Genomic DNA, 278,415 nt, shown 5'->3' with positions numbered 1-278,415 from the left:
AGACAAACCATATATTCATCTTATTTTATTGTTAAAATATATTTTAGAGCACCCATAATTATTTTGATACATTGAAATATAATTTTACTAATAAATCTATCGCGTTTAATTTTTCTAAAATAAAATATTAAAAATGATTTATATAAGTGTAGTTCATGTCACTAATTACATATTTCGTATCTAAATTTTGTTATATATTTTAAACCTTATATTCATTATGAAATATGTGTTGATATTACAAGAGAAAATATTAATATATATTTTTGTGTATAGAACAAAAAAACCATAAACATATTATAGTCTAAATATATTATGAATGACATATTTGGCTTATGTTAATCTGAAAATTGTTATAAGAAAATTAAAACTAGAAATAAACACTCAAAATAACAAAGTTCTCTATTAGTCATATGAAAATTAATGCGTTTATTATAAAACATTAAAAATTAAAATTTGTAAGATTTTACTGAACTAAAAATAATAACATACATGTATGAAAACCTCATATGCCAAAATTTTATTAAATAAAATATTGGGTTCATCTAACACTAAATATATATATATATATATATTTTTAAAAATATATAATTTATGAAATAAAAGATATAATATAAATTAACTTATTTTGACTAAAACTAAGGAAATATTCAATCACAATAATAATCTCCCAAATCAGTAACAAATAACAAACAGTATATTGACGAGATATTTTCTATAAAGAAAAAAGCGAATAACATTTGAAACCAATGATAAAATATTATAACGTAAGGAATTTATTTTAAAATTATTTTGGCTATAATCAAAGAAATTAAGCTCAAGGATATTTTGATGAAATTTTCCTTTTATAAAAATTTATGTTACTATATATATAACAATATAAATCAAAGTAGAATACTAAACAAACATTAAAACAAGTTTATACAAAATGGGAATCTCCAAAAACATGTTGATCGCATTTGTTTTCACTACCTTCTTCATAGTATCTAATGTTCATTGTTACCCAGGTATTTAATTTCATTTTACTGTTTACTTTTATTTATACTCATATATTTATCTTTTTATAATTGTCAACATTATAATCATTTTTATTTTAAACAGACTTTGAAATAAAACAAGACTACAAAAAATGTTACGACATTCCGTGTAAACCAAAAGACGGAACATGCGAGAAGTTTTGTGGAGCTATGACCATTCAGTTAGTTGGCGTATGTGAATCTGGAAAATGTTGTTGTAGGTCAAAAAGGCCAAACTAACATTATTAGATATTATAAATTTTGTACTAGTGTCAAGAATACTAATAAAGATCCAAAAGAATTGGCAACCTGGAATTACTTTGTAAGAAAATATTTGCTTAAAGGAAATAAAAAATATTAATTTCCATATAAGATATTTAAATGTAAAATATCAATATTACTAGTGAAACAAGTCTTCATATACTGATGGTAAATTCGATAATTATTTGGATATCTAGAATATTATCTTTTGTGAATTTGATATTTTGGGTGCAAAACATTTGATTCTCTTGTTTTAATCTATTCAAAGCAATTTGCTTTGATATGTTTGATTTGTAAATAATAACATTTGCTATTATGGTTTTGATAGTAAACTTGTCGTTGAAACACCATTTATCTATCCTCGAAGAAACTATATCTATTTTCTATGTAATTTACATAAAAATATTAAATTGATTAGACAAACCATATATTCATCTTATTTTATTGTTAAAATATATTTTAGAGCACCCATAATTATTTTGATACATTGAAATATAATTTTACTAATAAATCTATCGCGTTTAATTTTCTAAAATAAAATATTAAAAATGATTTATATAAGTGTAGTTCATGTCACTAATTACATATTTCGTATCTAAATTTTGTTATATATTTTAAACCTTATATTCATTATGAAATATGTGTTGATATTACAAGAGAAAATATTAATATATATTTTTGTGTATAGAACAAAACAACCATAAACATATTATAGTCTAAATATATTATGAATGACATATTTGGCTTATGTTAATCTGAAAATTGTTATAAGAAAATTAAAACTAGAAATAAACACTCAAAAATAACAAAGTTCTCTATTAGTCATATGAAAATTAATGCGTTTATTATAAAACATTAAAAATTAAAATTTGTAAGATTTTACTGAACTAAAAATAATAACATACATGTATGAAAAACCTCATATGCCAAAATTTTATTAAATAAAATATTGGGTTCATCTAACACTAAATATATATATATATATATATTTTTTAAAAAATATATAATTTATGAAATAAAAGATATAATATAAATTAACTTATTTTGACTAAAACTAAGGAAATATTCAATCACAATAATAATCTCCCAAAGCAGTAACAAATAACAAACAGTATATTGACGAGATATTTTCTATAAAGAAAAAAGCGAATAACATTTGAAACCAATGATAAAATATTATAACGTAAGGAATTTATTTTAAAATTATTTTGGCTATAATCAAAGAAATTAAGCTCAAGGATATTTTGATGAAATTTTCCTTTTATAAAAATTTATGTTACTATATATATAACAATATAAATCAAAGTAGAATACTAAACAAACATTAAAACAAGTTTATACAAAATGGGAATCTCCAAAAACATGTTGATCGCATTTGTTTTCACTACCTTCTTCATAGTATCTAATGTTCATTGTTACCCAGGTATTTAATTTCATTTTACTGTTTACTTTTATTTATACTCATATATTTATCTTTTTATAATTGTCAACATTATAATCATTTTTATTTTAAACAGACTTTGAAATAAAACAAGACTACAAAAAATGTTACGACATTCCGTGTAAACCAAAAGACGGAACATGCGAGAAGTTTTGTGGAGCTATGACCATTCAGTTAGTTGGCGTATGTGAATCTGGAAAATGTTGTTGTAGGTCAAAAAGGCCAAACTAACATTATTAGATATTATAAATTTTGTACTAGTGTCAAGAATACTAATAAAGATCCAAAAGAATTGGCAACCTGGAATTACTTTGTAAGAAAATATTTGCTTAAAGGAAATAAAAAATATTAATTTTCCATATAAGATATTTAAATGTAAAATATCAATATTACTAGTGAAACAAGTCTTCATATACTGATGGTAAATTCGATAATTATTTGGATATCTAGAATATTATCTTTTGTGAATTTGATATTTTGGGTGCAAAACATTTGATTCTCTTGTTTTAATCTATTCAAAGAAATTTGCTTTGATATGTTTGATTTGTAAATAATAACATTTGCTATTATGGTTTTGATAGTAAACTTGTCGTTGAAACACCATTTATCTATCCTCGAAGAAACTATATCTATTTTCTATGTAATTTACATAAAAATATTAAATTGATTAGACAAACCATATATTCATCTTATTTTATTGTTAAAATATATTTTAGAGCACCCATAATTATTTTGATACATTGAAATATAATTTACTAATAAATCTATCGCGTTTAACTTTTCTAAAATAAAATATTAAAAATGATTTATATAAGTGTAGTTCATGTCACTAATTACATATTTCGTATCTAAATTTTGTTATATATTTTAAACCTTATATTCATTATGAAATATGTGTTGATATTACAAGAGAAAATATTAATATATATTTTTGTGTATAGAACAAAACAACCATAAACATATTATAGTCTAAATATATTATGAATGACATATTTGGCTTATGTTAATCTGAAAATTGTTATAAGAAAATTAAAACTAGAAATAAACACTCAAAAATAACAAAGTTCTCTATTAGTCATATGAAAATTAATGCGTTTATTATAAAACATTAAAAATTAAAATTTGTAAGATTTTACTGAACTAAAAATAATAACATACATGTATGAAAAACCTCATATGCCAAACTTTTATTAAATAAAATATTGGGTTCATCTAACACTAAATATATATATATATATATATTTTAAAAAATATATAATTTATGAAATAAAAGATATAATATAAATTAATTTATTTTGACTAAAACTAAGGAAATATTCAATCACAATAATAATCTTCCCTAAAGCAGTAACAAATAACAAACAGTATATTGACGAGATATTTTCTATAAAGAAAAAAGCGAATAACATTTGAAACCAATGATAAAATATTATAACGTAAGGAATTTATTTTAAAATTATTTTGGCTATAATCAAAGAAATTAAGCTCAAGGATATTTTGATGAAATTTTCCTTTTATAAAAATTTATGTTACTATATATATAACAATATAAATCAAAGTAGAATACTAAACAAACATTAAAACAAGTTTATACAAAATGGGAATCTCCAAAAACATGTTGATCGCATTTGTTTTCACTACCTTCTTCATAGTATCTAATGTTCATTGTTACCCAGGTATTTAATTTCATTTTACTGTTTACTTTTATTTATACTCATATATTTATCTTTTTATAATTGTCAACATTATAATCATTTTTATTTTAAACAGACTTTGAAATAAAACAAGACTACAAAAAATGTTACGACATTCCGTGTAAACCAAAAGACGGAACATGCGAGAAGTTTTGTGGAGCTATGACCATTCAGTTAGTTGGCGTATGTGAATCTGGAAAATGTTGTTGTAGGTCAAAAAGGCCAAACTAACATTATTAGATATTATAAATTTTGTACTAGTGTCAAGAATACTAATAAAGATCCAAAAGAATTGGCAACCTGGAATTACTTTGTAAGAAAATATTTGCTTAAAGGAAATAAAAAATATTAATTTTCCATATAAGATATTTAAATGTAAAATATCAATATTGCTAGTGAAACAAGTCTTCATATACTGATGGTAAATTCGATAATTATTTGGATATCTAGAATATTATCTTTTGTGAATTTGATATTTTGGGTGCAAAACATTTGATTCTCTTGTTTTAATCTATTCAAAGAAATTTGCTTTGATATGTTTGATTTGTAAATAATAACATTTGCTATTATGGTTTTGATAGTAAACTTGTCGTTGAAACACCATTTATCTATCCTCGAAGAAACTATATCTATTTTCTATGTAATTTACATAAAAATATTAAATTGATTAGACAAACCATATATTCATCTTATTTTATTGTTAAAATATATTTTAGAGCACCCATAATTATTTTGATCCATTGAAATATAACTTTACTAATAAATCTATCGCGTTTAACTTTTCTAAAATAAAATATTAAAAATGATTTATATAAGTGTAGTTCATGTCACTAATTACATATTTCGTATCTAAATTTTGTTATATATTTTAAACCTTATATTCATTATGAAATATGTGTTGATATTACAAGAGAAAATATTAATATATATTTTTTGTGTATAGAACAAAACAACCATAAACATATTATAGTCTAAATATATTATGAATGACATATTTGGCTTATGTTAATCTGAAAATTGTTATAAGAAAATTAAAACTAGAAATAAACACTCAAAAATAACAAAGTTCTCTATTAGTCATATGAAAATTAATGCGTTTATTATAAAACATTAAAAATTAAAATTTGTAAGATTTTACTGAACTAAAAATAATAACATACATGTATGAAAAACCTCATATGCCAAACTTTTATTAAATAAAATATTGTGTTCATCTAACACTAAATATATATATATATATATATAAAAAATATATAATTTATGAAATAAAAGATATAATATAAATTAATTTATTTTGACTAAAACTAAGTAAATATTCAATCACAATAATAATCTAAATCTATAACTAATAGACCTTCCCAAATCAGTAACAAATAACAAACAGTATATTGACGAGATATTTTCTATAAAGAAAAAAGCGAATAACATTTGAAACCAATGATAAAATATTATAACGTAAGGAATTTATTTTAAAATTATTTTGGCTATAATCAAAGAAATTAAGCTCAAGGATATTTTGATGAAATTTTCCTTTTATAAAAATTTATGTTACTATATATATAACAATATAAATCAAAGTAGAATACTAAACAAACATTAAAACAAGTTTATACAAAATGGGAATCTCCAAAAACATGTTGATCGCATTTGTTTTCACTACCTTCTTCATAGTATCTAATGTTCATTGTTACCCAGGTATTTAATTTCATTTTACTGTTTACTTTTATTTATACTCATATATTTATCTTTTTATAATTGTCAACATTATAATCATTTTTATTTTAAACAGACTTTGAAATAAAACAAGACTACAAAAAATGTTACGACATTCCGTGTAAACCAAAAGACGGAACATGCGAGAAGTTTTGTGGAGCTATGACCATTCAGTTAGTTGGCGTATGTGAATCTGGAAAATGTTGTTGTAGGTCAAAAAGGCCAAACTAACATTATTAGATATTATAAATTTTGTACTAGTGTCAAGAATACTAATAAAGATCCAAAAGAATTGGCAACCTGGAATTACTTTGTAAGAAAATATTTGCTTAAAGGAAATAAAAAATATTAATTTTCCATATAAGATATTTAAATGTAAAATATCAATATTGCTAGTGAAACAAGTCTTCATATACTGATGGTAAATTCGATAATTATTTGGATATCTAGAATATTATCTTTTGTGAATTTGATATTTTGGGTGCAAAACATTTGATTCTCTTGTTTTAATCTATTCAAAGAAATTTGCTTTGATATGTTTGATTTGTAAATAATAACATTTGCTATTATGGTTTTGATAGTAAACTTGTCGTTGAAACACCATTTATCTATCCTCGAAGAAACTATATCTATTTTCTATGTAATTTACATAAAAATATTAAATTGATTAGACAAACCATATATTCATCTTATTTTATTGTTAAAATATATTTTAGAGCACCCATAATTATTTTGATCCATTGAAATATAACTTTACTAATAAATCTATCGCGTTTAACTTTTCTAAAATAAAATATTAAAAATGATTTATATAAGTGTAGTTCATGTCACTAATTACATATTTCGTATCTAAATTTTGTTATATATTTTAAACCTTATATTCATTATGAAATATGTGTTGATATTACAAGAGAAAATATTAATATATATTTTTTGTGTATAGAACAAAACAACCATAAACATATTATAGTCTAAATATATTATGAATGACATATTTGGCTTATGTTAATCTGAAAATTGTTATAAGAAAATTAAAACTAGAAATAAACACTCAAAAATAACAAAGTTCTCTATTAGTCATATGAAAATTAATGCGTTTATTATAAAACATTAAAAATTAAAATTTGTAAGATTTTACTGAACTAAAAATAATAACATACATGTATGAAAAACCTCATATGCCAAACTTTTATTAAATAAAATATTGTGTTCATCTAACACTAAATATATATATATATATATATATATAAAAATATATAATTTATGAAATAAAAGATATAATATAAATTAATTTATTTTGACTAAAACTAAGTAAATATTCAATCACAATAATAATCTAAATCTATAACTAATAGACCTTCCCAAATCAGTAACAAATAACAAACAGTATATTGACGAGATATTTTCTATAAAGAAAAAAGCGAATAACATTTGAAACCAATGATAAAATATTATAACGTAAGGAATTTATTTTAAAATTATTTTGGCTATAATCAAAGAAATTAAGCTCAAGGATATTTTGATGAAATTTTCCTTTTATAAAAATTTATGTTACTATATATATACAATATAAATCAAAGTAGAATACTAAACAAACATTAAAACAAGTTTATACAAAATGGGAATCTCCAAAAACATGTTGATCGCATTTGTTTTCACTACCTTCTTCATAGTATCTAATGTTCATTGTTACCCAGGTATTTAATTTCATTTTACTGTTTACTTTTATTTATACTCATATATTTATCTTTTTATAATTGTCAACATTATAATCATTTTTATTTTAAACAGACTTTGAAATAAAACAAGACTACAAAAAATGTTACGACATTCCGTGTAAACCAAAAGACGGAACATGCGAGAAGTTTTGTGGAGCTATGACCATTCAGTTAGTTGGCGTATGTGAATCTGGAAAATGTTGTTGTAGGTCAAAAAGGCCAAACTAACATTATTAGATATTATAAATTTTGTACTAGTGTCAAGAATACTAATAAAGATCCAAAAGAATTGGCAACCTGGAATTACTTTGTAAGAAAATATTTGCTTAAAGGAAATAAAAAATATTAATTTTCCATATAAGATATTTAAATGTAAAATATCAATATTGCTAGTGAAACAAGTCTTCATATACTGATGGTAAATTCGATAATTATTTGGATATCTAGAATATTATCTTTTGTGAATTTGATATTTTGGGTGCAAAACATTTGATTCTCTTGTTTTAATCTATTCAAAGAAATTTGCTTTGATATGTTTGATTTGTAAATAATAACATTTGCTATTATGGTTTTGATAGTAAACTTGTCGTTGAAACACCATTTATCTATCCTCGAAGAAACTATATCTATTTTCTATGTAATTTACATAAAAATATTAAATTGATTAGACAAACCATATATTCATCTTATTTTATTGTTAAAATATATTTTAGAGCACCCATAATTATTTTGATCCATTGAAATATAACTTTACTAATAAATCTATCGCGTTTAACTTTTCTAAAATAAAATATTAAAAATGATTTATATAAGTGTAGTTCATGTCACTAATTACATATTTCGTATCTAAATTTTGTTATATATTTTAAACCTTATATTCATTATGAAATATGTGTTGATATTACAAGAGAAAATATTAATATATATTTTTGTGTATAGAACAAAACAACCATAAACATATTATAGTCTAAATATATTATGAATGACATATTTGGCTTATGTTAATCTGAAAATTGTTATAAGAAAATTAAAACTAGAAATAAACACTCAAAAATAACAAAGTTCTCTATTAGTCATATGAAAATTAATGCGTTTATTATAAAACATTAAAAATTAAAATTTGTAAGATTTTACTGAACTAAAAATAATAACATACATGTATGAAAAACCTCATATGCCAAACTTTTATTAAATAAAATATTGTGTTCATCTAACACTAAATATATATATATATATTTTAAAAATATATAATTTATGAAATAAAAGATATAATATAAATTAATTTATTTTGACTAAAACTAAGTAAATATTCAATCACAATAATAATCTAAATCTATAACTAATAGACCTTCCCAAATCAGTAACAAATAACAAACAGTATATTGACGAGATATTTTCTATAAAGAAAAAAGCGAATAACATTTGAAACCAATGATAAAATATTATAACGTAAGGAATTTATTTTAAAATTATTTTGGCTATAATCAAAGAAATTAAGCTCAAGGATATTTTGATGAAATTTTCCTTTTATAAAAATTTATGTTACTATATATATAACAATATAAATCAAAGTAGAATACTAAACAAACATTAAAACAAGTTTATACAAAATGGGAATCTCCAAAAACATGTTGATCGCATTTGTTTTCACTACCTTCTTCATAGTATCTAATGTTCATTGTTACCCAGGTATTTAATTTCATTTTACTGTTTACTTTTATTTATACTCATATATTTATCTTTTTATAATTGTCAACATTATAATCATTTTTATTTTAAACAGACTTTGAAATAAAACAAGACTACAAAAAATGTTACGACATTCCGTGTAAACCAAAAGACGGAACATGCGAGAAGTTTTGTGGAGCTATGACCATTCAGTTAGTTGGCGTATGTGAATCTGGAAAATGTTGTTGTAGGTCAAAAAGGCCAAACTAACATTATTAGATATTATAAATTTTGTACTAGTGTCAAGAATACTAATAAAGATCCAAAAGAATTGGCAACCTGGAATTACTTTGTAAGAAAATATTTGCTTAAAGGAAATAAAAAATATTAATTTTCCATATAAGATATTTAAATGTAAAATATCAATATTGCTAGTGAAACAAGTCTTCATATACTGATGGTAAATTCGATAATTATTTGGATATCTAGAATATTATCTTTTGTGAATTTGATATTTTGGGTGCAAAACATTTGATTCTCTTGTTTTAATCTATTCAAAGAAATTTGCTTTGATATGTTTGATTTGTAAATAATAACATTTGCTATTATGGTTTTGATAGTAAACTTGTCGTTGAAACACCATTTATCTATCCTCGAAGAAACTATATCTATTTTCTATGTAATTTACATAAAAATATTAAATTGATTAGACAAACCATATATTCATCTTATTTTATTGTTAAAATATATTTTAGAGCACCCATAATTATTTTGATCCATTGAAATATAACTTTACTAATAAATCTATCGCGTTTAACTTTTCTAAAATAAAATATTAAAAATGATTTATATAAGTGTAGTTCATGTCACTAATTACATATTTCGTATCTAAATTTTGTTATATATTTTAAACCTTATATTCATTATGAAATATGTGTTGATATTACAAGAGAAAATATTAATATATATTTTTGTGTATAGAACAAAACAACCATAAACATATTATAGTCTAAATATATTATGAATGACATATTTGGCTTATGTTAATCTGAAAATTGTTATAAGAAAATTAAAACTAGAAATAAACACTCAAAAATAACAAAGTTCTCTATTAGTCATATGAAAATTAATGCGTTTATTATAAAACATTAAAAATTAAAATTTGTAAGATTTTACTGAACTAAAAATAATAACATACATGTATGAAAAACCTCATATGCCAAACTTTTATTAAATAAAATATTGTGTTCATCTAACACTAAATATATATATATATATATATATATATATATATATATAAAAATATATAATTTATGAAATAAAAGATATAATATAAATTAATTTATTTTGACTAAAACTAAGTAAATATTCAATCACAATAATAATCTAAATCTATAACTAATAGACCTTCCCAAATCAGTAACAAATAACAAACAGTATATTGACGAGATATTTTCTATAAAGAAAAAAGCGAATAACATTTGAAACCAATGATAAAATATTATAACGTAAGGAATTTATTTTAAAATTATTTTGGCTATAATCAAAGAAATTAAGCTCAAGGATATTTTGATGAAATTTTCCTTTTATAAAAATTTATGTTACTATATATATAACAATATAAATCAAAGTAGAATACTAAACAAACATTAAAACAAGTTTATACAAAATGGGAATCTCCAAAAACATGTTGATCGCATTTGTTTTCACTACCTTCTTCATAGTATCTAATGTTCATTGTTACCCAGGTATTTAATTTCATTTTACTGTTTACTTTTATTTATACTCATATATTTATCTTTTTATAATTGTCAACATTATAATCATTTTTATTTTAAACAGACTTTGAAATAAAACAAGACTACAAAAAATGTTACGACATTCCGTGTAAACCAAAAGACGGAACATGCGAGAAGTTTTGTGGAGCTATGACCATTCAGTTAGTTGGCGTATGTGAATCTGGAAAATGTTGTTGTAGGTCAAAAAGGCCAAACTAACATTATTAGATATTATAAATTTTGTACTAGTGTCAAGAATACTAATAAAGATCCAAAAGAATTGGCAACCTGGAATTACTTTGTAAGAAAATATTTGCTTAAAGGAAATAAAAAATATTAATTTTCCATATAAGATATTTAAATGTAAAATATCAATATTGCTAGTGAAACAAGTCTTCATATACTGATGGTAAATTCGATAATTATTTGGATATCTAGAATATTATCTTTTGTGAATTTGATATTTTGGGTGCAAAACATTTGATTCTCTTGTTTTAATCTATTCAAAGAAATTTGCTTTGATATGTTTGATTTGTAAATAATAACATTTGCTATTATGGTTTTGATAGTAAACTTGTCGTTGAAACACCATTTATCTATCCTCGAAGAAACTATATCTATTTTCTATGTAATTTACATAAAAATATTAAATTGATTAGACAAACCATATATTCATCTTATTTTATTGTTAAAATATATTTTAGAGCACCCATAATTATTTTGATCCATTGAAATATAATTTTACTAATAAATCTATCGCGTTTAACTTTTCTAAAATAAAATATTAAAAATGATTTATATAAGTGTAGTTCATGTCACTAATTACATATTTCGTATCTAAATTTTGTTATATATTTTAAACCTTATATTCATTATGAAATATGTGTTGATATTACAAGAGAAAATATTAATATATATTTTTTGTGTATAGAACAAAACAACCATAAACATATTATAGTCTAAATATATTATGAATGACATATTTGGCTTATGTTAATCTGAAAATTGTTATAAGAAAATTAAAACTAGAAATAAACACTCAAAAATAACAAAGTTCTCTATTAGTCATATGAAAATTAATGCGTTTATTATAAAACATTAAAAATTAAAATTTGTAAGATTTTACTGAACTAAAAATAATAACATACATGTATGAAAAACCTCATATGCCAAACTTTTATTAAATAAAATATTGGTTCATCTAACACTAAATATATATATATATATATTTAAAAATATATAATTTATGAAATAAAAGATATAATATAAATTAATTTATTTTGACTAAAACTAAGTAAATATTCAATCACAATAATAATCTAAATCTATAACTAATAGACCTTCCCAAATCAGTAACAAATAACAAACAGTATATTGACGAGATATTTTCTATAAAGAAAAAAGCGAATAACATTTGAAACCAATGATAAAATATTATAACGTAAGGAATTTATTTTAAAATTATTTTGGCTATAATCAAAGAAATTAAGCTCAAGGATATTTTGATGAAATTTTCCTTTTATAAAATTTATGTTACTATATATATAACAATATAAATCAAAGTAGAATACTAAACAAACATTAAAACAAGTTTATACAAAATGGGAATCTCCAAAAACATGTTGATCGCATTTGTTTTCACTACCTTCTTCATAGTATCTAATGTTCATTGTTACCCAGGTATTTAATTTCATTTTACTGTTTACTTTTATTTATACTCATATATTTATCTTTTTATAATTGTCAACATTATAATCATTTTTATTTTAAACAGACTTTGAAATAAAACAAGACTACAAAAAATGTTACGACATTCCGTGTAAACCAAAAGACGGAACATGCGAGAAGTTTTGTGGAGCTATGACCATTCAGTTAGTTGGCGTATGTGAATCTGGAAAATGTTGTTGTAGGTCAAAAAGGCCAAACTAACATTATTAGATATTATAAATTTTGTACTAGTGTCAAGAATACTAATAAAGATCCAAAAGAATTGGCAACCTGGAATTACTTTGTAAGAAAATATTTGCTTAAAGGAAATAAAAAATATTAATTTTCCATATAAGATATTTAAATGTAAAATATCAATATTGCTAGTGAAACAAGTCTTCATATACTGATGGTAAATTCGATAATTATTTGGATATCTAGAATATTATCTTTTGTGAATTTGATATTTTGGGTGCAAAACATTTGATTCTCTTGTTTTAATCTATTCAAAGAAATTTGCTTTGATATGTTTGATTTGTAAATAATAACATTTGCTATTATGGTTTTGATAGTAAACTTGTCGTTGAAACACCATTTATCTATCCTCGAAGAAACTATATCTATTTTCTATGTAATTTACATAAAAATATTAAATTGATTAGACAAACCATATATTCATCTTATTTTATTGTTAAAATATATTTTAGAGCACCCATAATTATTTTGATCCATTGAAATATAACTTTACTAATAAATCTATCGCGTTTAACTTTTCTAAAATAAAATATTAAAAATGATTTATATAAGTGTAGTTCATGTCACTAATTACATATTTCGTATCTAAATTTTGTTATATATTTTAAACCTTATATTCATTATGAAATATGTGTTGATATTACAAGAGAAAATATTAATATATATTTTTGTGTATAGAACAAAACAACCATAAACATATTATAGTCTAAATATATTATGAATGACATATTTGGCTTATGTTAATCTGAAAATTGTTATAAGAAAATTAAAACTAGAAATAAACACTCAAAAATAACAAAGTTCTCTATTAGTCATATGAAAATTAATGCGTTTATTATAAAACATTAAAAATTAAAATTTGTAAGATTTTACTGAACTAAAAATAATAACATACATGTATGAAAAACCTCATATGCCAAACTTTTATTAAATAAAATATTGTGTTCATCTAACACTAAATATATATATATATATATATATATATTTAAATATATAATTTATGAAATAAAAGATATAATATAAATTAATTTATTTTGACTAAAACTAAGGAAATATTCAATCACAATAATAATCTAAATCTATAACTAATAGACCTTCCCAAATCAGTAACAAATAACAAACAGTATATTGACGAGATATTTTCTATAAAGAAAAAAGCGAATAACATTTGAAACCAATGATAAAATATTATAACGTAAGGAATTTATTTTAAAATTATTTTGGCTATAATCAAAGAAATTAAGCTCAAGGATATTTTGATGAAATTTTCCTTTTATGAAAATTTATGTTACTATATATATAACAATATAAATCAAAGTAGAATACTAAACAAACATTAAAACAAGTTTATACAAAATGGGAATCTCCAAAAACATGTTGATCGCATTTGTTTTCACTACCTTCTTCATAGTATCTAATGTTCATTGTTACCCAGGTATTTAATTTCATTTTACTGTTTACTTTTATTTATACTCATATATTTATCTTTTTATAATTGTCAACATTATAATCATTTTTATTTTTAACAGACTTTGAAATAAAACAAGACTACAAAAAATGTTACGACATTCCGTGTAAACCAAAAGACGGAACATGCGAGAAGTTTTGTGGAGCTATGACCATTCAGTTAGTTGGCGTATGTGAATCTGGAAAATGTTGTTGTAGGTCAAAAAGGCCAAACTAACATTATTAGATATTATAAATTTTGTACTAGTGTCAAGAATACTAATAAAGATCCAAAAGAATTGGCAACCTGGAATTACTTTGTAAGAAAATATTTGCTTAAAGGAAATAAAAAATATTAATTTTCCATATAAGATATTTAAATGTAAAATATCAATATTGCTAGTGAAACAAGTCTTCATATACTGATGGTAAATTCGATAATTATTTGGATATCTAGAATATTATCTTTTGTGAATTTGATATTTTGGGTGCAAAACATTTGATTCTCTTGTTTTAATCTATTCAAAGAAATTGCTTTGATATGTTTGATTTGTAAATAATAACATTTGCTATTATGGTTTTGATAGTAAACTTGTCGTTGAAACACCATTTATCTATCCTCGAAGAAACTATATCTATTTTCTATGTAATTTACATAAAAATATTAAATTGATTAGACAAACCATATATTCATCTTATTTTATTGTTAAAATATATTTTAGAGCACCCATAATTATTTTGATACATTGAAATATAATTTTACTAATAAATCTATCGCGTTTAACTTTTCTAAAATAAAATATTAAAAATGATTTATATAAGTGTAGTTCATGTCACTAATTACATATTTCGTATCTAAATTTTGTTATATATTTTAAACCTTATATTCATTATGAAATATGTGTTGATATTACAAGAGAAAATATTAATATATATTTTTTGTGTATAGAACAAAACAACCATAAACATATTATAGTCTAAATATATTATGAATGACATATTTGGCTTATGTTAATCTGAAAATTGTTATAAGAAAATTAAAACTAGAAATAAACACTCAAAAATAACAAAGTTCTCTATTAGTCATATGAAAATTAATGCGTTTATTATAAAACATTAAAAATTAAAATTTGTAAGATTTTACTGAACTAAAAATAATAACATACATGTATGAAAAACCTCATATGCCAAACTTTTATTAAATAAAATATTGGGTTCATCTAATACTATATATATATATATATATATATATATTAAAATATATAATTATGAAATAAAAGATATAATATAAATTAACTTATTTTGACTAAAACTAAGGAAATATTCAATCACAATAATAATCTCCCAAATCAGTAACAAATAACAAACAGTATATTGACGAGATATTTTCTATAAAGAAAAAAGAAGAACATTTGAAACCAATGATAAAATATTATAACGTAAGGAATTTATTTTAAAATTATTTTGACTATAATCAAAGAAATTAAGCTCAAGGATATTTTGATGAAATTTTCCTTTTATGAAATTTTCCTTTTATGTTTATGTATATATATATACAATATAAATCAAAGTAGAATACTAAACAAACATTAAAACAAGTTCATACAAAATGGGAATCTCCAAAAACATATTGATCGCATTTGTTTTCACTACCTTCTTCATAGTATCTAATGTTCATTGTTACCCAGGTATTTAATTTCATTTTACTGTTTACTTTTATTTATACTCATATATTTATCTTTTTATAATTGTCAACATTATAATCATTTTTATTTTAAACAGACTTTGAAATAAAACAAGACTACAAAAAAAATGTTACGACATTCCGTGTAAAACAAAAGACGGAACATGCGAGAAGTTTTGTGGAGCTATGACCATTCAGTTAGTTGGCGTATGTGAATCTGGAAAATGTTGTTGTAGGTCAAAAAGGCCAAACTAACATTATTAGATATTATAAATTTTGTACTAGTGTCAAGAATACTAATAAAGATCCAAAAGAATTGGCAACCTGGAATTACTTTGTAAGAAAATATTTGCTTAAAGGAAATAAAAAATATTAATTTCCATATAAGATATTTAAATGTAAAATATCAATATTACTAGTGAAACAAGTCTTCATATACTGATGGTAAATTCGATAATTATTTGGATATCTAGAATATTATCTTTTGTGAATTTGATATTTTGGGTGCAAAACATTTGATTCTCTTGTTTTAATCTATTCAAAGCAATTGGCTTTGATATGTTTGATTTGTAAATAATAACATTTGCTATTATGGTTTTGATAGTAAACTTGTCGTTGAAACACCATTTATCTATCCTCGAAGAAACTATATCTATTTTCTATGTAATTTACATAAAAATATTAAATTGATTAGACAAACCATATATTCATCTTATTTTATTGTTAAAATATATTTTAGAGCACCCATAATTATTTTGATCCATTGAAATATAACTTTACTAATAAATCTATCGCGTTTAACTTTTCTAAAATAAAATATTAAAAATGATTTATATAAGTGTAGTTCATGTCACTAATTACATATTTCGTATCTAAATTTTGTTATATATTTTAAACCTTATATTCATTATGAAATATGTGTTGATATTACAAGAGAAAATATTAATATATATTTTTGTGTATAGAACAAAACAACCATAAACATATTATAGTCTAAATATATTATGAATGACATATTTGGCTTATGTTAATCTGAAAATTGTTATAGAAAATTAAAACTAGAAATAAACACTCAAAAATAACAAAGTTCTCTATTAGTCATATGAAAATTAATGCGTTTATTATTAAACATTAAAATTGTAAGATTTTACTGAACTAAAAATAATAACATACATGTATGAAAAACCTCATATGCCAAACTTTTATTAAATAAAATATTGTGTTCATCTAACACTAAATATATATATATATATATATATATATATATATATATATATATATATATATATTTTAAAATATATAATTTATGAAATAAAAGATATAATATAAATTTATTTATTTTGACTAAAACTAAGTAAATATTCAATCACAATAATAATCTAAATCTACAACTAATAGACCTTCCCAAATCAGTAACAAATAACAAACAGTATAATGACGAGATATTTTCTATTGAGAAAAAAGCGAATAACATTTGAAACCAATGATAAAATATTATAACGTAAGGAATTTATTTTAAAATTATTTTGGCTATAATCAAAGAAATTAAGCTCAAGGATATTTTGATGAAATTTTCCTTTTATAAAAATTTATGTTACTATATATATAACAATATAAATCAAAGTAGAATACTAAACAATATAAAAAACAAGTTTATACAAAATGGGAATCTCCAAAAACATGTTGATCGCATTTGTTTTCACTACCTTCTTCGTAGTATCTAATGTTCATTGTTACCCAGGTATTTAATTTCATTTTACTGTTTACTTTTGTTTATACTCATATATTTATCTTTTTATAATTGTCAACATTATAATCATTTTTATTTGAAACAGACTTTGAAATAAAACAAGACTACAAGAAATGTTACGACATTCCGTGTAAACCAAAAGACGGAACATGCGAGAAGTTTTGTGGAGCTATGACCATTCAGTTAGTTGGCGTATGTGAATCTGGAAAATGTTGTTGTAGGTCAAAAAGGCCAAACTAACATTATTAGATATTATAAATTTTGTACTAGTGTCAAGAATACTAATAAAGATCCAAAAGAATTGGCAACCTGGAATTACTTTGTAAGAAAATAGTTGCTTAAAGGAAATAAAAAATATTAATTTTCCATATAAGATATTTAAATGTAAAATATCAATATTGCTAGTGAAACAAGTCTTCATATACTGATGGTAAATTCGATAATTATTTGGATAACTAGAATATTATCTTGAGAAATTGCCAAAAATACCATTTTCATAGTACCACTTTTCATGTTTACACTAACCATTTTTTACCACTACTTTTAATGAAGGGTTTAGATTTGAAGGTTTAGGATTTAGGGTTTAATTTGATGTTTTAGGATTTAAGGTATATAGTTTAGGGTTTAGAGTTGAGGATTTAGGGTTTATAGTTTAGATTTTAGGGTTTAGGGTTTAGGATATTGAATTTAGGGTATATAGTTTAGGGTTTAGGGTTTAGAGTTGAAGATTTTGGGTTTAAGGTTTAGAATTGGAGGTTTAGGATTTAGAATTTGGGATTAGATATTTGAAAAGCATATAAAAACAAAGATATAAGAGTCTTTACCATTTTAATAAATAAGGTATTTCTGAAAATAGGTTTTTAGTGGTGGTAAAGATGAATAATGGTACCTTGAAAGTGGTATTTTGAAAATTCCCCTATTATCTTTTGTGAATTTGATATTTTGGGTGCAAAACATTTGATTCTCTTGTTTTAATCTATTCAAAGAAATTTGCTTTGATATGTTTGATTTGTAAATAATAACATTTGCTATTATGGTTTTGATAGTAAACTTATCGTTGAAACACCATTTATCCATCCTCGAAGAAACTATATCTATTTTCTATGTAATTTACATGAAAATATTAAACTGATTAGACAAACCATATATTCATCTTATTTTATTGTTAAAATATATTTTAGAGCACCCATAATTATTTTGATACATTGAAATATAATTTACTAATAAATCTATCGCGTTTAATTTTTCTAAAATAAAATATTAAAAATGATTTATATAAGTGTAGTTCGTGTCACTAATTACATATTTCGTATCTAAATTTTGTTATATATTTTAAACCTTATATTCATTATGAAATATGTGTTGATATTACAAGAGAAAATATTAATATATATTTTTGTGTATAGAACAAAACAACCATAAAAATATTATAGTCTAAATAAATTATGAATGACATATTTGGCTTATGTTAATCTGAAGATAGTTATAAGAAAATTAAAACTAGAAATAAACACAAAAAATAACAAAGTTCTCTATTAGTCATATTGCAAATTAATGCGTTTATTATAAAACATTAAAATTTTTTGGTTTGAGTTTTCGGTACTGATATGGTAACACATCGAAAACCCAACTGAACCCGTTTAACTTTGTATTTAGTTTTATATCAGGTGGTTATCCAAATATTTGTTTGTGATTTGAATGTACACAGTTAAGTTCACAAACTTGGAAATTTTAAACAATTCACACTAATAACACGTCGATTTCTTCATATGTGAGGAGTGTCGACTGTAACAAAGAAAGTGTCGATCAACAGCATATGTTGAAATCGTTCTGGCTTGCTCTCTTCGGCTCTCATTTTCCCCCAAACTCTCGTTGCTCAAGAATCTCCAAATTCGTCTAAAAAAATTATATCTGAACTTGTAAAAACTTCAAAAATGACTCAAATATATAATAAAAACTGTAAATATAAATCTTATATCACTGTCAAACCCCATAAAATTTTGGCTATTCTTGGAGCTTCCTAATTACAATGAAGTCCTTACAGTTCGATCAAAAATTCTGGCAGTTAGAGTGACATAGCACATTTGTATAACCATTGTTAAGGACATCTCCAACCACACTCTATTTTTCACTCTAAAATAGAGTTTTGAGTAAAAGTGCTCTAATGATACTCTATTTCTCACTCTATAATAGAGTGAAAAATAAGTTTACTCCAAATATAGAGTAAGTTATTTTTTTTGTTCATCACTCTATTTTATACTCTATTTCACTCTATTTTATACTCTAAAATAGAGTACCATTGAAGTAAACACCAATTCTATTATAGAATCATTATATTTTAGAGTAGAAAATAATGCAAACCATTGGAGATGGTCTTAGTACTTATTATATTTGTGTGTATACACTATAATAAATAAAAATTACTTTATGGTGCTTATTAGTTTTACTATTTAATGTAAACAAAAATAAGTAAATCTTTCCATGAGATGAATTTTTAATATACAGTTAGTTGGAATTAAACATGATTAAATAGATATATGTCTTCTGATGTTTTCTGAAATATATTTTTATTTTAAGTAACAGTTATTATTTATTTATTTTTATTTGAGAAATAAATGTTTACAGACTGTATGTAACTATAAAGAGTAAGCTAATATTATTAGGCAAAGATGTAGGATGGATCATTTTATCCCTTGTGATAACGATGTCCGATACATTGGCAAACAATTAACGGTCATCGATAAAATATAACAAAAGCTGTTTTTAAAGAAAAGTAAAGAATTGTTATTTTGAAAAGGGAAACTGCTTATTGGCTGAGCTCAGAAGAGTGAGGCAGTGGCAAAGAGTTAGAGAAGACGCAAGCTTTAAAAAAAAAAAAAGATTTGATCTTCTTCTTCTTAAAAAGAAGATATAACGCACTATCATTTCTATTTCTCTCCTGTCCACATATGCTTATCTTCTCCTCTATATATTTTTTCCTTCAATCTCTGTGCGCAACGGTGTAAAGCGATAGGGGTGTAGTTCCTGTTTCCGACTGGGAACTGAAGGAGGTGGTGCTGTTGCTGGTACTGATTCTTCCAATTTGGTCCTGGTTCGTGTGCTCTTTGCCTCTTTCTAGTAAGTTCGTTTTTCTCTTTTTCTTCTCCCAGTTCCTCTGTTTATTTTAGTGCTTTCAAATTCCTTTCTCACTATTGTTGCTTGTAATATGACATGTTTCAGATCATGGTGTCGTACGGTGCCTTGGCGGTGACAATGGTGGTGGTCGTGGTTACAGTGCAGTGGTTGGGTTGCAACTTTGCAGAAGGGTATCCGGAAGAAGACCTTGTGGTGAGGCTTCCTGGTCAACCAAAAGTCTTATTTAGACAGTATGCAGGTTATGTCGAGGTTGACACCAAAACAGGCCGTAGCCTCTTCTACTACTTTGTGGAAGCAGCCACACAACCTGAGACCAAACCCTTAACCCTTTGGCTTAATGGAGGTTTGTATGTTTTCTTCTAGCTTTGTTTTTTTTGTCCTGTAACTTTTGGCTATATACTGAATTCTTTTGTATAATGGTTTATGATCTTTAATAAAACATATCTTTTTTTTTTTGAAACTGGAATAAAAAATAATAAAACATATCTTGCTTGTTTGTTTCTGACTTTTTGAGTATCAGATATGGTGTGAGTTATGGAAATTGAAGTTGTTGTGTCTTACAGGTCCAGGTTGTTCATCAGTTGGTGGAGGAGGTTTCACTGAGTTGGGTCCATTTTACCCAACAGGAGATGGTCGTGGCCTCCGCATTAACTCCATGTCTTGGAACAAAGGTTTTATAATATTTATATAAATACAAGAGAACTGTTTGATTCTACCTGCTTTTATCTGATGCTTTCTTATAAAATAATGTGTAGCCTCGAACCTGCTTTTTGTGGAGTCTCCGGCAGGAGTTGGTTGGTCGTACTCCAACACAAGCTCTGATTACAACACCGGGGACGAAACTACTGGTAGAAAAAGAAAACTTAAAATACCATTATTAGCTTATATTAGAATATTTACAAGACTTATTCCTTTTTTTTTTTACAATACTTAATTCTTATTTTGACACGTTTTGTATATGAACAGCAAAAGATATGCTTGTGTTCTTGATAAGATGGTTCAGCAAGTTTCCAGAACTGAAAGCTCGTGACTTCTTTCTCACCGGGGAAAGCTACGCAGGTATGTTTGATCCATCATGTGTTGATGTTTTGATGTCATATCAGAAATATAACTTTATTAGTTACTGTCTTCTGTTTACAACACACTCTTGCAGGACATTACATACCTCAACTGGCTGATGCTATACTCAACTACAACATACAGTCAAAAGGGTTCAAGTTCAATGTCAAAGGCATTGCAGTAAGCAAAACAATCTTCTTCTTCTTCCTGATGTTTCAGCAACTCTTATTAACTCTTTTTTTTTTTTTTTAACATCTGATTATCAGATTGGGAATCCACTTCTAAAGCTGAACACAGACTCTTCAGCTGTTTACGAGTATTTATGGTCGCATGGCATTATTTCGGATGAGCTTAGACTCCGAATCTTCCGGCAATGCGATTTTAACAATATCCCAAACGCAAGCAACGAGTGCTTCAACGCAATCGCTGATGCCAGCGCCGTTTCCGAGTATGTCGACGTCTATGATGTTCTCCGAGATCTATGCTACCCATCTATTGTACAGCAAGAGCTGAGGCTCAAGAAAATGGTCCTTTCCTTTTCTTTTTTCTTTTTTTTTCCTAACCAACAAAATATTTGTTCTTCATCTGTCTCTGAAAATGGTGATTCAGGCTACACACATAAGCATAGGCGTAGATGTTTGTATGACTTACGAAAGGAAGTTCTACTTCAATCTCCCAGAGGTCCAACACGCTCTTCACGCCAACCGCACTCGTCTGCCTTACGAGTGGTCTATGTGCACCAGGTAATTAAACACCTTTTCTATCCTCTTTTATTTTCGTTTAACATTAATTAATGAAGAACTTTTTATAACTGATTGGTATTGGCCTTTTTTCACACAGCCGGGTAAATTACCGTGGCATTGACTTGAACATCTCCATGCTTCCGCTTCTTAAGAGAATTATACAGAACAAAACTCCTGTTTGGATTTTCAGGTAAGAACTCTCTATTTAAATATCCTTTTTTTTTTCTATAAGTTTCTTTACACCCAGCTTTGTCGAAATTGCAGTGGCGATCAAGATTCTATAATTCCATTTCTTGGTACAAGAACCATCATACGAGAACTTGCTCATGATCTTAACTTCAGTACCACACTTCCCTATGGACATTGGTACCACAGAGACCAGGTAATAAAGTTCTCTACTCCCACTGAAAATCAGCAGAAGCCAATTTCCCCTCCTGATTGCAAACTTGTGGTTGTGACAAACAGGTTGCCGGCTGGGTCACTGAGTATGGAAAGCTATTGACGTTTGCAACAGTGAGAGGAGCGGCTCATATGGTTCCCTATGGGCAGCCCGCACGAGCTCTCCATATGTTTAGTTGCTTTGTGCGTGGACGAAGATTGCCCAACAACACACATTACCCCGACGATGGGTAAAAAAGAGGAGATGTCTCTTTAATAAAAAGGAGTGTTTGACTTTGTTGGATAAGTTTGGATTAATAAGTTTCCTTTTCTTTAATAGTGTTGTGTTTATCTATAAAGAATAGAAAATATGATTTGTGTGATTCCTAATAGGTTTAGGATAGTGTGAGTTATATATATGAAGATGCATTGTGTTGTTGCATAACATATTGTGTGAGTGATTGCTTTGTGATTGAGCTTTGATATTTGAATAAACAAGAGAAGGACTTCTTGTTATACTCGGTGTGATTCTATAGTGTTGTTATTTAGAAGTGTTGCTTTCCTACAGTAGCTGAACATATCTCTTTAGTCTTAACATCTCCTCCTCTTTAGTCTTACCACGGTAATAAGTTGTTATTGAGCAGTGTTGCTTTTCTACAGTAAGAGACCCCCTATGACTAACTAATCTTACTTTAATAAAAAAAATTTGGCTGATATGTCAGACAAAAAGATGTTGATGTCTTAACCAATGAGCACATCATATTGAGAAAAACGTTGACATTATGTATTTACGGTGGAAAAGAGAGAACTTTCCTAATCTTTCTATATATGATTTGGTCATGTCAAAAAGCCACTGTCTAAGCAAAACTGTGACAACTCTTTAATGGTGGTGTAACTCTCTTTGAAGCTAAAACACGAAGAGGCCATAGAACACATCAGGAGGCAAATCCCTTTGGAATGGTCCGTTCCTCTCCACCTCCATATTCAAGCGATAAAATGTCACAAAGAAGCCACTGATATCATTTATCTTCATCACTTATCACTTCACGAAAGATGAAACAGCGGATCTCACTGGATCAAGCCATGGATGTGGGGAGCATTTTGAACCATCAAATACACATATGAGCGAGTTGCTCCAAACTCCGAGACTCTTAAATTGAGATCTGAAGACGCTGAGATTTTGCTGATGTCTTTAACCAGCCTGAAGCGGCTCTAAAGAACCCCATGTTTTCCCAATCTTCAGTTTCACATGTAGAGGGACTGAAAGCGACATAAATCAACAAAAGTCAACATATAAATATTTATATGCATGACATGAAAAAGAGCATGGTATATGACGAACATACCGAGAAGTGAAACCGCATTTTCCATGCTGGATTGCAGCAACATTGCAGCTTCTTTTGCGTAAGAAGGATCAACTTCCAGCACGAGTTCATCATGTACCTGCATAATGAATGTCCCATTTACTTTAATGAGCTATTATATAAGACAATATGAACAAACATTAACTTGCAGGAAGCAGTATACAAAAATTAACAACTTAAGAAACAAAACTCAAACAATATAAAGAGTGGACAACTCTCACCTGTAGAAGAATTCGGCATCGTCCCTTCAACATGTGAAACCTAGTTTCAGTTGAAGAACTAGATGCTGCAGTATTAACATCCTCAGAAATTGCAGAATATATGTTTATCATTGCAATTTTGATTATATCAGCAGCAGATCCCTAAATAAAACAAACAACCAGGTAAAAAAATTATGGTCTAATTAAACAGCACAGCATAACATAAAGAGAGAGAAACAAAGGTCAGACCTGGCACACGGAATTAACAGCTTGCCTTTGAGCCTTAGATTTCTCTTTGGCGTTCCCATATTTAATCTTCAACAAGAACCGCCTTCTTCCCTTGAGTGTCTGAATGTATCTGCATATCAAAAGTGTTCTTGGATTTGTAATTATAATTATCTAAGTGTAATTTTTAGTGTTAAGAATTATTAATGAAGATAAGTGTAACAAAGCTCACCCTTTTTCCTGGCAAAAGGAAACTGTTTCGTTAAGCCAAGACGTGACTGCAGGGAAAGAACTTTTAAAGCTTCTAATTTTCTCCTTGGCTTCATCTGAGCTGCACTCAAGCTGTTCAGCAAGCGTGTTGGCACCCATTCCGTAAAGAATTCCGTAGATCAATCTTTTGGTCTGATCTCTATCATGTGGACCAACAGAATCCTCGGTCTTTCCAGTCCATTTTGCAGCTATCATTGTAAAGACATCACCTTCTGGCTGACTGAGCTGTGCAATCAACGAGGAATCTCTAGAAAAATGTGCCATAAGTCGCAACTCTATCTGTGAATAATCTGCCGTCAAGAGTAACCAATTCTCCTGTGGTGTAAAAGATATATCATATTGAGAGTCTTCATAAATGCATTCACTTGCAGAACTCGTTTTAGAGATACGTCGTGTTGTTGGCTTGAAGATCAAAGACTCAAAAACTTTTAGAAACAAAAATTTACCTGAGTAGGAACAAAGAAATCACGTGCATTGATTTTGCAGCGGTCAGCATCTGAATTTACTTCCTTTCCACTTTTATCCAATGCAAACTCTACTTCGTGCTCAACAGTCTGCAGAACAGCAACATGTTGTTTAATTTGTGCATAAAGGATAGAATGAAAAGAAGGAAAAACATAAAAGAATTTCATACTTGGAGATTAGGCTCTTCTATGGAAAGCCGACCAGTTGCTGTCGACGTTTGAAGCCAGTGGCCATGCAAAGTGTACCTTTGCGTGCTTAAGCGTAGTTTAGCAAGCGAACAAATTGATCCAAGTGTAGAATTTAAGAGCTTTGCCAAAGTTCGGTGCTCTTTGATAATTGGGACAACAGGATGCTCATTCCTGGGACAAAGTCATAATTCCAAGTTCGTGTCAGACCAAAATAGAATCATATTAACTAGGGGAAATCTTATTCTTAATATCATAACCACATGCTCTTTATGAAACTTGCTGATAGTTCCTCCTCAAAAAGTATGTTAAAGAAAAGCAATTATGCCTTTGGGAATATACCTTAATAGATCCAAGCAATGCTTATCAGTACTCGGATGAAGTTTCCCTTTATTGTGGTTTTCCGGTATGGGCAACTTCAGCTGTCGAAACAGCACATTTGAAATATCAGCTGGGCTGTGCAATGAAAATGTCATGCCAGCTAACTCAAATGCTTTCTTCTCAAGGGACCGCAGTTTATCCCGCAATACATTCCGCGCCCTAAGACATCCCTCTATATCAACGCCTATACCCCATAGCTCCATGTCTGCAAGGACATTGACCTGAAACACAGAATGAATGCATTATGATGCCGGAAAAAACAAGTAATCAGCAGATGGCTGCTTCAACAAATAGTTTCATATAAATGTTTGACTTTGAGCATGACAAGCTGGATGCTGGTGCAGTTAGGATAAACCTCATTAAAAAACAATATAAAGGGGATATTACCAGAGGCATTTCAGTGGTTGTCAGTGCTTCAAGAAGTTCTTCGGAAACAAGGATCTTCCAAAGAGCTGAGCAAAGGGCTCGCGTTTGAGCAACTCGTCTGCAGCAACCGTTGTGGGCAACCCTTCGGATCTGGTTCCTCCACCTGCCACTGCGATTTGCAGCTTCAGCTGCCTCTGGGGACAGTCTTTTCTTTACCTCCTACAACAGTTTTAGAAGTTTTTAATGAACAAATATACTAAATAAGTATGAGCTAAATCTGTGAGTGATGATAGGCTAACCAAGAAGAAATAAATAGATATTTACACTATGGTGTTTTTCTTGTTCAACACAGTCATCAGGAGATATATGATATACAAAGAAAAAAAAACATTCAGCTAATAGTCAATCTGGAATTACCTTATCAATGTTTGGATTTGAGTGTCTTTCCTCATCTGGCCAAAGAATCCATGACACGATGCTCATGTCAATGGTGTTGCTTATGCGAACCGGAAGCATCACCAACCAAGATCCATCCACCAACTCATGGTCCCTGGCCACTTCTGCAAGATTCAGGCGAGCGCATCTTTGGATTGAAATGGCAGGACTCTTGAGAACTTGAATCTGGTTTTTCAAATTCCACGTGAACTTTCTCGTACTTTCATCCCTCATTATTTTACTGATTCTGTTCCACCTAGATTTAATAACATCAAACATGCTGTGGGTACCCAAAACCTCCTTTTCAAGCTTTTCTTTTTCTTCACATTCCAGATTGGGAAGATCCTTGTTAAGATTCACATAGTACACAGGAGAGCCACTCCAGCAGATTGCAATTCCATGTATCTCATAAGAGATGCGGGAGTTCAGATTTTGTAGTTTATTATAGTGGATATCAAAGAAAAATTCCTCAGCGGATTCCCAGAGCTTCAAGAAAGAGTCAATTCCTCCACAAATATTTCCTGCAGTTATTGGACCCTTCTCACCTGCATTATCCTTATTGCTAAGAGGAATATGGGCATTTCTCATCAATTGCTGCTCAACATTATCCTCATTTCTGTCATCACTAGAAAAAGTACTAACAGCATTAGGACTATCTGTGCCAACTGTAGTTCCTATAGGTTGGATCTGAGGAAGAGGATCGACCAAGTTAACTTCTGATGAAACCCCTAAGGCAGTACCTGCTACGTCCATTGGCTTTTCTCTGTGATTATCCGAGTCAAAGTTTTCACGTTCCATGTGCCCCTCCATGCTTGACTGCCCTGGAATATGTTGTAGTTCATTGGGACCAACAGTGTCTCTAGAGATATCTCTCTCAATAGTTACTTGTCTATTGGGACTCCTGGCTGGAGCCAACGGCAAGGGGTTTGAAAGGTCAGGAACATCCAAACCAAGCGACTTAAAAGCAGAGAACGCAGCAGCCCTCGCCTCTTCTGCTTTCTCAAGAACAATTTTTCGCGCCCCATTCTTGATTTTCTTGGCTAATCCCAAGTGTATCCTTCTCTGTCCTGCACCTTGTACGCCATATCAACTCTAGCACATTAGATAGAAGTGGATACAATATACTTTCCAACAAACGGCCAACTTATCATTCTTTATATAAGCTGGAGAGACCTTAATGAGGCAACGAAAACATAAAAATAAAACTGTCTAAGAAAACTGATTACCTTCTGCAGCCCACGCTGAAGATTCAAAGAGAGCTTTGACAATTTCAGGGATGGATGCTTCAGCTATAGCCTGACATGTACGCAAGCCAGCTTTGTACAATGCTCTAGCTCTTGAACCCTATTTATTCACCACCAAAAAACATCTTTGTCAATAGCACTACTCATATGTTAGTTATAAGTTCCTGGAAGTTGAAAGTACCTTTATATATGGAATGCTAGTAAGTTCAACAATTTCAGCTCGGACACCAAATGAAACACGGTTCTGGAGTTTGGCAACTAAGCCTTCCAGATCATGCCATCCAAGCCTTTCACAGAACACCGAAACCATGGACGAAAACCTTCCAGCGTTCTCCTGTAGCGCTTGAACCATACCTCTAGCCACTTTATAGGCTTCACAAACCTCAGACACAGAAGCTTCCTGCATTTCATAGTTCAAGAAAAAATTTCTATTAGAGGAGTCGATCATCACCCAGGCTTTCTGATATACAAGCAAGTGTTGTCAGCAAACTTTCCGAAATAGGAAATTTCATACAAACCAAACTCTGCAAGAGCCAAAACAAGCAGGACTAAACATTATGAAGTGTACGTGATCGTGCAAGCTTCAACGGGTTATATATATATGAGCCAAATAAGAAGCTTTAGCAAAGATAATAAAAACACAAGAAACAAAGAAACAGTAGAGGAGCCACCTGAACTAGTTTTGACAAGATGAGAGCAACAAAAAATCGTTTGCACACTCGGAGCATCTCTTCATCTGAAAGAATCTTACTGCTCGTTGAACCATGCCGATTGTTACATTCTCCACGCAAATTTTTTTTTACATCTTGTGGTTTCTTTAGAGTGCGCACTGTTGCACCATGTGCCATGCGCATCAGAAAAGGTTCGACCACTCCAACTCTATTGCCAACAGACTGAAATTGTAAAATCAAGTAACAACATCAGCTTACAGAGATCTTCTGGAATTCTATGCCGAAATAACAAGACCTAGGGCTATTCAAAAAGTACTGCAGGACACGTGGAAGGCTTCCACTACAGAAGTAAAGGAAGAATACAATGCCTAACTATTGTGCAAAACATTAAAATTTTAATAAGAAGAATGACACTAAACTAGAACGGAAGCAGAATTAGAGAAGTCAGAAGTCAAATTAGAGAACATAATGCCACATATTACTAGAGAGTACAAGATTACCTGTTCTAAAGGAGACAGTTCCATAAACCGTTCATAATACAACTCCCAGTTTGGTTCAACACCAACATTAATCGGTGTGATTAAGTAGACCAAATGCAAATCAGAAGCCATAACTAGTCCGTCACGTGCTCTTAGAAGATCATCCAGCACAATCTGCAGCAAACCATTAAATACACGTCAAGCTTGCTCACTTAACACTATAAAAGTTAAATTTCAGTTATAGGAAAATTAATTACAAGTGACTCCTCTGGGCAGAGTGAACTGCCAAAAGATCCACGTCCAAGGGGTGTTGTACTGTATAACTTTGTCTCTTCATTCCACTCAAGAAATTTTCTGTGGCACAGCCAGCGAAGGGAATCCTGAGCTGATTTGACAACATCTTGAAAGGGCTTTGTAGAATTCAGAAGAGTACACCTAACATAGCGATTTATATCTTTGGGAGTCTGAACAATTCCACCTGCCACGACTTCTAATATTGCATGAGTCATTCCATTCTTGTCCTCAGATAAACAAGACTCCAAAGGTGGGCAGCTCTCATTTAGAAGTGCCATTATTCGCTTGAGTTCTCCTGGTTTACATATCAACACCTGGAAAGAAATTAAAATTTAGAACAAGAATAAAAAGCCTAGACCACTCCAAACAAGAAGAAAAATGTCTGTGAATTTCACCATGACGAACTGAAACATGAACTATAACATCATTATTTCTAAAGAAATTAAAGGCATACACTTTCTCCTTTTGTATCAATGCCAGTCCGCCCAGCTCGACCAGCCATTTGCTTGTACCTTGTTCCATCAAGAAAATCACGGCCAATCATTGGTTGCCGAAAAATGACTCTCCTTGCAGGCAGGTTAACCCCTGCCGCCAGTGTGGATGTAGCTGTTAAGACACGTACAAGACCTTTACGGTAACAGGTCTCAACTATCTCTCGTTCTTCTACCTGTAGTACAAATATAATTATATGTCCATTTGATCCTCATAAATAATTATCATGACTTTTGTGTAAAATTTACCATCTCACAATAGATTACAATCCAGCATAAAATATAAGCAGTTCAAGAAAAAACATATATAGAGAATAGACTGTGTAAACATACTGTAAGACCAGCATGGTGGTAGGCAACCCCAGAGGGAAGAGTTTCTTCTAGTACAGGATCTACTCCAGATGGAGACCTTCGCAGGGCATCTATAGCAGAATTAATATCCATAAACTCACTTTGTTCACCATCAACGTCTATGGCCACTTTTTTAATAAGCTTTGAAATATGCCTAGCAGTTGATTCACATCCTTTTCGACTCGAGCAAAATATCAGCACTGAGTTGCCCTCTTGAACAACCTGGATTATACTATTACATTTGAGTTTTCCTTCTTGAACCAAGTTTGAGTACATGTTTAATCAGAAACTTACAAAAAATATGCAAGTACTTAAATTAGGACCTTAACTCCCGAAAAGACATTACCTCGTTACAAAGCTCAATGATATGGTCTGGGTCTTTTCCTCCCATATTAGCAGCTTTTGGTATAGTCCTCACAACTTCCATCTTCTTATTATAAATGGTGTTACCAACTTTGATATACTCCTCTAGCGGAACTGGTCGAAACTCTGTCTGATACAGTGCTGCCTTTCAACATGTAAAACCACAATTAGTTTTCTGATATAGAAGTCCGCAATAATTTTACAGAGTTTCAAATAAAAAATACAGAAAAAATTATCACCCATATAAGAAATCTGAAGATACACAGGTCTTCAAATAACGTGTATTAACAATCACGATGAGTATTTCCGTGCAAAATATCATGTTCTTATAATTCCCAGAAACATGCAGGTTTGTATATGAATACACCTATACGTCTAAAGAGAATCATGCAACCATACGAGAGCAGAAAAAAGTAATACATATATCAAATAGTGATTATGTTTGTCTTACTTGAAGCCAGTCAGCAACTGCTCCGACATTCGGCATTGTAGCACTCATACCCACAATTTGTAGGCCATGAGCAGGATCATTCTTGCCACTGCTATTCCCTGAACTCTCACTACTACTAGACTCTGAACTGCCTTCACCGGCAGCATAACGAAGTTTGGTCAGCATAAGTTCCAACAGATAACCCCTATGTTGGTCACCCACCTGTATAAACCATGAGCAGTATGTTCCTTTTAATGCATTCGGAGATAGAGTACGAAGAAAATAAAAGTGTCAGCCAGTTATAAGCTTGTCCAAGATCCATATACACGAGATATGTGAAAACCATACCATGTGTAGCTCATCTATAACAATTATCCCAAGTTCAGACAAACGACCCTCTTCAAGCAAGCGATTTATCAAAGAGTTTGCCTTCTCAATCGTGCAGACAGCCACAGCAGTGCCTTTAGGAAGTGTTCCACCACCCTGATTTCCAAAGTAACTGCGGACTTGCTTACCAAGTGGTTCAAGTAGGGCCTCAAGGTGTTCCGCCTGCATCCAATTGTTATACGGCTAAATTAACAGCAAGTGATGTTATAAAACGTGTAGGATGCGTGGAGTGTATAACAAAACAAACCTTCTCAGCGCAAATGGACACATAAGGTAGAACAAGCAATGCCATTTTTCCAGTTGTTATGACCCGGCGCAGCATCAAGACTTCTGCAACAAAACTTTTACCAGCACTGCACAAATAGCATTATTATTAAATTGAGCATAAATTATTGTCAGATAGAAACCTGCTAGTGAGTTAATAACACTAATATCCTGATCCCACCAAAATGTATGAAAAGAAGCAAACTTTGAATAGGCAGATTCATAAAAAAAAATGAAGATACCTTGTAGAAGCACAATATACCAGATTCCTTTTCTCCAAAACACCATCTACTTGAAGGCACTCGACCTATAAAATTTTACAACGATTTGTATTCAGCTAGGGAAAGAACATCAGAGCCAATAACATACACATAATGACACAAACAGGCATAACAAACAGAATAAGAAGTTCTTCCAGGTGTGTATCAGAAGAATAGATGTAGAATGATATCACTTTTTAATAAACGGCAGAGATTTAAGGAAGTATAAATACAGAACCGAAGGGTAGAGCTGAGAAAAAAATTGCCAATCAGTTCTGTGAAAACTCATGAAACTTAAAAACAATAAAGATAACCAACATATATCGCATGTAAAACACTGCATTTGATGAAATGATAATGAAACAAACGATGCATAAAGAGCAGATTAACTTTGGATGGCATATACTAACTGCAGGCTTCCAACTGATCTTAAACTTTCTAAACTACAAAAGAGAAGCAAATACACACTTATCTATGCAGAGAAGACGAACAATGAAAATATTGGTGAGCTATGTTTTTAAAATAGTTAACAAATAACAGCGTACGCATCAACGAACACTTATGTACCTGCCATGGATAGAGTTTAGATATTCCCTTCTTATTGTATACGCTGCAAACTTCCGAGGGAAGCCAGGTGCTAAGACTTAAACCTTCTTTCTTATGATGAGAGCTTGAAGGAGTATAGCTTTCTTCTGATTCACTAGAATCAGCTCGTTTCCTCATGTTGTTTATCATAGAAACAGATCGTACACTATCCTCGCACACTAAAACTTTCTTTCCTTCAGGTTCTGGATACTTCCTGCCTATCAAACTTTTATTTGCCTGAGCATTATTGGCAATATCAAGAGATTCAAGTCCTTTATTATCAACGAGAACAGATTCAGAGATCGTACTGCTTCCTCGAGTAATGTTATTTTGATCCAATGAAGCACATTGCTCTCGGGTACCTCCATTTGTTTTTTTATCTTGAAACAAAAGTTCCAGATTCTTGACAGGAAGCGGAGATACTTCTTTACCAAAATCTCTCCCATGCTTCTCCCCGACCTTTGAATAACCTATGGAATCTCTATCCTTGACTCTGCTTTCATCTAAACCTAACCTTTTCTTTAAGTTGTCACTGCAATTATCTGCTTTTTGGCTGAATGAAAGAACAGTTCCATCCTGACCTCCATCTTTAACTTCTACGGAACCAGAGTTCTCAATTGGCATTGACAGACCATCAGCAACTAGAATTGCTTCATTCCAGAAAGAATCTCCAGGTGAGAACATTGAGTTACCAGACTTAGGGGTTCCAACAGAACATGATTTGACGGCTGATGCAGGCGTATGACATTCAGTTTGATGAGTCGATGCTTCCAGTGCCTTAGTACACTTCCTCAAGCCCATTGAGATTTCAGCAGATTGATTGCTTGGAATCTGTCAATATATTAGAACAGAGGCGTCAAATAACTGAAAATGAATCAGTTTAGCAGGAACCATAACTGTTTATTCCATTTTACCTTCTGCATAGGGTCTGAAACATATTTATCTCTTTTATCACTGAATGATTCAGGCTTACTACCGAGAGTATATGCAGGTTCATCCAGTGATGGTTTATCTTCGGAATCAAAACGCATCTTGTGAGAAATTTGCATATCTTGATCAAGTAGTGATGAACTGCTTCGACGCTTCCGTTCGTTTGCATTCTGATGTGGAGGTGGGCAAACAACAGACCGCACTTCGCTGCATTAACCAAACAAGCAAAATTTATAAACTCCTCTAAATCTAAGAACGGATATAAACGGATGTTCACCAACCAACTCCTAGATGACAATAGAAAGAATTAAGAAAAATCGACACAATGAAGGCACATTACCTACAATACAAGGACAAGAAACCAGTGGCAAAGTCTCTTAGATCTGAACTATCTTTCTGGTTGGCACAAAGCAAACCATCTGTTGCATGATTTTCAGCCGTAGCAACACCTTCTTTATCCAAGACTTGAGATCCGCCCTGTTTCAAACATCCTTCAACTCCTTTAGAAGTTCCAGCGCTCACAGGCTTAGGCAGGCGCTCCAGATCCAGTTTTTTTGTAAACGCCTCTTGCCTTGCCTGCAACACACTGTTGGTAGTGTTCTTGTCATCCGGGGATGCTTTCAAGTAACTGTCCAAAGTGCCTTTATCTCCAGGAGACCTTTCTCCAGTCACCTTAACGTGTTTCTCATTCCTCCCAGACTTCACATTTGGTGACGGGTGTTTCCTCTTCTTCGAAACATAAAACTAGTGGTACAGTGACAAACAACATAAGAACAGAAAGAGTCAGTAGAAACACACTTTAGCTTCGATATCACAAAAACCCACTTGTTAGTCATTCATCATAACTATCTTCACTGGGGAATCCTTAACAAAAATCAAAAAAAAAAAACTTCAAATTATGAGATTCGCCTAAAATGTGGTCTCGATTCAAGTAATGGGTCTTCTCAATGAATCGAATACCCAACAAAAGTTGATGCCTTTGCATCGATATAGGTCAGATTTCAAACACAAAGTCTCGAAAGTCAAAGTCTTGTGAAACTTTAAGATGTTGCAGCAAAGAAGAGGAAGAAGAAGAAGTAGAAGATCGACATGCGTGGAGAGAAACGGACCTGGTCAATCCGCGACCTAGAGGAATCTGAATCCATGGGGGGCGGCGGAGGAAGAAGAGTAACCGCCGGAGAAGAAAACCCTAGACGGCGATTTCAGCGCCGAAGGAGTGAGGAGAATCCGTAGCGTTTGAATTTTGATTTCCTCCCTTCTATACACAGAGACAGAGTCTCTCTCTCTATTATATTCAAACTTACAAGTTACAATTTTGAACCATAAAGTTTTTGCCTTTTTGGTATATAAATATTTGAGTTTTTTCTTTTCAAAAACAGTTGTGCCGTTGGCGCTCCATGACAGACAGCAAATACAATGGTTGTATAGATTCAACATCCTAATTTACGTTTTTTTCAGAATCCATATCATCTTTTCTTTATTTCACCTATTAATTCAACACATACATAAATTTTACCTCTACAGAAATTTTGTTTAATTTATAGATTCAACATCCTAATTTACATTTTTTCATAATCCATATCACATTTTCTTTATTTTATCTATTAATTCAACACATACATAAATTTTACCTCTACACCTATTTTGTTTAAAAAAACTTCAACACCAAATTTTTTGTTTCATTTTTATAACAATAGCTGTATATTAATTTAAAAATTGAAATTAAATAATTTAAATGTACTGTTCTAATAATTAAAAATGACATAATTTTAATTGAGTTCATAAAACTAATATTAGTAAGTAAAAATAAAAACTATAAGGAAAAATGATAGCTTTATTCTATATCCAAATGAAATGAAATGAATCTCTATTTGTGGATCATTAAAAATGTTAAATTTTGGTATTATTTTTTTAGAAAAATATTTTACAATGAAATAATAAAGTTTAAACTATTAGATGAAAATAATAATAATAATTAAATATAGAGAACCAATAACAATATAACACATGTCAAGCGGACTCCAACTTATTTACTTTCAACAAGTGTATGTTTTTTCAGTTCAACACTCATTTTATATTGGTTTCATCAGTTGAATATATTATTCAACAGGTACATTGTTGATAGTCTTATATTATTTGTGACAAAAATATAAGGGACAGATTGGAAATGTCAATCATTTAGTTAAAACAGTCAAATTATTTCATAGATATATTTATTTTGTGTTGCTAAAAAATATTTACTTTTTGATTATTTTCTTCAAATCTGACTATTTAAATCACCTCAAATATAAATGATAAAATATTTTCTCATCCTAAAAGAAAAAATGTTTTCATCTAAACTATATTATAGTATAGTATATATATGCTTAGAAAAATGAAACAAATAAATGATCTTTTTATAAGTTTGGTTCAACTATTATTCTACAATAAATTATTTCATCAGCAATTTTCAATCATTTAGTTAAATCAGTCAAATTATTTCCTAGATATATTTTATTTTTCATTTTTACTTTTTCTATCATCTGTTATGCTATATATTATTATTTTTCTTTAAAATATATTTTAAATATAAGATATCTTCAATAAAGAGTAATTAAGAATTTTTTTTAAACGTGCAACTCACTACATTCTATTTCTAGATATTTAAATAAGACATAAATTATAATTTAATATCTACGTATGATACGGATTTAAAACCGTGGAGTTGTTTCGAACCTAAATGCTTAATTCTCCAAATTCCAGATGATAGACTATTCATGTCTGGTTTTGTTTTAAAAGCTTAACTCCCCAAACTCTATATGCTATTAGACTATCCATGTCTGGTTTTGTTTTAAAGTTTCTCATTGCTAAAATAAATAATATTAAAATGCTATGTTTTATTTACTTTCAATCCGTGTATTTTTCTTTCAGTTTAACACTCACTTTATTTTGGTTTCAACTGTTGAATATATTATTCAAAACATAGTCTTACATCATTTGTGACAAAAATATAAGAGATAAATTGAAACGGTCAATCATTTAGTTAAAACACCCAAATTATTTCATAAAATTATTTATTTTGTAAAAAATATTTATTTTGTTGATTATTTTATTCAGGTCTGACTATTTAAACCACGTGAATATAAATGATAAAATATTTTTTTCATCCTCGGAGAAAAACTGTTTTCATCTAAACTATACTATAGTATAGTATAGTATATGCTTGGAAAAATGAAACAAAATGTTCTTTTTACAAGTTTAGTTCAACTATTATTCTACAATAAAATATTTCATCAGCAATTGTTATTTTATTTTATTTTTTCATTTTCACTTTTTCTATCATCTATTATACTATATATTATTATTTTTCTTTTAAAATATATTTAAAATATGATATCTACAATATATAATAACTAAGACTATTTTTTTTTAATGTGCAAGTCATTACATTCTATTTCTACATTCTACAGATTTAAAACTGTGGAGCTGTTTCGAATCTAAATGCTTAACTTCACAAATTATAGATGCTAGACTATCCATGTCTAGTTTTGTTTTAAAAGTTTTCCATTGCAAAAATAAATAATATTAAAATGCTGTGTTTTATTTACTTACAACTCGTGCATTTTTTATCAATTCAACATTCACCTTATATTGGTTTCAACAGTTGAATATATTATTCAACAGATTCATTGTTGATAATATTATATCATTTGTGACAAATATATAGGGACAGATTGGTACCGTCAATCATTTAATAATTAAAAATAGCCAATTCTTTCATAGAAATATTTATTTTGTTGCTCAAAAAAAATATTTATTTTGTTGATTATTTTATTCAGATCTGACTTAAACCACCTTAAATATAAATAATTAAAAAAATCATCCTGAAAGAAAAACTGTTATAGTATATGCTTGGGAAAATGAAAGCAAATAAATGTTCTTTTTATAAGTTTGGTTCAACTATTATTCTACAATAAAATATTTCATCAGCAATGTTATTTTATTTTATTTTTACTCTTTCTATCATCTGTTATACTATATATTATTATTTTTCTTTAAAATATATTTTAAATATAAGATATCTTCAATATAGAATAATCAAGATTACTTTTTAAAAAATTTGCAACTCACTACAATCTATTTCTAGATATTTAAATAAGACGTCAATTATTATTTCATATTTACGTATGATACAGATTTAAAACCGTGAAGTTGTTTCAAATCTAAATGCTTAACTTCCCAAATTCTAGATGTTGTAAACCATCCATGTCTGGTTTTGTTTTAAAAGTTTTCCATTGCTAAATAAATAATATTAAAATTCTATGTTTTATTTATTTTTCGGCCCGTGCATTTTTTTCTCGGTTCAACTTTACCTTATATTGGTTTTAACAGTTGGATATATTATTCAACAGGTTCATTGTTGATACTTGATAGTCTTATATTATTTGTGATAAAAATATAAGAGACAGATTAAAACGGTCAATCATTTAGTTAAAACAGCCAAATTTTTTCATAGAAATATTTATTTTGTGTTGCTCAATAAAGAAATATTTATTTTATTGATTTGTTTTATTCATGTCTGACTATTTAAACCACCTCAAATATAAATAATAAAAAAAAATCAACCTAAAAGAAAAATGTTTTCATCTAAACTATACTATAGAGTATAGTATATGCTTGGAAAAATGAAACAGATAAATGTTATTTTTATAAGTTTTGTTCAACTATTATTCTACAATAAAATATTTCATCAGCAATTGTTATTTTATTATATTTATTTTGTTGATTATTTTATTCAGATCTGACTTAAACCACCTCAAATATAAATAATTAAAAAAAAAATCATCATGAAATAAAAACTGGTATAGTATATGCTGGGGAAAATTAAAACAAATAAATGTTCTTTTTATAAGTTTGGTTATACTATTATTCTACGATAAAATATTTCATCAGCAATTGTTATTTTATTTTATTTTTACTTTTTATCATCTGTTATACTATATATTATTATTTTTCTTTAAAATATATTTTAAATATAAGATATCTTCAATATAGAATAATCAATATAATTTTTTTTTTAAATGTGCAACTCACTACAATCTATTTCTAATATTTAAATAAGACGTCAATTATAATTTCATATTTACGTATGATACAGATTTAAAACCGTGAAGTTGTTTCAAATCTAAATGCTTAACTTCCCAAATTCTAGATGTTGTAAACCATTCATGTCTGGTTTTGTTTTAAAAGTTTTCCATTGCTAAAATAAACAATATTAAAATGTTATGTTTTATTTATTTTTGACCCGTTTATTTTTTCTTGGTTTAACATTCATCTTATATTGGTTTTAACAGTTGGATATATTATTCAACAGGTTCATTGTTGATACTTGATAATCTTATATCATTTGTGAAAAAACTATAAGAGACAAATTGGAACGGTCAATCATTTAGTTAAAACAACCAATTTTTTTCACAGAAATATTTATTTTGTGTTGCTCAATAAAGAAATATTTATTTTATTGATTTGTTTTATTCACGTCTAACTATTTAAACCACCTCAAATATAAATAATAATAAAAAAATCAACCTAAAAGAAAAATGTTTTCATCTAAACTATACTATAATATAGTATATGCTTGGAAAAATGAAACAGATAAATGTTATTTTTATAAGTTTTGTTCAACTATTATTTTACAATAAAATATTTCATCAGCAATTGTTATTTTATTATATGTTTTTCATTTTTACCTTTTCTATCATCTGTTATACTATATATTATTATTTTTCTTTAAAATATATTTTAAATATAATTTCATATTTAAGTATGATACAGATTTAAAATTGTAAAGTTGTTTCGAACCTAAATGCTTAACTTCTCAAATTCTAGATGCTATTAGATTATCCATGTCTGGTTTTGTTTTAAAAAATTTCCATAGCTAAAATAAATAATATTAAAATGCTATAGGTTTTTTGAATAATTTTTTTTTTAACATTTGAATTTCTATTAATAATTTATAGAAATTTTAATTTTAAATTTAACTATATAATTAAATTGTATAAAAGTGAACATCTTGCATTATGGACTTCCACTTTATGGAAACCTGCATGGTCAGGGCCAGGGGATCGTTCTATATATCTTAAAACTGATCATAGAGATTTGAAAACTTCACATTATAACTTTTAACCAGATATATATGGCAGCATCTATATTGTATGCATTAAAAACAAATAAAAACTTGAGCCATATCATTGTTATCCGAGTCTATAAACACTTTCAAAACGAAAGGCTCGAGCTCTGTTTTGGAGAACCACAGTGGCTGGTTTCTTGGGAGTACACATCCTTTGACCTGAGTTTCAATGTGAAAATTGTTATGATTTTGAGAAGCAACACAGACTCATTCATTAAAACCATCAATGATATAAAAAAAAAGTCTCGGAACAATACTGATAACGGAGAGAAACAGGATTCTGAAACAAAAGATACTAAGAAAGATCACATAAGAATGATGGAAAAAAAACAAGAATATGTACATCTGAGGATTTGGGTGAATAAAAACTTGAAATCTCTCTCTCAACCACGTCTTTTGCTGAGACGCCATGAGTTAGGCTCGTGATAACGATCATACAGAGGCTCTATGCGTTCCTGGCGCTTACGCTTGCTCATATGTGTTGGATCAGCCACCTTGAAAAACCTTGGAGCTAGCTCCACAAGCCACTTCGGGTCAATAACAATCACTTCTCTCATGTACTCCTTGGTCGTCATCACAAGATCATGATATATCACCCAATCCGGTTGTCTTTGGAACAATGCACTGCCCGGGTGTATGTAAACCGGTTGATTCTCCACTAGCGTCCTGTAACCTCCTTCCTGCTGATCTCTTCTTGCTCCATGGAAGAAGAATCCTGCCGTGATTGCTTTCCTTATCTTCGTCAAGTTCCTCCCCGCGCTTACCACGTCTAGTTTATATCTGTCCATAATGCTGAGAAGCTGTTTCCTCACGTCTTGAGCACGTCGTAACGACCGTGACTGTATGAAGTTCTCAACACACCATTGGCTTGAGAAGTTCTTAGCCTTCCAAGCTTCATACACAGCTAGCAATGTCAAGTGATCACCTTCAGGCTGGAAAAACTTCGCCTTCTTCTGGTCTGCTTGAGCTTGCTTCTCTCTTGGTCTATAAAATATGTTTTCCGTCTGGATCATAGCAATCACCGTCAAAACCTCGTCGCTGCAACCAAGATCCACACTCGCTAGCAACATTTTAGAGAGCGGTGGCTCGAGAGGAAACTCGGCCATTTTTCTACCTAGCCTTGTCAACAGTCCTTCCTCATCCAAAGCTCCCAGGCTGTACAGCTGCTCCATAGCAGAGATCAAGGCTTGCGGTTGGGGTGGATCCATGAAGTCAAACGACAACAGGTCATTGATACCCATTGCTTTCATGGTGAGGGTTGTCATTCCCAGGTTAACCCTCTGGATCTCAGGGATCGACGTAGGAGGCATCTCGTTACGGTACGCGCTCTCCGTGTAGAGACGGTAACATTTCCCAGGGCCAGTACGACCAGCACGCCCAGCTCTCTGCTTCGCTGATGCCTGTGAGATTGGAGTTATGACAAGCGACTCTAGTCCTTGCTTTGGATTATACACGTTCTGCTTCGCAAACCCGGGATCAACAACGTAATATATCCCATCTATTGTCAAAGAAGCTTCTGCGATGTTTGTAGCTACAACTACTTTCCGGGTGCCAGGAGGAGGAGGATCAAATATTCTAGACTGCATTTCGCTAGGAAGGGCACTGTAAACAGGGAGTATGATGAGTTCAGGAACGTTTTTGCCTAGACTTTTCATTCTCTCGTACAGAGACTGACATGCAGAATCAATCTCTTCCTGTCCCGTCAAAAAGAGAAGAATGTCACCCTCTGGCTCAGTCAAGTGAATCTCAAGAACTGTGTTCAGAGCTGCATCCAAGTAATCGCTTTCTGGCTGTTTTTTATAAAGAATCTCTACAGGGAAGGTTCTTCCAGGAATTATAAAGATGTTGCATTTGAAGAAATACTCAGAGAATTTGTCTGCGTCTAACGTGGCGGATGTGACAATCAGACGAAGGTCAGGCCTGCGTTCCAACAGCTTTTTTAGAAGACCAAACAAGACGTCAGTGTGAATCGTCCGCTCGTGAGCTTCGTCAAGCATTATAACAGAGTAGTGAGAGAGGTTTTCATCAATCAGAATCTCCCTAAGAAGCATACCATCAGTCATGTACTTGATCACCGTGTCTGGTCCAGTACAATCCTCAAACCGGATAGCAAACCCTACCTCCTCTCCCAAACGACAACCAAACTCCTCAGCTACTCTCTTTGCAACAGACATTGCTGCCACCCTGCGAGGCTGCGTACACCCAATTTTTCCTTTCGTAGTGTAACCAGCTTCGGCAAGATACTGAGTCACCTGTGTCGTCTTACCTGAACCAGTTTCACCAATGACCACCAAGACTTGATTATCATGGACAGCCTGTATCAGCTCCTTTTTAAGCATGTATATAGGAAGGCTCTCCCTTTGCTCCTGGATAGAAAGCTTTGATCTTTTCCCAAAAGATGGAGTTTTCCCGAAAGCATCCTTCTTCCACTCAGGCATGCCATAAGCAGACAATCCAACACCTCTAAGCTCATGTGCAAGATGCCTTTCACCAGTCTCAGGCATAGGATCTTCCCAAGGACGATTCAGATCCTTGGGGATAGAGTCGAGCACTGTTCTCTGCTGCTGTTCCCTCATTTCTCTCCTCTCCTTGGTGAGCGCAGACTGAAGTGCAGCAGCACGGCTCAAGGAGCCTTCTGGATTCTTGAAAACCCTGACAGGAGACATGTCAGCAGAGTACCTGGTCCGCCCTTGCAAGAAGGCAGGTACTTCTTCGTTCATCTCAATCTCAAGCTCTTCTTCCTCCTGATAAAGCATCACATCTCCATCCTCATCGTAATCTGGAAACTCGGTAGCTTTCAAGGCACCAGAAGCAATGAGCTGCTTCGCTTCCCATCTCTCAGGGGAGCTCATCCTCTTCAGTCGTCTGCGTGAAGGTGCTGCTACATTAATCTCCTTAACAATCCTGATACCTGAAATCCCAGTCTTGGTGACGTGGCCATCCTTTGTTCTATACGATGGATTACTCCTCCCTAAATCATCATCATCATCATATGAAGAAGGCTTCTTCAAGTCTGTACCCGTGTTCTGATCAACATCCTTGATGGAAAGACTATACTTACCACCCTCTTTAATAGATACAACTTTGACATAAACCTCCATATCCCGCTTCACCACACTTCTGGTAGCCATCTGAGAAACATGAACCAAACCTTCTTTGCCTCTAAACCTATCAAACTGAACAAAGCAGCCAGAGTCCATCACCCTAGTCACTCTACCTTTGTAAACCTCATACAACTCAGGCTCGTTTGCGCCCCTATCACTTCTTCCACCACCACGTGACCTATCACCTCCTTCACGTGATCTATCACTTCTTCTATCATCTCGATCCCGATCCCTTCGATCCTTAGTATCCTCCTTGATCGCTGACGCTTTGGATTTTGGGGGCTGAGGAGGAGGGTAGATGTCGCGGATTGCAGTTAAGAGCGAGCGGACTAAATAATCAGGAAGCTCTGCGTCGTCCTTCTTCAGCTTCTTATCGAGTTCATCGGCGGTCTCGGAGTTGCGGCCGAGATGGATTATGTACTCCGCTAAGTACTTTGGACCTACACCTACATGCGTTTCCAGTTCGTTACAGACGTGGGAGACTAGAGCTAGGTGGTTTAGTTTCTTCATCATCGCAGCCACCAATCACAAGATGATGAATCCCCAAGATGTTAGGGATTGAATCCAACTTTGTGCTTTAGGATAACAATGAATCAAACGTATCTTTACTCAATAATGCAAAAGCTAGTTTACTAATATTGATATCGTCTCTCTCTCTCTCTCTCTCTCTCGTTATCGTCTGTGTGTGTGTTTTCGGATGATCTTAAACCCTTGACTACCTCCCTATTTATAATCCCAGCCACCGTCATTAGTTTTCCTTTTCCTTCTCTTGTGTGAAAAGGAAACTAACATAATTATCCTTTTTTGTTGCAGGTTTTCATCGTCGCATCGCAAGATTTACATAAATGGGCCAGGAATTGGGCCTTTAAAGAACAAGTTTGTTTGTAAACTGAACTGACGTTTAGAAGCGATTTCAAATCCGCGTTTTTAAAGGGATCAAAGCTGACCCCACGGCGTCTCTAATCTAATCTCCTCCGTCGTGAACTCTGATTCCTCCCCTCCCTCCCAAGGCAATGGCGTCGAACAGCAGAGAAGCGAGGAGGCGGAAGATCTTAGAAAGAGGATCCGATCGTCTGGCTTTTATCACTGGTCAGATCAACGGCGTTCCTCCTCCTTCTTCCGATCCCACTTCCCTTACTCAATCTCATCTCCGCACTAGTGATTCCTCACTGGAGATGATTCCGCCTACTGATCGAGAAACAGGTTCTCTTTCGCCTCCCCTACGATCATCCTCGAATTGTTATTGGGTAGAAGCATAGGGAAGCAGTCAAGTTTAGTTATAGATTCGAATTCATATATACGAAGTATGAACAAATATATATATACGATTAGAAGATGCATTTGTAGAGAGTGGTGAAGGAAGGAAGGAACCCCACTGTTTGTGAATGCTCTCTTTTGATGAACTTATCAAGAAACACCTTTTGATGATCCTGCTTGTGTCATTTTGCAGCTTTCATCAGTCATCAGGAAAATATGGATCGTATCATCCATCCAAGCAGAGCAGAATCTCCTCAGCCTCTCAAGTATACACAAACGTTGGCTGCTTCAGACCCCAGAGAGACAAGGGTACAACAGTCTCAAGCATTTACTCCTCTGGTTAGTTTTGTGAACACCATCACTCCAAAACAAATTGGAGCCGCCATTGATGCTTCCGAATACGGACGGATGTTCTCATCTCTTTTGATCGCCCTTCTTGTCCTACTATCTCATCTCGGCTTCTCTTCCCTGGGCAGCATTGTAAGCTTCAGACCTGTCTTCTTACTTCTCTTGACCGATGCCACCATTGTGCTGGGACGTGTTCTGCTCAGCCATCATGGAGATCCTTCCTCGGCTTCAAGGCGAGAAAACTCAGTAATGAATGGACAACAAGGCATAGCGGACCAAGTGGGCAACGCCCTGGAGATGGTCCTGACGATGAAGAAGATAATGAACGCTGTTTCTATGGATTTTAGCTTGTACGCTGTGTTTCTCATATGCGGCCTCTTGTTCACATAAACCATCTTTGCTTAGCTCCTCCTTCTAGGTTTGTGTTTTCTTATTTATTTCTCTTACTTTTTTTTATAGAGTACACTTGTGTGTGTCAAAACATATGTAATCCAGTATTTGGTTTGTTTGATAATAAAGACAAGCTTTAATGTCTTATCATTCATTATGTTCTGTTAATGGTTTTGATCTTTTGAGTAGAACGATGAAATAATGGATCTTGTACTCGTTATAGATGTAAATTATAAGGTCGATTAGATTTAACAATGTAACATCTGGCAGCATCTCTAAGCATGACATCAGTGCTCTTATCATCTTTTTCAAAGTACAGAGTTGTTGAAGCTAGAAGATTTTTATCAAAAGCATGGAGTTCGTTCCCACAATAACAAGCATGGAGTAGAACTGTGATGGTATGTGCATCATCCATCAGGTCTTGCACTCACTCTTTCAAGCTTAGCCTAGCGTTTTGCACCTTGAGAGACAGCTGAAACTTGTGTTCATCCAAATCTCTCAAAACAGACAACAGGTTTGCTCGATACACTTCGCATCGCTGACCTGTCCTCTCAAGTTCAGCTGTCAGCTCAAGTATGGTCCTCTCCTTTTCACCCTGACACTGAAGTTCGTTAACCCCAGGATGATTCATTCCATTGGCAGTTTCTTGAGCCTCCTCAGAACGGTAAGAAGAATCCCCTCCTCTAGTTTTACTACTTGCAGCAGCAGCAGCAGCAACCTTCTTGGCAGCTTCATCCAAGGCAACCACTGCAGCTTTATAAACCTGAATAGACTTGGCTCCCTCCTCAACATACTTAGTTGCTTCTTGGCGGAGATTCTCATAACAGACGGTTAAAGATTCATCGCAACCACCGTTTGAAGAAAACTCGCCACTCTTCGCTTCCTTGGTCCACCTCCTCAGTATATACCTAGACGGAAGAGTAAAAACATTCCCAGCACTGAACACAGCCAATATATGTCTACAAACAATCCCCGAATACTCAAACATCCTACAGCTGCAACTAGCTTTCACCTCACCAGACTCAAACTCAACACTGTGACCTCCCCCGAACTTCCCCACACGGTAAGTGGAATCACTCATCTTACTCACAGGATTCTCAGGGATCTCAACCAACTCCTCCTGAAACCTCGAAAACGCCGCTCGTGTATACACTCCAGCAGCCTGCTTCTCCATGGGAGAACTCGTCTTCAAAACCGGAGCAGTGTTAGCCGATTCGTAATCCTCTCTCAGCTCCTTCACACGCCAGCTGTTAACAGCTTCCTCGCACCGAGTCATAACCGTCTCCAACGTCGTCGACGCGTCCACAAACCCGTGGAAAAAGCTCTCATCACTACTACTACACAGCTCTCCGAAAAACGTGTCTTTAATAAAAACAGGAACCCACTGTTCCCTCACACTATAAATAGACTGAACCCAGTGATCATCCTCTAAACAATACCTCCTCACGACAGAGTCCCACGCCCCCTCGAACTCAGCAACCGTCTCCGTCGCGCCGACACAGCTCAAGAACTCCGATTCGAACCCGGGGTGAGACCGAGACAGGTGACCGAGCTTCTCGATTATAAGAGGGAGGCTGAAACGGAGACGCGCCTGGGGGAAAGCCTGAGAAGCGGCGAGGTGGATCACGGGATCAGGCTCGAGGGTGATTGAAGGAGGAGGGGGAGAAGCGGACATGGCTTGGAGCCAGGAGTGGAAGAGCCAGGAGAGGGAGGATTGGGATTGGTTGAGGAGGAGAGCGCAGCCGAAGAGGAGAGGCTGGCCGTGGTGGTTGAAGCCTGTGAAGGCCGCGAGAGGGAGCTGAGGGTTGCGCCTGACGTAGGCGGTGTCGAATACGAGTGTGTCGCCGAAGTGGGCGTAGTTCGACCTGCAGGTGGGATCGGCCCAGAAAATGTTTCCGTTATTGTCGTCGTCTTGCTCCAATGCGTAGGAGAAAGATGGATTCTCGAGGTGGTTGCGTTTCAGGTAGTTCAAGACGTGCTCCAGAGTCATCGCGGTATCGATTCCGCGGCAACTAGGTTTGTGACTTGGCAGAAGCGAGAGATGAATTGAGAGGAACTGCACAGATATAACTGCAAGACTATAACCCTAGAACCTGTACTGGCGACGGAGTCATCCGGAGAGATGAGTGGCAGTCGAATCGAAACGGTTAGACGATGAAACTATTTGGGCTTATTGACTTGTTGGGCTCAACCCATTGAACAGGTATATAGATGAGAAAGATAAATGATTTTTTAGTAATTTAAACCCTCGAATAAAAAGTCAATAAAATAAATCCTCGACTGAAAATTATATGAAATAAATCATCATTTTTATGTCGGTTAATATTCTCGTCCCTCCGTAACATTTATCGTCAACAACGTTTCTAACGTCGGCATGTTTCCTCACAAAAGTTAACATCGTGAGAGTCATTTCAAAGACTCCCAAATTTAAAAATTAAGATCTTTCAGAAATATGAAAAGAGAGAATCTGCATCATATGTAAATCTATTTCGTCAAATCTTAGATCATATTGTTTTTGTACATGCTTCAATAAATTTGATTTGAGCATTTTGTGTGTTGTGAAGTAAAAATTAATGGATCTTGAGCCTGGAATTCCAAGGAGATGCTACTTTAGAACTGCCATTATTATGTTAAGGTCAACTACTGCAAGTAATCCGAGCAGAAGGTTTTATTGATGAGTAAATTTGGGTTAAAACCATGTTTTCAAATGGCTTGATGAAGTACATGATGAAAAGTTTGGAGTTATGGCAAACAAACTAGTGAAAATAGAGCAAGATTTGGCTAACTTAAAATCAGACTTAGCTGATATGAAATTAATTCTATCATATGATCTAGATATGCTTTATCTAATGATCTGATGTTTGTAAAATAGTGCTTTGTTTATATAATCAACTTAATTTACTTATTTAATATGTGTTTTTTAGAACTTTCTTTTAGGTGCTTTACATGAGCAACTTGCTAATTTGTTAGTGTAGAAAATGGTCATGGACAGTTTAGTGTCAATAACATTTTATGTAGTGAAATATTCAAACAACAACCTAAAAATTACATTTATGGGTGGTCTTGGAATTTACTTGGACTGATAACTGCAATGATGTTGAAACAACATTAACTCATATTTTTACTGTTAATTGTATACTATAATTATTGTTTTCGAATGTAATAAAAGTATTAAATTTGATATGAATAATTTTGCTTTATAATAAAAATTATGTTATTGTTCCAAAATAAAATGAGATTATTGATTGATTTTACATACATGTACATGTGTAATCTTTTGATCTATTATGGGTCATACAGCTACATATGTGCATTGGATGATTGTTGGAGGTCTTCTACCACTTGTTATTGGCGGTTTCATCCACCCATGGACAACAAAATCTATAGTCATGTGAGTTGTTATTCTAGCATTGAAGACTATGTTAATATTGGTGGGATTTTGAGTTTTTACGAGTTGGTTTTATGAGATTGATGTTTACATAGTTTCAATGAAATGTTTAATTTTGAATATGGAGAGAGGAAAATTAGAGCTTTATCGAGTTAGGTTTATGCGATTGAACTAAAATGCCTTGAAGAACAGTTGGAGAAGCAACTCAATGAGCAAAAGCAGAAGGAGGAAAGCTGGAAGATAGCACAAAGCAGCTTCAAGTACTGTTTGCGGGAACTTCTCCAAGAAAACATCACCAACGTGGAGTGGAACAACTTAATTCATACAATCAGCTTAATGCATACCATCAGTTTTACAACAAGGTAATTAAACCCTCTTCCAAATAGTTATGTTTGATGATTGTTTTTTAATTTTGAAGTTATCTTATTATAGATTTTTGTGATTATTAATTGTGCTTTCAGGATAAACTCATCATTGGATCTCCATTAGAAAGATTTCCAGATTTGTTTTGAATATTAATTGGGTTTTAGAAACATGTTTATTTCGAATATTAGGGGAGGGAGGGAGGGACTTAGAGCTTTTTCGAGTTGGGTTTATAAGATCGAACTAAAACGTCTTGTAGAAAAGTTGGAGAAGCAGCTCAATGAGCAAAAGCAGAAGGAGAAAAGCTAGAAGATAGAACAAATCATCTTCAAGAACTTTTTGGGGAACTTCTCCAAGAAAACATCACTAACGTAGAGTGGAACATCTTAATGCATACCCTCAACTTTACAACAAGATAACTAAACCCTCTTTCAAATAGTTGTGTTTGATGATTGTTTCTTAATTTTAAAGTTATTATGTTATGGAGTTTTGTGATTATTAATCGTGCTTTCAAGATAATCTCATCACTGAATCTCCACTAGAAATTTTTTCCAGATTTGCTCCCCATTGAATGAGTACAGTTGTGGCTTTTAAAGGGTACATTACTAGAAAGAACTTGGAGTCTTGATAGCCAATCTCATCTCCATCACTGCATTAGTGGTGACCTTTGCAAACAAAGATACCAAGGTCATGTTCCCACTTGGATTTATGACCTTGTGTGGCACTGTTGTTGGCAATGTGTTTAATAACAGTTTCAACAAAATCTACTATGAATAAAATTTGTTGTTAACTTCAAGTTTTTTTTTGTTTAAATTGCAGGATTCTGATGTAAAAGTCCTATCACACTAAAAAAAACCATGCAATCAAATAACATGGGTGTTGGCTGGAGTTGTGATTTCATTGCTAGTGGGTGGATTCATAGAGACTTGGGTAACAAGATGTTCTGTTAATTATGCTGCAACACTAGTTGTGAAGGTAGCATCACTGGCAGCATAGAAAGCCTCTTACAAGATCAAATTTGAAAAAACTGCATCCATTGTTGGACTTGGAGTGATTGGTATATCTCTTGCAGCAGCTGTTCCTAACTCATTATCATTATATGAAGGAAGTGAAACCAAGGGTTCATGGCACGAAACTTGAAGTATATATCAGAAATCTGAACTCATAGTTGCATATTTTGAAACATTCGAAATGTCAAATCTAGAATATGATAAGAAATCTGATGTATAATCCCAATAAGCAAAAACCGCTTATGGTTGTTGTTTATGATGAGCAACTCAATGACCAAAACAAGAATATGGAGTAAAAAAAAAGAAATTTGAAAAATGGAGTGAACGAAATCTTTGAAGAAGAATTTGATAGACTAATAATGTCTCAAAATGTACAAAGAAGACACAGTCCTGGTTGGAATAATAAAAAGATAATTAGGTGGACTTGAAAATTCTTTTTCTTTAGCTATCAAATGAGTTTAATAAAAACAGGAACCCACTGTTCCCTCACACTATAAATAGACTGAACCCAATGATCATCCTCCAGACAGTACCTCCTCACGACAGAGTCCCAAGCCCCCTCGAACTCACCAACCGTCTCCGTCGCACGGACACAGCTCAAGAACTCCGATTCGAACCCGGGGTGAGACCGAGACACGTGACCGAGCTTCTCCGCGATAAGCGGGAGGCTGAAACGGAGACGCGCCTGGGGAAAAGCCTGAGAAGCGGCGAGGTGGATCACGGGGTCGGGCTCGAGGGTGACGGAAGGAGGAGGAGGAGAAGCGGACATGGCTCGGAGCCAGGAGTGGAAGAGCCAGGCGAGGGAGGATTGGGATTGGTTGAGGAGGAGAGCGCAGCCGAAGAGGAGAGGCTGCCCGTGGTGGTTGAATCCCGTGAAGGCGGCGAGAGGGAGCTGAGGGTTGCGCCTGACGTAGGTGGTGTCGAAGACGAGTGTGTCGCCGAAGTGGGCGTAGTTCGACCTGCAGGAGGGATCGGCCCAGAAAATGTTTCCGTTATTGTCGTCGTCGTTTTCCTCCAATGCGTAGGAGAAAGATGGATTCTCGAGGTGGTTGCGTTTCAGGTAGTTCAAGACGTGCTCCAGACTCATCATCGCGGGTATCGATTCCGCCGCGACGGAGTTTGTGACTTGGCAGAAGCGAGAGATAATCGAGAGGAACTGCACAGAGATGATGATGATGATGACGACTGCAAGACTATAACCCTAGAACCTGTACTGTCGACGGGGTAATTCAGAGAGATGTGTAGCATTCGAATCGAAACGGGTAGACGATGAAACTATTTGGGCTTATTGACTTCTTGGGCTCAGCTCATTGAACAGGTATATAGATTAAAATTATATCAATTTTATATTTTTAAAATAAATATATTGCTAGTATATATTAATATTCTAATATTAAACTAAATGATAACATTCATCTTATGAAAATTTATAAAACGGGTTAAGTTGTTAAACTAAATATTAAAATAATTTAAATTTAAATTGTTCACAAATATTTTGTATAACTAGAAAACACGTAAAAATAAATTTATATATATTTGTGAAAATATTTTGTAAATTTTCAAGAAAATCATATTTAAAATAAGTCAAAAATTTTTAAAGTCTATATATATATATTTGTACGCTTAAATAAAACTATAACACAATTCAATTTATTCTCAAAAGTAAATATCAAATAAATCGATAAAAATAAATAAAATTAAATATATGTTTTATTAAAATAAAAAGTTATATATAAATATTCATACTCTTAGAAGCTAGATCAACTTAAACAACTACTTTTCTTAAACAACTACTTTTGCTTGTGGTTATAAAAGTTATTAAGAAAGTTTTTTTCAGAAGTCACGACTTTGTATAACATGACTTATTCCTATAACTTATCACAAATTCTTGGTTGAGTTTCTCTGGCTATAGTCTAACGATTTGTAATTTCTATTCATGTTTACTTAAATTTAGGAAGCCGCAAAATGGATGTCAAAAGCTTTGTACTCTTATCAAAACGGAAATGAATAGAGAATATTTCGACTTCGACTGTGACCGCAAATGGGTCTTCTCAGGTTTCCATGCAGACATGCTAGTGTTTGGGCTCATGGAGAAAGCAGTCTCGAACTTTGGAAGCGGTATTTGTTTTCTTGCTTTTTATTGTGAGACTATTGTTTAAATTTCAAGTGTTATGGTTTTTCAATTATCTTTCACAGAATTAGTTTTTTTTTTCCTTTTATTTTGATAAACCCAACATTAAAAAGACACTTATTCCTAGTTCTCACAAAATAATATAATTGTATCTAAATATTTATAAACATAAAAAAATAAATAATTTTTTGAAACTCACAAATATGAGTATTTACTATGTTATTTATTTTAGCAATTATTTTTCTTATGATAAAGATTCTAGTATGTATTGCAAAAAAAAAGACATAAATTAATTATATTATTTCTGGTTCTGTTTATTTCGGGTTTTGTTATGATTCAACAGTGGAAATCATTTGAATAAAATCTTGAACATTTAAAATTTTATTAATATAGTATAATATCTTTCCTTTTTACTGATAAAATATATCAAAAGAAAGGCGAAAAAAATCTCTAAATTAAATGATCGAATGAACAAGGATGGGTTCGATTTGCTTTGTTGAGTACCAATTTCAGCTCGGACCGGGTTCGATTTTCTAATCTAATTGTCGGTTTGATGATACATAGGCGGAGATAGCTTTACCTCTTACTTTGTCGTGTAGCCAGTAGCCCTAACCTCGAACGATTTCCACCTCTTTAAGAAAGAAAGCCCTAATCATCTCACATCACATCCCTTGAGAAACCAGCTTCCCGAAGCTTCCTACCTTCTCTTGTTTTCTACCTCTATATATCAATCAATCCACAAATCTATATAATCTTGGAACCCTAATTATCAATCGCTTTCCAGAAATCACCGCCCATCAAAGTTTATAGAAAGATCGAATTGTTTGATTAGTGACGATTGTATCCCTTATCCATTGCTTGATTCATCTCCCGATCGTTTCCTTTACTTGTTTTTTTGTAAAGATCGCACCTTTTTGAGCTGTTGTTGTCTGAATCTTCGATTGATTGTTTGAGAGAGAAGCAAAAGATGGTCGGTGGTGGAAACAGGAGAGACGAAGGATCGATGATGCCGATTCAGAACACCAACTTGTTCGCTGCGTTGGATACTCGTAAGAAGAAGAAGAATAAGGCTGGTGGTGGTAAGAGCAAGGGCTCCTCCTCCTCCTCCTCGTCGCAGCACAAGGAGCCTGAGCCACAGGTCTTCTGGGCACCTACGCCTCTCAAAGCCAAGGCTTGGGCCGATATCGACAGCGACGATGAAGACGATGACTATTTCGCTACCACCGCTCCTCCCCAGTCCTTGTGGAATGCTTCTGATGCGAAAGAGACTAACGTTGAGGTTAGTTTTCGTTGTCTTTTATGTTGTGTGTATATGTTTCAATCTGGTGTCTCCTTGTGTTGAATTGGGTTTGAGTGAAACTACTCTAATTGATGTTATAGAGTTCAGTTCAATGGTTTTGTCTTTTTTACTTTACTTGATAGTTTGATAGTTGATAGTCCTGTTGTCTTTTCATTTTTTTGTGGTTGAGATGAGTTTTTGCTTTTAATGTAGCAGGAAAGTGAAAGTGAAGAAGATATTCTTGGTGAAGGTGATGATGATGATGATGATGATTTGGAGGAAGAGCATGAGACGCAAGTTCATCCACAAGCAGCAGAGCCTGAGGTGAAGAAGGCTCCTGAAGTTGCTGCACCACCTAAGGAGGCAGAGAGGCAGCTTTCCAAGAAAGAGAGGAGACAGAAGGAACTTGCTGAGATTGATGCTTTGTTAGCTGATTTTGGAATTGCGCCCAAGGATACTAATAATCTTCAAGAGAACACTCAAGGTATATATATTGCTCTACTTTATTCTAATGATTATGTCTTGCATCTGTTTACTGAAACTGATAAAAAGTTTCTTACCGAACAGATAAGCAGGAAAAGAAAGAAGTCAATGGAGAAGGAGAGAAGAAGGAGAACGCAACCGGAGAATCAAAGGCATCAAAGAAGAAGAAAAAGAAGGATAAACAGAAGGAGGCAAAAGAATCTCAGGAAGAAGTGAAGAGCAACGCAGATTCTGCTGCTGGAGGTGAGCCCGCTGAACAGGAGCAGGAGGAGGCTGCTTCTTCTTCCATGGATATCCAAGAAAGGATAAAGAAGATTGCATCGATGAAGAAGAAGAAGTCAAGCAAAGAGACTGATGCCGCTGCGAAAGTTGCAGCACAAGAAGCAGCTGCGAGGAAGGCAAAGCTGGCTGCCGCAAAGAAGAAGAAAGAGAAGAATCACTACAACCAGCAGCCAGTGAGGTGAAATCGATCGCACCCCAACCCACCCGTTTTGATATATGAACATGTGTTTCCCTCCTCTTTCTGTTCATATGAGACTTGGCTTTTGTTAGAATCTTTTGAATGTGGGGGATCTTGTTGAGTCGTCGTACTTATACAGATGTGACTTTGATCTTTTGATTGTGTTATTTTTACACAACCGGACATAACAAGAAAAGCTTTCTCTTTAAAATTTGTTTTGCTCTTTCTTACTTTTTTTTTTTGATGTCTTTGTATGCTCACATTAATCCCCTCAGAAGTTCATAATTGAGTAGTATTTGATAATAACGTATTTTAAATTGTAACTATCAACTTTTTAATAATTTATTAAAAAACTATCAATGTATAATTTTAAATTGTAATTACTACATCATGTTGTTGGTGTTTGGATTTTTGTTCTGTTTTCTGTTATGGTTCTTTCCTCTGTGTTTTTCAGAACCTATGTTCCCTTCCCTTAAATGAGTTGAGACTTTTTTTTTTTAACTCATAAAATGTGTGAAAATGTTTTGTAGAAGATGAGACAAAGCTAAGATAAACTATCAGATAAGACACGACCAAATGTTGTTTTCGTGTCCAAATCACAGATAACTTTTAATCTGGCGAAGCTTTTCTTGCTGACCTAGTATTATTCAAGAACGAACTTCTGCTTGGTTCGTGGGGTTATATGGCATATGTTTCATCATTAATAGCATCTATAGCCTCTTGCGTCTCCATTTCCAAATGCCGTTCGCTTCACTGTAAGGTAGTCAAGACTGTGAGTTACCGTCAGGGATTCATCGGAGACCAACTCGTCCGGTGTTACCTGAGACTGTGTCACGAAGTTTGCGCCGAGAAGCTGTTCGACGAAATGCCCGAGAGAGATTTAGTCTCTTGGAACTCTTTGATATCTGGGTATTCAGGGAGAGGTTATCTGGGTAAATGTTTGAAGGCTTTATCTAAGATGATGAGATCCGAGGTGGGTTTAGGGTTTAGACCTAATGAAGTTACGTTTTTGTCGATTCTCTCGGCTTGTGTTCATGTAAAGAGCAGAGAAGAAGGACGTTGCGTTCATGGGCTTGTGATGAAATATGGTGTGCTGGAGGAGGTGAAAGTTGTGAATGCTCTTATCAACCTGTACGGAAAGGTTGGAGATTTGAGTTCTTCTTGTAGACTGTTTGAGGGTTTGAGTGTTAAGAATGTGGTTTCGTGGAATACAATGATTGTGGTTTACTTGCAAAACGGTTTAGCTGAAGACGGTCTGGGTTGCTTTAAAGTGAGCAGAAGGGTTGGTGGGAACAAGGCTGATCAAGCTACTTTTCTTGCTGTTCTCCGTGTCTGTGAAGCTATTGGGGCAGTGAAAGTAGCGCAAGGGATTCACGGGATGATATTGCGTTGCGGGTTTAATGCAAACATGTGTATAGCTACGGCGTTGTTAGACTTGTATGCAAAACTGGGGAGGTTGGAGGATTCGTCTAAGGTGTTTTTCGAGATTACTTCTCCAGATAGTACGGCGTGGACAGCGATGCTTGCTGCTTACGCCACTCATGGTTACGGAAGAGACGCGATCAAGCTTTTTGAGCTCATGGTTGATCGCTCTGGTATTAGTCCTGATCATGTAACCTTGACTCACTTGTTGAGTGCTTGTAGTCACTCGGGTCTTGTCGAAGAAGGGAAGCATTATTTCGAAACAATGTTGAAAAGATACAGAGTTGAGCCGAGGTTAGAACACTACTCTTGTATGGTTGATCTGATGGGTAGATTCGGGTTTCTTCAGGATGCTTATAGAATGATCAAAGAGATGCCAATGGAGGCGAGTTCCGGTGTTTGGGGAGCTTTGCTTGCTGCTTGTAGACTTTATGGAGATACCAAACTCGGCAAAGAAGCTGCAGAGAGATTGTTTGAGTTAGAACCCTGTGACGGTAGAAACTACATAATGCTAGCAAATATCTACTCAGCTTCTGGTCAGTGGGAAGATGCTTCGAGAATAAGGAATCTGATGAAACAGAAAGGTCTTGTGAGGGCTTCAGGGTGTAGCGAGATAGAACATGGTAATAAGATTCATAAGTTTGTTGTTGGAGATTGGTCTCACCCTGAGTCAGAGAAGATACAGAAGAAGCTGAAAGAGATTAGGAAGAAGATGAAGAAGGAACTAGGATATAAATCAAGAACAGAGTTTGTGTTGCATGATGTTGATGAAGATGTGAAAGAGGAAATGATTAATCAACATAGCGAGAAGATTGCAATGGCGTTTGGGCTTTTGGTGATTAGTCCAATGGAACCGATAATCATAAGGAAGAATCTTAGAATATGTGGAGACTGTCATGAAACAGCAAAAGCAATATCTTTGATGGAGAAAAGGAGACTCATTATTAGAGATTCTAAAAGGTTTCATCATTTCTCAGAAGGTTCTTGCTCTTGCAGAGATTATTGGTAATTTCTAAATTCACTTTGACTTTTTAAACCAATAAAATGTACGTAAATCAGACATTGCATGACACAATCAAAATTATTACATGAAAAGACTCATAAAATGTATACAACACAGAATATATTCATGTTCCAGTATAGAGATTCTATATTGATATGTATACCAAGGTATTGAAAAAGCCCTGGCTCTCTCTCTCGTATAAAGGTTCTGTTCGTGATAAAGATTCACAGAATAAACAAAACAAAACAAAAATATCTAGAACACACGCACACTCAAATCACTGATTTTCAAAACTCTCCTAGGTGTTCAGAGGGTCTTAATTTACAAAAGCAAAAGACATTTCTATCTTCACCTTCTTAGACCATTTGGCTACTAGGAACAATGCAAAAAAAAAAAAACGCCTTTTCTGTGTAACGTTTTTCCTCCAAACGTCTTTAGATAACGCTGTGAGCCAAACCGTTATCAACTCTATGTTCATTCCGCTGTTGTTGAGTGTTATCGTTTCCCCCAGAAGAGAGCGAGCTCGTCAAATCAGAGTTCTTCTCCCCAACTTCACTCTTGCAAAGAGGGCAGCTAGCATTGATCTTGAGCCACTTGTCAACGCACTCTCTGTGGAAGAAATGCGAACAAGGAAGCTCTCTCAACTCCTCGTTATTCGCGTATTTCGCCAAGCAAATGCAACAGACCTGCAAACAAACAAACAATTGTAAACTATTCAAGAGACTTGATCGCACGTGTGATATGTTGTATGTAAGCAAACTTACAGCGTCTTCTCCTGAAATGGCACGCTCCTTATCAGTTCCAGCCGCCACAACACCACCTTCGCTAGCACTACTCGAACCGCTACTTCTGCTTTTCTTCAACTTAAACTTATGAGTAGGCAATGCGTTAATCGACTCAGGTGTAGCGCCTCGGGGTTGAGTTAAATCTTCTCTGTATCCGAGAATGGAGATAATGCAGGGCAAGCAGCAACATATCGTCGTGCAGAGGATGAAAGGCATGGCGTAGCCAATACAGCTAAACGTAAGAAACACTAAACATAACCTATAAACAAAAAAAAAAGGGTTAAAGAATGTTTGACAAAAATGTAGTTTTGAACAGAAAAGGAGTAATTAATTAATTTAACCTGTACAAGTTAGGAGCCTCGGATGCAGATGAATGGCCTCCGAATATCCACACGTTACCAACCACAAACCATATCGCAAAGAAGCAATCCAGAGCCATTTTGAAGTACTCCATAACAACTTTTACTCTGTAAAACCACAAAAACCAAAAGATTCAACAAAAGAGGGACTCTTAAAAACGTTAATTCATTAAGACATATATGGTATATACCTGGCAGAGCTTATGAAACCAGGGTATCTACTACTACTAGTGCCACGAGAAGACGTGTTGCTGGTCTGCTGTCCTTCAGATGACCTGGATATGGAAAAGGCGAACGATCCTGCTGCGACGTTGAGATTAGGACGATGCTGCTGTGATGCAGAGTCGTCCTGGTCAGAGGCCTGATTGGAATGGTGATAGTATCTCCAGTACAAGAGCGGGAGCGTTGCAACGCATCCAGAGGCGTAACCGACGATCCAAGCGAACAAGGGCGCACGTGGGTGCTCGTGTTTAGACAAGGACAAAACGGCGATGGCTGCAATGATCTGGCCGAGAGTGAGGAGTAGCTCGATGGAAATCCACAGGCCGGAGTTCAGAGGACTGCGTCTGCGACGGGGGTTTCTAGGATTTGACCGGACGGAGGAAGGTGGGTGAGAGATAGGCATGTCAGGAGGAGGAGTAGTGGAAGGTCTCTCCTCCTCCTCCTCCTCGTGATGATGTGAAGGAGTGTTTGTTGGAATGTCAATGATGTGGTCATTTGGGGTTAGATGAGCTGATGATGATGATGATGATGATGATGATGATGAATGTAGACAAAAGTTGTGAGCTTTAATTGCAATACGAGAAACACCCATCTAGGAGCTTTAGTAATAGTACCATTGAACTCAAATTTTGACTTTTTCCTGCAAAACCCATAAAGAAAAACCATGAAAATAAGAGAGACACAAGTAAAGCAATAAACCCTTAAATCAGCTCGCTCAATGAAACAAAACCCTAATTCGCGGCTGGAATTGAGAAGTACAAACCTAATTCTTCAATTGGGTGAAAGAGTCGAACTTTTTTTCAGCTATCCAAATCCCTTTTGACTTTTGTTGTTGATTGTTATTTGTTAATCAACTTCAATTCTCTTGCGATTATTATTCTTTTTTTTTTGTGCTCACCTCACGGATCAACCAAGGAGGATATAAAATAATAATAATTTTAAGGATATGGAACTCGAAGTCTAATAGGAATCACACACAGAAGAAAGAGTATAGAATTACAGGTTTGAGATAGTGATGGGGTTCTTTGGCTCCTTGTGTTTTATTTTCTTTCGCAACAATAAAAATGTGTAATAAAAATGACAAGGAGATTGTGTTCTTCCCCTGATTTTCGGTGCGGAGCGTAATACTTGAACTGGAGAGTGGCTATTCTGTTGATCACTCTTTCTTCTTAAATCTTTGATGCATCCAGCTATGTTTCTGTTGCTGATATTTGCCGTTACCTTTGACCAATTCTGTGTGTGAGAGTAGAGGTTCTTCTTTTTATGTTGTGACAACATTCTTTTTTCTTTTTTAATTAGACTTTTAATGTATGAATGTATATCCCTCTCAGGCTAGCAATGTCAATCTTCTTTGTTTCCGCAAAAGAAAAAAAAAAGGACTTTTTTTAATACAAACCTACGACAAGTATGATGCGGTAATATGACATTTGCCACCTCCAATTATTTCACGGTGAAAAAAAAAACAGATTTGAAATGTTACTTTCCCATGTAAAGGCAAACTTAGAGATGATTGATGTTTGAATCAATCTAGGCCCTTGGTTTAAAAAAGCTCTAGCTTTTGACGCCATGGCGCTAGGTGCTCCCTTGCGGTGACCTCATCGCCACAATACCCCATGGCCAGGAGAGATACATATTGCGCTTTCCCTCGGCTTTCGTGGTTTTCCAAAAGCATTTATGGCGACGCTTTGTTGTAAGCCCACACAAACCAACTGGTTTGTCTGACATTAGTACATAAAACGGTTTGATCTAAACGGTTACAAATGAATATTTTGTCGTCGAGAAGAGTATATCCTGAAAGCAAACCCTAGTTACTTCTCCTACATAATAACCTAAAAATCCTTAAGTTCATATCATTAGTTTATCTTCTCTTGAGATGGAGTATGCTGATGAAAGACGCTGAGTAATAAGGTTTAGAATTGGTGTTTTCATTTGGTATTTTTAGTGGGTGTTTTGCTTTTAAGGGTTGGTGTTGCTCTATAAGTCTCTTCAATGGTGTTGTTGGTTTATCATGAACTAGTATTACTGCCCGGCTACGCACGGGCCAATTTACTTTTTTATAAATTATTTGATCAGTGTCATAATTGGCGATCAGAACAAATATTTTTTTAGATATTACACAAAGCCCATAATATTAGAGGTGTCCACATTGAAATAAATCGGTTGTAGAAAGCAAAACAATATCTGATATTGTTATAAAATTGAAACATGTTTGTAGTATTTCAAAAATAAATAGGATCTATAAAAAAATGATTGATTTGATCCATTAATTCTTTCGAATAAAAAACTTAATTTATGTATAAATTTGAATGTGATGAATCAAATAAATTTACTGTTTAAATATTTTTTGCAGTTTAAAATAACACTTTACTGACATTTTATGTTATTTTATCTAACATATTTTCTGAAAACACACACACATTCAAAACAAAACTAATCCAGCTTACTTATAGTTTGTTGAGTTTATGATTTAGTTTTCTTTTTATTACATTATAATGAAACGTTAAGTCTTGATGAAAAATTGCATAGTCAACCTTGTTTGAATTGAAAATTTAATTTGGATTCAGATATGCAAATTCCTTCATATATTCAGAAAAACTATTATGGTTGAACTCGATTGCAGTGTGAATACTTAGAAATAATTGTTTCAACAATTAATGGAAACATTAATCAACAAATCAAAATTTGGGAGAGAAAAATAGTAAAAGGTGGAAAACATGCAAACCTTTTTGTCAAGCCAAAACATGACGCTTGCCCCTTTAATCTTTTTTTTACTCAAGTGGAAGAATACTGTGTGTGAGTGTAGTTTTCTTTTTTTTTTGGTCTAATGTGCGAGTGTAGTTATGAACTTATGAGCTTTCCGAGAGAATAATTTTGCAGAAAATAGAAAAAATCGAGAGAAAACTGAAAGTTCAAGGGAGAAAACGTTCTCTTGTTTCTTTAATAATGGAGAAGAAGACGGTTTAAGAACGTGGCCAGTTGTTTTATATGTGATATTCAGAAAAAATTAGGATTGAGTTACTTGAAATTAAGATAATTTTTTTAATCAATTGTTTATTATTTTAATGTATTTTCCACATGTCGGATTCTGATTCGCAAAGCGACTTGCGCTTTAGTATATAAGGATATGTGGTTTTTAGTATTTGGTTAAATATACACATGGCGCTAGCCTCTAGTTGTCATTGCGCTTGGCGACAACCTCCTCGCTATGTGTTATCATATGCTTTTTCAAATCAAGTCTAGGCTTTATAGTTTTATTTGTTCATCTAGGACATATGCACACCTTTCCTGAGTTTTATTTATTTGCTACTATTGTTTGATGTGCTAATCTCCAAACAAACAAGGCCTTCAAGATTTTCACATAGTCCTTGGATCCTTATTTTAATCTGAAGTTTTATTTTGCAATTGTTTAAATCTGAAATAACATTAAAAAGAAATAGAGGAGTGTACAATGCTCCGACCACATTTTCCCAATAAACCTTCATATCTACTATTTGGGTTATGGAGTTTATCATCGGTGAATGGTTAGGGCGTTAATTTTCGAAAGCTCAAAAGATTTGTTACTGATAATGCAGTTACCACATTTTATTTCTTCGTAATTTTTTTTTCATTTGTATGATATCACGAATCACTTTTCGATAGATCACCTATCATTCTACTATTCTATTTTAATATTCTTAATTTTTGAATTCCATTTAAATATGTAAACGGAAAATAAATACAATCTATCTTATTAAAACAGAAACATTATAACTTCTTCTAGATAGATTTTTAAATTGGACATCACATTATTATTCTTAGTCTAACCTTTCATTTAAATACAGTAGAACCTCTATAAATTAATAATGTTGGAACTTTAAAATTTTATTAATTTAAAGAGATATTAATTTACAAAAGTTTCATTTTTTAGATTTTTTCTATTTTTATTTATAAATAAGAAAATATTTAATTTTACCATATATAAATTATTTAAATTTTAGAAAATTGACTTTCATATTGTTTTATTATCTTATTTGGTGTATATTTTTATATTTTATAGAATTGTTATGTGATTTTCGAAATAATTTAACTAAATATTATCAAAATATTAAGAAATAGATGTATTTTCATTGTAAATATAAAACAACAATCTAATGTTTAATTTGTATTTATATAAAAGATATATATTGATAGATTATTAATTTATGATTTTAATGGGACTATATATTTACATGGGAGCTTTAAAAATATTATTATCTTATTATTTTATTGATTTGTATCTTATTTTACACCGGCCCAAGTTGGGACCGGCGAAATTTATTAATTTATATAGAGATTATTAATTTATCGAGTATTAATTTATAGAGGTTCTACTGTATTTCCCTAAAGAGTTCAATATCAACCATCTATCATTTAATTTCACTATAAGATCTATGTCTTACATTATATACATATATTTTACAAAATATCTATTCTTTCATTTAAGTATACTAACATTATCATATTTATATTATATCATTAGTACAAATATAACAATCCTTCTCTTTTATTATAGTCAAATGAATACAATAAATGTCTCCAATATAAATATTACACGAGTCTGAATTCTTAAAAATAAAATATAAATAGACAGAAATAAAAATAAATATTACAGATGTTATTAAAAATACAAATATTATAAGAGTAGGTTGACAAAAAAATATTAATATCACACGAATCCTTAGCCTGTCATTATATAATTTTGACTATCTTGATCCAGTTATCTTATAAACCAATCGATTCAATTAACCAAATAACTTAAGAACATGTTTCCTCCCATCATCAAACTATAATTATCTTAAACACAAAACCTCTTTGAATTAAAAAACAATTATTTGGCATCAAATACTGATGAATCTTTAAATTTTAAATAGCTTGATACAAAACTTTTGAAACTCAATACTAAAGATATCAGAATATATTTTCTTCGATGCTAAAATAATCAAGGTTTGCTTTGAATATACACTAAATAGAATATACTAATCGTATACTATTATTTCAATAACAGAAACATCAATTTATACTTTAAAAAATCGGTTGCAGGAAAACCTCTTCACCAAGTTGAGTCTACTAGATCTAAAATCTCGGTTACAATCAAATATTCACAATCAAATTGCCAGATTTGATAAATCATGAATATGGAAAAACCCATTTTCCAAGTTTATTCTACTATACCTAAAATTTCGGTGTCATGATATTTTGTATTTATTATATGTAATTTAATAGATGAGAGAATATTCATTTCCTCCCACTAAAATGTGTATATAAGTATTTGCATTTGCATTCATCATTCACTGGACAATCACAAAATATTTAGAAAAAACTCTTAAAAAGCACAATGTCAAAATCAAATCGTATTGGTTAATATTATATTAGTATTTTTTTCACCGCACAGTTATATCTCTTATACACCAACGAAAAAAACTATTAATACAAAAAACAGTTTTAACATTGTTCTTAAACAACATGTTTTGGACAAACTCGAAATTATATAAAACCACATTATGTAAAAAGGACAAACTCCAAATTGTATTAACTATTATAGAATATATTTTATGTGTTAAAACAAAAATAAAACCCGCGCGATCGCGCGGATCATGATCTAGTTTAATTATATAGAAGGATAAACCAATTCTTTTAAATCTTTCACCGAACACTACAATATACAACAAAATTGGATATTGCAGAATGATAATGATATTTATCTATTGTATATGTTTCCACACCAACAATTATCTGCTCTTAAGAAAACTAAATATGCTTGAGTAAACACAAAAAAGACCATACAAGCAAAAGAAGAAATATATAACATCTACACATCAGATTTCTTGCATCCCGAAATATACGATGAAGTCAGGGTCGACCATGGACTAAAGCAGATATCACCTATGCTTCAGATGGCAAAATTATGTTATAAATGTATAAGGCATAAATACTGTAAAACCTTATTTTGGTATATGGTTGGAGCTACTACTAGAACTATAGAGAGCAAAATTCCATTCTTGATATGCATTTTAAAGACAAAATTCTTTTAGAGATGGGTTCAATGTTTTTGGGTTTTAGGCCCCAAAATTATGTATGAAGTAAATAACATAGTATAGAGATATCATAGCACAAAGTCCTTGTCTCCGCAATGCAAATTCTACAGCTTTATGACTTCAACTAGTCGATCAAAAAAACATTTTCTTTGCAAAAGAACCATATAGTATGAAATAGGCCATCCTTAGATTCTTATAAATAAATCAGAAATAAACCAAAATCGGAATCCTAACCCTTTCTCTCTTATTAACGTAGAACACGTGTTCCTGTACAAAATACAGTTATACTGCTGACTAATTATTTTAAAAATCAGCTCGAATAATTTGATACTTTTTATCTTCTATAAAGTATGGTACCGATGATTATTTTGAAAATTACTGACAGACATCTTATCCTAATAATTAAACGAGAAACAACTTTTTATTATTACTGGAAAATGTTTAATTATAAACATCTTAAGAAGAGCGTTTATTGATCATCAAAAATTATCTTTAAACTACCTTTTTGTTTCAGTTAAAATTTGCAAAATGTAGAAAATACCAAAGGAGCATCATGAAGTGGGAAAATCGTCATGATGAGTAGTTGTGACCAGTGTTCAAAAAAGCGCTAGGCGCTAAGCGGGCGGCGACCTAACGCCTAGCGCCTAGAACGATTAAGCGGACGCCTAGATTATTAGTTAAACGGTCTAAGCGTTTAAAAATTATAACAATCTATTAAATATATGTAATATTTTATATTTAATAATAGTAAAAACTATTATTTATATATGATAAAAATTATTTTCATAAGAATATATATTACAATATATTAATTATTATAATTTATGAATAATAAATTATATATTATTTATTATTACAATATTATAATTATCTAGGCGGTTTAAAGAGTAATCGCCACGGTCCTATAATGCCTAGCGCCTAAGCGCTGCCTAAGCGGCCGCCTAGACCGCTTTTTAGAACACTGGTTGTGACATCGAGATATGATCACAAAACAATTGATCCTTGAAATTTCTTCCATGCTCAGATTAGGCTACGAATTGTCCGAAGTTCAACAACTCCAATCCCAAAACCAAATATTCCACATTTGCTAAATAGATCATTTGTAACTTGAAAGGGTCTAAGCAGTCAGATTCTTAGAGTTCACAACTTCCAAGCTTGGGAATATATTAACCCATCTTTGAACGTACTTAGGCCCAACATCAACTCTCAAGTCCAAAAGACAAAGGCCTTTGTCTTTTCTTTTCTCGTAGTTTGTAAGACCAGACCAACTGACCATGCCTCTTGCATAAGGCAACTTCAAGCAATCTAATAGGTTTGCTCTATATGCACGGAAAGCAAAACTCAGTGAACTAAACGAGATATGTTTGCACTATACTTTTACCCCAAAATTTCTGTTGGAACATACAAATCTTTAGTTAACAATAACAACATCAAGCTATTCCAATTTTATGTTTAATTCATTTTCTTTTGTTGGCAAGTTGTATGTTTCATTCTTAAAACTCTATAAACCCAAGCAATGAGAAAGAAACTATGGGGCTATTCTAATTGAAGTTTCCCCTCTGTATACTACTGATATTCATCAACAAAATCTGAGTTTGACTTTAAAAACTTGGCCATATTTTTTTACTAGACTTGGAATCCTATATCTCAAGGAAAAAAAAGAAAAAAAAAGATAACTGCTTTTAGACCATTTTAATGTATTTTGCTATTTCCTCTAAATAAAAAAGTTTTATGAAGTTTAATCTAATTTATTCCTTTAAATAGTTTTTTTTCAAGATATAGAATAATTAAAAATATTATTTCTTTCTCAAAATATAGAGGAAAAATAGCGATCTATATCCCCTATCCCCTAGTCTATATTTGAGAAGTGATTTGCCACATGTCTTCTCTACAATCGTTTTCACACAAAAAATTGTGACGTGGCTATTAAGATTGATGACATGTCATATGGTTAAATATGACATGGACAATTACATTTAATGCTAATATATATTTTTTGAAATCTTTTTAGAATATGGCAATAACTCATATATTACATTTAATATTGATTTATTTTTTGGTAAACTTTGTAGAATATGGTAATAACTCATAAATCATCACTAAAATAAAAATATTCAAATATGATATTTTGAATTTCGAAATATTATATAATTTTACTTTTATAATAATAAAATTTTTATTATCTAAAGTTTTCTAAATTTTCTGAATTAAAAAAAAATAAATCGTAATATCATTAGTTTCTTTTAGATATCTACAAATTATATAAATATTATTTAGTTTTAAATTTTGATAACTATACAATTTTATATGATTTTTAGTAATTTTGTACAAGTTGATTTAATAATTTAACCAAATGAAATAAATAATTTTTTTTATCTAAGATTTTAACTTTATATATATACATATATATTCTTAAATATAATTTAAAATAAAAAAAATATTTTCTCTTAATTTTATGCTTAATTAATGATATTTATATTAATTACTAGTCAAAATAATAAAATATATAATATTAATAAATTACATTTTAAAATATAAATTTTAACTTTTAAGAAATTCATCACTACACGTGGTGCATGAAAACACCTAGATTAATAATTGTGACATAACTACTAAAATTGATGACATGTCTTATAGATTAATATGATATGGATAATTATATTTAATGTTAATTTATATTTTTGATAAAAAATTTAAAATATGGTAATAACTCATATATTATATTTATTATCGATTTATATTTTTGGACTTTTTTAAAATATGGCAATAACGCATAAATCATCATTAAAATAAATATATTCAATTATGGCATTTCAAATTTTGAAATATCATTTAAATTAAAAATATTTCAAAAATATATACATATTTTTAGAAAATTATAAAATTAAATCATAAAATCAAATTAAATCGTAAAATCATAAGTTTTTTATATATATTTACAGATTTTATAAATATTGTTTAATTTTAATTTTTGACAATTCTGAAATTTTACATATTTATTAATATATATAATTAAAATAAATAGATAGAAAAATCTACCTAAGATTATAATTTTAAATATATACATGCACATTCTTAAATATAATTTAAAATAAACAAAATTGGTTTTATCTTAATTTTAATGTTCAGTTAAATCAAATTTATATTAAAATATTGATAAGAAAAAAGAAAATTTATAATATTAATAAAAAAAATATATATTTATATTTATCTTTTAAAAAATATTTTAAAATTCTTTTACTGCACATGGTGGAGGAAAACACCTAGTTCTATAAGAATAAAATAGAAATGAGTTGGAGTAGTTCTGATTATAAACACTATTATAGATGTAAAAGAGCAATTTGTTGCATATGATCTATTAACCTAGTATGCAACTTGACAACTCTATATTCCCTTATTGTCTAGTAATTGATTTTTAAACTGTATGTTAAATTTGTATAAGCTAATATCAGCATTGCAGTTTGTTTTCTCGCTGAACGGTCAAAACACAATTTCACAAATTTTCCGTAAAAACATGTCTAATGAAATGCTTACATTCTAATAATCTATAACTAGAACTTAGATAAATTAAGTAGTTCTAATAGTCGCAATAAAAATGCATATGTAGTAAACTTGTAGTAAAAACGAATAGTAGTTGATCTGATAACTCGAAAGTGAAAGACTTTAGACACGAATTGAGTATTATTGGCCACTGGAATAAGTATGATGGGAGATACAAAGAGATACAGATGGGACTACAGCGATCTAAGAGTAATCTTGGACGAAGGATGCAGAATCAGCAGACGACACGACATGTCTATTCTCATGAAAGCTCTGCTGTTGTCATCATATCATATGTACATATAAATACAAACTTAAAATTTTGACTCGTACATTTTCTCAAGTTTCACATATATGGCTACATATAATACGTGAGTAAAAGAATTTCATTTGTTTCTTTGCATGGCAAATCCCCATGCATCTTAAAATTTGGTTTTATTTGCTTATGTTTTGGTTCTATATATCCCATGCATCTTATGTGTGCAGCGAGTTGATAAGTACAAGTGCATGCCAAGTTAAGAGTGCAATAGGGAAGGTACGGTTCATCGGATCATGAGTATTTATCTCGATTCTAATTCCCCTCGTGGTCCATGCCGTAATCGTATATCACTACTGTATCCTTTGAAATTCTATAGCATCAGACAAGACCGGATTGTATACGACGTATATATTTGAATAATGCTAAAACATAATCGGAATTTTACTATCCCCACTCTCTTTTTTGTTGTTGTTGTCGTTGTCAATATCCTCTACTTGCTTTTCTTCAAAAAAAAAAATATATCCTCTACTTGCTTATAAATTCAGTCAATAGTCGATGGAGATGTGTGAGTGTTTTGAAAAAAACGAAACCAAAAAACAACATAGATCGTCGTGTACCTTCCAATAGAAATTCAGTCATTAGTCGATTGAGAATCTGAGATGTATGAGTGTTTTTGAAAAAAAAAGACGAAACAAAAAATATAGATCCACGTGTACCAATTAATATATATATATATGCATATGACATGCATTAATGAATTTATGACATGCTAGCTTCTTTGAAAAAAAAACTATAACATGCATGCGATTTTAAAATGAAATGGACAAACTTATTAATGGCATGAAACCAACTGAAACACGAAAGAATGATCTTTTTCACGCTAAGGGATTATATTGAACAAAAGAGATAAACGTTTGATTACAAAGAAGAGATGATTCATCTAGTTCCCCTTCCCCACACGAAAGAATGATCTAACGAACTAACTGCACCTTAACAAATAAAATGAAATGAAATAAACCCAGGTTAGTATCCAATGCTAATTACAATTAAGGATTGAGACCCATTAAACAAGTAATTGATTAAGTATCATTTGTCATACAGAACATAGAAAGTCAACTTAGCTAGTAAACTAAACCAAATTAAGTCAAAAGTTGAAGCGATTAAACTCAGATATGAATGTCACAAAGAGGATAAAGGATCGGGGTATTAACTGACGGGAGCTGCGAGGGAATTAAAAGAGCGGTGACATACTTAACATGCAAAGAGAAATGTCAAATCCATCATGAAAATTGACAGTGCCTGCAAAAATGGTCAGTAGGACAAAGCCCCTAACCATAAAAAAAAATGCAAGAAGAAATAATAATAAAATCAAAGAGTGACGTAAGTGACTGAGCAAAGTTAACGTAAGGTGTGCATGGATGCGTGTGTCATAACGTTTATTGAATTCAATGCCTTCAAATACCGTTGAACTGTTGAATTAATTTGATGTATTTTGTTATTGACTCAATACTTGTTCACTACAAAAAAACATCGGTATTTTGAGGGACATACCGAGGAAAAATGAGTTCCTCGGAATTTTCTGACGAAAAATCGAGGAAATACCGAGGAAACCAAGAAATGTTATTTCTTCGGTATTTCCTCGAAAAATTTTGAAAAAATTGCGAGTAAGACACATTTCCTCGAAAAATTTCGAGGAAATTGAGAGGAAGACACATTTCCTCGGTATTTTTCGAGGAAATACCGAGGGACAATAGGGTTTCTTCAAAATTTCCTCGGAATGTCCTTTCACGGTTGAGGGGTTTGATTTAAAACCCCTTATTCGTCGAAATACCCTCGAAATATTTCGAAGAAATTTCGACGAAACAAATGATTTTCGGTATTTCCTCGAAATTCCCTCACAATATTCCGAGGAAATTTTGAGGAATAAGGGGTTTTAAACCGAAAACAACGTTTTGCGGATTGAATAACACGTATATAACCTTCATTAAGTGTCTTAGGCAGATTATGAAGTCAAACTTTAGGGTTTTAAACCGAAAATAATGTTTTGCGGATTGAACGGAAACCACACAACATAAAAGAAACACTTATACATTTTAATAAACGTTAAGGGAATGCTTACAATTATTTTTGTAATTGTGTTATTTCATTGTTTATGATCATCTATACAAAGAAACCTCATTAGTATGAATTACATTTGTATAAGAAATGACATAGAGGAAAAAATCGATGTTTTCAAAACCTCAAACCCTGTTTCCTCGAAATTTCCTCACAATATTGTGAGGAAATTTCGAGGAACCTGCTTTCAAACCCTGTTTCCTCGAAATTTCTTCACAATATTGTGAGGAAATTTCGAGGAACCTGCTTTCTTCGGAATATTTTTCATTAACCCGGCAACCCTAGCCGCCAAACGTTTCGCGAAAATTAGATTAGAAGATTTCGAGGAAATTTCGAGGAACCTTATTAAATTTTGTGAGGAAATTCCGACGGACAGTGTCCATCGGACGTCTCATAAATTAGGTTTTACGTTCTTCTCTTCCCCATTTCTCTCTGCCTCTCCTCTCTTCCTCTCCTCTCTTGCGCGGCCTCCTTCCTCTCCTCTCTTCCTCTGCGCGGCAAATCCCCTCTCTTCCTATCATGTAAGTTCATCTCTCTTCTCTTCCTCTCTTCATAGATCGATTTTTGGATGTTAGATCTCGAAATTTAGGTTGTTTGGTAGGAAATTCTAGGATTGAATAGATAGCTTAGGATTTTCAAGTTTGGATTGTTGTTTGGATTGTTGTTATATATTTTTTTTAGTTTTTTGTGTTTTGGGTAAAATTCAAAACGTTTTTCATGTTTTAAAACGTTTTTTGATTTTTTAAAACGTTTTTTGATTTTTAAAAATGTTTTTTTGATTTTTAAAAATGTGTATATGATTTTTTAAAACGTTTTTTGATTTTTTTAAACTATTTTTATATATTAAAACTATTTTGTACTTATTAAACTATTTTTTATATATTAAAACTATTTTTGTAATTATTAAACTATTTTATATATATTAAAACTTTTTTTGTAATTATGAAATTGTTGTTTTATCTTTTTTCGATTTATTTTGTGTTTTGGTTAAAATTCAAAACGTTTTCATGTTTTAAAAAGTTTTTTTATTTTTTAAAACGTTTTTTTATTTTTAAAAATGTGTATATGATTTTTTAAAAAGTTTTTTTGTAATTACTAAACTTTTTTTATATATTTAAACTCTTTTTTATATATTTAAATTATTTTTATAATTATTAAACTATTTTTATATATATTAAAACGTTTTTTAAAGTTTACAGTAATAATAAAACGTTTTTTATAAATTTTAAAATATTTAAAAATCTTTTTCTATATTTATAAACGATTTGTAATTTTTTATAAATATATATATATATATATATATAAATCATGTATACTAAAAACTATATATAGTAATTATTAAACTATTTTTTATATATTTATATTTTTGTGATTAAAAACTATTTTTGGATTTTTAAAATTTTTATTTATTAAAACTAATTTTAATATATTTTAATTTGTACAATTTTGAATAATATTATCTAATGTATTTTCAATTTCAATTTTTATTTTGTATTTCATATTTTCGAATTTCATTAAAAAAAATAAATTTTTTTTATTTATTTTTTTGAAAATTCCGAGGAAATGATTCTCTCAGAATATTTCGACGACCATGTCTATAGAAAAATTTTGAGGACTTTTGTGACGAACCTTCGTCCTCACAGTTTTCTCGGAATTACTGTTCCTCGAAATTCCGTCAAAAAATTTCGAAAAAAATTCGAGAGAAAATGAAATTTCGAAGAATTTTTTTCGAGGACCTTTTTCTTTGGTATGTCGTCGGAATACGGTTATTCCGACGACATACTGAGAAAAAAGTCCATCAGTATCTGCATGTTTTGTTGTAGTGGTTGTTTCCTCTTGGTAAAGGATTTGACTCGTATTCGCTTCAAACAATTTTAACTTTTTTGATTAGCATACAGGTAAGGGTGATTAATATAACGCTAAATTGTTAATCGATCCGTACTTATTGAAACTCAAATTAAAAATTACTAAAAATAATTTAGAAAATCAATCAAAATTAGATATATCAGTATACGTGTCCTATTTCCCAGTATATTTTAAGAAGTTATGATTTTAAAAATGTTTCTTTAAGTATTTAAATATGATTTATAATATAATTATATTTTCTATACGTAGTTCTACTGTGCTATGATGTGCTTCTAGGCTTCTAGCAAATAGCTTGCGCGAAGCCATTACTCCAATAGTGAAAAAGTTAATGTCTCGAATAAACAGATATTTTAAAGCCGTGAGGCCCCTCATGACTATATAAAAATTTATACACGTAAACAAAACAAACGCACTACACCAATAATTCATTCAGATGTGTTGCAATAACCCATTATATGAAGCTGTTTTATATTTTGGGTAAAATGACTAAAACAAAACCCTTAAAAGAGAGTTATCACTTATAAGAAAAATGCGCATGTGTATGTATGTGTTCTCTCGTGACGGCAGAGAAAGAGAGAGCGATGGATCAATTTCGTAGAAAGAGATAGTCCATGCGGTGGTCGCAGAAAAGTGTCAGATCTCCCTATCTCAATTCTCATCTCAGTGACAAATCAGTGCCCACCTTCTTCCCTCTTCCCTGCGTCTGCTTCTCTCTTTACATACACACTTCGTTACATATTCATTTGTCTCTCTTGCGTGGATGTGAAACATTCGATACTACCCACTAAGTATTTTTCATTTGACATTGATATGTCGTGGGAGTAATGTATTTAATTATTTATAGCCTTTCTTATGACCACCTCAAATAACAAAGCAATGTACATATTTTTTTTGGGAAAATCGGATAAAAAACCCTAAGAGTGGCACCTACTGACACTTTAAACCTTGAAGTTTTTCGACTAACACTTAAAACCTTCAAAGTGGTATTGGTGTCATAAAAAACCTTCAACTTGGCTTACTTTTTCATCAAGTAAAAACTGAACTGCTGTACAGGTAAAAGTGATGATGTGTAGATTTTTTCGAAAAAAAATAATTATTTAATTAATAAAATCAATAAAAATGAAATAAAATCAGAAAATTAATTAAAATCTGATAACTAAATAAAAATTCATAAAATTAAATAAAAATTCAGAAAATTAAATAAAAATTCAAAAAGTATAACAAAATTCAGAAAATTAAATAAAATTCAGAAAATTAAATAAAATTTCAAAAATAAGTAATATTAAATTAAAAATCAGAAGATTAATTATAAATTAAAGAAAAAACACAAAAAATGAAAATTTCATAATGCTTTTTTAAATTAGAAGATTATTTTTAAAGAAAACAAATATATTATCATTGACAATAACAATTTCAAACACATCACTGCTGATGATTTCTCACATAACAATTAACAATGATGTTTTGACATATTCATAATGATAGTTTCCGTTATCATCGTTAAAATGATGGTAAACATGTCAATAACTATGTTTTCGACAGCCGTCATTTAAAACGGTAGATATGTGAAGGTTTTTTAAAACTGTAGATATTGTTTTAAATGATGGTTGTCAAAAAAATCTTTATAGACATATCTACCTTTGTTTTTAATGATGATGTCGGAAACTATATATCTTTTGAGAGACGTCAAAAACGTCACTGTTAATGGTTATGTGAGAAATCACCATCGTCATCAGTGATATGTTTGAAATTGTTATCGTTAACGATAATATATTTGTTTTTTTAAAAATAATCTGCTAATTTAAAAAAACAATATGAATTTTTCTTTTTCTTTTTTGTGTTTTTTCTTTAATTTATAATTAATCTTCTGAATTTTTAATTTAATATTACTTATTTTGAAATTTAATTTAATTTTCTGAATTTTATTTAGTTTCTGAATTTTGTTATACTTTTTTGAATTTTTACTTAATTTTCTGAATTTTTATTTAGTTAACTAATTTTTTAATTAATTTTCTGATTTTTATTTCATTTTATTGATTTTATTAATTAAATAATTATTTTTTCGAAAAAACCTACACATCATCACTTTTACCTGTACAGCATGTCAGTTTTTTACTTGATGGAAAAGTAAGCCAAGTTGAAAGTTTTTTATGACGCCAATGCCACTTTGAAGGTTTGAAGTGATAGTCGAAAAACTTCAAGGTTTAAAGTGTCAGTAGGTGACACTCTCAAAGTTTTTATGCTATTTTCCCTATTTTTTTTATATATGATTGAAACTGTTTACAGAATCGACAGTGGCGTGACATTAACTAACTTAAAAAGATGTGGATATTTATTAAAAGAGTGTAATTAGTGTAGAAGGTGATCTGTATTAAAATGACAAATTCAATTCTTCAAATATAATTTCTTTAAAAATAAATTTTTATTAATTTCGTTACTTGATAGATTACTTTTGAATCTATTATAATGTTTTGCTATAGTTTCTTAATTACAAAAATTTTAAATATAGTTCCATAGTTTTAAATAGTGGTTTAAACAAGATTATGGCAAATTTTCAAATCACCTAAAATCATCTAAAAACTCATTGAAAATTAAATTATTTTAAATTGAATACACACTTTTAACGGTTCCTAGAGTAACTTGTTCTAGCAATTTCAAATGACAGTCAGACGATTATTAACTAATCTGGATATATAACCGCATCTATACAAGTTTATTTCTTCAATTTACAACATGCAAAATTAGGTAGTGACTTGTTTTTCTTTTTAAAACACAAATTAGGATTTAGAGATAATGACAAAACGAGAGCTGCACAAATTCTTGGTGGCCCCCTTGATATCATCTCTCCACTGGTCAGCTATTTCGCCAGCGATCTTAACCGCATCAGACGCCGTTCCAAGGAGTCCTCTCCTTGTAAACCCAACAGTGTACAATCCTTTCCCTCCTCTCCAGCCGTTTGGAAACGGCGTTTTTGGCATCCCTTCCTTCGTGAAAAAGTCACTTCCCTAAGTGAATAAAGAGAGGCATTGTTCAATTATAATTGTTATGATTGTTTAAAATTAATTTCAGATGAGTGGGAATTATAGAGGTTAAGCTTACTTGAAGCCAAGTAGGCACGTTACTTTTGTAACCAGTGGCAAATATGATAGAGTCAAATTCCTTTTCTTGACCATCCATAAACTTTGCCCCCTTTTTTGTAATTTCCTTTACACCTTCCATTATCTTCATTTTTAACAGTAATAAAACGCTTAGCTCGACCTCAGAATAATCATGAAAACATTAAAAATACTTTTTTAACATTAAAAGATTCACGGAAGCATATGCAGAAAAATAGTACAACAGAACAAAAACTAACTTTTTCAACAAAAAAACATTCTTAGAACATTCAAAACAGTTTCAAACATTAAATTAAATTAATAGCTCAGGCCACGCAAATCTGTCATTAAATTAATCTAATTTTTTGGAACGTTAAATTAATCTAAATAAAAGATAAAAGTAAAATTTTCATAAGGAAGTCTTGTTTCAATAAATTAATTATAAGGAAACATAGTTAAACCCACCTGAATCTTGCCAGATCTGATGTGAGTCATAGCTCCGACGTCAAGAACCGGAGTTTTTCCGGTGACATTCTTTAGCTCAAGCGGACCAGTTTTCGGTCTGCGTAGACCTAACCGGTCGGTATTTCCAAACGATAAATTAGCCATCAGTAACAAGAACTTATCAACAAACCTCAATGGTAAACATTTGAGAAGTGTCATCCCAATTCCAAATGTTGATAGCCCAAGTATCTCCCTTGGCAACACATGAACCTAACATTAAATAAATATAACATTAATATTTTATATATTATACCAAAACGTAATGAAGAAATATATGTTTTTCATCACGTACGGTGTTTCGGACAACAAGATGAGGAGAAGCGTTATGTCGAACAAGATCTAAACTAATCTCCATTCCGGAGTTTCCACATCCCACGACTAAAACTCTCTGTTGTATGAACTCTTCACCGCTTTTGTATTCACTTGCATGAATAATCTTCCCACCGGAAAACTTCCCTATCCCTGAAACCTCCGGGACATAAGAATCTGCGTTTTCCCCAGTCGCCACGATAAGCCATTTGGAGTGATACTCTTTGCCACTTAGAGTCTTTACTCTCCACAAACTGGAGGAAGAATCGTAAGCAGCGTTTTGGACGTTCTCGTTAAATCTAGGGGCGATGCGAAAATGTGAAGCGTATGACTCAAGGTACTCCAAGAACTCGTTTTTAGAAGGGTATTTTGGGAAGTTTTCAGGGAAGTCCAAAAGTGGTAATCTACAAAAGTGTTTTGGGAGATGGAGTTTGAGTCGGTCGTACGTTTTGGATTTCCATAGTGATGCTATTGAACCGGAACGTTCTAGGATCAAAGAAGGGACTCCACGGCTAGAGAGACATGCAGACGTGGCGAGACCGGAAGGACCGGCTCCAATGATGATGGGACCGTGTACGAGGATGATCTGTTTGGCCTGGTTGTTAGATTGGTGACAAGAATGAGTGTCCATTTGTTGGATGGAAAGGAGAGGATGGTATTGATATAAGCTTTTGAAGAGTGGAGGAGACTGAAAGAGAGTGAGATATGTTTTACTTTATGAGAAATGTTCTTTTGAGTGAGAGAATGAATATGGGATTTATAGAGGGGATTGCAGTTGGGGGGACCTTCTAAGATTCTCTCAGTGACGTTCTCTTTACGTGTTGCGGACATAGTACATTTGTTTTTTTGAGATATATTTAAAGTGTAAAACTTAAAGGAATATTCTTACTTTCTTTTGGAATATGAATAGTGACAGCAGTTAATTAAGCGAAATAATTAAATTAAATAGGTAGAAGACGATCAAACAGAGCTATATAATCTACGTAATAACATAATGGTTCCCCGCAACCATCATTGTTCGTCCTCGTGAAGAAGCCTAATTAGATTATTTTATGTAGTTAAGGCTAATAAATGGTAGATGCAACATTTTAACCCATTTTCTATACTTTTCTAAAATAAAAAATTATATTATAAATGTTGATTTATTCTTATGTATGTTTTATAATAGATTTTTTATGTATAGAGATATGTACAAATGGAATTGTATTTTCTGTATGTTTATAGTTTTAATATAGAAATATTTTCGATTAAAAATGTGTACCTTATAATATAATTTTCTATATGAGTCGGAACCATCTTGGTTGTTATTATTTGTTCACGTTTAACGTCGCCTTCAAACTATCAAAATCTTGGAATTATATAAATTCAACTTAAATTAGATTTGCTAACAAACAACGAATGATGTCATGATGAAATTAATACACAATAAATAGAGTTTTTTAGAACACCACAAATAAGATTAATGCAATTATCCTAGCATTTCTGATGTAAAATTTCATTTTTTTCTGTAGAATGGAGTAATCCCATAATAAAATTAAGTTTTGCTCTAATCATGCTTTATTTGGAATAAAAATGGGGTAATAAACAAAAAATAAGATTATTACTCTATTTATATAATAAAATCATTTAACTTAATTATGGAATAACAAATGAAATAAAGTTAAAATATTTTTTACTGTAAACTCTATTTTGGGATGAATTATGGAGTTAGATTATAAGTACTCTCAGATTTATCAAAGTGAAATCCACAAAGAAAAAGTTGAGTTATCTCAAGTTCATATATGATTGATCTATGAAGCCTAAATATAGTGTTTCTGATTATTTTTGTAAACCTTGAATAATGTAAATAATCAAATAGATTGGATGAATACTAGAGAGTGGTAAAAGAGGTATTGGAATAGTAAAATGGCAGTCCAAAATGACAGTGTAATAAATGGAAAGCGTGAAGACTAAGTAAAATATTCGCTCTTCTTCCCATTTGAATTTGGAAAAAAGATTCAAGGGAAACGAAAATCTAAGGACTAGCTAACATTCATTTCATTTTATTTTTCAAAGTTTCTCATAACTAATACATGCAAAACTATATATACACCATTTTGACTGAAATTTGTATATATACACTTACAACTGAACAAAATTTAAATATTTTATAAGTCTATTAAAGTTAGATAAAACTAATTAATTTGTTATAAATGGATGGGTTTATATATTTTTGACACCCATCTAATATTAATTAGAAGGTTGCCTGTGTCCATCTAATATTAATTAGAAGGTTGCCTGTGTCCGCATTCTTCTAATAACAATCCAAAGAACCTAATTTTCGATTTTAGTAAGAGGCATTTATATTTATACAAATTATATAGTAGACAATCCTATTATCTTTTGTAACTTAGATATCTGGAACCGATAGTGGTGGTCTAGTGGCGCTTGAGGGAATTAAGAAACCCAATACGGCGAACCCGGGTTCAAACCCCACCGGCCACACGGATATGAATTATTGCTTTCGACTCATTTGAATGCCCAGAAAAAGGTCTATCCGTGGGCTGTACCTCCACCCGGGATTAGGCTTGTATCATTGACCCGGATTTAACCATTTTTTTTAGATATCTGGAATATGGTGCTTTCACATGTAAAAATTCTCTTCAAAATTTCAAAATATTATATTCCTCGTAAACTTGAGCATATAAAGTATATTTTAGTTTGACCAAAAAAAAAAAAAAAAAAGTATATTTTAGTTTAAAACTAAAAAAATGATAAAATTAACAAATTATCTATGATGAGAAAAGTTTGGTGTCTATGAAAGAAGGTATCATGGTATGTGATTTAGAGTATTGACTTAATTAGAACAAAATTTAGTATACTTGATGGAATTTCACTATATTTTATATAAAACTGTGTTTTAAAATTTTTTATTTGCTGTAACAAATATTTTTTGGTCTAATGTAACAAATATTTTGTTTCTTGGTTAAATTGCAACAAATAGTATTAACTATTAAAATAGATAATAAATATGTGCAGTGTGACTAAAGATATTTTAATGGTCTAACCTGGACCTGGGTTCAAATCTTGGTATGTGATTTAGGGTATTGACTTAATTAGAACAAAATTTAGTATACTTGATGCAATTTCACTATATTTTATATAGAACTGTGTTTTAAAATTTTTTATTTTGCTGGAACAAATATTTTTTGGTCTGATGTAACAAATATTTTGTTTCTTGGTTAAATTGCAACAAATAGTAAATAGATAATAAATATGCGCAGTGTGACTAAAGATATTTTAATGGTCTAACCTGGATTCAAATCTTTTCATTGCAAGTCCTAATACTAATTTTTTTTTTGTCAAAAACTATTAAAATAGATAAACTACAATTTGATTACGGAGTGTATGAACGCGCGCCGAAGGTTCGCACAAGAAAGCAGAGCATAATTCATTCACATGCTTACTCAATAAAATTTTTAGTTTTTTTTTTTTTGCTAAAGCAGAATTCGGAACTCACTAAACCAACAATCTCAATACTTGGGACTTTAATATTATAGCTTTAATTAATATTAAACTATATAAGAGTCTGGACTCCAAATGATACGGTATACAGTATACCTGTATACGTCGACATATTGTCATATTGATCTTTTTGTTGAGCTTTCTTAATTTTTTTTTTTTTTAAATAAAAGATTAAGCTTTCTTAAATGGGAAATTTGCTCAAAAACCAAGGAAAACATGGAAATTCAGCATTTGCCCAAAATAGCGAAACAGGGGAAGTGATTGTGTAAGTGGGGGGGGGGGGGGGGTATTGATAAGTCGAGACTGCCCTTTCAAACAGATCATATTGTAGGGTAGTAGATTATAGGGAAATTACAGGTATAAATCTTATAATATCTATACAAGTACAATAATATCTAAAGTAGATTTGTAAGATATACATCGTTAAATGGAAACAAACAGTTAATTCCCGCAGGTGTAAGCATCTCCAATGACGACCTGACACATTCTACATCACATAAACTCAAAAAGAAAAAATTTCACCATCATGATCTTATCCAAACAAACATAGTCGAGAAATTGAAATCCTACACATATTAAATCATCAAGAACTTATGCCTTGAAAGAAGTCAATATTAGCAAAGTACCAAAAACAATAGAAATTGAGGAAGTAGATACATAGGTGGAGAGTTTCATCGGAGACTCATGGGCGGAGCTTCGTCGGAGACTCATAGGCCAAAAATTAGATCAGAGACGCAGCGGCCGAGAGTTTCACCGGAGACACAAAAGCCACTAAAAAATATTACTTTGTTAAATGACCATTTAGTTAGTTTTATTAAATTATAACCGGTATCATAATTTGTTAGATGAGTATTTACTTGAATATAGAACTAAGCAGATTCATGATTTTAACTTAATATCATAATAACTAATACACAAAACCCTAATAACTAAATCCTAAATCCAATAGTAACCTCGGAATCCAAACTCTAATGTCTAGTCCATATACCCAAACACTAAACTCTGTACCCTTATTCTCAATTCTACCACCTACGCTCCAACGTAAGTGTAAACAAGTTATGTAGAAAACTAAATTCGTATACAGTTTATTTTTGATTTAACCGGCTAATATCTCCGTTCACCTAAAAACATGACGGTTAAAATTTCCGCTTAGTCGGATACTTTCTAAATGAACCGAGTGTCGTAACCTTTGACCGGTTAATTAGTTTTTTTCTATATTACAGGTACATAGGTTAATAAACGCTTAACCCAAACAAAAAATCTAATGCCCTAAATACTAAACCCTAAACCCAGTAGGAAGCCCGGAACCCCAACCCTAGTCACTAAACCCTAAATCCTAAACCCAATAGTAATTCCGGAACCCAAATCCTAGTCATTAAAGCCTAAACCTAAAATACTAACCATAAACCCAATAGAAACCCTTGAACCCAAACCCTAATGTCTAATCCCTAAATCCTAAACCCAAAAAACTAAAACCTAAATACAATAGAGATTAGACATTAGGTTTTGGTTCTGGGTTCCTATTCGGTTTAGGGTTTAGTATTTTGGGTATAGTATTTTAGGTTTATTGTTTACGGTTTAATCACAAAGGTTGGATTCCGGGGTTTCTATTGGGTTTAGGATCTTGTATTTTGAGTTTAGGGTTCAAGACATTGGATTTATTGTTTGGATTAAGTGTTTATTATTAAGGGTTTAGGGTATAATATTTTTTGGTGTGGTTATCAAAACCTTTATACCAACACACTTATTCCCAACCTTGCCTCTACACTTCCATGCAAGTGTAAACAAATTATCTAAAAAACTGATTTCTTATACAATTATTTATCTTGTTGACGGAATAACTTGTCTTTTCACCCTAAACGATAATCTTTATGGATGGCTAACTAATTAATGAACATGCCAATAATAATCTTAGCTATGATATATATAAATTTGCTTGTTAATTTTGTAAGTTTGATAGCTTGTTAACAATATTGAGAAACATAACTTTCAATTATCCTTAATCCATTGTTGCGGTGCAATAATTTTTTTTTGCTGTCCATTTAATAAAGTTTATGGTTAATTTTGGGAGTTGGTAATAAATTTAGTTATCCAAATAAAAATGTTGCAGGTTCCTTGATTTTTTTATTTAGCTAGAGATCTTCAAGGAACGGTCCTTTTATGAGTAGACATGCTTTTCATCAAACAAACTAAAATCACGTTTACTTTTCTTTTTCACCGATAGCAGACAAAGACAACACACATTATATATCAGACAGAGACGCAGTGAATCAGTTATTGAGAGTTTCACCGGAGACGCAGTGGTAAACAGCTTCAGTGGAGGCGCAGCGGCAGAGAGTTCACCGGAGATGCAATGGGGGAGAAATTCATTGGAGACGCAGCGGTGGAGATCTAGACCCGTAATGTAGAGTCCAAGAGACCCGTAACTTGTATACCTTGAACAATCCTTCGAGTCGCTCTTCAAGCTCTTCCATGGCTGCACACTCGAGAGCTTCACCGGAAACACATCAGCAAAAGATGTACCGAAGATACATAGGCGGAGAGCTTGATAGGATACGCATAGTCCGTTAGATTCACAGGAGACACAGCAACCGAGGGCTTCCTAAGAAACAAAATGGCAGAGAGATTCACCGGAGACGCAATAAAGGTGACGAGATTGAGATTCCAGTGCACCACCGGAGCTTGAGTTTTATCAGTGCACTGCCCGAGTATGACGCTTATTCCTGCATAAAAATCATTCACCCAAACAAAAATTTCAAACCAAAGAACGTGAGCCAGAAGAAGAGTAAGCGGCGGAGGTGAATCATCTTCTCCTTCCATTCGATCAGTGGATTTGCAAAGAGCGATTTCGGCGAAGATGATGAATCGAGAAGAGAGAGAGAGAGCGAGCGATGAGGATAATCTTTAAATTATATGATACTTTAGTATATGATTCAATCTCGAGAATAATGTAGTTCTCGATAGAAACAATATTTGGAAGATCTGTTAAGATATCTTTAGATTTTGCTACTGAAAAAATCTAGTGATTTGTACTTCGTATCTTTTGTATAATTTTCTAGACATAAAACGAATGAAACGATTTAGGGGCATAATAGTCTAACAATATGATGCACAGTCGAGTAAAAGTAGACGTTTGGTAAGTTGTTAAATATGGCATAATGCCTTGGTATGGATCCTAATTTCCCTTCTTAAATTACAATGTCTATATCATGACTCGTGTGATGCATTTGCTATCTGGCCACCACATATTACGTTTTCCTGGCAACGAGTATGCCATATTTTTTTGGTAAAATGCTAAAATTTGTAACCATTTTATATTTTTGACAGGAATACAAACAAGATTCGAAACGAACTAATTAAATAAAAAAATTAAAACACCAAAATGTAGAAAAGACGGAACGACTAAACGATAAGGAATCGCATATGCAGGAATGAATTCGTATGGGCTCCAATAGCACTAATCTTCTGAAAACTGTATTTTTTTCTGGTTAAGCACTGTAGAATACATGCTGCGGCCACAAGGGTTTGAACACACAACCTGCTAAGGATTTAGCGGCATGTCAACCACTAATCCTACTAAGACTTTACTATTCAAATGTGGCCGAAAAATATATAATCATTTAGCGGCTGGAAGCGGTCGCTTCTCTCGTTTCCGTCAAGGACCGGCTCTAAATACATGAATATACTTAATTTCTTGAATCGTTTAATATAAATATTTGGCGGACAACAATATTTTGCTCATCTAAAAGTACCTTAGATAAATCTCCAAACGCAGCTTTGTATAACTAAGGGCATCTTTAATCTATCTTTATAATAGAAATTTCTAAAATAGAAATAAAATTTTTGCTCCAACGTGTTTTTCTATAATAGAAAATGCTATATTTGATTCTATAAATAGAAGAATGATATTTTTCCTCTTAAATGTAGAAAAAGATAGCATTCCTCTATTTGTAAAAGTAAAGGTATTATTTATCTATTATAGAAAAACACATTAGAACAAAAACTACATTTTTATTTTAAAGATTTCTATTATAGAAATGAGTTGAAAATGGTATAACAAAAATAAAAATCACACAACATTTTTTATTATCTGAATATAAGCAGTTCGCAAGTTCGCAGCCAAACTTTCTAGGGGAATCTAGCGGCCGACTCTATAGGAAATGATTAAAAGATGGCTATTTTTGACTAATTCATGACTTTTAAAACTAGTATGGGAAAAGAAAGCACGTTGTAATGATGAAATATACTAAAGGGTATAAACAAATAATTGAAAGTACAATTATAATCATTGATATGAATTGTCCTGTTTTCTTTCGGCTTTCATTATAAAACTGCGTAAGACCATCCCTAATATATTTCTTTATTTTTACCTCTAAAATAAATAAACTGCATTGATCTTTAAGTATAAATAAAATATATAGGATTGCTATTTTTTCTTCTATAAATAGAAAAATAGTATTTTCTATTTTAGAGGCAAAAATAGAGATGACTTGAAGTTATTTTGACTCTAAATGCTATTACATAAGTAAAAATAGGGGTGGGTTGAAGATACTCTAACAAATGTGATGCATGCAATTGTTCTCTAAAATGCAAGATTCACGTTAGAGCATCTCCAATATATGCTTTTATATTGAACTTTAAAATAGAGATCTCTATTATAGAAATAAATTTGCTTTAATATATGTTTCTATAATATAATTACTTTATTTTAAAGGAAACTATAGAGAAATGTTACTTTTTGGCTCTATATTTAGAGGTGAAAATATCATATCTCTATATTTTTCTCTATAAATAGGAGAATTCTATTATAGATACATATATTGGAGGAAATCCACCTCTATAATAAAGATTCTCTATTTTGAAGAAAAATATAGAGATGAAAATAGAGATTGGTTAGAGATGGTCTAAGACTATCTACATTAAAAACAACTTCACTGTAAAATTTCATTTTTTTCAAAATACAGTAAAAAATAAAGTAAAATTTGTTAGGATGCGAGAATCTATAGATTGAAAATTACGAAACAAAATATAATGATAACGATAATATAAAATGTTAAAACGTTTGAAAACGAATATGAAAAAGACGAATACTAGAGTCGTGATTTGGTCATTTTTTTAATTTAATAAATCGCCCGTTGATGAGACGGTTTCTGTAAGATTTTGATTCCCAAGATAAAACCACGAGACTTTTTTGCATCACCCAAAACAGAATCTGCGAATTAAATACCATGCTCTACGCTTGAGACTTGCTTTGAAAGACATGAGGTATTACTGGAACTTTGTATGTGGAAGCTTATGTATGAATTTGTGAGTTCTGAAGTGTATACGAGAGTGTGTTATTAATGGAGAGGTAAGATGTCTATTTATAGGAGATATTCTCAAATCTTAGTCATAAAACAACTCGACATGTGTCATTGAATTTGCTTAAGCTGTTGACATTTGTTACTAAATCACCATAGTTAGACATTAAGTGAACTTTAGTAATAACCACTTGTCGCTAAGTTGCATAACTTGGTCACTAAATTAGATTATTCACCAAGTTTACTTAAGCCATTTTTACCAAATAGATTTAGATAAGTCATCAACTTAGTAAAATACTTTTCCATCATTTTACTTGGCGCATAAGCTTGCAAATTTGATGGACTTTTTCCATATAAAGTGCAACATTTACTTCACATTATATTAGATTTATTTACTCAACTTAATAGGCTTGTAAAATTTTATTCACACATAATTTATTTTTAGTTAACCCAACAGACTTGTAAAAATAGTTCCAACAAAATTATTCTAACCCTCTATATCTCACTCTGTAATGGAGTAATGAACAAAAAAATAGATTACTCTATTTATAGAGTAGATTCCATTATAGAGTGAAATGAAGTTGAATTATAATATTTCTTATTCCATACTACATTCCATTATATTTTAGAATAAAAAAGAAAGTGGGATTGGAAATTCCCAAATCCATTGTTATATTTACCTTTAGTAACACTTAGACTATCTACATTGGTTAAATTGTTTCGACACCCTATTTTACACTTTTACCTCAACACATAATTTTCTCTTTCTTCTACATATACATATAATATTTATATTTCATAATTTTTTATAAAAAAAATCAACACCTTATCTATTTATTTTTATTTTATATTTCATATGATGATTTTGTATCTAAATAACAACAGTAAAAGCATAACTTTTTTTCTTTCTAAAAAATAAAATAAAACAGTTATAAAATTGAATAAATACAGTTATAGTTGAAATTTTATAAAATATTTAATACAAATATAACATATTTTGATTGAGAATGTTTTAAACTTATGATAAAAGATTTTTTTTTTGTATATGTCCAAATCATATAAAACTATTTCTTTTTATAGATCATCAACAATTATAAAATTTGATACGATATAATAAAATAAATAAATTTATTTGCACTGGAATAAATGATTTATAATAAAAAGGTGAATACAAAAAATACAATTAATCTTAACAACCAATAAAAAACAATAAAGATGGTTGTGGATCCCATCTTTTTGGGTTTCAAAAGCAAATAATCCATATAGTGTTTCTATTTATTTCAAGAGGCCCACTGTGAGCATTCAACGGTTTGAATAAAAATTCAACATGTCCATTGTGAATGATTTTAGAGATAAATTTGTTCAATTCACCTCTAGGTCTAAGCGGCGCATAGTCAGCAGATCGGATATAAACAAAATATTTTTTCGAACCGATTTATTAAAGAATCAGTCTAGAAATTAAAAGAATCATTTCAGGCATTTGTATTAACAATAACTTCTATAAAACCCATAACTACCACCTAGCAATTTTTAGAACATTAGAAATTATTATCTTATTATTTATTTTTATTATATAATTAGAAATTGTTATTTTAGACGAATACAATAGAGTAAACTTTATCTATATAATAGAATCTTTCTAAAAGTAAAATAACAAATTACATTAGAAATAGTCTTATACTATTAAAAAATTATTATACTATTAAATAACATAAAAATATTTCTTAGACCTATTCTATTTAGCTAGTAATAATTTTGAGACAAAAACTTAAAACTTAAAAATTATATTCTCACTGGATTATCCTATTCTGTCTAACAAATGGCATATTGTTATTTTCATCAATGGTTTGTAAACGAAGCCTTGATAAAAAAAAAGGATTTACAACCTCCAGAAACACGTGTAGGTATAAGGCTGGGCAAAAAATCCGAACCCGAAAAACCAAACCGAACCCGATCCGAAAAAGTAGCATCAAACCCGAACCGAAATTAATTAAATATCCGAACGAGTTCAAAATTTCGGTATTTAAAGAACCGAAACCGAATCCGATCCGAACCGAAATATTTTGGATACCCGAATGTATCCGAAATAAATTTATATATTTAAATATATACATTATTTTTACATATAATGTATATTAAAAATATTAAAAATATATAAGATACCTTTAAGTTTTCCAAAATACTCGGAAAATATATGCAAATAGTCAAAAGTAAATGTTTAAAATAGCTAAAGTATACTGAAAACACCAAAATAGTTAAATATCTATTGATTCTTTATCCAAATATTCAAAGAAAACTAATTTATATGTTAAAATTAAGGTATTTTGACATATATGTTATGAAAATTTATATGTAATATATTATTTTTCTTATAGATTTTGAAAATTTAAAGTATATAATGAATTTTGAAAATTTAAAAATATTTTAAATGGGTTATCCGAACCCGAACCGAACCCGCAAAGATCCGAACCGAACCCGAACCGAAATTTAGAAATATCCGAATGGGGCTGAAATCTTTGACCACGAAAACCCGAAACCCGAATGGACTGAACCGAAACCCGAATGGGTACCCGAACGCCCAGCCATATGTAGGTACTTGTTTAGTCAAATAACTGTATCAACTAAAAATGTCGATAGCATATTAATCAGTTGTTTCTCGCCTTCTCTACGTGCTTATTTCATGTTAATGGTATTTTTTCTTATAGGTGACAAAAGATTGGTATTTTTATATGATGCACCTAAGTTGCGCATGCATGCTTCTAAGATTTGAGTATTTGATACTGGAGAAAACGATTTAACTATGTAATACAGCTTTACTCAGCTATCGCCAAAAGGGGTCGGTTTGTATAAAAAGAGCTAGTATTTGTTTTTTGTTGGGGTAGGCCATCTAATGAAAGCTTAATCAATGATGCCACACTATTATGAAATTTACACTATCCTGAGCCGAAAAGATAAACAATCATTTTAAGCTCTTACTTAATTAAATGAGTTCATAACTAGTCATTCGCCGAAGATTTTATGGCTAGTTAATATTTGATTATTTTTGTGAAAGAAAATTTGATGGCTAGAAGTTAATATTTGCTGAAAGAAAACTCTGATAGGTGATGATTGTTTAGATAGTTTCTAGATTTTAGTTTTTGGTTTTTGGTTTTTAGTTTTTAGTTTTTGAATTTTGGATTTTAATTTTTGGTTTTTGATTTTGCAATAGATTTTAGTTTTTGAAAAAACAGGAATGGTGATTTTGGTTTTTAACTTTAGATTCTTGTTTTAAAATTAATTATTTTAAATTTTGGGTTTTTGATTTTACTGTAGTTTTAATTTTTAGAAAAACTTGAATGATTATTTTTAAGTTTTGTAATTTTAAAATATTTATTTATTATTTTGTTTGAAGTTGAAAAAATTAGTAAAAATCTAAATTTATTTTAAAAATGTATAGTTTTCTAAAATTTGAACTGATTTATTTTAGTTTTCTGTTATTTAAAATTATTATAAAAATAACTTATAACTTAATTTTTTATCATCAAACTTAAAATTACTAAAATAATATATCACATTTTTAATAAAATAATACCAAAATTATTAACAAAACATGCAAACTTTACATCAAAGTAAATTTAAATAACTAATTTAGCTTTAATGACAAACTAGATCTTGACCCGCGCTTTGGAAGCGCGTAATATTTTACGATGAAAAATTTCACTAATAACTTAACAAATACTCCCTCTGTTTTTGAATAAGTGTCGTTTTAGAGTTGTGCACACGGATTAATAAATCATTAAATTTTGCATATTTTCCATACAAAAATATCATTACCCATACATTTCAACCAATAGAAAAATAAAATACAGAATAAAATTAATAAATTCTGCATTGAAATACTAAAACGACACTTATTTTGCAACGGAAAATTTTCTCTACAATGACACTTATTGAGAAACGGAGGGAGTATTTTGGTAATTTTTAAAAGTGTGTATTTAAAATATTTTTTGCATTTAAATCAGCATTTTTAAATTCAACCTGATTGTGATTATACCAGTTAATTCGGAGATCTGACAATTCACTTTAGGTTTTTAAAATATTCATATTAAAAAAATTACTAAAACCCGAGATTAACCGATTGAACTGTTGGATGACCGATATGTAATCTAATTTGACTTAAATTGTAATAATTTCATAATTTGTAATCTTATACTCCAAATTTTAAAGTTTATTATTTTACAATTTATGAAATTATGACGTTTCTACAAAATTTTAAAAAGAAAATGATAGATATAACATAACTAAGATTAATTATTGTATTGTTTGGAAACATTGATAGTAGTATAAAAATATATTGTTTGGAAACATTGATAGTAGTATAAAGAAATAAATATATTATTTGGAAACATAGATAGTAGTATAAAGAAAAAAATATTAATGATTTAATATAAGTTTAACTATAAAGTATAAATGTGTATTTAATTTAAAAATTTACAAAATAAATGTTAGGTCCAATAGAATGTTTCTGTTTTAATAAGATAGATTTAACAGTATGTTTTTAATAGTAATTATTCTTTTATTATGTATTTTAAGCAGACTCTTTTTGCTAAAACTTATTTGTTTATAGTAGTTGGTATTTTTATTTATTGTTTCCTATGTTAGTGCATATATGTAACAAAATTTTAATTAAAAAAAAAACAGAAAAAGTCAAAAACCCATCGTAAACTATAAAAGAAACAAACTTGGATTTTGGTTTTTATGTAGAAAATGACAGTTATTTTCAGAAACCAGTTTCCCTAAAATGTAGGGAATCTATTTGTTTAAAATCTTGATTGTCTAAAAATTGGGTTTTTCCAAAAACAAAAACCAAAAACTAATTTAGAATCTGTAAACAATCAACATGGTTAAGAATGCGATAGGAAAACAAGGCCCAATAGATAATATTCCTACTGGGCTACTAATATTCATAAAGAGGCCCAAACTAACGAAGACACTAACTTAAGACGTCGTCGTAAGTTCTTTCTTTCTTTCTTATATCACCCACGTGCATCCACGAGCGCGTGGTTTTCAATTCCTGAATCATCTTCAGATCACAAGGCCCTGAATAATTTCTCCTCCTCCTACACAGAGAGACAGATCGTATCCATTGCCAATAAGCGAGCGAGAGAAAGAGAGAGAGAGAGAGAGAGAGAGAGAGATAGAATGTCTGGAATGGTAGATGCGAGCTCGTGGGGAGCAGCGTTGGTAAGGATCTCGCCGTACACTTTCTCCGCAATCGGAATCGCCATCTCGATCGGCGTCTCCGTCCTCGGCGCCGCCTGGTAAAATCCTAAACTTCTTCTCCTCCTCCTTTGAGATTCACCAAATCTAATTTTGCTTTGTTTGATTTTAAAAAGGGGGATTTACATCACCGGAAGTAGTTTGATCGGTGCGGCCATTGAAGCTCCTCGTATCACTTCAAAGAATCTCATCAGGTACATTTAAAAAAAGAAAAGTTGAAGCTTTTTAATTAGTTTCGTGGTTCTTTTGGTGTTAAATGTTGGGGAAGGGTTCATTGAAAGAACAGCTGATTCATGTTCGTTTCCTTGGATATTTCAAATGCTATGTTTCATCACATGAAGAAGAAAAGTAGTTGACTTTTGATTTTGTAGTTAGAAAAAAATGTGAAAACCCATGATCTCATCTGGTTAGTAGGGCTGATAAATTTGGTGCATAGATAGTGTGAAAGCTCTGGCTTTTCTGGGGGGGTTCAAGCATTGGATGCGATGATAAACAAATTTCTTTCAACGCATTTTCTCAGCAGAAACATGTCAAATGAGAAGATAATGATGATATAATCTTTGGTGCCATTGCCAGTCCCCTCCTTGGTTCTTGGATCTCTTTTACCATATTGAGTAGAGAATATTTGACTCTAAATGACAGTATTAAGGAATGCTAATTCTCTCTAAATGGTAGAATTAAGGAATGCTTTTAATTGGGATTAGTTTTTTTTTTGAAATTTGATCTGTTGTTACATAGCTATAGCCTTGGACTAAGATGCTCTGTAATAACAATGACACTACCACAGGTCCACAACCCATTTCTGAACCATATTTTGATCAGAAGGTTTATATTGGGGAATGCTTAACTTGGACTGTAATTTGATTCGTTAACTTTAGGCTAACAGACTTTGATGCTGGAACTATGAAATGACCAGGCATTTGTTCTTCTTTCTTTTTCTTCTTGTCACAGTGTAATCTTTTGCGAAGCTGTAGCTATATATGGCGTTATTGTTGCAATCATTCTGCAGACGAAGTTGGAGAGTGTCCCATCATCAAAGATGTATGACGCCGAGTCTCTTAGAGCTGGATATGCAATCTTCGCTTCTGGAATCATTGTTGGATTCGCCAACCTTGTATGCGGGTCAGTAATATCTTCATGCTCTTCCCCTTTTTCCTTCCTTGCAATCTTGGTTATGGCCTATGGGATTCCATTTTTCCAGATATGTAATCGAGGTCCACGCCTTGCAGGTTATGTGTAGGAATCATTGGAAGCAGTTGCGCATTGTCAGATGCTCAGAACTCCACACTGTTTGTGAAGATTCTTGTGATTGAGATCTTCGGAAGCGCTCTCGGGTTGTTTGGAGTTATTGTTGGGATCATTATGTCCGCACAAGCTACATGGCCGACCAAATAGAGAGCATACAACCGTGTCTGAAACTCTGGAAAGAAGATGGTTTCTTGATTATCTTCATTGTTATATGGATACTTTCATGTCTAGAGAAAAAACCAGTGTAAGAACTGAGAACTTCTTTGTATCCCTGATTTTTTTTTTAATACTTTGTAATAAGTCTCTTTGGAGAACCTCTTCTTGTTTGTATTCTCTTTTAATCAAAGACAAGAGTTTGTATATACTGTATGACTCTTTTTGGAATTGAAAGTTCTATTCAGTTAATATGCTTCTTCTCTATACCGTTCTGTTTCTAGTATTCATGGGCTTGTTAAGATCTCCTGCAGTTGGTACACGAACCCGCCCAACTAAACCGGTTAAACCAGTCTATACAAATTGGTAACTAAGAAAAGCCGGTTTATCAAGAACCAAACATCATAGACGACGACGTCGTTTATCGGTATTGTTTCTCGGTGGCTGTCTTGTTCCTGGAACCTTGAGCTTTTATTGTTTTGTTTTGTTTTGTTTTGTTGGCTTTGTGTAAACCCTACATATATATATGTACGTCGTGTCACCATCTGCTACAGCGTTTAGTTTCCATATTCGTCTTCCTTCACATTTTCACGATTCAGTTTATCCATCGTATCGAGCTCATCTCGGTGAGTGTTTTTTTTTGTCGTTTTCCTCTTTTTCTTTGCTGGGTTCTATAGTTCGATTCCTTTTGGACCAGGAGCTGATAATATGATAAGTTTCACCACTTCGTTGTCTGATTTCGTCCATAAAGTTTGAGTCTTTCAGCTTTTTCTCTGTCGAATTGATTTCTTCTGGCAACTAGCCTGTCTGTCTGTCTGTATGTATGTTGTATACCTATTACAATTGAATTTGTGTGTGTTGTGTAGAAGTAGCGAAAGGATGCAAGCTTGTTGTGGAGGTACTTCAATGGGGTCTCTTCAGCAACCTGTAAGGGTTCAAGGACCTGTCTTTGCCCCAGTAATCTCCCCTGTTACCAAATTCTCTCAGCAACTGAAGCTCAGTTTCCCTAGACCTTGCCCTTCTTTGTTTCTGAGAAAAAGCTTGGTCTTTGAAAGGAGAGCCTCTTCAGTCTCTGTACCTGATGTGGAGACTACCAGTAAGACAGTTATATCTTTCACTTTTTTTGATTATGTGAAGAACAAAATAGTTATTCATTCCATGTGTGCTTGTTGCTGATGTTTTAGGCAACGAGATCCCATTCGAGGACTATGGTCGTCGTGAAGTGGATCCAGAGGTCGATGAGATTATCACCAAGGAGAAAAACAGACAGTTCAGGAGCTTGGAGCTTATTGCATCCGAGAATTTCACTTCTCGAGCTGTTATGGAGACGGTTGGATCATGCCTTACCAACAAGTATTCCGAGGGCCTTCCTGGTAAAAGGTAATGTAAGAAGCGAGTTTTGTTGTTTCCCTCTTTTGTTATTACCCTTTTGCTGCTGATGTCCATGTCCCTCTCACAGGTATTATGGTGGCAATGAGTTCATCGATCAGTTGGAAACGCTTTGCCAGAACCGTGCTTTAGCAACCTTCCGCTTAGATTCCACCAAATGGGGGGTTAATGTTCAGCCCTTGTCTGGTTCACCTGCAAACTTTGCTGTCTACACCGCCATTCTTAAGCCTCATGATCGGATCATGGTTAGTGAAATGATTGTTTTGCACTCTTCGCCTCATCTTTTCTCGTGTTGAATGTTACTTGGTTTGTTTAGGGTTTGGATTTACCTCATGGTGGACATCTATCACATGGCTTCATGACTGCCAAAAGACGTGTTTCTGGAACTTCAATATACTTTGAGTCCATGCCTTATCGACTTGATGAATCAACAGGTGGTATAGGGTCTCTCTTGCAACTGCTTCTTTACGAGTCTGTTTTCTGATGTTTTGAGTATTTTGAGCAGGCATTGTGGACTATGATATGCTCGAGAAAACTGCTCTACTCTTCCGACCAAAGCTTATCATTGCAGGAGCTAGTGCGTACAGCCGAGATTTCGACTATCCTCGCATGAGAAAGATTGCAGACTCAGTTGGTGCTTTCCTGATGATGGATATGGCTCACATCAGTGGGCTTGTGGCTGCTTCTGTGCTAGCTGATCCTTTTGAGTATTGTGATATTGTTACAACAACCACTCACAAGGTATGTATGTTCTTGAATTTGAATATATAATTTCCATAAGAATTTAATACAAAAATCTGATACTTTTTCCGTTTCAGTCTTTGAGAGGTCCGAGAGGTGGCATGATCTTCTTCAAGAAGGATCCAGTTAATGGGGTTGAACTTGAATCTGCCATTAACAATGCTGTCTTCCCTGGTTTGCAGGTTGAGAAATTTCACCTTTCCTTTTGTTTTGAAGTGTGATTAAAAGTTTCTTTTGTTGTTGTATGTTTCTAGGGTGGCCCTCATAACCACACAATTGGAGGATTAGCAGTCTGCTTGAAACATGCACAGTCGCCAGAGTTCAAGGCTTACCAGAAAAGAGTACTACTCACTCCCCTTTTAACTTTGATCGTTAAGTTCTTCTTCTGCACCTGGTAGAGTTAAAAAAAAAATTAACTTGCAAGAATCGTTTGTTGCTCTGTTTAGGTTGTGGCTAATTGTAGGTCTCTAGCTAACCGATTGGTTGAACTCGGGTTTAAGCTGGTTTCTGGTGGCAGCGATAATCACTTGGTGCTCGTTGATCTTAGACCATTGGTAAGTTCTTTACAGACTCTATTGATTGCAATTTGCCCCCATGTGCAATAGGCTCTTTTTTTCTCAAATCAGAGAATCATTTATCAATCAATATATGCTTTGGTATGGTTAGGGCATGGATGGTGCAAGGGTTGAGAAAATCTTAGACATGGCATCTATTACACTCAACAAGAACTCTGTCCCTGGTGAGAGAGCCTCTTCCCTTATTCTCTGTTTTTTTTTTCCCATTTGAAAAGATGCTAGTCCTTTACTTAAATAAGGGATTGGATTTTCACCTATGATCAGATTAGTGGGCAACCATTGTTGACTTGTGTGACGGTGAAAATGTGAAAACAGGGGACAAAAGTGCGTTGGTTCCAGGGGGAATAAGGATAGGAACACCTGCAATGACGACAAGAGGATTGTCAGAGAAGGACTTTGTGGTGGTTGCTGACTTGATCAAGGAAGGAGTGGAGATAACGATGGAAGCAAAGAAGCTAGTTTCGGGAACAAAGCTTGGAGAATTCACCAAGTTGGTGACATCTCCTGAGTTCCCATTGAGAGAGAGAGTGGAGAGCCTCAAGGATAGAGTCGAATCCTTCACCTCCCGTTTCCCCATTCCTGGAGTTTGAAATGATTGAAAACAAAACACAGTCGGCGTCTTGTTGTACCTTTTATTACCTATCATTAACCTTTATCTTCTAGGGTTTAATTAGCTCCTTTAGCTTGCCTGTGTCCCAAGTTTCCTTTTTTTCTTCAAAAATTTAAACTTATTAGAGTAAATTTTGCGTTTGAATCTTGTGGATATCCTCCTTCGGTTACACTATGGGAGGTTTGTACTCTCCACCACTATATGAGATTTCATTTCCCAAGATCTGATATCTTTATATCAAAGGTCACAAATGTATTTCACCGATGTAAATATTAATATCACTATATCAGTTTGAGGAAGAAAAGAATATCAATTGGTACACAAACCCACCTAACTAAACCAAATATAATTCAGTCTACTAAGACAACCGGTTTATTCATAAACCAAATATCCTACCACCACGTCGTTTATAATCGAAAATGCTAAACTAAGCACAACCGGTTTATCCTAAACCAACCATAAGTGAACGACGTCGTTTATCATTTGAAAATTTTGGTTAAACTCTTTCTTGCTCAGACGAATGACCCATTCAAAATCGCCCATTACAGGCCCAAATAAAACTCCAGTAAAACGACGTCGCTTCTGTCGTTGTAAATTTGCCCTTCTTATGTCTCTCCCAGATATCGAAGACTAGCAGCTTCGTTGCGCAAATCGGTGAAGAGAGAGATAGAGAGAAGATGTCTTCGTTTCTAAAAACCTTCCTCGACCCAAAGAAGAACTTCCTCGCTCGTATGCACATGAAAGCCGTCTCCACTCGCCTCCGTAGATACGGTCAGATCTCTTTCCGAAAAACCCTAATTTCTCAAATCTCGATTTCGTTGTGCAAATGAGAACTCTGTATTTTGCTCAGGATTGATATCTGTTTTTTGTTGATTCTCGTTCTGATCCGTGCGTATGTGTTTTTTGGTTCGAGTGATTCAGGTCTGAGGTACGACGACACGTACGATCAGTATTACCACATGGACATCAAAGAGGCCCTGAACAGATTGCCCAGGGAGGTCGTCGACGCTCGTAACCAGCGTCTCAAGCGTGCCATGGATCTCTCCATGAAGCACGAGTATCTTTCCGAGGAACTTCAGGTATTGGTCTTTGTTAGCAGCGAATCTTTGATTGATAATTGAGTCTGCAATATATATACTATTATGTTGCTGATGTGTATTGTTGAATGTTAAATACTTTTGAATGTTGAGGTTTGTTATTTTATATATACAGGCGTTGCAGACTCCATTCCGTAGCTACCTTCAGGAGATGCTGGCTCTCGTAAGTCTCTTTTGATGTTTTTTTTTTTAAAAAAAATTTATATATTCCTTTTTGCGTGTAGGTGTGACAAGAAGTTTAGTGGTACATTAGCATTCTTGAAAAAGTTGTTTCCTTGCTATGATTAAGACTATGGGATGCATTTTTTTTCCTTTGTTATTTGAAGCAAGTTGTTGTTCTGATCTTCTGTTTACATATTACGTCATGTATCAGAAAGAATACTGTTGATAGTACTTACAAGTTGTCTACTGTAGCTTCTCTTTAAAACATGGATCATCATCTTTATTTATTCACTGTCGTCGTCAATCATCACTTTTCTTTGTTTTTGCAGGTTGAGAGAGAAAGAAAGGAACGTGAAGCCTTGGGAGCTTTACCACTCTACCAGCGCACTCTTCCTTGAGCATATTTTCCCACCCTTTTCTTATGATGATGATCAACTCTTCTTCTCTGCATAAAACTCATCTCCAAATGGATGACATTTATATTTTCGAAATCATATTCTGAACCTGAGCTATTTACTCTCTTAAAATGCATAAGTCTTGTAATAGTTTCTCTAAACCTGGGATATATTACTCGTCTGTTGTTACATTTTCATGTTTGCTGGTTTGAATAAAATCGAAACACAAGTCTGGTTTTCATTTTTTTGCAGTTTGCTTCGTTGTTATAAACAGTGAAAGACATCCACATACATATTATGAGTTTTAATTTGCCATTTGGAGCATATCGAACTTGGGATATGAAGCTTGGGGATTTCAAAAACAAGATAAATGTACAGTATATATATTGTCAAAGGATATAAATCATTTATATTACAGTTACCCAATAAATGTATCATGTTGACTGGGGGACACAAGTCTTTGATAGATTCAGGCCTTCTTTAGTTAACTATCTCTTTAGTTTGCTCTCATTTACGTGAGTATCTTTTAAGTGGCCATGAAAATACAGTAAGTTTTTACATTAGAAGGTATAGTTGAAGTTTGAAACTCGGTTTTTTTATTAAATGGGGAAGAAATTAGTGAAGACAATATTTTAGTTTGAATTTATGTGGACAACGACAACAGATCAGAGAAATATTTTGTACATCTGTGAAAATATAAATAAAATCGGCTTTGGAACTTCATACTGTCATGTCATGTAAACAACACGCTTTGCTGGAGAAAACTGAAGAGTGAGCTTGGAGAATTTCCACAAGGCAGACTAACTAAGCAGAGAATGCAAACATTTCTTTCCTTCGAGTCCGAAGATATCTCGATCAAGTCTAACACATTGAATGTACTCATCCAGACAATATGTTGATTCCTTATTCTGAAAGCAAGTCTGCGAACAAATCAGAATAAGGAATCAAGACCACAGTAACCCTGCTCAGCGATTTAACTCTTACCTCTCTCTCTCACCATGCCACAACGCTTATTCCCCAAAAGAATGAAGAATGGGCTTCAAAGGACTATTCCTTTGGTAATAACAAACAAAAAGAACCAACATAACTCGAACAGCAGTTTGTGATATAGCAGAATTGCTTAGACAGGTAATGATAATCAGACACGGTAGCATCTACTTCAAGCAGTTCTATTGAAACAAGTAAAGCAGAGACAATACCAAAAGAAGGAACAGCGAGATGTAACGAATAAACTAGAACGCAAAGGAGAATTTACTCGATCTTGACTATATATATATTAATATATATATATCCAATCACAGTATAAATAAACCTAAGGAAACCTGCTAAAAGCACAGCTTTGAAGCCCTGTGGACAAAGCTCCAGGACACCTGAAACAAACCAACATAATAAAGATAGCGACAAAATCAAATAAAAAAGTCAGTTATGCTCTGAGGGAGAACAGGTATGATATTACACCATTTAGATGGCCAAGGCAGACCTCTAAAAGCAAAAGGTCTGCATGTCATAAACAAGGCCAATACTGCTCCAGAGGGATGATGACTAGGAGACTCACATCGCTATGCAACACACTTCATAGAGCTACAAGTAGAAGCACTAAATAGATCAGACACAAGTTTGGATATGCACTGAACGAACTTCCACATATTACTCATACTGACAAGAAAAATACGATTGACCCATCTTGTCACAAGTAACAAGATTGTCACAAGTAACAAGATGAGGTCAAGAATCACCACATTCATTATCAAAGAATATACATGAATAAAGCAGCATAGAACAGCCCTTAAAAATATGATACCTCAAGAGTATGTATTACATGAACTTTGCTTTATTTCTCCACGAATTACAATAAAGGAAGCTAACGGTAATCTGACATAGCAGTAGAAAAGAACAACCATAATGAACCTCAGAACTTTTCACTCTAATCAGAGTTTCAGTACACACTTATATTCTGCTGTCTATACACTTATCAAATCCTCTGGAAAAGAACAATATATGACAATTGATTCCACCTTTCAGGGACAAAAAGAAAAAAGAATAAATTCTGATTGATACTAGCAAAATTGACTGCGTGTACCAGCAGATATCAAATTTCTTACCTCCATCAAATGTTCATCATCTGATATATTAAGGGAAAGACGGAGATCAGTTAATGACGTTTCTTGTTCCCAACTTAGCGGACCAGAAGCGAACAAGTCCCCCAAAGTACTGCGGTAAGTATATAGCTCAGACCTACATGAACTTCTTGCTCCATCCCCCACCAAATAATGCTTCCGCCTTGCTTCTTCCTCAACGCCGCAATAAGATTCAGCATCGCTGCTACATGAGTCTCCCTCCTGCTGACGTCTAGAGCCATCTGGCATACAAGGTCGCATGTTACTCCCATCATAACTAGTGGCGCTACAACTACCAACTGAGCATGCATCGCTATCGTAACAATCATCAGCAACTGATCTTCCTGCAGCAACACTCTCGCTAAAACCTTTTGACCTTACCCTGACCATTTGAAAGCAACCAGTTTGGGGATTCTTAGAGGAAGCTTCCAGTGATCGTATCTTCTTAAGGTTTCCTGTGTCTGATTCAGCACACTCAGACCAGTTGTGAGGTAACGGCCTCTTCAATACTCTAGGAGAGACAACACTATTCATTTGGGGTTGTAGCTTCCGATGTAGGTCTGGTCCAGTGAGTGTGGATGACTTCCCAGAACCTGACACCTGAAAAATTATTACAAGACAGTTCAGTCAAAGTATCGCATAATATAATATGCAAAGTGAGAACATAACATTATACAAACGAAAATTACCTTTCCAATTGCAACCCATCTCTCATCTTGCCACGACTGACGAACCCTGACGTTGGCTTTGTGAAACGTAAACTCTGCGGTCATCCCAAGCAACCGAACCACATAGTACTTTCCGGATAGCTCTTCTCGAACAGTGGCAGCTTTCCAGGAGAAATCATCAAGAACTTCCACCAGGTCACCACTCTTCCATCGCTCCACTACATCCACTTGAGGAGGACAAGGCCTAATCATCTTCCTTGGAGCTCTCTCCACCACTGCATCCTCGTTGAAAGAGAAGTATCTAACACTGTAGGTATGTCCATTACCAGAAATAATCTCAGCACATCGCCACGCACCGTAAGGTGCCTCTTTGCTGCTAAATACCTCGACTCTACTTCCTTTTTTGAATCTCATGATAACTAAGTCCACTTTAATAACTGCAAAAGAAAACAAAAGATCCGTATATTAGCGCTAATTTAAAATCAAAACATTCTTTAGAATGTTGAAAAGACACTATCTTAAACAGTTTCTACATTGACCAAAGCTAAGCAACACCGATTTCAAAACAAAGGTTCCAAAAAAAAACCCATATTTGCTTGATGTAATAATCAAGAAACACAGGAATCCGAATCAAATTAAGATCAATTCAAAGTTCAACATTAATTCTTCAGATAGCAGAAGATCAGATCATATACATCATTTAGAATGTTGAAAAGACACAATCTTAACCGTTAGTTCCTGATCAACGTTCAGTAACACAGATTTCAAATAAAACTCTGCTTAAAACGTATTTTTTTTTCTTTACGTAATTAATCAGGAATCAAATTAAGATGAATCATTCGTAAGCAGAGAATCAAAAGAAACCAAACAGAATCGCGATCAATCATCAATCACATGAGATACAAAAAATAAATCAAGATCAGTTCAAACTTAGTTCCAAACAAGGAACCGTAAAATGAAATAAAACTAGAGAATAATCTCGATCAAGGGATGAACACTAACATCGAAATTAAACAACAGAAAGATAGAAAAATCGAGCAAGAGATCATCATCACCTTTCGGAATGTTTGGATGAGGAAGTTTTTTCGTAATTTGATGTTTTTTTCTCAGATGATTGTCATTGAAATATTGGAAGAGGAATTGGGGATTAGGGTTTCGAGTAATGTAGATATGGAAAGAAGATTGGGCGTTACGAAATTTATATTTCTTTTCTTGTTTTTGTTTTTGGTGACGTGGGTTTTAAGTTTATTTCTGTAAACCAGAAATAGGAGACAACCCATACGTTTAATTATGTCTCTCACTCGCTTGCTTAGAGCGTGCTCACGCGCGTTAATTGTGTTCTTGAGTTTTAGATACGCGTTTAAAGGCAGCTTCAACATATTATATCAATCAATATGACAATATGTGGTTTAATCAAGTCAGCTTACAATATGTTGTTTAATAAAATCTTTGTTTTGCACAAATTGATGTCTATGGTGTACAGAGCATGATTATTGCAAGTTCCTTAAGATTTGGTTCTTAATACACATATATGTATATGTATATATTATATATGCGTATATAATTGTTTGTTAAAGATTTTACGGAAACCGAAACCGAAAGTTCCTTAATTAATAACCAAACGGTTTTGGTTTCCGTAAAGTCCTTAACAAACAATTATATACGCATATATAATATATACATATACATATATGTGTATTAAGGACCAAACCTTAAGGAACTTGCAATAATGATGCTCATATATTTAGTGAATTTTAAGATTTGGTCAATGCAAAATTTACGTGGAAAACGTATAATACCAAATTAGTTAACACAACTATTAAGATGATGTTTTTTACATTGTGGAGAACCACCTGTTACATACCTACTTTAGAAGCTACCAACTATGTTTTACAACACGACGGTTTGATATACGAATCAGGGTAATGTGATCTTCATAAATATCCTCATCACACAATGAAAGAATCTATAATATACTATCTGAATCTGATACAGACTTTGATCAGTCATTTTATTCACCGAAATTGAATCTTCACTCCAATCTCTAATATGTTTTTGATATATACCTTCCGTACTTATATATTCCTTCTCAGTTTCGACTCATTCCTAAAAATTGTACCTCCAGCACTCTGACTTGAATGTCAACGACTTTGTTTTGCTGGATATATAGTAACCTAGAGATTAGTTGTGCAGTTAATCGTTGTATAGCGTATCATAATTTGAATTTCAATATGAAAACGTTAAGCTTTGTGGTTTAGTTTGGAGTTTCAACCACCATTCGAGTCTTATATTATAGAAAATATAATTTTTTGATTTTGTTTGAAACTTGGTAGAAGGTATGTTGCAAATTATGAATAGTTCCAATTTCAATATTTTCAATTTCATTATGAATATTGATAAAAAAAAAAGTCGGCTATATATAGATGAGATTTGAATCTGATGCGTGACTTTTACTGACTACTTTTTAACAGGTCATAAAAATCATAACATATGCGAAAACACCTATAATAAAATGAAGATTTTGAAACTTTTCACATTATTTATCAAATATCAAGTAAATAAATAATCTTGTAAGGGATGGAAAAACAAAACAAAAAATCCATGAGGAAAGCTTTGATAGACCCGAAGTCATACATTTCATTAACAAGGGAAAATAAACTATTTAATTACAAAATGTAAACTGGAAGGGACGTAAACATGCTTCTCAAATGGGGTAGGTTAACGTGTTAGGAATATCCGAAGTAGGAGGTTATCGACGACGTAAACATTCTCTTCATCCCTCTTTTCAAGTTGCTTAAGAATAATTTCAAAGTTCGAGATAATATTTTTTTTCGTTCAACTATAATCTAAACAATGATAATTGTAAAGAGACGTAAGTAAGAGTCCAACACCAAACTCATACCTTAAAGCCATCATATTCTGTTATGGCTTCGTTAACTTAACAGACAAAAGCAAAGAAGACTAGACTCGTCTCTTATGGGTAGCATTGAACATTTACAGTCAGTCAATGTATGAATAACTATTAACGGGCAATTTGAGTAATGGACCAGACAACCAAGTAGGCATCAACATTACATCCAAAATCCAAACCCAAAAACCGAAACCGAAATTCACAAAAATATAAACTTTTTCTATTTTTTTCTAAACCTGAAAACTCGAATCAGAACCAAACTAAGAACAATCGAATACCTAGAATATAATTACTTAAAGATATTTGTTATATTTCATTCTAAAGTAACAGTATATCTAAAAATCTTATTTAAACAAAATTGTTTTTTAAAACTCAAAATATCTTTTGGTTTTACCGTTTAACTCAAGATTCAGTCTTTTTTTTGCCTTGTTTGTTTAAAACACGAAACCAAATTCGAATCTTATGTAATTTGGTTCTAGTTTGGGTTTCATAATAGATAGAAATCAACCCGTATCCAACTCAACTGATCCGATCCAAAGTATACAAGTTCCTAAGTGTACCTCCAAAACACCCCAATCCGAATAATCCAACTAACCCGAACCGTTCAATAGCCAGTGCTACATTAAATGATAGTTTAACTGGAAACCACTATAAATAAAGTTTAGATATTTCATTATCAAGAAATATTTTATGATGTGATTTTGGGTTTAGAGAATTACAAGTTACTACTTAGTTGTATTCTTGTATTGAAAAGGCCGGTAAACTGTAACTAAATGACCACAATTTCCCCCACAAAGCCCCAATAAAGTGTTTAGAAAAGGCCTAAACTCAAGTTTATATTTGTTCAACTACCAATATCAATCAATTGAACCCTCCAGTGAGGTCAAAATTGGAGAACCATGCTTAACCGGTTTCCCATGATCCTTACAAAACCAGTGCATATAGGTGGAAAGAAAAACAATCATAATCATATGTACTCTCACTCAGTGGGTTCCTCCAACAACTAATGTTTCTAAGTTTTGTTTAAAACTACAAAACCTTCTTTAATCAACCCTAAAGTGCAACCTTTCTCTCCAAACTAATCTCCAATCCAAGAACTTCCACCGTTCAGGCATTTCGTTAAAAGACCTTCTCTGATTCACTGATGCTCACACACTTTGCCTACATATCAAGAAGCGCGCTTGAAACAACTGGACAACCATTTAAACCCAGTTTTAGTATATGATGAGCATGTCAACGTACACTGACCATGCATATATATTCTCCGCAGAAGATATGGCATTTAGGACACTTCCGAAAGTGTATTCATTTGGCTTTGTTTTCTGCTTCTGCTGATGAGAACGGCTTCGAGTGAGAATCCGTTTTGAGCAGATCCAGAGATCATAGCATTCCAGGAAATAATCTCCCGGACATATATCTCATCGAAAGCCTTCTTGGAGTCTTCCAGAGCCTCAAATTTGGCATATATGGTGATGAAACTGTCAGGTTCGAAACAAAACCAGTCTTGATGCCATATCCTGATGAATCTTAAGCCCTTCTTTGATTTGCTCATTGCACTAAACAGCGTTGATTAGTCCAATAGATGGACACAACGTCATCTTTATTCGCGGAGATCATCGTTGTCCAAGAAATAACATTCCTCTCACTCATTTGGTTAAACACTGATTCCGCAGCTCCTATAACCCCAAACTTCAAGTAACTTGACATAAACATATTACCAACAAGTGTTTCATAAACTCTTTTTATGCGCAAACCATGCATTTTCCTGGCCAGCTTCAGGTCAAGTTATAATTAGGCTAGTAAGAGACACGTGACCAAAGCTCCACGCCTTCCCGCATCATCTTCCTAAAGACAAGCACAGCTTCAATCCCAAAGTTTCCTCCTTGAGAAAGTCCTGACAATAATGAGTTCCATCATATCATATATCCTTAACCAGCTTCTCATCAAACACTCCTATTAGCATCTCTGAAACATCCAGCCTTAGAGTACATCAGACTCCAGTCCGGTTTCCACTAGAACAGAATGCAACAAACCCCACACAGAGGGAAATAGCAGTGGAGTAAGTGAATAGAGTATAGTATAGCAAAACAGAATTCCGAGTATTGGAGAAGAAGAGATGATTTAACTTTACGGCGATGAACAGAGTATAGTATAGCAAAAACTGAATTCCGAGTGTAAAGTTGTAAATTACGAAGAAGTTTGAGGGACGAACGTACAAGCTAATGTTTGGTCTTTGCGGCTGCTTGGTTTTCCTAAGAATTTGTGGTTCGTGTTACTTATGAAGAGTAGTTGTGGGCATAGTTCTGACTTCTGAGTACAATGTTCAGCCTCTGAAAATGTCATTATGTGCAACGACATTGTCACAAGTGATGTATGTCGCCACTGTTATTGATGGGAAATGACATTCTATTTTTTTTTTTTGTCATTTGTCACCGATTTTAGAGTTAGTTTGGGCGTATGTCGCCACTGTTATTGATGGGAAACGGCTCAAACCCCTTCCAGTTGAAATTATATCTTTTGTTCAAAAATTTGATCCATCAAACCGGTAATGAAAAATAAGAGCATGAGTATTAGCCCCAGAAGAAGTCACGAGGCAAATTGCTTAAATTTACTTTTAAAATTTGTAGAGTTAATGTTTATCCAGTAAAAGTAGGTTAGCAAAATTATGTTAGTATAAGAAAACGAAACAATAATCTATACTATACTAAAAAGGCTAATATAATCAAAGGAGAGCATGTCCACATCAACAAATTAATTCAGACCAATGAGAAAGAAGATTTCGTCCACGTCAGATCCGTTGTTTAGTTTTGCTGGGTTTCAATCGCATTTTACGTCTGGGCTTTATAAAACATATCGCAGTTTCGTCTGGACTTCAGGTTTATTTGGGCTTCATTTGTAATTCTATTACATTTTTCATTTTCTTAATTTCCTGAAATCTAAAACACAAAAAGTAATCGACTACGGGAGGATCTTCTCCTCTATCTCTTCGTCTTCTCCGCTTGATACCCTAGAGACTGAGCTCTGATCGATCCAACCTACACAAACGAAACTCCTCTTTTATATCATCAATAAATTTCGTCTTTATGTTTTCGTTTCATCTCCCTATGATCCTCCTTCTTTATATATTGATCCTCTTATCTTTGTACAAACACAAACCCTAGAAACTGCTAAAATCTCAACCATGGCGACGAAACCGAGTGGAAAGTCCCCTGTCTCATCCGCCTCTGATGAAAAAGTGATGTTTTCAGAGATATCTCTCTGGCTCCTCACGAAGCTCAGCTGCGGTTCCGTCTGATCTGTAATTTCTCTCAGAATTTCTATGGTAAGCTCTCTAATTTCCCTCAGAATCTGTGATTGGATGTTTTTTAAAGTCTGAATTCCTTCTTAGATACAGAACTCTCGAATATTTTAAGTGTAAAGTGATTGGTTCAATTTCAGAGTAACTCTTGAAAGAAGTCATGTGGATGAATAAAGTGTTTCCGAGTTATTGGTTTGTCTAGATCATTGCCTGAAATAACTTTTCAAAGATGCACATGTAGATGAAAGTTATTCGGTTATTAAGTTTGTAGCCTTAGGTAGCACAAGTTATTGACCCTCACTCTTGGATTTTGATGATCATCATAGCATCTCATAGTATAAATGGAATCTGTTGATTACTTAGAGACAATGTGTGTTTGTTTTTCATGTTTTGGCTAAATATTAAACTTCTTATCTTGGAGTCATCTAACTTATACATTTCGTGAACAATGTAACAGATGTTGTTGGCCACATGAAGTTGGTAAATGGACATACTCTCACCCAGCGTCCCGTCCTTGACGAAGTGGAGATAGCAGCTGTGAGACATCTTCTGGTTCATGTTTTTTTTTTCTTCTTCTAAAACACCACTTCCATGTACTTCTCTTAACATTCAGTGTGATCTTTTGCAGTGGCCTGTGATGAAGCTTTACCTTTGGGTTGCAACAGACTTCTGCAGAAAATCATAGTAAGAACTCTAGCCTCAATATTCCATAGTGCTTTCTCTGGTATTAGCTTCTGATTTTTTCATAACAGGTACCCTGTAAAGTTATTTGTTGATGACAACAGTGACCAAGCTGTTTTTGTACTACTTGGTGATGATGGTCGTGCACTTACTGGGAAGCATGCATCGGAATTAGTTAGCAGCTACTTTGAGGTAACTAATAATCAGTCTATAATGTCAGATGAATTGACCTCACACTGTTGTGCTGAATGTCAGGCTAACCAAGGAGTTGACCAAGAGGTTCCTGTCCCGGAAGCTCTAATCAACACAATCGGACAAAAACATAAGTTTTGTGTGAAAGTGACAGAGCACAACTTATCAGGCAAGACCCGAGCTATAACTGTGACCAATATCCTCCCTCTAGACACTCCACCCGTAACAGGAACCTCGGCAGGAAACCACATTGCTACCACGTGTTCTTGCTAGCCATTTTAGTTTAAGTTTCCTGTGTAACTTGGCAAGTTTTTGAGCTTTTGTGCTCTTACTAGCTACCTGCTTACCTATATATCGTTGCAATTGTGTAAACACATTTTTTCTTATGAGCCTTTCTAAGGTTGTACGTATGATAAATTGTCAAGATACTTTAGATAAAGTTACATTATATTTACAGCAAATCACAAACGTGATTAACTCCATAATTTAGCAACAAGTCAAACACAAAGCAATTAAATACTATCCTCTTCAGAAAACGTAAGAGAATCTAACAATAAAGACTCAATCCAAGATTTCTAACATCCTTCCACAACCTTCCTACGTTTGAAACGGTACTGAATAACCCTCATTTACCCAGCATAAAAAAAGATTAAGCTATCAATTTCGTTTTTAAATCTTTTAGACCTTCCAAGAAACAATACAAAAAAAACTAACTTCATAATTCCATTGTTAAAACTCCAAAAGGCTACGTAAGTGTAAGAGTTCTTTTAACAATCCATCAAAATTCAAACCTAAATCCAGATCTCTAACTTGCAATCGGATTGTTTCTAAGGATCGAGATTAGTAGATTACAGAAGAATAGATAACCTACCTCCTACACCCCCTCTGAAGAGTACAGGTACCACACATCCTTACTTCTGTAGCTTTCTATAGGAATATATAATAACTCCACTACATGATGTTTATGTCATATATTCTGTATAATTATGTCAGCCCCACAACCGAAGCTTAAAATGTAAAAAGAAATTTCTGAAGATTGTAAATGGTTATACAAAATAAAAAATGAGATTAAACATTTATAAGACAATTTTGGTTTAAAATTAAAATATACTAAAAGCATGTATTGCTTCCTATCTTAACAAGAAAACTTTGGTTTAAGAGTAAAACTAGATACGGATCCGCGTTGTGCGCAAATATTATTTTATCAAATCTTCATTAAAATTATCATGATTAGTCGTGGACATTTGGTTCTATTTGATTCGTTTTCGGTTTAGTTTTTGGTTTTTGGTTTGGTTAAGAAAGATAGGAAGTTGCTAATATCCAAAATACTTTCAGATCATATTCGGCTCCGGTTCGGTTCTAGACTTTTGGTTAATTTTGGTTTAAAATCATAAAATTTGGGTTCTTTTTTTGTTAAATATCATTTTTTCGAATCAAAATTTGGATAATTCAGATTTTATATTTTTGGATAAAAAGATACAGGTAATTCAGTTTTATTTCGGTTTTTAAATATTATTTCAAATGTTTTTGATTATTTTAAAAATAAATATAGTTAATATTTGTAAGTATGTAAATTCTATTATAGCAATTATCATACCCATTTGTTTTTTTTGTTTGGTTCCAATTCTATTTCAGATTTTTAATTCTAAAGATATATGATCCGTTTGGTAGGATCCAAACCGAACTCAACCTATTTTTTGGTTTGGCTCTTCGGTTCAAAATAAATGTTCTCATGTCTAATTCAGATTATTTACAATTTTCAAATTTATGGTTTGTATATATTATATAGCATCTATGTAAGATAAGTTCCTAACATGTATCAAATTTATTTGTATTTTAATAAATTTATTGATATTTTCTTATAAATTATTTTTATATATACATGTATCATATTTTATCATATAAATTTATTGTATTTTATTTTCAATGGATTTTTATTTATATGAAAATATGTGCCAATAATGCATTAGCAAAAAATAATTATATATTATACAGATAATATTATATGTGGTTTTTACCTTTTATTTCTTACTAATAAATAATGAAAAATATATAGTTATATATTTTAAAATAATATCATATTTAAAATTTAGTAAACGGATACCTAAATCGATTTAGGTGACCTTTACATGTTATTTTACGTTTATCTAGATAAATTATTGTTTTATGTTTAAAATGTTCTATATATCATGTCATCGAAGTATATATTATAATGGTTTATAACAATTCATATTTTTTATTATATAGTGAAATAGATTTTTACTAAAATTCGTTACAAAGTAAGATTCTGGGAAAGTATGTGATTATAAAACAGATTTATTACTATATATGTTAAAAAAAAATTTTGTAATATTTTTTATTATTGACACTTATCAATTACGAAGATCCTAAATATATGGAATTTGAATTGTGAGATTAGTTGAATTTAAGATTTATATGAATTTGTTGTGGATTGAGTTTAGATAATTATGGACTAAATTAAGAAAAGACAATTAATGCTTAAAGTTAGGATCATTTATTACGTTAATGGCATTGAGATGTAAATAAATTGAAATTCTAAGGGATAATTTATAAGTGTACTTCTATTTTAATAATATAGACTAGATTTTTATCCGCGCTTTAAAAAATGCGGGTATTTGATTTGTTAATTTTTAGTTGAAAAAATAATAATTTAAAATTGTTTTAATATAGTGTTTGAATTTAAAGTAGTGTTTTTATATTCGACTCAAACCCGTAGTCGAACTGGTAGATATGGACGATTCAATTTGTATTTTATGAAAAAATCGTTAACTAAAAAACCGAAAAACTTTGCACAAACCCGTGATCTAATACCAATTTATCCGATAAAAACTCGAAAAAATCTGATAATATTTTTTTAAATTGATTAAATTATTCATATGCTTAATTTGGTATTAATATTATATAAAATTGAATAAATGTGTGATTCCTAAAACTTTGTGATTTTTTTATAGTTTGAAGAAAATAATAAATGGTTCTTAAAAACATAATCTCTTTTTAATTTCATATATATATTCATATTTGATGCAAAATTGCTAAATAATGCTACGCACAAAAATAATATTATATATATATATATATATATATATATATATATATATATATGACATAATGATTTAAGATATATAGTTTTAGTTTGTATTGGACTATGAGTTGTAATAGCTCTTTTTTTTATTAAAATCAAAAATTAAATTTAGTGGGATTGGAGATGTCCTAAATCTTAAACTCGAGTTTTAAGATTTTAGTTTACGCATTGACGCTTACTGTAGCCAATGATAAAAGGCTTCCAAGAAAATCAAAATTTCTAACCTTTTTAGGACATCTCCAAAACTTGATTTGGTTGATTTTAAAAGTATAAATATAATATAAAATTATCTAATTAGTCCATTTTGCATTCATTTAAATTATAGTTTTATTGATTTAAAACCAAAATGAAACAATTCATTTTCTTAACCCGTCTCATTTAAATAAAAATATGTTTTCATATTTTTGTAATAGAGTGGGAGTAATATGTTTCTTTTGTATTGTCTTATAAATATTTTTTTCTTATTTATCTATACGTAGATTTGAATGCAGAAAATTATGGTTTTCATTTGCTTTTTTTTTACATATTTTTAATCAAAAATACATAAATACAATTTATACACTCGAAAATAACAACCATCAATACAGTTGTTTATTTTTAATGTTGGGTTGGTAGTGTAAGTTAACGGTTTGGTAGAGATGTATTATATCTGAATAATATTTGTATAGTTAATGTATTCATTAAACATTTATTGATGGAGTTTAAATCTTCCTTTTAAAAATTTTAGAATATTCTCTATTGTCATAAACCGTAATATTAGAATGTTTTATGTAATATTAATTATTTATATTAAACTATAATTAAGGAGTGGCATAGCTTTGTAATTAACTTTAAAAATCAAGAGTAAATACCTATTAGGTATTTTACTTTAATAGTATAGATATCTTACACATAACTTTTGTACATTTCTTCATAAGAAGTGCCCGAACAATAATTTTTGAAATTTTCAAAGCATATAAGAGTAAAAATAAAATATTTTGATAACAATCACTAATCCAACATATATAAATGTTAATGGAAAATAAATTTATTTATAATTTTTGATAATTGACTTCTTAAACTGAACAGAAAATTATTATTTACCTCAATATTGGTTCTTACTTTATATGAGTCACATTAATTCGTTCAGAAGCTAATAAAGACATTATTTTTTGGTCAAAAAGCTAATAAAGACATTTATTATATAGAAAACTAATGTCTTATTCTCTCCTTATTTTTGGGACAACAACTAATGTCATATTCAAAAAGCAACAATATGTACCTTAGAAAAAAAAAAACTCAACCTATATACATTAGTTTTCTGTTTTAGACATTTTCTGATTGATGAATTCTAAATGCATTAAATTGTTTTAAAAATACACAAGATTTATAAATAATATAGAGGAGCTATTTTGGTCTATTAATTTAACAAAAATAATATGTAAAAGCATTTTCCGCGCGTAGCGCGGACAAAAAATCTAGTTGTGGTAATAAATAAACTTGTAGACCAAGTAAATTTAATTATTTTTCAGATTTTAGTATTGAAAATCGTATCTTCAATATATTGTTAACAAACAAATTTAAACAATATATCTAAATAGCATATTCACAATATATTTGTTATTGTTTGAAATTATTTGTAACGATTTAGGCAATATCATTAGTGAGTTAAGAAATCGAAAAAAAACTTTCGAACTTTTACAACTGTATAGATAAGAATGAACAACTAAACTTATCATTTTAATAATACGTAATCGTTTAAATATGTTATGCTATGTTTTAATGCTTTTGAGGTTATAGTATGTTTGTATAACAGATTATGAGGTGAATAAGGTGGTATGATCGGGTCAAAATTATAGTGGTCTCTGTTACACTATCATGGTTTTAATATATTTTTCGTGTACTATAAGGGCTATTGAATAAAGTATAGATGTGGTATAAGGTATAATCTTTTTGAGTACAAAAGTTTAAACAAGAGTATTGACATCTTGTATTTTTTATTTAAGAGAAAACATGTAATGGAAAATATATGGCTACATTCTCCATTCTCCATTCTCCATTCTGCATTGTCAAAGAGAAGCATTGAAAACTATAAGATAAACATGAGACATTGAAGGAGGATTTTGATATTTTTTCATGTACTATAAGGTCTATTAAATAAAGTATAGATGTGGTATAAGGCATAATATTAATGGGTAAAAGATGTGGGCCTAATAAATAGAAAATATTGACTAAATTATTGTTAGAGAAATATATGGTAACATATTGGTAGTCAAAATTTAGTATTGACTACATTATTGTTAGAGAAATATATGGTAACATATTGGTACTAGAATTTTAAGTTAAGACCACAATATTATTAGTCAAATCTCAAATGAAATGGTACAAGAATATTGTTTAAGTAGATTTTTCAGAGTATTTCTTTTTTTTTAATAGTATAGATAGTTATATATATATATAATATAATTTTTTTTATAATTAAAAATATATATGTATATATATATTTCTAAATTTTAATTATTTCTAAATAAAATCAAATTTTCTATAAAACCTTTATATATATATTTTTTGGAATAATGAATACTCTTAATTTAAATTTGACTGACCCATATATTAGTAGTATTTTTCGTATCTTACAAATTTTAGAACTTTTATTTTTTTTCAGAAAAATTATTTACATTTTTCATTAATTTTAACTAAGATAAGAATCAATATTTTAAAATCAAAAGATCTGATGGTTGGACCATGTTCAACCATGAACTGGTTTCATAGCTGAATATAATCTTAAAGTTATTGAACTGGATAAAAACAATCAAAACTGTCAAAAATCCATGAACTAGAAGAAAATAACTAATTAATATTTTAAATATTAATTCATATTCTGATTATGTGTCATATTTACTATAATTATTTAATTTTAAATATATATTAAAAATTAACATATATATAATTTTTTTGAACCAAAATCGATCCAGTCAAACTATGTTCAACCGTGACCCAAACAAAAGAATTATTCGTTCAGTTTTAAGAACTTGAAAAAGATATGTTACTGTTGTAATGCATAAAATGGGTATTATTTGAAAGTTGGTGAATTAAAGTGGATAAAATAATTAGTTAATGTATTAAAGTGGATAAGAAAAATAAATTTGAATAATAAAAGCCTTCATTCTGAGATAGAAGCATTAATTTGGGCAATGGAGTGCATGAGGAATTTGCATCAATTTACGGTCACGTTTGCAACAGACTGTTCTCAATTGGTAAAGATGGTGTCTGAACCAGAAGAATGGCCTGCTTTCGATAGCTATCTGGCAGATATCAAGAACTTGCGGGAGAACTTCCACAGCTCAGAGATCATTTATGTACCACGCACACAAAACAAGAAGGCCGATGGACTAGCACGAGGGGCTAGAACTCAAGCGTCTTTTGTTGTGCACATGGATGACGAGCCACCAACATGGTTTACAGAGTCTATATGAGTTTGTAAAAGTCGACGACAAAAAAAAAAAAGAATAATAAAAGCCTTCATAAAATTAGCTGAAGTATTTTGATAAATTTTCCTTTATAATTATTATTTTTATTAGTATATCTCTTGACTGTAGGTTTAAATATTACAAAATTACTTCTATGTGTTCAAGTTTTTCTTTTAAATACCAGGAATGGCTTAGTTAAATTATAGAAAAGAGAAGAACGGTCGAGCTTCAGCATGCGGTGCGGAAGGTTCAGGACTCGGTGATGAAAGTTCAGGACTCGGTGATGGTTCTTGAACATTCTTACCACACTTGATATCAATGTTGACAAAGCTGCTAGTCACATCTGCGTAACGGCAGTACGTGCTGAGATTTGTTCCTCGAGATGAAGAAGTGATGTTGATGTGTTCCAACATGATGTTACCACAACCTATTTTATCACAATCTAGTTTTATTGCAATGGGTTGCACACATGTCCCTCTGAAGTATCTAAAAGTTACATCGCTCACTTTCACAGCACTTCCCTGAAGGAGTCAACAACATAAATACATTAACACATTTACACAAAAAAAGAATATAAATACATTTTCAATATGTATATCTTTTTATGAATGTGAAATTTTAGTAATTAAATGAATGAATCTTGACCAAGAAAATAATAACCACAGTCTTATAGGAATACATAAAAACACGGATAAAAATTAAAGTTTACCTCTACAGATTTATAAGAACGATCGTTGTATTGCTGATCGATTAGGATGGGGAATTTGGTATTTATCAGCGTAATATCTTCGTACCAAATATTTTGACATATCCTCTTCCTCCCTAAAAAATTATGTAACATCTAATAAATTTATATATATATTAATTTACTGCCTATGATATGCTTTTTACACATGAAAACCTTACCGGCCAAGTCTTGATTCTTGCGGCATTCTCAGCTCCAGTGAAGGTGCAGTGTTGTACATGTACGTTTTGTACCATTGCGGTGGCTCCTCCTTCCCCAAACTCCCTATACTGTTTTTAAGATAAAAGATATAACATTTCCATGTTAAAAAGTATAATTTTCCTTTGATCAAAGCCATTGTTTTATCTAAATTGAGCTTACAATAATCTTTTTTTCGCACTCCCACGCACAATGATAATATGATTTTATCATTTTATCAGAAAACACTATAATATATAAAATTATATATGTGCGAACCTTATGCCATGGCCTGGACCACAGTTCACACGGGTTATGTTGATATCAGACGAACCACTTTTAATCGCAATACAATCATCACCTAATAGGTAGAAAATCATATATATCACAATAATAAAACTACGTATATCATAATTTTCTCATAATCAAGACAAAAATGTTAATACCAGTTTGGATTGTCGAGCTGAAGATATTGACATTTTGTGAAAGAGATATATCAATGCCATCTGTATTTGGACTGTTTGCTGGTGCTATGAGATGAAGATTTGATAAAGTTGCTTGGACGCAATCACTAATTGAAATGTGATTTTTTGGACTATTTCTTTGAGTTAGTCCATTATATATAAGGTTGTTACATCGATTAAATTGCAGTGCCTGCATAAGCAAAGGCAAAAACCCTCAGACAAAACAATTAATGTTTTACTATTGCATATAGACCTCTTAAACTCAACTTGTTGAATAGTTTTGAAGTACCTGTGGTCGGGAGTCAAACTTAACAGCAGGCCACCAACTTTCCCCATGGGGATCAAGGAGACCAGATCCAGTGATAGTGAGGTGTGACACCTTGTCGAAAGATAACCAATACTCATAGTTTTTGCTTCCCCAATCCTTAACCTGATTTGGCGCTTGAATTTTTCCATCAATCTCGCAAAAAAAAAAAGAGAATACATGTGAATCATGAATATTGTGATAATTAGGTTAGAACAAATTGATTTGCAGATTAATGAGTTGATTCATAACATTCTTTCTAGTTAATACCTGAATATGAGGATTACTAGCTACACAAGGGCCTTGAAACACTTGGGGTAGTAAAGTATAAACTTCGTTGGCATGAATTACTAAAGCTTTTGACTTTCCTGCACATAACGCTTTCCATGCGTTTTGAAATGCCTATTTCAAAAAATATTTACAAACGATCAATTAATCTTGTAGTTGAAAATACCTAAGTTGTAAATGAGTTTGTATAAGCAGTTACTTGAGATTGATCAGTGTTGGTATTGCCAGAATCAGATAGAAAATCTCTTACGCTTAGAGAATCAGAAATACCATCTCCATATTGTGAATAAAACAATGATACTAAAAGCACCGAAATCAGTAGCTGGAAACCCTAATAACGGTAAAAATAGTTATGACATTTTTATATGCGTAAAAAGTGAAACAATGAAATACATGAATGAAAATTTGAAAGTTATAATGTTTTTGTCTCACCATTTTTAATCTAAATGATTAGCAAATAGTTATTTTGTTTTTTTCTTACTAAAAGATAATATTGAGATATTGTGTGTTATAAGCACACACACACACATATATATATAGTGTATAATCACAATAATTGAGAATACACAGTTATTGTGATTAATTAGTTGTATAATTTTGGAAACTAAATATTTGCTAAAGAAGTAAATAAGTTTGAACAGAATACATAAAGTTACTTCATTCTTATACTATCCTAGATTTTGATCCGTGCTTTCAAAGCGCGGGATTGTCTCATTTTCAAATATTATATAATGCATTTTTTGTATACGTGTAGTAGTTGTTTTACATGTTTAAGATAATAATTCTTGAAATATAAAGATAAGACTCCCTTTTTTATAATAAGTGTCGTTTTAATTTTTTTTCTTGCTATACAAAACATGTCATTTAAAAAAAATATTGTTATACAAAAAATATCATTTTATAATTCTAATGAAAATTGTATTTACTTTCAGCTGAAAATTAATTGCAAACTTTTTGGTTTTATAAATAATTTTATTTATCTTAAATATTATTGGTCATAAAAGTGTAAGTAACAACAATTTACATATATTTCAGCTAGCTTCTTAATCTGTGTGAAAATGTCAAAGTGATAATTATTCAGAAATGGACAAAGTAATATATAATATGATGCTAATTTATTATATTTATATTTATAACTGAGAATTTTTGAAAGTGGTCAAACATTAATATTCTGTTAAAATTAAGACAATGTTATTAAAGTTAAAAAATTTGTTTTATTAAAATTTTGTTTTATAATTAATATTTTGAAAGCGGTCAAATATATTTGATGCTTGTTCATCAAGTTAATTTAGTTCAATCGGAAAATCTTGTTTCTATATATTATCTTTTGAATTTATTGTGTGTAATAAATAAGAAAAAGGAATGTTATAGAGAATATTCTGGAATTGTTTTGGTTTGAAATAGATTCGGAATTTTAGTTTAAGTATATTATTAGGTACTTTTTGACATGCGCTTTTAAAGCGCGGACATATTTTGTTAATTAATTTGATATATATATGATTTTTTAACCTTTTTGTAAGGTAACAAATAGTTCTAAAGTTGTCCTAGTACAATTTTTAGTTTTAAACAGTGTTTTCATATCGTCGTCAAAAAGATAGACTCCAATATATATATATATATATATATAGCATATGTTAACATATTTAATTTTGTAATACTGTTAATTTTCTAAATTTATCTAAACTTACATATATGAGAATCAAAATATTATATTTTTCTATTAGATCCGTCATATACTATTTTTGAAATGATTTTTATATTTTAAAACTGGTTATAATTTTTAAAAATATAATTGTTAATATTTTAGTTAGTTTTCATTTTAAGTGATATTGAATTGATCACCAAGTTTTAAGAATGAGATATTTTTAGTATCCATCAATTTTTTAGGATTAACTTTCTAAATGTATATATATATATATATATATATATATATATATATATATATATTATAAAACCATTACAAAAATATTTTTAATAATACTAAAGTCATATACGTTGTAAGATTATTTTTATAACTTATGTCAAATTCTTGTATATTTTGTTATATTATATGGTTTAGGGATTGTATATTTTCGTGTAATTCTCGGGAATATGTTTTTTTATACTGTACATACACGATTTTCTAACACGTTACGTGGAATATAATCTTTAATTATTAGTTGTATAATAATAAGTTAAATTCTTTAAGGCTTCTTTATAATTTATAATTGGAGTAGACATAAAAATGGACCTTTGATTGACAGCCCACTGAGATTAATATATCCGCCAGATTTTAATTGTTAGGCAATTATGTTGTTTTAAAAATTTTAAAATAATAGATTAGTATTTAATGAGTGGTATTTCTTTGTAAATATCTTCAAACATTAGGGGCAGAATCCTATGAGGGATTCTGCTTTAATAGTATAGATTCTTTTCTCTTTTTATTAGAAGGAATACTATATATATTTCTAAATAAATGATTGAACAAATTAACTGTATTCTTATCGGCATGGGTTTTGACTACAATATACTTAGGTGATTTGTATTCAACTGAAAGTTTTAGGTAATTTGTATTAAAATAACCCAATTCACTGTTATTCAAAGTTGAAATTTAAAAACTTATTTTAAATTCACGGTTATTGAATTTGACATTTCGTAAATTACTCTAAAATCCACTGTTATTGAAAATATTTTAAGCCATGGAGTTTTAAAATTTCAAGTGATTTTAGGGTGTTTGAGTGGAGTTTATTAGTTAAAAATCGCTCTAGGTGGCGCCTAGACCCCCGCCTAGGCGGTAACTCGGTCTTCTCCGAAACGATTTTCTTAAAATCCGATTTATACACCAATTTGTACGATTCAAATTGGTTTAAATTGTTCTAAATTGGTTAAAAACGGTTTAAATCGATCTAAATTTATCTAGATATGTTAAATTAGTCAATAATATTATTATAAATCTACAAATTTGTCTAGTTTCTTATGCTTTGTATATTTAATTTTGATAATTCATCACAATAATTTTATAACTAAACTTAAAAATTAAAATAGGCCATAAAAATTTATAAATTATATAAAATAAATCAATAACTAACTAACGTCTAGGTCTCATCTAGGCCTCGCCTAGGCCCCTAATAATCCGCCTAGTCGCTAGTCCTCTATAAAGCGACTAGTTACCGCCTTGCGATTTTTAGAACATTGATTAAAACAAAAATTTTACGGTTTTATGTGATATTCTAGAGTAGTTTAACAAAAATCACCTAAATCTCTTTAACTTATTGAAATCATCTAAAACCCTATTAAAAATCAAATCACATCAAATGTTAGATTGAATACAACCCCTTTAACAGTAACACTCAACTAGTAGTAATAAATAAGGGGAATTTTCAAAAATATCACTTTAATGGTACCATTATTCATCTTTACCACCATTAAAGATATATTTTCAAAAATACCTTATTAAATAAAAGGTTAAAAACTCTTATATCTTTGTTTTTATATGTTTTTCAAAATTCTAACCCCAAACTCTAAATCCTATACCCCCAACTCTAAATCATAATCCCTAAATCCTCAACTCTAAACCCTAAACTCTATACCCTAGATTCAATACCTTAAACTCTAAAACCTCAACTATAAACCCTAAATCCTCAACGCTAAACCCTAAACTATATACCCTAAACCCTAAAAACATCAAATCTGAACCCTAAATCATAAACCTTCAAATCTAAACCCTTCGTTAAAAATGGTGGTAAGAGTGGTTAGTGTTAACATGAAAAGTGGTACTATGAAAATGGTGCTTTAGGCAATTTCCCAATAAATATATCTATTGAACGCATTGAATGTATATTACATATTCTATATCTCTTTCTTATTAATACATAAGCATTTAAAAAAAACAACCTTTATCTTGTATACTATTAACAAATTTGCAATTATGACTATGTGTCAACACCACAAACCTTGTCACACCATACATTCAACAACCCTTTATTTACTAGAAAAATTATAAGATATGCCATCAACCCTCTATTCATCTATCATTTATTATATCATTTATCATATAGTCTCCTAAATTTATGGTGTCTATATTTGTTCGGGCCTTGGGCCTTTAATAATAAATGATGGGAAAAAGAAGAAGATGGTGTCTACTACTTACCAACTAATCATTTTGCTTTGTAGAGTTATTTCGGATATTGAAGAAACTTGCCGTCGGTCAATGCCTAGCCGATGCCTCCCAAAACCTGGTGCTACGTTTGCTTCTCTGAGTGTCTCTGGCCAAATTGAACGATTTTGATGTACAACGACATAGATGTATGTGTTTTGTGTGAATACACTTTAGTTTCATAGTTGTTTTGAGTGCATAAAAATGGTTGTTGTGATGGAAGATTCCAGTATTCCTTTGAAGGTCAAATATGACCTGAAAATGTTACAAAAAGCTACTGCATGGAGTTCTGAAATTCAAAATTGACGATAGTGGTAGCCAACAAGGTATATGATTTCAGGGTAACACGCTTTGCCTCTTTTGCCTTGGAGAAATTGTAATTTCTATATTCAGATTTGGTATCTCACATGATCTCTAACTTTGCTTCTACTACATATTCGATTTTTGATTGATTATCCGTGTGAATGTTTGTGTGTATATGTATATTAAAGTTACAATATTACACCATATATATAATCACTAATCAGTTATAGTAGTCTAAATTAATGTCCGATTAAGTGCTTTTAGTTATGATACATAATTGTAGTCCATTGTTTAAATTCCATTTACATCTCCTATATATTAATAAAGAAACATTTAAAAATTTGCAACCGTAAATTTATATTAAATTGAAAAGAATCTTGCTTAGGTGTCACTTAATTTAGATGTCAATTTGGCTTACGTAACAACATAAAATTCAATTGAAAATTAGTAAGTACAAAATCCAATTGCTAGGAAAACTTATATTAGTCCAAACATAAATGTATATGATATGATAAAGTTAATACTCAGCAATATCATTAAATTAATACTCGTCGATCTCATTAAATGAGACATTCTTTAAGTAGCTCAAGGTTGATTTATATTGTGATCCAACATAATAATATTTTTTAAAGTGTAAGATATACTCTTAGTCCGTATTACTTGGACAACAGTTTAAATAAATAAAAAATCTTTGAATTATGAAATTTATATTGAAGATTAAGAAAAAACTTTGGCACCTGCCTAATTATTTTTCATAGTCTAGAGAAACATGAATAATGACCTTTCATAGTAGTTAATTATATATATATATATATATATATATATATATATATATATCACCTTAACCTAACTTTCATCATATACAAAGTATTGATTGCAAGCAAATAATACTATCATCTTTCTATATTTGGCTTTAAGTATAATAATAGTCGGATTGCAAAATTTTATGTTGTCTTAATGTGGCCGGGCCAATAACCAAATTATACTTCAAATTATAAGATTAATCCAATTTGTAATTGTCATTTTTAATATTTTAATTTTATATCTTATGTTATCAAAAAGAAAGTAAAAACTGATATTATGAAATTAGTGTAAAATCTGATATCACAATTTAATTGTTTGATTTGGGCTTCTATACTTTTTTCTATGTGTATATCAAATCATTATAGTTACTTAATTAAGTTTATACTGAGAAAAATATAAATACCAAATATATTTTGACAATAAGAAACCATGTATTCAGAAATCATTCCATTTTACAATATTAAAACATAAATTTTTAGTATGTCTGATTTTACAATATGAAAACATTAAATTTTAATAAATATTTTACCTTGCAAAAGGCGCATGTCTTATCCTAATAATTTAGTAATATAATACATATATACTTAATAGTTAATACTTAGCAAAATACTTTTGACTTTATATTATTTAAGTAATCATCTATAGCTATCTATATTAGGGGTGGGCGCAAGGCGAATACTTATACTTTTACGTATACTTGATACTTGGTTTACCTTTATTGAAGCATGAATTTTTGAACTTGTACTTGACTTGTCGGAAACGAGTACTTGTCATTTCGAGTACTTATCCAAAAATATATTACTTGTAAGTTACTTATCTTTTTCGATTACTTATTACTTATATGTACTTATGAATTATTCGGATATATTTCCAAGTTTCTAAGAATTACTTGATACATAATATTCTATCAGAGAATGTTATGAAAATTTGTTTTGTTTACTCGACTTGTTAAAAATACGAGAGTCGTTTCAAATAAAATATTTACACCTAATATAAAAAAAGAAGAAGGAACAAAATACATATGTTTCTATATGAAAATACTATTTACTTTTTGCAACAAATAAATATATGTTTAGGGTTTTGTTTCCTATGGTTTAGCTATCTTTATATCAGTCGTAAAAAATAACGAATAATATCAATGCGAGTCGTCAATATTTTTGTGATACTTGTTATTTGCGTTATACTTACAAGTAGTAAAATTCAGCGACTTGATACTTGACTTGAGAACGGCAAGTACTTGAAAAAATGAGATGAATACGGGTCAAGTAACAGATATAAAACAAGTAACGAGTATTTGTGTCCATCCTTAATCTATATGTGTATTTGTGAATTGACTATTTGTTTCTGAGCTCTCACACGTTAAAAAAGACTAATGTCGTTGTTACTCTTCATGAGTATTTAGATTAATTAAGACATAATTAAAATTTGCTCAAAAAAAGACATAATTAAAAAGAATTAATTAATTATCATCTATAATTAATCTAGATTATTATATAATTAGGAAGAAATTCATATTAACAACAACACAAGATAAGTAACACGTTAAGACCATTAATTTTGACCCTTATTAAATTAATATATATATATATATATATATAACTATTTTTAACATCATATATTACTCATTATTTAATTTTAAGTGTTATCAACTTTATTAAAATATGATTTTCAATAAAAATATTTTAACTTTAAAAAGTATATTTCACATTTACAATATAATATAATTTATATAATTAAATATGATATTTTTATCAACAAAAACATAAAGTAGTATATATTTATATATTATAAATAAAATACATCTACATTATTTAGAAATAAGTGAATTACATACCATTTATTAATTTTTTTGATAATTTTTATATGAATCATTTACTGCTTTCACATTATTAAATACACAATTGAGTAATCATAAATTTGTAAAAAATAATTTACTAAAGTCAAATGACTATATGAATGCAAAATCATTATATATGAGATGAAAAATGGTTTAAGTATGTCTGTAATACGGATGTGTTAAGGAGATTATTTCTGTCTTTTGAGAAAAAGACTACGTTAACGAGATTGTTGGATCGGTGTGGACGTTCGGATATCTATTCAGATTCGGTTTGGATCTATTCAGGTTTCAGGTGTTAAAGATTTTAGTTATATTCGAGTATTTCTAAATTTTGGTTCGAACTCGGTTCAGATCTTTGCGGATTTTGTTCGGGTTTGGATAACTGATTTAAATTATATTTAAAATTTTTAAAAGATATTGTATACTTTATATTTCTTAAAATCTATAAACAAAATAGTATATTACATAAAATTTTGAATAAATATGTCAAAATATATAAACTTAACATATAAATTGGTTTGGTCTGAATATTTAGATAAAGAATTAATATATATATTTAAATATTTTTGGTGTTTTGAATATACTTTAGCTATTTTGACATTTACTTTTGACTATTTGTATATATTTTCAAGTAGTTTGAACAATTTTAAAATATCTTATATATTTTGGATGTTTTAAACATGTATTAAATCTAAAAACATTCAGTATATTTAGGTGTATAAATCTATTTCAGATACATTTGGATACCCGAAATACCGGATCTCTAAATACCAAAAATTTAAACCCGTTCGGAGATTTAATCAATTTCGATTCGGATTCGGTGCTACTTTTTGGATCAGGTTCTGTTCGGTTCTTCTGATTCGTTTTTTTCCCAGTCCTTGGATATGCCAGCTTGCATGCAGACAGCTTAAGTGTCCAAGGACTTTTACACTCATGTGTTCTCTGAGCGCTAGCATTGAAGACCATTGTAACGTATGCTTTGAACTTGGGGTATTGTTTAAGAGTTCTGTAAATCATTCTCATTGTAGTCTACGTAATTTATGGTGTTTAGTCTCAAATTTAATTAATAAGATTCAGTATTTCTTAATGTTTGTGTGATAAAAATTGGTCCGATCTTTATTTTTAATTTTCCACTGTTTACTAAAGATTTATGAATTTCAATTCTCCTTAACAACAACAAAAGATCAAGTAAGATATCTAGTAAAACGTATGGGAAACAAAGTTTCTTTTAATAACCAACAATACTTTAGCTCATCGAAGGCCTTCTTAGCATTTCCCAGAGCCTCAAACTTGGCATAGATGGTGATGAAACTGTTGCCAATATACAGTTTTGAAACAAAGCCAGTCTTGATGCATATCCCATGAATCTTAAGCCTTTCTTTGACTAATCCAACAAATGTGACCTCGTTTGGGTAGACTCAATCTAACCGACAAGTGTTTCATAACGTCTTTTTATGCACAAACCATGCATTTGCCTGACCAGAATGAGGTCTGTTTCGTGACAAAAATTTGTAATCACGCTAGTAAAAGACATGTGATCAAGCGCCATGCCTTCCCCCCTCATCATTTTCCTAAAGACAAGCACTGCTTCAACCCCAAAACTGCCTCCTTGAGAAAGTCCTGACGATAAAGAGTTCCATGAAATCATATAATCCTTAACAGGCTTCTCATCAAAAACACTCTTCGCATCTCTGAAACATCCAGCCCTCTCGTACATTGTTTTAAACGAGTTCCCAACGACAACATCAGACTCCAGTCCGGTCTTCACCACAACAGAATGCAACTGCAATCCTAAACCAAACCCTTCAGAGGCCCACACAGAAGGAAAGAGCAGTAGAGTAAGTGACCGCATCGAAAACCTCTCCAGCAGATCTCAATTCCTAACAACAAAACTCAAAGCAGCTTGATTATCATCGAACCCAGAGAGTATAGTGTTCCAAGAGAAACATCGGGGTCAACAAGATTCTCAAATATGCGCAAAACATTACCAAACCAAACCGACCGGCAATTCGGTACAAAGTGAAACCAGGCGTAAACGAAAACCCTTGGATTTGGCAACTGTGTCTCGAGAATCCACGACATGCTTTAAGAGCTAGACAAAGAGTGACCTCGTCTTTACTACGAGCAGACATTCCCAGCTGGAGATTTTTTAGTGAAGATCGCAAGGGCTTGTGTGGATGAGAGCTTCTCCGTAAAGATTCACTGATCAGAAGGGTTGACGTAAGTTGTTGTGTTTCTTTGGGAACTTCCATCGAACTTGTGAGCAAGTCTACAAGACGAGCAAAAGCTTTGAAAGGGTAAAGACTTTGAGGAGTTACAATGTAGATAAACTCAAAAAGAGTCATGAGAAACAAACCTTCCGGATTCTATTTTAACTAGGAATGAAGCATTGGAGAAGAAGCTATGATTTAAATTTACCGCCGAACAGAGTATAGCATAGCAAAACAGAGTTTTTTTTTTTTTTTTAACAACTAACTTTATTTATTAATATAAAATAGCATTACAGAAACTTGCAAATAAGAAAAACAACATTACAGAAGTAGTAAGAAAGAACAACATCACAAAAGAAATAAAGTTTGAAGAGTTGACTGTTCTTCGAGCTTCATATGTAACCTTTTCCTCACGTCTACTTCTTCGAGATCTCTTACGATTTTCATATTTGGCTATCACCCATAAGATGAGACTCCAAAACTTATATCGTAACATATGTTCCATAAACATCAATTCCTCTTGTTGTATAACATTGGCCAACTTGCAATTTAGATCTAAAAATAACTTTCCATAAAGAATCCAATATACTGATTCTTTAGAAAATAATAGAAACTGAAGTTGCCAACTTTCAACGATTATACCAACATCGCCATACAACAAAAGCGAACCATTGTCTTCTCCATAGCAGTTCATCATATAGCTTCTCTGACGGGTTATCCTCCATTAACAGGAGGAAAATAAAAATCCTATTCAGATAACGCCTTACAAGTTTCGGGATAGAAGTTTCCAAAACTTCTAAACAAAACCATTGTGAATTGCCATCGACCGTGGATAAGTTGACCACGTCGGAGATAGACGATGCAGAGTAGATACATACGATCCAACACTTTGCAATCGAAATATAAACAAATCCGATTTGAGATCGGAATAGATCCGGATTGAAACGATGAGTGATACAAAGTGTATCCGGCGCAATCATCAATGCGAGAAGCAGCAACGTGAATAAAAAAACGTCCTAAATTCCACCAATGAAGAGAACCAGACAGTAGTGATGAATAACGTTCAGAAACTGCCATACCTGTTTGACTTTTGAGCCCACTCTTATTTCATTACGGTTGGGAAGAGAAGAATGATGTCTGAGACTGATTTTCAGTGGATGGAAACATCCAAAGAGAAGAAATCAAATTACAGGCAAGATCGCATTCACGATCTCCCTCAAAGAGAAGAAACCGCAGGCACACGCTGTTTTTTCTGTTATTTTCTTTTGCATAGCAAAACAGAGTTATGAGGGTAAAGTTGTAAATTACGAAAGAGTTTTCTTTTTAATAAAAATATTTTGAAAGTGCAAATGTTACAAGCGATTGCTAGTGGGCCAAGGGCCCAAATAATTACGAAAGAGTTTGCGGGAAAGAGACGTACAAAGCTGGTGTTTGGTCTTTTGTGTCTGCTAATTTTTCCTCGAGCTCAGACACTCGAGCCTGTGGGCTCGGGGTGTTCTTGTTTGTTATAACTTTATGAGTGGTTGTGCATAGTTCTGAGTACAATGTTCAGCTCCTGAAAATCTCAGATGTGCAAACGGCATTGTCATAAGTGGTTAGTTTCCCAATTTTCTGGTCATTTGTCACTGACTGTAGAGTTAGTTTTGCGGATGTGTGTGAAGTATGTCATTGTGCTGTTTTCTTTTTTTCCCACAAAGGGAAAGCAAGTAAGAGTACGAGTATTAGTCCCCTAAGGAGTCAGAGTAAATTACACTTAAAAAAAAAATTTATACAAGAATAAATTAGTAGTTAACTTTTGTTCTATTTTACAAATTCTTAGGACTGTTGATGTTTTTTCTTTCTTTCTAATTTTAATATATTTTGTTCATTTTAATAAAAATAGTATTTATAACCGGACTTCTGATGGTTGGACTCTGTTCGACCATAAACTGGTTTTGTAGCCGAATAGGATCTTAAAGCTATTAAACCGGATAACAAACATCAAAATTGTCAAAAATCCGTAAACCAGCTGACATATTTCTAAATATTTTGAACCAAAATCGATTAGGATCGAACCATATTGAATTGTGATCTAAATAGTTATTCAGTTCAGCTTGTAGTTTGATTTTAGAACATTGATAAAAAAAGATAACGTTAGTGTTCTAATTTTTTAATGGGTATAACTTGAAAATTGATGTATTAAATTGGATAAAGTAACTAGTTTATGTATCAACTAGACATAGACATTGAGAAGTGATTTCATGCATGTCATCTATATAATTATTTTCACTAAAATAAATGTGACATACCATAATAGAAATGATGAAATGAATTATGGCTAAATGTGAGATGGACAATTGCATTTAATAGTAAATTATGTGTTTGGTAACTTTTTTAGAATATATCAAAAAGTTATACAGTATTATTAAATTAAATCTTCAAATATGACATTAAATAATATAATAGTGAAAATATAATAATATTTTAGAAAATTTCAAAACATTATTTATTTCTATTTATATAACTATATAATTTTTATTACTAAAAAAATATTTTCAGAACTTTACCATATTTTTAAAAATTATAAATTTAATCGTTTTATCATTAATTTCTTTTATATATCTACACATTTTAAAAATGTTTAATTTTACGTTTTGATAATTATAAAATTTTAATTAATTTCATACATGTGGATTTATTACATTTTAACCATAGAAATAGATAAAAAAAATCTATCTAAGATTTTAATTTTAAATATATATACATATCTACTCTTAAAATAATGTAAAATTAACAAAATTGGTCATTTTATCTTAATTTTATGTTCACTTATATCAAAATTTATATTAAAATATTGGTAAAAAATAAAATAATAAAAAGATCAATTTTAAAATATAATTTAAAATTTAAATATTTATTGCTGCACATGCAGGAAAACACCTAATTAATCTACATAACAAAAAATATTTGAATATTAAAAAGCTTCACAAAATTAGTTGAAGTATTTTAATAAAATTTTCCTTTGTTATTATTGTCTCTCTTAACTGCTAGGTTTAAAGATTACAAAATTACTTATATTTGTTCAAGTCTGTCTTTTAAATACTAAGAAGCGCTTAATTGAAATATGGAAAAGAGAGGAACTGTCGAGGTTGAGCATGCAGTGCAGAAGGTTGAGGAAGTGCATGAGGTTGATCATATATTGATGGAATTTCAGGACTCGGTGATGGAGCTTGAATATTTGCACGAACACACTTGATATCAATGTTGACAAAGCTGCTAGTCACATCTGCGAAACGGCAGTACGTGCTGAGACTTGTTCGTGGAGATGAAGAAGTGATATTGATGTGTTCCAACCCGATGTTACCACAACCTATTCTATCACAATCTAGTTTTATTGCAATGGGTTGTGTACATGTCCCTCTGAAGTATCTAAAAGTTACATCGCTCACTTTCACAGCACTTCCCTGAAGGAGTCAACAACATAACTACATTAACATATTTACACAAAAAAACAACAACATATATACACTTTTAGTATCTATATCTTTTAAGTTATGAATATGAGATTTTAGTATTTAAATGAATGAAACTTGACCAAGAAAATAATAATCACAGTCAGTATTATCACATTAAATACCATATATAAAACATGAATAAAAATTAAAACTTACAGATTTATAAGAACGATCATCGTATTGCTGATCGATTAGGATGGGGAATTTGGTATTTATCAACATAATATCTTCGTACCAAATATTTTTGGCATATCCTCTTCCTCCCTAAGAAATTATGTAACATGTTATAAATTTTATATATATATTATATTATATTATTTACCGCCTATGATATGCTCATTCTTTGAAAAACGATATGCTAATATTATTTATACACATAAAATTTTACCGCCCAAGTCTTGATTCTTGCGGCATTATCAGCGCCGGTGAAGGTGTAATGTTGTACATGTACGTTTTCTACCGTTTCAGTGGCTCCTCCTTCCCCCAAACTCCCTATACTGTATTTATGATAAAATATATAACATTGCCATGTTAAAAAAGTGTAATTTTCCTTTGATAATATGCATTGTTTTATCTAATTTGAGCTTACAATAATCTTTTTTCGCACTCCCACACACAATGATAGTATAATTTTATCATTTTACCAGAAAAAAACTATAATGTATAAAATTATATGTGCGAACCTTATGCCATGGCCTGGACCACAGTCCACACGGGTTATGTTGATATCGGACGAACCATTTTTGATCGCAATACAATCATCACCTAATAGGTAGAAAATCATATATAACACAATAAGAAAACTAGGTATATCATAATTTTCTCATAATCAAGACAAAAATGTTAATACCAGTTTGGATTGTCGAGCTGAAGATATTGACTTTTTGTGAAAGAGATATATCAATGCCATCTGTATTTGGACTGTTTGCTGGTGCTATGAGATGAAGATTTGATAAAGTTGCTTGGATGCAATTACTAATTGAAATGTGATTTTTTGGACTATTTCTTTGAGTTAGTCCATTATATATAAGGTTGTTACATCGATTAAATTGCAGTGCCTGCATAAGCAAAGGCAAACCCTCAGATAAAACAATTAATATTTTACTATTGCATATAGACATCTTAAACTCAACTTGTTGAATAGTTTTGAAGTACCTGTGGTCGGGAGTCCAACTTAACAGAAGGCCACCAACTTTCCCCATGGGGATCAAGGAGACCAGATCCCGTGATAGTGAGGTGTGACACCTTGTCGAAAGATAACCAATTCTCATAGTTTTTGCTTCCCCAATCCTTAACCTGCTTTGGCGCTTGAATTTTTCCATCAATCTTGAACAAAAAAGAGAACACATATGAATCATGAATATTATGATAATTAGGTTACAACAAATTGATTTGCAGATTAATGAGTTGATTCATAACATTCTTTCTAGTTAATACCTGAATTTGAGGATTACTAGCTACACAAGGGCCTTGAAACACTTGGGGTAGTAAAGTATAAACTTCGTTGGTATGAATTACTAAAGATTTTGACTTTCCTGCACATAATGCTTTCAATATTTACAAACGATCAATTAATCTTGTAACTGAAAATATTTTAGTTGTAAATGAGTTTGCATAAGCAGTTACTTGAGATTGATCAGCGTTCGTATTGCCAGAATCTGATAGAAAATCTCTTACGCTTAGAAAATCAGAAACGATATCTCCATATTGCGAATAAAGCGATGATATTAAAAGCACCGAAATCAGTAGCTGGAAACCCTAATAACGGTAAAAATAGTTATGCTATATATATATTCGTAAACAAAAGGTGAAGCAATGAAATACATGAATGATAATTTAAAACGGATAATGTTTTCGTCTCACCATTTTTTTATCTAAATGATTAGCAAATAGTTATTTTGTTTTTTTCTTAGTAAAAGATTATATTGAGATATTGTGTGTTGTAAGCATATATATACATAAAGTGAGAATACACAGTTGTTGTGATTAGTTGTATAATTTTGGAAACAAAATATTTTGTTAAAGAAGTAAATAAATATGAACAGAATACATAGAGTTACTTCATTCTTATACTACATTCTTATCTATATATTCCTAAAAAGTTACTATATTTTAGGAATATACTATATTCATCTCTTTTCTAATCAGAAGGAATACTATATTCCTAAACAAATAAGTAAACAAGTTAACTATATTCTTATCAGTATGGGTTGACAATACTTAACACTTAGCTAGTATATCTCTAAAAATATTACTAGAGAACTCTTTTTTACGTGTCGTGTTCATGTTCATTCTCCTGATGATTAATTACATTGATATATTTAATAAATTAAATTACTATGTCATTAATATTATCAATATTTCTGTTTCAGTTTTATTAATTATTTTATTTTATTTTCTATTCAAAAATAAAAAGGGTATATCAATTTTAGTTTATCAAATAACTTTTATTTTATCAATATTTATATTTTAGTTTTTATTAGTAACTTTATTTTAGTTTCTAAAGCCATTTGGGATGTTTTTATGAACAATTCTACGTTAATTTTTGTAAAGTAAGTAATATATGTGTACTTGATTAACAAGATTAATTACAAAATTATTAAAAAAATGTTATGGATTTAATGTATATAAAATCAATTGTACAAAATATTTTCATTTTAAATAATTATGACTTTTTTATTTAAAATATTTATAAATTAAAAAGTTTAGTATTTTCTTTTCAAAATAAAATTATTTGGAAGACATAAAATCTTGAAGAAAAGTTTCAACAATTCAGAACTTATTCATATACCACAAACACAAAATTTAAGAACAGACAGCTTTGTACGCAGTGCAATAAAGCAATCATTATTTGTTCATATGGATGTAGAACTACCAGTTTAATTTGCAGAGTTTATATGAGTCTTTTAAGTTGATGACAAAAAGTGTATTAATTATTTAATTTAAAGCTGGAAAATCATTTTTTAATCTTTTCATTTTTTTCTTCATCTAATGTTATTTCAAACAACTTATATCATACTTACAAATGTAAGAAGAATAATCAAACTCAATGAAGAAAAAATAAAATTATTCACAACTAAAAAAAACAGTTAGTACCATTTAAAGAATTGTTGCAATTTGATATGTTTAAAATGAAGTATTAAATTGTTCTAAATTATTATAACTAAAAATATATGTTAAACAAAGATGACGATATATTTTGTTTTTTAAAATTGCAATCTTTAAATTTTTCATACATACAAATCATAAACCATCTTAAATTTTCTATAAAAAAATGAAATTTAAAAATTAATCAATAATTATGATTTAATTATTTTATGAATATTTAAATATAGGTACGAGTTTATAAGAACAAATAAGATGACTCGAACTAAATCTAATTAAAAAAATATGAATATAATATAACTAAAACTAAAATAAACTGTAATTTAGTTAAAAATAATTAAAACTATTCATTTACTCATTAAATTTTTAATAAAACTACTACATTAGATTATATCACCTTGTAATTTAGATTAATTTTATTTAAATATCTATATAATAAGAAAAATTGTTATTTTCAGAAGGAGAACAAAAACTTTATATTTTTCGGAATTTTATAGTTTTGTTGGAAACACTCATCTTGTGTTTTGGGGGGGGGGGGGGGCTTGATTTAGTTTTGGCGGAGACTTTCATTTTTCATTTTTTTCATTTTGAACAAATAATTTGATTTTCAGTTTGAAAAAAAGAGATTTTGTCGTTTTGGGCGAAACAATTTTGCGGATTTGATGTAAAACATGATATTACTGTTTTGGTGGAAAATATGATTTTGCGAGTTTGCAAAGAAAATTCAGTTTGAAGGTTTTCGCGGAAATAATAATGTAGAACATGATTTTGTATGTTTGGCGAATAATCCTCATTTTTTTGTTTTAGTGGGAAAATATGATATTTTGTTTTCGACAGAAAAAACTTGATTTTACATTGATGGAAAACAAGATTTAATAGCTGTGGCAGAAAAACTTAATTTTGCGTTTTTGATAAAAATTGATTTTGCGATTTTGACAGGTTTGTTTTTCAATTTTAACAAAAATGACTATTGTTTTAGTTGTTTAATTGGTTTTGCAAGTTTGGCGAAATTTAGTTAATTTTATTGAATTACTATTGCTTTATTATTATTATAAATTTACAATCGTTTTTGACGTGTTTATAATTAAATTTGACGTGTTTTTAATGTGATAAGAAATACAATTTCATAAATATGTCTTTATTTATGGTTATAAGAAAAAGACATCGAATGTCTCAAATGAGCAAGTAACATATATGTTTGTCCACTTAATAAATTGGTGAAAGGGCTTCGGTAGACCACTTGTATTTTAATTTGGGAGAATCATTACCATGAGAGATATATATACCATCTTCTCTTGCATCCCAAAAGTTTTTTTTACCATAGTGGACAATGAAACTGCCACCTCTAAATGCCGTAAAGATTGCATAGAACTTGAAACCAGGTCCCTGCCATAAGGCACAATTGACTTTGGTCTTGAAAATACTTTCATAAAAACTGAATTCATAGGTTTGTCCAGGACTCAACAAATGATACCCTAGATCATCATCATGCGTTAGACAATGGACCCTGAGAATGTTGTTCGGATTAAGAGAGTTTATGAAATGGACCGAGTCTTTATCGTAAGACTCTCCGTTACTCAACTCGGCAGACAATGCAATGACAGTCAAAAAGCATGAAAGGAGATTCATTGTTTTGATTTGTCGATTTGTTCTATATTTGTAGGGTTGATGTATAGGACTAATAGGAGTAGCAAAACATAAAGCTCCCGAACTATTTAAAGTATCTCATGAAGTGATGCTCATGCATTCAGTCTCCGTTGCATCTTCTTAAGAGGAGTAATATACTTATCATAAAAGGAAAAAGTAGTCAGTGTTCAACTGATGTCAGAAAAAAAGAAGTCAATGTTCAGTTTCTTAATTATGAATATACAAAATTAATGGTGTGATTTCAAAAGAAGAAGTCAATGTTCAAATTAAAAAGTAGAAGTTAGTGTTCAAAAAAGATTACGAAATTGAACATTTACTTCTTCTTTTTCAATGTTCAAGTCAATGTTTAAGAAGAAAGTCATCGCCCCAGCTTGGTGAATCACCGCGCAATGTTTAATTTTCAAAAGAGAAGTCAAAAGAAGAAGTCAATGTGCAATTTGAAAAAGCAGTCAATGTTTAAGTAAGTAACTGAAAGTTGAACATTGACTTTTTTCAAAAAAAGAAGAAGTCAATGCTTACTTTTTCAAAAGAAGAAGTCAATGTTCAGTTAATGGTGTGATTGTGTTTTCTTTTCCACTTACTATTTTAAATATATTGAGATTTTGGTCAGACAATTAAATACAAAGTAGCACAAAAACAAAATAAAAATTTGACAGTTTCTAACGTATTAAAGATTCTATACAAACCATAAACTTTCAATATATACTAATGTTTGTTAAAAAAAAATTATGTTTGACTAGTAGTATTTTTAAATATTATTAGAGAGCATGTCTACATGAATCGTGTATTATTTGTAAATATTACACGATATAAAAATAGTTTAATTGTTTCATTGAACTTTTTAAATAATAATAAAATAAAATAAAACCAAAGATATAAGAATTAAATTCACATAGGATTGTAAAAGTCTAATAAAATAAAGCAAGCTAACAAAACAAAAAAATCAGATAAAAGGAATCAACTTGATAAATATATATTTTTTAAAGTGACATAAAATATGCCAAATCTTTGTTTTAGTTTACTATATTTAAAATGTAAAACGAAAATCATTTTGAATTATAACCATTTAAACTAAACATAAGTTACCATTTTGAAGCAGAAGAATGGCCTGCATGAGGAATTTATCTGGCAGATATCAAGACTTTGCGGGAGAACTTCCACAGCTCAGAGATCGAACAAGAAGGCCGATGGACTAGCACGAGGTGCTAGAACTCAAGCGTCTTTTGTTGTGCACATGGATGACGAGCCACCAACATGATTTACAGAGTCTATATGAGTTTGTAAAAGTCGACGACAAAAAAAAAAACTAAACATAAGTTACGTAAACCCAAAAAAGATTATACAAAAGATTTTTTACTGTACAAGAATTTCGTAGCTAGCTTCGTTACATATTTTATTTATCAGTAATTTTTGTTTTTGATAAATTATATTGGCTGATCCAGTTGGACTCAAGAAGAACACACTTAATATTATAGAGTGGATTACCCCAAAAATGTACCACATTGTCTAACCCGAGTTTAGAATACATTATGACTAATGTCAGATGATGGACCGATCATCTGTTACGGTCCAGTATGTAAACCATGTATACCAAATTCCAAACCCAAACTATCCAAATAGTGAAAATTTTAGTTTTCAGAAGGAATTGAATCTAAAACATGATGTGGGTACATATCAAACCCCAAAGATTGCCACTAAATTTAAATAAATAAATTTTCTCTAATAATATTCAAGAGTTTTCTTTCACCAACAAATTAGCCTTTTTTCTTAACTCTTTGTGTGATATTGGCTAGAGTTAGTCTAGTAAACAAGTCCATCGTTAGTTTCTCACCTGAAAATCAGAGAATAAACTTAATAGATAAAAGTAAAAAAATAAAATATAGAAAAAAGAGTTTCTCCTAGGGTTTCTTATCAGTTTGGCCGCCGTTTTTCGTCTCCGGTGGCTTCCATAGCACCGGAGGCGGCGAGTTTTGAGCAACAGAAGTGGGAAGGAGGGAGGTATCGTCTCTCTCGTTTCTCCTAGGGTTTCTTATCAGTTTGGCCGCCGTTTTTCGTCTCCGGTGGCTTCCATAGCACCGGAGGCGGCGAGTCTCTGTATCTTGTCTCGGTTTAGCGTTCCTGGCTCTTGCTATTTTCTATGGTTTAGATCCTCTTTGTTCCGGGGTGGGTCTGGTCCTTGGCTGGGAGGCGAGTGGAGGCGCGTGGAGAGCTACTCTGTCATGTGGTGATGATTAATCGTCATCTGTCAAAGGTTTAGATATGCTTTGGTTAATTTCTGGTCGTAGTTGTCCGGATCTCTGTGCTGATTTTTGGATCTGAGATTCTTTTCTCTTTGACGCTTGGATACATGTTGGTGTGTTAGTCTCCTCTTTTCGTTTTGGCTCATCTCCTGTGTCTTGCCTCCACTCAACGGAGAGGGTGAATCCTCTAAATCCTTTTTTGACTCAAAGATTGACCTTTAGTCTCTCTTCATCTCTGGTACGGCAGTGGCGTTTTGGCGACCGTGAGCAGAACAGGTTTAGCATCGTTGTTGTGATGAAGTTGGTTAGTGTCACCTCTCCATTCCTAGTTGTGGAGGAGTCCTTGCTGCATCTTTTAATAAGAGTTTGGTTTGTTCCCGAATTGTTCGATGATCTCTGTTAATTCCTCGGTGGCTTCTCCTTGGATGCTTGAAGCAGTAAAATGAGGTTGAGGCGTTGGTTCATTCGGAAGAAGATGCGGTTGGGAAGGTTTGTTCCAGGTGTTTCCGGTTCAGGGTTACTTGTTTCAGGGGCGGTATGTGTGTTTGATGCTATTCGGCGTGGTTCTGGCTTTGCACCGTGGACAGGAGAGTTCAGGTGAATTTCGGTTATGTTAAATTGCCGCTTGTTCGTTTGGTTAACCGTGGTCTCTTGCTAGACATCCGGTTCTCTTAGGCCTTGTCTTTGTCATCTTTGGTCTTTTTAAGGTTCATACGAGTGTCTCGTTGTAGGAAATTGGTTTGAGTTTTAAAGTTATGTTTCAGTTTTTCTTGGATGCCCTTGTGATGGGTTTTAGTCTCCTGTTGTTTGGGATTGTGTGTCTCCGGGGATATCAACGTGTTCCGCCGGCTTTTGTGTAACAAGATGTATTGCATCCAGTGTTTAATATAAATCATTTGACGGGAAAAAAAAAAAGAAAAAGGAGTTTCTGAAAGAGAACCCAATAGAACCCCTCTAGATAGTCTAAATACAACTGTTGATTCAGATTTAAGACATAACTAGATTTTCACCGCATCCGTTAAAGGGTGGATATATTTTTTATTTTAAAATTTTAGATATGTAATTTTCATATTTGTGTTTTCTTATTATCATATTTGTGTTTTCTGATGCTCTAAAGAACCAACCAATTTTCCTATGTATCATAGTTGTCAAAAAAATTCCTTTCAAAGACTGATATATTATTTATTTTACTTTTTTAGAAATTTAATTTTCATATATGTATGTTACTTTGTCATAATATTTCTGTTTTCTTTATAATCATATTTGCGTTATTTTTTTAATTATTATTAGTAAGAGGTTTTGAATTGTATTGAATTTGTGATGTTTCATAACTATAAACTTGTTCCCAGTATTTTGAAACCCGATCTACACCCATAGTTGAACTGGTGATTCGATATATAATCCGGTTTGGGTTTTAAGAAAAAGTCAATATTTAATTATCCAGTAAAACTCACAAAACCCGCTAAAACCCAGAAGCCGACTATCAGTTGAACCACTGGTTGAACCAATGTGTAACTTTTAGTTATTTTTTATATTATTAGAATCTGTTTGTATTCTAATTAGGAAGTTGGTTTTTGACCCGTCCTTTAAATGGACGGGTATATTTTTTGTTGCACATATTGTTTAGAAATTTTATTTTTATTATTTAGTTTTTCTTTGTAATCATATTTAGGTAAAATAAGTTTTAAAATTATTAGTAAGAGGTTTTGATAATTGTATTAAATTTTTGATGTTGCAAAACTAAATATTTGTGCTATAGCTATTTTACATATTAATTTTGTAATTTTTACATATTCTTTAGAAATTTAATTTTTATATTTTAGTTTTTATTTGTAATTATATTTGGGTAAAATATTTTTAAAAATTATAGTAAGAGGTTTTGATAATCGTATTAAATTTGTGATGTTGCATAACTAAGTATTTGTGCTATAGCCAATTTACATATTAATTTTGTAATTTATTCCTAAATAGTTATTAACTTAAAAAAACAAAATATAGTTACAATTTTGTTTAGTAAACAAATAATGATTAAATAGGTAAAATTATATGTTTTCATTAAATTATATATATATATATCAAACATATTTGAGAATATATAGGCATGTTCATCAAAAAATATTAAGAAATTGAATATCATTGGGCTTTTTCCAATTGCACATTTGGATGAATTATATGGAACATGTCATATATGGTCATTATAGTCGAACATGTCATTATAATTTTTACATGCTCAAATATATTACGTAAACGTGGGATTTTAATTAGTGAAGATGAGAGTAGTGGATACTTATAGTCTAGGAATAAAGAAGAGGTTATGATTGGTTCAAAAGAAAGGAGAGGTTCTGATATATAAGGTTATGTAATAGATAGATATATGTAGAATATTGCAGTTAATATTTTGAAAATAAATTCAGTTAACCCAACTATTATCAATATGATTCCAAGGGTGGGTATATTTTTTGTTTTACATTTTTAAGAAATGTAATTTTCATGTTTGTGTTTCTTTTTTGTAATCATATTGTGTTTTTCTGATGCGGTAAAGAACCAACCAATTTTCCTATGTATCATAGTTGTCATAAAATTTCCGGGCGAGTTTAGTTTTTTGTTTAATTTTTTTTTTTAGAAATTTAATTTTCATATATGTATGTTATTTTGTAATGATATTTGTGATTTCATTGTAATCATATTTGTGTTAACTTTTTTTTAATTATTATTAGTAAGAGGTATTGATAATTTGATTGACTTTGTGATGTTGCATAACAACTATACACTTGTGCTAGTCATTTAACACATTCATTTTTTAATTATTCGTAAACACTTTAATGTTCCAATAGTAATTAAATAAATAAAAATATATAATTACACATATAATTTAATATATGGGCGGTGTGTTCAAATAAGGGCGGGTGTACTAATAGATTCCCCACGAATTTAGGTTTAGCAGTTATCATTCTTAACCATTTACATTATAAAATTACTCAAGCTCCTTTAACAAGTTATATTAATATGAAGATATAAGCAGTTACATATACATTTCATTTCTTTTCAAATTGGACCCAACTATTATCAATAGGAAATGTTCCTGTTTTTATAGTATTGATAATTTTAATTAGATAAAGAAAAGAGTTACAGTAATAATATAAATCTGACAAGAATCCCTTTCGAGAACTTTTAGTGTTGAGGGTGCTCTATACTCCAATAAATTAGGGTCAACTTAAATAATTTTCTCATTGAAAAGTATAAAATCAAAATAATAATGAACGGGTGTTCTTTTTTTTTGGGGGGGGGGATATTTTATTTTTGTACTTATCTTTCGAAGATGTAAAAAGTTCGTTTGATTGTTTGTTTGTTTATATTTCTTTCTAGGTCCCATTAATACATCATTTGAATGTATCTATATTATTAAAAGAGAAGTACAAAAATAAAATATCCCCTAGTTTTTTAATTTATTTACAAAGTTCTAAATTATTAATTAATCTACCTTTTAGAATTTTTTGTCTTTTTATATTTAATTAATGCATTTCTAAAATAAAATTCTAACTAAAAATCATGGTAACAACAATTAATAAATCTAGATTTAGTATTCTTTATCTTTTTCTGTTATATGTATGTTAGGAAATAATTAATAAACCTAGCTTTAAATAGTTAATGAACAATATTGTTTTAAATTCTATATAATTATATATTTATTATTTCTTAATAATAACTAAAATAAAAGTTATATAAAAATGAATCATTTATGTAATATACAGATTAATATATAAATATATTTTCAATTGTTGAAAATTATAAAATATATAGCACCATATATTTTAAAAAGTATATACAATATTTTTATCATACATTATCATAAAATTTTAATCCATGAAATTATAAAATTCATTGTGCAGATATATATGTCATATTCTAAAATATGGATAATACAATTTATGATTTACAAGATAAAATAAGATTACTCAATATAAACTATAAAATTATTGTATTTAGAAATGTCATATTAACCAATTATTTAAATGGGTAAAATTTAAAATATATATTATCACTTATACAAATAAGTATTTATTTATAAAAATAAAAAGAAACACCACGTGGATGCATTTTTCCGATATTTGATTTGTTTATATGATACCGATAAATTGTTAACTGCCGCAAAAATAACTTAGTGTAATACAACTAATTTTAACAAAAACATCATTCGATACAAACAATAAAAAACTATAAAAAAAAATTGTGTGGTTGCATGGGTCAAAGTCTAATATATGCAGTGGCGGAGCCAGAATGTTGGCATATGGGTCAGAGGTGGATTTTGTGTTAAAAAAAATTTACTGGTATAATTCTATAAAAGTTATGTAACTATTGGTAATTTTAGTTAGATGACCCATGTAATATATGCTATTTTTTAGAGTCTGACCCTCCTAAATAATTTTCCTACCTCCGCCACTGAGTATCTATCTTATTAAAACAGAAACATTGTAATGGACCTAACTATTATTTTGTAAGATTTTAAATTAAATGCACACTCTCTTGTATAGGTATATGATATCCACATGAATTCATTAATAGACTGAGACTCTTTCTTTTATTTTGTTGGTTTAGGAAATAAATGGTCCAACGCTAATTAAAAGATTTGAAATGTATTCATGTTCATAATCATACGATTAGCAACTCCATCTTTTCTTTATTTAAGTTAGTGCATAGTTGCATACGATTATTGTTTAAAATTGTCCTCGGGTTCAACATAACATATTATGTACAAATATATGTACAGATTTTATTTACCTCTATATTACGTAATGTGTAATATTATTAAAATTGAATTTAATACCACCAAACCTTAAGAATACATATAAACATTTCTTTGAGAATATATCTTCTCTATTAAAAAAGATGTATCATTTTTATCTACTATAAAATAGTCATATGATTATAATTTTATTATAAAATAATTTTAATTAGAATTTTATTATAAAAAATAAAATAAAACCAAATTTTATTATATTAGTCTACTGTAAATGTTCATTATACATTTTTGTCTACATAAATATATAAAATACCAAAATTTTAACAAATGTTTGACTAATTATTTTATATTAGTTTAATATCTTAATAAAATTGAAATTATGTGTATATGCACGGATCTGAATAGTAATGTTAACTAGACATATAAATATAAATATAACTATTATAAAACTAAAAATATATAACACTAAAAATATTAAATTTATTTATAAAACATGTTTAATAGATTAACAAAATGACCCATAATTCTATATTTACAATTATGGGTGATTTCGCCAATAAGATATATTAGGAAATTGCCTTAGAGAATATTTGTGTAGTATATATTCGATGCATATGATTATTTACATAACAGATATAGATATCTCGAATTTTACTTTCAAAGAAAATATTTTATGGAAAAATACATTCACCAAGTCATTACAATTATACATAATATCTCGGTAACCATATACTGTGATTTGGTATTTATTATAAATTACTTAATTGGTTTAGTATATATATCGGTGGTACATTATTGTTACCCTAAAATTAAACTATAAATACTGATCTTCTAGATCATCTTTACACACCCACGATCACTTCCAAAATAATAATAATAATAAAAATGACGAAACTAAACAATTTTTGTTTATATATCAGACACATGTAATATATTACACATCAGAATATAATAAAATTCACCGAGTAAATATGTAATAATTGTTTTTTAAATAATTAATTTTATAATGTACAAAAATAAATAAAAAATTTTCATAACAATAAAAAAACATATCTCATGCTTCCAAAAAATATGAAAACCCGCCCGATCGGGCGGGTCATGATCTAGTATGTACTAAAGGCCAGATACAAACTTTTTATTTAATCAACTTAAACAGTGAATTATGCCTTACTTGCTTCTAAATTCTAGCCTACAGAATCTTTTATGCTTATGTGTGTTTGCTTGTCTTATGAGTCATACTATACTTCTATACTAATCTTTTTTTACTCTTTTTTTTTTAGTTTCGATATCTCTTTTATGTTCATTGTGTTTTGTCCTTTGTATTAGCTAGCTATGTGTTCTTGTTCTTCCTTCTTCATAAAAACACAAACACAATTTAGTAAGACAAGTTGTTCCTCGTTCTTCCAATTCCTCGCAGCTTACTTCCAAGCTCTCTCTATTTGCTTCATGGAGTCTCTAAAATCAAAATGCAAAACTCTCATCAATGTGAGCCAACCAGAGAACCAATAGATCAAACATGTTTGAACGTAGCAAAAGTTGAAGAAATGTTAATATTTTCTATATTTATGGTGGTTTTTGTGTGTAGAGCATAAACTGTTTTGGATACCGAAAAAGTGGAAGATCTTTAGTTGTGGAAGTCGATGAGCTATCAAAGGGGCTCAAGATCCAAAGGAAGGTTGTGAAAAAAGATGGTGGTTCATCAGACGGTTTCTGGAGCACAAGTACATGTGATATGGAGCACAATGTCACGATTCGATCACAATCTTCAAACCCGCCTTTTGATCCCCGGTTCAGCACAAGCAACTCTACCCAATTCGTAAACCATGGTAATCTATCCTTGGTGTTATGAGAGGCCTCGGTTGATTTATAATACTTCATTCGTTCCATGGATAGTGTAAATGCTAGTAAGTTCATTAGAAACAAACTACACAGTAAGCATAATATAGACCGGCTGCATACGTTATGTGAATTTGCATATGCATGTCAGACCACAAACATTATATTAAAACGCAACTCTACGTTTGCTTCTTCCTTCAATTTTTTATTTGAAATGCTTTTTCATTCTTTTACATTTGATAGTTTGCTTTTAAGTTTCTTTTTGCAGAAGCAAGTAATATTATTGTTCAATCAAGTTTTGATTTATTCAATGAATAGAATTAAACGCGGATATATATCTTGGAAGTATAGAACAAAACTTTTTGCATCAATCTTTCGAATACAAACTATAACAAATTATTATATATATATATATGTTACTTCTATATTTCCTCTCATTGAAGGGCTTGCTCAATGGAACCAAACAAGACAACAATGGCGTGAATGCAGAACCAGCCAACAATGTCGAGTTTCGGAACCTGCAATAAGGTGACAACCAATGAACAATCTTCTTAATGAAAAATTGTAACTAGTGTTTATTTTTATAAAATGTGCGAAAAATAACAATACTGAAGTATTTGTTTCTATATTGAATATATATATATTTGGTTTCCTGAAACTTTTCAATGTTAAGATGAGACCCGTACTTCTAATTCGTACACTCTGATAAATTTTCAGCTGGGACTCGACATATGACAGCTTATTGAGCACAAACAAGCCTTTTCCTCGACCGATACCTCTTCAGGTGGTTTATTTCCTGCTTAAGAGTCAAGACACTACATATGTTAACTGTAATACAAGATTGTTTAGATTACTTTCATCTTAGTACTGTTATTATTGATAAGAAAACTAATTAACATCAACGATGATGATGATGATGCAATGTTATAGGATATGGTGCATTTTCTTGTTGACATTTGGGAGGAAGAAGGCTTGCACATGTGATACATTTAACAAAATATTTTACACATAAGAAAGGCTAATAAACACAATTTAAATGTATTTTTTCCTTAAGTTCGATGTGATTCTTTTGTTATTTTGTAAAACACAGTATATATCATTGTAGCTAGTACATTTCACCGGAGAGATCTGAATGAAACAAAATATGAAATCTGATTAGGTTCTGGTCTTTAAACCCTGGGATTAAAAAAATGATAATACCTTGTGTTGTAAGTAATGCAGGTGTGTGAGTATATATGTTGAACTTTACTTTCCAGCATATCTTTTTGTGGAACATAACAAAAGAAGCTATACCAAATAGAGAAAGAAAGAATACAGAGCGAACGCACAATCTCCTGTATTCACCTTTTAAGAGACAAAGCATCAAAAAGAAAAAGAATAAGATTTTGACATCAACATCAAACATAGAAATATTTGAAAGCAGCAACCTTTAGAACCAAACCCATATGATTCTTTTCACACTTTTACCCATTTCTTTTCAGATAAGTTTTGGTCCAAGATATTATATAAACAAAAATATCATACGGTTTCTTTTCTTCTTTTCCTCCTTAATTAATGCAAGATGAGTCTTGAGAGTAAATAGTATATATCTCAGTGCTCAACAGCAACCGCTTCAGATACCTCAATGGACTCAGCTCTTTCTTCATCTATCCTTGGAGATACAATCTCATCTGAGCCTTCTGCATTAGCATTAGAAGATGCTACAGTCACTTGTGCTTCCTCTTCTGTGAGATGGGAAGACTGGTTTGAAGTTTCTGCATCTTTTCCAGGTCTCTTTCTTTCAGGTTTCACCTTTGCTGATGTTGTTGCGGCTTTTCCATCGGGGAGAGCTGTTTTCTGAGATGGCAATCTTGGAAGCGACTTGCGCAACGGTTGCTTCTTGTGATCAAATGTTGGCACAATACCCTTGGAAGTTGAGTTACCTTTAGAAGCTTTCTCATCTAGGCTCAGTCTACCTAAGCGAGGAGTTTGAGTTTCTTCAGAATCAGTCTTCTTTCGTCCAAGTTTTGGAGATTTTGGTCTTGTTGGTGGTATCTACTTGGAAGTAAATAACAATGAGAACTAGTACTTCAAGAAAAAAGTGAGATCATGGTTGTTGAAGAGAGCATAAAGTACCTTCTTTAACTCTGTTTTAGGAGGCTGAGGATCTTGATAAAAGCTAGGCATAGGTGTGGCTTTGAAGTTCAAGCTCTTTCTTAGCTTCCTAAGCTCAGCTTCTTGTGCTTCCTGCGCTAGTACCAAAAGTAAGTAGAGAACACTATGACAAAGAAGAGGGTTTAGGAAGACAACCTTGGACTTGGCTTGCATGTTATTAATCTCCTCTTCTTTCGCGTGAGTCTTTTCCTCAAGCTTAACATAGAACTGCACCATACGTAAAAAAGAGATATGATTACTGTTTCTGAAGAGAGGACAAGCAAGTGGATGGAAACGCCAACCTCTCTTCTCTTTTCAGCACGTTGGTCACATTTGAAACTGAACCCATAATTTGGAAGTGCACCAACTTTTCGAGGTTTGCCATCGTCTGCTTGCGGGCTACTAAGAAACCATAAAATTTATATAATCAACATAAAGAAGAGCCAAATGCAGAAAGGCCAAGGAAAGAAGAGGTGGTAAAGGTAAAGGTGAAATAAATACTTAGAAGAAGACTGAGTATCATCGTCAGATGTTTCATGGACTTGTTTCTTCTGAGGCTTTGCTTTCACCTTGTCCCTGTAACAAAAGATAATTGATAAGACTTAGCACCAATGCCCTAGTCTTCAAGACCATAAGAAAAGAAACTCTGCTTATGTTTTTTTTTTTTAAATAGGACTCAGTACCCTGTGGCGCTTTCAGCAGGTGCAGATTCTTGCTTTCCATGCTAATATGTCACAAGAAACCATAAATTATCATCAGCTAGAAGACGTAGAAGTAAATTGTGAGGGATAATTACCTCAGTGAGTTCAGCTTCTCTACCATTGACTGATGTGCTCTTTAAAGACTTTGTTGTGTGAGCATTAGGAGCAACCGAACCATTTGATGCTACTTCCACTTTAGCATCTGCACCTTTGTTCTCTCTCTTCATTTTGATATGAACCGATGGAACATTTTTACCACTTAAGAGTTTCTCATGCTTCAGCTTCCGTTGAGCCTTTTGGCCTTTAATACTCTTCGGTTCATCTACACTTTCAACTTGTGTACCCTTACCCTACAACAGAAAAAGTGAGAATAAAAAAAAAACCCATTTATCTCATGACCAGAGTAGATTAACCATCCAATCCAAGAGTCACCAACCGCAGCTGCAACCTCTTTGGAGTGTTCAGTTGCATCCAAAGTGGAACTATCTCCTGAATTCTCATTCTGACTTTCTGAAGTAGTATCCATGGTTTCGCAAGAAGTAACACCATTTTCCATTGTTAAACCACCATTTACAAGAGCAGGTTCAGCCCCATCAGCAACTAAGATAACTTCAGCATCCATAGTAAAACTACAAAAAACAACATATATGGAACCTGTTATTAATCAACACTGTTAAAGTGACCAAGACTCAAAGCTACATTCTAACAGTGTTGAACATGAAAAAACAAAAGACCTATTCCTAATATATATATATATAAATGGATCCATAGACAATAATACTCAATCAGCTTAGTCATATACACCTTCCTGAATCGATCTAAGTAAATGCAAAGCTAATCCAGAAACAGAAGCAAATCTAAATCAGAAAAAAAAAAAAAATCTAGTGATACTGATGCTCAGTAGCCATGGCAGTGAAGCTAATCGGTTAAGTGGCACTAAAAACATCGATCTACCGACACACGAACCAAAGCAATGAAAACGGACACGTAGACTAGTTAAGTTCCTCAGATTCATAAGAACTTCAAAATAACCAAACAAAGAAAAATATTTAAAAAAGAAAAGAAGAAGAAGATGAGAACACTAAGACGCACATCTTCCTCACCAAACGCAGTCCCTAGAGAAAATCAAACATCCATTGAATCAAACGTCGAAGAAGGAGGATGAGGTTTTATAGAGTATGAGATTTCGGTTTGTTCTTCAGTGATTCTCAGGGATGGATGGATTCTCTTCGATTCTGTCTGTGAATTGAAAAAGAAAAACAAATACAAAGAGAGAGCCTTTTTTTTTGTGAAGACAGATAAAAGATAAAACGATTTGATATTTATTACAGCGTCTGTCCGAAATCTAAGTGCCACGTCAGTTACGGTTACTCGACGGTTTTGTTATTTCCTTTTAATATTTTTTATTAATTGATGTTTGAAATTAAACACATAAATTAAAAATATTATATTTTTATTTTAAGTAAAAGCTTTATTAGTTAATTAGTATATACATAAATACAGTTCAATAGTAATAGAATAAACAACTAAATATAAAAGCTAATAAGTTTTATAGCAAAACTGAAAATATCATCCAATTTATAATAAAACAAAATCAATTGATGATAAAGAATAAAGTAAGCATAGTTTGTAAACATCATCTGTTTCATTGTAACTGTTATTTTGATATTTTTTTACGAAGATTAAGAAAGTTTTATAATAGATTAATATATTTTTATTTAATGTATTATTAATTAAATAAAATGATTTAAATAAAAATCTATTGGTTATTTAAAAGGATAAAAGTAAATTTAATGTACAAAATTACATTGAAATTGTACAATGACACATATTTTGAAATAAAATAAAAAACTTAAAATGAGATTTATTATGAAACAGATGGAGTATTCATTATATTATAAATAGTTTAGACTTGTGTTAAAAATGACAAATTATAAAGTATTTATTTATAGATAATTAAATATTTAAAATAATTATTTAATTTTTCAAAATAAACTTTGAATTGATCATTTCAAGTACATATATATTTTTAATATTTATATTTATTATTAGTTTTAAATTTTTTGGATTATTTGTTTGGCTTCGATTATTAACATTTGGGGTTTGGATTTATTCTGTATCAGCCTACAAAATCAGTTCAAATATTTTATATTTCGGATTGATAATGGGTCAAAAAATTTGGTTCTGGTTCGGTTTAGATTTTGGGTTCTGAATTTTGTACACAGCTCTACTAGCTAATACAGATAATTTGAAAGATATTGAATGGATTCAGTGCAGAATATAAGGTAAAATCCATATCCATACATCTTTTAACAGATATACGCATAACAAAACCTTCAAATGTAATGAATCTTATACAGTCACGTATCCTTGTTGATGTACATAGTCATATTTCACTTTTGAGTAAGATCCACTAACTGAACTTAGATGGTACATTTTAGAAAAACATATGAAAAGCTTGGGTTTAAGAAAAGACATGAGTGGTTGGCCAAAAAAAAAAGAAACATAAGTGGGATAGTGGGAAGTGGGAACCAAGTCCAAATGGGTACTAAAAGAAACCCGAATATCGGGGGTTTGGATATGATTAGATTGCTTTAAATTATCTCTTTGGTTTAAATATGTAAATTTATCAAAGAAGCCTTCGCATTTTCTTAATCAAACGATTTACACTATTCCTAGAATTTTTAAAGAAATAAATTGGGATATCTAAACATATAATATATCATTAAATAACTATAAAATCAACAATTTTATATTTTATTAAATAAAAATTACGAAATTACCTAATATAATTTAAATATATAAGATAATTAACTATTTATAATAATAATAAAGATTTGATAAAATTCTATTAACTATTTACCATTTTATTTAATTTTAAATTCTTAAAATACATTATCATATAATAAAAATTAGATTTTTTGCATATATTATACTTTAAAATTTTTAATTGACTATAAATTACTCAAATTATTAAATATATTATATACTACACTAAACACTTTGTAATCAATGGTTTAATTTTTTTGTTATGGTCAAAGTACAAATGATCATAAATATATATGAATATGAAGTTTCATTTAATATATTTTCTTATTAAATATATATATATTTATTTATATACATATATGTATGTATATTTTAATTAATGCTTATGTTAAACTATATGCCATATAAAATATATAAATATTTTAATTTTGAAAGTTTTATAAACACGCATGTATCATAATTGAATTAATAAAATTAAATATTTTAACAAATTTAATTTGATCAAATCAAAAAAATATCTTTCATATATATTTATTATTATTTTGAAAAAAATTATAAAAGTTTTATATAAACTCTTATTTTGGGCAGGATATATAGATTGGAAACTTGCAATGTATGTTGGTCGCGTTAATAAGATGAACCATATTATCCCCCATTGTACAGTAACATACTTTTCTCTTTTTTTTTTTTGATAATCCAGATATCCGGACCTCTTACTTAGTCCGACTATCCTACCGCGTCCAACCGGAACTGGTGAGGAAAGTCCTGAAAGCCATACGGAGATCATGTTAAATCCGCTGTGGTCGGAGGTCAAACTCGTGATAGCGGACACCTCAACCGAGATTTCTTTACCACCAGACCACGAGGCCCGTTTCTTTGCTATTAAATGTAAACTTTAATCGTGTAGGTTTTTTCTTTTGAACAAGATAGTTAATTAACACATTCAATCAGGACTATTGAAGCCGGCTCTGTAGTTAATTAACACATTTAATCTACAGTATTCCCCCATTGTATGCAAAATAATGAACACAAACTGTTTTTACCAAAAAAAATAACACTCCTTCCGTTTGATATTACTTGTCATTCTATGTTTATGTACAAAGATTAAGAAAATATTTAATTTTACATATTTTCAAAATAAAAACATTATTATCAACACACCTAACCATATATCAACCAATATAAAAATTGAGTAGAGACTATTGTCAATAAATTTTGCATTAAAAATCGAAATGACATTTATTTTGAAACGAAAATTCTATTCTAAAATGACAAGTAATTCGAAACGGAGGGAATAATAATAGTGAACCCAAGTGATTCATATTTAAATACATGCACCCACATGTGCTCACCGAACCGAAAGCTTTGGTAGCCAAAAGAATTAATTAAAATGAAAGCTAACTGCACTTATTTCGTTGACTACGTAGGAACTAATAGTTTATTAGTTCTAGTCCATCATGGGTTATAGTTAGTAATTAACAACTAGAAAACCAATTAACAAGCTTAGAGCATTTTCAAAATACATTCTATAACTTCAAATATAGAATTTTTTGTTTTTCAGAAAAAAAAATTTAAAACATCAAATTTGAAGTTTTGAAAAGTAAAAGTTCATATTTGAATTTTTATTTAAAATGTCAAATTTGAAATTTTGAGAAACAAAAGTTCATATTTAAAGTTTTACATATAAAATTATATAAAAAAAATTAAAACAAGCTTGGTGTTATTCTAAAAGTAAAATTTAGACAACAAGAATATTACAAAACAAACTCAATAATTTTTTTTTTTAAAAGGTACATGAAGACATAATTATTATAGAAATTTTAATATTACAATAACACTAACAATCTGGTTTTATATTTTAATGTAAGTTTTTATTAATTAATATTTCTGTAATATTTATATATATGTGTTAGTTAATTATAAAAGTTTTATAAATTTGTATTAGTTGTGACAAATATAAAGACAATAGTATAAAATACAAATAATTTTAAAGTTAGTTTTGAAGTTTTATTTTTAGAAAAGAACACTTTATAAATTTTTAAAATAGAAAGTGTTTTCTGAGATGCTAATAGAAGTTGTTGCTCAAAAACTCTTTTCTTACCAACATACATACATCATGTGTGGTTTTGGTCATCATGCCTTCGTACTTCGTACTCCTCCTCAGTTAGTAATATCTCAAGGTTTCTTAGAGCAGTTTTGCATTTAACAACTAAAATATAAAATACATATGCGCTTTAATCAGTGACGCTCATTTATCCATTTGTTTAGCCCCACATAGCATTAGATATCATTAGATTTTTTAAGGGAAATAATGCAGAATAGTTTTATTGGTAGCAAAGAAATGTAAAAATCAAACATAACACACTTTCTTTTTATTTTTAACCTGGATATATCTCGAATTTATAAAAGAGCTAAGATTAATTTTCAAAGGAAGATAAAACGCTTTCTTTTTTTGGATATTCAAACGGAGTTTAAAGCATGATTTTATATATGTGTGACTAAACATGTCCAAATTCCGCTTACCACTATACCAATTAGGCTTGGGCATTTCGGGTATCGGTTCGGTTCAGATATTTTGGATTTCGGGTAGTTTAGATAGGAGGTTAGAAGATCCACTGAGTACTTGACTTATTTTCGGTTCGGTTAGGTTCGGATAGTTTTTGGTTCAGTTCCGTTCGGATAGTAAAACTAGGAACCGAAAAATACCCGAAATAATTCAAGTTCTCATTTGGTTTCGGTTCGGATTCGGATAGTTTGGATAGTTCGGGTAAAATATTGGTTATTTAGAATAAAATATCAAATAATTATGATGATTTAGATAAAAACTTTGAATATTTTGGATTATTTTGGATATTTCGGATAAAATTATCTGCATACTTTTAGATAGTTCGGATAGTTCAGATATTTTATAATAATTTAGTTATCTTCAAATATTTTTAGATATTTTTAAGAAATTTTAGTTATAAATATATATTTAATTATGTTATATGTATATATAATTAATATGTTTCTATATTCGGATATATGTTCGGTTCTGGTTTGGCTTGATTATTTCAGATATAGAATTATAGGAACCATGGAGATATTTGAGGGTACTCAGTTCAATTCCGGTTTGGATATTTAGGTTCGGTTCTTCGGTTTCAGTTTTTTGCCCAACCCTAATACCAATCATATATTGCTAACCTAAAACACTTTCACATGAAACAATCTTAAAAACTTGAGATGCTTTGTTCAAAAATCGAGCATATAAAGAAAAATTAATCCACATATTTTATCATCGAACTTTTGAAACTATATGTGACTTGAAACAGATTACAGTATCCATATTTTGTAGACCGTAATTATAATTAAGGGTAGATTACAAAGGCGTTCGGCGAACACACACGGATCCTACCATCTTGCCAACTAGTCGTTTTTTTATTTTGTTGAAATTAGTATAATTGAAAAGAAACTACTTTCTGTTGTAGGAAAGTGGTAACAATTAAAAAGAGGTATGATTATCCTGATTAGCACTAAACGAGAGAGTGATTAAAGAGGAAGCAAAGTGATTAGACACAAAACCCACTTTTATTAAGGGACAAGTTGGTCCAGTGATTAGGATAAGATACAGGTACAACTGTGACACCCTTCCTTTCTTGATATTTCTTAATCTAGAAAGTTTTCTTAATCCATCATTTCCATCTAGTCCTAATTACTTTTCTTAATTTGTTTTTAGTGAGCGAAAACTCTGGTTTTATATTGAATTGTTGATGGTTGAGAGTAAAAAGAGTGGTAAGATCAATTGGTTGCTCATTTTCAGAAACGCAAGAATCTTCCAAAATGATAGTATATGATGAAATTATTTACATAATAGATAACCGAGAGGGCATAATATTTGCAACTACTAACAAAGGGATTGTGATATCAAATCTTTGAGCAAGATTTAGAATGTACCTCATGCGAATCTGTGAATAGAATGGAGATTGCAACCTCGGAACGTGTAGTGACAGAAACACTTTCTTGGAATCTCATGTGTTTGGTTAGCAGAAAGCGAGCGTGAGGAGCTTGAGGGTTTGAGCATCCTTTGAAATAAAAATCATAGCAATTTAGGACATTTGAGCTTTGGATGCATCCCATATCCAGTAACAGTATCCAATCCTGACATTAATTGGAAAACATTATAAACTCAATTCTTAAATTATTATATTCTCTCGGAAACAAGTTTATATTATAATATTAAATATTTCTATCGAAACTGACCGGATCTGTATCAAAAACAAATTTCTAGAGAATCAAAGAACTAAAGAACCTTGTCATTAGGACAAATTCGGAACATAGCAGATGATAAATCTTGCAATATTACAAAACTGAGAGAACAATATTTTAAAGAAAAAATAAACACAACACAATATACATCATATGGTGAGCCAAAAATCTATACTAAAGATTAACTAAAACACATAACGGCTTGTGTTCAAAAAAAAAAACACATAACTGCTATCTCTGACCGGAGAGTCTCACAGCGGAGATATAATTATCACTGTTACAATCCGACGGTCCAGATGACGTACCACCACCTTCCTCACTGATGGACTTAAAGAAACTAGAGTAAAGCCTCGAGCCCAAAGTGGAAGAAGACGGTGGCTGAACCACAGGAAAAACTCCTTCAAGCATCTGAACAACTTTGCTCATCGACGGTCTCAAATGCATATCTTCTTGTATACACCAAAGCGCAGTCTTCATCGCCCTTTGAACTCTCTCATCATCCACATCAACGTTCTCCATCTTCCCATCAACAATCTCCAAAAGCTTCCCTTCTTCCATCATCTTAAAAGCATAAGAAGGGAAGTGACACTTCTCTGATGACTCTGATGGATCATAGTTCTTTCTTCCTCCTATCAGCTCCAGCAACACCATCCCGTAGCTGTAAACATCGCTCTTCTCCGAGATCGCGTAGTTTGTGATCCATTCAGGAGCCAAGTACCCTCTTGTCCCACGCATTGTTGTGAAGACATGGCTCTGTTCGCGTGTCATGAGCTTAGCTAGTCCAAAATCAGATACCTTGGCGTTGAAGTTATCATCTAATAGTATGTTCTCAGGTTTAATATCACAATGAATGATTCTTGCGTCACAATCTTCATGTAGATAAGCTAAACCTTTAGCTGTTCCGACCGCGATGTTGAACCGTGTGTCCCAATCCAACGGTATATCTCCATCTCTTCTCCTAAATATCCATCTCTCTAACGAACCTTTAGCTAAGAACTCATAAGCTAGAAGCCTATGAGCTCCTTCTGCGCAGAACCCTCTAAGCCGCACCAAATGTAGATGATGAATGCTTCCAATGATACTAACCTCGGCTCTGAACTCTTTCTTGCCTTGACCTATCCCTTCAAGCTTCTTAACGGCTAAGCGAGAACCATCAGGTAAAGACCCTTCATAGACCGATCCAAACCCTCCTTGACCTAACTTGACAGAGAAGTTATTCGTTGCCGACTGAAGATCTTTATAAGTAAACCTAATAGGCATACCAGATAGATTATCCAAGAAGTTATCCTCATCTGAACTCTGTTCTTGATCTTGATCATCATCCAAAGGTGTTTTCTTTCTCCTAAGAATCCGAAACGCCACAAAGATCAAAACACCGATGATCAAAACCGTCACCAAGACAATGATTACTATATATGGAAAATGTTTCCCATCATCTTCTCCCTTATCTCCACCTCTCTCACCATTAGTAGCCACCTTGATGTAAGAGACAAAACCAGATCCTCCATTTCCAGATGTTTTAAAGCTCCCAATCCAATCAAACAAGAAGCAGTTACCAGAGCTGTTCTGAAAGAAAAGACCGAGGCACGAGCAGTTGCTGTTGCAGAACTCTTTACAGCTGTCAAGATTAGTATTCTTAGAGAAGGGAGAAGCAAACCCTAGAGCGAAATAGTCAACCCTGTCTCCAGCTTTTACAAGTTTCACAGACAACGCTGCATTGTTCTCAGTCTTCTTACAAGGAGAAGTGATCCCGGTATTACAAGCTGACCTAGACCTTGACAACCCTGACACACATTCACAGACTTTACTACCAGAGCAGACGTAGTAAGGGTCACAAGGCTCGGGGGTCGCACACTGATCGCTTGGGATTTTAGTGGAAGAATCAGCCGCAGACACACCACTTCCAAGACTTGTAAAGGAGATCACACCGTTGTTTCCCAAAACCGCTATCCAAGTACCGTTATCATCTCTATTGTCTGTAATCAAAAACCGCCATAACAAAGCTTGTTTCTCACCAAAGAACCTCCACGAGTTCCCAAGTAGAGACGATGATGTCACTACACCACCGTTTTTGTCAGGGATCCTCCCGCTATCACTTCCCATGGACCAATACACTTGAGGTGTCGAGCTGTTCACAGACAGAAACATATCTCCTGACTTGATCTCAAGAACATAAGTCATGTTGCTCAAAGAAGAAGCATTGCTAGTGAGCTTCATGCCTTCTTTAAAGACTTGACTCGTGATAAGCGTATCAGTAGGATGATCAAAGCTCTCCCATATCGAAGCTCCGTCGGCGGAAACAACAACGAGGTTTCCGGAGTCACGGAGCTCGATTCTTGAAGCGTTTTTGCCTGAATTATCCAATCTCCAAACATCTGATCCTCGTTCTTCACTACGCAGCACCACATTCCCGTTGTCTTGGAACTGAAGGTTGTCGGAATTTGAAACAGGGAAAGCTCTGTTCGCCGACCAGATCAGTCTAGAGCTTCTTCTGTGGACGACGCTGAGAGTGAACAGAGTGACGGAAGCTGGTGTGGTTACGAAACCGAAACCGAAGTCTTTGTTGACGGATTCGAGTAAGATACCGTCGTTGTTGATGTAATTCATCTGAGACCCTTCGAACCCTGGAGCGATGCTTCCGTTGTACGGTACACCTCCGTGTAGAGGATCAGGGAAGAAAGCTAGACATGTTAAGAAGAAGAACAAGAAGAAGAGGCCTCTCATGATCAAAGCTTAATAAATGATCAAAACTTTTGTGTGTGTGGATCAGATTGATGGATCTGAGAAACATAAAAAAAATATCCACAAAAAATATAGCAAAAAGACAAATCTCAGAGTTCTGACAGGTGCATCTCTAAGAGGTAAGAACTCGGTGGAGGAGGACCCGATTAAAACTTCAGGAGTTGGATTATTTTAGGGGTTGGAAAGCTCTCGTTATGTTTCGTCTCTCTGTTTTTTACACTGAATGGTGTTTGATAGAGAGGAAGACGACAACTAGGGTTGAAACAGAGAGTAGGAAAGAGACGAGACTGTGTTAATTAAAATCTTTTACTTCGAACCGGTTTGCTTTTCATGTTTGCCTCTTGTGACCGTCACAATTACTTTTTGGACAGATCCGACCACTTGTGTCTTCTCAGCAAAACATGTTTTAAAATTTTCCACTTCTTGTGACTCTGAGACTTTTCAAAGAAGAAGACCAATGTAATTGACTGTGATAAGGGGGGGGGGTTGTAGAAAATATTTGCATATTGGAATATTGGAATGGAATTATGAAATACTATTTATTCTTTTTGTTGTTAAGTTTGTTTGTGAAATGTTTGAAAACTAAACTGCTTTTAAACTGTGTCATGATATTTTGGCTTATTAATTTGAATTTGGGTCTATATTGCTATTTTGTGTTCGAGATGAATCATTTTAATGTGTTGAAAATAGATGAGGTGTTGTCTGATTGTGTTATGCAAAGCGCCCGTGCACTTTCTTACTTTTCAAACCATTGAGGTTATTATATCCAAATCCCTAATATACCCTTGGTGGATGAGACAGACCAAATTACTCCCTTTTTCACGACCGACGGGTGGTTTGGTTTGACTTTAATGGTTAGAATCTTCTCTAGGAGATTTATCAATCAACTCTTTTCAGTGGCCATCTTATTTAAATCATTGTACGTTCATATATGAATATATCTGTCCGTTTTATTAAAAGTGTTTTTTAACAATTTTTACACGCAAATTAAAATTTTATGTTTTACCTCTATTTAATATATTTTTTTATTTGATTTATTAAATAATAAGCTAAAAATAAAAGTAAAAACTGGAAAAATATATTTTCTTTGAAAATATAAAACGACAATATAAAAAAATAAAATCTAAAATCTTAAAAGAACACTTAATATGAAACAGAGAAAGTACTATTTTATAACTAGATTGGTGTTGAGTATTGTATCGGATCCTAAAATTTCTTAATGTTAAAGCTAAAATTTAAAATTAATTATTTACGACGATGAATAAGCTATAACTAAGCTTGGAAAAAAACGAAACCCAAAAACCGAACCAAACCGATTCGAAACCGAAATTATACCGAGATCCTTGAATATCTGAATGGTTCCTAGATTTATATATCTGAAATAACCGAACTGAAACTGAACCCAAAGCCAAATGGATATCCGAATATATCAAATTATTAATTGTATACATATAACATAATTAAATATAAAAATTTAAAATCTATTAAAAGTATCTAAATAATTATAAAGTATCTGAACTAATGAAAGTATTCAGATATTTTTATCTAAAATATCCAAAAAACTGAAAATATCCATTTTTCAGATAAATTATTTTAATTATTCGATATTTTATCCAAATCAGTCAATATTTAACCTATAATACAAGAATTATCAGAAATAACTGAACCGGAATCAGATAAAAACCGAATTATTTCCGATTATTTTTCTGATTCCTAGTTTTATTATCGGAATCGAATCCAAAACTACATGAACTAAATCTGAATCAAATCAGATAATAAATTGATAGTCTAACCTTCTATATAAACTATCTGATACTCATACTATTTGATACCCAAAATATCTGAACCTACCCGGCTTAGCCATAACACATCTAATAGTCAGAGGAATCATAATGCAAAAATGACGAGAAATATTACACCCTTTTTCAAACAAAAATATATATATATATATATATATTACACCCTTTTGCATCCACGGAGAGGGCCCGATATATTATTCTGAGGGGTATACTTTTTTAATAATATTTATTGAATATCAATCATATTAACTGCTCATATGCAAATACAGTTGGGGGTTAACCTGACCCGCAATCATCTCTGCCTACGCCTTTGAATCCTAGATTATGAAATTATTCTTCAGTGTACTCCATATTTTAATACTAACTAGATCATGATCCGCGCGCCTGCGCGGATTTATCTTTTGATTCATATATTTTATATACATTTGGTATATTATTTAAAATTTATAATATAAAAAAGTTAGAATGATCCGGAACCAAAAAAAATCGACCCGGATAAAAAAAAATCAAATACCTACTTAGATCCAAATGTTGAGAACTTGAAAAACTCATACCTGAAATGAATAGATTTATATCCGACCTAGTGAGCTAAATTTCAAACATAATATCTTTTGTTATATTTCTAATTCATTTTGTTGGGTTGGTGAGATTTACTATTTATTCGGAAGATTTTTGGCTAACTCAATGGTATATATTCGTAGGTTTTTTTTTTCTGAACAGGAAAAAAAAAGATTTGGGTCTTGATTAAATTTATCTTATATAACAAATTGCTGCTATAAATAATTTTTATAAAAACTAATTTGTAACAGTAATGTCATTTTTATTATAAATTAGTATATCATGGTTTATAGGTTCAAAGTATAGAGTTAGTCGTCTTCATAGTATTGCTAATATTGATAGATGCAAGTTAATGAATACATATAATATATTGTGTTATTAGTAATATGTCGTAATATGTCGTATAGTATTATATGTTAGTAGATGTATCCTAAGTAATCTATCTTATAGTATAATATGCTAGTAGATGTATCTAGCTTATAGTAAAATATATGCAATATAAGGAAACATGCGTAGTGGATATAATAATAAGGTAAGAAGTGAAAAACTATGGTAATGGTTGATATTAGTTATTTATAAAAAGGCTAGATTAATATAGTATTAAAGTACATAAGGTCCAATCTACCTAGAAAAAGTTATAATGTTTCTGTTTTAATAAGATAGATTAAAAACGAGAAACATTAAATTATAAAACCCATAAACTACAAGAGGTTTTTAAGCAGTTTCCCTTAATTAATCAAATGCAAATTCTCAAACATGCATCTTCCATTACTGTATATTACTATACAGACTATACTTATACAGGGGGGGGTTAAGTTAAATATATATACACAATTATGTATGTCCACTGACATTTCTCATGTGCATTTATATATTTCAGTTATCAGTATACGTCATCACTGTGTTCCATCTTTCTTCTTTGGGAAATTTGGAGTCATGTACATATTAGAAAAAATATTAAGTCTATGCACATAATAACTTGATGGCTATGATATTGTATGTATATTATATATTAATGACAAAACTGTCATGCGCTAGATGCGCGTATGTTTTCGGTAGCTAAGTGTTTTTTTTTTATATTTGATTTATTTGTGTGACTATACTATATGGTATGTAGTATAGTTTATTGTTCGTGTTTTGTTATATACCACCATTTTTTCATGTATGTTTCGTTTAATGTAACCTCATTCTTGCTTATTACATTTAATATGTTACACTTGTATAAACTGCGATACATTGTTTGAGGATTACTTGTTAGAGGATTTGGGTTTAGAGTTTGGATTTAAGATTTGGGTTTGGGTTTAAGGTTTATGTTTTAAGATTTGGGTTTAGGATTTGGGTTTAGGATTTGGGTTTAGGATTTAGGGTTTAGGGTTTTGGGTTTAGGATATATGGTTTGGGTTTAGGGTTTATGGTTTGGATTTAGAATTTAGAGTTTAGGTTTTGGGTTTAGGGTATATGATTTTGTGTTTGTTTATTTTCTTTGCCTATACTATATGATATTTGTAAATAGTATAGAAAAATTTAGGATTGGATTTAGAGTTTGAGCTTAGGGTATATAGTTTGAGTTTAGAGTTTAAGGTTTGGGTTTAGGGTTTAGTATTTGAGTTTAGGATTTAAGATGTGAGTTTAGGATATATGTATTGTGTTTGTTTGTTTGTCTTTGCCTATACAATATATTATTATAGACAAACAGAGCCTGAAAATCGTGGCAATGTTTGTGTTTCATCGATTTGTGTACTATTTCTAAAGTTATATATGGTTCAGTACAAAATGAACGACTTATTTTTGTTTACTCTAATGTTCCATGTGATTGAGATTGTAAAAGTAGAACCTCTCAGATTCTCAACAAGAGATGTTGGCAATCTCAGTTTGGATAATTAATGCTTATGGGGTCCTATACATTTTCATTTTCAGTAATGTTTGGATTTAGGGTTTACGGTCTTGAATTTGGGTTTAGAGGTTGGGTTTAGGGTATATGGTTTGGGTTTAGGGTTTATAATTTGGGTTTAGGGTATATGAATTTGTGTTTGTTTGTTTGTCTTTACCTATACTATATGACATTTGTAAATAGTATAGAATAAATTATAGTATGGTTTAGGGTTTAAGATTTGGGTTTAGAGTTTGAGTTTAAGATTTGGGTTTAGAGTTTGGGTTTAGGGTATATGGTTTGGGTTTATGGTTTAGGATTTGGGTTTAGGGTTTAGAATTTGGATTTAGGGTTTATGATTTGAGTTTAAGGTATATGGATTTGTATTTGTTTGGGGTCCCATACATTTTCATTTTCGGTAATGTTTGGATTTAGGGTTTACGGTTTATGATTTGGGTTTAAGATATACGGTTTGGGTTTAAAGTTTAGGGTTGGGTTTAGTATTTGGGTTTAGGGCATATGATTTTTGTTTGTTTGTTTGTCTTTACCTATACTATATGACATTTGTAAATATTATAAAACAAATTATAGTATGTGTTTAAGGTTTAAAATTTGGGTTTAGAATTTGGGTTTAGGGTATATGGTTTGAGTTCAGGGTTTGGGATTTGAGTTTAGGGTTTAGAATTCAGATTTAGGATTTAAGATTTAAGTTTATGGTATATGTATTTGTGTTTGTTTTGTTTATCTTTGCATGTACTATACGATATTTGTAAATAGTATAGAACAAATGATGGTATAATGTTGGCTATCGTGTAATTGTCTCTTTAGCTTTTGCGGTATCTATACTACATCATATATATTATAGTATAGTGTCACTTTCTTTATTTTCACGCGCACATTTACATCACAAAAATATATAAATACTTCTATACTACATATCACTTAAATATAGTATAGTATACTTATATATAGCATTTTGCAAACGTTCACGCGTCGATAAGGAGAACGTGGTCTCTTTTCATACTAAATTGTCCCATTTCCCAAGAAAAACTGTAGCATGGCTATATTCTTAAATTTTCCTCTCTATATGAATATTGAGCAAATTGACCCTTCTTCTTTTTTGCCAAAGTGTGTTCTCATCTTCTTCTAGAAGACTTTTCTATTTCCAGTTCTATCAGTCGTTTTACTTATAAGCTTGTCAAATATTTTTTCTCTCTCAATGTTTTCTAATGTATGGTGGAGTTACTTTGTCATGGACATGCTGACATATATATGCTTCTCTCAATGATTTCTAATATAAATATGACGATGGAGTTACTTTGTCATGGACATGCTGACATATATGTTCATTCTATACCTTGTTAAATTTACAAGCATTATCTATTAATTACTTAGATAATGTCAGTATGAATGTATGGGCTACCAAAAGAATCTCACCTCGTAAATCTAATTTAAAAGTTATATAATAAGATAAATCGAAGTATAGTTTTGTCAAAATTCTAATAAGAAAAAGAAAAGTTGTAACCTTCATAAGAAAATTCCACTGTGAATACTCATCATTATGGAGGGGGTTCGTTACAGAAAGTAAAAGCGAGTGAGTTCACCCATTTTGTTTTCCTTTCCACATGCAGGAACAAAGCAGCCAACGTATTGGAACACGTATAAATTGTTTAACAAGAAGAATAATATGATAATTTTTAATTCAAATCTATCACGTTGGGAATTTTTTAGTAACCCGCTTTGTTTCAATACGCAAACATATCATCTATTCATGAGAATGTGATCTACGGACCATATGAAAGTCAAAAAATAATTACTGTCCATTTTATTTGAGAATAGTTTGCAATGTTCCTAGCTTGAGCAATTCATACTTCATAAAAAATTTTACATTAAAAACCAAGAAAAAAGAGCGAACAACAAACTTGTTAAAAGGTTACAAAGGCATAATACTTTCAATGTGATTAGGGAAAACTTTCACGGTGTGCCCAAATTCTTTGTGTATGATTCTTTCAAATTTTAGTATTCTACGGCTGTTCCTCACCAGATCGTAGAATTTAATATATTAAGACGATTTGTCGAACTCGTAAGGTACATAAATACACTCACCAGCATGAGTGGAAACCCTCTAGTTTTAAAAACTTATGTAAAGGTGAGATAAAGTCTTGAAACGACCACTCGTGTTTATCTGCATCCTCCAAGCTCCACCATCTTTGATCATACTCTGCATCAATACAAGTTAACCTCCCCTTGTAAAATATCAGCGCATCATAATGAATACGTGAGGGTAGTTCTATCATACGGAATGTTTCAGATCTCACGTCAAAGCTTATTACCACCGTATCATACCCTTGACAAAATTTGGCTAGATAATATATCACTCCATTGAAGCATCGTCCAGAAGCATAGCCACACGTATGCTAAAGGTTAGTTCTGACGGTCCTCCATGATTCTTGACCTGGTCGCAAAGTAAAAACTCGGCCCACGTAACAAGTTTTTTCATATGGAAGACACAATACTTTGTGTTTACCTTCGACTGGATCGTATCCTAAGAACACGTTCATATGTATGGAGCTCATGTTGGGTTTGGGCAAAGGTAATAATTGTCCCGTGGTAGGGTTCCAAACCAGGGGCATCCTGGATTTTACATCTTCTATGCAGATCAAGCCGTGCACAGAATCCATACTTGAGAAGTAACAATGTCCTAATGGAATTTTCATGGGATAGCGATGAATAGACTGAGAAGAAAAGCAAGACATGTTCGAACTCTGATGAGCAACTAACATATTTTGACCTTTTATTGAACATACTAGAAGACTTGCACGAGTGGTTCCAAAAGACTTGATGAAACATGGATCAGTGGTGATTGATAACAAATGCTTCGACACGCAACGAAACCTCCCAACTGATTTGGCAGGCAAACGTAAGAGAATCTCTGAGGTTAGCTCGCTGGGAAACCAACAACCTGATGTCGATTGTTTCTCCATCTTACGCTGAAGACTAGAACCCTTTTATGTTTATTCAGGCGTGGTTTCATCACGTTGGGATTAAGATTAGTTAGGGATCCAATCAGGCTTAGCCCATAATCTTCAATGGGTTTTAATTGGGCCTTGGACCACAAACACGTGATATCCCCTCCTTTAAATAATAAATAATTGCAAAAAAAGAAAAAAGACAAAACACAGAGAGGTGTTAAACTCAAATCTCCCGTGTCTTGTACGGTCAGTATCAATCATAATCGGTGGACGCGACTTTTCGCCGGAGGAAGTAGTCAGAGAGAGAGAGACACGGCGAAAGCGGAGGAAGAAGAAGAAGAGCGTGGGGAGAGTCTTCCTCTCTCGACAATGAGGAATCCTGTTCTTCCTGTTTCCGATCCTCCTCTCTCCGGAGAGAATGATACCTCCGACGGCAAAGGCGTCGACGATCGCCTCTTCAAAGGATCCGCCATGACCAAACGCGGCGCTTACGCTGCTCTCTCTTACATGGCCTGTGCTGGTACTCAATCAAATCTCCTCTCGATCTCACTCTCCATTCTAGTGTTATATGTGTTGCTGGCTGACATTGAGATTTGTATGTTCTTGTTGTGTGTTGTTGATTCGCAGTGATGCTTGTGCTGTTCAATAAAGCGGCTCTCTCTTCGTATCAGTTCCCGTGTGTTAATGTTATCACACTCTTTCAGGTATATGCTGTCTCACTTATGTTCTGCAGGGGCCCTGCTATTTTGTAAAAATTTCAATTTTTTTTTTATTTATTTTTTTTTACAAATTTGGGAGTCTAATTTTCTTTAAAAATTGGATGCTTGAGGCTAATGTTTCATTTGGATTTGCCCAAGACCGGCCCTGATGTTCTGTCAGACTGTTTATTTTGATTTTCCGACAGGGAAAGCTTGACACTTTTTTGTTTTTGTTTTGTTTTACCACAGATGGTGTCATCTACCTTCTTTCTATATTCATTGAGGCGCAAGAAGATCATCTCTTTCGCAGCGGCTGATTCCTTTTCTGGTAGTGCCTCAGCTTTTGTGCCGTTGAAGACGTTGTTTCACACGCTTCCTCTATCAATATCCTATCTTATGTACATGGTAAACCATTTTTTAATAAACATTTTTTTGGTAATATTTTGAGTCCTGTGATTGGTAACTGATCACGGATTTGTTTTGAATGTGTACCTCCTGAAAGCTAGCTTCTATGGCGTCTGTCAGAGGGGTTAATGTTCCCATGTACACCACGCTTAGGCGTACCACTGTGGCGTTTACCATGGTGATTGAGTATATGCTCACTGGTCAGAGATATACTCGGTCTATCATTGGAAGGTGAATCACAGTTTCCTCTTATACTCCCTGATTCTTCTTAGATGCTCAACTAAACTCTTGTAAGATTGATGTCAGTGTTGGCGTTATCATCTTTGGCGCATTTTTCGCTGGAGCGAGGGACTTGTCATTCGACTTTTATGGATATGCTATTGTCTTCTTAGCCAACATAACAACAGCAGTGTATCTAGCAACTATAGCCCGGATTGGTACAGTAAATCAAACCACTTTCTTCATAAAATTTCTTTACTCTCTTGCTCTAAGTCTAACGTCTGGTTTCTACAGGGAAATCAAGTGGCTTGAATAGCTTTGGCCTTATGTGGTGCAATGGTAATCTAAACAGATATCAAAAGTTGACTTTAATACTTTTTTTTTTTGCTAAAATTTGGAAGTTTTGACTTTAATACTTCCAAGACTTGTTTTTTTAATTTTGTGAGTTTTTTTTTCTTTTAAATGATTAGGTATCATATGCGGACCTATATTGATGATCTGGACGTTTATGAGTGGTGACTTGGAGAAGACAATTAGCTTTCCTTACCTCTTTTCTCCTGGTTTCTTGGTATTGTAAAATTGTTGTTCTCTGGTTTATTATCTGTCAAACTTTTGTCGTTTGGGAGACTGATTGATCTCTTTGTGCTCTCAAACCAGGTTGTGTTACTCTGCTCGTGTGTGCTGGCTTTCTTCTTAAACTACAGCATTTTTCTTAACACCACTCTCAACTCGGCTCTCACTCAGACAATTTGTGGCAATATGAAGGTCGGTTTCACTTTTATACTTATCTAATGTACAAATGAAACTATTTTGTCAAGGAGAAGGAACCTCCTTGTGTATATAGCTTTGCATCTTGGGAATGATGAGACTTGTAGAGTTGCAGTTTGAACATTTATCCTATTGTTTGCAGGATTTATTTACGGTTGGGCTAGGCTGGATGGTCTTTGGTGGACTCCCATTCGACCTGGTATGTTCTTTCACTGTCTCTATTGAACCTAAAATCACCCATATATTTTTGCTACATCTCAGTACTGTTTCTTTTTTTTTTAACGCAGATGAATGTGATTGGGCAGTTTCTTGGTTTCTTAGGCTCTGGTTTATATGCATATTATAAGATCATTGGGAAGTAACTACTACTCCATAACAAAGAAGAGCTAATAAATAACAGGAGTGGCCATCATAAAGGGAAAGCCTTAGTTTCAAGGAGAAGTTGTTAGACCATTAATTTTCAGCTTTGGTTATTTTGCAGGTGAATTAGAAGAAGAGTAGTATTAATAATGTGAGGCTTGATTTTTCGAACTTGTGTTTACTCAACAAGGCCAACTGTTTTTTTTTTTTCTCTTTCACTTTGGGACTACTTATTTACTCTTTCTTGTTTCTTTTTTTTTGTATATAAATTCATAGACAAGTATGACTTCAGTTTTCTTGGAATTTAAATGCGTTCAATATTTTTGTGAAGTTTTCGGTTTACTTCTAAAAAGTGGTTAAACTGCAGAAGAGTTAGCCAAAACAGTATATATTGCCAACTAACAACAACAAAAAAAATGCGAGCGAAAAACTGGAGAACACCCAGTGGGACTCGAACCCACAATCGCTTGATTAGAAGTCAAGCGCCTTATCCATTAGGCCATGGGTGCTTGTTGTTTACCGCTTCCATTACTACAAATTATGCAAAAGAGCAAAACTATATCCAATACGACATGATCACAAAACTTATGAACATTTGCTAAACATCTTGGGAACCTCTTGCAAGGAAAGCACAAATTGTGTAAGAGTATTACGTGGGTAAAAGCACGCTGATATGTCACAAGGCAAGTACATCTCGTTGGCGGCGGGACCATCACGGTTGCTAGGGCCTAGATATTTTGTTTGTGTCCGAACATTATATGCAACGTAACGTCTGTGTTGTAAGCTCCATAGGTAGATGATGTCAACATCGAAGTTATTGATGGCCATCGGAACAGACTCAAAGCCAATCCCGATAGACGCCATGTTGATTTCCCAAGCCGTTTCCCATTCCCAAGAATGATCATCAGTACTCTTGATCATCAGCCGCCAAACCTTTACATTGTAACCCTCCTCCTTGCCCGTCATCCGCCCAGCTTCGATAAACACGAAAAATCCCTGAGAGGTGCTGCATATCATCTTATAGCAAGGACACATGCAAAAATCAAAACACCTTGAAGCGTCAGAATGATCAGGATGAAATCTTTGCATTCTGTCGGGTAACCGTATGGACGTAGCTTGATCATCATCATCGGAGAAGAAATCATAGACAACAATGCCGTCGTCCATGCCTTCGGCATGCCAGTAAAGTTTCCCATTCAAAGTAATGGGATTGTATTGGATCACGAGCTCTGGGTTATGACCAGGACATGAGACCTGTTTGTAACTCCATTCACCCGTATCCGACGAGTACATCTCAAAACTCAAGGTTCGGGGATTAGGATTATCAGTGCGTTGTATATTTTTATGGAGCCGAACAACCTTGTAACCCAAGATGACACCATTGTGCATTCGAGTCACAAGTCCCGAGTCGTAGTAACGATCTCCCGGCAAAACTGGAGGAGGAGGGAGTAGAGTCCATTGTGATAACACCGGATTACCAATGTAGTAACGTATGCTCTCGTTGCTGCTCTCGTGACGAAGCAAAACCAACCCATCAGCGCAAGAAACAACCCTTATTTTACTTCTATCGTCGACATCCATATGATGATGATGTCGCATGCTTTTAAAAGACCAGTTGTTACCATGCGATTCATGTGGAAAATTAAGTTCCAGTTCGTCGTCCATACGGGAGTCGTATAGGCATATATCAGTGTGTAGGATCGACCAATAAGGAGAGGTTGAATTAGCGTTACCTTTGTGGAGGAGGTGGCGGAAGAAATCAGATTCTATGAGCGATCTCCATGCCTTACACACAAGCTTGAATCTAATGATACTTCCCAAAGGCAATTTTGTGAGTATGTTTGCCACTAATTCCTCGTGAACGCTAATCATATCTTCTTCTTCAGTTCTTCTTCTTCTTCTTTGAGTTTTTTTTCCCTTGGATTTTCTCACGATTTCTTTGAATATTTGATTGATGAGGTACATTCATTTTGCCTAAAAGTCTGTATTTATACGTGTTAGGAAACTAACAGAAGAAGAAATTATCTTAGTAAAAAGGAAATCTAAGAAAATAAATCAATACAATTTATACAGTTTCCTATTTACTTGGGATACAGTTTCCTATAGACAATGCAACTGCGAATCTAGAATTGTTGTTTAGTGTATCCCCTGAAAAGTCAAACGTTACAATTCAGCTATAATAAAACAGAATGAAAGCAATACATTCACCAAAAAGAGATCCATCAACGTTGAAAAGGAAGAGTGGAAGGTTGATCATATATAATACATATGGAAATTTGAATTTTGATTTCTCTCCTTGGAGCTTGGAGCTTCGAATTTTTATTTCTCCTCTTGCCAAATTAGGGTTTGACGTAGAAGTTTTCTATTTTTGGTGTTTTGCTCAATTTTTTTTTTTTGGTGCAAATGTTAAAAGGTTTTGCTCAAATTGGTCGACTTACTAAGAAATTGAGTATTTCGCCTTAATCGCAAAAGTTAAATTTCCCGTAAAATCTTGTTTTCCCAAGAACATGAATCTTTGACGTAGTTTTGGGATCAAGAAACGAGTTATAACTATGCTCTACATGGAACCCGGAACCAACAATTGTAAGACAAATATATATAATATAGGATTTTTACCATTTAAACAAAAATGTAGTTGTTATAAAGTATTTTAGGTCAAAAATTGTGAAAGAAGTTTTGTATTTTTGTTCACACTCAAATCATGTGAACATAACAACAACTGTATAAACTAGTGTTTCAAACAGTTTATGTATAATTAGATGAATGAGTTTGGAAAGATGAGTTACAATGTTTTAAAAACCGGACCGGACATCGATTCGGTGAAGCTACTGGTTGACTGGTTAGACTGGTTCAACCATTCGAACCGGATTTTTTATTTATATAAAAATATATATAATTATATATTATACTATATAAACTTTGCTTCTACATATAATACTTTCTCTATTCTTTTTTTATTAACTCAAAATAAACTACAAACATAAATCTGATTATTATGTAAACTAAAAAAAATTTAAAAACAAATGATTTACAGCTAAAACAATCATATTTATTTATTTTTACAACTAACATTTCAAATTTTAAAAATATGGTACAATAAAAATAGTATATGAGAGTCAAAAATATATTTTTCACATTTTTCTTAGAACAATTAAATAGTGATAGTTGAACACTAATTATAAAATATTAAATTTTAGCTAGTAATAATTAAAAACACTTAATTATATGTTAATTTTCAAGAACCGGGTTTTAAAATTAAACCGAGTCACCGGTTTTACCGGGTTTCAGCCGGTTTTACTGGTTTTTATCAAATCCGGGTTTTAAATCGAACCGGACTCGGCTTTTTCAGCGAGTCACGGTCGGACCGGTTCGACCGGCCGGTCCGATCCGGTTTTCAAAACACTGATGAGTTATATTGATGACCGTGATCACAATCTATTAGACTAATATGACTAAATCGGAGAAAATGAGCTCCGAAAACAAGATTACATGAAATCAAGATGAAATCGAGAGAGTTGAAGATGATTGGTTGAACTGTAACTATATAAATTTTACTGTGGAATTTAGTCAGTAAAATTGTTTGGTAGACCATTAATTTTCAGCTTTGGTTATTTTGCAGGTGAATTAGAAGAAGAGTAGTATTGATAATGTGAGGCTTGATTTTTCGAAGTTGTGTTACTCAACAAGGTCAACTGTTTTTTTTTCTCTTTCACTTTGGGACTATTTATTTACTCTTTCTTGTTTCTTTTTTTTTGTAAATTCATAGACAAGTATGACTCAGTTTTCTTGGAATCGAATATAAATGCGTTCAAAATTTTCGTGAAGTTTTTGGTTTACTTATAAAAAGTGGTTAAACTAGCAGAAGAGTTGGCCAAAACAGTATATAAATTGCCAACTAACAACAACAAAAAAAAAGTATACAGAAAACGGGAACACACCCAGTGGGACTCGAACCCACAATCGCTTGATTAGAAGTCAAGCGCCTTATCCATTAGGCCATGGGTGCTTGTTGTGTAATTACCTACTATTAAATATATAAACAAAAGGCGTTTTATTGCTCTATCCCAAAGCAAAACATATTTAACCGTGAAGAAAAGCAGAGAGATCCCTTAACTCTGATTCTCTTCAAAGTATCTCACTATATCTCATCCTCTTCCGTGGAAGTGATCTCTCACTCTGACTCAAATACACTTCTGACGTCAGCTCATCCGGCGACCAAAACGTTTTGGAACTAGCTGTTTCTTGTAGCTCGGAGAAAGAACATCAGTTTCTTGTTTCTTGGTTTAACTATGGAAGCTCCACGCCGCTCTTTAGCTGCGTCTCTATCTCCTCTCCGGCTGATCGATCGTCGGAAGAGTTTTAGTTATAGTCAGATGCCTGAAGAGCCGATCAACCTCACTGTTCTCAAGCTTGATGGATCTTCCTTTGGTTGGTACCACAATCATCTTGCTTCCTTTGTTTCCAAGAATCGTGTGATTTTCATGTACCGAGTTGTTTTGATGTGAAAGTGTTTTGGATGTTTGTGTAGATATTGAAGTGTTGAAGACAGCTACAGTAGGGGAGCTCAAGATGGCTGTAGAAGCTTCGTTTTCTCACTTGCACATAACAGGCCTTGGCAACATCTCATGGTACATTTCATTTCTTGATTTTGACGGACTCTTCTTGTGTCTTATATGTGAGAGCTTATAAACGATGATTCTTGATGACCCTGTTATTATCGTTCTGATGAAGGCCACATGTTTGGGCACAGTTCTGCTTATCCTTTGAAGATCAAAGATTGACCAACGAGGCTGACAACCTCATTGGACTCGGCATTAAAGACGGAGATAAGGTTCGTATTCCCCTAATTTTTTCTTCAGTCATCCATGAGTCTACCCTTATGATATTGCTTGATCTTTGCATTTTCAAGCAAGTTTCTCTAACCAGGCTAGTCTATATTCAAGTATAGTATCGGCTTGGTTGTAATGTGTTTTGACGGGTTTTATACAAACATCATTCAGCTTCGATTCATCCGCCATACATCAAGCTACTCCATCTTGATGATGAAGCACAAGAGCAGGACACCATCACGTGTTTCTTCTTCGAAACAACTCAAACTGTAAGAATCTTTTGCTGTTAATCTTTTGCATTTCCATTACCTGGAGTCTCCAAATCATGAGACAGACTATAGGTTCTCAAGTAAAACCGAAACCTGGAAAAAGAGGGGAACACAAGGTCAAGAAGACGGTGTTGACTCCATCACTCATAAACAGCCAAGCTTTCTTTCCACTTTATTGGGAGGATGGCTCTCTTAAAAGTCATCACCACCGAAACCCCAGTGCTGCTACTTCGGATCACCGCAGAATTTTTAACAAACTCATCACAAGGTTTCGTTTCAAGCGTTACTCAGAAAAAAAAGATATTTGGAACATGAACAAACTCATCTCTGAAACATGAACATTCTCATTTGGTTCTTCTAGAGCTTTTGCCTTTTGGTTTCACATTCTTCATGTTTTATATGTGTAAACACTTAGAGGCCTGACCAATAATTTTGCAAGGAACACTTTGATAAGAGTCAATGGTAATAATAATATACTATATTTGATTAATAGCCAATATCATCAAACATAATACTAGAAAGTCTTATTAAAGTTCAAAGAAGAAAAAAGAAAATGTTTTCATGTTGTGCTATCATATAATAAACCCATATATCTATTACTAGAACATTGAAATATAAATGAGAGACCATGCTTGAGTCACAAACCTAACCAGAACCTTAAACCCTAAAATCAAAATCAATGTTTCTTTTTATATTTGCGAGAGACCGTACGGTCAGAACCAGTCCTGTCCTGACCATTCTGAATCTCACAAACACATTGTCTACTCGAGCCATCTTGCCGTTTGCTATTCTTTGATCTAATCTCCACTTTCTTCCCAACCACTAAACCCCCTCCTAACTTAATCGCTGCCAATACACCCATGGCAACCAGTAAAGGTCTCACAGCCCAGTGAAAATCCTCAAGATGCTGAAACTTCTGCACAACTCCTTCACAAGTATTAAAGTCCACAGTCTCTACTTCAGCTGGATCAGCAAGACAGCTTCCGTGTTCCTGTCCAAAAGGCAACACTCCAGGGAACTCCACCTCGAGGCAACCGTTTGGTAAAACATGAGAGATTCTGCCGGTTGCCCAAATGTCCCAAACTCCTCCTCTACCTTTACGTATCCATTTGAATCTTGGGCTGAAAACATTAGCTTTGATCTTCACAAACTGACCAACACTGTATCCTTTAGCCATCTGAAGCTGTGATGAAGTCCCTCTCCATAGAGTTGGAGACCCGATAAACCCAACAGCTACATTACCGTCGCGGTTTATTGCATGGACAATACCAACTGGAGAACACCTATTCACTCCTACATACTTCAGACGTACCCAATCTCCACAAGCTAAGTCATTGGTTACCCTTTCAAGAACAGATACGTGAACCCTTAACGGATCATGAACACCATGGACTTTAACCAGAGCAAATCCATCTGAGTCGGTGTCACGTTCTAGACCAACCACCTTTCCTTCTGGTACATCCATGTTCTCATGCTTACACGAATTGGCAGGCTTTCTTGAACGCACCGTGTCGCCCATTTGAAGTTGATCCTTTGAAAGGAACCACTCTGTGTAGCCGAGATTAGCTGAGCTCTTCCTGATTTGTCTACTATCAATGCCTCTCCAGGACCAGAACCCTTCCGCCTCTGAGTTCTGCAAGCTGTGTGATATATCAAGAGTGTAATATGTCAAGACGTATTAAGCTGATTATTAGAGGCACAAGGGAAGCCTAGTTGTTAAAGAATTACTGATTTATTTTTATACATTTAAATTAATATTAGATGTTTTATTTTTTAGATTTAATTCATTATAAAATTATTTTGATGAATTATTAAAATGAACTATACAAAAAGACAAGGTTTGATTTACCTTTTCAAGACGTGTAAGATGTCTGTCATAGAAGGTCGGCTTCTAAGATCATACATAAAGCAACCCTGAAGTAGCTTCTCCAGAGGAGGAGGTATGCCATCGGGGATGGTAAGCTGTTCTCTCTTTATGACCACTAAGTCATATATTTCATCGATGGGTTTACCACTCCAAGGTCGTACACCTGTGAGCATTTCCACAATGCTGCATCCAAACCCCCAAGAGTCAGTCTCAAATGATATGGGACCTCGTACTTCAGGTTGCCACTGTTCTGGAGCCATATAGTTTGGAGTTCCAAGTCTCATTATCATATCAGAACTTGGCAAAGGGATACTATGAAGTAGATAAGGGACTCCAACATCTCCGAGGATGGCCTTGTCGTTATCACTGAGAAGAAAGTTAGAGGGCTTGAGGTTCAGAATCAGAAACCCTTTTGCGTGCAACTCAAGGATCCCTGTAACTAGATCAACCCCGTATCTGCAAAACATATATGGACGAGAGGACATTAGTATTCTATATAAGAGCTGCTTGATTGTGTCATACAAGACTTACCTCAATACATCAGACAGTGAAAGCTTTCCTCCTTTAAGCCGAGCCATCTTGTCACCAACACAGCCCTCATAGAAGTTCATGACGAGGCATATCTACAGTACACAAATCTATAATCAAACATGGGGCGAAACTAGAGAAACACACATGTTTTTTTTCTACTTACCCTTCCGTTAATGCTAGAGACTCCTCTGAGGAGACAAACATTCTCCATCCCTTGAGACTTGGAAACCAAATCCTTAAACTTATCTACCACAACTCTCACCTGATCCTTATTGATGGGGTGAAGCATTTTGATGGCCACTTCATAGTCCTTTTTTGACTGATGATGAGTTGCGAGCCAAACATCACCAAAGGGACCTCTTCCAATTCGATGCCGAAGCTCCAACTTTGCAGAATCAATCCAAGGACTCATGCCGGCTACTGCTAAAGCGGTCTTAGTCTCGCCTTCAATGATTTCGTAGTCATAATCATCATTCTTTTTAGCAGTAAACTTTGAAGCCATATGATCTGAATAAGAGAATACAGTTTCACTAGTTAGCCTACAAGTTAAATGCGACACACACAGATCAAACTTTATAACTTATAAGCAATAACTGATCAATCACACAAACACAAGTCGAAGGAAAGTGGATCCACAAAAGAACATACTCAAACCTAAGTTTGTTAAAGAATAAGAACCCTTTTTATCACTTTCCCTCGTCTTAGCCGTCATTAAGTTTGTTAGGGTTTTAAAAGGTTTCTTAATCTGCCGACACTTCTTAAGAGGCGTGGATACCACGTAAGTTCTTTGTTAGACCTAATCTCTTTTTTAATAGTTTTATATAGAACAATACTTAGGTTCACCCCTTAGGTGAACTTATGAATTCACCTATTTCCTTATTTCAATCATATTACCATAAATATTAATGTCACATAAATAAATAAATTATAAATTACCAATAAAGTTAACTTTAAATCATAAACTCTAAATTCGAACCCTAAAACCAAATCTTAGATCTTATATTTTAAACCCTAAACCCTAAACCCAAACCTATACCCTAAACCCAAACTATATACCCTAAATCCTAAATCTAAATTTAAATCCTAGACCTTAAACTCAAACCATAAACTCTAAACCCAAACTCCAAACTCTAAACCCTAAACCCAAACTCTAAACCCTAAATCCTAAACCTTCAACCCAAACTGTAAACCATAAACCCGAACTCTATACCCTAAAATGTATTTGAAAATACATTTAATGATCATTAACCCAAAGGTATTTGAAAATTTTGGGTTTATAATTTTCATTTTGGGTTTAAGGTTTAGGATTTAGGGTTTAGAGTTTGGGTTTAGGGTTTGAGTTTAGGGTTTAGAGTTTGGATTTAGGGTTTATGGTTTGAGTTTAGGATCTAGAATTTAAATTTAGATTTAAGATTTATGGTGTATAGTTTGGGGGGTATAGGTTTGGGTTTAGGGTTTAGAATTTGGTTTAAAATTTAAGATCTAAGATTTGAGTTTAGGATTCGAATTTAGAGTTTATGATTTAAAGTTTATTCTTTTGTAATTTATAATTTATTTATTTATGTGACATTAATATTTATGGCAATATGATTAAAATAAGGAAAGAGGTGAATTCATAAGTTCACCTCAGGGGTGAACCTAAGTATTATTCTTTTATATAACAATCATTATATATTTTGATAAGTTTTACTTCTAGACATTTTATTGCCATTTAATTATTTCAAGACAATGTATTAATTATTTTTTTAGAAAAACTTAAAAATACATCAAAACCAAAAACTAAAAGCTGAAAACCAGCAATTAAATCTGAAAATCAAAAAGCAAAGTTTAAAAATCTAAAACCAAAATCTAAAACTTAAGAAAAAAAACTAAAACCAAAAACTAGTTCAAACAATCAACATCGTTATCTCTTTCCTTTAACACACAAACTAGATCTCGACCCGCACAACCGTGCGGAAGTTACTTTTACTTTTTATGTTTGATAATTATTGTTTGTTTTAATTTTTGTAAATTATATTTGTTGACAACATATGTTATTAATGTTCAAAAACTAAATTATGTTAGATAAATCATTTGTTATTTGATATTTACTATTTCTAAACTTACCACTTTTCAAGTATATTTATTTCTAAAGCATACAATTTCTATGATATATATATATATATGTGTGTGTGTGTGCGCGCGCTGGTAAAAACAATAAATTTTTAATTTTTTGGTTTTTATATGCTTTCATTTATATATTATATAATTTATAACACTTCTTATATTTGATTAATTAAAAATCAGAAATCATAAAAGAGAAAATACTATTATGATATATTTAAATAATATTAGAAATATAATGCTGCTAAACAAAAAAAATGGCCTATCTCTATAAGACTATAATATTATTTGAGAAGTCAGTTTCTTATGTGTCGCGCTCACGTTAACTCTTACGATGGTTGATTACGATGATACCCTTAATGAATTAAAAAATTTATATTTAAATACTATTATTGAAATTTTTATTTAGTTTTCTTTTAAAATTTTCCAAATAACATATATAATAAAAAGGAAACATTTATAAAGTTTTTTTTAAAATTAAAAACGAAAATATATGTTTATATAATATGATTTCATTAAAAAAAGGAAATTTTACAAAATAGAAATATTCCATTTAAGACTATTTTAAATAACATAAAATATACTTTTGAAGTAATAAAATATTTATTTATATCTATATTTTCTTAGATGAAATATATATATTTGTATATAATGTGATTTCGTAATCTATAAATTATATTTTACTTATATAATATGATTTCTAAAATACAATCACAAAAAATTAAACTGTTTATTTTAAAGAGATATTAAAAATTAAGTAAAATTAAATTTTTATCAAATAATTAAAATATTTTAAATTAACATAACACTATATAATTTAACAAGGAAGATATATTATATATTATCATTATTAAAAATGTTTTTTAATATTAAATTTTATGTTTTATGTTTGTCAAAGTTAATATAACCATAACCAAAATACCAACGCAAATCTGAATTCTCATTTTTAGGATTATTTACATAAATTTCAGTTTACCATTTAATATATATAAGACATAAAATTATTTAGAATTTATAAATATTTTAGTTATTGTAAATACATATTGATATGTGTTCATGAGCTTCCAAAAATTATTAGTTACTTATGTAAGTAACTTCCAATTGATTATCGTTTTACTTTCTAATATTTTATTTTAAAAATCAACATATAATTTAATTTTTGTAATTTGGAATCAAATATTTAGTTTATTTTTACTTCATTCTAAGCACAGTATATCCTAAGATAACAACTAAAGTAAATGCAAATAATCATAATTTTCATATATTTAAAATAAAAAATATTAGTTGAATTTAGAAAAATTGATTGATGCAATCCAATATACCCAAATGATAACTTATTTAAAATCATATGTCTGATTAAAATAATATAATATTATTAGTATAAATTATGCATACAAATTATAAATTAATTAAATTAAATAACAATCAACTATTATAACATATTTAATTTATAAATATTTGTATCCGTGCATGAGCACCGGAAAATCACCTAGTATATTAAATATATTTGGCCAGATTTAGTCTTTTAGTTTAATTAACTGATCTATAACGGTAAAATGTGTTCCCTTATTTTTTTTTAAAAATGAGTCCAATATGGTATATTGAAAATAGAAGCTATCTATTATTTTTCAGTTGATAAAACTTAATTTTCAGTTGATAGAACAGTTGATAAAGAAAAGTTATCTATAACTTTTCAGTCGATAATTTTTTTTGGTTAAGTTTGTTTTATTGATATGTTCGGTTTATATGTATAATTTTAAATAACTCATTAGGTTTTGACGAGAAGCATCGGGTGATTGAAGGTCTTCTGCGTCTATGTCGTCCTCAATCGGTGCGGACATGACTTTGATGTTGCTTCTTCGTCCCTTTTTCTTGAATTAGTTCTTGAATATGTTCAATGTGTTTATCCCTTTCTTCTTCAGTGCACACATCTCTATTATCTGATATAATTACCACATTTAATTTGCATTAGCTAAGAAATAATTATACGAAAATGGAAAATATGAAATTACGACTAACCAAGGTTTGGTCCCAGCCATGATAAGATTAGTATTGAAGCACTCTGTTGCACACAGTAATTTATTACCTACCAAGACAAAATTGTCAATTTCATTTACAGGACGTCTGGATCAAATTGTCTGAGAAATGAGAAATAATTTGAAGTATCAAGATGACTTATAAACCAAAATGTGTTTTAGGACCCAAAAATGAGAAACTAAAGAGATGAGCCGAGAGAAAAAAAAATTACTTATTGGAGAAGATTGTTTGAGGGGTAAGGGAGGTTGAAGATAATGGAGAGGCTCATTCAAAACTACTTCATAATGTAGAAAACTCTTTTGTTATGATTACTAGGATTTGATCCGCCCTACGGGCGGGTAATTAACCAAAATAATTACATATTTAAATATATTATCAATTTAATGAGTATTTTAAAATCTTAAGCTTATTTTAAATTTAAATGATTTGTTATTCTTCTTATAGATCATGTTTATCTTAGTACTGAAAAATCTTTACCAGTATATAATAGTTTCATATGTTTTTAATGTTTACTCTACTTTAATTATGATAGTTATGATAATAAGTAGAATTTAGATTTTAGTATAAAACATGAATTATATTTTCGTTCTTATATGTTTTTTCTTGAATACATCGATAATTTATTTTGCTATGTGCAAGTTGAATACATACCAATTTTAGAGGTTCAAATACTTCAAACTACAATTATAATACAAAATTCAAATTAAATATGTAACTAAATACTTAAACTTACAATTATTTATTTCAATATATTATACTTTTTTGATAGTTCTGTTATTTTGGTTGCATTGCTGCTTGGTATATCTACATCTTATTTTATATAGTATATCATTTTTTTGGTTGAATACTTGAAATGTTAGTAGAAGCTGTGTATTTTTTTACATGTATTAATGTTTTTTTGCGCTAAGCACGAAATATTAGTTTTTGTGATAAAATTTTCAACATTATTTATAACATTAATGCTTAGATTGTAAATAAATTGTGTAGTTTATTATTGTAGATAAGCTCTTGTTTTTTTTCCTTTTTTTGGTTAGTAGTACTCGGCTTACGAATATGATAGTCTTGGAGACGGGAGATTATGTTATGGATAATGGGATTTTACCTTTGTAGTTGAGATATGTTGACAATTTAATTGCGGTTGTTTTCCATTTAGTTCCCTTATGTTCATTGAAATATTGTATTCTTTAAATGCTTAATTATGATTTAATATATTAGTTTTAGATTGTCTTACTCAAAGTACACATATATAGTATTCCTGAAAAAGATTGCAATGGAACGAATAAATGGTTTAGAGGGGCTTTAAGAGTTATGAATAAATTTTTTTAGTTGTATATTTACTTATTTTAATAATTCGGTAATGAGTCGTATAGTAATAATGTCATGTGGCTTATTTTTGATGTTTGTTTTGTATTCTGATGTGGACATTTCATAATTATTTATTTACTATACATTTTTAAAGAAATGTTTAATTTAGTTTTCCCACTTTTGAATTGTATATTTTTTTTTTTCTTATATTGTATATTTACTTATTGTAATTCTCTTGCTTTTATATCAAATGATAATACTAAGATAGATGCTTAATATAATATTTTTATTTCTTATAATGTAAGCTTGTTTTTCTTATATTGTATATTTACTTATAAAAATATTGAAAATAATAAAAATTAAAACTATACATTTTCAGATAGATGTTTAATGTAGTTTTGTTTTTCTTATTTTGTATATTTGCTTATTATTTATTTTTTCTTATATTGTATATTTACTTCTCTTAATTGTTTTTCTTTTATATTAAATTGTAATATTACAATAAATTTTTAATGTAATATTTATATTTCTTATATTGAATATTTATTTATTATTGTACTATCATAGAAAATTTCAGATATATGTTTAATGTAGTTTTCTAATTCTTTTATTGTGTATTTACTTAGTATTTATTTTTCGTATTTTTATTCTAATATCATAATTAATTAATATTTTTATTTTATATTGTATATTTATTTTACTATATGTTTTTCAGGTAGATGTTAATTTTTTCTGTTTCTTATATTGCATATTTACTTATTATATATGTTACCATATATTTCCAGATAGATGCTTAATTAAGTTTTATATTTCTTATATTGTATATTTTCTTTTTTATTATATTGTATCTTTACTTATTCTATTTTTTCATATGATAATATTACGTTAGATGTTTAAAGTAATATTTTTATTTCTTATATTTTAGTTTATTTTTTTATATTGCATATTTACTTATTCTAATATTATGATAAATATTGAATATAATATTTCTATTACGTATATAGTATATTTACTTATTATTTATTTTACTATATATTTTTCATATAAAATTTTAATTTATTTTTTTATTTATTAATTGTATATTTACTTTTTCTTATATTGTATATTTACTTATTCTAGTTTTCTTGCTTTATTACGATAAATATTAATCTAATATTTCTGTTTCTTATACTGTATATTTACTTATTATTTATTTTCTGTTTTTAATAATAATACCACGTGTCATAAATATTAATGTAATATTTTTGTTTTTTTATTTTCAAATAGATGTTCAATGTAATATTTTCATTTCTTATATTCTATATTTATTTTTACCTTATATTTACTTATTCTAATTTTCTTATTTTTTTCAGATGGATGTAATATTTCTAAATAATTTAAATATAAAACTATATGTTATTTCAAATATATGTCTAATATAATATTTACTAATATTGTAATGTTACCATTTCTTAAAAATAATTGGAAATAATTAAAATGAAAATATACATTACTTGAGATATATGTTTAATGTAATATTTCTATTTCTTATATGTATATTTACTTATTATTTGTTTTTAGTTATATAGTATATTTATTTATTATTTATATCATGTATTTTTAATAACAATGCCACGTGGCATCTTCCGGTGAATTTTTTTCCGTTGATGTGGACGCTCCATGGAGCCTCAAAAAGTTACTTTTATTAGTATAGATATCAACTTATACTATATTTACATTTTCTAGACTTTTTCTGAATTTATATGTATATATATATATATATATATCCTCTAGACTATATTTGAGAAGTGATTTTGCCACATGTCATTTCTACAATCATTTTCAGAAAAATAATATGACATGGCTACTATCATTGATGACATGACTTATAGATTAATATGACATAGACAATTATATTTAATGTTAATTTATATTTTTGGTAACCTTTTTAAAATATAGTAACAACTCATCTATTACATTTATTGTCGATTTATATTTAGAAAACCTTTTTAGAATATGGTAATAACACATAAATCATCATTAAAATAAATATATTCAACTATGACATCTAAAATTTCGAAATATCATTTAATTATTTATTTTAAAATTAAATTTTTTTTAAAATGTATACACTTTTTATAAAATTATAAAATTAAATCGTAAATCATTAGTTTCTTGTATACTGTATATCTACAAAATTTATAAGTATTGTTTAATTTAATATTTGAAAATTATGCAATTTTTACATATTTATTTAATATATTTAATTAAAATAAATAGATAGAAGAATCTATCTAAGATTAGAATTTTAAATATATACATGCATATTCTTACATATATATATATTAATACTTTTAAGGAATCTTTTTAGTTCTTTTAAGAAAAAATATAGAGTTGTAAGCTAATGAGCAACCAGTCGTTTATAAAGTAAATAAACTAAACATGAAGACAAAATAGATAAATAATTTGAATGTGATAGAGAAGAGAAAGCATTTCTCTGTAAAAGGTGAAGTGTCAACCAAAGTATCTCATGATACTGTAATTTATTTTTGTTGCGGTGTATTGTAAGTTTGTAACATGTAAGGTTCTCTGTCAAATTAAATACAGAGAATTTGATTTATATGAAACAATGGAAACACCAAACCAAAATATACATTTTAGGAAATGATTTATTAACACTTACAAAGAATCTTTTACTAAAAAAAAAAATCTAATCAACAAAAAAAAGCTAGGAAAAAATGGAAGTTGACAATTTTTCCTCTCAGACAAGACCTTACTTGCTTAGTGATTAGTGGAAGGCTTCAGTGCGCAAGATGAAAGTTGTAATGTTGTTAGTCCCATGTGTTTTCTTATACTGATAAAAAATGTTATATAATTAATGTTATAATGAAAATGTTATTATTTATATATATAAAATATACACAAGGATTTATTGTAAAACCCACATTCCAAAGTTTTGATCCAAATCGCAATAGATGCTGTTTGTAGAGTGAGAGTGAGAATGTCCATGATGCCTTGAGACCACCTACATTTCATATTAATTATATAGTTCATATCAAATATAACAAAATACATTTTTCTTTGTTACCTCTCTAGGAAAAGAGAAAACTGAATCATCAATATATTTTTCTTTGTTACCTCTCTAGGAAAAGAGAAAACTGAATCATCCACATATGTAAAGTTGCACAAATTTTGATATCCAAAAATAATATGATAACTAAGAGTTTAGAAACCTGAAAGTTTGATATAAATTCGCCTATGCGCTTCCATACGCTTCCGTTTTCATGTAATATAGGTGTGAACATGAGGTAAATTTAAGATAATACTTATATTCATTCTATTTTATTATAATCATATTGACTGTAATATTTGTATTTTTTTGGGTAATTGAAGGATAGACAAAAAGTTACTGGAACTCCCACGGATGGAGCTCTATTTAAATGGGTCATACATGTTATGTTTCTAATTTGTTCTTTCACTCATTCATTGTATATATATAGTTATATTGACAACTAATTATTATGAAACTTCGCAGCTAGAAAAAGTTATGAATTCCACTTATAACCGGTCCAACTCTAAGATCATAAAAAATTAATATATAGTATATCATACAGATATATATAGATGTAAATCACCTCAGAGATGAGAGAAACAAAGGCCATTTGATTATCAGAGAAACGCAAACTCCTCGTTGGTGAGAGAGAAGTTTTCATGAATAAAGTGGCAATTCCCTAGAGGTGATCCTAAATTCAGATCAAAAACTCTATACTGTATGTCAATATATCATAGATTAAGGATTTCGTAACTGAGCTAAATTACAAACAAATTGTCCCAAGCTTAGAGCTTAATAGTCCAATTCACAAGAAGACAACTCCAAAACTTTAGTAATTATGAAACAATTGTGCAAGCAAAAGAATCAATCAAAATGAATCAATCTCATAACTGTTTCATCAAATTGAGAAATTGGAAAAATAACATTGATATGAGATACCTTTAATACAATGAAACTAAAAGTATAATTGAGACAGCAAAACAGAGATTGGATATGAGATAAATAAACGAAGATGATGACGGCAGAAATAATGGCGGAGGAAATTACCGATGGTATAGATAATGACGATGGATATCAGTTATGTCAGAGATGATGATGGCGGGATGAGAGACGACGACGCCTACAGTGAAGACGACATCGAGATTTGAAATTGAGATTTTGAATTCTTTTTTGTTATAATTTAATTAATCGGAGAAGGAAAGAAACGTAAAAGTAAATGATCCATGATTTTGGGCATTGAATGCTAGTTTTAGAAGAAAAATTTGGGTTTGGACTATCTAGGACCATATTTTTTTATAATATTAATATTAGATAATAATATACATATTTATATTTGAATTTATAGTTTTTTTTTGTCAACCTATTTAAATTTATAGTTTAAGCAAACATTTAAAATAATAATGAATTATATACACAAGATAATGTAACAATTGAAGATTTTGGTGAGTCTTAACACTTTGAAAGTCTTCTCAGTTCGTGTTATGTCTAAATTCTCGACGATACGGACAGGGTGAGCTGTGTTCTGGGGTTTCTAGTTTTGTTTGGGAAAGTTGGTGTTGGAATTAAGCAGTTGTTGGTGATCCGATCTTTCTGTCTTTGTTTTCTTTCCAAAAAATATTTTATATAAATAAATTAAAAAGGAATGGCTGGTCGAGGAGATGATGAGCATGATCCAATTCTTGACGAAGCAAAATCTAGTGAGAGAGATATGGCTCCTTCTGCTCTTCCTGGCACTTCAATCCACAGATCAGGCTCTAGGCCACAGCTTGATCTAAGCAAAGCTGAGATTCAGGGCAACTTCGAGGAGAGAGACCCCACCATTCTCTTGCCTAATCAGTCTGATGATATCTCTCATTTGGCTCTTGATATCGGAGGTTTGGTTCCAGAGTGTATTTTTGCTTCTTCTTCTTCTTTCATTACCAGTCTTGTGTTTGAAACAATGTGAAACCCTTTTGCAGGATCGTTGATAAAATTGCTGTATTTCTCAAGGCACGAGGACTACTACTCAAATGATGGTGATAAGAGGAAGAAGACTATCAAGGAGAGGTTGGGTTTAAGCAATGGGAACTTGAGAAGCTATCCTGTTCTTGGTGGGAGACTTCATTTCGTTAAGTTTGAGACTCACAAGATAAACGAGTGCTTGGACTTTATCCACTCAAAGCAGCTTCATCGCCGTGGTATTTACCTTCACATAGTAGAGTGATAAGATTTTAAGAATGTCTTGTGCACTGAGTGTTATAAGATAGATTTCTTGTGACTGACTGTTTAACTAGTCTTCTTCTCCCTTTCTTTTCAAGTTTCAACCAATTGTTTCAATGAACAGATCCTTATCCTTGGAGCTCGAAGACCCTGCCTTTGGGAACTGGTGTTATCAAGGTAATGTCATCTTCATGCTTGCTTGTTTTTATCTTGATCACCTTATGAGGCTTTTCACATATATTTAGCTCCTTCTGCCACTTGAGATACCAGAAGACATTTAAAATTTCTCATAAATGATTTCTTTTAGGTGAAACATTTTTTTATGTTCACGTGTCATGTGGTTTTTATGTAATCTTATATCCATGTCATGTGATTTTCAGATTTGGCTTTGAGGTTACTTGATGACTGCTTGTTGAAACATATGAGTCATGCAGCGCATGTAATATCTTACAGGTCACAGGTGGTGGGGCTTATAAATTTGCGGACTTGTTCAAGGAACGGCTTGGCGTTAGTATTGAAAAAGAAGATGAAATGCATTGCCTTGTTTCTGGAGCTAATTTTCTGCTCAAGGTTAGTAATTCAAAGTTCCATTTACGTTGTGTCTGCATATGTAACTGTTCCTTTATTACAAATCAGAAGACAGGCTCTGATTACTGGTGTCCGGTTTAATGATTTTCTTATTGAAGTTCTGATTCTCACATGAAAAGAAGAAGAGCTAGAAACTTTTTCTCTGTGTTGTCGTCTGCACATGGCTCTGATAAGACAATTGATTTTGTTCAGTAATCGGTATGGTTTAGTTATTGTGCCTCACCTTTACACTTTTATTCTGCAGGCTATTCGACATGAAGCCTACACGCACATGGAGGCTGAGAAAGAATTTATACAGATAGATCCTAATGAATTGTATCCTTATCTTCTTGTTAACGTTGGATCTGGTGTTAGCATAATCAAGGTATTTGTTTACTTTCTTACTTCTTCTACAAACTGTCGTCGTTCCTTGAACTCCTCAGTTGGGAGGTCAGAACATTGCATTGAACAAATAGATTCTCACACAAGGCTTTTCAAAGTATAGGTTGATGGGGAGGGAAAGTTTGAACGTGTAAGTGGGACTAATGTTGGTGGTGGTACCTATTGGGGCTTAGGAAGACTTCTAACTAAGTGCAAGAGGTAAACAGATCTGATCTTACACTACTTCTCTGTATTCATCTTCCTTATACTAGTTAGTTTTTCTTGGGTTTTAGTTTTGATGAATTGCTAGAACTCAGTCAAAAGGGAGACAACAGTACCATTGACATGCTTGTTGGTGATATTTATGGTGGCATGGATTACTCCAAGGTATGAATGACTCTACTTTTCGTTCACTGAAGGATATGGAATGCTTTACCACTATAGTTGTAGTGATTCTTATTAGTCCCTTAAACAGATTGGCCTCTCTGCTTCAACTATAGCTTCTAGTTTTGGCAAGGCCATCTCTGAGAATAAGGAACTAGAAGATTACAGACCTGAAGACATTTCCTTGTCTCTTCTGCGGATGATTTCATACAATATTGGGCAGGTATGTCGTCGTCTGTCCTAAGTTCTTGAGCAAGATAAGCCTGATGTTTTCTCATTGTATTTTTAGTTTCTGATATTGTATGTTGCTGTGTAGATATCTTATTTAAACGCCCTTCGGTTTGGGTTGAAGAGAATATTTTTTGGAGGATTTTTCATAAGGGGACATGCATATACCATGGACACAATCTCGTTTGCTGTTCATTTCTGGTATGCTTGGACCCTATACGTGATATGAGTACTCTACTTTCATCAACTCAGCTGTTTTAATGTGTTGTTCTCATCACACTAGGTCGAAAGGTGAGATGCAAGCTATGTTCTTGAGGCATGAAGGTTTTCTTGGTGCTATGGGTGCGTTCATGAGCTATGAGAAGCATGGATTGGATGATTTAATGTCACATCAGTTGGTTGAGAGGTTCCCAATGGGTGCACCATACACTGGAGGAAATATCCATGGACCACCACTTGGTGATCTGAACGAGAAGGTAACCTGTTTTAACTTACTTTCTACCAAAGCCTCAGATTGTTCTAGTGAATTAACATATGCTTATACTTGTATGGGTATCATTCGTTGTGTAGTATGCTGATTCTTTCTTCTTGCTACAAAGTATCTTTTTATGTGACATAAAGAATAATAGAGAAAAAAAACAAGATTAAGAATCATAAGTTCTCCACTATATTAACCAACTTTGTTGATGTTCTATTACTTAAGAGAGATTCATTGTTCCACTGATCTGTGAACACATATATAACATACATAGTATTGTTCTATCTTCTATTAAAGGTTTAGATGAAAATCATGAGATACCGTTCATTGAACTTTGGATAAGAGATGGAATCAGGTGCTCTTTCCCTTTTTCAACTTTTTTGGACTAATTATAAAGAGACATCACTTCAACTAGTTATAAGTGTTCTGTATCTTGATTCTCCAGTTTGGATAAGTTTTGGATTTTTAAAGGGACTTTCCTGTTGGCTTTCAGATTTCATGGATGGAGAAGTTTGTGCGTAGAGGAACTGAAATAACTGCGCCTGTACCCATGACTCCATCTAAAACAACTGGACTTGGAGGCTTTGATGTTCCTTCATCCAGAGGTAGTGCTCTAAGATCTGACGCCAGTGCTTTAAACGTTGGTGTTCTTCATCTTGTGCCCACACTAGAAGTGTTCCCATTGCTGGCTGACCCCAAAATGTAAGTGGTTTGTCCCTGAGTACATATAGCTCATGGTTTGGTGGCACTTGTTCATGGTTTTGGAGGATTCACATTCTTGTTTTTGTTACAATGATTTGTTATACTCCAGGTATGAGCCTAACACCATTGACCTATCAGACCAAGGAGAACGAGAGTGAGTAATACGTCCATGCTGATCTTCCAAAACGTTGGTTATATTGATGTATTCACTGTCTCTTAGATTGCTTGTTATGCTTTGTTGTGTAGGTACTGGCTTAAAGTTTTGTCTGAGCATTTGCCAGACCTGGTTGATACGGTAACTATTAAAAGTTATCACATAGGAATACTATTCTTCCTCCAGTAGTGTATATTCTTCTTTATGTGGGGTGTGTAACTCATGTTTTATTGTTATTCTATATATTTGGTTATAGGCTGTTGCAAGTGAAGGAGGAACCGAGGATGCCAAAAGGCGTGGTGATGCTTTTGCTCGTGCCTTCTCTGCTCATTTGGCAAGGTCTGGTTTCATCATACATCAAATTTGACCACAATTCTCAAACAGAACTCAAGAAGTTCTTGATTTTTTATTTGTAGATTAATGGAAGAGCCAGCTGCATATGGAAAGCTGGGGCTAGCAAATCTCTTGGAGCTTAGGGAAGAATGCTTAAGGGAGTTCCAGTTTGTTGATGCCTATAGAAGCATCAAGCTAAGGTACCAAAACATAGGGCTATCATCTCTTTCCTACTTGTAGCTTCTCTTATGCCCTCTCTTTCTTCGAATTTAATAGGGAGAACGAAGCATCACTTGCTGTATTACCTGATTTACTGGAGGAGCTTGACTCAATGAGCGAGGTATATGATCTTTAACCCTCCTCTCTATGTAGATTTTGCTTAAGCATGTTAGACAACCTCTCCTGGATATTTTTCAGGAGGCAAGGTTGCTTACACTTATAGAAGGTGTTTTAGCTGCAAACATATTTGACTGGGGATCTCGAGCATGTGTTGATCTATATCACAAAGGAACCATTATTGAAATATACAGAATGAGCCGCAACAAGATGCAGAGACCGTGGAGGGTAAGAGACAAGACAAGGCCCACCTACTTATGTTTGCAAACTTCTGGTTTAGAAGTTGAAATGAACGTTATCCTTTGACATCAGGTAGATGATTTTGATGCTTTCAAAGAAAGGATGCTTGGCTCTGGAGATAAGCAGCCTCATCGACATAAAAGAGCGTTACTCTTTGTTGATAACTCAGGAGCAGACGTCATACTTGGGATGCTTCCTCTTGCCAGAGAGTTTCTCCGCCGTGGGTCTGAAGTATGCATCTCCCCCTAGCTCTTCCTACGATAGTTTCTTTCTGACACTAAACAAATAGTTACTATGCTTCTCCAGGTTGTTCTGGTGGCAAACTCTCTGCCTGCTCTCAACGATGTGACCGCTATGGAACTCCCTGATATAGTCGCTGGTGCTGCTAAGGTATTCTTTCTTGGTTTAGATAAGACTCTTTGCAGTGGTTATAACTATATCACAAACTAATCTTCTGTGATGTCTTTGCTTTTGAAGCACTGTGATATCTTGAGGAGAGCAGCAGAAATGGGAGGCTTACTTGTGGATGCGATGGTGAATCCAGGGGATGATGGGTCAAAGAATGATTCAACTTCAGCACCATTGATGGTTGTTGAAAATGGATGTGGAAGTCCTTGCATTGACCTCAGACAAGTCAGCTCAGAGCTTGCAGCTGCTGCTAAAGATGCTGATCTTGTATATACGCAAAAACATCCTCTCTTTAAAAGAGATTATAAGCTTTGTTCATTGTTTGATGTTTGATGATTTTTGTAGGTTGTCTTGGAAGGTATGGGAAGAGCTCTTCACACCAACTTCAACGCTCAATTCAAATGTGAGGCGCTCAAGGTTTGAAACCTCAAGTTTCAACTCTTAACAAATTTGCTTTTGAAAATTTGGTTGAAACCTTTTTGTACCTTTATTTTTGCAGCTAGCAATGGTTAAGAATCAGAGATTGGCTGAGAAGTTGATAAATGGAAACATATATGACAGTGTTTGCAGATATGAGCCTCCCACTCTATCTCAAATATGATGTATCATACGCCATATAAGAGTGTGCTTGCCTCCGTAGTTTGTTGGCTCACTGTTGTATACTACTTATTAGGTATTCTTCAGTACTTTTTTACCTTAAGACTATTGTGCAGTGTTCTTAAAACATGGTCTAGACGGTATTTGGATGCTATATAGTGATCAACCATACGTTTTCATGTTATACAGTGTCCTACGCTAATTTTTGAACATTTTTCATGTTATATACTTTGGACGCAACATACAATCCAGCCATCAGTAGAACCGTTTGCTCCTCATAAGTTTGCAATTGTGGAACTCTCTAGCCTTTGAGTTTGAAGAATGAGAATGGATTCAAGGAGAAGATATTAGGTGTGAGCATCTCTCAATGAACAATATACCTAACACATTGATAATCCAATTCAATAATATCTGCTGAACGAGCATTCAAGATTCAGTTACATTTTAAGGAACGGTAAACGTTTCTTATTGTCAACATTTTAGTCCGAAATTTTTGCAAGCAATTTCTCAACCATGATCCTCTGTTGAGTCGCGCTTAAGGTTTCTGAGTTCATTATCGCGTTGGCTACGATAATCACTGAACGTGGAGCAGCTGCGTTTACCCACACTCTGCCGTTCAAGCCAGTGGCTATCTCGAATGAGAGTTTCTTTCCAAGAGCTTCGAGGACTGGGCAGGTTGGTGAACTCAACAACCTATTAAGAAATCTAGAATGTCAGAGCAGTTTTGAGTGAAGAGATGCAACAGATGAGACTGTTTATGAGGTAAGTATGTCTTTACATTCTTGAAAGACCAGTTGAAGTTTCAAACATGAAACCATCTTTCAAGGGTCCAAATACTGAAGCTTTGCCACTTGCTAGTTTACATAGAAACAAGAAACAATTAGAGTTTCTAAAAGAACGTACAGTAGCATTTGCTTTTAGTCTTCTAAGCTTTTGACTTACCGTCAGTACCAGACAGCTCGGGATTCATTCCTATGTTTGTCTTAACAACCCGAAGATAAAGCAGAGTGCCTACCTGTTCAGTACACACACAGATCTTTTTAGCAATTCATGGAGAATGTCATATTCCAAAAGAGCTACATGATATATCAGAAGGAACATGCCTCAAACTTGGGAATGCTTCTTCGTGTTGCTCCTTCGAATGCAAGACCTGGCAAAAGCGCTAGTTGAGGTCCTTTTATGTCCACCCAAAAATTCTGCAATGCCGTGATGAATCATATAAACAATTCAGTACTTAAAATGATCTTAATTCATGTGTGGTTGTGCAGCAAGTTTAAATATGGCTTCGTAAACACATATGAGGACTAAAATTTAATAAAGTGTTTGATAGGGATGCAAGAATCTACACAAGGAATGATTTCAAAAGACTTACGTCTGCTTTATAATCCACAACAATTCCAAGAACATGATCCTCGGTGCGAGGAATGTACTGGAAAAACAAACAAGAAAAAACATAAGAACAAAGTCAACAAGAAAGAGACTGACATAGATAATCCACAAAGTGACCCCAAAACTCCTACTACTTCGAAACTAGAATCGTAGACGAACGGTTCTCTCTCTCTCTCTCTCTCTCTCTCTAATCGATCCATATGTAATATGATCAATAACTACGGAAAATCTAAACTATCACCATAATGCTAAAGATCATCCTCTTGAGACCAACATATATCACTCGTAAATTATAATTGACATAAGAAGGGATAAATCCAGGACAATGAACCAGTAAGGAAAACATTTATTCAGCTTAAAAACAAAACACATGTTAAACCAAAGAGGTCTGACCCGTTTATGAGAACTTTCGACCCAATACTTATTTGGCTTGGAGTAACTAAACTTCCCAGCTCTCATTGCAGAGATGGCATCACTTTCCTGAAAGAAACCAAAGCACACAATGTCATTGGTCACTGGAATAATGTTTAGATTCTTACACACACACACACGAACAAGAACAAGAGATTGAGGAAGATGATGATACCTGACGGAGGCCACTACCGAGCTTGATAGTCTGGTTAGTCATGTTTGACAAATCAAGAACAACATCACCTGGAACCTATACAAAAAAAACGTTGAAAACCCATGTTTCATTGTGAACCAAAATCGAATCGAAACCCTTAAAGTTGTTCTGATACTGAGTAATTGAAAAGAAAAAAGACAAGAAATACGAACGACAATCTGATCGATGAGGCTTGTGGGAGAGACAGCAACTTGAGCATTCATCTTCTAGCCAAAAGGAACTAACTTGACACAGAGAGGAAGTTGGATTTTGGTTTTGGATTGGAGATAAAACCCTAGCTGCTACTCTTAAACCTTTCTCAAATGTTTATTATTTCCTTGACGACGGTCGTGATGGCAAGTTGTGAACCGGGAGAGATTACTTTAGGTCTTCCTTATCCGATTATTACTTAAACTGAAATCGAACCGACAACTGGTTTGAATCGTGGAACAGTTATCATGTTTTTGAAACAATCGAAATTGAACTGAACCGAACCGAAATCGAAATCGAAACCATGCTAAACTAATCAATTCACACTCTGGTTTGCTTATTATAACTGAAAACACCCCCCCACAGAACAACTAAAATTAAACCGAACCGGAAGGTCGGATATTACCCTTTGCGGCTTTGCTCCCACTTACTTACGGTTAACTGTTGCAACAACTTATGATTAATGGCAGCAAGCAATCACATCTTTATAATACCAATAAAAATTGCCTTTTAGTTTTGAAAATTATTTACACTTTGTAATTCTACCTAGAATTAAATTAAACTATCTATTTCAATGTTTGTTTTTTCAGTTTCAATTATATGTTTTCCTTAAATGAATTTGAGTTAAATAATATTAAATCTTTGACCAAAGAAATCTTCCAAAAGTACCAATAAGAATTATCACTTAGTTTTTAAAATTATTTACACTTTCATGCCATTAAGAATTAAATTAAACTATTTATTTCAGTGTTTGTCGTTTCCAATTTCAATTATGTGTTTTCCTTTAATAAATTTGAATTAAATAATATTAATTTTTTGACCCAATAAGTATTAAATCAAGCTACAAATTACATCATTGTTATCGTATTAAATCAAACTATCTATGACTACCCTGATTGTTATCGTATATCCAAATAAAAAGAATTATCATCCTATCATATCGATTCACAAAAATTTACATATTTAAAATTCTCATGTGTTATATGTGAAGTATACATCTATTTCTATATAATCCAAGAAAATGAACCTGTAAAAAATCAATGGAGATCAATAATATTATTAACATATAACTGAGTTATATATATTTATGTATAAAATTCAAACCACTTAAAGAAATCGATTTTTCTAGGTTTATGAACAAACTATACAAACCTAAAATCAATGTAGAGTATTATTATAAGAGGAAAAATAGAAACTACTAAAGCAATTATATATCTTTAGGTATAAAATTCAAATAACCTATAAAATCGATTTCTGCTAAGATGTATAATGTGTTATTATGGATATCGAGTTTCTATCTTCTTCTTTCAGTTTTTTCCATGTTTCTTTTGTTGGTCGTGAGCTCAATGTTGTAGCCGACTCCATCGCGAAATCGGCACTGCATAACTCTCGCTTTATCTTGTACTGAACTCTGGTTTAGATCTATAAATCTTCTTGTTGTCCAAAAAAAAGTATAATGTGTTATTAAAAGAAAAATATAGAAACTATTAAAATGTATCTATTGATCCACCAGATTCATCATGCCGTCTTCCTTTTTTTTTCTTGCTTTCTCTGATTGTTTAGAATTTAAAATCTAAATCGGATTGGGAAGTAGAGTTAGAGACCAAATTGTTTGATTCCGTTGTGATTCAAAAATTTACAAGACACTCTTTTCTTTTTGCTTGTTACTTATAATCTGATATTTTAACTAATGATAATTTCTTCTTGCAACTACCAACACTTCCTCAAAAGTTTCTGACTGAATACACACTTTTGTGCACATTTTGGCCATTGCCATTTTTGATTTCACAGCATTAATCTTGTTTTTATTATTTTCATCAGAGATTCTATAAAATAACACCTGATAAAATAATATACATAATAAATTAATAAATTTTCTAAATTAGAAATGATATAAAATATAACATAATATAATAAAATAATAATATTTTAAAGAAAAAGTAAGTAAATATATAATCCCATTAAATTAATAATTATCATATAATTTTTCATATAAAGATACATAAGCAATTTTGTTGTTTGTTTTTTTCTCAAAATTAGTTTCATCTCTAATTTTATAGTTCATTCTATTGAAAAATAAAATTGAGTTGTATTATATGATATGTAACATATAAATACAAATCAAACAATCTAATAAAAAGGTAAGAAATCAAATCTATAAACTTTAACCAATATAGAAAATTAAATATTTTTCTAAATATAAAAATAGTTTAAACATATAACTATAAATACAAAATTGAATTAATAAATCTGTAAATTAATAAATTATCATAACCTTACATTGTTAATTTATAGAACTTTTATTGTAACTATTTCTTCGAAAAATTATATTTTATATGATAATAAATTAATAGTATTTTATATTTATATTTTAATGATTATTTTATAGGTAAAACATAAACAAAATGTTAGCCCTTTTCTTTTAATTTGGTATCTATATCTTCTAAATTAAGGTGTGTGATACACAAAATTAGGGCTGGGCGTTCGGGTACCCATTCGGGTTTCGGTTCAGTCTATTCGGGTTTTGGGTTTTCGGGGTTAAAGATTTCAGCCCCATTCGAATATTTCTAAATTTTGGTTCGGGTTTGGTTCGGATCTTTGCGGGTTCGGTTCGGGTTCGGATAACCCATTTAAAATATTTTTAAATTTTCAAAATTTATTATATACTTTAAATTTTCAAAATCTGTAAGAAAGATAATATATTATATATAAATTTTCATAACCTATATGTCAAAATACCTTAATTTAACATATAAATTGGTTTTCTTTGAATATTTGGATAAAGAATCAATAGATATTTAACTATTTTGGTGTTTTCAGTATACTTTAGCTATTTTAAATATTTACTTTTGACTATTTGTATATATTTCCGAGTATTTTGGAAAACTTAAAGGTATCTTATATATTTTTAATATACATTATATATAAAAATAATGTATATATTTAAGTATATAAATTTATTTCGGATACATTCAGGTACCCAAAATATTTCGGTTCGGATCGGATTCGGTTTCGGTTCTTTAAATACCGAAATTTTGAACCCGTTCAGATATTTAATCAATTTCGGTTCGGGTTCGGTGTTACTTTTTCGGATCCGGCTCGGTTCGGTTTTTCGGGTTCGGATTTTTTGCCCAGCCCTACACAAAATCTTCAAAATTTAAATTTTGATTTTCTGAATTATGATAACAATAATTAAAAAAATTGGATATCAATTTTTTATATATAATATTTATCAGTTCAGAAATATGTGATTTAAACTTTGGATGATGATTTCTTCTCTGTAGTAATGTTTCACATATGCAATTTTTTAGTATTTATTTATTTAATCATATATCTTCAAATTAATATTTTTTTGTATCAGATAATATTATTTTGACAAATGAAACACATGTCATATTTACATTTATAAATTTATACCTAGTCGGCAGAAAATATAACTTACTAAACTAACACAAAATATCAGTAGCTATCCGAAATTAATAATTTAAATCTGACAAAAGGCGAAAAGGTCTCTGCTCCAGCTAAACTCCAAGAGGAAAGAAGAGAGAGAGATAGAGACAGGGGAGGATATTCAATTATATTCAGACAGGTGCAAAAGGCTCCTCTTCTCTCTGATTGATCTCGCGATTCGTCTCGTTCGTTGACCTTCCCCTCCCTCTCTCTCCTACGCCCGTCGCGTCTGTACATTCCGCCTGTGATCTTCGGAGGATATGGCGATTCTGTACGCGCTCGTGGCGCGTGGGACTGTGGTTCTCGCGGAGTTCACGTCAACGTCAACGAACGCGAGCACGATCGCGAAACAGATCCTGGAGAAGGTCCCTGGGAACAACGACAGCAACGTGTCGTACTCTCAGGATCGCTACGTCTTTCACGTCAAGCGTACCGATGGCCTCACCGTCCTCTGTATGGCCGAGGAAACCGCCGGAAGTACGTCCCTCTCTCTCTCCCTATGCCTAAAGTTTCGATCTTTCGTGAAAATGGAATCCAAAGTTGTAATCTTTTTGATGTACGCCATGTCTGAATCAATTCGATCTTCTTTGTCGGAACAAGAGGTTTATGTCCGAATCTGTTATTTTTTAAATAAAGTTTTTTTTTTTTTGTATGTAATCTCTCAGGGAGGATTCCGTTTGCGTTTCTTGAGGATATTCACCAGAGGTTCGTGAGGACTTACGCCCGAGCAGTTCATACGGCACAAGCTTATGCGATGAACGAGGAGTTCTCAAGAGTTCTAAGTCAGCAGATTGAGTATTACTCTAACGATCCTAACGCCGATAGGATCAACCGGATCAAGGGTGAAATGAATCAGGTCTGAATTTTTGAGTTTTGTTTGTCTTTTTAAATCATTTTGATTTTAGGGGGCTATAACATACATTCTTGGGGGCACAGGTGCGGAATGTCATGATAGAGAACATTGACAAAGTTCTAGACAGAGGTGAACGCTTGGAGCTACTTGTCGACAAAACAGCAAATATGCAGGGGAATACATTCCGTTTCAGAAAGCAAGCTCGCCGTTTCAGAACCACCGTCTGGTGGAGAAATTGCAAGCTCACGTACGTTCCCTGTAAAACCATAAAACCTTAACATGTTTTGGCCTAAGAACACACTGAACTATGGCAAAGTGATGTGCTTTAATCACCCCCAAGCTCTATATTTATAATGGAGTTTTTTTTTGTCTGATCTTTCTATGTGTTTTGTTTGGTCTTTGCAGGTTCCTCTTGATACTACTACTATTGGTGATTATATACATTGCAGTTGCCTTTGTCTGCCATGGACCTACTCTGCCATCTTGCATTTAAGTGCATTTGTCTCTGAAGGAATCTCGGTTTTGTGTTCGTCTCCGGTTATTTTGTCTGCTCAATTTCGTTCCATTTGTTTTCCTCGAGCATTTTGATGTTGTTTAAAAAGCTCATGTCTTGCACTCGCCTATGTGAAGAAGTATTCTTGTTTATAGAGCAATGTGGAAGCTCATTGCTTTGCAATGTGAATTTGTGTTGCCATCATATTGTATAACTATATATATATACAAAGTGTGAAATGAAACAGGCTTGCTTCGTCTGATCTGTTTATACAAGTTTTGGAATTATTGTGTTATTTGTGTTTGTCCACACCAGCTTCTAGATACATGGATTTGTTCATAGCTCAAAATCTTCACAGGTCAAAATAAGTGGTGCAGACCAAAAGGCTTTTTGAAACAGAGCTTTGGTTAGTGGAAAAGAAACAAACGCAAAAGTATACATATGACAAGTTTCATTTGTCGAACAAAAACATATAAAAAGCAAAAATACTACCAAGAGTACTTATCTTCACAAGTCTTAAATCTCTAGATGGTTTTGATTGTTCGAACAAAGTCTCTCATTAGTCTGAATTGGGTTTGGGTCGAATGTGAAGGCCATGACTACTTGTATGTACATCTTTTGAGCCTAAAACATACTTATTTTGTTTTCTCCGTTCACACTAAAAAGTTGATGCTGCGATTGTATACTATTTGGTATGCAACTTAAAAATGTTTCATAAATTTGAAAAAAAAGAAGTTGAAGCCATTATCAAGTTGATGATCTTAATTGAATGTAAGCAGTAGAAATATAATGAAAGGATGATAAGATCTAGGTGTCATTCACTATTGTCCAAATATAAAAAAAAAAATACAGAGGTGTCGTCAGTGTCACTAATTTAATAACAGAAGTACCACATTCACCTAATCGACAACTCCTCATGCCACCTACTACTACTACCAAAATGAAATTTCTAAATTATACTACTATGTTTCTTTTAACACTCTGTTTGATTTTATTTTGAAAAGATTTTCATTTTTCAATTTTTTGTTATTTAGTAATAAAAAGATGGTTGCCAAATAGATTAAGAGACCAAAGGCCGACAAAGAAAAAGATTAAGAGACTTCCAACCTTAGAGATGACAAGCAAACTAACTAACCATACAAATCAGGGGTCTTTGTCTTCTCTACAGTAATTCTAACATAGCATTCATTTCATTTGGCTCAGTCTCGTCTGTCGATTTTCTCAATTTTGGAATCAGTTTAATTAAAAAAAAAATTGGAATAAGTTTAATTAAAAAAAAATTGGAATCAGTAACTTCAAAACGACTTAAAGAAAAAAAATATTCCTTATGCTTTAATATTTGACGTTTAAATTGATTTTTTAATTGGATATTGTTTTCAAAATTTAATATAAAATATGTTATTTTCGTTCTAATGTTTGTTTTATTATTGATTAAATTATGATTTAAGTAAAATATTTGATGATGTTTTGTTTATAAAATATACAAGTAACTTTTTTTCAATTTATGTCAACGATTTTAAAGCATCATCTAACAAAAATGAATAATACTATATGTTAGAAGGTTGACCAGAAAAAAATACTATATGTTAGAATAGATTGAAGAAAAAAATTATAAAAGTATAAATTGACAGTAACTTGTACTATTATCAGCTAAAAAGGGTATAAAAGCTGCATCCTGCAAAATATGATTGAACTTTTTAACGTAGGAGAATGTTCCAATGCCTAAAAAGATCTCGTCACGCTTATGATGCGGCTACAATCTACTTTGAATCTCAATCTTTGGTTCAGAAAAAAAAAGTTTATTATTTTCTTTTCTTTTTGCTAAATTTTGGATGATTGTTATTTTCTGCAATTTTTTTTTCTTTTGATTTAAGCTATACCATCACCTATACATACGTAGATATTACGATTTAGACTAGTATTACTAAATAATCGTTGAAAAAAGGTTACCATCCGATTTAATCGAAGTCATTATTACTAAACAATTTATATTACACTAATTAAAAAACGTAAATGTTTTTTCTTATGTTTCTTCTTTTAATTTCCTTGTCATAACGCTTTCCTCGCTTCCCCCGTCCTTCCCTCTCGGCTTACTCCTCCGTTTATTTCTATTTTTGTTTTTAATTTTAATCTAATCCGGTCAAATCTCTGGTCGTCGTCTCTGGACTTTGCCCCCTTTCTCTCTTCTTCACTCCACCGTCTTCCCCCTCCAATACCCTCCCACGCTCTGATCTAATTAAATCTTCCTTTGCCGCAAAAGGACCAACCTTTACGAACCGGGCAGATCTCTGTTGATTGATCCCCACTAACCCACCTGAGTTTTTGATTTCTGGGTTTTGGTTTTGTGATGGGTTGGAGATACAAAGCTGGTCTCTTTTTGATTGGTACTGTTGTTGTCATATGGGTCACCTCTGCCGAAGTTACTCAGGTTTAACCATTGACCCTCAAATTTTAGATGCTTGATCTGTTCTGAATCAGCTTAGATCTCTGTTTAAATGGCTCAAATTTGGATACTTTATTGTATTTTTTTTCAGGATATCTTTACAGCATATAAGCAGCCGTTTGCAGTAACGTATCTCGGTGCTTCGCTTATGATCGTTTACCTCCCCGTTGCTTTCCTCAAAGACTGGCTTTGTCGTTACCTAGAGAGACGGAGACGATCATCTTCCTCCGGAACCAATGAGGTTGTTGAGGTCGGTTCTCCTCTGAGGCACAAAGTCATTGAGATGGGGCTTCAAGGGACCATCACTAAGAAAGACAGCGAGGAGGACTTCTCTTCCCACGAGGAAGATGTGAGACCGTTGATGATGGGTAGAGGGAGAGAAGAAACGCATAGGAAAGAGATCGTCACGACTAAGCAGATCGTGTTGTATGGTCTTTACCTCGCTCCCATTTGGTTTGTCACAGAGGTTTGTCTTGTTTTTGTTTTCTTTACATTGCTTTTTGTGTAGTTAGTTAGCCCTTTGGTTGAATGATGTTTGTTTTGTCTGTTGAGACAGTATCTGTCAAATGCTGCTCTTGCGCGTACAAGCGTGGCGAGCACTACTGTATTGTCTTCGACCTCAGGGTTGTTTACTCTTTTCATTGGTGCGTTGTTGGGTCAAGATACTTTGAACCTGTCGAAAGTAGTTGCTGTCTTTGTGAGTATGGCTGGTGTGGTTATGACAACATTGGGGAAAACTTGGGCTGCTGATGACACGCAATTAAACTCTTCTCTGTAAGTTTATTTTCTATGTTACTCTCATCCTAATCCTGCATCTTAATATGACATTTAGTCCTAGAAAATGAAAGATATCTCTGTGTATTTATAACGCGAAAGCTAAACCCGAACTGTGTTCTTAATTGATAGTTGACCTTTTGTATTGTATCATCTAGAAAATTCAATGTTTAATAAAGTAATCTTGCTTTGTGTGTACGTGTTGGAACGGTCTCATTCTCATAAAACTAATGATTACATAAAGTTGTACAATATTCATCAACCATATTCTTTTAACGTACAGTTGATATTTGTGTTTAGCAACGGGCAACGGTCCCTTGTTGGAGATCTCTTTGGGCTTCTCTCTGCAGTCTCCTATGGACTATTTACAGGTTAGATTTCTTTAAAAATTTGATCTTCCAATGGTTTAGAGTTTTTGAATGTTGGGGATGATAACCTCGTGGAATGTTCATTGTACCTTTCTGTTATTGACATCACAGTGCTTCTAAAGAAGTTTGCTGGTGAAGAAGGGGAAGGTGTTGATGTGCAAAAGCTGTTTGGATACATAGGATTGTTCACACTTGTTGCTCTCTGGTGGCTTGGTATAAAACATTATATCTTCAATTTTTTTACAAGTGTTTCATCCAGTTACATAATATTATATGCTCTTTAATTCGACTGTTTGTTTTGGGTTTCAGTGTGGCCATTGACAGCATTAGGGATCGAACCAAAGTTTACCATACCACACTCTGCCAAGCTTGATGAAGTTGTTTTGGCTAATGGTTTCGTCGGAAGTGTACTCTCTGATTATTTTTGGTATGTTTCCAATGACTTACTAGGTGTCAGCTATGTTGAATATGGCATATACTTACAAACCCTTAGAATCCTCCTAGAAAAGAGGTGTGTATGGGTTATAAAATGACTTGGCTTTTTTGTCGTAAATTAGGGCACTTTCTGTGGTGTGGACGACTCCGCTAGTAGCCACATTGGGTATGTCTCTGACCATACCACTGGCGATGGTCGCTGACATGATGATCCATGGTCGTCATTATTCTGCCATTTACATTCTTGGCTCTACTCAGGTGACTTAAAAATCTTGCATTCTATCACAAACAATTAGAGAATGAAGAGTTTCTTGCTGCTCAAGAATCTTGTTTGTTTGTTTGTTTTGTCAGGTGTTTGCTGGATTTGTAATAGCTAATATATCGGACTTGTTCTCGAAGAAACTTGGTTTGTGACGCAGTTGGCGCCAAGAAGCTTTTGTCAATGATTCTTTCTTTTTTTTTTTTTGTGGGTAGAAATTGTATCATGGATTCATGTTTGGAAATGATTAAGGGGGTTCCCCTGTTTTTAAGTCAATGAAAGAAAAGAATGTGATTACCATTACCATCGAGTTTTTTTTTTAATTCCAGTAGATAATGTTGGCACCATTGATTGCAGCAGCAGCAGCATAAGACAAGGTGTGAATATTACTAGTCTCTCTCGCAAAAATAAATCTTTTCTCATTGTTTTAGAAAAAAAAATTCTCATGGTTAACTGAAAATACTTGGGCTTTAGCGATAATAGGGAGCAAACCGTTTTGTCTTAGTTCCAGCTTGCTAACCGATGTTAAAAAAAAAGTGGGCTCAGTAGCATAATGCGTAGCTGGTCATTGTTTATCGTTGAAACGTATGCAATCTCTTGGTCAACGTTACTGAATCGTCAAAATAGAAAACAAAACCGAAGACTAACCGCCTCCAATACATTACTGTTTGATTATTACAACAAACAATCTGTATTTTTCCCTGGCTTTCTGGACACTAAATTATTGGTGGAGTAAAGTTCACTCCACCTTCCTACAGAGTCATGCTGTGTCGTGTTCCTTGCCTTCAAATACTAGGATCCTCTGTTTGATTCCTCTGCTTCATCATCATCCTCTGTTTGAGATAAATAGTCTCACCTTTCAATGGGAAAAATCAACACCGAAAAAGAAAGTTCCAGACACGCCAAAGGATGATTTCGAGTTTCGGCGGAACCAAGCCAGGGAAAACAAGCTGTTCCAGAAACGAGACAAGGAAGGAGCCATGTTTTCACTACAACAAAGCCTAAAAGCTTTTGCCTAAGGACCATATCGATGTAGCTTATCTGAGAACGGGCATCGCTTCTTGTTACATGCAAATGGGGGTTAAGTGAGTACCCTAACGCGATTAGCGAATGTAATGTAGGCTTCTCCTCGGTACGGTAAGGCGCTACTGAGACGGGTCTCGTTGTTACGAGGCTTTGAACAAGTTGGATTACTCGTTTAGGGATGCTCGGATTGTACTGAAATATGGACCCGGAGAACGTGTCTGTCTTTGATATATATGGTGAAGAAGGCGTTGGTTGATAAAAGGTGTCGATGTGTTAATTGATGAATTATGTAATTTTAGAGGGTTTTCGGAAGAGCACAAAAGTTTGTTGAGGGAAAGTATCGTTGAGGAGGGCGACTAAAGAAGTCATCCCTTCTTTAATCAACCATGACTATGGAACCACCCTCGTTCTTTTCTTTTTTCTTTTCTTTTGGTCAACTGAAATTTTTTTTTTTTAAACTGTAATTTTAGTTGTTTCTCTTCGTATTTTTTGTCAAAGGAGTATTTTTAATTAACTTATATATTTTCTGATTTATTAGTTTTAGTATACCTGTCACAAAACATTTAATTTGAGGAAAATGGATAAGTATAATTACTATACTGTCAAAACACATTAGAAGAGAGATTCTAGCTTATCTTTTTTGTATCTCTCGACAATAATAACTTGGATCGAGACAAATTAGGTGATAACAAGTTGGCATTTGTTTTCTATATATCCGACGAACCACCAATAACACTATAGTACTTACGTCGCAAGTTTAAATTTTGAAAATTTTAAATTAGTAAAAACAATGATGGCTCGTGAGCTGGATAGATCTCTCTCTTGTCTTGGGTTTGTTGAGCGGAAACTAGGGCTTTAATATCAATTAGTATAAATAGCATATGGTTTGAAACATAAAAGTCAACTAGTTGTTCTAATTTTTCCTCTTAGTAACAGTTTCCAACAAAGCTTTTTAAATACAACGAATCGATACAATTTTGAAAGAACAAAAGTTAAAGAACCTAATTTCCACCACCTTCTCAATAAAAACCAAGAAGTAATGAGTGTCTTACACCTAAAAAGGAAGGAAACAGAACACAAAAGAATGATGCGAGGAGACATTACACCTCTTATTACATCCACTTTTGTTTGTGTAAAGACTAAAGTCTATGTCTCCCTTCTTGATTGTGTTAAGATTGAGATCTAAAAATCTTCAGATAAGTAATATGCCACTTAGCTAGTTCCATGCAATATCTCGTCCTCGGATGGTGCCATGTTCAAATCAGGGAGGAAGAAGCTAGCAGTTTTGTTGCCCTCTACTCTGCAACATTTTGATTCTTGTGAATTATGAATCAAATTAACCGGAGTCTCGTTCTTGACAAGGCCTGAGTTCAAGTCAAGCTGAAACAAGAAAACAAAATAGTATTCAGACAAAGACCAGCAGCAATTAGAGACTGTGAAAAATGATAAGACAGTGAAAAATGGTAGGGAAAAATAAATAAATAAAACTCAAAAATGTTTACCTTAATCCTCTTCAACCTTTGGTTCCTTACTTTTTGTTCATCTAACGTTGCTCGGAGACTTGAAATCTCCTGTGGAAGCGACCATCTTTGTTAGAATACGATTGGAGATAAAAGTGAGATAAGAATATGATAATAAACTCTCTTTTTACCTTTTGAAGGTCGAGTCTTTCCTTCAACTTCAAGTTCTCTTCGTACTTAAGCTCCGAAGATGACTTTAACTAAACAAAAACAAAGTCTCAGCTCAGTAAAAAAAAGATATTGATTTCAGTTTAGGATTTACTTATAAAAAGTGAAAGCGAGTTTTGTATATTACCTTCTTTCTCTTCAGTCTCTCGGATATAGAACTTGTGATAACGTTTGTTGGTAAAGCCTGCAAAAATATACGCAGTTGATTAGTCCCGAATAAGAGTAAATAAATGTATAATTAATATGCCAAATCTGGCAATTTGACAAATAATTAAATCAAATGCAGAAGAGTGAACAACAACTGTTATAGATCTTTTACTGTATATATTCAAAACGTAGATCTTATTTAAGATACAGAGTAAAGTTTCTTTTCCCAAAAAAGTATTTTTTTTTAGGTCAGGAAAAGAAAAAAAAAAACTATTCTTATAGAAACACAAATACAAATGGGAATGCCACATAATGAAAATCCCGTGTAAATGCGTCGTCACTATTAAAGATCACGTGATCCCACTCTCTCCGACAAGATTTTACTCGCCACACCCAACAAACGATACCGTTTCAATGCCTCAAAACGTACAGAGAACGCGCACGTTTTTGACCAATTAGCTGTACTACTACCACCACCACCCCCATAATCTAAAGAACCTTTACACTGTATATTATTATTCCTATCGAGACAAATCAAATTTTGACCAATTACGAGACGCTCCTCACGCAAGATCCGGTTAAATCTCTCCCGGTTAAAAAAACAGTGATTAACCGGTTAACCCCTGGTTTATTAAAAAGAAAACTTGTGAAAGAATTTTAGTAAGTTTGAAAATTACAAAAAAATACATCGAAAAAAGGAAAATAAAGTTAAATAGGCTTTTGACTTTTGGAAATGGAAGAGTCGTTTAACCTAAAAGAAGGCTCCGCCGTAATCGCCGGTAAAACACGACGAGGGATTAAAATTTCCGGCATGATTAAGTTGTAGAATAAAAAAAAAACTAAAACAATGAAAAATCTCATAACCGAGAGAGAGACAAGGAGAAGAAGAGTGAATCTCGGCGGGCGAGAGTTGAATCAACGATAAGATTTTTTTTGAGGGAAAGAGAAAGTACCTTAGATCCGGATCCTGTTGACGCGGAGCAGCTAGCTTGACGACAAACATCCTCGAATCCATCGCCCGCTGCTGCTGCGGCGGGGGAGGGAGGAGATGCTGATGCAGAGGCTCCGCCGCCACTTCCAGATCCGTCGCTCCACGAGAGAGGAGTCTTCGGACTGCCTCTAGCGGAATCTACGTCTTTCTTCAACGTAACGCGAACGCCGCCGAATCTTGAGGACCGTGACCGCCGTTGACGACGGATTCCCCACTGTAACGGAAGCAGATTCTCTGAAACCGTCGTCGTCCCCGCTTGCTTCAGCCGTATAAGAAGCTCTACAACCATCTGGTCGTCGGTCATCGCCGCCGCCACCCACTCGTCCTTGACCGTCGGCGTCTTAGCCGCTGCCGATGTAGCCTTCTTCATCGACGGCGTGCTAATAAAATCTAGAGCTTCCGCAGAAAACGGGAATCAGATACAACACAAGAGAGAGAGAGAGAGAGAGAGAGAGAGAGAGAGAGAAGAGAGAGACAATGGCGAAGAAAGTGAATGAGAGAGAGAAAAGGAAGTTGGAATATCGATAAGGAGAAAAAGATTGATGGATGTTGTGTTATATACGAGGGTTCGCCTACATTATTCTCTTTTATTTTTCTTTCCTTGTTCTTTTTCCTCGAAAGATAAATTTGTTTTTTTTCCCTTTGATGTCGATGTGAAAATGCAAGACTGGGTCCACTGATTACAGATTTGTATTTTATTTTTAAGAAAGTGTGTAAATAAATAAAATTTATGGGACCCAAAAACTGAGTTGTATGGGAAGAAAGTGCATGTAAAACAAATAGGTAAAGATTCCCTATGGAAATGATTTTCAAAATTGCAACAAAATTGCAAAATAAATCTAAAATTTCCTATAGCCTCAATAAAGCTCAGGTATGATCAAAACATGGGATTTACTCTTTGAATACAACATGTCTTTTCCTTCATTGAGACTGATGCAACCATTGACTCATACCACAACGTAAGCTGATCCTCCATCTCATATGATGGACAATAAGAAACAAAGTACCATTTTAGTTTCATCTTGATCTTGTTTGAATTTGTCAAGAAATCTTTTGATTTGATTGTGTTTCACAGACATTCTTGTAATACCGAGATTACCATCGAGTTATAGAACTTTACTTGGAAGCATATATTGAACTAAAAGATACAGTTGGTATATGCTCAGAGGAGACAGGAGAGAGAAACAAACTGAAATTGTGTTTGAGGTTGTCATTTACAATAAGATCCACAGCGTCAGCTAAATAATTAGAGTGCCAACCGAATCAGACTGGTACTACGGTACTACCATTTAAATATGAAAATTCCAACTCGAGCAATCTTCAGACATAAATCTAGTGCTAAACTCTTATCTGGTATCTAAATTGGAAGAAGGTGAAGTAGAAGCAGAGTTAATTAAACAATCAAATCAAATCAAACAAATGACATGAAGTAACTCTTGCCATAGGATATTTGGTAACATCACTCAAAAGAGTGCTATAAGTCTTACATAAATCTCTGACAAAAGTCATATCACTTAGAATCAGAAAACTTGAGACTAATCCCAAAAGAAAAGAACAATCTTGATTATCGCATTCATCTAGAATCCGAGCTTGGTTCTACGCCAGTGCCTGCGCTTGGCATTGTACCTAAAAAGAAAACATTTCTGATTTCAGAACTCGCTCACTTTCTCTGCCCTAATCAATCCAAATGACAGCTACATACTCCTTAAGACAGACCGAGAAAAAAGTAAAGAGAGTAAATTTGTTTGAACCTGATGGTGTTGTCGGTACGGAGGCGAATCCAGTGAGGAATAGGCCTGTTCTGTCTCATCTTCTTCGCAAGCTTCTTCTTGATCATGAACGACTTGTGCGACGGCTGGTTTCATAAAACAAAAATCAGTAACTGCATTTGATTTTATAAACTAGCGTCAAAGTATTAATTCAATTCAGTCAGGCGAAGCCAACAATGGATTAAAACAAATATGAAATTTGAGAGAGATAGAGATAGAGAGAGAGAGGCTTACCATCTTGAAGTCGTCCGATTTGCGGCTGCGTACGCGAGGCAAAGGTGAGAAGATGAAGATGCGAACCTTTTTAACTTGAAAACAAAGAAGCCCTAAGTCAAGTCTAACTGGGCCGTTATATATCTTTCAAGGCTTCAAATATCATATTTTCTTTCAGCCAGGGCCTGCTCTATGGTCTTTTAGAAAAATATAAACCTTCACTTGATTGTTTTGAGGATGTGGTGAAAATAGTCATTTTAGAAATGATAAATGTAAAATTAGTTTATAATTTTATTATCTCTCTTCTTTTGGCCAAAATTTTATATATCAAATTTTACGTTCATAAAACTTTAAAAAATTATACTAGTAATTTGCATAATTGATCATAAATTCAATTTATTATGACTCAAACTCTAAAAAGTTACAAACAAAAAAATATTAATAAACCTTCAATCCAATTACTGTATCAACGTGTTCCACAATTCAAAAATAGTTTAGAAAATGGACACACGAGTAATTGGAAGAATGTAAATGGTTTACTTGCCCCAATGCAAATTTTTAAAATAAAGTAAATGGGAAACAGTGAGATATTAAATATTTATCAACCTATGAGGAATGGAAGCGATTCGTATTCCTATGATCTTTCAGACTTGGACGCCTTTAAAAGGTGTAGTTGCAGTCTTTTGATGAGCTCATATCGTCCGCGTCTCTCAGGGGTAAATATCTGACCATTTTTATCGTTTTCACTTTTTCATTTCCTTGACTATGTTCGATTTGTCAAGTATACGCTTAGTAAGGAAACATAACTGTTAGCATGCATGCCTAATCTTCTTCTTTTTTTTTGAAAATATTAATTTGTACAAAGAAAACAAAATGTGGGGGAGATGATTATTGAGCTATTCAATAGAAGTTGACCATCTGCCCCAAATTGATTATGCATGTCTAATCTTAGTGTGTATATTTGGTTTTGTTTGTTTGTCCTAGTAACAGATTCGATTGTTTAGGAGTCAACTTCAAGAACAATGGGGAACGGAGCTGATAAGAAGTTCACTTGGGTGATTAAGAACTTCTCTTCTTTCACCTCTTACGGATATGAACGCGTTTATTCTGATATATTCGTGGCTGGTCGCTGCAAATGGTAAGAACGACAACTCGTCTGAAGTGTATCTATTCGTGTTTAGTAGCTGCTAGCAAATGACACATCTTTTGCATGGTTTTGTGCTTGCAGGCGTCTTCTCGCATATCCCAAAGGATACAGCTCAAGTTATGTTGATTATTTGTCTCTGTACTTGGTGGTTCCTAATCATGAATCTTTGCCTTCTGGATGGAGACGACACGCTAAATTCTCATTTGCTATTGTTAATCAAAACCCTGGAGAAGTCTCCCATCTGCGAGGTGATATATATCTATCTATCAATAGATCGTTGTCAAGTTCTGAGTGTTATGTTTTATCTGATAAATTAATTGATGATGAGATAAAATATATTTCGTGATTTTTCAGAATCTCAATACGTGTTTGGTCAAAAGAACCACAGAGCGGGATCTCACACCATGATTCGCCCAAATAAAGATTTTCTGTTGAACAATGAACTCAAGATTGTCGCGGATGTTGATGTTCTTGAAGTTGTCGGTAATTTAGATATACCAGTGGAAACTACGAAGTTCGTTGATGTCAATGGGTTTCAAGTCCTTGCTTCACAAGTAAAGCAAAACACAGGAATAGAACAAATCTTTAATGTCTCTCACTTGAGTTTTACTTTCATAACGTCTTTTTTTTTTCTTTGCAGGTGGAATCTGTGAACAGCTTGTTTAAAAAGCATCCAAACATTGCATCAAATGTCCGTGCAAAGAATCCACGACTGAGAACAACATACTTGAATTTCCTGCTAAGCCTGACCGAGATTCTATGCGAGTCTCATGAGGAACTCTCCAACAGTGATCTGGCTGACGCATATTCTTCACTGACATATCTGACAAAGGCAGGGTTTAAGTTGGACTTGTTGGAAAAGGCTCTGAAAGAAGCTGGTGAGACGCGGATTCAAGACATTGAGGAAGAGTTGGCTAACTTGACTCAAAAGCGCGCGGACATGGATGCTCTGCTGAAGTTCTTGAAATGATGTCTAGAGTTTTGGATCTATGTCTTTCTTGTCTGTTTGTTTCTTCTGTCTTAGTTTTCTACACAGTAATGCTCTTGAGCTTCGGAAGAATATGAGACTTGTTTTGTTATCAAAGTCTTGGAATGGTTTAGTTCTATCTAAGTCACTGAATTGTGTCCAAACTTTTTAAAAATTACGTCAAGTAGCGTTACCAAAAAATGTCGAAAGTCTTTTATCATTATTTTGGTTTGTTTGATAACTGGTCATTGCTATGTTGGTGATCAAATTAAATTACCAGTTCTCTCACGTTAGTAAAAGATAAAGGCTAATGACTTAACAAATATGTACTTCATGTGTTTGTTTGATGTTTGCAAGTTTGCAAGTAAGTTACTTTCTTTGATGAGGAAGAATATGACACCAAATCCTCTTCCTTTCAAGATCTTTGTCTTGCCTTTCTTCTTAATTACGCGTTCCAACATAATCTAAACTATTAACAGTCTAACGTAATTGTTATCTTGTTTATGCACACCGGAGAAGAACCTAGAGAATACAATGAAGAGTACTACTAGTATACTAAGTAAAGATTAACATGATGGCGAAGACGGGACTCAAAACTATTATTATCAAGATTTCAACTGATGTCAAACCAAACTAGAAAAACTAATAACATTCAACTTTTAAAAAACTCAGATTCTGAAGATTTTATCAAGAAGAAACCAGTCAGAAAATTGATTATTCATCAAAGATTAATCTTCTTTTTTTGTCAGCATCAAAGATATAATCAATCACTACTTTTAACATTTTTATTATTATTCATCACTGGAATTCAACTAAAGGTCAAACAAATGCAAATCTATACTTTATTAAACCAAAAACTCCCCCAAATTAAATTAATACTCCATGTAATTATGTAAAATAATGGATTAACAATTAATACAAGAACAAAACAGAGTAATACAAGAAGAAAGCAGAGAAACGAACGTGCAAGAATATATTTGCATATACGTATCACGTTCACGTATGAGAATTTAAAAGGTATCTATCCGTAACGATGCTCTAAAGTCTCTTAACAAAGATAATACTCTCATCTCTTGCCTCCTTTTCTACTTTCGCTTTCATTATTTTGCCTTTGATTTTAACAGTTTACTATAAAAGTATTTTTTTTTAAAGCTTGTAGCCTTGAAGGTGTGGCCATTGCCATTGGTGTTGGCATTACAGTGTGGTTCTCTTCTCTGCAACCAAGAGCGGAGAGGATTTTACGTTCAACTTACACCATACTAAAACATTTTATAAAATCCTAGTCTGATAATCCTATATGACTGATATTAAAAAAAAATATTTTTAATTTTTTCTTTAATGTGTATAACTAATAATGAATCACATGTGTTGGAATTCAAAATATTCAGCTGTAAACCATTAGTGAAATTTAATTAGACTTCCTAATTTCAAAAACTGTTTTGGGAAGATAAATTTCTCTTTCTGTATGTGCTGTATCTATCAAACTATGAGGAGAGGAAGCGATTCATATTCTTCTCTCGTCTTCAGCATTGGACGCCTTTAAAAGCCGTGGGTGGAGTCTTTGATATGTTCATCTTCTGCGTCTCTTAGAGTAAATACTTCGCCGTTTTGACCGTTCTACTCTTCTTATTTCCTTGACTCTGTATGATTTGTCAAACATGGTTACCTTTTCTTTTTTTTTTGATAAAATTTGGTGCAACGTGGTTACTTGTAGCCTTGTAGGGAAAGAGAACTGTTGTCATGCGTAATCGTAGTGTTTATTTTTGTTTTGTTTGATTCTCCTTCTAGTAACATATTCGAGTGTTTAGGAGTCATTATCAAGAACAATGGGGAATGAAGCTGATAAGAAGTTCACTTGGGTTATTAAGAATTTCTCCTCTTTGGGATTCAAGTCTGTTAGCTCTGATGTATTCGTGGCTGGTCGCTGCAAATGGTAAGAATAAGAACTTGTATGCATGTGATATATACATTCGTTTTTAGTAGCTGTAAATGACAACTTTTGGATTGTACTTGCCCACAGGCGTCTTTGCGCCTTTCAATGGGAAGTTGACAACTGCAGTTCTTCTTTATATCTGTATTTGGCTGTTCCTAATCATGAATCTTTACCATCTGGATGGAGACCACACGCTAAAATCTCCGTTACTATTGTAAATCAAATTCCTGGAGGAGTCTCTCAACTGAGAGGTGATATATGTGTGTTTTATCTATCTATGCCTTAACTGTAAATGTACTAAATGATGATGAGATCTAATCTGTTTTGTGAATTTTCAGAAGCTCAATACTGGTTTGATCAAAGGAACATCGACTGGGTTTTTCCATCGATGATTCTTCTTTCAGACCTTTATGCTAGAGATAGCGGGTTTCTTGTAAACGATGAACTAAAGATTGTTGCAAAGGTTGATGTTCTTGAAGTTGTCGGTGAACTAGATGTACCAGTGGTAACTACAGACTTCGTGGATATCAATGGGTTTCAAGTCCTTGCTTCACAAGTAAAGAAAAACACAAGAATAAAACAAGGCATTAGTGTCTCTCACTTGAGTTTTACTCATATAACGGTTTTTTTTTTGCAGATAGAATCTGTGAACAGTTTATTTAAAGATCATCCAAACATTGCATCAAATGTCCGTGCAAAGAATCCACATCTGAGAACAACATACTTGAATGTCCTACTAGGCCTGACTACGATTCTATGCAAGTCCTCTGGCGAACTCTCCAACAGTGATCTTGAGGAAGCATATTCTGCAGTGAGATTTGTGACAAAAGCGGGGTTTAACTTGGACTGGTTAGAGGAGGCATTGAAAGAGGCTTTTCAGATTCAGATTCAAGAAATTGAGGAAAAGTTGAATGAGTTGACTGAAAAGCGTGCACACATGAATACGCTGCTGAAGACCCTAGAATGATGTTTTAGAGTTCTAAATCTATTTTGTGTCGTGTGGTCTGTTTGTTTTCTGTTTTGGTTTTGTAATGTTCACTGTTCTTGAACTAGGGGAAGGTGAAGAGACTTGTTTTTGTTATCAACGTCTTAAATGTTTTCTTGTTATACTTCTTTTTCTTGACGGAAACGGTATCAGGAATGCCAATATGTTTAGTCTGAACATGCTAAAGGCCTAAATTGTGGTTTAATATTTGTTAGATTATGTTTTTTTGCTATGTTAATGATGGTATTAAGTTAATACTATTAACTTTAGCAATTTGCTCTAGAAAGTGAAAAAGTTTAAGGTTAATGACTACATGCAGGAGATCTGTAGCCTAATATGTTTGATTTGTGTTTTACGAGTGAGGTGACTTTCTTTAACGAGGCAAGTGAACATATGACAACAAACCTTCTACTACGTATAAGACTTTTCTACTTTCAAGTTCCAACTTAATAACTACGAAAAATAGTGGAGATTATTTGTTTTTGTTAAACCATACTGGGAAAGACCCAGATAATACAATGAATGAAATCCAATAAACATTTGAACATTTCACTGATGTTAAACCAAATTAGAAAAACTAAGAACGTGGACTCATTTCAACTACAAACCCCTCATACTCTGAAGATTTCATCAAGAAATCAGTCATAACTTTTAAGAAACCAAACGGGGCAACCAGTCAACCAGATCACAGAGGATTGCATATAAAAACCGATAAAATAATTAATGAATCCCTCAAAATTTGATTATCGTCAATATATAATCGGTCACTACTTTTAACATTTTTTAATTCTTCATCATCATTGGGATTCAACCAAAAGCCACACAAATAAAAATTCTATACTTTAGATCAAACAAACAAAAACTCACTGAATTAGTATGAATTAGAACAGATTGACAATTAATACATGAACAAAACAGAGAAGCAGTCAAAAGCCCCTCCGAGCTGAAGTCATCAAAAAGATATCAGTCACTACTTTTAACATTTTAATCGTAATCAGTTATCATAGGGGTTTCATTAATGCTTTAAATCGAAAAAACATATTAGCTCAATCCTGAGACAATAGCAGAAACCTAAGAAATAATAAGCATCTGAAAGACTTTGGTTTCGTTTGATGATAGCACAAATCCGATTTATGAGATGACTTGGAGAACAATGGTTTTGATATTGATTTGATACCATCAAATAGAATAGCAGAATAAGAATTAAAAAATGAATAATTTCAGCTTCTTTGATTTAAAAGAGAAAGACATCTACAAACAAAGTGATGTGCTGCGGTTAAGATAAGAAACTAGGAACTAGGGTTTAAAGGATTCTGTCGTAGCTGCGCTAGAAGTGTACTTTGTGATGTATTTATAGGGGTCATTGATTTTGAAACATTGAAGCCTAGGTCAAGGCCCATTAAACACATTGAGATATGAGTTCAATCCCCCATCTCGTGGTTTAAAGTGTTTTACTGTTTACTGATTATTTGGGGTTGACCTTTTTCCGAAGAGAGAATGTGAATGTTTCGGTGGTCACGCGCCGTATTTATCTAAGTTAAGTAACGGATTTGAATTCAGATCTTTTAAAAATCCACGGAACGTCATGTGCCCCGACTACAAACGCGTCGTTGTTTACTGATTATTTGTTTATGAATTAGGCATTAAAATATTCTAGTATACAATCATTCCTACCAAACTACGGTACCGTGACGGGGGAATTAAACAAAAAGGATTGTGACGCATGTCCATTCAAAAAGAAATACATTTATTTTGAAATGAAACGAACAAAGAGTAACGTACACGTAGGCTTTTATTTGAACGAAAACATTAAAACACCTTCAATAATAGCATTGTAGCCCTATGTTTAGCAAACGGAAACACATACACACACACACATATATATATATATATATATATATATATATATATGATATATCACACGAAAAGATGTTTCTCGAGACGTGGACTGATCAGAACATCAAGAGGCGTTGCTTTAGGAATGGTTAAGCCAGGGCTCTCACTCATATCAACAGCCACATCAGAAACAGTGTTTACTTCAAACGAATGAAGAAAACGTGCAAGACCTAGATGAAGCACTTGCATAGCCAAGGAAGATCCTGGACATGATCTTCTTCCCGAACCAAACGGCATCAGCTCAAAGTTCTGTCCTCTGACATCAAACTCTTTTGCTTCTCCTGTAAGAAACCTCTCTGGTCTGAACTCGTTTGGTTCTACCCAAACTTTTGGATCTCTTTGGATTTTCCATACGTTCACTATCAGTCTTGTACCGCAAGAAACGTGGTAACCGGCGACTGTGCAATCTTGCATCGCCTCTCGAGGGCCTAAAAGAGGACCAGCTGGATACAGTCTCAATGTTTCTTTGATGATCGCTTGAAGATACACCAGATTTTCTATGTCTGAATCCTCGACATTCCTGTCTTTGCCAACTTGGACGTCTATCTCATCTTGCGCTTTCTTTAACATTTCTCTCTTGTTTAGAAGAAGAGCAATGGCCCATGTGAGGGTTGAAGCTGTAGTGTCACTTCCTCCAAGAATCAGTGCCTATTCATTAAAATTTATATCATTATATGTACATATTAAAAGAGACAAAATAATAATAATAAATATATATTCATTCTCTCAGTTCACGAAAATAAAGTTTTGATATTCTATTCGTTTCAAAAATATATGTTTTATTTTTACTTTTTACATTGTTTACCCTTTTTTATCAACTAAATCAATTATTATTGAAATAAATTGCACATGTTGAAATTATGGTATTAGAAGAGGATTCTTTTTGGCATTGTAAAATTATTTTTAAAGTGTATGAAACCCAAAAAAGAAGTCTATATTTGTGAAATGGAGGGATTATCATCTAATATTCAAGCTTAGTATCCATTTTTAAAAAATAAAAAATAAATCAAAATTTGGGTAGTTAATGGGTATACCAGGCAGGTAGATTTGATGCTAGTATTTGCATCATATTGAAGATGGGAGAGTTTGTCTTGTTCCGCAAGTGACAACATAACATCAATGAAGTCTGAATCATTTTCTTTATTTCCTGAAGCTTTTCGTTGTTGCCGATGGTTCTCGATCCATCTTTCAAGAATCACATCTAGTTCGCTACCCGTTTTCTTCATCTCCTTCTCATGTCCTTGCGGATCAAACCACCCTAGTGTCGGAAAAGCATCGGACATTGTGAATATACCGATGAGGTGAAAGAACTTTGTGATGGCCTTTTGGCATTGCCTCGCCTCTTCTGTCTCTTCAGGGGTTGTTGAGCCACCGCCAAAGTATCGTTTTCCGGCCACCATTCTTACGATCATGTTCAGTGTCATGTCCTCTAACCACCTCTTTAGATCAACCATTACTGGTTCGGAACCACCTTTCTTAACCCACAAAGAATACAAATCTTGCACACCTGTATGCGCATGTGACCCAACACATAATAGTATTACAATAACGTGACAGTAACCAACAACTATTGTAATATCCTTTAAGAGGACAAAATTAATAAAATTTGTATAACTAGACGCCTAGATTGTAATATGGGCAGTTCAGGCACATCCAGATTAGACATTCGTCTTCCCCCCTACCCTAATTTATTTAAAAAGAATTATGCATATGTTGCATGATTTATAAATTATTGATCTTAATTAAAATTAAATTTAAAACTTTATATGACCCTAAATCTGAGATCCAACCAAATAAAAAATTCGGACATATTTTTTTTGATTACCCATTGAGATCTCTGAAACACGGACGTGCTTGAGCAGCTGTAGCCGCCGGTTAGAAAGTAGCTCGACAGTTGCTATCTTACGCATCTCGCGCCAGAAAGAGCTGTAAGGTGCAAACCCGAAGACAGCATAATTGTAACCCATATGCTTTGCGGCGGCAGTCATAGGTCGTGAAGCCAAGGCTTTGTCGTTCACAGTGAAACACTCTTTAGCCACCTCAAAACTGCTCACAACGAATGCTTCACTGCTCCCGAGTCGTAACGACATAGCAGGACCGTAACGGTTAGCCATTTCTCCTAAAGTTCGGTAGAGAAGTTGTTCCTTGCCACCAAGAAGATGAAGATGGCCGATGATGGGCCATGAACCGCTCGGTTCAGGAGCTTTTACATGTTTTGGCCTCTTTGTTTTCTTGAAAAGAGCAATCAAAACGAAAACCAGTAGTGGAGATAATAAGGAAAATAAGAAAGCATCCATAGCGTTTTGATGGTGAAAAGAGATATGTTTGGTAGGTTCTATGTTTCAAATGTCGAAGATCGTCTCCATATATATAGGAACGGTACATTGACATGCAAGTATGAGGCACCGAATGATGTGTTGATTTGAATCCTGCAAGATCCATGCATGGATTTATTTTGTTCTATCATATCATATATCTATTGGTTACACGCAAGGAATTTCGAGTGATTACCTTATTTAATGCATTATTTGTTGTTTCACTAGTGAAGTCAACATCTGTGTTTGCACAATATTAGAAGTCAGTGAGATCAAAAGAAAAAAAAGTCAGTGAGATCAATGGGTTGGTGATGATTTTCAACTTGCAAAGTATAGTTATAGGAAAAAATACAAAAAAAAATTGCAGGATACTTTGTAACGATTAATACATAACTAAGACAGGTCGGATTCGATGCCATGCGTGCTTGAATAAGAGAATATACGCAGGACTAAAAAATTCAGAGAACATTAATTGTATTATATCCAAGTAGTGGAATGTTTTAGTTTTAGTTCTTACTTAAAATGTAGTTTCTTTAGATTAGCCGACAACATTTATGGTCTTACACATCTACATTTACTTTATGTTCTTAAAAAGTTCTTAAAAAACTTGTAAGTACATAAACACAGACACAAATTGGGGGGGGGTGTCAAAACCATTGTGATCCACCGAACAATCAGTGCTTTTAGCTTACTTTGTGTATGGTGGTGGCCTTATACATATCCAATATTATAAACTAGCTCCGTTCTCGTGACCATTGTGATCCACCGAACAATCAGTGCTTTTGGCTTACTTTGTGAGTGGTGGCCAGTGGTGGAGCCAGAAAATAATTTGACTAGAGTCATAATTGATTAATTAAAATTATTTAATTAAAATAATAATATATTAATAATATTTATTATCATAAACTATTAAAAGTTTGAAAGCTCTTTTAATTTTAAGGGATTCTTGATCAAAACACAAATCTGGTAGATTGCTACGAAATGAAATGTTTTTAATAAACAAAAGAAAGAAAATATTAAAATGTCTGAAGTTCGAAAGCAAATAAAAAAACTGGTTTTACCCATTTTTCACTTTGAATTCATGCTTTTAGGCCCAGATAATTAAACAGAAAAGTGAGAAAAAATCAAACTTGGGTGCAAAAAAGGAGAACTGAACTTGTTAAAGGGGGGTCAATGCAAGAGAGTTTACACCAACCGAGCACTTATTCTTTACGTTGTTAAGCTTACAAACTAAGTTTGTAGTATTTTACTGGGGTAAGCTGACCCCTCCATGTCTATGTAGATCCGTCCCTGGTAGTGGCAGCCTTATTATATAATTTATATAGCCAATGTTTATAAACTAATTCCATCTCTTACTTGAAATATATCTTTCATATAAAGGAGAAACCATTATAATAAACATTAGAAGACTCGAACATTATAATAAACATTAGAATACAAAGTAAAAACTCAGAGTTACCTTAATTCTCTGTAAACTTTTCCAGCCGCCTTCCAACTTTTTCTTGCAGTTTTTCCGGTGACTGGCGGTCCTTACTAACACTGGAGAGGCTCTTCTTTCTCTCTAGCTTGTTCAATTGCTTTTCTTTCTCGGATCTCAGTGTTTTGTAGTGTGGTTTCATGATAGCCCTTGATTAGTCGTGGAACTTTTGTTTGTCTCTATCATCTCTGGTTTTTGCCATTGTTATCATCTTTGCCATCTTGCTTCTATTTTCGTCCGATGGTGTGGGTGGCTCACTTTCTTCAGTGAGGCGTGCTCATGTGGCCTTCGTACAAGGATTCAAGGCGGATCTAAGGGGTTGGTTTGATTCTTATGGCCTAATTTGAGGTGTTGGTCTCCTTATAGCAGTGATGTTGAAACTTTTGTCTTTTAGCAACGGGTTCGCTTATGACTAGCTCATGTGCACCGGCTTTAGGTTACGTATTGGATTTTGTCCTTATGATAAGTTATGTATTAGTATTCTAGTGCTTTCGTCTTTTTTCTATTGTGAGAAATTGGATCTAGTTTCAATTTGGGATTGTTTTGGTCTCCATTTATTTTTTTCGGGTCTGTACTTTGGCAGCAGTGAGAGTGGAGCTGAACGATCAATCCATATTATTCATCTGATTTTTATTTTTCATTTCAAACTTGTACAGTATTTTAGCTGAAGCTAATCTTGACAAATTTGATAAAGACAACGAAGAAGAAGACTTATTTAGACGATGAGAATTATTATCATGTTTTTACTAAAGGTATTAGAAGCATGTCTGCTATTGTGGGATCGGGAACACCTAATTTACCGTAACTTGAAACAAGACCAGTTTGTGATGGCTAATGTGGCTGTGATGTTTGTGCTCGCCGGTTTTTGGTGTGGAAATATCATTAGTTTCTCTTTATCATTTAGTCATTTTCTATGATGTAATATGTTAAATCAGATTCAATAAAATAGAATGTAAAAAAAATATTTCTTAAACCTCGATCTTAAATTTCTCAAAACATATTCAGGGCCGGCTCAATAATCTCATGGGTCTTCGGGAAAAGAAAGTTTTAAATTTCCAAAATATTTATGATAAATATATGTTTAAAAATAATAGAAACATTTTAAAAAAAAATAAAATAATTATTAAATAAAATACTTTCATATAAAAATTATCAGACCCTTTTTCTCATTTTTATTATAAAAATACATGTATTTTTTTAAATTGAATCTTTACCTATTAAAAATAGAGAACAAGGGATTGGATCTGGCGGTCGCACCGCTTATCCCATAACTAAACCAGGCCTGAACGTATTAATAAAATAGAGAGAGATTAGAGTATGATTAACTAATATTTTCTCATTAAGAATATCTTTATATATTAGTATTTTAGTATTAGCTTTTATGTAATTAAAGTTTGATCTAAAAAATTAATTTGTTAAAGAATGCAAAATCATTAATTGTCATATATATTTTAATTATATTATATAATTTCTTAAATTGTATTTTTAAAAATGATTTGTTTTTTGTAAATTACTAATTATTTTTTTTGGTTATATAGTAAGTTAAAATGGACACACTAATTTCTCTAAGGATTCTAAGAGTTATTATATTGCATGGCTCATAAATTTTAATGTTTATCAAATAATAGAGGGTGATTGGTTGGGTTGTAGCTAGTTATTTTAGCTTTAATTTCTATTTACAACCACTTAAGTTACCAATCGTGCTTTAAGTAGTATTTAAAGCTAAAGTCAATAAAATAAAAATATACGACTAGTTTATTCTATTAAAACATGAAGATACCATATTGATAAAGGTTATCTCCAACCATGTATTTCAGTTATTTAAGAAAATATTTTATCAAATTACATTAATATTAAATACAAAATTACTACAAAAAAAAACTCAATTATAAATTTTTTTAAAAATTAAATAAAAAATATATCCGCCACGTCAGGTACACCTGTTACAATTTTGACTGCCTAATAGCCCTTTAAAAGGACGGATCATAATCTAGTATTATATATAAAACAATAGTTCATGAATCAAAAAATATACCGCCCTTTTTGTTCATCTAGTTCATGAATTTTTATAGTTTTAGTGGTTGTTATCCGATTTTATAACTCTAAAATTCAACTTGATTACATTTCCTCTTTGAAGCGGTCTAACTATCAGATCAATCTGGTTTTTAAATATTGGTATGTAATAATTCACAATTTGATTGTATATAACAATTCACGATTAGTGGATATGACTAAAATTCCAGTTAGTTGACTGACTTCACTTATGAGATAGATGCTTTTGCATTTTAAGAATAACTAGGTAGTAATCCGTGTTGGGTGCGTTAATTAGATTATTTATTTTACATTGTAATAAAAGATTTATCTAATATATTTTTTAAGGGATGAGCATTTAGATATCCGCTCGGATTCAGATGATTTATTCGGATTTCAAATTTTTAGAGTTAGAAATTTAAATATGATTTGAATATTTACAAATTTCGGTATGAATTTGGTTTGGATTTTATTCGAATCATTGCATGTTCGATTCGGTTTCGAGTTCGGGTACCTATTTTAATTATGTAATATTTTAACAAAAATTTAAATATACTTAATCATCAAATACAAAAATAAAAATAATATAAAAGATAAAAAATGAATAATGTAAGAATAAATACTTAAATTTACATAAAATATTTTAATTTAAATATTTTGATGGAGAAAATAATATTTTTATTATTTTAAACATATTTTGTTATTTTAGATATTTTCATATTAATGAATATCTAATAAAATTTAAAACAACCAATATATTTAAGTATATAATTGTATTTTAAATATTTTCGGTATCCAAAATATTTCAGTTTGGATCGGATTCGGGTCTGGTTATCGAGACTAAATTTTTAGATCCATTTGAGTACTTAATTAGTTTTAGTTGTGTTTAGTATTACATTCAAATCAAGTTTGATTTGGTTCTTCGAATCCAAATATTTTACCCTGAATTACTTTATTTTACTAATATAAAGAAGAATAAATAAAGTAAAACTAATGTATGTTGGGATTATTTTACATATATAATTATTGGACTATACGTTAAGAATATCAATAAAATGGTTGGGGTGTCTTCTCAATATTTTTGGGCATTGTTACAAAATTGACGTAATCTAATCAATAACATGTAATTTATTATAGAAAATTATTGATAAATATAACAAAAACATGATACAATCGAGTGAAATGTGTTACAGTTTCGTCAAAATAATGTGCTCTTCACTCGGTACATGAATTATGTTTTTCAATCGATTTTCATGAATTTTTTTTTCTTTTAAAGATTTTCTGATATCTGAAATTTTCTAACTGTCTGATTATGCTTATAATGCTTGGTTTGATATGAAAACTCTATAAATAAAAACAATACTTGGTTAAACTAAAGATCCAATTTTATATGTGGCATTTTTCACATTGGTTTCTTAATTCATTGCCAATCACAATTATTTGTTGCTTTTGTATGCATAAATCTCAACCATGGTCAAGTTTGGAAAAATATAAAATTTTTAATTTCTAAAGGCATTCTCATGATGTGAATCTTAATGATTTTGTAATTTTTTTTAACAATGATATTATTTAGTTCTTGCCCGAAGAGAACTTTATTTCACTAATACAAAGGTTAAAAATAAGAAAACTAAAAATGATCTCATTAATTTTTTTTGTGTGGGAACGCATGAAATAGTGTGCGATAGATTTAAATAGATAGATTTAAGTAGAGTGTGAACATATTAATTGTTAAATGACTGTAATGCTGATCCGTAAACATTCTAAAGTTGAAATAATTGTGAAGGTGAAATGTGTCAATGTGTATGTGAACACATTTATTGCCAATGTTTGTCCTTTAATATATTAGAGATTTTGAGAGTGTGAACTTAATACATATACACAAAAAAATCAGTGTAGATTCACTATCAAAGATGGATATAATCAGAGATATAATATGTAAAGTAGACATTATCGGATAGAATTGAATTTTAGAATAAATCTTCTCTACCAACCAAAATTTGGTAAACAACCAGAATTGATTTTAAGAATAAACTTTCTCACATAAAACAAGATGTCCACAATGCTGATCAGTAGTTACCAAAAATGAAATGTTTGTGTTCCTTGAGTCTTTTTAAAAAATGTGATCTACCATTTTTATTAGTCTCTCAAATAACAAGTCTCAGTGGCTTTGGGGAGTTGTAGAGGCCTTAAAAACAATTTACCCGAATACATTTTGTTCAATATTAAAAGGATTTTGTTTCTAAGTTGATGAAAGACTAGAAAAGTATATCACGCATATTAATGGTTTACGAGATGCTTGGAGATTTCTAAACCCAATGCTTGCTTCCCATATTTAGGGGATATTCCCTTCACGTATTTTTCTTATTATATAGTCAGACAACGATGAAGGGTTTACGACCTACAACTATCAACAGCCTTACAACAAGGATAATACTATGAGGTGGGTTTTGCACTGATAACGCAAGTCAAATACTTTTTTCATTAAAAAAAAAAGACAAAAGAAACAAACTAGTTTTAACAGATAGAACAAGATTTATACATCAACAAACAAAACAACAGATTATGATGCGTATAAAATGGATGGATTTTTTTAAATAGATGAATTTTTGGTGAATGAGTTCACGTTACTTCTCGTTATTAATTAGGTATTCATATTCATAACCTGTATAAACGAATCTCAATTTAGCACGTCGCACGATAGGACCAAAAATCTAACTAACAAATAGGCCGAGCACAATTGCACATTGATTACGAGCATGAGGAAGCCTGCAAAAAGACGACCACAAGGTTTAAGCCTGCACTAGGAAAAATGAGCACGCAAGACTCGCAATTAATCCTTGATTAAAGATAACAGTTCGACCACTATTAGACGCATCTAACAAATATATACGTGGTAAATACTTCATTCAGTACGTAGATCGTTTGTCATCTAAGTATCTAACATACACAAACCAATTCAAAGTGTTATTTAGTTTGCAAAACGTATCTTTCGTTTTCTTTTCATCCTACTGTATTGTTCTTTTTTTGGTAACAACTTAGGTATTGAGAGTCAATTATGTTTGCATTTACAGAGCATATGTTAATGCTCAGTATGGACATGAGGGTTTTAACTATTTTGAATGGAATATTAAATATTTGATCACGTAGAATTATTATAATGATATGGACATGTGAGAATAAACTATTCTGTTATTTTCAAAGAAAAATGTATATACAAAAACATGTATATAATGTTAAAATTATATTTTGAATTTATAAACGGTTTAGTTATGTATCATCAAGATTGTTTAAAGTTTCAGAATGCAAAAATTTATATAAATTATTCAAACAAATACAGATTTAAAATTACTGGACATAAGTTATTCGAAAATAAAGAATTTTAAATTTTGGATCTAAATTATATTTGATAAAATCATGATTTTAATTTGATATAAACCACTTTAGTATATATTATCAAAAAAATATATACAAATATCTTAGAAATATATTATTAAATTGAAAATTTGCTTGATGCCAAAAAGAGAGTTAAAAGTTCTTATGAATATTTGAATATTTTTCCATATCCATAGTAATTATGTTATAAAAGATTTCTAAAAATCAGTTTGGTTTTTAAAACTTTATTTTAATTTCATAGTTTTATTTGTTTAAAATTAAATTATTGTATCTTAATTAATTTTAAATATTTTTATAGAGTCAAATATAACAATTTAGATCCAATAAATATAATTTGTTTATTTACTTTGTATCTACCTTTATATAAAAAACTCTTCAATAAATACATCAAATGATATCAAAAATAAAAACAAAAATATATATTCCGAAAGAAATTTTCATATACATACATGTTCGGATGTTTTGGCAAACCCAAATATTATATATGTATTAGCTTCATTGAAAAGAAAAAACTGTATGTGAAGAAAAAGTCAGGATTATTCAGACAATAGTATCTTATCATATATTTTATTACTCAAGAAAAGAGTTGGAGGCTTGGAGCTATGTTCTCTGCTATGGGGAAGTAGGCAATATTTGACCTTTGGTCGGACACAAATTTCTTACCCTTTTGCAGTTTTTAACCTTTCACCTGTTTCTTTCGATATGTTTTCCCCTTGATAGTTAAAGGGTCCGAGTGATAACCCGTGGAATAACAGCGGTACAATTAGAAGTGGTCCAAATAATAACAAAAACAAATAGATACATAGATATATATGTGTTCAAAATTGTGAATAAAAGAAAATATTACATTCAAGGTCACTTTCTCAAAATAAATAACATTGTAAGTCACATTACGCTACTTAGACACTTTCTCACACTTTTTCTTGTTCTTTACACAGCTGTTCACATATAAAATCTCCTTATTACCCTTCTTCTTTCTATCATATACCTAGAAAATATAATTTGACTTAAGCTTCGTCTTCATCATTCGATTTCCAGATTTATTTTTTTCTTTGGTTTGGATCTTCACCGTATAATTGAAGAAAACTTGTAATTGATCTTTGTTTAAGCAAAAAAAATTGAAAAGACAGTTTTTTTTCTGAGAAGCCGGTGGCAAGAACTTCAAGCTGTCCGGAGAAGATTCAAAGCTTCAGAACTTGAAGCTGATTTCCTTTTGAAATAATAATACTCTGCGGACATGAACTCGGCTGCAAGTACAGTACCAAGATATCTGTCAATTTTTTCTGACTTTTTCTATCTACCTTTCAATTCTTAATTTATTTCTATTGTGTGTACAAACAGGTAGATATGCCGATGAAGAATCTATGATAAGTAGAAGAGATAATAACTGGTTTGGCTGTTGCATTAAACAAAAAATTGGTTTGGCTAACGCTAGTAATTCTCGATCTCAAGAACAGATGCTTCACTTCTGGTGTTTGCGGCTAACGGCTTCAGTGTGGATGGTGTCGTTGGTGGTGGTGCACGGCTCCGGTTCAGTTTCATTGACTGATATTTAACACAACACTCCGGTGGTGCAAGCACATCTCTTCTATCGGTTAAGATTCTACACAGGAAACAATTCAATTTAATGGTTGATTGGTCTTGTGCTTGTCTATCTCGATTATATCATGAGATTGCTTGTTTTGTGGCAGGTGTTATGAGAGTAGCTTAGAAGTTTCATGGAATTGGAATCTTCCTAAAGTCAAAGAAGAAGGCAAGAAATCTAAGTTCAGCTTAGGAACGGCTTATCCTAAACTCGGTTCCCACATATTGGAAGACACTAAAATCCCTACCAGGAGCAATGAGTTAGTAATTGAGCTTCTTTTATGGTGTGAGCCTGCATTTTGACAGGTTTCATCGAGGATTTAAAGGTGTGATTTTTTTTTCTTTGTTTGACTCACCTTGTACTTTTTCTTATGCTTTTTTCACACTTACAACAGAGAAAATACAGTTACAGCAAAGAAAAGGTCAAATTCAACTTGTTTTGGATTTCTCTTAAATTATTTATGTATTATAATTTTTAACTTTTCCAGGTTATCATTCAGATTAACTTTGGTTAAGAATATTGTGTATCAACAGTTTTATATTTCTGTATTACATGACTTTTTCCCATTTTCAGTTTTCAATTTACGCATTCTTTGTATCCACATGGCTAGCTTACTTTTTTGCATGTTAGTAAGTTCAGTGTTATTGTCTGAAGTGTTGTACGTGTGACCTCTTTGGGCATGTCTTACTTATCCACATAAATTAACAAGAACTATATAAATTTAGAACATATAAATTAACAAGAACTATCCACGTGTGCACTTATACCATATTATCCACATGTACAGCCATGTAATGCTATTCACATGGTCGTGTTTAGATGTACGTACACATGCCACATAACCGATATCAACATGAAAATGTTTCTTCGAGGTGTACACAAGTACAATATGACCTTCATGTACACATGTACATTCCATCGAGTGGACATGTTTTCACAGAAACTTACAAATTGTGGTTTTCTATTTTTATATAGCAGTCTGATAAACATTTCATTGCAAAGCACAAAAGCCTATCTTCTTCTTAGTCCATGTCATAATTGTTTCTCTAAATCACAAATCAAAAAGCTTTAATGGACAATTATGTGTACTCGTCTTTTTGACGGGTAGAAGGAGAATGATACAATAAATTAGGGTGCTTTATGGTATGGTGTACACATGGATATTTTATGAGCTACACATAGATAATGTTAAAAGATGTACATATTGACAATGGTAAAACAACATACATGTGGATATCAATAATTATGTGCTAGGGTGCTCTAGTGAAAACCTTAGTTTCTAGACAAACCAAAATGTCCAACAAAAGATCTACATCATTTGATAAGAGATTCAAAAGATCTACACCTGGTTTCTGTATATCAAAAATACATCGTACATGTGTACATCAAATTCCATCGTACATGTGTAGAGCATATTTTGTTTGTTAACTTTTTCATTCTAAATCCAACAAAATGCATAGTAAGCTCCGGCCAATTCGTGATTCCTCGAGATCAAAATTACATCTACACCAGATTCCATACGACTATGAGATGTTCATTGATAATGAAGCTCCTTTAATAGCTTTGTTTTTAATGAGTAGTTTCTATGTTTGTTCACCAAAGCTAGTGGGCTGAGACTAGGAAACAATGGTCTCTCATTGTCCAAAGTTATAGCACAAAGATGGTGATGCAGAGACGAGGTCACCTGTTGAAACTAAAAACAAACAATGGATTTGTATAACCCTCAAATGGGCCATGATAACTTTTTGGTTGGTGATTGGGACATGAAGAAACAAGACGCTCACATGATGTGCTTCGCGGCGGTTCTTTGAGACTGCTCCCCAGAGCTTCTCACTCCCGGCATCAGATTCGATCTGCTACATCTGGAAGAAGCATATGAAATAGGCTGGATTCTGCTGCTCCCAAGCTCTGATTGCTCCATAATCTCTCTCCACTGTTTATGCTTTTTCCTCCACTTTTCAGATCATTCTTCAGCTGCGTCGCAACCGCCGCGTCCTCGTTTGCTTAGGGAGTGTATCCACCTTCGTTAAGAACAACACAAATCACGGCCGTCTCTGTCTCGTTGTCATTTCACCGTCGTCTCTCGTCTTCAACGGACTTTCCTCGGCTCTGATTACGGATCTCTCAACCGGTGGCCGTCATCGCTATGAAAAGTGAACCTCGTAAATAAAAAAATTAACCTTTCACTTTCCTTTTGTGCTGCAGAAAATTTTTTGTTGCAGGAAATAAATAACTAAATTTATTTTTCACCTCGGTTTCGTCACCTAAACTCACGTGATCTATTTTGAAATTCAAAACTCAATCCAGAAAAAATCCCAATCCTAATGAAATTATTCATTTGTCTTCTATAAGGGCAAAAAGATATACAACCACCCAAAAAGTGTGTGTGTATAATAATGTGACTTTTTGTGACAGAGAAACTCAGAATGTGACTTATTCCGTAAATCTCTCATATATATATATGTTTTTGTTATTATTTGAACTTTACCGTAGTTATTTTGTACAATCATTCAGAGCTATAGAAATTTATAAACGGTCAGACGGTGCGATTCGTCACAATTCGAAATCATGTTGGAAACAATATATACAGTCATACTTGATAATCTTTTCTTTTAATAATCTGATATATTCGATGAATATAAAACCAACCAAATAATTTTAAAAATATATATTACTGAGTCAAACAAATTTGGTTATTTGTAACGAAATTAGATATCTTTATCATTTAATCACATATATTTGAAACAATAGGTTTTGAATTAGAGGGGCTTAGCACCTTTCTAACCCGGGTTATCACTATACCATTTTATATGGTTAGTCTAAACCAGTTTTCAAAGATGTAACTGATTTATATCAAAGATATATTTATTGGAAATCTATTACTATAAAAAAGTTGTTTTTCTCCTCTTGACACGTCAGATGCCAGCACACAAATTCGCCTCATGTCGTCGCGCCACGTGTCACGTTTAATGAAACGATGCGTCTCGGTTGTTATCCTCCGTATGGGCTTGCGATTGGGCTTATTATCATCATACATTGTTAGCGGCCCATCGAAGAGGCGCGAATTCTAAGTCACCCTGATGAACGCGTTTGTGTTCTTCGTACCCTTGCAATCGGCAGATACGATGACGATCCAGATACGTAACGGAGGTATTGTGATTACTGTCTTTATTCTTATTGTTTTTAAGCTCATCATTAAATCTTACGCCCACTACTATATCTTCAGATACGTTGTTCATTCGGCGATTTGGTATAAATAGGTCCGTACCTCTCATCTGCGAATCGCAATCTCGAAACCTATCTGCTATTCATCTCTCTCTCTCTCTCTCTCTCTCTCTCTCTCTCATATTCATCTCTTAATACTCATCTCTCTTGATGGCTAACCGGCTATTGGAAGAGATGTTTTTGTGTTTAAATAGGAATCTGGTGCTGGAGACGGTGTTTGTGTATAGGAATAGTAATGAGGTTGAGTGCACTGGGCTGGAGAAGAAGATGATGAGGAGAAATATTAAAGCTTGGACGAAAAAAGAAGTGATTTAGAAAGGTGTGTGGAAGTTTCGCATGAGGTGAGATTGGAGATGTCATTGGTGTCGTTTGAGAAACCTAAGTTTGATAGTACATCTAAAGTAAAGGGTCCTGAGAAGAACTTGGAACTCTGTTGAAATCAAAGCAATGGCTAGACGTGAACGTGAGATAGAAGCTGGTTGAACATGAGTTTTGGGAAGCTATTTCTGAACAGACCAGAAGTATCTACATCTCAGATATTATGCCTATGGAAATATCAAGCTGCAAGGAATCCATAGAAAGATACCGTGTTCGAATCAGAGGTAAACTCTCATCCAGAAATAGATTTGAAAGTTGATGAATTTTTTTTTTGTTTTTCTGATCCGAAAACCTGCAGCTTTACTTTTTAAATTCAGTGTATATGTAGGCTACTTTGGAGGTGGTTTCGGGCCAGATATAAGGAAACTGGATCAAGAAAAAGTTATATATCGAAAGATCTCATTGCAGATAGTTCGTTATATCAACCGAATTATGAATAGGAGTTATAAACAATTAGTATATCACCTTCAAAGTTGGGCCACATTCATCTGAATCTGCAGAAATAGATAAAACTGTTCTGCAACAGCATTTTTAGGAGATCGTTTGACAAGGTAAATAATTGCTGATCGTGTTGAAATTTAGTATACATACTCATTGCATGTCAGACTTCATAATCAACTGTGGGATTGAGGAGTGAACGGTTCGTTTGTTAATTATTGATGTCTTCTTGAGCCTGTTTGATGTAATATAAAACATCATGACATGTATTACAAATTATAATGTTTGGTTAGGGCAAAGAATTCGGTTTGAGCTAAAATTGGCAAGAGTATTGGTAACTTACGTATATCTGTTCAGGTAAAAGTGGAGATGGTCTAGGGACCTATCATTTACATGCATCGTTGTGATGTTACCAAAGCTGTTTTTGTCCTCAAGTGCTCAGTTTTTTCATTAGTGTGGCGGATAACTGATGAAGTTGTTTTCGTGGGCTTCAATGGGGAAGATGACAAAACTAACTAACATTTGAGCTGCCGAGGCTGTGCATCTCTGGTGAGACTGAACTCTGAACTGATAGACTGAAGGTGTTGAGAACCATGTAGACATCCAGCTCCCTTTGTTCATTGTCGCTCATGTGGGGAAAACTTAAATTTTCCAGTTGAGGTTGTCCCATTTTACCGTGAATAACAGACTACTGATTAATCATCGGCAAAATTTCATCCTCCGCAGTGTCAGTTCAGTGTTTTCATATTTTGGTTAACTTTATTTTGCTACCGTTTTGGTTAGCTTTATTTTGCTACTGTTTTGGCAAATTTTTAGAGATTTTCTATAAAAAATGCAATTCAAATTGTTATCAACTTGACTTCAACTGCAAGTTGAGAGAATATGATTACATGATAGGAAAATAATTACTATTATAACATATACAAAGAAAGAGATGATGTTAGTACGAAGATTAAAACATGGCACTACTCCAATTGAGAGTAATCAAAATAAACCATATCACATAATCTTTTATCCAATCAACTACTCACCTAAAACATTTTTTTTTGAGCTGCACCTAAAACATATAAATCGTTAACATATAAATGCAAATCGAACACACAGACATCAAAAACTTAGAAAAATATATGAAGTAATGTACAATTAAGGTATATCCCGTCCGTAGGGCGGACCGATCCTAGTCTATAATATAATAGGACACTTGAGTCTCTCCTGGAAGGACACGTCAGCGTTTTTAGCGCGTGGGCTTTTCCATTTTATTTTGCGCTTCTCCGGCCCGGTAGCCGTCCTCCTATGTGTCCCCTACGTCTGATTAGGGTTGCCTCTCCTTCGCGATCCTTCGCTTGCGGGGCTCTTCCTCTTCCAGCGCCCATTTCTTTAACTCGATCATTATGAACCTTAGCATGATCTCTTTCAACGTCGCGAATCATCTTCCTGTAACAGATTTTAAATATTCCTATATATCGAGGTCTTGTCTGGTGGGGTTTCATTTGCTCAAAAATTTTCTACTCCATTTTTCGTCCTTGGTTCATCAGGTTCTCCCGTCGCTACCACCGCCGTCCTTAACGCCCCCGTCGCTAACGCCGCCGCCTACTCCACTTTCAACTCCCTTCGCCTCGGCCGAGCTGCTCAAACCGTCGTTTGTAGGCTCATCCGTTTCTGGGATTCCAGGAACGTCACCAAAAACAATGAGATTTTTGGGATAACGATTCTCCTCCTTGATGAATTGGTGAGGATTTTTACGATTTTATTGTTTCGCTTAATTACTCAAGAACAAAGCTTTTCCGTTTGATGACTGTTTCGATTCTATTTATTTGCCTTTTACTGAAGATCGAAGCTTCACCTTTTATCGTATATGAGAACTTCTGAATACATGATCTTTAATTTTTAACTTTTATGCAGGATTCTGTGATTCACGGGTTCATTCCCGCTAACCGGGCCAGCCACTACCGGAACGATCTGAAAGTCGGTTCTATTGTAAGATTGGACTGCTTTGAAGTTGCGTGTGTGCCTCACATGTACAAGGTTACTGAGCATCAGTTCGTGCTTCGTTTCATCCCTTCAACACGTATGGGTGAGGTTCAGACGGACGCTCCTGTGATCAAGTTCGACAGATTCATGGTCCGACGTTATGATCATCTTCAAGTTCTTGCGAACACTAACCTAGAGCTCCCAGGTCTGTGTTCCTTATCAACACAAATTTATTTAAAACCTTTTCACACCAACGTCGCTAAGGTAGTTTCTGTTTGGCAGATGTTGTTGGTGAAATACGCTCCATGCAGGGTTCCGATCTGAAGAACACTGCAGCAACCACCAGAGTTGTGGTCCGCCTCTTAAATGAACAGTGCGTAACTTTTAAACCATTCAATCTGTCGTTTGGGTCTCATGTTGTGCAGCTTCTTGGTAGATCTTTATACTGTATCGTTTAGATTAGCTGCCTGAGGCAATAGTCCACTCTACTGCTTCATATAAAATTTGTTCATTGTTGGGTTTTGCATCTATGGTTATTTGAAAGTCTCTGCTTATTGTTTCCACGACGGGAATGTGACTGTGTACTTATCAATGGTTTGCTGCAGAGCAGATGTTTTACCGAGCGGATGCCTGTTCTGTTTTGTTGCGATTCCAAGGTTGTTGTTAATATAAGACAGAACAGAGCATGCAATACTCATTAAAATAATACGTACGCAGATGATTGTACACTAAACATTGAATTGACTGATACACCATGATATTCCCGTTTTAAACTTAATAATATTGCACTTCGTATACATAGAAAATGGTTTCGTCATATATTAGAGTGATTGAGACCGACTATTAAGATAAAACAAATAACCCCCAAGTGCCTCAGTTACACATACATCCACCACCTCTGTTCTGTTGTCTGTAAGATTTTTTTTACAAAAACCCACCCCTGATCAGATGGGAAGCCATTAGATTTATGGTTGGAAATAAAATTCTTTACATTTTTTATTTAAACGCATGAAACAATCATCATTGTTCTTCAAAATATGATGTCGTCTACATTTTGCTTGCCCCAACTTTTTGATTTATGGATTGTTCTTTTTGGTTCAGGTTTACATAAGCATTAACAAAGCATCTAGCCCTGCGCTTGCGCGGGGGCTATGTCCCTAGTATATATAGAATTAACTACATAAGGTCTGTTCGTTTCCTAACTGCGGCGTCAAAGAGAAACTATAAAAAATCATCAAAGAACACGTTAGCAGTTAGCACCACAATAAAACAGGAAATTTGAAGATAAAAGTTATTCGGTCCATATCCAGAAATTTTTGCCGCTTAGTGAGAGTTGTGGAAACCACTGCTTTCTACAGCGATCGGTTAAATGAATTAATGAGGGGTATAGACAGTTATCGGCAATAATTATAGTGTGTTATCATGTTAAATTTCTTCGTCGTTTGTTATTTACTGGTCGTTCTCTTTTGTCGCTGCGTCTATAAAACAGAAGACGGCCGTAGAAGACTTAAGATAATACATGTTTTTCCTTATCTTTATGCGTTATTTTGTAAGATCATATATGAGTATAAAGGAAAACAATACTGTTTTATACTTTTCAAAATAAACAGTTATATATAATATTTGGCCATAATATATAGTAGTTCACAGTAAGTTTTTTTTTTTTTAAAGCTTCACAGTATAATAGTTACCATGAAAATAACTACGTCTAATATGTTTGTTTTCGTGGATTAGTTGTTTTTTCACTATTGTTAGTTGTTACAGAAACAAAACTGAGTGGAGATTCCACATGAAATCATGATAGTCTACAATCGCGGTCTATCAAATTCAACACTAAGGGTTTTCTACAATTTTCTTGGAACAAAATCTTTTTGTGCTAGTGTACGGGGATCTGTCTTTGGACTTTGCTTTTATGGATGGATTATATATTTATTATTTTCGGCATATTCTATTTTGCATTTATCCTAAACTCTCCGTTCTCTAGCATTTAGCTTAGCAGTTAGCACCAATTAACAAAAAACGATTCGGTATCTCAGAAAAGAATCAAACGTGCGAAATAACTGGATTGTTTAACTGACGTCTTCTTTGCATTAACACTTATGGAGCTGAGTGAGTTATTAAAATTTAACAGGCAACGCCAAAAGGTAAGGTAAAGTATCATAATATAAATACTCTTACACTTATAATGTGACATTTGTAAGTTTAAAGTTTTTTAGTCTAAAAAGCATAAATTTGGTGTTTGTATTTAAGATATAAGTTTTTTATCCAAAAGCTAGAGTAAAGAAGGCTTATTGAATAAAAAATTTGAACGAATTTAAAATTTTTGAGAAAAATCAACTTTTTGAGAAAATCTTTTAGGTTTTAAATATTTATTTAAACTAATACTTTTATCTTTTAAATTACTATAGTTTGATATTTTTATCGATTTTTTAAAATGTTTTTTTTTCATTTCACAGTTTTTTTTTTCCTTTTTTAAAAATGTGAAGTAAATTTTTCAAAAAAAAAAATCAAATAGCATCATATGATGTGGTATTTCAATTTTTTTTCACTATAAAATATCATCCAAATTTTACCAAATAGCATTTTTTGCTATAGGATTATTTTAGAAATTTAGTACAATTATATTTGTTTAAAATTTATATTAACTATAAAATATATTGATTTTATAAATAATTTCTTATCTTACATATTGTTGGTTAAATATATGTAACTGATAAAAATATAAATGCATTTAAGATTTTCTAAAAGATATTGAAATGACATTTTAAACAGAGATTATAGTTTTAAAGCATAACATTTTATATTACTACCTCTCTGTATTACATGATGTTCTGTAGTACACACATATTAAAAAAACTATTTCTTAAGAAAATAATCATTAAATTATAATTTAAACTTATTTAATTATAAATAAAATATAAAAAATAGTTATATAATTTTTGATAAATATAAAATTAGATATGCTAACAACTTATATTGCAAAACAACAAAAATCATCTAACTAAAACAGATGGGTATGAAAAGGAAGATTATTTTTAATGTTTTCTGGCTCTTTATTGGCTGTCATTAAAAAACGATAACAATGAAAACTACAAAAAAAGTTAAACACGGACGACTATTTAATACCACAAAAGAATAGCAGATTCCCAAAAAAGTTAACGTTATCTCCCATCGTGACCAAAATTCAATCGCAAAATTCAAGATCTTTAATAGGTTTTGTCATTGCCGTTTATAGGTTATCAAATTGACCACCATAAACTGCAATGATACTGTTTCAATCCAATCCCAAACCACTCAAATGTCTCTCTCTCCAGACATCTGTCCCACTGCATGTAAGAGGGAAAGAACAAAGAGACAAAATCCAAAAAAAAGACAAGAAGAAGATAAAAGCAGAGATAAGACTATGGAGAAGAGATGGGGTTTTTTCAATTTCCTTCTTTAAAATAGATTCTTCCACTCTTCTCCCTTCTAAATCTAATCGTTATCCTCGAATATCGCTTCCTTTGTTCTTTTTCTTTTGTTAGTTTATTTTCCTTTCTTGATTTGGTCAAAACCCTAGATTTGTGGGTATATAAAATGAATATAACTTTCCTCTTCTCCTTCTATTATAAATACTCGCTCTGGCTTTCTTCTTACCCTAAGCCTCTCAGATCTAACTCTAAAGCCTCAAAGTCTCATCCCTTTGAACTCAGAATTTGTATTGGTAAGTCCATTAACTGAGTTTTGGAACAAATTTTAGAGAAGTACACAGAAACTGACAGAAGAGAGTGAGCACCCAAAGACACATGTTCGATGCATTTGCTTCTCTTGCGTGCTCACTGCTCTATCTGTCAGATTCCTGCAACGATCCTTTTCGGTCGTTTCATGTCTTCTTCTTTAATTGTGTTTCCATCTCCTGTGTTTATCTCGAGTGATGAAATGCAATCTTAACTATATTTTTGCTACTTTAGCAAAAAAAACACTATATTTTTGCTTGCCTGCTCTTATATATTCTTCAATATATACATATATATATATATATATATATTTGATTTCAGATTTCAAATTGCATGCGAGTTTGCTTTTTCTCTATATATTTTATGAGATCATTAGTATCGAAAAAGTTTTAATCTATGTGTTTAAGGCTTGGTTAAGCGAGATTAACATGGGACCATTAAGTTAACCTAGTTTCTTAGGCTGGTCCTAAACTCTTTTGAATCCTTCGTTTCCTTGATCCAGGCCATATTGTTATATGGCCTTCTTTTTGCTACTTTTCCGTTTCTCATTAGCCTTTATAATCCGTGATTTAGTTTTTGATTAATAAACATGTAGAATCAATCATTCGCTATTATCACATATATATGTTCAATCATGGATCTTGCAAGAGAACTTTTCATGATCTTCAAGAGTATTTATATTGCATGCTCGTACATTTTGACTCCCTGGGGTATATAATCTTATATTTTAATTTGTCTGTTTTATATAGCTTAATGTGTGATAAGATATGTAATTTATGTAACTGGTTCCATGTGATGACGTTGTGAATCTTGAGATAATATTCTTGTGGGGTTGGTTCTTGTTCTAAGAACATTTTCGTTGGGTTTGTTTCTTGATTTAGGAACATGTTCTTTGCATTTATATAAACAAAATTGGGGGTTCGGTAGCGATTTGCATTTGCTTAGAGAGAGATCAATTCAGTATAGTGAATATTAAATATACAGTTTTTACTGCTTTGTGAATGCTTCATTTATGTGTTTCCATGACTAAATTTTGAATAAGATTTAACATTCTGTTTTTTCCCTGCCAAAGCACTATTCCAAAGTTTTCATTTTTTGTTTTTTCACATATATGGCAGAGATATAAAACTATCTTGGGGGTTTTCTGAGTGATGGGGTTTATATTAATACCCTACAAATCATGTGAAGTACAAGTACTATGTAATTATTGTTTCTCTTGTATCGCTATGTGTCTCTTGTCTCTTGTCATGCAGTTCTTGCTTTCTGTCTTGTTTTCCATTGTTTACAGACCATCTACGGTACCCACATGTTAGAAACCGAGCTATGTATTCCTGTAACTGGCAGCAAATAGATTTTAACTTCCTTAAGTGTTACTATGTAGTATGTCCTAATCATCACTTGCATGTTTACAGTTAAGAAGGAGAAACCAGGTTGAGCTTCCCATATTTTTCTAGATTTAGTCTGGTGGAAAATCTTTCGTGATTTATAGTTACGAAATCATTCGTGATGGAATACGGTTTGCAGAATACTCATCTAAGATTACACTAAACTTAAAATTTTTCACCAAGACTTTTGTTTGCATTCAAAATAAAAAGTTAGAATCACATAGTGCATTACTGGGTGACCTAAAAAAACAGTAAAAAGGCTCTAACATACCTCTTGAAAGAGTTGTGTCATCAACAACGCTCTTCTGTGGACAGTATCTGTCAACAGTACTAGATGCGCCACATTTAGTCGCCATGAAACTTAGTTAGTTTCCAGATTGTAATATCCTGCAACAAATCTTTAATTAGGCTTGATAAATAAGGGCTATTTGATGTAAAGGTTGTGCTGATGATCGAACTTCTGATGTATTTTTGTACATTCTGTAATCTTTTTGGATGTTAATTACGGGTTTTTGTTCTTTGATCTTTGGTCTATCAACTGATTGCGGCAGGTTTCACATGTATATGATTGTTTAAGTTTAGAGTGGGGATATTTATATATATTTGATCAGTTATAAGGTGAACAGGATGGGGATCTGGATAGGATTGTTGTTGTCCAAGTCAACCACCGTGTATATAATAATGATGTAATTGGTTCCATGTTGAAATTGAAATCTGTATCTAGATAATATTCAAGTCTTTACAGTAGTAATCATCTGAAGGTTTTTTGAAGTATTGCTTAGAAAATTAGAAAATGTCAAAGGAGACGAATCCAAGCAATGGCTCATCGTGATATACGCCCCAAAACAGTCGTTTTGGAAAACCGGATTGGTTGTCGATTCAGTATATCGATGGTCGAACTGAGTTTTCTGTTTTTCATATTATTTGTTCCTTTTGATTAACCAGCAAAATAAATACTCCCTCTGTTTTTAAATAATACATGTTTTGAGATTTTCACACTTTTTAATAAAACATATTAAAATTTATTTATTAGTGCATAGTTTTTTGTTATTTTATATTTCCTATATTTCTAAACCAATAAAATTTCAAGAAATACAATTAATATTTTTGAGATTCACAATTATTCATAATTAGTTGACAAAAATTACATTGAAAATATAAAAAATACATCTTTTTGAAACAAAAAAAATTCCTAAAACATACATCTTTAAAAAACAGAGGGAGTAATAAATATAAATTTAGTTATACATATAGTAAAAAGTGAAAAATTAAAACTGATAAACACATAAAGATAATTTAAATTATTATATTTATTTATTCTTGCAACTAAGAGCCAAATAGAGTTTTTTTTACTTTTTCTTGAAAATATATATTAAATTGATAAACACAAATATTGATTATAAAAATTAAATTTTAATAACAATTGAATATATTAATTATGTTTACTTTTTAGAATTGAGTTTTTTAAAAATCGTCGATTTAACCAAGTTGTCTTGGCCTAGTGGTAAAGGGGTTTTGGCTGGAGTTTCCGCTCTGGATTCGATTCCGCTTGGCCACCGGAACTAGCGTTAAATCGTAAGAATACGTGGGTTGCCGTCGGCCTCAGGAGGATTAGTCTTGGACCTAGAAAGCCTTTGGATCACCCCTTGGTTAATCAAAAAAAAAATCGTCGATTTTACCGCTTTTATGGGTTTTATTGGATTTCTCGAGTTCGGTTCAAATCCGATTTCAAATTAAATTGAACTCAGTTTATTTAACTAATCACAACCGGACCAGTTTAATTCTGAGTTTTAAACCAAATCAAATTCAGTTTATTGATTTTTTTAAGTACGGTTCAAATCCAATTTTCAAAACACTGAGTAGAATATACAATATTAACACTTGTTGAGAAAGAAAATTGAAAATTAAATCATCATTTCAAATAATCAAATGTTATATCTTCTAAAAGCAACACAACACCACAACAAAGCTTAGGGGGATGTATTTAATTTAGCATTTGATGTGATTTGATTTTTAATGGAGTTTTAGATGATTTTAATAAGTTGCAGAGATTTAGGTGATTTTTGTTAAACTACTCTAGAATATCACCTAAAACAATGGGATTTGAGTTTTATTTTTTTTAACTAAGAAACTCCACCCAAACACCCTAAAATCACCTCAAAACTTTAAAATCCCACAACTTAAAATATTTTCAATAACAGTGGATTTCAGAGTACTTTACGAAATGTCAAGTTCAATAACAGTAGATTTTAAATGAGTTTTTAAAATTCATATTTGAATAACAGTAGATTTGTCATTTTAATACAAATCACCTGAAACTCCCAGTTGAATACACCCCCCCCCCCCTTAGGTTAGCTTTTAAAGAACGACGTGAGAAAAAGGAGTGTAAAAGTACAGCCTGTATAAACGGCTACTATACAGTGTTTTCTCATTTTTCGGTGTAACCAAATAAAATAATAGAAAGGTTCCATCTTTTTTTCCTGTAATGATCATTCCGATCGAGCCAGAGATGTGATAAACCAACTTTATCACGTACTCCTTTGGCCCATTCAATAGCTGATACCAGCTTTGCCTCTTTGTTATGGGTTTTGCAGATTGGTTTTCTTAAAAATCTCTAAAAAATCAAGATCACAAGTCCCTGTTCTCATTTTTCAGGTGACCTTCAGATGGGAATGTACCTTAGTTCTCCCTAAAACAGAGAAGTTTTCAGAAGATTGAGACCAATGACAAAATTAGATTTGTTCAAAAAAAAGAGAAAATTAGATATGGTCTATCCTCTATGCAAGGTTGGCCCCTTTTTACTTTTGTTCTTCGCTTTTTTTTGAATAAAAATTATTTTTATTCTTTGCTAATCCAGCCAAATGGTTTTTAACTTTAATAGCAAGGTGCAATTCTTGATCTGGATGATAACACTTCATTCTTGGGTGTCTATGACGGCCATGGAGGTAAAGATGCTAGATTGAGTTAGAAGACATTTTTTTAATATTATATACTTCCTACGTTTTTAAAAGAATCATGTTATAGAAAAAATTTTCATTTCAAAAAGATACATTTTTTTACATTTTCAATACACTAATTAATGAAAATTTGCACATTTCCAACAATATAATTGTATTTACTAAAATCTTATTGGTTCAAAACTATAGGAAATTGTTAATTAAGAAAAACAATGCATTGGTAACTAAAATTTTATGTTTTTTTTAATAACTGTGCAAAATCTAAAACAAACATCTTTTAAAAACAGAGCAAGTATTAAAATCCACATTAGACAGGATTTAGAAGACTTACTATATCTGTGAACCATGTTGGTGGTTTCTTGTTCTTGTGAATCTCAGATGATTTTGGCTAGTGTTGTAGGTAAAATTGTTTCAAAGTTCAGTCTCACTTCTTCTGTGTTATGTTATGTATAACTAAGCAAAAATGAAGTTAAATGTCTAAGACTTGTGCTTTTGTTTTCACAGCAGGGTCCCCGTTCTGATTTTCTTAGACAAGTTCATTATGTGATATAGTGATATTCAGGGGCGGACGTATTGAATACGGATACGCAGTCACGTGCCCTCTACTATTTTTAGATTTTTTTTGAATAAGTCAGATTAATTTGATAAAAATGTTTGCAATTTAATGGAAAAGCAGAAAAAGTGCCCCAACTCAAAGTTGTTTTTGTTATTTTGTTATTGAAACACATGTTTTGGTTCATCTCATGAAACTAGCCTCTCATCCTGCGGAAGATATTTTGGTTCACATTCAGGTGTAATTTTTTTTTCAAAAGACTAATTAATATCACCGTTGACATTAGAAGCTTTGAAAGCTTCACCCGTGGAGGCTACGCTACATCACGGTGTTTGTTACATAATGATAATTAAATTTTAATCTTGTTAATACTAAAATAGTAACAACAAGACTAGCGAGAGAAACAAAGATTTGTCTGCCTCATGTTCGAGAAAATAATAAATAGAAAAGAAATCATTACAACAAAATAAGCGTCAAGAATCCAAGAACAAGGCCAACGACACTGGTGAGCTTAGCAGCGTCACCACTGCTAGGAGCAACGGCGGGACCGTCGGACGGTGAAGGAGCCGGAGAGGAAGCAGAGCTACGAGGAGTGACGACGACAAGGCGTAGCTTCTGACCCTTTTGACAGTGACCTTCTTTTCCACTGATGAAGTAGACAGGACCTGGTTGTTCGAGCTTCACCTTGGTGTTGCCATCAGTGTAGCTGGCTTTCGGGCTCGTGGTGTTGCATTTCTCGTATGCCTCTCTTGTCACTTGCAGCACCGAGTCTTTACCCGCTTCATAGCTGAAGACTGAAATAAAAACATGTGACAATGTCAGAAACAGAGTTATTAATATCAAAGAGTTTACAAAAAGACTGATGAGAGACTGAAAGCATACCGAGAGTGTCGCCGACTTTGAAGCGAGCCTTTTGAGCCCATTCGTTGAAAGAGTATGAAGAGGAAGGTGGGATCTTCCAGTCACCGGATTTGCCACCGACTGTAACCTCGTTTGCATTTACAGACAATAACAAGAAGGAGATGCAGAGGAGGATGGTCAGAAGAAGAAAAGAAGAAGCCATAGGTTTCAAATACTTTTCTACTGAATTAAACACCTAAAAGCGTTAGTGAGTGTGTGTGTCTATGTGTTCTAGATGAAGAGTTTGAGAGAATCTTGTGTGGTTTTTATAGATCTAAAGAGATTTGGAAACTAGCCGTTGAATTTTAGTAAAGATGAAATGTTGATGTAGCCGTTAGATAAAGGTAACGTAAGGAATAGGAAAGAGACAAAACATTAAAATCTGATCATTACTGAAACACAGTCTTCTAGGAAGACTGGTCAGATTAGCTGTTTTTAACCTTTTCCTTTTTGTTTGCTATTGAAACTGGGCTTCTATAGCGTTGGGCCTAGACGTTAAAAACTGTATCAAAGAGGTATCTCCCAGAGCCCACAAGAAGCAGAAGACCAAAAAGAAACCTCCACTAAAAGCATATGATCAAATGAAACATTTTTGGCACCTGGCTATTAGTTACTTACTATTCTGATGGTATGACACCTGCCTAATACGTTTATTACAGAAAACAAACCGAATCAGCTAGGTGTCACTTATTGAGACACATTATAAACTCAACTACACTACGTGTCTTCTTGATTCTTACTATCTCCAAAACTGATTTACTAAAACGAAACAATTTCTTCTTTGGTTACTATATTGTAAAGGGTCTTATTGAATCTATAGTAGACAGAAATGGCTGGAGAAAACGACTGGAGGAAAACTGCGGATACGACGAAGATGAATTCGGAGGGAGTGAAAGCCGCGGGGGTTGAGTCATCGAAGAGGCCTCCAGGGAGTAATCCTGGTGGTGTTCTCCACCAACGCCGTAACTTGCCGTACAGTTACACAACCATGGCTCTAGCCGGATTAGCTATCTCAGGTGCAATCATGTACACTGTTATGTATGTTAAGAAGAAGCCGGAAGCTAGTGCCGCTGATGTAGCTAAAGCGGCTAAACCGGAAGATACACATCCAAGAAAGTAAAAAGCAGCTCTGAGAAATCTTCTTTTATTTACCGCTGTATTTGTGTTCTTGCTTCTGCGTAATGGTTTTTGTCCGAACTTTTATACTTTTGTGTAATGTAATGACATAACGAGTTCAACACAAATTAAAGTAGCATAGCCTATTGATTTTTATCTAGTACTAGTCGCTTTTACAATAAAATGTCACTTATATGATGATTAGTGATTTCGTAGTCAACTACAAAATTATGAAAAGCTTAATATTTGCGATTATTGGTGATTCGCATATGTTCTATATAGAGGCCCGGGAATTAGCATAAATTAAGATCTCAACGTTAGAATATGAAAATTAAAGGAGGTCCACTTAATGTGCCCAAAAAGGTTAAGTATATGATGTATATCGAATTGCTGTGTTTAGGTAGAAGATTGACAAGATGTTGACAAGATGCTGCCATTTGCAAATAATTGTATTAAGGTTTTGTGTCAATAAAGTACTTAGACCAAAACTAACAAAAAAAAAAACAGTATTTTTGTTTGTTCTATGTTATCGACGAACCGCACTTCTTGCATCCTACATTATCAAATCTGCTGTTATCATTCGGACCTATAGATTGGATTTGGATCCAATATGTCCCGTTTGTATTATCAAATCCGCTGTGATCCGGACGTGTTATATATCAATAAGGCGCTGCGTAAGTGAGAGAGAGATTAGATTAGTGAACTGTTATCTATTGGGCCTCGTGTGGGCTCAATCAAGGGCCTTAAAATTAATCCATCGTCCAAACGATCTGACGGCTAGCAGTCGCCATCAGAGCGAAAAACCTCAAAACGCACAAAAACCCTCCTCCTTCGTCTCCTCGGCGGGTGTCAAAAAGATGCAAACAGTGAGAGCTTTGAGGAGAGTGACTAAACCTTTACAGTGGGCTCGGTCTGGCTCTTATGGAAGAAGCTTCTCCGCGCTGCCAAACTACTCCCCTTCAGATTCCCAAGTCCAAGACCAGGTTTTTTTTTGTCTTCCTTCTTCCACAAATGTGATTGATCTGATTAAAAAAAAAACTCTGACTTTAGGTAATCTTATGGATCTCAGGATAGTTTAGAACATAACTAACTATATGTAATGGATTTGATTTTGGGTTTATGTGTCTCTCTCAAATGTAAATCTACTTCCTTTCTATATGATGATGTATATATGTGTTATGAATGTAACTGAAGGTTTTGGTGGAAGGGAAAGCTAAATCAAGAGCTGCCATTCTCGATCGACCCTCTTCTCTCAATGCTCTTTCTTCTCCTATGGTATTGTTTTTTGAGCATGTTATATCATATTGGTGGCTTGAAGCTCATTTGTATGCTTCATATGTTTGGTCTTTTTTCTCTAGGTTGGTCGGTTAAAGAGGCTATACGAGTCTTGGGAAGAGAACCCTGCTATTTCTTTTGTTTTGATGAAGGTATGGTTGGTGCTACTCTCTACCTTCTCAGTAGATCATGTGCATTTTAATAACCACGATAAACCCTAGATTAAGCTACTGTTTTTGAATTTTCTTTTTTTTTTTTTGTTCCTGAAGGGTAGCGGAAAAACGTTCTGTTCTGGGGCAGATGTCTTGCCTCTTTATCACTCGATCAATGAAGGTCCATCTCTTATTTTTAGTTTCATTCCATTGTTAAATACTTAGAAAGGTTTTGTGTAGTTCAGAATAATATTTTTTCCACTCCTTAGCTTGAAGTCACTTTCATCAGAGTTAAATCTGGTGAGGTTAGTGGAGAAGAGTTTTGCTGATGTATTTGCCACTTTGGTATGTACAGGGAATACTGAAGAATGTAAACACTTTTTCGGGGACTTGTACAATTTTGTGTACCTCCAAGGAACTTATTTGAAACCAAATGTGAGAGACTCTTTGACTTGCTAATTTGCTTCTTCTCATTAAGCTGATTTTGTTAGATAAGAAGCAATGACATGATTTAAGCTTTATTATTGTACTGCAGATAGCTATAATGGATGGTGTAACCATGGGTTGTGGTGGTGGCATTGCAATTCCAGGGATGTTTCGTGTAGCAACAGATAAAACGGTATGTCGCTCGCTTTCTTAAATTTTCTACTTCTAGTGGTCAATTTGTTCTGATGAACCGAACTAATGCAGGTGTTGGCCCATCCAGAGGTGCAAATTGGTTTTCATCCTGATGCAGGAGCTTCCTACTATCTTTCAAGGCTTCCTGGTTATTTAGGTGAGCTTTCACCTTTGGCTTATCTTTTCGCTAGATTCATACTCTATTAAAGTAAAAAGTGACGGTCCAGATACTATATATGAATCTGATTGATATACAACTACTTTCTCAACTGCAATGTTTTGGCGTTATCTGAAGCCGTTTTTGTTACTTTCTTGTTCAGGGGAATACTTGGCTCTAACAGGGCAGAAACTTGATGGTGTCGAAATGATAGCATGTGGCCTTGCTACACACTTTTGCCTACACTCGGTTCGATGCACTTTTCTGACATTGTTTGTCCCCATGTTTTGTTCTTTCGCATTTCTTAATAATTAGCTATTATGGCAGAGACTTGGGATGGTGGAAGAGAGGATTGGTAAACTGTTGACAGATGATCCTACTGTCATTGAGGCTTCTCTTGCTCAATACAGTGATCTAGTTTATCCTGACAATACCAGTGTACTTCACAAGTAAATGTTTTTACCTCTGTCTCCATGTCTTGAAAACTCTTTTAACTATATATATATCCCAGGAGGCTGTAAGCAGGAAATTCTTTTTTTTCTCAGGATTGAGATGATTGATAGATACTTTGGGCTTGACACGGTTGAAGAAATCATTGAGGCTATGGTCAGATATCTTTGTCTATATTTCATTCAACTTGATCGATTTGGCTTGAGAATTTAAGCTTTAACATTATTTATCCTTGGCTTCAGGAAAATGAGGTTGCTAACTCTGGCAATGAATGGTGCAAGAAAACTCTTAAACAAGTCAAAGAAGCTTCTCCTTTGAGCTTAAAGATTACTTTACAATCTGTGAGTCCTTTTCGTTTCTTCCTATTCCTTTTTGTCAAAAAAGTATCCGACTCTAGCGGTTTCTTTTCTCTTCTTAGATACGAGAAGGTAGATTTCAAACTCTTGATCAATGTCTCACACGTGAGTACCGTATATCTGTTTGTGGAGTCTCAAAGACTGTCTCTGGTGACTTCTGTGAGGTAAAGTCAATCACCAACTTGTCAATCAAATCATCATTGTTCATTCTTCATGTATTGAACTTTTGTTGTTGTTGATAGGGTATTCGAGCCCGTTTGGTGGATAAAGACTTTGCTCCAAAGGTGCATAAACCCTTAAATATATTTATACACTTGCAACTTTTTTTTCTGGTAATGGCATTTCCATGTTTTAACTATTTTTTTTTTGAAAATTTATGGTTTGTTTCCCTCCAAAATTTGCAGTGGGATCCTCCGCGCCTAGAAGATGTGAGCAAAGACATGGTGGACTGCTACTTTTCACCAGCCACAGATTCCGATGATTCAGATTCTGAGCTGAAGCTTCCAACAGCTCAACGAGAGCCTTACTTCTGAGGACACTACCGATACTCATTGCCTACAATAAATTATTTCCACCAGTCAACAATACTCAGATGAGAATCCTGCAATGGCCTTCTTTTGTTGTCAAACTCTCTTTTTTTTTCTCCTTGATGGGGCAAACAGTGTATCTTCTTCATTAGGAGTGACAAGTTTGTAACTGTCTTGTGATAGTTTGTTTTTTCATCTTCTGTGAGAGTATAAACTTGAAATGTCAAGTGCAGAATTTACAAGAGGAGCTTGATTGGATCAACATGAAACATGGATAGTGATTTTGATGATGTGTATCCCATATACTAAAACAAAAAACAAGCTTCCCAAAAACGGTAGAGAACTCATAAGACAGACGCTGCAACACTTTCATCTAGAGAAACTGATGCAGTGATTTGGGCAAAGCTTTAAAAGGTGGACCAGAATCCCCTGAATATGTTATGGAAAAAGATTCTAAATCGTTCATCTGTCACAACCATCTCCTGTATATGATTTTTTGGGACTCTTCCTACAAACACGCAAAGAACTACAAGGCTGAGAAATAAAGAACATGTTTCATAATTGCTTAAACAGTTACAAGCCAATGTAAGAAGATACAAAAAGATAGTTTGTGCCGACTTTCAGTTTGAGTTGTCTTTGAATTTGTTGCTTTGTATGTCTATCATCTGCCTTTTCATTCACAGGAGGCAACCCTCTGGTTTTGTGACCTCACATTCTGAGTTCTCTTGAAGAGAACACTCTTTGATGACCCTTCGAAAATGGATGATGCTAGATTCGAAATCACGAGAGGAGAAAGGTAAACCACCACTTGGTTCTTTTTGCATATGCATCGTTGGAATAAATACGTGGATTTTCATGTTACTCTTTTTCCTGAAATTCTTGTTTTTTTTGCATTTAGAAGAAACATCTCCATTTGCACTCTCAGGTTTTTGCCATTTGTCAAAGCTCAGTTTTACTTGCGAATCAAATTTCCTCTAACCATTTAAAATAAAGGACACTTAAATTTTCTTAAATGCTTATGCTTTTTTTAGAGGTGCACCTGTAATATTTATATACACTTAAGTTTTCATTTTTTCTCAAGTAACAGCTACAATTTGAAACTGAAGAAAACACCATCCTTCTTTCCAGGGATGAGAAAACCAAAACAAAGAAAAAACATTCACCGAAACCTTCAAGTTCTAGACTGCTCCATCAACAACCTCCCCGTTATAGCAGTCGCCAGAGCAGCAGTAAAATTTGAATCATTCGTTAACGAAGACGCCATTTGTTGAACCAGAACCTCTTGCATTGTTCTCCTCTCATTCGTCTCCAAACCTAATTTTTGACCACCATGAACCATATCCAAAGTCACAGTGCTTGATCCAGCTTGGCTTGTAGCATCCCCTGCAGAAGCATTTGGACCTAAGTGGTTATGGGTTCCTTCGTATGTAGCTACCAGTATGGACGGATCCTCTGCACTACGTTGCACCTGAACAACAACAACATGAGCCACATATCATCTTTAGACAGCTGAAGAAGCAGATAGGGATTTTGGGGATTATAGAAAATTTATAAAGAATTTTTTTTTAAGTTAACAATTTTGGGAACCTATATTAATGAACATTATTTTTTAAAATTTTTGAAGCTGTTGACCAATGTTTCATTTGTTTATGTTCATAACCGGTTTTGACGATTATAAATGAAAATCAAATTCAATGCGTGTATTACCTTCTTTTTTACTGGACATGACGGCGCGAACGAGCATCTAAAGTAAGCTCTAGGCGAAGGGTTATCTCTTGTAACCTTTTGTCCGTATTTCCTCCATTGATATCCATCTTTTACTGTCTGCAAAGTAATCCCGCAACATAGTACTGTTTAGTTCTTATGCTTCCATAGCAAACATAAACAACAATACAACAAGATATTCACACAAAACACTTACCAAGCTTGTGTCGGAAGAATCAGCTGGGACGTAGACTGTTGAAACCCTTGCTTTGTTGAAGCTATCAGTGACTGGTCTTTTGCAGGAAAGAAGCTGATTTTTCTGCTCATGTTGTTGTTGATAATGATGACTTTGGTTGCTTGAGCTGTTCTCGGTTTTTCCACTACTGAGTCCATTAGGAAACCCTAAAAACTCCTCCGGATCTTGTTTTGTTTTCTTCATTGGTTGTTCGATATGATCTATCTCAGGGCTCTTTCGGCTTTGAAGCTTCTCCAAATGATGATGTAGTGCGTAGTAGTTCTCATAGACTGTTGCTAGCATCTCTTTTATCTTCTTATTCTCTGAGTTGACTCTGTTTAACTCCTCTCTTAACTCGCTTGCGCTCTGTTTGATTACCATTTAGATTTAAAAAATCGCCATTACCATCAAGAACTTTCTAGTTTGTTGCAAACAAATCGAAATTAGGGTATTATTCGTTTATGCATTTTAATTGATTTGGAAATCTATATAAGAATTACAAATCTCTACAATTTACTGATTCTCAAGTCTTTGTATTTGTAAAATTCGTATGTTTTAGCTGTGATTCATGTTTTTGTATTTTTTTAGCAAAAAAATCCATACAAATCCAAGAAAAATCACTATAAAATCAAAGTCATGAATACATTTGTACTAGATTCTAACCCGCGCGGATGCGCGGAAATATTTATATTTATATTCTTAAATTTAAATTTTATGATTTAGTGATATTTTATAAAGTTTTGGTTCTCGTCCAGATTGTATATTTTAGTTTTTGGTGTAGTTCCGGTTTGGTTATAGATTTTGGTTTCCAATTCAAAAATATAGTAATAATCCGGTTATTTATGATTTTGAGGTTGATATGGGTTTTAATATTTTAGTTGGTTTGAATATAAATGTTCTTTTTCGTCGAATAGAAATGTTAGAGACCTGATAAAATTTTGAGTTCAATTCGAGCATGTGGATCTGAGTAGGGATATGGAATTTTTCAGTTCTGATTATGATTTAAGTAGCTATATTTTTTGTTAGATTTTCTGTTTTTATTTTCTGTTATTAAATATCTTTATTAAATATGTTTAGACATCGGAATATATCAAGTTATATACTAATCCAGAAAATATATGATAATTTTGTACATCTATTTCATAAAAGTTAGCTGTATATTCAACAGTAATGATTAAAATATACTAATATAATTTTGAAATATTAAATATTTTGATATTTTAAATTAGATTTTTGCATGTGCTTTAAAATGCGAGATTTTTAAACATAATCCAAGCTAATTTTATCATTTAGGTTTTAAAAAGTTTTGTATATTTAATTTACTTATTGGTTTTAGTTATTGTAAACCCTAATATATATTTTTTAATATTGCTCTAATATGATTGATTTGGTTTTCAGTTCAAAAAATATAGTAAAAAATCGGTTTTTAAGAATTTGAATTTTGTTTGGATTTTGTTATTTAGGCTTTTAGATTTGATTCAAATAAAAATATTAGGAATCCGACAAAATTTTGAGTTCAGTTCTAGCATGTTGACTAAATAGGATATGGAATTTTTGGTTTTGATTCTGGTATAGATAGCTATACCTTTGTTACATTTTTTTGTTTTTTATTTTTATTTTTTGGTTATTGAATGTATTTGTATTTCAAATATGTTTAGGGAAATTGTATATCTCAACGTTATATATCAAATGAGAAAATATTGGCTATTTCTGTATCTTTATGTGATAAAAATAATTTGTATATTCAATAATTATGATCAGAGCATACCAATATAATTTTGAAAAAAATTAAGAATATTTTGCGTGTAAAAGTCTTTAAAATATAATAATGTTTACGGTTTGTGAACCATTTATACTATTAGAATAGAATGTTGTATTGTACATTATACCATTTTGTAATGAAGTAACACGTTTTACAATTTACAAATTACAAATATTGAATATATCAATACTTATAAGGTTTACAAATATTGTATCTCAGTTTATATATACTATTGATGATTGTTCAACTCTATCATATCTTCTTTCAAAACTTTTGTATACCATTAATTGACAAATACATCGTAATCTATTTGGATATATTAAAATGGTTAAGCATTTATATAGGAAATATTTAATTAAAATGATTTGTAGGTTAGTTGCACACGATTCTGTTGGTCTTAGATTTTATTATGCAACATTTAAATAAGTCCAAATTTAAAACATGGCATGGTAGAATTCAAATAGGATTATAAATTAATAAATTAGATTTGATATGGTCCATAAATCATGTTACAGCCTAACAAACTCCAAACAGGCCAAAACTTAAATGAAAACTTTTATGGTAGATAATTTTTAGGACTCTATTTTAATAGAGTAGATTTAGAAATCATAATTACATGATTTGAAATGTATTTAAAAACCAATAAACATTGGATTTCTTTTAAAATTTTAAATCCACTAAAATACATTAACCAATAACCCACACTAAGTATTCCACAAAGTAACTAACCTTATCTTTGACCAACCATTTCCTTTCAACACCAGCAGAAGTCGAAACCTTAATCTCCTCCTTCTGAAATGTAAAACATTTCAAACGAACCCATGATGAATATAACAAACCTAGTCAACAGAAATCGAAGGGATATAGATCATGTGGAATCAGGACCCACCGGAAGTTTTGCTGGGAAACTACGATCAAAAGGGTTGGTGTTGAGATTCAGAGATATGTCGAGAGGCGAAGAACAGTCCATTATAAAAGAAATATAAACAATTGTTATAAAGACACAGACCAAAAGAAGTAGTTGGTGCTTAGAAACTAAAGTCTAGACTTGCTTTCTTTGGTCGCAAGTTGGTGGTCTGAGTGAATGGGTAATGGCTTCATTTTATAATACAAAACTAGAAAGAGTGATTGTGAGGTTTTGGATTTGTTAGGGAGGAAAGTCGTTGGAAAGTGACGATCAATCTTAAAAGCTGTCTTCGGTAAAGTCCATAAGACAATAAAGACTTTCAGAAAAAAAGACATACAGCTCACTGTCTTTAGAATTACAGTGATTGGCTAATCAATGGTTTATTACTATACAAAAATATTGTGTGAGTGATCAATCCTAGTTTCGTGTGTTCTACGTTTACGTATACAGTTTTTTTTTTCACAGAATTGCATTGATTCATTCAAACTAAAAGGTTTACTTACAAGCTGAGAGTACAAGCACAACTCAATCAGCTATATCATCTGCTCACATACCGCAGAGATATCCAGAAAATTAACCAGGCTACATGCCCTTACCAACCAAAAAATTAGAGGCCGAGACTTTCATTGACAAATAAATCAGCCAAAATTAGAGGCCGAGGGACTTTCGTTTATGTATACAGTTTACATTATTCTTTTTAGCAACTCCGTTTACATTTACTATCCATTGTAAATTTTCCTTTATACTCCCTCCGTTTCAAATTATATGTCGTTCTAGAGCAAAATTTTTGTTTCAAAATAAGTGTCGTTTTCGGTTTTCAATGCAAAATTTATTGAAAATATTCTCTATTCTATTTTTATATTGGTTGATGTGTATTGGTAATAGTATTTTTATTTTGGAAATATGTAAAACTAAATGTTTTCTTAATCTGTGTACAAAGACTTAGAACGACAAATAATATGAAACGGAGGGAGTATAGTATAACCTTGGTTTTGTAACCCAAAATCCATATCCTTTGCTGTCCGAAGGCATCAAATTAAATTATATTAATGCATTATAAATTATGCGTTGTTAATTACGAATTCAATGGAACGTAGAATATAGATCTTTTTGTTAAACTGTATTCCTTAAAGATTTTCATTTTACTAGGTGTATCTAATTCCTATCACGATCAACTGAACCTTCTCTAAAGAATAAACACTCAAAAAATTAGTCGGTTAAAAATGATTTTTAGGTGGTTAAGTCTCAAACTATAACAATCATATCATAAAAGTTAAAAATATATGAGTAAATGAATATCCACATCAATATAAACAAAATATGCTATTGGTGGTAAAATTCTGGGTTAAGATTAATAAATAAGTGAACTATTTCTATATATTAAAATATAAATATTTAACAAATAAGTGAACCCTTTCTAAGTATCAAAAATTTAGTATTTAACAAATATGTGGATTCTTCCTAAATATTAAAAATTGTTGGTAGTTACTAAAAATCTATGATAAAAAGCGCAATTGACATAAATTGGTAAATACCTGAGAAATCGAATTATAGGACATATCAAACATACCGTCGAAAGACTTATCAAGTATCAAGTCTCAATCCAAACCAACTAAAATCAATCAATGATACCAATTTTTTATAACTTATGAGAAAATAACAAATAAAAACAAGCAAGTAAAGAATCAACAATATCGGCGTTAGTGCCCCCATGCCGAAGAAAAATTTGTACGTCATACATAAATTTCAAAATGGTCAGATCCGTGTTTCCTCTAATTAATATTCTGTTCAGTTTGATGAAAATCATTTAATATTGCTCGCCCAGATCCATAGTGGGCATATATATATAAGAATTACGAACGTTCCCTTGACTTGCTTGACCTATTGACTCTGATTCGGAGGTCGGTAATTCTTTTTCTATTGTATTTTTCGTTTATTAACAGAAATAAATTAACAAAAAGGAAAAATCTGGTAAGATGTATTTAGTGCAATTACTGTTTGTCATATATGTTGAGATTATAATTAGGCATATATTCAATGAGATGAAAGAGTAGCAATTTACTAGAGCATCTTCAAGATTCCAGAGAAACTTTAAAATCTCAAATATAAATCTTTATTAGATCTTGATTTGTCATTTTCACACAATAAAATATCCGTACTTATATTTAAAAAAAAATATGATTAAGTTGTAAATATTTTGATATTATTCACTAATTCTATAGATGTTCTCCACATTATTTTTCAAAAAAAAATCTAAAACACTAAATATTAGGATAAATGGTTAAGTGGTTCGAGTGTGAGAATATGGTGTTTTGTAACTTTAATTGAACAAATATCTATAGTTTTATATGAGGTTTTGTGAATATATTATGTTATCTAGATAAATTTTAATTTATTAGATATTTTTTATAGTTTCAGTTAATAGGATAGATATTGAAATATAAAATACTATATGTACATACATACAATATATTGAAAGTAATTTATGAAATATCAGATTCTAAAAAAAATTAAATACATACATAATTGCGCTAATTATTGAAATAAGACCTGAAAACATACATACTTTAAATAAATATGTCAAGTCCCCATTAAGTTCTACATTTTTCAAATGCATTTTTATTTAAATTCTAACTCTGCAATTGTACTTAAGATTTAAACTATATTTAGATCCAAACGTGGATAAGATGTTTTTTTGGTATACAAAAGCACATGCAAATAAATTTTCTAATAGAATGTAATAGTTTATTAATAGATTTTTACAATCTTTTACAATATGTTTTTAGTTGTTGTAAAAAATACTTTTTTTATTTTATTTTGTTTAAAGTAAGGATTATAATGTAAAAGTTTAAAAATTTAAAATTAATTTTAAAGTTTATTGTTGGATAAAACTCTCTCTAACTTTAAATATAAAGTTATCTGGAAGATATAAAGATCTTGAAAATAATTTTCAATAAATAAAATTTAAGGATGAATAGTCTCGTATGCAGTGCAAAAGAACAACAATGATTTATTATGCGTATAGACGTGGAACTAACAATTTAGTTTGTAGAGTTTATATGAATCTGTTTAATTTGCTGACAAAAAAACTTTAAATATAAAGTCCAAGTTAGTCTTTCTAGGAGATGCTCTACTCATAGCATAATAGTGAAAAGGAGTTATCCATTACCATTAGTTATTTAAATATGTTCTTATCGGGACCGATCGAATCAGCCGATAAAGCTTATAAAAAAGGTAATAAACGGATACACGTCAATGGTTATATTAAATAGATGTATATTTGAAAAAGAATATTTGATACTAAAACACGTATCTCCGAACCTTTTAATTCAGTTGCTAATTATAGAAATACAAATGTTTACTGATGGGAATATTAGATTTTTCAAATTTAATTTAAATTTAGTTGGGTCATGCAATTTGTTTAGAGTGACAATGAATAAGTTGATATATTATTTTTAATTATTTGTGTGAATTTTCATTTGTACATTAATATGTTTTACGCTTAATTTGGAAAATTCTGAAAATAAATCCATATATTATCTATGTTTTGTAGAAAAAGTTGACAGATTTTACATGAATTAAATTATAAAATATGCTAAAATGTTTTTAATTTTAATGTATAATTAATTAATAAAATATTTTAAATAAATATTATTGGCTATTCAAAAAAGTATGTAAATTTCCATTAAAAACGTAAAATGATTTATGAAATAGAAGAAGTAATAGTTAAATATTGAATGGTTCTGATTTTTTTTTGTCAACATTGAATGGTTCTGATTTTTTTTGTTTGCGAAGTGATTTTTCGCAACGGAGTTCTCACGTTAAAAGTTAAAGTGATTAATATCGATACTACCCTTAATGAATTTGCATATATAATTTATATTAATCAAATTTTTTAAATAAGATAATTCTTTTATATTGTGTTGTTATCTTAAAATAGTTATTTCTGTTATAAAAGTTAAAAATAAGATATATAATAATTTATATATATCTATACTATTATTTGTGAATTTATTATATAGTTAAAAACGAATTTATATTAATAATATTAATTATTTTTAAAATAAGATAATTCTTATATATTGTGTAAAAACGAATTTACATTAATAATATTAATTATTTTTATAATAAGATAATTCTTATATATTGTGTTGTTATCATAAAATAATTATTTATATTATAAAAGTTAAAAAAATTAGGATATAAAACAATTTATATATCTATCTATCTATACTATTATTTGAGAAGTGAAATTGTTTATTTGTCATGCTATTCATAATTATAGATTTAGTCATATTTTATGCTTAATTATTAATATTAATTTATAAATATTTTTAGTGATTTAACTGATAATTTATCATTATTTTGAAAATAATTAAAATTTGCTAAATACAATATCATAGCCAAGCTTATGCATTATAATTTAGTAAATTAAAGTATTACATATATGTTTATATTATATTTTGGTTTAGTAATATCGATACTACCCTTAATGAATTTGCATATATAATATTATATTAATCAATTTTTTTAAATAAGATAATTCTTTTATATTGTGTTGTTATCTTAAAATAATTATTTCTGTTATAAAAGTTAAAATAAGATATATAATAATTTATATATATCTATACTATTATTTGTGAATTTATTATATAGTTAAAAACGAATTTATATTAATAATATTAATTATTTTTAAAATAAGATAATTCTTATATATTGTGTAAAAACGAATTTACATTAATAATATTAATTATTTTTATAATAAGATAATTCTTATATATTGTGTTGTTATCATAAAATAATTATTTATATTATAAAGGTTAAAAAAAATTAGGATATAAAACAATTTATATATCTATCTATCTATACTATTATTTGAGAAGTGAAATTGTTTATTTGTCATACTATTCATAATTATAGATTTAGTCATATTTTATGCTTAATTATTAATATTAATTTATAAATATTTTTAGTGATTTAACTGAGAATTTATCATTATTTTGAAAATAATTAAAATTTGCTAAATACAATATCATAGCCAAGCTTATGCATTATAATTTAGTAAATTAAAGTATTACATATATGTTTATATTATATTTTGGTTTAGTAATACTAAACCGACTCTATTTTAATGAATATATATATATATATATACTATTATTTGCAAAATGATTTTTCGCAATGGAGCTCTCACGTTAAAAGTTGAAGTTGTTAATATCGATAATACCCTTAATGAATTTGTATATATAACTAAAAATAAATTTATATTAATCAACTTTTTTTAAAAAAATAAGATAATTCTTATATATTGTGTTGTTATCATAAAATAATTATTTATATCATAAAGTTAAAAAAATTAAGATATAAAACAATTTATATATCTATCTATCTATACTATTATTTTAAAAGTGAAATTGTTTAATTGTCATGCTCTTCATAATTATAGATTTAGTCATATTTTATGATTAATTATTAATATTAGTTAATAAATATTTTTAGTGATTTAACTGACAATTTATCATTATTTTAAAAATAATTAAAATTTGTTAAAGACAATATCATAGTGAGGCTTATACACTATAATTTAGTAATATTAAAGTATTACATATATGTTTATTTTATATTTTGGTTTAGTAATATTAAAACACCTAGTATTACATTAAATTTAGAATAATCATAATATTCTATTTCAAACAATTAACAATAAATAGATCAATTATAACTTTTTATGTTCACTATTTCTGTATTATCCTCCTCGAGTTGATTTTTCAATTTCCACGTTTCTGTAGACAATAAAACAGAACAAAAAAAAAGAAATTGAAAAATCAATTGGAGGAGGATAATACAGAAACGTGGAAATTTTGCAGGGCGTTTGAGACGAAGAGGAGGACCCCACACGGAGGAAAGAGGAACAAAATCTTGACCAGACTCGACCGCGACTTCCAACTTAAGAAGCGTTTACTTATGGTGTGAACGAGTTTCCCTCTAGGGCGGCTCCGACACCGACATGTTTTATTTTCTGTCCCTTTTTCTCCAAAGTTAATAATACAGGGTCATCTTCATTATCTCGTTTCTTTCAGACACGGGTTGTTCCATAACATTATTGGAAACTGGTAATTATGAGTTTAGATTTTACTGCCCTAGCTTGACAAGATGGAAGGAATTTTACATTAGAAGTATTCTAATAAGTTTTTATTTCTTTCCTTTTTCCTTCGACCGTTGTAAATTACTTTCTTTTTCCGAAGTCGATGCGTGTTCAGATGCATGATATGACCCAACGGTTTCAACTTGAATCCAATAAGTTCTTCACGCGACATGCATGTCGTATGTCGATGAATAAAACTCCATGCAATCTTTGATGAACTTAATCAAGGTTTTAGGATCTATCGTGATTTCTTTCTTTTGTATATCAACTCATTTCATTAACTTATTTTTCCTCTGCTCGTCTCCATTCACTACAAGAAAAATGCGTTTTAATAGCAGAGCAGGATAGCATTTTTTCGCTTTCTGCTATGATTGACATATCCGCTAGTTTTAGATAGCGTTTGTATATTTGGAAACGCTATGATAGAACAGTATATTTAAAAACGCTATGATAACGTATTTTTAATAGCACATTATTAGAAACGCTATCTTTGACTTTTTAAATCTCTAAACCCTAAACAAAGTTTTAAACTTTAAACTCTAAACATAACTTCAAAATCTAACTATTTTAATATCAAATCTTTAATCTAACCTCAAATATTAAATATAAATTTAAAACTATTTCTTTTTTCAATAATTAATTTTAAATTTCAATACCCTAAACCTTCAACCCTCAAAACCACTTTAATATATTTAAACACTAATGAAATAATACACTATAAACTTTATAATATTTTAAATTTTAAACTACAAATTTTAAATATATAATTATAGAGTTAAATATTTTCAAATATTAATATCAATCTTTAATCAATACCTTAAAACATTTAACCTTCAAACCCTATACTCAAACCTTTATTCTAATATCCAAACTTAGAAACTAATCTCAAACTAATCATATACTCTAAACTGTAACTAAAAATCTTAAAGTTCTAAAGCATAAATCTATAAATTTAATATTGTGAATTATACAATTTTGATGTTATCTCAAAATATTTTTTTGTTTGAGAAAATATATTATAAGTATTTTATATATTAAAACACAACACAGAATAGAAACAATAATATAAAAAAAAATAAAAAGAAAATAGCTTTAAAAATCTGATTGGTGAACACAAAGGGCCAATCACGTACAAAGGCGCAGATAGCTATTATTGACCACTGATTAATTTTTGTAAGGGTCCAGATTCATCCTGCTTCTTCTTCTTCTCTCTCTCGTCTCTTTTGTTTCCAGATTCACAAGTCCATCTTCTCTGTAATTCATCATGCTTCTCTCTCTCTCTTCTCTTCTGTTTCCAGATTCACAAGTCCATCTTCTCTGTAATTCATCCTGCTTCTCTCTCTCTCTCTCTATCTGTCTCTTTGGTATCTCCAATTCACCACTTAACTTCGTCCATGGTTCAAAGGTAACCACTTCCCATCCTTCTCCTTTCCTCTACCCGGAGCCATCACGTTCATCACCACCACCACCACCACCACCTTCTTTGTGACTCTTTCGACGAGTCTGAACATCAACGCCGTCGTCACCGGTCTCCAGCTTGCAGCGTCTCGACCCGCCGTCACCGTCTCAAGCTCTGTGGAGAAGACGACCAGGAACACGACGAACACAGATGACGACGACGAAGACCAGGGTGGCTCTAGATGCGACGACAAGTGCGCCTCCTCTCTGCACCCCTCTCAGATCTCAGATCCCATGGATGGTCAGAAGATGAAGAATACAAGAAGACGTAGAAGGTGGTTGTGCGGTGACCATTACTTTTAATCTTTGTAATTAGGTTTAGATAATAATTAGGTTTAATCTTTGTTTAGGTTTTTAGTTTATTTGGTTTAATACTTTTAATTTGTAAATCATATTTTTAATTGTAAACCAGTTTAATTATAAATCATTTTATTTAATAAATTTTTTTAATATATAAACGAGTTTAAATTTTAATTTTGTTTTTAATTTTTTTTTTTCTTAACAGAAATAATAACGAAAATTATATGCTATTAAAGAATATTTAATTGCAGATAGAAAAGTGCTATCGTAGCGTAACAAAAGATAGCAACGCAAAAAACCGCTATCTAAAGTGCTTGACCTATTATCACAGGCGATGATACAGCGTTTCATAAACCGCTGCCGTATTGATAGATAGCGTTTTTCGTCCGCTAATAAAAGCCATTTTTCTTGTAGTGATTGGAACCATATTTCTTCAAATTTCTGGCACCACTATCTAATTCTCTAGTCCAATTGTAGACCGAGAAAAGTAGCTAGCTTGTTGTCCTGTAAGATCTCTTTAGCAGACTTATTTTACCAAAAATATACTTACATTGCAAAATCCACGTGTTCTATTTATTTCAAGATTATCCTTGTATATTTAGAATCTACGTACTTCTTAGACAGATACTCTTTAAACCAAGGACAGCATCGTTATGTTGGCACATAAAAATGATGATTCGGTATCATGTGGCGAGATAAATAATTGTATGTAGTGGAGAAGTTTGATAACATAATGATGCGAGGATGAAATGAAGTTCAATGTGAAATTTTACAAAGTAAGCTGAACTATCGATAAATGACACGAGAGAACCGGTTTTGAACACCAACATCTGCATTGACCTCTAATTTTAAAGTTATTGTACATACTACATAGACTGCATAACTTTAAAATTATCAAACTTTTTTGTATTAAATTTCACTTTAAAATATTTATGACTCCTTAAATTTTCTGGATTTGGTTCTAGATATATGGTGGAATCATCAAAATGGGGACAAACAGATATTAGGGGTGATCAAAATATCTGCAAAAATTGATTGAATTCATTTTTTAGTTCTCCCAAAAATTTGGATATTCGTAATTTTACGAATCAAAACAAATATTAATATTCAATATCCATAAAAAACAGAGCAAACCACAAGATACTAATATTTCCAAACGAATATCTGATTCGATCTGTTATATATATATACATGCATGTATATAAAATGATATATAAAATTTTATAATGTTTATATCCCTATATAACTAAGTTCTATAATATTTATATCAACTACATTAGTTGTATAGTAATTAATTATTGTAAAAGTATGTAGTTTTTCTAAAAAAATATTACAAAATAGTATTATTTTATGCTGAACATTTTTTTTTAATTTTTTTTCTTAATTTTTTTTAAATCGATTCGAATATCTGGTCAAACACTGATTTTCTGAATATATAAAACACCAAGTACCTAGAAGATTATGGATCAGATTAAATAAACAAATTAATTATTTATGCAAAGTAGAGCAGATCATGAATACTTTTAAAATTCCAGATATATATTCCGTGCCGCCCATAACAAATACTCCATCCGTTTCATATTATTTGTCGTTCTAAGTCTTTGCACACAGATTAAGAAAACATTTAGTTTTACATATTTCCAAAATAAAAATACTATTACCAATACACATCAACCAATATAAAAATAGAATAGAGAATATTTTCAATAAATTTTGCATTGAAAATCGAAAACGACACTTATTTTGAAACAAAAATTTTGCTCTAAAACGACATATAATTTGAAACGGAGGGAGTATCAAAGAACACATTGAGTTTGAATCGGTCAAATAAGTATGTTTATAGGTTTGTGTAACTTGATGCTGACAGTAGAGTTTGTATAGACTTACTTAGGATTCATATTTTGAAAATTTAACTGATTAATATAGGGTTTGACAGGTTTCTCAACTAATACCCATAAACACATGCTTTGTGATTTTGTGATTGGTAACGATTGTTGGTATTTTGCAACAATCACAAAACACACAAAAAAACTTTTCTAATTGCTTCAAATTTTTTAAAATCAAAAGTTGGTTTATGGCAGCTAGCAGACAATTGTTGGTAGATAAATAAGCATACAAATATTTTGTAAAAGTATTTTAAATTTTTAATTCAAAATTTAAAATGGAAATATTATACATTTTATATTTTAATTTAGATTCACAAAAAAAATATAATCTATTTTATAAAAAATTTAAATTAAGAATATTTTACTATAGTTGTTTTACATACATAAATGAAACAAAATATTCTTTTAAAATTTTTAATATAAGTCTACAAAATAAGTTTATTTGAAATTATAACTTTATCTAAATTAAAAAAATTAAATAAATAAACATTATATCATTATTAATTATATAATATTAATAATTATTATATTTTATCACAATAATATGGTAAGATATTTTTATAATGTTAAAATATGTTAGTAATTTATTATTAAATCGTTGAAATATTTTGTAATTTATTTTCAAATATCTACAAATGCACCAATTTCAAATATTTTCAAATATTAAATCGTTGAAATATTACGACATGTGTCGTGAAAGGTTCTAAAAGAAAAAATAAACTAATATTATAATTATTACAATTCTTGAGACATTAATAGAGTGACATCTGTTGTTTTAATGTTCCAAGAGGTTCTGAACCTTTTTGGTTTTAGAACTTTTGCTCACTTTCTTCAATTTCTTTATGATTTTATCTTTTTCTTTTTAAATTAAGAACCACTTCTCATACTAGCATTGGAGCTGCCCAACTCTTAATAACAGTAGAATAGAAACTGCAACCACGCTCGTCCATAAATTCATGCACCCATACCCACAAACGTTGCGTTTCACTAGGGAAGTCAAGCTATAGAAAAGTGGATAATACTCCCCACAAGTTAATTAACTAATGGCTAATGGCTAAAAAGAGGAGCTATTTTCAAAACCCAAAAAATCATGCCAGCTACCACAACAATATACTCCCTCTGTTTTTTAAAGATGCATTTTCTAGGATTTTCACACTTATTAAGAAAGCATATTAAAACTTTGTTATTAATGCATAATTTTTTGTAATTTTATATTTTCTATATTTTTAAACCAATAGGATTTCAAGAAATGCAATTAATGTTTTTAAAACACACAATTTTTCATTATTAGTTGACAAAATATGCTTTGAAAACATGAAAAATACATTTTTTTGAAACAAAAAATTTTCCTAGAATATATATCTTTCTGAAACAGAGAGAGTATGTGATATGCAAAATCGGATTTTCTTATCACAGAATATATATAGATGGTTATCAATCTTTTTGTTTTTTAAACCCTTTAACAGAAAACATATTTTTGTTTTGGACCTTTTGGTTATCAAAATATACAGTGACAAGTTTTTTTTTTTTTTTGATAACTTTGGTGCAGTCACATTCCTAACTATCCCCCGAACGGGGTGCAGCGCCCCAACGGAAAGAATGTTAAATCCGTTATGGCCAAGGCTCGAACCTGGGTGGCGGGCAGTACAGCTGTACCTCCTTTACCACCAAGTTACGAGCACTTGGTTACAGTGACAAGTTGTCTATGCATGGAAGGTTTATTCTCTATCAATCGTCTTTTATTGAAATACGGACCATCTTTTTCTTTAGTAACTGAAGTTGTATTAGATCGAAATGCAAACTAATCGTCCAAACTTATAGAAATCCAAGTATTCGTACCATTTGAAACATCTCACGATTGAAGGATCTGTTTTCTAGTATAAACCTACCAATGTGAGAATCCTAACCAAATCAAAACCACTCGCCTATTACCTTTTTTCTATGAAATTTGGACCTAAACTTTTGGACCTAGATTTCTTAGTCTGTTTATACACATTGTTAAATTGGTCTTAGTAATGTCGCTACCTGTTGACGACCAACAAAGATATTGGTCAAGCTGGATATTGGTAAAAGATCCATAAACATTAGTCCCTATGTTTTTATAATAGATATTTCTGGATTTATTTTATTAAGTTATATCGGCTAATATAACTACTCAGCCCTGATATGAATACAATCAATTTACATAATGACTTTTATCACATTCCATAATCCGAGTTTGTTATATTTTCTGACTAAAACCGAAGAGCTGTTGGATCGTTTGTTATGAAATTATCATGTTAACTGTCTGAACCAAAGTCAAACTCACACTTCTCACATAGATTTTGTTTCAAGAAAAATTCGAATCCTAGAAAAAGTGTTTTAGCACATTACCATGATTCGTATAGACCTTTTAATTTCGGTAAAAGTTAATTTAAACTCTAATTAATAAAATAGGTAAACATAACTTAAAATATTAAATGTTATTTTCAAATAAGAAAAATAAAAACTAACAAATAAAAACAATTATTTATTGTTTTGAATTTGTTTAAAACCAAAAAAAATTCAAATAGGAGTAAGCCTTTCATTGCTGGAAAAGAATCAGATTACTGTATAGTCGTAGACTTGTAGTTTATTGATCCTAGGTGGAGTACTTCTTTTTTGTTCAAATCCTAGGTGGGTGGAGTAAGACCATCTATAAGTCATCGTCCAAAACTTCTCCTCGGATAATTCCACATGACGACGTCCCCATGATGACATCACTACTCTACATCTATATGCATGATGCAATTCAATAACCTACGTGTATTTTATTTGTCTTTAGTTTCTGGAAATTTGCTCCCTCGTAGTGTTACGTTCAACGAAATAAATACAAAATGGCTAAAACAGAGAAGGAAAACTTTAAATGATTTCAAACCTCCTAATCATAATTTTCAAACTAACTCTCAAGTTTTACAATTTTGAGCCTTTTCTTTTATCAGAGACTACGCAAAGTTGATATCAAGAAAATTATTATTTGTCTTCATATTGGATTTATTTATAGTATTTATCTGAACAAAATTCATCTAACCGGGTTAACTACAAATACTTTACTTGTTCAACTTCTAAAGAGAACAAAATATTGGATTTTTTTGTTGTTAAAAGGATTTCATATTTAAAAAGATTCTACAGACAACTAAAAGAAATACAAGAACATGAAATTTAAAAGAGAGTAGAGAGAAACCAAAAAAAGAGAGCAAGAGTAAGAGTTAAAACTTTATCAAAAAACATGGTCTTACGAGCAGACCAAAAAGCCATCAAACCTTCTCCTAGCTTGGTGAAGTGTCAAGCTAACTAATAGTTCAAACAAAACCAAATGGAATCATGTATTTTTAGTTGGAGGTTTTTGAAATATCATTGTGGGTTTCATCCCAAAAAATCCCATAGAAAACAGAAAAGTTAGCGATGGGTATTAGCGATGGGCCTAACTCACACTCAAAAGCTAGCTCAAGAGTGGATGATTGCCGATACACATATATATTGCCCAAGGACACTTGAATTGTCCGATGTGGGACTCTAATAGCCCTTCTCGAGATGTGGGTGGGAAACGGTCCAACGGAAACAGTCCAAGCCCAACATCTCGGACATACCACAGCAAGATGAGCCATTTTTATAGGCTACATAGGTAGACAACTATTTATATGGGAAATCATCTTACTGGGCTTAACCATGGGCTCTGATACCATATTAGTGATGAGCCTAACTCACACCCAAAAGCTAGCTCAAGAGTGGAAGATTACCCATACACATATATATTGCCCAAAGACACTTGAATGGTCCGATGTGGGACTCTAATAATAGGTAAGTATAACCAGAGACTAGCAGTTTCGTTTTTTTGTTTTGTTTTGTTTTATCTTTGTTTTATGTTAATTAGTGAGTAAAGCTAGAGTCTAGTTGTTCCAAGTCATGGGACTTTTAGCCAAGCAGAATAGTCCATGCAAGTGTCTTTTCTGAATGGTGGTGATGCATCTACGATTCAGCAGCCTCGTACGCAAGTAACCCCTACGTCATCTAGTCTGCATCACGCATGCATACGCTTTTATCCTTTTTCTCTTTGTTTCTTTGCTTTATCAAAGTTTTTTAAATGACTTGGCGTGGTATTGTTGAAAATAATAAGTTGGACTCATTATTCTCCTTCCAAATTAAATACAACTAGGTGGATGCCTACAATTTTACAGGTTTGAATGTTTTGTAACAATATATTTATTATAGTTTGTTAAATTAAGACATTTTTCATCATCAAAAATTGTATATGTGTTTACTGTTAAATATTTTTAATGAATAATTATTTTTGAAAAAGATGATTATGACTATTTTAAATATCTGTTGATATTTTGTATCTATTTTTTTTTACTAAAATTAGTTATATATAATATTCATAATTCAGTTTTTAATAAAAATGAGTTTTGAAGGTATGTAGTATTGAAACTTTTGATTTATAAATAATTTGTAGCTAAAGTCATATGTTTTTATTAAGATTAAAAGATAAAACAATATATGATTGTTACACATTCTCTACATATTCATATCCAACTACATATAATTACTTTTGAAATATATTATATAGTTTATAAATACCTGAGTAATAAAATGATTTTATTAGCATTACATATATTTTATATAAATCACATATTTAATTACCATAAATTATTTTATACAATATATTTATATCGTTTGGATACTGATAAAAATTAGTTCTAGAAGTGATTTTCTTACTCATAAGATAAATAAAATAGAAAATATATTAACGAATCAAATTATAATAGTTTTCTAAAACTCAAAGACACCTAAGCAAAAATTAATTAAGTGTGTTCTCATTTAATATAAAATAAATTTTCAAAATACATTTTATAAATTAATATATAAGCTTCTATAAATGACTTAGAAGCTCTTATAATAATTAAAACATCTGATAAGCCAATATAAATAATTTTATAAATGTATGTATAATTTTATAAATGATTTGTAAAGCATGCATGGAATTTATTAGACATTTATAGTTATTATGATACTTTATATACAAATATAAGGCTTTCTATATGAATATAAAATCATTATATGAATTTAAATAGACATTTTTGTTTATTGTTTTATGTAATTTATAAATATATAAAAATTGATCTTTCATAGTTTCAACAATTAGTTAACATAAATAATTATTTCTAATATTGTGTAGATTATTTGGAAAGTGGTAATTGAATTATCCTCTCCTTTTAAATATAATTATAATAAATAAAATTAAAAATCATCGGCCAATTAAGTTATAACAATTTGAAGAGTTCATTTATGATTGACACATAATAAAAAACTACTTATGTGACTTCTCAATCAATATATAGTAGGATTTATATTTTTATAATTAATTTATAAAATTTTATAAATTATTTTAAAATTCTGATAAGTTTATTCTGTAAACAGCGATAAATAATTTAAGAATAATATTAATAAACATGTTTGGATTTCATAATATTTAAAATAGTTATTATATAATTATATTTGAATTCATCAGGTAGAGTATAAAACTATAATAATTATCTTATACAAAATCCGTTCATTATATTTTATAGTTTATAAATATTAAAAGTAATAAATAAAACATTAATAATCTTTCTATAATTTTTAGAATTAGTTGCCATAAATTGTTATTTGTAATATTCTTTATATTATATGGCAAGTGGTATTAAATGATTTTAGACTTACCTTAAAATGTTAGATTTAATTAAATAAATAAAAATTAAAAACAATTGACCAATCAAATTATAACAATTTCTTGAAACTTCCTATATAATCGATACGTCACCTGAAATCACTAAAGGTCTAACTGGTAACCATCTCGGGAATAATAGTAACAAATAGGAAAAAATGGATGAGAATAAAATTATAGAAATGATGAGGAACCGTTATTCCATATCAAATTTAGTGAGGAACAAATTTATTCTTTAATTCTCTACAATAGAAAGAATGAGAAGGAATGAAAAGAAATGACTATTCCTTGTGAATGGTAAAATTTATTAGGAACAATAATGAATGCATTATTTCTTTTCATTCTTTGGTCACCAGTTACACCCTAAAATTACTTTTCATTTAATATACAGGGGATTTCACATATCATACATATCATTGTGCCCGGTTCAAATAATTTGTGGGCCTTGTGCTTAGATATTTTTTTTACCATATGTTATTGTTAATTTAAAAATTAGAACCTTAACTACATATTTATATTAAATTAGGATCCTAATTTCTTAAAAAGCTTTTACCAAAAACTAAAAGAACCAACCAAGTTGTCTTGGTCTAGTGGTAAAAGGACTCCGGCTGGAGCTTCCGTTCTGGGTTCGATTCCGCTTGGCCACCGGGACTAATGTTAAATCGCAAGAATACGTGGGTTGCCGTCGGCCTCAGAGGAATTAGTCTTGGACCTAGAAAACCTTTGGATCACCTCCTGATTAATAAAAAAAAAGAAAAAAAAAACTAAAAGAACCTAGTGAAAATGCATTCTGAACACATGCTCTAAGTTTTGACCCAAAAAAAGAAAACACATGCTCTAACTAAACACTGATTGTGGTATCAATATTTTTTTATATCGAGAACTATTATCGTGAGATTGTATATTTGAAGTGGACCTTTTTGGAGAATATTCTTTCTATGTGGGAAAGCATTTCGATGATGTTTAAAAACTCAGAATAAGATCATTCGGATGTCAATATTTTGAAAGAAAATCCAAGTAACTTATTTTTTGTCTTTTGATGAGGGACTCATCATTAGAGAATCTTTATCAGTATATTTCAATGCATCTTAGAGCATTATAATAAAATGAAAAAATTGAATAAGTGATAAAAGATGTATATTTTGGATTCTAGACAAGAAGCATTTTGGCTAGGTTCTCCCACTTATTCTACCACTGATTATTATTAAACTTTATCTCTTATATTATTTTATTAATTTTTTATACCTAAGCTATATCTTTTAATTTATACCACTAAGGATGCTCTTAGTTTCTCTCGTTGAATTTGGATGATTACTTTTCTGATGGCTTAGGTTTGGTATTTCTTTTTAAAAAAAAATTATAACCGTCAAAGTTTATCTAAATCCAAAGATTAATCACCACAAAATCTATAGAATCTACGGTACTCACAGTTGTAAATTCTTTACCACAAGAGATGGAAACTCCGGTTAAAAAAAATTGTGACTACAAAAAATAAGAAATGGAAGAGAAGAAGTTTAGAACTCAGGTTATTCGAACCATACAACGACCACTTACCAAATAAACCTACGTGATTCGGCTTAGGATTATTTTCCAAAGGCCTTTTTGTTTTTTTGATGCCTTGTAATCTCTTTCAAATTGTCGTTCAAAAATGTAATCTTTCAAATATTTTTGTTGTCGTTGTTGATGGTCTTATAAAAAAAAAACTGAATTTTCAGAAGGGGGGAAAAGTTGAAAACTTAGCGAACGACGTTATGCATCATTACTGTAGACTTTTACTTTATAGGGTACAAAGTTTATTATTTCTAAAAAAGAAGATTTTTTTTTTTGTATACACAGAAATCCCACAAAAGAATTGTATCTTTTTTTTGGTCAGAATACTGTATCTTTTCAAGACTTGTAAAATATGTCTGAAATCCAAGAACTAAAGGATAAATTTTTTTTTTGAACAAAGGGATAAACTATTCTCAAACCAGTAACAAATTGCCGAGACAACATGCAGTGCCGTGCGAACCCTTTTCGGGACCTATGGCAAAAAAAAATTTGCAACACCTTGGACAATCTTTTTTTTTTAAATGATCTCTTTATGAAATTTTTAATTGATATGTTTATGAAAAAAATTACAACTGCTAAGACAACTGTTTATAATGAGAATTCCAAAAAGAAAATATTCCAAGCTAAAATGTAGAGAACAACATATATAACCAGTCAAACTCTATATATATGTTTGCAAATATTCTAAACACTTACAAATTATACATATAAATCAGTACACACAAACCCATTGACACAAACTAATGTATTGTACATATAAGCTGGGCCCTAAAATTTGACTGAAAATTAAGGGGCCTGAGGCTTGCGCCTTTTTCTCACAACGGTGAGCACGGCTCTGACAACATGCTACATACTACAAAACAAAATACTATGGTTATACAAGGAGCCTGAGACGGACCATATAACATATTTAGATGCATAACCTCCTAGTTATTTAAAAATAATATACACACACATACAAAGTAAACTTGAGTCATGCTAATCAGCCTAATCCTAATCGCTAAGCACATCTTGGGTCTCGTGGCCCGATACGTAGTACACGTTCGATATCCATGAGGGAGATGGGAAAAACAGACAATACTCAGGGATCTCTCCAAGAGATCTAAAGCCTTGAAAACCAAATTCAAACACCTGAGGTCCATAATGTCCAAAAATATCCTTGAAGATTATAGAGTTGGGTCTGAAACCAGGAACCTGATTAGGAAAGCAAGAGAAGGAGCAGTTGTTGTCCAGAAACAAGATGCGATCACCCGCATCTTCTGTTTCAATCCAGTCGTTGCTCTCCTCATTTAACTCCGATACTTTGAACCATCCTTTTTCGGCTAGAAGATGTGGTCTCCGATACTCTTCTAAGTTGTCGGTGCACATCTCTACTAGTAGGAGTTTGTCCTCAGCCTTGACAAACTGTTGAACATATACAATATACTTCAAATTTCAAATACGTTTTTTTGTTTTTATGTATATTTATATTTAATGTAGATTCCTCTTTTCATATCTATATCTTAATTTTTGGATTGATATTCGAGTTAGAGATTTTTAGTTTTTGTTATTAAGTAAGGAAAAGTGATATTATAAAAAAAAAACTTCCCTCAAATTTAAAAAGCATGTTGTAACTTGTAAGTAGGTGGAAAAAAATATTGGGACTTTTGAAAATTAAGTTCCCCCTTACCCAACGTCTCCTTGTCTTATCGCAAGTCTTTGATGGCTGAAACGAATTCAACTCTAGAGTTGGCTTGACCACTTTCGTGACGCCAACAGTATCAATGACATAAAATTGTCCGTTAAACGACGTAATCCCATCTGGAAAAGGACCAGATGTCGTCTCGATCTCAGTCCAACGATCCTCAAGTGACCTATACATGCCAAGACCTTGGAAAGACAGCCTTCCTAACACCATGAATTCCTTGTTCTCTCCATCTAACTGCATAAAACCGATAGGTTGTTCACGTTTATAAGGGTCACCATCCCACCAATTGGTGTAACAAGCGACATGTTCTTGAACTAGCTCAATGACTTGAGAGTTGAGCAAGTCAATTAACAAGCTTGGATATGAAACTCCCCTTTGAGAGGAGGTTCTTCTATTGAGCAAAGATTGCAGAGCAAGTGCTCCATTCTCCTTTTCTTGTAGTTTAAACATCCTACGAGGAACAAATTTTCATTTAAAATTTTCTCTCTTTTTAAAATAGGTGGCTAAATATATGTTTTGTGAAGAATATTCCATATTGGAAAATATGATGGAACTTTGAATAATTGGTTTTGAGTTAGAATTCTATCCATGGTATCAGAGCTCAAACACACATTGACATTGCCCACAAACATTAGATGAATCAAATGAGGTTTGATCGATTAAAACCAAAATCGGTCCAACAAGAAATTAGTCCGGCTGATTTAACAGAAGTTAATCCTATATTGGGATATTGTCTTAAGATTAATGATGGGTACTCAACATCGAAAAGTGATGGACATTGAGTAATCTATAAATGACATGGCCAATCCACTCACTGTCACAAGTCAAAATATAAAAGGATGTCAAAATTTCTAACACATTGGTTAAAATTCAAGAATCATATCAAAAAGGGAACAAGAAGGACCAACATATATATGGATCAAAACTGTTGTAGGATAATTTTAATTACCAGAATCGGGGAGGATCGTGAGAACGAGATGTTACAAGATAAACACGGCTCCTAAAGATATGGCAATCATCTCCGCAACCACCAGCATCTGGAGGAAGAGGACATCTAAGTGATGGAATTTGTCGGAATGTTTGAAGACTACATGATCGCCACCATGAACATACCGATTGAAAATGGATCAGATCGAAAGGGTTGTCAATTCGCATAGAGATCATATGGATGATCTCCGGTGGCAACTCAGACCACCTAGACATTTCCTTCTTCTTCTTTTAACTTTTTTTTGTCTTTCTCTGTTTGTTTTCTTGGGGTTGAAGAAATGTGTTGACATTCTTGCTTGCCGTCTAGTCCAAGCTGTATATAAAGTGGTAAAATAATTAACAAGCGGGACTCCATTATCCTCCTTCCAGATATAATAATACAATCTCACATATCATATTAAATATCACTGGTATCTCATATCTGTCATTTTGACTAAATAAAGTTTGCAACATTTTGCTGTTGTTGTTGCCACGTTTGTACACTTGTACTTTGAAGTTCAAGTTATATATGCTGATCCAGTAATGAACTTGTTTTGCTCCATGGACCAAAATATCACATCACATTTTAATGTCCAAATTTCCTCATCTGTAGGTGTGGACAACCCATCTCATTACGTAATGGTACAATTTTTTATGGTCTAGTTTTACAACATAAAACAAATTTAAGTCAATATTATAATTAGCAGCCAACACAGTTACACAGCCAACACAGTGATCATATTAACATCTCTATTAACTGTGTTGGAGATTACCCAACCTGGGAGCGTTCGAAACAGCTCAATGTACTTTGGTATATCTATTGAAGATCTAACGCCATGCTCACTGAATTCAAACACAAGAATTACTTCATGTGCAGGTAAGTCAGATGTTCTCCTCAAATCAAATAAAAACCAAACTGAAGTTCTATAAACAAAACCTAATACACTATTACCGTCACATCATAGTGATACTTAGGGATGTTAATATGGATAAAATAACCTAGCCCAGCCCAACCCACAAATAACCCAACCCATTTTATACCCAACCCGTGAAAATCTAGAAACATCAAGGCTAAAATTTAACCCATAAAAATAATCCAAATGTGTATAGGTTTACCCATGGGTATCCAAATTACTACTTTATTTGTTCTAAAAAGATCATGTAAAATATTAATATCATTAATGTGAGATATTTTTCCGGTTTTGGCGGGAAAATTTGGTTTTCCGGTTTTGGTGAAAAATTTGGTTTTCGGATTTTGGCAGAAAACTCGGTTTTCGGATTTTAGCAGAAAACTCGGTTTTCGGGTTTTGGCGGAAAACTCGGTTTTTAGATTTTAGCGGGAAAACTCGATTTTCCGGTTTTACCGGGAAAACTTGGTTTTCGGGTTTTGGCGAGAAAAGGTTTTGGCGGGAAAACCCGGGTTTCCGGTTTTGGCGGGAAAACCCGGTTTTCGGGTTTTGACGGGAAAACCCGGTTTTCCGGTTTTGGCGGGAAAACCTGGTTTTCGGGTTCCGGGTTTTCACGGGAAAACCCGGTCTTCAGGGTTTTGGCGAGAAAACCCGGTTTTCCGGTTTTGGTGGAAAAACCCGGTTTTCCGGTTTTGGCGGAGAACCCCGGTTTTCCGGTTTGGCAGGAAAACCGGGTTTTCGGGTTTTGACGGGAAAACCCGGTTTTTTGACAGAAAAAAAAAAGTTTTTTTTGACAAAAACCCATTATTGGAATTTTTTTTTGTTTTTGACAGAAAAAAAAGTTTTTGCAAATTTTCTTATATAATTAAAGTAGTGGAAAATATAATCATATAACCCATATAATCATATAACCCATGGGTATCCATTACCCTTTTGTTTTACCCACTATGAATATGGGTTTTAAAATTTATACCCATGATTGATCCAATTAATTTTGGATGGGTAAAAACCCAACCTAATATTAGTGGGTTTGGGTAAACCCATGGGTGATTGTGTTAACATCCCTAGTGATACTTATGTAACATCAAAACCATCAAAAGCTTATAGAAATGAAGAAAACAGTTTCGTCAATCAATCTGTTTCTATTTTTTTTAATGTCCATATATGTGCGTGTGAATAAAAATTTATTACTTGTTTGCTTAGAAAGGGACATCACCTCCAATGCCCAATCTCCTCCTCAATCAATCTCCTATGCACCATAAAATATCCTATACCCATCAACCATTAATGAATATGCGAAAAGATCAAAAGGACATATTTTAATTGGAACCAAAAATTTGAATTTCCCAAACCAAAATCGGCATCTAACATAACTCGGGTTTGGTCGGATCTGAATTGGATTGGTCTGTAAAAAAAATTAGGAAATTAAAAGTGGTTCTTATGTTTGTTGGTTTGGTCTAAAAAAAAAGAAAAAAGTGAATCGCTCCCCCCGTAGCAGCTCCCTAGCGGCTCCTCCTGCAGCTCCTCCTCCACTCCTCTCTCTCTCAGCTTCTCGAACGCTGCCGTCTGTTGCCGTCGGGGCCGATAAAGTTGCAGCCGGTAAGTTATGCTCTGTCCTAGCATTATTTCGGAAGTAGGTTTTGGGGGTTTTAATAGATTTGTAATTGTGACAAGTTTTGTTTAGTTTCAGGGTAAATTGGTATATAATGAATTTTGGTAGGTGAATTGGAGTTGAGGGATAGGGATAAACCCTAGATTATTCAATTGTTCTTGATAAATTGTAGTAAAACTGAATAACTGGGTACAACTGGTAGAATTAGGAAAACATGGAAAATTCGAATAACTGGTAAAACTGTAGCAGGATAATAGTAGGGGAAATTGTAGTGAGTTTCTTTTGTTTGTTCCTTTTGGCAGGACACAATGAGCAATCACGTCAGAGATATACCTGGTAGTCCGAAAGAGAGCTACAAGATGTTGTATAGTTATTTGTACATGTTAGAGCAAGTGAATCCGGGGACAAAAACCTGTTTGAAATTGGATGATATAAGTAAATTTGAGTACCTTTTCATAGCTTTGGGAGCTTGCATTGAAGGGTTTGCAGTTATGAGGAAGGTGATAGCTGTGGAGGGGATACGCCTGAAGAATGGTGGTGTTTTAGTTTTCGCGAAAGCTCAGGATCCTAATGGCCAGAGTTATCCACTTGCGTTTGCAGTAGTAGATGGTGAGAATCTTGCTAGTTGGACTTGGTTTTTCGAGATGCTTAAAAGTGTTATACCAGACTCTTCTGAACTGGTTTTCATTAGTACAAGAAATCAGAGCTTGATCTTCGCCATAGGAAACGTGTTTCCACAGGCTCACTATGGTCATTGTTTATGGCATTTGAAGGAAAAGGTGAAATTGCATGCTTGTAACGTCAACAAGAATATAGTCGGGCAAAAACTTATGGAGTTGGGCAGATATTACACGGTTGATGACTTCAATTCTGCTTACGACTCATTTAAGATAAGATGTCCTGCTGCGTACAAGTATGTGGAGGAATGTGGTATTGAAAAGGACAAATGGGCAAGGGTTTTTTTCCCACGTGATAGGTACAACTTGGATACAAGCAACACTCTGGGATCAATGAAGAACGTGTTTAAAGAGGCAACGAGGTGGGCCTTAATACCAATGCTGGATTGTATCATTAGGAAATTCTCTGATTGGTTCACTCAACGGAAGGATATTGTTTCTAGATCAATGAATACAAGACTGGTGCCTCGGGTTGAGAACTACTTGCACGATCTATGGGCTGTTGCACATAAGCTACCTGTGCGGGAACTTGATAGTTACGAGCTTAAGTACGAGATCACTGACGCTGCAGGAAAGGTGTTTTGGGCGACCTTGGTTGGAAAAACTTGTACTTGCAAGGTGTGGGACTATGAAAAGTTCCCTTGTCTGCATGGACTGGCAGCTTATATTTATTTCGCTAGGAATGTTGATGGCAGGCGCCTTGATATCCATGAGTTGTGCTCAAAATACTACTGGACGGAAATGTGGCATTTGGCGTATTCCAGAACACTTAATGTTGTGCCCGACATGGCTTCTTGGAATGTACCAGATCAGATCAAGGAGGTGAAGATCATACCTCCAGATCGCATCAAGCGGCAAGGAAGGAAAAGAGTTTAAATTTGGATAAATTTGGAGTAATGCATATTTCGAGTAATGCATTTGGGTACTTGATTTTATGTTGTAATCTCTGGAACTTTGTTTCATTTCGTGTTGTGTCGTGTTGTATGACTTGGAAAACTGCGTAAAACTTGAGTATAGTCAATTTATAACAAAACTCGGTTATCAATTTCTGAATGTTTATTTTTTTTTGTCAAACAAATTAAATGTTTCTTTTATAAATGAATAATATATTTTTAATGAATTTTAATGTAATTTCTGAATTTTAGAATAAAATTAACAGATTATATAATGAATAATTACTAAGTAAGCAGAAAATATATTTTTAATGTAATTTAGGAAAAAAAACCTTTGTTGGATTCCTTGTCTATTTATAACAAAACTCGGTTATCAATTTCTGAAATTTAGGAAAAAAACTCTCACGTATCCCTTACGAGACCTTGCAATTCCAATAACACTTTGTTGGCCAAAGACATCTTACAAACAAAACTTTCGAGTTATATCTATTCGCAAAATATAATTGCACGGAACTATATATATAACAATTTAAACTAGTAATATTGAAGTTAAAACTAGATAACCAATTTAAATAGATTAGTAACACTAAATAAATTAGAAACCGACAAAAATATAACTATGACCAAAGTTGGGAATACTAGTATCTTGGGTATAACTAAGAACAAATTTTTTTTGGGCAATTATCTCATTTTAATATTAAAATCGTATAAATTATCTCAACCACACAAATTTAGTCCCCTCCCAAAGCCTTTCAAGTACTTTCAGTTGGGCCCCTTTCAGTTTGACTTTTTCTCTAGCCTCTCTCTCTATTTCGGGTCTCCCATTTCCCCATTTCCTCTCCCTCTCTCTCTCTCTATTTCGAGAATCGAATTCTCTTCCCCCCCCCCTCGCCGAGCAAGTGAGATGGAAAAAGTGAAGATGGAAGTGGGTTCGGGTTCGGGTTCGTCTTTATCGCAAAGGAGCCGCTGATTTTCTTGTCTGAGGTTGTGTCACTGTGGCTTGCCGGCGAAAATAAGGCAAGCTTGGACTGACAAAAATCCTGGTCGACACTTTTATGGCTGTCCGCGTTTTAAGGTATGAATATATGATGGAATCTGGATATAATGGAATCTGGATTTGAATTGGGTTTGAATTTTGACCTTATTGCAGCTTGGAAATGAATGCAAGTACTTCTCTTGGTTCGATGAAGAGGATGGTACAGAATGGCAAAGGAGAGCATTGCTTCAAACCCGTGATGAAATCCGAGAGAAGAATAAAGTGATTGAGCAATTACAGAAGACCATTTCTGAAATGAAAAGTCATTTGGAGAAGAAGAAGACAGGGAAGGGCGGGAATGACGAAAATGAAGAAGATGACATTGTTAGGAAGTTTGAAGAATTGTATGCTTAGTTTAAGTGTGGTGTTGAAGAATTAGTTTTCCTAGTATTTCTAGTTTTCCTAGTTTTCATTAAGTTCTCCTAGTTGTCCTAGTTTTCATTAAGTTCTCCTACTTTTCCTAGTTTTCCTTAAGAGGCACATTCAAAATATAAGATTGCAACATCCATGATAACAAGATTGCAACATCCATGATAACAAGAACAAGTTCCATCCAACATACCTAAAAAGTCAAGAGGTTTCCAACATCCACACAACAACAAAATAATGGGTCCAACTTCCCACAAAATACATAACCGAGTTTACAAAATACATAACCGAGTTCTTCACTCCCCGCTTTCTTGCCCTTCATCCATAGCTTTCTTCATAAACGCCTCAAACAGAACCACCATCCTTTCCTCAAACTTGTCCATTGTCTTCTTAACTCTCTTTAGCTGAGTGCCAATCATTTTCACTTGTTTGATCAACTCCTCCATCATCTTCTTCTGGCTTGCGCCTCCTTCCTCTCCACCTTCTTCGTCATCCTGATCTTCGTCATCTTGATCTTCGTCGACAGCCTCTTGTGCATTTGGATCACGCGCAGCAACGTCTACATCATACATCTCTTCAAAAAAGACTGAATGTCCTTCTGCAAGACGCTTTACCCAACTGTCACTAGAAATATCATCGACATCAACGTCGTCCTCCTCTTCAGTCAGCTCTTCCAAAAGAGCTACTTCTTCTTCTGTCTTGGTAGGAAGTATGCTGTGGATATCCCCTGACTGATACCAAAAAAGTAAAACCAAAAAATAATCACATGTTAGTATAATGCTACAACATTTTCAAAGTTTGTAGCACAAGAAACATTACAACATTTTCAAGATTGTAGCAGAAGAAACATACCGTTATTTTGTCCAGTTCCCGATTCAATTTTGAAAGTGAGAACCCTTTCATCCCTGCTGATTTAAAGACTGATCTGCACATCCGAGGACAGTCTATATCGACGTCTTCAACCTCTTGTCTGAACTTCAATCCAAACTTGGGAATTGCCTCAAAAGCAAGCAACTACATACCAATCATGTACAAACACTTAACACAATAATATTAATAAATGATAAGGTGATTATCTTCAATTGCTTACCTCCAGTGGCAGACAGAAACCTGGAAGTGGCCATAAAGTCTTCTCTCTAACCCGACCTCCAAAATGATCCATGGTGTGCGATATCTCCTTAACCATGTAATCAAACGAGTACCTCCCCCATGGAAAGTTTTCGCAGAACTCGAGATCGTCCACAGCTCTTTGGAAGAATTCCAAAACATCTTTGGCGCCTTTTCCTACTTTCGTTTGCGCACAGATAACACTTCCTAAAAAGAACAAAACCATCATCTTCAGCCGGTCTCTGTGTTCTCCCATAGCCAACAGCTTCGCTTTGACATCCTCAAGCCTTATTGATTCTCCCTTCTTAAAATGGCGCTTCACGAACTTTCTATCACCAAACTCCTTATACCCAAGTGGATAGTTGCGGCAGCTAAGACCTGAGATCAAAGCGTGTTCTCTCAGGCCATAGCGGATGGGAACACCATTCACAATGAACCACACTTCCTTCCTCTTCGAGCCATCCACTGTCCGCAATAGCAACATCCACATTCCTTGGACTATGTGGTTTGAGTCCTTCTCCATGTGGAACACGTGACAGAATTGTGGATGCTTCTCAAACCACTTCCTCTCAGTATCACTCATCTTCGGTTTGAGATGAGCAAATGTAACCATAACGTCATTGACGATACATTTGGTCGCTATCTTTATTTGTTTCTTGTACTCCGACTCATAGAAGTACATCCTCAACGGTTTGATTGCCTCGGTTGCCTCTAATTCCTGCAAGTAACATTGTGTTCTACATCAGTTATTCAAGTACTAAAACATAGTTCTCCTAAGTTATCCGAGCCTTTCCTAGTATATTTAGTTAAACCCTATTCAAGTTCCACAGTTATTACCTCTTCTCCTTGCCCGAGAACCCCGTCACCATCACCATCAACATTTCCTGATTCCGCTTCCAATGGGGGTTCCTTCTCTCCTTCTTCTTGATTTTCATTTTCGTTTTGACCTCTGTTCTCTTCGGGAGTCCCGTTCTCTTCGGGAGTCGGGAGAGTCCCGTTCTCTTCCTCCTCTTGTATTTCTTCTTCATCTTTGTTCTCTACTTCTTCATTGCTATTTCCTTCTTCATCTTCATCTTTGTCTCCATTTTCTTCTTTCTCTTCTTGAGATGCATCGCTGTTTCCTTCTTCCTCTTCATCTTCGTCTCCATTTTCTTCTTCCCTTTCTTTCTCCTTCTCCGATTCTTCTTTCTCTTTCTCCCGATCTTCTACATCCTTAGCCGGTTCTTCTACTTCATTCTCCTCCGCAACTCCCACGGTTCCAACAAATTCAACCACCGGTGATTCCTCATCCGTCATTTTTCTCTTCTTCGAGTTCTTCGGTTTGTTCTTCTTCGAGTTCTTCGAGGTCCCGCTCTTTTGCGGAGGAGGATCCGTTGGAGGAGGTCTATCCTTTCTCTTACCCAGCCTAGTTTCAACCATGATTCACACGTTTTCGGTGAATAATCGAAGGGAAATCGAAGGAATCGAAGTGGGATGTTCTAGGGTTGGGATACGTTTTCGAATTTAGGGGAAACCGTTTGAGAGAGAGGGGGGGGGGAGAAATAGAAATAAAGAATAAAGGGGAAATTGGAGAGACTCCACTTGGTTTAAATCGAAATTGAGTGGTTATTTGGATTCGGGTTCGAGATGGTTAAAATCGAGATTGGATCGGAGGGTTTAAGTTGGATTGGGGACAGTTAAGTCTAATTTATGATCTTTGGTTCGTATTTCAATTCGATTCGGTTTTCTCTCCGGTTAAACTTGGTAAAACCCGTAAATAGTTTACCTTCTTTAGGATTAACTGTAAATTCCAGCAATTTGCCATTTTATATTTTTCCCTTTTTGTTTCATGTCTTTCAAAGATCGACCGATAAGGAGGGTGGGTATAAGAGATGATGTCCCGCTTAGAAACGATGCGTTTGCTTTTTCGACCAAACGAGATCGTTCCATGTTTCTTCTCTCCACTAAAACCCTAAATCCCCGCTTCTTCGTCTCTGATCTTACTCAATTCGTCTGCTTCCAGGTCCTTGCGGGTTGGTTAATCCAGGAAACACCCAATAATCCTTTCTTCATTTCACATGAGATACCGGTATTGAAACTGCGCATTTACTTTTTTTTCTTCTTCTTATCTGTGTACAGAGGAATTGCATGTTTTTATCTTAGTTTCTAAGCAATTTGGTTGTGGATAGTGTTACTCTCTAGATTTTCAAATTTTGAGTCCACAATGTTGAGGAACAACTTTGTTTCTTCTTTTTGCCTCTCAAGGAGTTGTTGTTCTCTGTGTTGTTTTTAAACTCAGGAGGAGCATGAAAAGTTGAGCTCTGAGAGAGAGTGATGAAGATTGCTATTGAAGGGTGCATGCATGGAGACCTCGACAATGTGTACAAGACGATTCAACACCATGAACAAATTCACAACACTAAAGTCGATCTCCTCCTCTGCTGCGGCGATTTCCAGGTAATAAAACTCTGTGAATATTAATTTGTTTTCCAAGGTAAGTTTTTTTTTCTTTTATTCGGTTCTGCTTTCTTAGTGTTGCAAAAAAAAACTCGTCTATAGGCTGTGAGAAATGAGAAAGACATGGATAGCCTTAGCGTACCTATAAAATACAGAGAGATGAAGTCCTTCTGGAAGTACTACTCCGGCCAAGAACTTGCCCCCGTTCCCACTCTTTTCATCGGTGGGAATCACGAGGCTTCCAACTACTTGTGGGAACTGTAAGTTATCTACAACTAACTCGGTCTTGATTAGGATCCTGAAGCTGGATAGAGTGTTCTTCTTGATGTTTTACTGATTGGTTGCTTAGGTATTATGGGGGTTGGGCTGCCACCAATATCTACTTTCTAGGTTATGCAGGGGTAGTTAAGTTCGGTAATCTGCGGATTGGAGGCCTTTCGGGTATTTACAATGGCCGAGATTACCATTCAGGTTAGTCTCTCACATCAAGAACCGTAGGTCCAGTTCTTGAAATAGAAAAAAAAAAGATGGATTTTTGAGTTGTCTCTATTGTGTGAGTAGGACACTTTGAGCGGCCGCCATATAACAAGAACACCATCAGATCGGTCTACCATGTACGTGAGTATGATGTCCACAAGTTGATGCAGCTCGAAGAGCCGCTTGATATATTCCTCTCACACGATTGGCCTGTTGGAATCACTGATTATGGAGACTCAAAATCACTTATTCAGCAAAAGCCTGACTTCCAAGAAGAGGTAAAAATTAATTAGAAAGTGTTTCTACTTCCTCGATTTGGTATTAACTTGGACCGAATCTGTTACAGATCGAGGCGAGAACTCTCGGAAGTAAACCAGCGGCTCTACTGCTAGAAAAACTGAAGCCTCGGTACTGGTTTTCAGCTCATTTACACTGCAAATTCGCTGCTTCTGTTCAACACGGGGGGAGCGATGGCTCTGTGACAAAGTTTCTTGCCTTGGATAAATGCGGTCCAGGGAAAAAGTTTCTACAGGTTCTTCTTCTTCTCTCCTCTCCTCTCCACCTTTTCAAGAAAAGGATATCTTATAACTTCTTAGGATGTTCGTTAGATCATTGATATCAAGTCAGAGCCTGGACCTTTTGAAGTGCTATACGACGAAGAGTGGCTTGCAATAACACGAAAGTTCAATTCTGTTTTCCCTCTAACAGAGAGACGCGCCAACTTCAGGTATACCATTTTTTTTAAGCAAGCTACTTACTAAGTCATGTTTTTTTTTGTCGACACTTACTAAGTCATGTTTATATCTCTCCGATTCATTTTTCTACTCACTCACGTATTGTTGTTGCGAAAACAGCTCTGCTACAATGAATATACAAGAGAGCCGCGAGTGGGTGAGGAAGAAGCTAGAAGAAAGGCAATTTAAACCTTTTGAGTTTGTTAGGACAGTCCCTGCATATAACCCTTCACAACCTTTCTTTGATTCTATACCTGGTAAGTTAAATGCACTGGATATAGAGGATTATGTAGAGTTGCTGGATAAGCGATACAAATAATTGGTTTAACATGTTTTGAATCTTGTGGGCATTATGCAGATAACCCGCAGAACCCCCAGACAGTGTCTTTGTTAGAGCTCCTTGGTCTTCCATATCTGCTTGATACACCATCACCAGTAACAGGGGAGAAAATTGCTATCCCTGCTTCACTTGCTTCATCAGGTAATTTGATTATATATGGCTTTCTTGATAATATTGCATCAAGCACCAATGACAGAGATGCCTTATCAAGAAATCAAACATGTCTCTGGTTGTGTATTGCAGACTTCAAAACGTATGATAGTGAAGAAATCCCAATTGATGATATTGATGATTTGGAAGAGATAGCAGAGGCAAAAGGGGATGACCCTACAAGAGAATAGGCATGAATAGTCTCTCCATTACACTGGTCAGAACCTTTGTCTTGCTAATATATGCTTTACCGAATCGTCAAGCTAGTGGAAACAACCACATTCGTGTATTTTGTCATAAGAAAATAGTTGGAAACATATGCAGTTAGTTGTGTTCAACCATCTTTCGAGAAAGCCGAGCAATTTGTCTTTCTTCCTGAAGTACATTGGCTTGGGAAGGTACTCTCCGAGGAGGGTGATGGAAGAAGTGGAAGAAAATGTACGAGGAAGAGAAACTCCAAAAGAAAAATCTTCTTGTTGAGGAAGAGGAAGAAGAGTATTAGTATGGGACCATTGAGGACTTGATCGATGTCTGTGACTGTGAGTAAAGTTGTCCAACCATGATCAAGACTGAAACGTGATTTTTTATTTTTTATTAATTGATTTTGTCTGTAGTCTGTTTGTGCATTAGATTTGAAGAGAGTTTTGGTTGCTTCTTAAATTTCATAGCACAACAATACAATTTAGCATGCTAACCTTTTCATTAAATTTCTCTAACTAAAGAGTATCTTCAACTCTAGTTTTTATTCGTAAATGAAGAGCATTGTACTTGATATGTAGTAAAATAATAAAAGTTGTTTCAGAATTGAGTAGAAGAAGTAATTTATATTGAAAATGTTCCGACTCAATAACATCAGCAGCCAAAAAATCTAGATATTTACACACTTCGGCTTATGGGTATTCTGTAAGGTTATTTGATGCATCGCAACGCAGCAAGGGTAACCGTAGATACTCATCTGCATGAAAGACAGGTGTCATAATCCTAGAGAAATGGCGGTGTGATTCATCCTAGCTTCGCTACACCGTAAAGTTGGTACTATAAAAGAAAGAAGCAACCAAGAAGGAGGAATAATAATAACCATCTTTATAGGCCCACGAGGTATCTCCTTAGCTTATGGATATAAATATATCATTTAATTAGTTATTAGTACTGATTACCGACAGTTAAAAAATCATTATTATTGTTAGTAGTAACTGATTTTAATATTAGGAGTGATTAGAAATACCAGATTGATAATTTAAAAAGAGTGCTTACCTGTTGCTTGGTCATTTATTTCGTTTCCTCGACTCGTCTCCAGTTTGTCAAACGAAGGAGGACAGAGCGATTTGTGGGGATCCCTAAATCTTGTCGGCCTCTTTATTTACTACAAATCTCGCAGTGATCATATTTTGAAAACTTCAACTTCTTCGTCTTCGTCTGCGTCTGATACGCTTTAACAATTTTTTTCTCCTCATTTTATTCTCGATCTGATCGATGATCTTGCTCAATCCCTTGCTTACCTGATCACTGTTGTTGATATACATTTAGTTTAGTTATTTATTTTATTTATATCGGGAGAGCATTTGGTGATGATTCTGTGTATTGACATGTTTTCTTTCCGACGTCGTTTTAGGTGTGTTTGATCAGCTTTGACCGTTGAATTTTGGATCTTTGGTTTCAAGAAAGAGGGCTATTTGGTGGTGTTTGGGAGGTGGTACTATGGGATATCTGAATTCTGTGTTGTCGTCTTCCAGCCAGGTTCACGCCGACGATGGACCTGTTAGCGGCGGCGGTCTCAGGTTCACTCTTCTCCTCTTTCTCCCCCAGCTTCTCCATATCTGTTGCTGTTCTAGATTTTAAACTAAAGTTCTAAGATTACTTTGAATTTGGAGTTTAGATATGTGATTATATGTTTAAGGCATGTGTTCTTTTAACAATTTTTTTGTAAATATATATTTTTTT

The 278,415-nt window shown here is 32.2% G+C and overlaps 41 protein-coding genes, 4 long non-coding RNA genes, 4 other non-coding genes and 5 pseudogenes across 99 annotated transcripts in view; 24 read left to right on the top strand and 30 right to left on the bottom strand.

Annotated features, from left to right (window-relative positions):
* The first annotated feature begins 21,004 nt into the window (after window positions 1-21,004).
* On the top strand, window positions 21,005-23,959 carry LOC108819480 (serine carboxypeptidase-like 42). 3 transcript variants are annotated; one of them, XM_056992024.1, is made up of 11 exons: window positions 21,005-21,193; window positions 21,348-21,606; window positions 21,827-21,934; window positions 22,019-22,111; window positions 22,230-22,322; window positions 22,417-22,502; window positions 22,589-22,849; window positions 22,932-23,065; window positions 23,163-23,255; window positions 23,330-23,447; window positions 23,531-23,959. In XM_056992024.1, exons 2-11 carry the CDS (start codon window positions 21,351-21,353, stop codon window positions 23,696-23,698), a joined length of 1,410 nt encoding a protein of 469 aa, XP_056848004.1. In that variant the 5' UTR covers window positions 21,005-21,193; window positions 21,348-21,350; the 3' UTR covers window positions 23,699-23,959. The 3 variants fall into 3 exon arrangements, with proteins under 3 accessions (XP_056848004.1, XP_018448024.1, XP_018448023.1); XM_018592522.2 differs by having other exon boundaries at window positions 21,005-21,219; XM_018592521.2 differs by having other exon boundaries at window positions 21,005-21,245.
* A 229-nt stretch (window positions 23,960-24,188) lies between these two features.
* LOC108823127 (helicase and polymerase-containing protein TEBICHI) lies at window positions 24,189-35,385 on the bottom strand. Of its 2 annotated transcripts, none has more exons than XM_018596398.2 (26): window positions 35,193-35,385; window positions 34,424-34,827; window positions 34,068-34,290; window positions 33,136-33,984; window positions 32,551-32,615; window positions 32,292-32,397; window positions 32,006-32,206; window positions 31,679-31,879; window positions 31,211-31,372; window positions 30,847-31,086; window positions 30,477-30,689; window positions 29,986-30,336; window positions 29,750-29,902; window positions 29,250-29,471; window positions 28,760-28,978; window positions 28,561-28,678; window positions 27,317-28,401; window positions 26,921-27,118; window positions 26,495-26,754; window positions 26,137-26,326; window positions 25,949-26,056; window positions 25,465-25,817; window positions 25,257-25,365; window positions 25,029-25,169; window positions 24,790-24,886; window positions 24,189-24,703 (listed from the first exon to the last, which is right to left on the bottom strand). In XM_018596398.2, the coding sequence occupies exons 1-26, from the start codon at window positions 35,226-35,228 to the stop codon at window positions 24,636-24,638; spliced, it is 6,372 nt and encodes a 2,123-aa protein (XP_018451900.2). In that variant the 5' UTR covers window positions 35,229-35,385; the 3' UTR covers window positions 24,189-24,635. The 2 variants fall into 2 exon arrangements, with proteins under 2 accessions (XP_018451900.2, XP_018451898.2); XM_018596396.2 differs by having other exon boundaries at window positions 27,317-28,407; window positions 35,193-35,384.
* Window positions 35,386-39,884: 4,499 nt separating this feature from the next.
* Window positions 39,885-44,094, bottom strand: LOC108821944 (probable pre-mRNA-splicing factor ATP-dependent RNA helicase DEAH5). Its single transcript, XM_018594939.2, has 2 exons — window positions 40,596-44,094; window positions 39,885-40,411 (listed from the first exon to the last, which is right to left on the bottom strand). The coding sequence occupies exon 1, from the start codon at window positions 43,867-43,869 to the stop codon at window positions 40,636-40,638; it is 3,234 nt and encodes a 1,077-aa protein (XP_018450441.1). The 5' UTR covers window positions 43,870-44,094; the 3' UTR covers window positions 39,885-40,411; window positions 40,596-40,635.
* Window positions 44,095-44,230: 136 nt separating this feature from the next.
* On the top strand, window positions 44,231-45,498 carry LOC108822285 (uncharacterized). The gene is made up of 2 exons (XM_018595324.2): window positions 44,231-44,559; window positions 44,807-45,498. The coding sequence occupies exons 1-2, from the start codon at window positions 44,370-44,372 to the stop codon at window positions 45,349-45,351; spliced, it is 735 nt and encodes a 244-aa protein (XP_018450826.1). The 5' UTR covers window positions 44,231-44,369; the 3' UTR covers window positions 45,352-45,498.
* Window positions 45,499-45,545: 47 nt separating this feature from the next.
* Window positions 45,546-47,585, bottom strand: LOC108822282 (protein FAR1-RELATED SEQUENCE 9). The gene has a single exon (XM_018595321.2). It carries the CDS (start codon window positions 47,339-47,341, stop codon window positions 45,779-45,781), a length of 1,563 nt encoding a protein of 520 aa, XP_018450823.1. The 5' UTR covers window positions 47,342-47,585; the 3' UTR covers window positions 45,546-45,778.
* A 3,038-nt stretch (window positions 47,586-50,623) lies between these two features.
* Window positions 50,624-52,298, top strand: LOC130498967 (uncharacterized). The gene is made up of 2 exons (XM_056992832.1): window positions 50,624-51,430; window positions 52,067-52,298. Exon 1 carries the CDS (start codon window positions 50,624-50,626, stop codon window positions 51,338-51,340), a length of 717 nt encoding a protein of 238 aa, XP_056848812.1. The 3' UTR covers window positions 51,341-51,430; window positions 52,067-52,298.
* A 570-nt stretch (window positions 52,299-52,868) lies between these two features.
* LOC108822283 (uncharacterized) lies at window positions 52,869-54,676 on the top strand. 2 transcript variants are annotated; one of them, XM_018595322.2, is made up of 3 exons: window positions 52,869-53,522; window positions 53,736-54,006; window positions 54,090-54,676. In XM_018595322.2, exons 1-3 carry the CDS (start codon window positions 53,211-53,213, stop codon window positions 54,467-54,469), a joined length of 963 nt encoding a protein of 320 aa, XP_018450824.1. In that variant the 5' UTR covers window positions 52,869-53,210; the 3' UTR covers window positions 54,470-54,676. The 2 variants fall into 2 exon arrangements, with proteins under 2 accessions (XP_018450824.1, XP_018450825.1); XM_018595323.2 differs by having other exon boundaries at window positions 52,872-53,522; window positions 53,739-54,006.
* Window positions 54,677-54,812: 136 nt separating this feature from the next.
* LOC108822281 (pentatricopeptide repeat-containing protein At5g40410, mitochondrial) lies at window positions 54,813-57,020 on the top strand. Its single transcript, XM_018595320.2, has one exon. The coding sequence runs from the start codon at window positions 55,148-55,150 to the stop codon at window positions 56,894-56,896; it is 1,749 nt and encodes a 582-aa protein (XP_018450822.1). The 5' UTR covers window positions 54,813-55,147; the 3' UTR covers window positions 56,897-57,020.
* On the bottom strand, window positions 57,014-59,477 carry LOC108819515 (E3 ubiquitin-protein ligase At1g63170). Its single transcript, XM_018592570.2, has 5 exons — window positions 59,020-59,477; window positions 58,226-58,896; window positions 58,017-58,142; window positions 57,655-57,934; window positions 57,014-57,576 (listed from the first exon to the last, which is right to left on the bottom strand). Exons 2-5 carry the CDS (start codon window positions 58,846-58,848, stop codon window positions 57,325-57,327), a joined length of 1,281 nt encoding a protein of 426 aa, XP_018448072.1. The 5' UTR covers window positions 58,849-58,896; window positions 59,020-59,477; the 3' UTR covers window positions 57,014-57,324.
* A 15,301-nt stretch (window positions 59,478-74,778) lies between these two features.
* LOC108821448 (probable indole-3-pyruvate monooxygenase YUCCA1) lies at window positions 74,779-76,695 on the bottom strand. Its single transcript, XM_018594487.2, has 4 exons — window positions 75,981-76,695; window positions 75,650-75,898; window positions 75,189-75,311; window positions 74,779-75,094 (listed from the first exon to the last, which is right to left on the bottom strand). The coding sequence occupies exons 1-4, from the start codon at window positions 76,626-76,628 to the stop codon at window positions 74,867-74,869; spliced, it is 1,248 nt and encodes a 415-aa protein (XP_018449989.1). The 5' UTR covers window positions 76,629-76,695; the 3' UTR covers window positions 74,779-74,866.
* Window positions 76,696-89,845: 13,150 nt separating this feature from the next.
* LOC108822713 (V-type proton ATPase subunit c''2) lies at window positions 89,846-91,713 on the top strand. The gene is made up of 4 exons (XM_018595858.2): window positions 89,846-90,101; window positions 90,177-90,254; window positions 91,012-91,182; window positions 91,290-91,713. Exons 1-4 carry the CDS (start codon window positions 89,983-89,985, stop codon window positions 91,453-91,455), a joined length of 534 nt encoding a protein of 177 aa, XP_018451360.1. The 5' UTR covers window positions 89,846-89,982; the 3' UTR covers window positions 91,456-91,713.
* Window positions 91,714-91,930: 217 nt separating this feature from the next.
* Window positions 91,931-94,998, top strand: LOC108822712 (serine hydroxymethyltransferase 3, chloroplastic). The gene is made up of 11 exons (XM_018595857.2): window positions 91,931-92,087; window positions 92,328-92,557; window positions 92,646-92,841; window positions 92,921-93,095; window positions 93,167-93,284; window positions 93,356-93,591; window positions 93,669-93,773; window positions 93,846-93,932; window positions 94,038-94,145; window positions 94,258-94,330; window positions 94,482-94,998. The coding sequence occupies exons 2-11, from the start codon at window positions 92,341-92,343 to the stop codon at window positions 94,754-94,756; spliced, it is 1,590 nt and encodes a 529-aa protein (XP_018451359.1). The 5' UTR covers window positions 91,931-92,087; window positions 92,328-92,340; the 3' UTR covers window positions 94,757-94,998.
* A 381-nt stretch (window positions 94,999-95,379) lies between these two features.
* On the top strand, window positions 95,380-96,671 carry LOC108819418 (cytochrome b-c1 complex subunit 7-1, mitochondrial). The gene is made up of 4 exons (XM_018592451.2): window positions 95,380-95,547; window positions 95,698-95,855; window positions 95,989-96,036; window positions 96,365-96,671. Exons 1-4 carry the CDS (start codon window positions 95,454-95,456, stop codon window positions 96,431-96,433), a joined length of 369 nt encoding a protein of 122 aa, XP_018447953.1. The 5' UTR covers window positions 95,380-95,453; the 3' UTR covers window positions 96,434-96,671.
* A 374-nt stretch (window positions 96,672-97,045) lies between these two features.
* Window positions 97,046-100,440, bottom strand: LOC108818834 (uncharacterized). 27 transcript variants are annotated; one of them, XR_008937891.1, is made up of 7 exons: window positions 100,271-100,439; window positions 99,237-99,652; window positions 98,533-99,147; window positions 97,889-98,011; window positions 97,753-97,800; window positions 97,415-97,483; window positions 97,046-97,350 (listed from the first exon to the last, which is right to left on the bottom strand). XR_008937891.1 is itself a non-coding variant. In XM_018591778.2 (4 exons), exons 2-4 carry the CDS (start codon window positions 99,627-99,629, stop codon window positions 97,982-97,984), a joined length of 1,038 nt encoding a protein of 345 aa, XP_018447280.1. In that variant the 5' UTR covers window positions 99,630-99,652; window positions 100,271-100,439; the 3' UTR covers window positions 97,046-97,981. The 27 variants fall into 27 exon arrangements, 3 of the variants coding, with proteins under 3 accessions (XP_018447280.1, XP_056848594.1, XP_018447279.1); XR_008937892.1 differs by having other exon boundaries at window positions 97,415-97,477; XR_008937895.1 differs by having other exon boundaries at window positions 97,911-98,011.
* A 2,729-nt stretch (window positions 100,441-103,169) lies between these two features.
* Window positions 103,170-124,841, bottom strand: LOC130498966 (pentatricopeptide repeat-containing protein At4g32430, mitochondrial-like; annotated as a pseudogene).
* Window positions 105,053-106,765, top strand: LOC108820980 (uncharacterized). Its single transcript, XR_001944437.2, has 5 exons — window positions 105,053-105,448; window positions 105,882-105,961; window positions 106,053-106,108; window positions 106,177-106,297; window positions 106,361-106,765. It is a non-coding gene; the product is annotated as an uncharacterized LOC108820980 (long non-coding RNA).
* On the bottom strand, window positions 113,050-122,872 carry LOC108819932 (probable polygalacturonase At3g15720; annotated as a pseudogene).
* A 2,367-nt stretch (window positions 124,842-127,208) lies between the features above and the next one.
* Window positions 127,209-129,436, bottom strand: LOC108819931 (probable polygalacturonase At3g15720; annotated as a pseudogene).
* Window positions 129,437-131,885: 2,449 nt separating this feature from the next.
* LOC108821795 (S-protein homolog 8-like) lies at window positions 131,886-132,352 on the bottom strand. The gene has a single exon (XM_018594789.2). The coding sequence runs from the start codon at window positions 132,342-132,344 to the stop codon at window positions 131,922-131,924; it is 423 nt and encodes a 140-aa protein (XP_018450291.1). The 5' UTR covers window positions 132,345-132,352; the 3' UTR covers window positions 131,886-131,921.
* Window positions 132,353-140,618: 8,266 nt separating this feature from the next.
* On the top strand, window positions 140,619-142,412 carry LOC108822581 (uncharacterized). Of its 2 annotated transcripts, XM_018595694.2 has the most exons (5): window positions 140,619-140,828; window positions 140,929-141,169; window positions 141,623-141,707; window positions 141,897-141,963; window positions 142,110-142,412. In XM_018595694.2, the coding sequence occupies exons 1-5, from the start codon at window positions 140,676-140,678 to the stop codon at window positions 142,161-142,163; spliced, it is 600 nt and encodes a 199-aa protein (XP_018451196.1). In that variant the 5' UTR covers window positions 140,619-140,675; the 3' UTR covers window positions 142,164-142,412. The 2 variants fall into 2 exon arrangements, with proteins under 2 accessions (XP_018451196.1, XP_018451197.2); XM_018595695.2 differs by lacking the exon at window positions 142,110-142,412 and having other exon boundaries at window positions 141,897-142,103.
* Window positions 142,413-142,572: 160 nt separating this feature from the next.
* On the bottom strand, window positions 142,573-145,303 carry LOC108822579 (protein WVD2-like 5). Of its 3 annotated transcripts, none has more exons than XM_018595691.2 (9): window positions 145,106-145,303; window positions 144,450-144,642; window positions 144,109-144,363; window positions 143,996-144,036; window positions 143,814-143,888; window positions 143,615-143,714; window positions 143,469-143,540; window positions 143,295-143,405; window positions 142,573-143,213 (listed from the first exon to the last, which is right to left on the bottom strand). In XM_018595691.2, exons 2-9 carry the CDS (start codon window positions 144,633-144,635, stop codon window positions 142,770-142,772), a joined length of 1,284 nt encoding a protein of 427 aa, XP_018451193.1. In that variant the 5' UTR covers window positions 144,636-144,642; window positions 145,106-145,303; the 3' UTR covers window positions 142,573-142,769. The 3 variants fall into 3 exon arrangements, with proteins under 3 accessions (XP_018451193.1, XP_018451194.1, XP_018451195.1); XM_018595692.2 differs by having other exon boundaries at window positions 143,615-143,711; XM_018595693.2 differs by having other exon boundaries at window positions 144,109-144,357.
* Window positions 145,304-151,096: 5,793 nt separating this feature from the next.
* On the bottom strand, window positions 151,097-154,175 carry LOC108822578 (G-type lectin S-receptor-like serine/threonine-protein kinase SD2-5). Its single transcript, XM_056991998.1, has one exon. It carries the CDS (start codon window positions 153,749-153,751, stop codon window positions 151,259-151,261), a length of 2,493 nt encoding a protein of 830 aa, XP_056847978.1. The 5' UTR covers window positions 153,752-154,175; the 3' UTR covers window positions 151,097-151,258.
* A 5,754-nt stretch (window positions 154,176-159,929) lies between these two features.
* On the bottom strand, window positions 159,930-160,988 carry LOC108821810 (putative F-box protein At3g10240; annotated as a pseudogene).
* Window positions 160,989-161,172: 184 nt separating this feature from the next.
* On the top strand, window positions 161,173-163,596 carry LOC108819136 (UDP-N-acetylglucosamine transporter UGNT1). The gene is made up of 10 exons (XM_018592124.2): window positions 161,173-161,488; window positions 161,596-161,672; window positions 161,916-162,071; window positions 162,169-162,302; window positions 162,378-162,508; window positions 162,585-162,629; window positions 162,761-162,858; window positions 162,948-163,055; window positions 163,201-163,257; window positions 163,346-163,596. The coding sequence occupies exons 1-10, from the start codon at window positions 161,338-161,340 to the stop codon at window positions 163,418-163,420; spliced, it is 1,032 nt and encodes a 343-aa protein (XP_018447626.1). The 5' UTR covers window positions 161,173-161,337; the 3' UTR covers window positions 163,421-163,596.
* A 13-nt stretch (window positions 163,597-163,609) lies between these two features.
* Window positions 163,610-165,816, bottom strand: LOC108819929 (putative F-box protein At3g23950). The gene has a single exon (XM_018592937.2). It carries the CDS (start codon window positions 165,381-165,383, stop codon window positions 164,004-164,006), a length of 1,380 nt encoding a protein of 459 aa, XP_018448439.2. The 5' UTR covers window positions 165,384-165,816; the 3' UTR covers window positions 163,610-164,003.
* Window positions 163,855-163,927, bottom strand: TRNAR-UCU (transfer RNA arginine (anticodon UCU)). Its single transcript has one exon. It is a non-coding gene; the product is annotated as a tRNA-Arg (tRNA).
* Window positions 165,817-167,351: 1,535 nt separating the features above from the next.
* TRNAR-UCU (transfer RNA arginine (anticodon UCU)) lies at window positions 167,352-167,424 on the bottom strand. Its single transcript has one exon. It is a non-coding gene; the product is annotated as a tRNA-Arg (tRNA).
* Window positions 167,425-167,548: 124 nt separating this feature from the next.
* LOC108821464 (uncharacterized) lies at window positions 167,549-168,898 on the top strand (annotated as a pseudogene).
* Window positions 168,899-169,020: 122 nt separating this feature from the next.
* On the bottom strand, window positions 169,021-171,715 carry LOC108821446 (E3 ubiquitin-protein ligase KEG-like). 7 transcript variants are annotated; one of them, XM_018594486.2, is made up of 5 exons: window positions 171,569-171,715; window positions 171,078-171,421; window positions 170,915-171,006; window positions 170,366-170,839; window positions 169,021-170,156 (listed from the first exon to the last, which is right to left on the bottom strand). In XM_018594486.2, the coding sequence occupies exons 1-5, from the start codon at window positions 171,624-171,626 to the stop codon at window positions 169,193-169,195; spliced, it is 1,932 nt and encodes a 643-aa protein (XP_018449988.2). In that variant the 5' UTR covers window positions 171,627-171,715; the 3' UTR covers window positions 169,021-169,192. The 7 variants fall into 7 exon arrangements, with proteins under 7 accessions (XP_018449988.2, XP_056847621.1, XP_056847620.1 ...); XM_056991641.1 differs by having other exon boundaries at window positions 171,593-171,710; XM_056991640.1 differs by having other exon boundaries at window positions 171,563-171,709.
* A 3,045-nt stretch (window positions 171,716-174,760) lies between these two features.
* Window positions 174,761-180,659, bottom strand: LOC130498726 (uncharacterized). 2 transcript variants are annotated; one of them, XR_008937664.1, is made up of 3 exons: window positions 180,438-180,659; window positions 175,037-175,103; window positions 174,761-174,957 (listed from the first exon to the last, which is right to left on the bottom strand). It is a non-coding gene; the product is annotated as an uncharacterized LOC130498726 (long non-coding RNA). The 2 variants fall into 2 exon arrangements; XR_008937663.1 differs by lacking the exons at window positions 174,761-174,957; window positions 175,037-175,103 and adding exons at window positions 179,018-179,192; window positions 179,284-179,363.
* Window positions 180,660-180,799: 140 nt separating this feature from the next.
* Window positions 180,800-186,833, top strand: LOC108822782 (pantothenate kinase 2-like). Of its 4 annotated transcripts, none has more exons than XM_056992292.1 (23): window positions 180,800-180,900; window positions 181,031-181,264; window positions 181,349-181,567; window positions 181,714-181,766; window positions 182,043-182,159; window positions 182,422-182,541; window positions 182,662-182,756; window positions 182,831-182,924; window positions 183,001-183,144; window positions 183,238-183,350; window positions 183,433-183,625; window positions 184,121-184,329; window positions 184,439-184,483; window positions 184,576-184,624; window positions 184,740-184,822; window positions 184,900-185,016; window positions 185,093-185,156; window positions 185,234-185,380; window positions 185,465-185,623; window positions 185,699-185,782; window positions 185,870-186,067; window positions 186,146-186,217; window positions 186,300-186,581. In XM_056992292.1, exons 2-23 carry the CDS (start codon window positions 181,033-181,035, stop codon window positions 186,399-186,401), a joined length of 2,709 nt encoding a protein of 902 aa, XP_056848272.1. In that variant the 5' UTR covers window positions 180,800-180,900; window positions 181,031-181,032; the 3' UTR covers window positions 186,402-186,581. The 4 variants fall into 4 exon arrangements, 2 of the variants coding, with proteins under 2 accessions (XP_056848272.1, XP_056848273.1); XR_008937661.1 differs by adding an exon at window positions 186,650-186,833 and having other exon boundaries at window positions 180,849-181,264; window positions 186,300-186,473; XR_008937662.1 differs by adding an exon at window positions 186,587-186,833 and having other exon boundaries at window positions 180,849-181,264; window positions 186,300-186,473.
* On the bottom strand, window positions 186,766-188,771 carry LOC108822789 (uncharacterized). Its single transcript, XM_056992294.1, has 8 exons — window positions 188,564-188,771; window positions 188,373-188,447; window positions 188,180-188,266; window positions 187,770-187,826; window positions 187,497-187,593; window positions 187,340-187,408; window positions 187,176-187,251; window positions 186,766-187,090 (listed from the first exon to the last, which is right to left on the bottom strand). Exons 1-8 carry the CDS (start codon window positions 188,612-188,614, stop codon window positions 186,877-186,879), a joined length of 726 nt encoding a protein of 241 aa, XP_056848274.1. The 5' UTR covers window positions 188,615-188,771; the 3' UTR covers window positions 186,766-186,876.
* A 3,354-nt stretch (window positions 188,772-192,125) lies between these two features.
* On the top strand, window positions 192,126-193,691 carry LOC108819162 (vesicle-associated membrane protein 711). The gene is made up of 4 exons (XM_018592153.2): window positions 192,126-192,527; window positions 192,716-192,906; window positions 192,987-193,150; window positions 193,309-193,691. The coding sequence occupies exons 1-4, from the start codon at window positions 192,311-192,313 to the stop codon at window positions 193,394-193,396; spliced, it is 660 nt and encodes a 219-aa protein (XP_018447655.1). The 5' UTR covers window positions 192,126-192,310; the 3' UTR covers window positions 193,397-193,691.
* A 1,765-nt stretch (window positions 193,692-195,456) lies between these two features.
* Window positions 195,457-197,978, top strand: LOC108837172 (uncharacterized vacuolar membrane protein YML018C). The gene is made up of 8 exons (XM_056991601.1): window positions 195,457-195,824; window positions 195,931-196,305; window positions 196,396-196,613; window positions 196,914-196,984; window positions 197,093-197,194; window positions 197,291-197,408; window positions 197,539-197,674; window positions 197,768-197,978. The coding sequence occupies exons 1-8, from the start codon at window positions 195,744-195,746 to the stop codon at window positions 197,828-197,830; spliced, it is 1,164 nt and encodes a 387-aa protein (XP_056847581.1). The 5' UTR covers window positions 195,457-195,743; the 3' UTR covers window positions 197,831-197,978.
* Window positions 197,979-199,583: 1,605 nt separating this feature from the next.
* On the bottom strand, window positions 199,584-202,058 carry LOC108819207 (uncharacterized). Its single transcript, XM_018592203.2, has 5 exons — window positions 201,490-202,058; window positions 200,517-200,573; window positions 200,353-200,421; window positions 200,204-200,272; window positions 199,584-200,081 (listed from the first exon to the last, which is right to left on the bottom strand). The coding sequence occupies exons 1-5, from the start codon at window positions 201,895-201,897 to the stop codon at window positions 199,914-199,916; spliced, it is 771 nt and encodes a 256-aa protein (XP_018447705.1). The 5' UTR covers window positions 201,898-202,058; the 3' UTR covers window positions 199,584-199,913.
* Window positions 202,059-202,947: 889 nt separating this feature from the next.
* On the bottom strand, window positions 202,948-203,670 carry LOC108820929 (60S ribosomal protein L39-1). Its single transcript, XM_018593961.2, has 3 exons — window positions 203,531-203,670; window positions 203,279-203,382; window positions 202,948-203,153 (listed from the first exon to the last, which is right to left on the bottom strand). The coding sequence occupies exons 1-3, from the start codon at window positions 203,531-203,533 to the stop codon at window positions 203,105-203,107; spliced, it is 156 nt and encodes a 51-aa protein (XP_018449463.1). The 5' UTR covers window positions 203,534-203,670; the 3' UTR covers window positions 202,948-203,104.
* An 852-nt stretch (window positions 203,671-204,522) lies between these two features.
* Window positions 204,523-205,626, top strand: LOC108821661 (MATH domain and coiled-coil domain-containing protein At3g27040-like). Its single transcript, XM_018594656.2, has 4 exons — window positions 204,523-204,647; window positions 204,738-204,904; window positions 205,011-205,210; window positions 205,297-205,626. The coding sequence occupies exons 1-4, from the start codon at window positions 204,532-204,534 to the stop codon at window positions 205,624-205,626; spliced, it is 813 nt and encodes a 270-aa protein (XP_018450158.2). The 5' UTR covers window positions 204,523-204,531.
* A 1,820-nt stretch (window positions 205,627-207,446) lies between these two features.
* On the top strand, window positions 207,447-208,523 carry LOC108819928 (MATH domain and coiled-coil domain-containing protein At3g27040-like). The gene is made up of 4 exons (XM_018592936.1): window positions 207,447-207,556; window positions 207,644-207,807; window positions 207,895-208,112; window positions 208,194-208,523. The coding sequence occupies exons 1-4, from the start codon at window positions 207,450-207,452 to the stop codon at window positions 208,521-208,523; spliced, it is 819 nt and encodes a 272-aa protein (XP_018448438.1). The 5' UTR covers window positions 207,447-207,449.
* Window positions 208,524-209,267: 744 nt separating this feature from the next.
* On the bottom strand, window positions 209,268-209,349 carry LOC130499288 (small nucleolar RNA R21). Its single transcript, XR_008938167.1, has one exon. It is a non-coding gene; the product is annotated as a small nucleolar RNA R21 (small nucleolar RNA).
* A 123-nt stretch (window positions 209,350-209,472) lies between these two features.
* LOC130499289 (small nucleolar RNA R21) lies at window positions 209,473-209,553 on the bottom strand. Its single transcript, XR_008938168.1, has one exon. It is a non-coding gene; the product is annotated as a small nucleolar RNA R21 (small nucleolar RNA).
* A 748-nt stretch (window positions 209,554-210,301) lies between these two features.
* On the bottom strand, window positions 210,302-214,889 carry LOC108821793 (xanthotoxin 5-hydroxylase CYP82C4). Of its 2 annotated transcripts, XM_018594787.2 has the most exons (5): window positions 214,212-214,889; window positions 212,949-212,992; window positions 212,263-212,866; window positions 211,472-211,944; window positions 210,302-211,085 (listed from the first exon to the last, which is right to left on the bottom strand). In XM_018594787.2, the coding sequence occupies exons 3-5, from the start codon at window positions 212,732-212,734 to the stop codon at window positions 210,459-210,461; spliced, it is 1,572 nt and encodes a 523-aa protein (XP_018450289.1). In that variant the 5' UTR covers window positions 212,735-212,866; window positions 212,949-212,992; window positions 214,212-214,889; the 3' UTR covers window positions 210,302-210,458. The 2 variants fall into 2 exon arrangements, with proteins under 2 accessions (XP_018450289.1, XP_056847957.1); XM_056991977.1 differs by lacking the exon at window positions 214,212-214,889 and having other exon boundaries at window positions 212,949-213,360.
* Window positions 214,890-220,638: 5,749 nt separating this feature from the next.
* On the top strand, window positions 220,639-221,804 carry LOC108821158 (uncharacterized). 2 transcript variants are annotated; one of them, XR_008938100.1, is made up of 3 exons: window positions 220,639-220,906; window positions 220,995-221,247; window positions 221,345-221,804. It is a non-coding gene; the product is annotated as an uncharacterized LOC108821158 (long non-coding RNA). The 2 variants fall into 2 exon arrangements; XR_001944491.2 differs by having other exon boundaries at window positions 220,995-221,804.
* Window positions 221,805-222,555: 751 nt separating this feature from the next.
* Window positions 222,556-223,593, bottom strand: LOC130498391 (uncharacterized). The gene is made up of 2 exons (XR_008937291.1): window positions 223,023-223,593; window positions 222,556-222,931 (listed from the first exon to the last, which is right to left on the bottom strand). It is a non-coding gene; the product is annotated as an uncharacterized LOC130498391 (long non-coding RNA).
* A 770-nt stretch (window positions 223,594-224,363) lies between these two features.
* LOC108819927 (uncharacterized) lies at window positions 224,364-227,620 on the top strand. Its single transcript, XM_018592935.1, has 4 exons — window positions 224,364-224,388; window positions 226,815-227,008; window positions 227,182-227,455; window positions 227,562-227,620. The coding sequence occupies exons 1-4, from the start codon at window positions 224,364-224,366 to the stop codon at window positions 227,618-227,620; spliced, it is 552 nt and encodes a 183-aa protein (XP_018448437.1).
* A 2,871-nt stretch (window positions 227,621-230,491) lies between these two features.
* LOC108819166 (uncharacterized) lies at window positions 230,492-238,037 on the top strand. Of its 3 annotated transcripts, none has more exons than XM_056993075.1 (4): window positions 230,492-230,953; window positions 235,007-235,137; window positions 235,233-235,296; window positions 237,563-238,037. In XM_056993075.1, exon 4 carries the CDS (start codon window positions 237,591-237,593, stop codon window positions 237,879-237,881), a length of 291 nt encoding a protein of 96 aa, XP_056849055.1. In that variant the 5' UTR covers window positions 230,492-230,953; window positions 235,007-235,137; window positions 235,233-235,296; window positions 237,563-237,590; the 3' UTR covers window positions 237,882-238,037. The 3 variants fall into 3 exon arrangements, 1 of the variants encoding a protein (XP_056849055.1); XR_008937999.1 differs by lacking the exon at window positions 237,563-238,037 and adding an exon at window positions 235,816-236,047 and having other exon boundaries at window positions 230,574-230,953; XR_001944205.2 differs by lacking the exon at window positions 237,563-238,037 and adding an exon at window positions 235,813-236,047 and having other exon boundaries at window positions 230,611-230,953.
* On the bottom strand, window positions 236,208-237,026 carry LOC108819165 (early nodulin-like protein 15). The gene is made up of 2 exons (XM_018592155.2): window positions 236,744-237,026; window positions 236,208-236,655 (listed from the first exon to the last, which is right to left on the bottom strand). Exons 1-2 carry the CDS (start codon window positions 236,922-236,924, stop codon window positions 236,318-236,320), a joined length of 519 nt encoding a protein of 172 aa, XP_018447657.1. The 5' UTR covers window positions 236,925-237,026; the 3' UTR covers window positions 236,208-236,317.
* A 616-nt stretch (window positions 238,038-238,653) lies between the features above and the next one.
* Window positions 238,654-241,702, top strand: LOC108819394 (3-hydroxyisobutyryl-CoA hydrolase-like protein 2, mitochondrial). Its single transcript, XM_018592416.2, has 14 exons — window positions 238,654-238,860; window positions 239,072-239,152; window positions 239,236-239,304; window positions 239,422-239,485; window positions 239,660-239,739; window positions 239,840-239,923; window positions 239,995-240,079; window positions 240,243-240,328; window positions 240,407-240,528; window positions 240,625-240,685; window positions 240,772-240,870; window positions 240,948-241,049; window positions 241,128-241,169; window positions 241,290-241,702. The coding sequence occupies exons 1-14, from the start codon at window positions 238,735-238,737 to the stop codon at window positions 241,416-241,418; spliced, it is 1,230 nt and encodes a 409-aa protein (XP_018447918.1). The 5' UTR covers window positions 238,654-238,734; the 3' UTR covers window positions 241,419-241,702.
* Window positions 241,703-242,459: 757 nt separating this feature from the next.
* LOC108819432 (WRKY transcription factor 18) lies at window positions 242,460-246,198 on the bottom strand. Its single transcript, XM_018592474.2, has 5 exons — window positions 246,003-246,198; window positions 245,843-245,905; window positions 243,334-243,717; window positions 243,120-243,236; window positions 242,460-242,880 (listed from the first exon to the last, which is right to left on the bottom strand). The coding sequence occupies exons 1-5, from the start codon at window positions 246,081-246,083 to the stop codon at window positions 242,584-242,586; spliced, it is 942 nt and encodes a 313-aa protein (XP_018447976.1). The 5' UTR covers window positions 246,084-246,198; the 3' UTR covers window positions 242,460-242,583.
* Window positions 246,199-264,075: 17,877 nt separating this feature from the next.
* On the bottom strand, window positions 264,076-265,219 carry LOC108819926 (putative F-box/kelch-repeat protein At5g24040). Its single transcript, XM_018592934.2, has 2 exons — window positions 264,752-265,219; window positions 264,076-264,486 (listed from the first exon to the last, which is right to left on the bottom strand). Exons 1-2 carry the CDS (start codon window positions 265,217-265,219, stop codon window positions 264,076-264,078), a joined length of 879 nt encoding a protein of 292 aa, XP_018448436.2.
* A 3,680-nt stretch (window positions 265,220-268,899) lies between these two features.
* LOC108819925 (uncharacterized) lies at window positions 268,900-271,215 on the top strand. The gene is made up of 2 exons (XM_018592933.2): window positions 268,900-269,802; window positions 270,976-271,215. Exons 1-2 carry the CDS (start codon window positions 268,900-268,902, stop codon window positions 271,213-271,215), a joined length of 1,143 nt encoding a protein of 380 aa, XP_018448435.2.
* Window positions 271,216-271,995: 780 nt separating this feature from the next.
* Window positions 271,996-272,830, bottom strand: LOC130498585 (uncharacterized). The gene is made up of 2 exons (XM_056992056.1): window positions 272,321-272,830; window positions 271,996-272,244 (listed from the first exon to the last, which is right to left on the bottom strand). Exons 1-2 carry the CDS (start codon window positions 272,825-272,827, stop codon window positions 272,011-272,013), a joined length of 741 nt encoding a protein of 246 aa, XP_056848036.1. The 5' UTR covers window positions 272,828-272,830; the 3' UTR covers window positions 271,996-272,010.
* Window positions 272,831-272,835: 5 nt separating this feature from the next.
* Window positions 272,836-274,153, bottom strand: LOC130498965 (uncharacterized). Its single transcript, XM_056992830.1, has 3 exons — window positions 273,175-274,153; window positions 272,898-273,055; window positions 272,836-272,851 (listed from the first exon to the last, which is right to left on the bottom strand). The coding sequence occupies exons 1-3, from the start codon at window positions 273,754-273,756 to the stop codon at window positions 272,836-272,838; spliced, it is 756 nt and encodes a 251-aa protein (XP_056848810.1). The 5' UTR covers window positions 273,757-274,153.
* An 88-nt stretch (window positions 274,154-274,241) lies between these two features.
* LOC108823124 (lariat debranching enzyme) lies at window positions 274,242-277,207 on the top strand. The gene is made up of 11 exons (XM_018596389.2): window positions 274,242-274,405; window positions 274,616-274,773; window positions 274,876-275,033; window positions 275,123-275,244; window positions 275,335-275,528; window positions 275,597-275,782; window positions 275,859-275,977; window positions 276,105-276,241; window positions 276,343-276,465; window positions 276,568-276,691; window positions 276,799-277,207. Exons 2-10 carry the CDS (start codon window positions 274,651-274,653, stop codon window positions 276,663-276,665), a joined length of 1,260 nt encoding a protein of 419 aa, XP_018451891.1. The 5' UTR covers window positions 274,242-274,405; window positions 274,616-274,650; the 3' UTR covers window positions 276,666-276,691; window positions 276,799-277,207.
* Window positions 277,208-277,662: 455 nt separating this feature from the next.
* Window positions 277,663-278,415, top strand: part of LOC108823125 (probable protein phosphatase 2C 59) — a 2,798-nt gene continuing 2,045 nt past the window's right edge. Inside the window, exons 1-2 of one of the 4 annotated variants that reach the window (XM_018596394.2) lie at window positions 277,663-277,801; window positions 278,087-278,252. In XM_018596394.2, the coding sequence (XP_018451896.2) occupies window positions 278,173-278,252 (80 nt within the window). In that variant the 5' untranslated portion in view covers window positions 277,663-277,801; window positions 278,087-278,172. Of the gene's footprint in view, window positions 278,253-278,415 lie in introns of all 4 variants that reach the window. The other 3 variants (XM_018596395.2, XM_018596392.2, XM_018596391.2) reach the window with 3 other exon arrangements.

Source organism: Raphanus sativus, chromosome 8 (genome assembly GCF_000801105.2).
Source record: "Raphanus sativus cultivar WK10039 chromosome 8, ASM80110v3, whole genome shotgun sequence".
NCBI lineage: Eukaryota > Viridiplantae > Streptophyta > Magnoliopsida > Brassicales > Brassicaceae > Raphanus > Raphanus sativus.
Note: the sequence above shows the minus strand (reverse complement) of the source record. Positions and strands in the feature narration are given on the sequence as shown.

Excerpts from the sequence above, each read along its gene's own strand:
- LOC108819480 (XM_056992024.1), top strand. The coding sequence starts at position 21,351 with ATGGTGTCGTACGGTGCCTTGGCGGTGACAATGGTGGTGGTCGTGGTT. Across the intron at positions 21,607-21,826 it reads AACCCTTTGGCTTAATGGAG|GTCCAGGTTGTTCATCAGTT; the intron begins GTTTGTATGTTT and ends TGTGTCTTACAG. Across the intron at positions 23,256-23,329 it reads ACTCCTGTTTGGATTTTCAG|TGGCGATCAAGATTCTATAA; the intron begins GTAAGAACTCTC and ends TCGAAATTGCAG.
- LOC108823127 (XM_018596396.2), bottom strand. The coding sequence starts at position 35,228 with ATGGATTCAGATTCCTCTAGGTCGCGGATTGACCAG. Across the intron at positions 34,828-35,192 it reads CTAGGTCGCGGATTGACCAG|TTTTATGTTTCGAAGAAGAG; the intron begins GTCCGTTTCTCT and ends CTGTACCACTAG. Across the intron at positions 30,690-30,846 it reads ACCACCATGCTGGTCTTACA|GTAGAAGAACGAGAGATAGT; the intron begins GTATGTTTACAC and ends TTTGTACTACAG.
- LOC108821944 (XM_018594939.2), bottom strand. The coding sequence starts at position 43,869 with ATGATGAAGAAACTAAACCACCTAGCTCTAGTCTCCCACGTCTGTAAC.
- LOC108822285 (XM_018595324.2), top strand. The coding sequence starts at position 44,370 with ATGGCGTCGAACAGCAGAGAAGCGAGGAGGCGGAAGATCTTAGAAAGA. Across the intron at positions 44,560-44,806 it reads GCCTACTGATCGAGAAACAG|CTTTCATCAGTCATCAGGAA; the intron begins GTTCTCTTTCGC and ends GTCATTTTGCAG.
- LOC108822282 (XM_018595321.2), bottom strand. The coding sequence starts at position 47,341 with ATGACTCTGGAGCACGTCTTGAACTACCTGAAACGCAACCACCTCGAG.
- LOC130498967 (XM_056992832.1), top strand. The coding sequence starts at position 50,624 with ATGATCATCCTCCAGACAGTACCTCCTCACGACAGAGTCCCAAGCCCC.
- LOC108822283 (XM_018595322.2), top strand. The coding sequence starts at position 53,211 with ATGGTCGGTGGTGGAAACAGGAGAGACGAAGGATCGATGATGCCGATT. Across the intron at positions 53,523-53,735 it reads CGAAAGAGACTAACGTTGAG|CAGGAAAGTGAAAGTGAAGA; the intron begins GTTAGTTTTCGT and ends CTTTTAATGTAG. Across the intron at positions 54,007-54,089 it reads TCTTCAAGAGAACACTCAAG|ATAAGCAGGAAAAGAAAGAA; the intron begins GTATATATATTG and ends CTTACCGAACAG.
- LOC108822281 (XM_018595320.2), top strand. The coding sequence starts at position 55,148 with ATGGCATATGTTTCATCATTAATAGCATCTATAGCCTCTTGCGTCTCC.
- LOC108819515 (XM_018592570.2), bottom strand. The coding sequence starts at position 58,848 with ATGGGTGTTTCTCGTATTGCAATTAAAGCTCACAACTTTTGTCTACAT. Across the intron at positions 58,143-58,225 it reads GGTTTCATAAGCTCTGCCAG|AGTAAAAGTTGTTATGGAGT; the intron begins GTATATACCATA and ends GTGGTTTTACAG. Across the intron at positions 57,935-58,016 it reads GAGGCTCCTAACTTGTACAG|GTTATGTTTAGTGTTTCTTA; the intron begins GTTAAATTAATT and ends TTTTGTTTATAG.
- LOC108821448 (XM_018594487.2), bottom strand. The coding sequence starts at position 76,628 with ATGGACACTCATTCTTGTCACCAATCTAACAACCAGGCCAAACAGATC. Across the intron at positions 75,312-75,649 it reads TCAGATCTGGCAAGATTCAG|ATAATGGAAGGTGTAAAGGA; the intron begins GTGGGTTTAACT and ends TTAAAAATGAAG. Across the intron at positions 75,095-75,188 it reads ACGTGCCTACTTGGCTTCAA|GGAAGTGACTTTTTCACGAA; the intron begins GTAAGCTTAACC and ends TTATTCACTTAG.
- LOC108822713 (XM_018595858.2), top strand. The coding sequence starts at position 89,983 with ATGTCTGGAATGGTAGATGCGAGCTCGTGGGGAGCAGCGTTGGTAAGG. Across the intron at positions 90,102-90,176 it reads TCCGTCCTCGGCGCCGCCTG|GGGGATTTACATCACCGGAA; the intron begins GTAAAATCCTAA and ends GATTTTAAAAAG. Across the intron at positions 90,255-91,011 it reads ACTTCAAAGAATCTCATCAG|TGTAATCTTTTGCGAAGCTG; the intron begins GTACATTTAAAA and ends TTCTTGTCACAG.
- LOC108822712 (XM_018595857.2), top strand. The coding sequence starts at position 92,341 with ATGCAAGCTTGTTGTGGAGGTACTTCAATGGGGTCTCTTCAGCAACCT. Across the intron at positions 92,558-92,645 it reads ACCTGATGTGGAGACTACCA|GCAACGAGATCCCATTCGAG; the intron begins GTAAGACAGTTA and ends CTGATGTTTTAG. Across the intron at positions 94,146-94,257 it reads TCGTTGATCTTAGACCATTG|GGCATGGATGGTGCAAGGGT; the intron begins GTAAGTTCTTTA and ends TGGTATGGTTAG.
- LOC108819418 (XM_018592451.2), top strand. The coding sequence starts at position 95,454 with ATGTCTTCGTTTCTAAAAACCTTCCTCGACCCAAAGAAGAACTTCCTC. Across the intron at positions 95,548-95,697 it reads CACTCGCCTCCGTAGATACG|GTCTGAGGTACGACGACACG; the intron begins GTCAGATCTCTT and ends CGAGTGATTCAG. Across the intron at positions 95,856-95,988 it reads ATCTTTCCGAGGAACTTCAG|GCGTTGCAGACTCCATTCCG; the intron begins GTATTGGTCTTT and ends TTATATATACAG.
- LOC108818834 (XM_056992614.1), bottom strand. The coding sequence starts at position 99,629 with ATGAGATTCAAAAAAGGAAGTAGAGTCGAGGTATTTAGCAGCAAAGAG. Across the intron at positions 99,148-99,236 it reads GATGGGTTGCAATTGGAAAG|GTGTCAGGTTCTGGGAAGTC; the intron begins GTAATTTTCGTT and ends ATAATTTTTCAG. Across the intron at positions 98,303-98,532 it reads ATGATGAACATTTGATGGAG|ATTACCGTTAGCTTCCTTTA; the intron begins GTAAGAAATTTG and ends CTGCTATGTCAG.
- LOC108821795 (XM_018594789.2), bottom strand. The coding sequence starts at position 132,344 with ATGAATCTCCTTTCATGCTTTTTGACTGTCATTGCATTGTCTGCCGAG.
- LOC108822581 (XM_018595695.2), top strand. The coding sequence starts at position 140,676 with ATGTGTTCTTGTTCTTCCTTCTTCATAAAAACACAAACACAATTTAGT. Across the intron at positions 141,170-141,622 it reads TACCCAATTCGTAAACCATG|GGCTTGCTCAATGGAACCAA; the intron begins GTAATCTATCCT and ends CTCTCATTGAAG. Across the intron at positions 141,708-141,896 it reads GTTTCGGAACCTGCAATAAG|CTGGGACTCGACATATGACA; the intron begins GTGACAACCAAT and ends ATAAATTTTCAG.
- LOC108822579 (XM_018595691.2), bottom strand. The coding sequence starts at position 144,635 with ATGGATGCTGAAGTTATCTTAGTTGCTGATGGGGCTGAACCTGCTCTT. Across the intron at positions 144,364-144,449 it reads CCAAAGAGGTTGCAGCTGCG|GGTAAGGGTACACAAGTTGA; the intron begins GTTGGTGACTCT and ends TTTCTGTTGTAG. Across the intron at positions 143,541-143,614 it reads GTGCTGAAAAGAGAAGAGAG|TTCTATGTTAAGCTTGAGGA; the intron begins GTTGGCGTTTCC and ends CGTATGGTGCAG.
- LOC108822578 (XM_056991998.1), bottom strand. The coding sequence starts at position 153,751 with ATGAGAGGCCTCTTCTTCTTGTTCTTCTTCTTAACATGTCTAGCTTTC.
- LOC108819136 (XM_018592124.2), top strand. The coding sequence starts at position 161,338 with ATGAGGAATCCTGTTCTTCCTGTTTCCGATCCTCCTCTCTCCGGAGAG. Across the intron at positions 162,072-162,168 it reads TATCCTATCTTATGTACATG|CTAGCTTCTATGGCGTCTGT; the intron begins GTAAACCATTTT and ends ACCTCCTGAAAG. Across the intron at positions 162,859-162,947 it reads TCTTTTCTCCTGGTTTCTTG|GTTGTGTTACTCTGCTCGTG; the intron begins GTATTGTAAAAT and ends CTCTCAAACCAG.
- LOC108819929 (XM_018592937.2), bottom strand. The coding sequence starts at position 165,383 with ATGTACCTCATCAATCAAATATTCAAAGAAATCGTGAGAAAATCCAAG.
- LOC108821446 (XM_056991640.1), bottom strand. The coding sequence starts at position 171,626 with ATGACGGCTAAGACGAGGGAAAGTGATAAAAAGGGTTCTTATTCTTTA. Across the intron at positions 170,840-170,914 it reads TCACTGTCTGATGTATTGAG|ATACGGGGTTGATCTAGTTA; the intron begins GTAAGTCTTGTA and ends TATGTTTTGCAG. Across the intron at positions 170,157-170,365 it reads ATCTTACACGTCTTGAAAAG|CTTGCAGAACTCAGAGGCGG; the intron begins GTAAATCAAACC and ends TATATCACACAG.
- LOC108822782 (XM_056992292.1), top strand. The coding sequence starts at position 181,033 with ATGGCTGGTCGAGGAGATGATGAGCATGATCCAATTCTTGACGAAGCA. Across the intron at positions 183,626-184,120 it reads TTGGTGATCTGAACGAGAAG|ATTTCATGGATGGAGAAGTT; the intron begins GTAACCTGTTTT and ends GTTGGCTTTCAG. Across the intron at positions 185,624-185,698 it reads TTCTCCGCCGTGGGTCTGAA|GTTGTTCTGGTGGCAAACTC; the intron begins GTATGCATCTCC and ends ATGCTTCTCCAG.
- LOC108822789 (XM_056992294.1), bottom strand. The coding sequence starts at position 188,614 with ATGAATGCTCAAGTTGCTGTCTCTCCCACAAGCCTCATCGATCAGATT. Across the intron at positions 188,448-188,563 it reads GCCTCATCGATCAGATTGTC|GTTCCAGGTGATGTTGTTCT; the intron begins GTTCGTATTTCT and ends TTTTTTGTATAG. Across the intron at positions 187,827-188,179 it reads TCGAAAGTTCTCATAAACGG|TACATTCCTCGCACCGAGGA; the intron begins GTCAGACCTCTT and ends TTGTTTTTCCAG.
- LOC108819162 (XM_018592153.2), top strand. The coding sequence starts at position 192,311 with ATGGCGATTCTGTACGCGCTCGTGGCGCGTGGGACTGTGGTTCTCGCG. Across the intron at positions 192,907-192,986 it reads TCAAGGGTGAAATGAATCAG|GTGCGGAATGTCATGATAGA; the intron begins GTCTGAATTTTT and ends TTGGGGGCACAG. Across the intron at positions 193,151-193,308 it reads TGGAGAAATTGCAAGCTCAC|GTTCCTCTTGATACTACTAC; the intron begins GTACGTTCCCTG and ends TGGTCTTTGCAG.
- LOC108837172 (XM_056991601.1), top strand. The coding sequence starts at position 195,744 with ATGGGTTGGAGATACAAAGCTGGTCTCTTTTTGATTGGTACTGTTGTT. Across the intron at positions 195,825-195,930 it reads CCTCTGCCGAAGTTACTCAG|GATATCTTTACAGCATATAA; the intron begins GTTTAACCATTG and ends ATTTTTTTTCAG. Across the intron at positions 196,985-197,092 it reads CTCCTATGGACTATTTACAG|TGCTTCTAAAGAAGTTTGCT; the intron begins GTTAGATTTCTT and ends TTGACATCACAG.
- LOC108819207 (XM_018592203.2), bottom strand. The coding sequence starts at position 201,897 with ATGAAGAAGGCTACATCGGCAGCGGCTAAGACGCCGACGGTCAAGGAC. Across the intron at positions 200,574-201,489 it reads CAACAGGATCCGGATCTAAG|GCTTTACCAACAAACGTTAT; the intron begins GTACTTTCTCTT and ends ATATTTTTGCAG. Across the intron at positions 200,273-200,352 it reads AAAGACTCGACCTTCAAAAG|GAGATTTCAAGTCTCCGAGC; the intron begins GTAAAAAGAGAG and ends TCGCTTCCACAG.
- LOC108820929 (XM_018593961.2), bottom strand. Across the intron at positions 203,154-203,278 it reads CGTACCGACAACACCATCAG|GTACAATGCCAAGCGCAGGC; the intron begins GTTCAAACAAAT and ends TTTTCTTTTTAG.
- LOC108821661 (XM_018594656.2), top strand. The coding sequence starts at position 204,532 with ATGGGGAACGGAGCTGATAAGAAGTTCACTTGGGTGATTAAGAACTTC. Across the intron at positions 204,648-204,737 it reads GTGGCTGGTCGCTGCAAATG|GCGTCTTCTCGCATATCCCA; the intron begins GTAAGAACGACA and ends TTGTGCTTGCAG. Across the intron at positions 205,211-205,296 it reads TTCAAGTCCTTGCTTCACAA|GTGGAATCTGTGAACAGCTT; the intron begins GTAAAGCAAAAC and ends TTTTCTTTGCAG.
- LOC108819928 (XM_018592936.1), top strand. The coding sequence starts at position 207,450 with ATGGGGAATGAAGCTGATAAGAAGTTCACTTGGGTTATTAAGAATTTC. Across the intron at positions 207,557-207,643 it reads GTGGCTGGTCGCTGCAAATG|GCGTCTTTGCGCCTTTCAAT; the intron begins GTAAGAATAAGA and ends ACTTGCCCACAG. Across the intron at positions 207,808-207,894 it reads AGGAGTCTCTCAACTGAGAG|AAGCTCAATACTGGTTTGAT; the intron begins GTGATATATGTG and ends GTGAATTTTCAG.
- LOC108821793 (XM_018594787.2), bottom strand. The coding sequence starts at position 212,734 with ATGGATGCTTTCTTATTTTCCTTATTATCTCCACTACTGGTTTTCGTT. Across the intron at positions 211,945-212,262 it reads TGTTTCAGAGATCTCAATGG|GTGTGCAAGATTTGTATTCT; the intron begins GTAATCAAAAAA and ends ATGCGCATACAG. Across the intron at positions 211,086-211,471 it reads GCATCAAATCTACCTGCCTG|GCACTGATTCTTGGAGGAAG; the intron begins GTATACCCATTA and ends TTTAATGAATAG.
- LOC108819927 (XM_018592935.1), top strand. The coding sequence starts at position 224,364 with ATGACGATCCAGATACGTAACGGAG. Across the intron at positions 227,009-227,181 it reads TTCTCCTCCTTGATGAATTG|GATTCTGTGATTCACGGGTT; the intron begins GTGAGGATTTTT and ends ACTTTTATGCAG. Across the intron at positions 227,456-227,561 it reads CACTAACCTAGAGCTCCCAG|GGTTCCGATCTGAAGAACAC; the intron begins GTCTGTGTTCCT and ends CGCTCCATGCAG.
- LOC108819165 (XM_018592155.2), bottom strand. The coding sequence starts at position 236,924 with ATGGCTTCTTCTTTTCTTCTTCTGACCATCCTCCTCTGCATCTCCTTC. Across the intron at positions 236,656-236,743 it reads CAAAGTCGGCGACACTCTCG|TCTTCAGCTATGAAGCGGGT; the intron begins GTATGCTTTCAG and ends TTTTTATTTCAG.
- LOC108819166 (XM_056993075.1), top strand. The coding sequence starts at position 237,591 with ATGGCTGGAGAAAACGACTGGAGGAAAACTGCGGATACGACGAAGATG.
- LOC108819394 (XM_018592416.2), top strand. The coding sequence starts at position 238,735 with ATGCAAACAGTGAGAGCTTTGAGGAGAGTGACTAAACCTTTACAGTGG. Across the intron at positions 239,305-239,421 it reads TTTCTTTTGTTTTGATGAAG|GGTAGCGGAAAAACGTTCTG; the intron begins GTATGGTTGGTG and ends TTGTTCCTGAAG. Across the intron at positions 239,486-239,659 it reads TTATCACTCGATCAATGAAG|GGAATACTGAAGAATGTAAA; the intron begins GTCCATCTCTTA and ends TGGTATGTACAG.
- LOC108819432 (XM_018592474.2), bottom strand. The coding sequence starts at position 246,083 with ATGGACTGTTCTTCGCCTCTCGACATATCTCTGAATCTCAACACCAAC. Across the intron at positions 245,906-246,002 it reads GTTTCCCAGCAAAACTTCCG|AAGGAGGAGATTAAGGTTTC; the intron begins GTGGGTCCTGAT and ends TTTACATTTCAG. Across the intron at positions 243,237-243,333 it reads ATTCTTCCGACACAAGCTTG|ACAGTAAAAGATGGATATCA; the intron begins GTAAGTGTTTTG and ends ATTACTTTGCAG.
- LOC108819926 (XM_018592934.2), bottom strand. The coding sequence starts at position 265,219 with ATGTTTAAACTACAAGAAAAGGAGAATGGAGCACTTGCTCTGCAATCT. Across the intron at positions 264,487-264,751 it reads ATAAGACAAGGAGACGTTGG|TTTGTCAAGGCTGAGGACAA; the intron begins GTAAGGGGGAAC and ends TATGTTCAACAG.
- LOC108819925 (XM_018592933.2), top strand. The coding sequence starts at position 268,900 with ATGCTTAAAAGTGTTATACCAGACTCTTCTGAACTGGTTTTCATTAGT. Across the intron at positions 269,803-270,975 it reads AGCGGCAAGGAAGGAAAAGA|CTTGGAAATGAATGCAAGTA; the intron begins GTTTAAATTTGG and ends ACCTTATTGCAG.
- LOC130498585 (XM_056992056.1), bottom strand. The coding sequence starts at position 272,827 with ATGTGGATGTTGCTATTGCGGACAGTGGATGGCTCGAAGAGGAAGGAA. Across the intron at positions 272,245-272,320 it reads GTTTCTGTCTGCCACTGGAG|TTGCTTGCTTTTGAGGCAAT; the intron begins GTAAGCAATTGA and ends ATTGGTATGTAG.
- LOC130498965 (XM_056992830.1), bottom strand. The coding sequence starts at position 273,756 with ATGGTTGAAACTAGGCTGGGTAAGAGAAAGGATAGACCTCCTCCAACG. Across the intron at positions 273,056-273,174 it reads TTCTCGGGCAAGGAGAAGAG|GAATTAGAGGCAACCGAGGC; the intron begins GTAATAACTGTG and ends TGTTACTTGCAG.
- LOC108823124 (XM_018596389.2), top strand. The coding sequence starts at position 274,651 with ATGAAGATTGCTATTGAAGGGTGCATGCATGGAGACCTCGACAATGTG. Across the intron at positions 275,245-275,334 it reads TGGCCGAGATTACCATTCAG|GACACTTTGAGCGGCCGCCA; the intron begins GTTAGTCTCTCA and ends TTGTGTGAGTAG. Across the intron at positions 276,466-276,567 it reads TGCTTCACTTGCTTCATCAG|ACTTCAAAACGTATGATAGT; the intron begins GTAATTTGATTA and ends TGTGTATTGCAG.